General features: G+C 40.7%; 1 protein-coding gene across 1 annotated transcript; it reads right to left on the bottom strand.

Moving 5' to 3' along the window:
• Nucleotides 1-269: 269 nt before the first annotated feature.
• CLVS1 (clavesin 1) lies at nt 270-175,385 on the bottom strand. Its single transcript, XM_014860795.3, has 6 exons — nt 175,194-175,385; nt 162,677-163,303; nt 100,321-100,495; nt 30,454-30,564; nt 26,771-27,006; nt 270-409 (listed from the first exon to the last, which is right to left on the bottom strand). The coding sequence occupies exons 2-6, from the start codon at nt 163,129-163,131 to the stop codon at nt 322-324; spliced, it is 1,065 nt and encodes a 354-aa protein (XP_014716281.1). The 5' UTR covers nt 163,132-163,303; nt 175,194-175,385; the 3' UTR covers nt 270-321.
• Nucleotides 175,386-288,358: the final 112,973 nt, after the last annotated feature.

Below are 288,358 nucleotides of genomic sequence, written 5' to 3' on the forward strand. Positions count from 1 at the left end.
TCCTTGTCCTAGTGCAGTGTGTGCATCAAATTTGGTTTTTCTTTTTTCAATCCATTTAATACTGTAAATATAGGGGAAGAGGAATCATGTTTACATAACTGCCTTGCTTCATCCTCAAATCCACTCTGTGAAAACAAAACGCATCTCTCGAGTCTCTTCAACTTTGGCTGCTCATACCAATGGCTGGTGACAGTCATTACTGGGTGGCAGGAGTGGAGGGCCTTGTGTTCTTGCGTCTGTGGGGTCAGTTGCGCGTGTGCCTCCTGGGTGGCTGGTACTACTGAAGGCTGGCGATCTGCAGGAGCATGGATGACTCAGGATTCAGTCCAGAGCCAGGAGTGGCTGAGTGTTCTCATTCTCTCCCTTTTCCTCGTGTTTCAGGGTCCCTGCTTCTACCACAGACTGAGATCTAATAATGGGGGAAGGAAAAAGATAGGATTACAAACAATTCGTGGGGCAACAATTTTGGAAACTTTGATGGCGTTCAGATTTTATGTTCCCTTATTAATCAAGACACTCAAAATAACTGTATAATTTCCCCTCTTTTGTATCTGTTTTCCTTGCTTTTGTGTCTTCTACACCACATTTTTATGGGGAGAGGCATCTTGGAATCTTCTTCGCAGACATCTCTTCTATTGGTAAAGGGAACATGTGTTCTAGCCATGACTCTGCCCCAATGCCTAAACACTCTGTGGATCATGAGACGTACAACGTCAAATTGTGTTGGATTGTTAATGTTTCAAAATGCTTTTTAGAGCCTTTGTTTCTCAAGGTCATAGGAAACAATCATGCAAGATGTTAAGACCATGAGCTTTGGAATCAGATGGTAAATGTAGAGTCTACCCCTTACTGGCTGAGGAGCCTCCAGGGAGTCCTTAAAATTCTCTGGATATTTATGTTCTCACCTGTAAAATAGAACTATTACCTACCTCCCACGGTTGTTGATAAAGACAAAAACTAATAATATACGTAAAGTATTTGACATGTAATTATAGTTAAAATTTACAGAGCACTCTTTTATCACCATTATTGCAATAATATCAGTGATCTTTAGTTTCTGATGTGTCCTTTCATATTGGGGTAAAACTGACTTCTTTCCTGAGTTTATAACACGGATTGAAACATTATTTTCCAGCTTACAGAGAAGGTTATCAGAGTGATGCATGCAGTGGACATTCTATAAATGTTATTACTAAAAAAGTAAAAATCATTCAAAACACTAAGAAAATAGTTGAATTAGTTTATTCAAATAAGCAAAATTTACATATATGTGATGTAAATGGTAACTGAGGAGGCCTGAGTTATGCAAACCCTCCCCAGTCCAAAAGTTTTCCGGACTCTTCCATGACTGGCTCCTCTGTACCCCTGGGGTATCATGCCAGATAACAGTGTCTCTGTCTACCTGAGCCAAACAGTTTATGCTAACAACGTGATTTATAGTGAATGCCTCTTTTTGTATGCCTGGGCTTTGGGTCACACTGTGTCAGTTTGACCTCTTGTGGCAGGGGGAGGTGGAGGGGTGGAGCAGAAGACTGAATAGCTAAGGTCAGTCACACACACTCTGCATGCCTATGTTACTGACCCCCGTCCCTAACAAAAACCCTGGCCACCAAGGCATGGGTGAGTTTCCCTATTTGGCAACACTTGCACATTTTGTCACACAGCATTGCTGAAAGAATTAAGCTCTGTCCATGTGACTCCACTGGGAGGACAACTGGAACTTGTAACTGTCCAGTGTTCTGGACTCCCCCAGTGCACTTTTTCCTTTGCTGATTTTAATCTGTATTCTTTTGCTGCAAGAAACCATAACTGTGAGCATAACAGCTTTTCTGGGTCCAGTGACCCCTTCCAGCAAATTATCAAACCTGGGTGGTCTTGAGGATCACAAGTACCATATATAATAACACTAGTATTTGTTATGTATACACTTAGTATTGATGTAAGTTCTTTACATGTATTAACATTTCATTTTCACAACCCTAAGGAATGGTGCTATTATTGTCTCCCTTTTATAGATGGGAAAAAACTAAGGGACAAAAAAAAAAATCAAGTAGCATAGGAAAGGAACACATACAGAGACAGGTTTATTACCATCACACACTACTGCTGGGTGTACCTAAGACTGCACAGCTGTTTAGCTGAAATATTTAGTATTCCTTCCACTCACTGTAAAAATAATTTTCTGCTTAAGATTCTTATCTTCATTGAGGATATGTGTATACCATAGAAAGCATAAAATAAAGAAATCAAGAAACAAATCAGTACAATTGTCTCAAAACAATGGGTTTCTACTTTAAATATCAATCCAGTCAAAGATTGCAACTTTAGGTACCTAGCTCAACCTTCGAAAGTGAAATGCATTCATTTACTCCTGGGACAGGGCCCAGGAAGCCTCAGGTAGTAATTTAGCTCAGCTCTTTTACACATTTCCTATGCATTTCTCTCTTTGCTTTAGTTAAGGGCCTGATATGTGTGTGTGCGTGTGTGTGTGGTTAATAGATTTATGTAAGAAACAGAAAAGCTGAAAACACAGAAGGCATTAAAACAAACATGAGGAGCACAATTGCCCACCGGGGCCACCTCCCTCCAGCACCTCGGACAGCTGCCTAACTGCTTTGCTCTACAGGCCCTGGTAAAAATGGAGGATATATGATGGCCATCCCGCTGTAGAGACCTTAAACTCCATTTCTCTTCTTTTTTTCATGTGAGTTGGCAGTATTTTACAACATGGCAAGTGAATCACAGCCACAGAGTTAGAAGGGATCTTAGTAACCTATCTAGATTAACCCAATAGGAAATATTCAGTAAGGGGCCATGCAGCCTCTTCTTGAATATATCCAACTTGAGAAACCCACTGATCCATGCCTTTAGAGGGGAAACTCTGCTATAAAGTTCTTTCTTACATTGAACTAAAACCTATCTTTTTTCAACTTCTGTATACTGTGTCTACTGGAGTCACCTGAGTACCTGTAATCCAACCAGTCCACATAACAGTCCTTTAAATATTTATCTGGTGTCCTCCAGTGATCTCCCTGCCCCTCCCCCCCAAGGCTAACTAGACTCTTGTTGTGCCAAGGTTTCGAAAACTCACTACTCCACACTCTCCTGCATTTCTTCATCAACTGGTTGCCCACAGGGCGTGACTTCAAAATAGACTGAAATTATTGCTTCCTTTTTTTTTTTTTTTTTTTTGTATGCTTCTGTTGAAGCATAGAAAATGTACCTAGAATTGCATTAGCTTTTATGGCACTCACATAACACAGCCAAGGGAAAATTTAGCTATGTTAACACATGCTGGTTTTAACCATTTTTCTCCCACCTTGAAGGTGCATGGCTGAGTATTAGTTTTCATCTTTTTAAATTTGGTTCTATTTCCACACTATCTCCATCCTTTTGGATCTTGAAATTTGTTATCCATCCAAATTATTGTCTATGATTTTAATGAGTATTGGATTTGTTCTCAAACTTTTTCTGCCCCTATTTTGGTAGCCATTATGAGAAAAAAAATCAATAGATTCTCAAATATTGAATTTTCAAACAAGGATCATTTATTTAGACTCACTCATGGTAAGAAATGTTTGTGAATGTCTCCTGATATATGCCAGGGACTGTGAGCAAATGTTAGGAAACCTTCATCTTTTGTGGAAATATTGCTTCAGTTACCCAGCCACAGACCTACAAACAGATGTGGGGTTACTATGCTAGGCACCCTGAGGACAGGGTCTTCGGGGGAGGGGAGGCATTAGCCCTAGAAGGAAAGGATAGAAGGAAAAAGTTATTCACAAAGCAAAATCATTCACAGTTCTCATTCACATCAGTCTCCCCTCCACTTGAGGTCAAATTCAAATCTGCATGATTTCTTTCAATATCTGTGCTGACAGCAGGAACACAGAATGCAAGTTCTCTTAGCCAATAAACTGTATGTCTTGGGTGAATGGTGAGTAATAATTGAACAATTCTTAAGAATTGAACATGAGGAACCAAACAGAACATTTTTTTTTCTTGTCTGCATTTTCCCTGATTGAGAAGATGACCATAGCCTCTTTACTTTCAGCATAACATAATTCCATTTATCTGGTCACACAATGAACATCTGATATAAGCAACACACTATATTGTGAAGTATTTGAAATTCATTGGAAAAACAGAAAGCAAATGTTGCTTTTTAAAAAATCTAGTATAAATAAATAAAACCTAGAAAGACACCCTTCTTAAATCTTGCGTTCAGTCCATTTAGCTAAATCAAAGTACTCTCTGCAAAGACTGATCAGCTGCCCACTGATAAAAATGTCTCCACCGCTTGTAAACAGAAGGCTCAGAAATTGGGCATGTTAATGCATTAACCATGGAGGAGCCACTTGCCTTGCAACTCCGTTGTCCAGATCATTCTTGGTGGTAATCTCCCCATTCAGTAGCTTTGCCTTCTCACGAGAAGCTTAACACTTCTGCTAAAATAAATATTTCAGACTTTTCTCTTGGGTCCTCTTTCCAATACTGAAAAGCCAGCTCAACCCCAAGAACAGGCAAGGGAGTGATTTAAGCTATTTCAGCCGTCATTATCTCAGTGGTGTAGCAGACTACCCTAACAAAGATTTCATTCTAGCCTTGATAGCCACATTTTGTTTTCCTGCTATTATATTCTCTCTCTCTCTCTCTCTCCCCCTCTCTCCTATCCCTCCTCCCTCTCTCCCCCTTCCCTCCCTCTCTCTGGTTCTCTCTCACCCTCCCATTCCCTCTCTCTTTCTACCTTCCAACTTCCCCTTTTCCTCTCCAAAATTCGGAACTTTCCCCACTCGATATCAAAGATTACCCATGGTTTAATTTTTACTGACTCCAAAGGTAATTAAGTTCCAGAAAGAACAAGATGAAGATGGAAAACGTTCACCATGAGTTAGTCCATTTTCATAGACCTACAGTTGGACTGAGACTTCTGCCCTCAGTCAGAGGTTTATTTCTAAACTTTATTTAGCTACCTTATCTCAACACATTCTCCTTACTAAGGAACTGCCATTGTCTGGCCAAATAAGGGCACAGGAACTGCATCCTTCAATCTCAGGCATTCACTGAGAGTCATTGAGACCAGAGGTGTAAGGAGCTCAGAGAAGAGGCAGTCAAACTCTCATTTGACTCAGGTTCTACCCACTTGCTTTCCAGACACCAACCTCCTGACTTCTTCAGGGAATACTCCATAGTCCTGGTTTTATTTCTTAAAGTCTGTGATGGGCTTGGTTTTGTGGAATAGCACAGAAGTGTCTAATATCATAGTCTAAGAAAGACTTTTAATCAGAAAGAAAAGATATCGTTTAAAGAATTCTTCTAAGTAATTCTATTCAGCCTCTTTTTCTCTGTATAACTTAAAGTATCAAGAAAATTCCCCCAGGAGCTCCAGCCAGGGCTTGAATGATGGCTCCACCACTGGCTTTGTGATCTTGGGCAAATTCCACCGCCTCACGTGTAAAATGGAGAGATGATAGGGCCTACATCTTAGGAAGCAGGCATAATGAGGATTAGATGAACTAAGGCATGTAAAATGTTTAAACCAGTGTCAGTTTGGTATATGTGCTTGTTAATTTTTAGCTCTTATTATTTTCCCCATTTACAGATTAAAGAAAATTAAGGTCTGAGGATATTGAGTTCATTTACAAAATGAACCATGAAGCATGAATTCAACTCAAAGTTCCTGCAGTCTCATTATGGAACAAGAGAAACTTGTGTGTACTGATGCATCATGTCACCTAACACTAAATGAAAGACTAATATTTCAAGGTGGATAAAGACTAATAGTTTAAAAATTCAAAACAAGCGATGAGACTATGCTGCATGGAAGCTACCCTTATTACTCTACCTTATATCTTGTATTTTTATAAGTAATGTGGAAATTTCCATCTGATTAACATTTATGTAGCTTTCAGTGCAACATATTTCTAGTTGTTTCCACTGTGTAAAGCAGTATGGGGTTTCTTTCTATTATAATGCCTTTGAAAAGAATGGCCTTGATAAGGAGTCTTAAGGAATATTTTAAGACCTATATTCTTCTGTTCAGCTACCAAACTCTTCAGAATCAAAATCATCCTTGCAGGCAACATGATTATGGTCAGTGGGAACAATTAATGTTTACCGAACCAGATAAATCAATTTTTTAAAAAGATAAGCTTAAGTATTTCTCACATAAAGCAGCAAACCTTTTCCCTATCAAAGTGAACAAATGAAAAATAAACCTCCCTCTCCTCTGACAATACAATTTGCCACAACTTACTGAACTGGAAATAGAAAGAAACCAACCCAAGAAAGAGAAATATTCTATTTTTTTCTATTCTATTCACTTTCAAAGTGAACTATTTTTAGAGTGAGCTGAAGATTCAACTGAGTTTTGCCTGTGTATACTATAACTCAAATTTAAATGTATAATATATTTCTATTTAAATGTGATGGGCTTAGGCACTGACTATCCATCTTATAACAAGAAAGAAGAGCCAAGAGAAAACACGTGCACCTTCAGAAAGGATGGAAGCAAGTTGCTTCTGTGAAACTGGGCTCACATGTCAACAGGACCAGAGCAGCATGGCCCAATATGGAACCCTGACCACAAGTGGCTGTTGAGGACTTGAAATTGGGCCAGTCTGAATTAAGATGGGCTGTAAAGGTAATGTATACACCAGAGTTCAAAGATTTAGTATTAAAAAAAGAATGTAAAATATCTCATTAATAATTTTTTTAATTATATATTGAAATTATAATTTATATATATATTGGGTTAAATAAAACATTGTTAAAACTAATTTCATCTGTTTCTCTTTATTTTTGTAATATGGCTATGAGACAACTTAAACTTATATATGCGGCTCAAATTATATTTCTGTCAGACAGCATTGGTCTAGAATCTCATTTACTCCATCATGTTTGTGGCTGAGCCCAGAGTAACATGCTCATCCTCATTTAGAAACTCATAGTCATCTCAAATGACCTCAGCAACAACATTATTATCTTTCATTGCCAATATTCAATGTTCTAAGCTCTTTCTTCCATCTATTGGTTGTCACACTGTGGCATGCTGCATGTTGCTGTGATGCTGAAAGCTACGCTACCAATATTTCAAATACCAGCAGGGTCACTCATGGTGGATAGGTTTCAGCGGAGCTTCCAGACTAAGACAGACCAGGAAGAAGGACCTGGCCACCCACTTCTGAAAAAATTGGTAATGAAAACCTTATGAATAGCAGTGGAACATTATGTGATATAGAGCTGGAAGGTGAGAGGATGGCACAAAAAGACTGGGTGGGGTTCCACTCTGCTGTACACAGGGTCACTAGGAGTCAGAATCGACTAGACAGTACTGACAAAGCTCTTCCCATGTATTAACTCACTGAATCCTCACACTGACACACACAAAGCCCCAGGTGACATGAGAACTGTGTTCTGAGTATCACTGTTGTTGCTTGAATTGTAATTACAAAGAAACTGTATTAGCTTAGATGCCATTAATTTGTTATCATCTAGAGAAGGGTGAACATGTATCTTTAAATGTATAAATAATATAACTAGAACTTCAGGAAGAAGTTTAAACTACCTAAAGCAAAAGAAATAAATTATTTCTGCACAAATAGCAAAATTAATATTAACTTTGTGTTGTGACTATTGTTGTTTCTTGCTGTTCATTTTAAGTTCTCTCTGAGAGGCAGATGAACTGACGGAAGAGTACTAGGCTGGGCTGAAGTGCCTTTTCTCGTCACACGTGTCACTAACTTGCTGTGGGACTCTGTAGAGCACCTCACTTAGCTTCTTAGAGCTCACATTCTTCAACTATAAAATGACGATCTTGGATGAGGTGATATTTTTATCTTAGTTCAAGATTTCATGAACTCTACCAGACTGGATTACAATCATCATTTGTTCTTGAAAATAATGGGACTTCATTTTTCGAAGTTCTACAATTGAGACTTTAAGCTAATTTGCTCAAATAGTCTAAGTACCTCTCTACCTCAGAGTTTGTTCTTACCTCCTTATAGAAAAGCATAAAAATACTAAAAATGACAAAGTTTGGCCAGACATGGAAAGCCTTTTCTGAAGTTAGTATGTGCTCAGTACATTTATTTAGGTTTCCTGAGTCAAAAAGATTTACCTTTTAAAAATAACTTTCACTTCCATAAGTTTCTAAATGTTAAATTCAAAGCTGCCACATGCTACTTAATAACTATTTTCCTGTGTCGTTAAAGTGTTTTGTTTGCTTAAAGTATCTTATTGCTACAAATGATCTGTGCTCAGGTCGTAGTTTCCTGCCTCAGAGAGTAGCTCTCATCGGATCCGTCGCCACCAAGGTGTTCCAATGTGCACAAAAATTCCATCAGCATTCAGAAAATCTTGTTTGCTGCGTCTGAAATCAGTTTGAGCATGTTTTGGAAAGGAAGATTTCAACATACAGTTTATTTGGATATTTTTAGAATTATCATCTACAGGAGAGTTTCCTATCTCCATAGCTGGTTATTATAATTATTGTCATCATCATCATCATCATCATTATCATCATCATCATTAACAACAATTACAACCATTCATTGAGTCCTTACTACGTGCCAAGTTTTGCACCAAGTATTTAGCCTGAATTATTTTTAATCCGCACAATAATCTTCTTAAGTGGGTATTATAATTCCATTTTGCAGATCAGGAAACTGTGCCTCAGAGAAGTAAATTAATTTGCTCAAGATTTCATAGTTAGTTGTGGAACTAGAATCTGAACCCTAATATTACTCTTTAATCTACATTTTTAAACACTGTGCTATATGAAATATCTACAACTTGGTAAGAAACCAAAGGACATAAACATATATTTCAGGAACTGGAAATATTCAAGCTCGCAGAGAAGCGTTTCTCTTACTGTTATTGATGAATCCAAAAATTAACACAATCATCTATTATTTATAAAAACTTTATTTTAGGCTTAGTGAGTGAAATCAGAAAAGAAAATAGCAGAACTTCACTCACAAAAAATGTTCTAATGATTTAAAGGTTCTGCAATCACATCTTCATCTATAATGACCAGTAAGGTATTTAATAATACTTCAAGATCCTCTCTTAAATGTACAGCGTTCATCCACATACCTGGGAACACCTCTGCAGAACTGCAATGAGTCAACATGAAAAGTCAATTAGGGTGGAGAAAGGGAGAAGATTAGGTTTAACTGAGACCAGAACTCAGCTGCCAGACGACAAGTCAGTCCAGGAACTTGGAGATGGGGAGGAAAGAATGTGAGAAGGGGCCAAGGAAGGCCACAGTAGAAACTGGCAGCTGCTGTTGGACATTCTGCTTAATTTATTTACAAAAATGTTTGTTGCTCTTTATGACACTATGCATCCCTGTCATATTAACTAGCATCTGTAAAATGAGAGAATATTACCATCTTCTCCACAGGACTATGAGAGAGAAAAGAAAGCGCTTGGAGCTCTTTGGAAGAGAAATTATTTAAATTGGAAGAGTTTATCATTTTACTAACACTTTCCTGTGTGTGATCTTCTGAGAATGACCAACTGATGCTCTGCCTTGTCTGATAACAGAGAGAGCCCTTCTGCCCACTAAAAGAAAAACAAAGAAAAAACTGCAAACTTAGAAAATAGAAATGGAGCAGATTATTTACATTACAAAACTATTGTTAATTTTACTAAGCAATTTACCAAATAATTCCTACGGCAGAGAGGCCCCAGTGCACCTGACACATGAGAATATTCAAGGGCAAAGCTAGCGTGTGTTGTAGCCAAATTCTCTACAGGAACCCCAGGAATCAGAGTGGGGTCTATAGACATCTTAGGGCCCCATCTATATCTGACCGAGTCAACTATCCTCGCAATCATTCCGTATTCTGTGTGTGCGTGAGGTTTACAAAGTTTTGAGGAATGGAATGCGCTGCTATATGTACTTTGATGTGGATCCAAGTGTTCTGAGATGGTCAGGAGGAGCGTTAAAATCATAGATTTTTAGCACGCAGAACTTTCTGGAGAGGGTTTTTTCCTACCAATCATAACTTAAAATAGCAACACGGCGAATGGCTGCAGGGGCTTGCACCACCTGTTTTGAATGGAGTCATCTTTCATTAGGATTAGACTGGCACAAAGAGCTGCCAGTCAGTCTCCGAGCATTCCTAGTTATTCCTAATTATTCTCCTCCCTCTGAAATTGTTGGTGCACACCCTGAGTGGAGTTACTTTGGTAGAACTAGAATATGATGTTCTGAAGCAGGTAGAGAAATGCCAGAAGCTGCCAACAGCTGAGACAATGAGGATGACTCATTGCACCTGAGTTTGAAGAGGATGGCTAGTGTTCTTGATAAAAACTCCCTTTCACAGGTGTGTTTTTTTAGTGGAATGACAGTATGCTAATGATCTAAATGACAGTATATTAATGTATCTTCTTTGGTATTACTAGATTTGCCTGAATATCAATTTTCTTCCTGAGTATCTGTATCTTCTGCTCTCAGAATGGGATTTGGAACAGCACGTTGCATAGAAAGTGGGATGGAGGAAATGGCTTTTTGACTGAGTCTTGAAGACAGGGTGGAATTTGGGCAGGAATGGGAACAGACATCATCCAAGTCAGCGCAGTGGTTTGAGCAAAGGCAAATTCCCAGAAATGTGCTCCATAGACCCTTTAGAGCGAGGGAAAGGATGAACGAATGAAAAGTGGTGGGAGAGCAGATGTGATACAGGTGAAAGAGCCTTCAACTTGGAAAGAGGAGAACTGAACTTACAATATTTTGCCACCTCCTAATTGTGTGATCTGAGGTAAGGCATTTAACCTCTGTGCGCCTCAGCCACTTTATCTGTACAACAGGCCAATAATCTGTCTATTTTTATCTATTTTAAATCTATTTTTAAAAATCAACTATTTTTTAAATACCTATTTTCTTTTTTTTTAATTCTCAAGACCTGAAAGGCTCATTTTTCAAGAATTCTTAGAACAAGTCCGTGGAACATCTGTATCCAGTCTGGCCTGTGGGAAAACACTGCAGTCCGGGATCTTGCCGCTTAAAGTATGGTCCCCAGATGAGCAGCATGGGCACCACCTGGAGCTGGTTAGAAACACAGATTCTCAAGCCCACCCCAGACCTACTGAATCGGAATCTGCATTTTAACAAGATTCCGGTGCTTTGTATGCTCATTAAAATTTTCAAAGCATTGCTTTAGAGCTGACTCTGCCCCTATAAATAACTTGGACAGTTAGAAGCCCTCCTCTTCTTGGTTTGCCTCAAAGATGATCTGCTTCCAACTATCTCAAGAAGAGCCGTAAGGATTTGTCAGGTGTGGCTCATTCGGACCAAATTCCTGATTCTGTTCACTAGTTTATTCAGTATCTTAAAGAGTTACAAGAGTCCAGAATAGCTCTCAGGTTAAGAAAATCTGTCTTCACATGTGGAAAATACTTGGGAGGCCAGGAAAATATTTTAGAAATTTGAAGTTGGGAAACTGAGGCCATCCTGCTTTCCCACTTCACATATTGGTCAGTGTTCACGTCACACCATAAATTCTTTCAAAAGTTTTGAGCACATACTATATGCTAAATGGGGAAAGAAAAAAATCCCTGTCTTCAAGGTATTCACATAAAAGAGACAGAAATTAATATAAAAACACCTGTCTGTCATTTCTAGCAGCTGTTTACATTTGAGAGCGTATACCAAGACTCCGGAGTCAACAGCTCATACATAGGTAGGAAACACTCCCAGACAGTCAGAATTGTGCCTTTTCACAGCTGGGCATTAGTCTAGGGCCTGGCCTACAGGATCGAACCAATCATATAAGGCCCTGATTACAGAGCTGGTTGGGGCTGACACAGATAATGAACATGTAAGCAAATGGGAAGTTCTAGAAAGTGAGAAGTGTTGGGAATTAAATTAATCAGGGCAGTGAGACAGAAAGGGCCCAGGAAAAGGGGGTCATGTTGCTTTAGTGAGGATGCAGCTGCACCAAGAGGAGCCTTTAGCGATGTTGGGCATCTCTGGTGCGGACCAGTTATCCACCTCATTCTGTCTTCCATGTGGAGCAAGAATGCAGTGTTCTCTTCCTACAACTGAACCACAGATACCTCCTCAACTCCTCCCTTTTCAACACTGCAATTCATTATTAAACTTTGAAGATGTTTTATATCTATATATCAAGCTACATAAAGGATTACTAAGATTCAATTTGGATTATTGTTTTACTTTGGTTCAAATTTAAGGTACTGGCTGATTTTCAAAATAACACAAAAGTCAGATTTTACAACAATGCATCCAGATTTGTAGCCTGGACTATGATTTTAGTCAAACACTAAAGACTACTAGGGGTATAAACACCTAAGGTAGGTGACTTCTTATGAAAATATTTCTGTCAACATTGTCTCCTGTTCATTCATTCATTCTTCATTCAAGGCATATGTATTAGACACTTATTTTTGGCCTATTTCTGAGCTAGAGCCTGCGAAACAAAACTAAGCATAAAGCGAACATGCTACCTGCCCCATTGAGTGCCCTTTTCCAAAGCTGAGCCCCTTGCCTGTGTTCTTGTTCCTGTTCCCTCTGCCATCCTCCAAGGTACTGTTCCACCATTTATCATCTTTCTTAAGTGTCAAATGGCAGAGCCAGAGCTCAAAGTGTTGGACTCATGAGCAGTCTCCATTAGATCATTTAGTCAGTGGATGTCTTTGTCTCCTTACTCAGCCCTCATAGGTCAACACTCATGTCTCCTTATGCATGAGGCCTCTCCCAGCTTTACTTCCTTCCCTACAAGCTAAGATTACATAGTCGAGCACTTCAACCTTGGCCATACACTGAGCTCCCTAATCAAATCCAGCAAATCCCCACCCTGGATAGCCCCAGCAATGTGGTTCTTCCATGTCAGTTTGGAAGCTAATGAGAAATGCAGCTCACACTACCCAGGAATGTAGAAGTCGCTGTACACCAATTATCACCATTCCCACCAGCATTTCTAACTACCTTCCATGTTTTATGTTTCCCTCAAAGCAATTTCCAGCCCTCCCTGATTCTCCACAAATCTCAACCCACACATCTCTGTACCATCTTACTCAAACCACCTCTTGCACACCACTCTGATCTCATTCATAGGACTCGCCTGCTTCATGGGGAAAATGGAAGCCAATAGAACCATGTGAGCTCCATTAAGTTGTCTGGTTACTGTATAGAGAGCTTCCTCCTCTTGGAAAGGCAGAAACCTCCTCCATTCATGTTCTGGGTCCTAACCCATCTCATCTGCTTGGTATTACCAATTGTTCCCTCTCTTATGTCTTCAAATCTCCCTCTTTACTGGATCCCTGCTATTGGCCTTAAAATGTCCTCCCCTCCCCATTTTCAATTAAAAAAGGAAGATGAAGAGAAAAGGAAGACAATAATGAAGAAGAAAAGAAAAGAAGAACAGAACAAAAACTGTAATAAAACCATCTGGAGCCTCACATGCCTCTTCAGATACAAATATCTCCTCCACCTTCACAGCCAAACTTGACAAAATAATTGTTATACTCTCTGTCTCTGATCCTCACCTCCCATCTACTTCTGAGCTTGCTGCATTCTCACCTCCATCCATGTGACTCCACCATAGCTCTTGCTGAGGCTACCAGTGACCTTCGGTTCATTATGTCCAATGGATAACTTTCAATCTTCATCTTACTTGGCATCTCAGCTGCAGTCAACAGAGTTGAACACCCCATTCTTCCAGAAACTCTATCCCCTCGGCAGCAGAGACACCAAGTCTGGTTTACCTCCTGCTACTTTGGACTCTCACTCTGGAGTTCTTCTCCATTCCCAAGGCTTGCATTCCTTTCTTTATGACTTTGAGCCCCTAATTTATGTCCATTCAGAATTCTCTTCTGAGCTTTAGAAACTACATGCAGTCACCTACTACTCTAACTGGATGCCACATGAGCCCTCACACTAACCATGTCCTAAACCGAACTCATAGCCTTCTCCCCTATCATTACCTCCTCCAGAGCTCCCTATCCTGGGATATGGGACTGCTATTCAGCCAGTTACACACGCAAGAGACCTCCAGTCATCCCTGAACTCTCTCGTTTATTTCCCATAACCACTTGATCATCAGGTCTTGTTGATTTTACTCACTAAATATTTTTGAGTCCACCTTCTTCCCTCTACCTCCACTCTCACCACCCGAGTCCAAGCAACCATACCTCTTGCGTACACTATTGCAAGAGCACCAGATAGTCTCCCTATACTTACTCTCCCCAACTCCAGTTCACTCTTCTCACAACAGACAGAGTGAGCTTTTTAGTAAACTCAGTATATTCCTCTTACTCCCCTGCTTAAAACCTGTCTATGACTTCCCATTGCTCATGGGATGCAGCCAGTCTTATTAAGACCTTGTGGCCCTGCCCGGCAGATCCCCACATACCTCCCCAGCCCTTCTCCTCTTGCTTTCTATTCTCCAACCCCTCTGGTCTTTTTTGTTTTTGCTTTTGCTTTAATTCTGTATTTCTTTGAATCTAAGATGTCATCAATTGTAGGACACATCCTGATTTCATGAATCTTTAATGTAAAAAAATTTATCTTATAATTGGTGACACACAGTAGTTCCTGGCTCTGGCCCTGCCCCTTCCGAATGCAGGGTGCTTGCTCCCACTTCCACTCCTCCTCCTTTTTCCTGGGAAAGACCTTCTCATCCTTCAAGTCTCAGCTTATGTGTGACTTCCTCAGGGAAGACCTTCCTGACCACCACTCTCTCCAGACTAGGTTGGGACCCTCATTATGCACCCTCATGGTACACTGTAATTTTCAGAGCACTTGTCACAGTGATAATGAAACAGCTGTTTGTGTAGTAATGTGTTTGAAGTCTGTCTCCTTTAACAGACTATGGACTCGGAGAGCAGGAGCATTGTCTGTCCTGCTAACCACTCTATCCTCAGCAGCTAATACTGGCCTGCACTTCATTTAATCCTCACAGCACAGCAATATGGCAGATCTATTAACTTCCATCTTAGAGAGGGGAAAACAAGGTCACAGAGAGATAGCTACTCAGGTCACGTGGCTACTAATTTAAACTCATAGAATCTGATTTCAGATCCAGGTCCCTTAACCGCTCTCTATCCTATACTATCTCTTGGTGCTTGATAGGTACTCAATACAAATTTGTTGTATGAATAAATGAATAAAATTTTCAAGAAGATAAGTATTACAAATGTTAATTTTAATGAAATCCAGAAACTGTGAGAAATAAAAAGAACATGGAGTCAGTTATTGATAACCTTAGAGACAATTTCAAATTCTGATCAAACTGATTACAAAGACCATATTACTGTCCTATTCTATTATGGACGGTTGATGATAATTTCATATCACTCTGCAAAGCACCCTATTCCTAAGAGCATTTACTGTCATACAATTTCTTCCTTCCTTCTTTCTTTTGTGTTCTCCTTCCTTCTTTCTTTCCTATTACCTTCTCCTTTTTTCTCTCTCCCTCTCTCCTCCCTTCTTCCTTCCTTCTTGAGGAAATATGTATTGAGCACCTATTATATCCTAGGGAATATGTGAGGCACGGGATACATATTGGTGAACAAAACAACAGAATCCCTCCTGCCCTCAGAGAGTATATAATCTATAGAAGGGAGATTGAATACATAAGTAACACCAGATTTATAATCATGGGATTGTGATCCCTATGAAGAAGGAAACAGAGTTTGGTGACAGAGAGCACCAGAATGGGAAGCGAGGGCTCATCGAGATGGGGAGGGTAAAGAACTCCCTTCAGGGAAGTGAATGAAAAAAGCCAGGTCTGATGAGTGATGAGTTGTCCCCTAGTGAGGGGAAGCACATCCCAGATCAGGGGGACCTGGGAGAAGAAAAAGCCCTGCACATTGAAGGGGTGGACAGAAGTCAGTGTGGCCAGGGCCTGTGATAAGGGGAGCAGCCTTTATCTGATGCAGGAGACCAGTGGGAAGCCTCTGAAGGGCGTTAGGCAAAGGACTGGCATCACTACGATTTTTAGAGATTACTCTCAAGACTACATGGATAACAGTTTAGATTCACAGGCTGGAGAAGAAGGATCAACACCAACAAAGACCAGTAAAGACATAATGCTACCCAAGCCTAAGAGGGCAGGCTTACAGCAGAGGAGGGGGGTGCTTGGGAAATAGGGGCTCAGATGAAGACAGGCCCTTAGGGCAGACAGGGAGGAAAAGAGGTGGGGGCGGGGGAGGGTCTGTTGCTAATTCCTCTCTCTCCTTGGCTTTCCCTCTGTGCCCTGCACCCACTGTGCCTGGCCACATTCTGGGTACAGGGCTCCAAGGGTACAAAAGGCCTGAAACTGGCCCTGTGCATTAATTAAGGCAAGATAAGGGAAAGGACCAATGAAAGTCCAACTTCCAACCAGGAATTCAAAGCATCTCCCTTCAAGCCACCATGCCTCATCATTGCCTGCTTCTCTGTTAGGGGCCTGGGAATTTTCATTGTTAGTGAGAAACGGAGAGAAATCAAAACTCTAACAAAATGGAAATGCTTAGGTACAATGCTGGGGAAGAAAGAAACGTACTATGTATCGTACTGTTCTTCTATAGTGCTCTGCGGTTTACTTTCTCACCCTCTGCCAGCTGATTGACAGTAAGCCCCTGAGGTTAGTAACATCCAATTTATGGTTGAGAAAGCCGAGACTCTGCACGGTTAAATGACTTGCCCAAGGTGACACAACTAGGAAAATCAGTGGAAGGAGTGGATCAGAACCCGCGTCTAGTGTGATAAGGGGACATTGGGAAATAAAGACCAATAGAGAGGAAAAGACAGTACAACCACTGCCTGAAAGTCAAGCAGCCGGGATTAGGATGCGGGGCCACGTGCCCAGAGCCCCTGAGGCCCATCCTGCAGAGCAGCCGAGCAAAGAGATGCTAAGGCTCAGTGGGGCTGATTACCACATGAACAGGAACCCAGTTGCATCCAAGTGGGGCCATAAGGGAGTTCCCAACGAGATGCCGGAAGCTCAACAATGCCCACTTATGGCCTTGACGTCAAAACTCGGACACCAAAGTTTGGACACCGTAAGCCCAAATGACATCTACAAGGTTTGCCTAAACCTAAACAGGAACTGTAATTCCGTAAGCAAGCAGCATACTGTTTTTAAGAATGACATTCCAAGAGATTTTTATCACATATTATGTCAATATTTGTTTGCATCCATACGATCATTAAAGCTTGTAAGAGATTCATGGCTGGCTGGGTGTTGGGCACAAACAGCATCAGCTTTGTTGGAATCGGGCAAAATCTTTGCTTACCAACAGTGTTCTTTGTTTATCTTGCTTAGACTACATCTCCCTTTCCAAGTAATTGAGTCTGACCACGGTGCTCAGCAAACAGGAGTCTTTTTCAGAACACCCACTGTGAGTAATCAAACACTGCGTTGGAAACTAGATCCAGTCGGTTCACCCGCATCTGTTTATTTCCCTCTAATTCAACCCTACTGCTTTGCTCTTCCAGCAGCTTAGATCTCTTTATCTCATAATTTGCCATGTCATTCTTTAAAAAGGAAACATGCCCCTGTACACGATGCTTTATCTAACCTCATTCATTTTCTTATCGACCAAATTCATTGTGTAGATTTTCTTTCACCCTAATGTTACATGGCTTTACAGGATGTGCTTGTGAGGAGACGGCACTCTGCATTTTTGCCACAGAAAAGAAGGCTGTATAAAAACAGGATATCCACCTCAGCCAGATGTGCAAGTAGCGATGAGGCTAAGCAGCTATTTCCCTTTGTTCTTTAAGGAATGTTAACAAATTCCTGTCAGCATCCATGAAACATATCAGTATCCAATAACCTACATAAAACACTGAGCATTTATGACTTACCCAAGAGGCCTTTGCTTCTAGAAGCAATGAGATCTCAGGCATTAGCTGCCTGAGTAGGAATGACACCCCAAAACGAAGAAATGTAATTCTGTTTGAGTTGGAAACCAGTCACGAGACAACTTAGGGGGCAGCATAGACTGTGGTCATTCATTAAGAAATGATGTATTATGTAATTTTATTGAACGTAACATCCATATGGAACATCTGTTCCTGGGCCACACAGCAAAATGGACCCTTTCTGCGCTGACTGCTTAGAAGACAAGGGTCCTCCTGTTCCCACACTGCCACCCCTCATCCTTTTTGTATGGATCGTATTTCATGATGATGTATTACTTCTGCCGGAAATGAGTAGTTATCCAGCAAATGCATCCATTCACCCTATAAAAAGAGGACTACATGCTGAAAGATCACCAAGGTCATGGGCAATTCTACTTACAGCTGAGAACGGTTAAACTGACTTTTACCACCCAGGCAGGGCCCAGGAGGGAATAACGTGGTCTAAAATTTCCTTCTGGCTGAGAAATATGAGCTCAATCCAGGTGTTTCCTCCACTTTCTCCACCCTTCCCCCAAAATATCAGAGGGCTCACGATGTCTTTATGACATCTTCTCACTTCTTCCAGGTGGGATCTGGGAGGGGTATTTAGGGAAGATAAAGATGAAGGTATTTGGTCAAAAAGATCAAAAGTAGTCCTACCGCAGTACAACTGGCCAAGACCCCACAGCATTGGCCCCTTATATCGCCCACCATTTAGGGCAGACTGGGATAGGCCTGAAAGTGGAGTCACTCTTTACCGGTACAAGTGGTGGTGGAGCTCATCCTCTATAAATAATTGTCTGGGCCCCTGATAAGTGCAGAAGGTTTAATAAATAGATAACAACAGGGGCTGGCCCCATGGCTGAGTGGTTAAGTTGGCGTGCTCCGATGCAGACGGCCCAGGGTTTCATTGGTTCAAATCCTACACAAGGACATGGCGCTGCTCATCGGGCCACGCTGAGGCAGCATCCCACATACCACAACTAGAGGGACCCACAACTGAGAATATACAACTATGTGCCTGGGCGCTTTGGGGAGAAAAAGGAAAAAAATAAAATCTTAAAAAAAAAAATAGTAAATAAATAAATAATAGATAACAACAGGAGCCATTGCATACGCTCAGCTAATCTTTGTTTATGATCAGGCTACATCAAAAACTAGCCCCGACATTCCTGGAAATTACAGGAATTAACAGTTTTGACTATATGAATGGTGTTACCATATAGCTAAAAAAAAAAAAAAAGCCTGGGAACAAACATCTTTAAATGTAAATACCTACTGAAGGCAGCAGAATCATTGCTATGTCATGTCAACTTATAAAGTCAGTCGAGAATTAATAACGAAAATGTCATGTTTGGGCTCTTCCACAGGGGTGGTGCAATGCTCTCACTTTTTGCACTGAGGTGCTTTGCTGATGCTGGTCTTTTGAGTCCATGAAAGATGGAGCCTGTGATCTCAGTACAGAGGAGATGCTCACTAAATAGTTGTTGAATGGATTTGACCAGAGTGCGCACAGGGATTTCTCTCCACTTTGGATTCTGCATGTTAAAACACCTCTCCGTGTATCTTCCAAGTCACTCTGGCTCTGCTTTTCCTCAGAGCGACTCTGTTTGGCCTGGGTGGCTCTCTGGCCATGTCACAGGCTGGGTGAAGTGGTAACTCCGCTCCCCTCTTTTGCTGCACCAGGGAAGGAAAAATGTGCTTTTCTGCCCATGGTCATTTCCAGGCTTCTGAGAAGCTCCACTATCACCTGGATTGGAGTTTCTCTTTCAGTCCTGACACACGACTGTTTATTTGGAAAATTGATGAGCTAAATGACTGGAATACCAGATAGTACATTAAAAAAAAATTCCTTTTCTTGTATAGCAGGGATGCCGGCCTTTGCCAAGATCAAAATGCAGATGCTTCAGAGCACACTGGGAGGGGACTCACAGGAAACAATGATGATGGAAATTGTCAGTCAATGGTCAGACTAGTGGATTTCCATGAACTTAAATCAGTTTCCTGACTTTCCATTTCAAACGAGGGAGCAGAGTTTTCCTACTCTAGTCTCTGGGACATAAGTGTCTTGTGAGATGTTAACAGCTGTCCTACCCAGAAAGAATCCTATGACAAAATAGCTTTGGTGCTACAGCTTTTTTTTCCTGTAGGACTTCTCAGGACCTTGACTGTGACAATAAGAGGAAGAAAAATATTTTTAAAATCTTAGTACCAGTGAAAAAAGGGCACATGTGCACCATTTACTTATATTTTTTAAGCTAAAAAATATTAAATATGTGTGGAACATCTACACTGGGCAAGAAAGACACCACGTTTTTGGAAGCAGCTAGCAGCCTGGCTGTACAAAAAATCCCCAGACTCAGAGAGGAGGCTCGAACTTACGTCCCACTGATTTCACATAAGCTGGAATGGGCAAGGGGATGGGGTGGATGTTTTTACACTATTGTTATTCCATGAAACTTAATGGAAATTTACCATCTGTAAGATTAAAATGTAAATTTCACTGTTTTTATGAAGATTAAAGATCTTAAGATAATTCTATGAAAAAATACTGATTACATCATGGCAAGATGAATTTGTGATTACTTGATAAATGCAATGTCCTCAGTAGCCAACATCAGTATGTATATGTACACACACACACACACACACACATATGCACGCACTGTGTAGGGGGCAACAGAAAAGGTCTTTGGTGATGGAAAGTCTGATGACCCCTAGCTGACCTCAGAGAAACTTCTCTCGCTCTAAAATTTCCTAAGCACCTGATAATAAGGAGAATGATAAAATATATTTTTATATAAAATTTTAATATTTTATATACAATTTTTGTTGAGGGTGTACATCCTGCAAACAGAAGCGGGCTGCAGGGTCACAGCCAAGAGGAAGGCACTCAAGATCAATGACAGGATGGCCTAAAATAGATGCTTTCTCTCCCTGGCCGCACTGGCAGACACTGCCTGACCTTCTGGTATGGAGGGGACACACAGTTTTGATCTGGTCCGCAGCCCTTCCCCTTTCTGTAACAATCCTGTTTAGTCCAGGATAACATCCTGTCCTTCCACCGGGGCAACCACATGCCCCAGGCCTGGAAAATCAGGTGTACCCTCCCCGTGAATGCTAGTGGGTTCACAGATGGCACAAAGCCTGCCTTTTCAGATCCTTTCTCTAACTTGCTCAGAAATACCAGGAGAGATGTTCTTTATTTCTTTGAGATCATCAACTCCATTGTCAATAGCTCCCATCAGTGCTGACTAAGATTAGAAGAAACCAATGGAGTAATGAAATTGTGCATCTGAGACCAATTTGCAATGTCTCACAGGCTGCAGTGGGGCTGGGCATCACTTTTGCTTCTGAGTGCTGTACCAGAGCTGTGCTGTTCCCAGCAGCCCCACCTCTGCCTCACCAGTCTGCGCTCAGAGCGCTCCAGCTCCCGGGAAGGGCTCCAGTTCCTCACTTGGAATCGAGATCTTAACATAAAATTTACATGAGGTTTATTACCAGGAGTCTTTAAAAAAAATTATATGTGTATGTATAAATACATCTGTATATGGTTCAATATATGTTTATATATACAATCTATATATACATATATGCATGAGTATATATATACATGTATGCATATATAATATATACATATATATTTTTCAATATAACCTCCCCCAAAATAAATAATCATCCACTAGTAATTGTTTCAAGATAGTGTATTTTTCTCTGTGTATGTGTGTGTGTGCCTTTAAAATAATATCTATAGCCATTTTAATTGCTTTTTCAAAGATAAAGACTAGAACCAGAAAGCAATTAATAAACAATGTCTAATAATTGAAAGAGATGTCACAAAATGTACGTACTGATTTAAAAGACCAAGCATGTACTTCATGGGGCAGGAATTTCGGGCCTGCAGTCCTAGGCCTGAAGCAAGACAGTTGGTTCCCAATCCCAAGCCATTCCCTCCTCCTTCCTGGGTGGCAGCGCTCCTTTGCTTTGGGTGTCGTCCTCCCTGTGTAAACCAGGGGTGGTCTCCTGCCCCAGAAGTCTGTAATCACACTGGACACAGGGTGAAAGCCTAGGTTCTGGGTGCCAGCACTGAGTCACACGGCCACCTTATCTTGCAACTTCTCATCAGGTGGAATAAATTTTCGTTATTGTTTAAAGCAGTTCAGTTGGAGTTTTGTCTTATTTCAGACAAAATAATTATAGTGAATACAAAGCCTATTTACTGTTATTTGTTGTACGGTTTTAATAAGTTTGGGTACCTATTTTCCAAGCTAAAACACATTCCAGTAGTAAATTAGATAGAGGAAACGCGAAGCTTCAGACTTTCCTAAGAATGGAGAGTGACAGTCCATGGCCTGAGAGCAAGGAAATGGACTCTAATTGGCAAAATAAAAAATAGAAACAAGGAGTCAAAATTATAAAACATGGGGCCATTTAGTATGGAGGCAGAGCGTGCCACACACCCAAAACCTCTCAGAGGCATCATTACATTAAAGAACAGATCAATATTGAAACAATCTGTTCAGAGAAACTTCCATCTAAGCTAATAATTTTTAAAAGCTTTTCTGCTTAAGGGTTGTACCAAGTTTACCTGGGAAAAGAAAAGAGCCTGTCAGAATAACTCAATCACTGAGAATATCCTACATCTTGGATTTTACTCTACATGTGTGTCAGAACGCATTGTTCTGAGCCACTTGGAACTCAGAGGTCATTTGTGCTCAGAAGCCACATTATGAAAAGTGATTAGGTCCCAAGGACAGTCCACGAAAGCCCATTTGACTCCAAATGGACCAGAAGCCTGTCAGGAACTGTGGAAGGGGTTAGGACTATAGGCAGCGTCTACCCGCCGGAAGTTACAGCGCTGTTCTGGAGGACAGACCCAGGGCATCTGGCTCAGCATAAGGAAGTGATTCCCAAAGCCATGATTCAGGCAACACACCGCCCATAGCTGTCTGCCCATCATCTCTGGACAGTGCAAACTGAGGCTGGCCAACAGCCTGGGCCAGAGAACAGACCACCATATCAGGTGGGTAACAGAAAAGATGATCTTTAAGGTCTCCAATTCTGTTTTTAATTTTCCCATTTCTCTATGGGTTCTGAGAGGTCAAAAGATGCTAGGAATGGTGGCTGTTCTGTCCCTGTAATTTTCGCAGTCTCCATGGACCTCCATCGGTGAGGCGCCTGACAGCAGGCACGGTCCAACAGCACAGGTGGTCCCTCCTTGCTAGCGTCACTGCTGGTACCGTCTCCCCACTGCCCATCCTGCTGCTGCAAAGACTCGAGGATGCCACCACCTTGAGTAGACAGCAGGAGTGGGCAGGATACCTTGGTGGCCTTGATCAGGTAACAAGATATGTACACAATTACTAGCTTCCCCATCATAGTCTTGGATGCTGACTCTAATATCTTACCATTCTCCAAACCCAGGTCAGCTATGCCTTCCTCCATGAAGACTTTCTAAGGGTCATCCTGGTTAGAATTAGGGACTGCTTCCTCGGAACTCTGCAGCAGATTCTTACACCTCTTTTGCAGTCCCTCTCCCATTCTACACTGTACTGTAGTTATTTGTGGGCACATCTTGTCTCCCTTACTGGGTTATAAGATCGTATAAGACAGGATCCATGAAAGCCAGGGGAAATTATCTCTTTCTGTCTAGGAGTGGACAATTTGGTTGAAACAAGTGAACAAGCGCACCAACGACAGGTTTTGGAAGTAGTGGCTTTCATTCAATGTTGACATTCATATGCAGTGATCATGTATAGGGCGTCTGCTGTGTGTGTATTGCGTGTTGGACATTGAGTTGGATTCTTGGGGAGAGGGTAAGGTAAGTAAAAGTTATAGAAAGACTTTACCCTCCAGAACTCACCATTTATAATGGAAGCTGTCACCTCCTCTGATCCTCAACATCAATTCAGAGGAGGAACTTGGAGTCAGGACATGACTGGTCACCCCAAAGAGAGGTAACTTTGTAACTGATCATCTGGGAAAGAGTGGCAAATTCCTATTTTATGCTACTTGACTTTGGAAATTCAGACATATAAGGGTATGATGGCTTTATCTAAGTCTCTAGAGAGGGGTTAAGGACAGGCTACATAAGATGTCATTGTCTCTGCCCATGGCAGGATCAGGGAGAAAAGGCTCGCACTACAGCTGAGGATAACAGTATGAGGAAAAGCAGGCAGCATGTCGTATTTTATAGAGAACACGAACACAGAGTGTAGAGCCAGCCTGCCCAGGTCTGGATCTCAGCTTGTCCACTTACTAGCTGTGTGACTTGGGCAGTTGCTTCACCTCTCTGTGTCTCAGTTTCCTTATTTGTGAAATGAGAATAATGATAATACCTTTCTCATACAATTGTGGTGAGGATTTAAAGAGAGAACGCAGGTGAAGGGCTTAGAACACTATCAGTCATGTGAGCTGTTATCATTGTCATTATTGTGCTGTCAGCTGGACTGAGAGTAGGTCAAGACTAAGGCCAGACCATCTCACCCATGCTAGTAAGGTCAGTCCCTTCACTGTAGAGACACAAAGTCAACATCCCAGCCACCAGGACCAACACTCCACAGAGAATGCCCACTGCTAACCTGGGGAGTCAATGAATTTCCAGATCCTTCCACCACCAGAAGAGAGGTTTTCTGGACACTTGAGTGTGGTATTCATAACTGAGCAGGAAATGTGGGGACCCTCGTCCTGGACACTCTTTCTTGGTTCAGGATCAATATGAGCCCAGTCATCCAAAGGAGACTTTAACCTTGACGCTCCTCCTTCTCCACACTTCTCCAGAGTTCAGCCTGTCCTCCACTGCTTCAGCACTGGTGCTAGCCCTCACCTTCCCCACTGAGCCCCCATATCAGTGTTCTGTGGCTTTTAGTCTCCTTTTCCCTGCTCATTCCATGATCTTTATAAAACCCATACCTTATTATGTCATTTCTCTGCTTAACTATGTCTGATGGGTGAATACAAATGAGAGCAAAAAATAACATGGGATTGTCCCACCATCAGGATTATGATTAAAATTGAAGTCTGATGATAACAAATACTTTTCAAGGGTCTGGGCAAGGAGAGTCTCACACACTCCTGGTGGGAGCATCAATCAGTACGGTCATTTTGAAGAGCCTCTATGCAGTGTAGACTAGATCTAAAATGCACACACCCTCTGACCCAGCAACTGTAGGGCTCCAGGTCTACCCAGAGGAACTTTCCTGTGAGAACGAAGGAGGCGTAGCAAGGACATTCATTGGGCTTTGTTTGGGACAGAGAAAAAAGTCAGAAATAACCTAAATGCTCATCAATAGAGAAATGGGTAAAGAGATAAATCCATGTTCTGGAATACTACGCAGCATTAAAAACATGAGCTAGCTCTAGATTCGTTGATATAGAAAAAAGTTACATAACCATATGTTATGGGATGAATTGTTTCCCCTCCCAAATTCACGTATTGAAGTCCTAACCCCCAGTACCTCAGAATGGGACTCTATTTTGAGATAGAGTCTTCAAAGAGGTAATTAAGGAAAAATGAGGTGGGCCCTAATGCAATATGACTGGTGCCCTTATAAGAGACTGGGACACAGACACGCACAGAAGGAAGACCATGTGAAGACACACGGAGAAGATGGCCATCCGTAAACCAAGGAGACAGGCCTCAGAAGACACCAACCCTGCCAACACCTTGATCTTGGAGTGCAGCCTCCAGAACAGTGAGAAAATAGATTTCCGTTCTTTAAGATGTCTAGTTACAGCAGCCCTAGCAAACTAATACACAGCATTAGGTATTTTCTTCAGATGTGTATAGATGAGTGCAATGTATGGAAGACAGAGTGGAAGGGTCCATCCCAGTCTGATAACAGTGGTTCCCTTTGGGGAGGGATTGGGATTGAGGATAGCAGTCGAAGGGGATTTTAGCCTTAAAATTAAGGTTTTACTTCTTATAATGAGAAGGTACACATATATTATTTGTTTATCAATTTAAAAAGCCCCTCTTTCATGGCACTCCACTGAATACAGTATGCAGTGTACTACACCACCAGGATCCAACAATCTTTGGAACATTATTCCACGTCCACTCTCATCTCCTGACCCTATTTGCCACACTAGTATATCCCATACCTCTAATGCCTCTGTGCCTCTGGATGTCTCCTCTGCTTGGAATGCCTTTTCCCTTTTTTTTTTTTTTTTATTGTTGGTGAGGAAGATTGACCCTGAGCTAACATCTGTGTCAATCTTCTTCTATTTTGTATGTGGGATGCCACCACAGCATGGCTTGATGAGTGATGTGCAGGTCCATGCCTGGGATCTGAACCTGTGAATTCCGGGCCATGGAAGCAGAGTACACACACTTAACCACTACACCACCAGGCTGGCTCCAACTTTTTCCCCTTTTTTTTAAGCCTGGGCTGCTGACTTCCATCCTTCAGAGCCCAGCTCAAATATTACCTGCTTTATCAATACCTTGCTACAAGTCTTACTTGGCAGATCTTCCTGAGGCACACTTCTCATTTCTATTTGTGCTCCCAGTGCCTAATCAGTGCCTGCAGCCAAGTAAATGCCCAATAAATGGTTCCAAACGCATGGGTGATAGGAACATTTTCTAGCAGATTGCTTTTTCATCCAGCATATCTCAAAGGTCCACCATTTCATTGTTGTACATTAACAGATTCCCTAGGGCCTAGGACTGTAATCATGACATGAGCGATGTCCTAGCCTTTAACTATTTCTTTAATACAATGGGGACAACTATATTTCTGGGCAAGCCAAGCCCAATTTGCTTTCAATTCTGGTGAAATCAGCTGAGAATGTATTGCAATTCATTTTACTCAATGTGTGCCCATAAAGATCTTCAATTACTTAACCCACAATAGGCCCAAGTCAAACATGCCTGTTGACCTGTAACTGGGAGGCTCTGATACCAGGCCTTACCTCTTCATCGGCTTGGGTGAGCATTCTCTCTCCAGGTTGGAGGATGTGTGTTTCACATGCATTGCATTATAGGAAGTGTGAGTATAGTCATTTTCGTCACTGTAGTCAGGACCGAGCAACGTCCGGGCCCACGTTCCCATGTCATAAGGAGGGAGGGTTCCTCCAAATTCGGAGGGCAAAAATTCAGGGTGAATTAGCTGGTGAAGGCTGTTTAAATTGTTTCCATGGAGGAAAATCTGGAAAGAAAAAGTAATTAGCAATAAAAAATCCTGAACATATGACCAGGCATTTAATCTAATACATAATTTAGTAATGACAAATTGGATACACCGCTGGTGATCATGGTGTTTAAAGAGGCATTCAATTTTGTGTCTGTGGCTTACCCTTCATAAAATGTTAATTTACTGCTTAGAAAGGGGGCTGAATTAATAGTCCTTAAAAATGAAGTTTATAAACAAATTGGATATTATTTGGCCATGGCCCAGATTTATACATACAGTCATCTCCTAATTACCCCTGCTGGTGGAGAAAGTAGCTATGCAGACCATCCAGACCCCCAATCACGCTTCACACTCATCTCCACATTGCTCTGTGGTCCCTCTGGAGCACTCCCTGCCCTCTGTACCCCCATCAACACTCCCGTCCTTCCCGGGCCTACACCAGGGGGCAGCTTCTGCCTCAGTGTGTCCCAGTGACACTTGCCCATTCTGGTCCTCCCCACCCTCCTCCCAGTTAACTCTTTATTATGTAATGACTTCTGTTTTTTTCTGATTTGCTCATTTATGTCTTGCTTCCTCATGGGAAGAGAAGAATACTCAGGAAAACAGATGGTGTTTTCCTATTCTTGTAATACACTCCTAGCTCCCTGGGTGGTGGGGGCACAAGGTCAAAGCTCCATCAATTCTTAGTTAATGGAATTGAAAACTGTGGCCTAAGAACTTATTGTGGGATATTTTTGCCCCAATTTTCCATTTCTGTCTGAACTGAGGGCTAATACCCAAACAAATTGGCATCCTCTAAAGCACATAACGGATGGCAATGGAAATTGGTCAAGCCGGGGAGGAAACACACCCAAATTACAATTATTTTCAGATAAACACACGAAGTGAATAAATCACAAGTTGATAATTACCATTGACTGCAGTTCAGGAATTGACTCCTGAATGTTTATTTAAAGTGTATCTGTGTAATGACATTGGTTCCCACACTTCTTCATGTTGCAGGCACAATACACATAAGTCATACCCAACTATAGGACCGTCAGTTACACACACACACACACACACACACACACACACACATGCCATACTTAACCATGATGAATTGTAAATGTGATTTTTAAAATACTTAAATATAGTATAATAATACACTGTAGGGGAGAAAGACATTTCCTCTACCTTCTCTGGGTTCTTCTGGCCGGAGAACGAATTAAATTCACATGAGACAGAATAGCAGGAGAAAATTAAATAAAGCTTTATAACATGTATACATGGGAGAGGCTCAGGCAAGCTGAGCAACTCACCAAAATGGCTGAAGCCACCACCTTAAATATCATGTTCAGCTAAAGAAAAAGGAGGATGTTGGGGGTGGGGGAGTCAGTTACAGGAGGTTACCAGAAACAGGAATAAGATTATTATGCAGATTTAAGTCCTTGCATTCTGTATTGATAGGAGTTTCTAGAGATAAGGTCATCCCCCTTCTTCCTGGTACAGAGAGGGAGACAACTTTACAAATGGAGATTTCCCTTACAATTGTAAATGTTTCTTAGCAAAGGAACTCTGCTTCTCAGAGCTCCTTTCCTGTCTGCAGTTTTTATTAAAAGTAACCAGCCCCAAATAATCCTCACGCCAAAGAGACATACCTTGGGGTGGCCAATTCTAGGCCCACACAATACCATATAATATTGTATACACTACATACTAAATTATAATGTACTATATAAGTATATAATAAACACTTGCTACTTTGTTCTGTTGTGTTGATTCTAACTGATGCTGTCATGGCATCATTTCAGGATGAAGGGGACAAGAAGCTGAGTGTCAGATTCTTCAAAAGAGTAGCGTAGCACTTCGGGAAACAATGTATGTTTGCTGACGTTCAATTGGGTATGACTGAATTTTAATAAGAACTGTTTCTTTTGAAGAAATTCACGTATTCTGGGTTTTGTAAAACATCACACAGGAATTGTGTGTATCTGAATTGTAGTATCTGAAGCATGGAAAACCTGGCGCTAAATACTGGCCCTGGTGTGAAGAGCAAACATTTGTACCCACCCACCCAACACCTCCAGTTCTTAAAGAGCAGGGTGTGCTGCTGAAACTGGCCCTCTCTCCTGGGGGTCCTGTGGGATGGAGGACCTCAGCAGGTAGGAGGCTGGACCCTCCACCTGCCAGAGTCTGTTCTCTGCCCAGAGCTCCAGAAACTCCCTTCTATGGCTCAGCAACAAGTGTCGATTGCTTTGTGGGAAGAATTCCCACTGGTCAGTACAAGACAAAGCCAGTAGGAGGTCTGAAGCCACATTGGGAACAGTCTGGGACACTTTTCTGTCCTTAGCACTGTGCTGAGCCCTGGACAGATAGCAAGGCCTCAGAATGTCTCTGCCTCCTGAGGCTGGTGGGTTCCAGTTCCTAGTTTCACACTTATTTGGGGACAGGGTAACTCCCCTCCCATACCTTACTGCAATGTTTCCTAAGGACCTGGAAGCATCTGAGGTCTAGAAGTTAGGAACCCTGCAGAGCATATATGGGGGGCGGAGGGTCCCTCACATCAGCATTACCCCCTGAACACTCAGAGCTCTTCCCCAGCATGGGGGCATATGTCAGGTGCTATGAGAATGACCCTGACCAGGTTCCCTTGAGAGGTGGTGCTCCTCACCCAAGAGGCAGCTGAAATCAGAAAGTTTAAAAGAAAAGAGAGTTAAATGGTAAAAAAAAAAAAAAAAAGAGAGAGAGAGAGAAAGTCACTGAGTCTCTGAGTCTCTACTACGTGAGTGGCATTATGCTACCTGCTTTCATACACTGTCTCATTGAATTACCCCAACAACACTGTGAGTGGGGGTTAGTTTCCCCATTTTACAAAGGAGGAAACTGAGATTCAGAGTGGTTAAGGAATGTTCAGGTTCTCAGCTAATCAGAATGTCATGAAAGAGTTCAGCTCTGATGGAAGACGCTGGCTTCCCAAATGTCATCAACTGATGCAATTAAGAGCTTGAAAGCCTTCTTCCTAAGAGCATTATTATTTCTATGAAGGATGCTTTCCTAGCCTCAGAGGTGGTGGGGCTGGCAGCTCTGACTCAAGAGCCTTGGGGAAAATACAAATTATAAACATTCTTCATAGCGATAATATATTTGCAGGACAAAATGCTAGCTATTAAAATATTCCACGAACAGGAAGCTTCTTGACCCCATCTCTCCCACAAGCATTTACAGTAAAATGGGCATCTGGTATTTGCATGCCTTCAAAGTTTCCTTTGGTTTGTCACTGGCACTCTGAAAATAACCCAGTTCTACTAAATTATTGATTAAATCCAGGTCATTTGCAAACTCCAGCTGGGCCTCAAATGCTCAGGGACTGCAGAAAAGCAGAAAAATCGCAGTGAAAAATAAGGCGAGAGGGAGAGATTGAGAAGAGAGGCACCATAATTGTCCCTCCGCATCCCCCCATTGGGTGTTTGTTTTCATTACCCGTTTCCTGGTCTTGTCTTTAAGAAACGGCTTGATGAGCGTGTACAGGGCATGAATGTACCAGGGCTGGTTGACAAAATGAACTCCTCCGAAGCGGGCAGGAAAGCTGTCCTGGGGCAGAAAGAGAGAAACACACGCCAATTAGCACGTGTTCAAGGTTAGACTGGACCAGCACCCCCGAGAATAACCAATTTCTTCTCTCTGCCTGAAGCACTAGCGAATGGTGGGAGAGAAAGAAAACACACCCCTTCTAGCTGCGAAGGTTTCCTCTCTTCCCCTTGCCGCCCTCCTCCCCTTTGACGCCATAACTTGAAACTCATGGATAGGTGCCAGGCCTGTTTTTTCCGAGTCACAGGTATATGACCTCCTACAGGGCACAGAAGCATGTGCGGCCTGGGTATCGAGGGAGTTGGAATTCTTCATGGTGTTAGGTAGCCAAGGCTGCAGTTCCCACAAGTGCTAAGCACAAACTGTCTTTCCCCTCATTCTCTGCTCTCCCACTCCAGCCGTCTCCACCAGCATTATCATGACAATAGCTGAACTTTCCCGGTGAGTGAGTGCTGTGTAGGAAGGGGTGGGAGCAGGATTTCAAAGGATTTTAAGAGATGGGCCTCTCTGGGTTCCACCAACGTCTGACACTGTTTGCCAGCTACTTTTTCACAGATTCAAGAACTGACGCCTTACTTCATCCTGAGACCCACACCGTCGGTTCCAGGGAAAAGACACTCATCTATTGATGGGCTAGTTGATTCCTCTAATTTAGGGAATATGGTCCTCCTTTTCTGCAGATCAACATGTTTTGTAAATATGAAGAAATAAGAGTATTTTATAAATGGTTCCAATTTTAGAATCCAGCTCAGGGCATAAGCTTCTGTTTTATAAGCTGCTCTCGGTGCTAATTAGATGCACAGAATAAGGACCTTGACCATAAAGTCTGAGCTAGTCCCACAGCACCAGGTCCTGAGATCCTGAAGAAGGGCCTCCGCAGATTGCACTGCATTCATCTCCGTTGATGGAATTAAAAGAGAAAGAACATCTAATGCAATTTGAATTGCTGCGTGTGCTGGCAATCAATTTCATTGCCACAAACATGTTTGTAAAATGTTAGCAAGATGAGACGAAAGCAGGAACCTAGTCCTGAGCAAGCAGTTTAGGCAGCTAGCTGCTCCCTGAGGGTGCATGAAACGCCTCGCCTGAGTCTTTTTTAGTAACAAGGAAAGAGGGTTATTAACTTTTTTCAGAACCTTTTGACTCTACGGGATCCCTGGGCATCTTCCACACGGAAACCTACTTTCCAATGCGAGCATGTGGAACTGTGCTTACGGGTTGACGTTTAAAAAACTTAAAAATAATTTTTGCCTCTATCTAGACATTTTAGAGTAAAAGAAATTAAATATTTTGAAGACTACACTAGACAATTTCAGTAGAAGTCTTTGTTTTGCAGAGTAGGCATTTTTTATTTTGTTTATTTTATTTAAAAAAAAAACAATAAAACCACCCTGTAGGGGTAGAGAGTTGCTTTATACTAATTTGTACATTTGTGATAACCTCTCACTATTCCAAATCTGGTTTTAGAAATGTAAAAGTTCTTAATAAGTTTGTCTTTTCTTTTAGGTATAGTCTAGGATCTAAAACTTCTTTGGTTTCTTAAAAAAAAAAAAAAAAAGAACTTCCCAAAAGTTTTTCCTTTGCAATAAGTGCTGAGCTAAATTAGTATCGCTCTTCTTGGTTCTTTTGAGCTTCTTATTCAGAGTTAATTCATTATCCCACACACTAAACCCAGCTTCTGAGGAGCTATAGAAGAAGAATGAGAGTAACGGGTTTATTTATAAAACCGGGACTTTACTATCTTTTCTAATAAGACTGATAAGAGAGCTTTTATTTCTATTGAGAGTCTAGCTTAGTAAAGTCAAAGAAAACTGTAAATAATTCTCTAGAGGAAATAGGTACAGATCTCAAAGAAAATATTAACCTTTTAGAAATATCTAGAGACTCAGTTTTAATCTACGGAACTTCAATCATCAAAGACTTCAAAACTGTCTTCTGTTTGTGTCAAAGGAGGTTGAAAGAAAACATACAGGGCTGAGACTGCCAGTTCTCTCTCGGTTGGCCCTGGCTTCAAGTCTGCCAGCTTGAAGGCATGGGGTTTGATTATCTCATCCAGGTCAGCCAGCAGCTATGTGCAGAGAAATGCACATAATATCCTGCGCCTCAGTTCTGGGTTTGGGCCCCAGGAGAAACAGGATCACAGGATCACTTTTCTTCAGGTCCCTCCTACAAAATTCAAATGGGAGGGCCTCCTGTGTAATAAAGGCAAGGTGCAAATGTTCTGGGTATTCTCTAATGAGCCTGACCACATTGTTAATAAAGGTGTGTGTGTGTGTGTGTGTGCGCGCCCGCGCACATGTTGTGCAAAGGGAAAGGCGAGGGAGGGGGAAATTAGCCAACACAACCCTCTTCTGAGCAATACTATCTTCCTTGGTCGCAGTTATCTGGGCTCACTAGCAAACTGCAGATAAAGGGGAAGTTGTCTGTCACGCAAATGTTTCCCAGGACCCCAAGGCATCCAGCACCCCCTGAAGGTGCATTTCTTAGGGGCTGGAGCAGATCTGTCTTAGATGGTAGGCCTTGAATCAATGACAGGGCAACACTTGTGTTTCAAAGTTCTTGGCAACTAAAGAGTATGCACCAAAATGTATACCCTAGGTTCAATAAACGTATTAATTTCTGCACATTTCATGAATTTTTCAATAAAAATATGACATCATTTCAAGTTATAAACATATACAAATCATAAAATTTGTCCCCTAGTTTATTTTAAATTCATTTATTTCCTTATTACAAAAATAATATCCGTTCTAGAAAAGTGAAAAATAGATTTAAAAAATCATCTGAAAAATTAGAAAATACAAGAAGACAAGAAAGAAGAAAAATCATTTACCATTCCAATGCTAAAGACATCACTTACTATTTTCTCTCTTTTTTAGTTTTGAGGAATGTTAACCCTGAGCTAACATCTGCTGCCAATCCTTCTCTTTTTTGCTGAGGAAGATTGGCCCTGAGCTAATATCCATACCTATCTTCCTCTACTTTATATGTAGGATACCTGCCACAACGTGGCTTGACAAGTGGTGCATGGGTCCACACCCAGGATCCAAACCAAGGAACCCGGGACCACTGATGGAACGTGCAAACTTAACCACTGCACCACCAGGGCATTCAGGATACGTTACATCATGTTATAGTAACACACACTGCTGCTCTTTATTATTTAAAAGTCTCAAGAAAGGCCAGCCTGGTGGCAGCGTGGTGATTAAGTTCCTGAGCTCCACTTCAGTGGTCCAGTGTTCATGGGTTCAGATTCCACGTGCAGACATAGTACTGCTCATCAAGCCACGCTGTGACAGCATCCCACATAAAATAGAGGAAGATTGGCACAGGTGTTAGCTCAGCAACAATCTTTCTGAAGCAAAAAAGAAGAGGAAGATTGGCAACAAATGTTAGCTCAGGGCCTGTCTTCCTCACATGCAAAAAAAAGTTTAAAGATTTATTTCTCGCTCACACAAAATGCCCTTGTGGGGTTGGTAGGGAGCTGTGCTTGATTTGCTCTCAGCAAGGGATGCAGCCTCCCTGATCTGGAGCAGAGCTTCTTGCCATCGCAGAGGGAAACGACACGGGGAGTCCCATCTTAGCTCTTAAAGTTGGCCTCCAGAAAGCGACATGCTTCATCTGCCACATTTTACAGGCCAAACACCTGCCTGACCTCTCAGGGGTCAAGAGGTGGAACCTTAGCACGTGCCCAGTAGGGGAAGCACCAACAGCGTCGGGGAACAGCACCAATGATTACCCAAGCTCTCCTTTCCTTCCTCCCTGCCCTTCATTTCCTTTTTCCTTTATTCCTTCCTAAATGGGATCACGTTTTTAAAATTGGACTTAATATCCATTCATTGATGGCCTGCTTGACGCTGATGACACAGTATCACACAATGCAGATATAGAGTTACAGAGTAGTGGGGAAAACAGAAAATTGCAATTATGTAATGACAGATTTAGTGTCTTTAATTCTTTTTTTTCTGCTTTTTTATCCCAAATCCCCCCAGTACATAGTTGCATATTTTAATGGTGGATCCTTCTAGTTGTGGCATGTGGGATGCTGCCTCAGCATGGCCTGATGAGCAGTGCCACGTCCACGCCCAGGATTTGAACTGGTGAAACCCTGGGCCTCCGAAGCAGAGCAAGGGAACTTAATCACTCGGCCCCAGGGCCGGCCCAGTGTCTTTAATTCTTTACTGAACAATCAATTCATACTATGCATCTCTTCAATTCAGCACATATTTATGACTGCCCACCACACGACAAGCACTGGGTTATTCTCTAAAGTGTACTTGCAGAAACTGCCACTGACCAGGGCCCTCTGTGATTTTGACTCCTTTTCCTGCCTTCTCCACCTGGATTCTACCTACACTCTAAGCTGCTGAGTCAGGTTTGCCTTCACGGACTTGCCCTTTTTATTTCAGTCATGCCTCTCTAATGTTTTTCTTTGGAATAGTGATGACACGAAGAGGTAGCTTGGAGTGCTAACCTCTCTATAAGCAATCCCTCCTTTAAGCCCAAAGTCACACAAATACACGTTCAAACTAGACAAATTAGCAAGCACAACTTCCAAAGTGGTCCCCAAGGCATTCAAAGAGTGCTGCCTCTCCATCCCTCCTAAATAGGAGACTGACTCAATGATTGACCTGAAAATCTGAGTTCCGCTTACTCATGTCCAGGGTTCCCTCTTTGTTCTCTGCATGTTCAGAGTAAACATCTTTTCATCTGTCTGCCATATTTTCCTGTATCAGATAACTGTGAAAGCATCCGAATGTTATTAAAATAAGGGTCTGACATCAGAGAGTGTGGGAAGTAGAATAACACTGACTTAACATGAATGGAGGGGGAGCCAGTGACAAAGAGAGTGATGGAGTGATGAGGGAGAGATCTAAACACGGAGGGAAAAAATTAAAAAAGAAATTTGGCAAGACAATTGAGTGGGGTAAACTCGATTTTAGGAAAGGAAAGGAGATGAAGGAAGTTCTATTGCACATGAATCTAACAGTGGAATAATTATTGAAGATGGGCCATCATTGTGGAAAACAAGAGGGTGAACCAGAGACATACGGCATCATTGACGTGGCAGGACCGTTTCAGAGTTGTGCAAGGTGCCTGGGCAGCAGGAGCAACTTTTGAGCTCAGAACTGAGTCTGACTAAAGAATCAGGGTCAGCTCCCTAGATGTAATTCCCAGGGAGAGGATAACTGTTAATGCCCTGATTATCACTTACCAAAAGAGACATGTCCTGTCGGAAGTGCAGAGCTACCAAAACCTTCCTGAGATATCATGATACCACAGCCATTGACCAGGTGTCTACTTGTGCCAGGCATTCATATTATATTATAAACAGTATCCTGTCCCCTGTGTGTCTATAACGAGGATCCCCTCCCCTTCTCCACTTGGGAGCTGTCAGAAGAGTGGACAGTCAGGTCTTTTGACTATCACTCAGTGGTAATGAGGCCACTTCCACCATAGTGACAGTGGAGACCATGTGGGAAGCCAGAACTCCCACCCCCTGCCCAGTAGTAACGAGGAAGTCCCCTTCCTTGAGTGTCAACAGAGGCCGAGTGAGGAACCTGGACTTCTACCCCCACCAGGTAGTAATGAGGCACAGACCCCACTTTCCCTACTAGAGCGGTATCCCAAAAAGCCAACTAAAACAAGAGATTTGCATAAGGTCCAGAATTTCAGAATAATACAGAAATGTCCAAGTTAAAATTAAAAAGTCACTCTTCACACCAAGAACCAGAAAGAGATAAAATTGAATGAAAAATGACCATCAACAGGGGCCTACACCAAGTCATAAAAATGTTAGAATTACTTGACAAAGATTTCGTTAGCCATAATAAAAAATGCTTCAACAAGCAATTATGAACATGAACAAAATTGACACAAATAAAAAGAAAGAAAATCTCAGAAAAGAAATAGGAAGTCTTAACAAAGAAGTATAAAATATAAAGAAGAACCACAAGGACATTTTGAACTGGAAAATACAATAACCCCACCCCTGCCCCCCCCAAAAAGAAGCCCAGCAGATGGGCTCAGCAGCAGAATGGAAGGGACAGAGGAACAAGTCAGTGAACTGAAAGAAGAACAGAAATTGCCCAATCTGAACAACAGCAAGAAAATAGACCTTAAAACAATGAGCAGAGCCTTAAGGACCTGTGGGCCTATAACAAAAGATCTAACATTTGTAACACTGAAGTCCTGGAAAGAGAGGAGAAAGGGGCCAGGGCCAGATAAGTACTCAAGAAATAAAAGCTGAAAACTTCAAATTTTAGCAAGAGACATAAACCTACAGATTGAAGAAGCTAAGTGAACACCAAACAGTACAAACTCCAATATATTGATGCTAAGACACATTATAACTATATCTTTGAAAACCAAAGACAGAATATTGAAGGTAGCCAAAGGAAAAAATATCTTGTATACAGCAGAAAAAAATGCAATGACAGTGGATTTCTCATTACAAACCATGGAGGCACACAGACATCACACAATATTTTTCAGGTGCTGTAAGAAAAGAACTGTCAACCTAGAATTCTATACTCAACAAAAATATGCTTCCAGAATGAGGGGGAAATCAAGAAATTCTTAGGTGAAGGAAGACCAAGCAAATTTGTTGACAGCAGACCTACCCTAAAAGAATGGTTTAAAGAAGTTCTCTTAAACAGAAAGGAAATGATGAAAGGAACCTTAGGCCATCAGGAGAAAAGAAAGAACACAGTAACCAAAAACATAGGTAAATATGATAGCCTTTTCTTCTCCTCTTGAGTTTTCTAAATTGAAGCAGAAATTATGACACTCCGATGGAGTTAAAAATATATGTCGGGGAAATATTTAGGGTGACTATATCATAAATTGGGGAAAGAAAAGGGATGTAAAAGGAGATAAGGTTTCCATACTTCACTTGAACTGACAAAATGTTGACCTCAAAAGACTGTGATAAGTTGTGAATATATAATACAATTCTTAAAGCAATCACTGAAAAAGTTATACAAAGAGATATCCTCAATAACACTAAAGATAAATAAAAATAGAACACTAAAAAAAGTACAAATAACCCAGTGGAAGGTAGAAAAGAGAAAACAGAAATGCAAAACAGAGAGAACAAATAGAAAATATAAAAGAAAATTGCAGACTTAAGCCCTCATAGATCAATAATTAATTTTAATTTAAACGGCCTGAGTACAACAACTGAAAGACAGAGATTGGCAGAGTGGATTAGAAAACATGATCCACTATATTTGCTGTCTGCAGGAAACTCACTTCAAGTATAATTATTTAGGCTGCAACATATATGAAGCAGAACTGATATAACTGCATGAAGAAATAGATAAATCCACAATTATTATTGGAGAATTCAAATCCCTCTCTGAATAATTGATAGAATTTTAGACAGAAAATCAGCAAGGATATAAAAGAACTCAACAATGCCATTAATGAACAGTTTCTAAATGATATGTGTAAAACACTCCACTTAACAGCAGCAGAATATACTTCCTTTTAAGTGACCATGGAATATATACCAAGATAGACCATACCTGGCCCATAAAACAAACCCAGCAATTTTAAAAGAAGTGAAATCACACAGAGTATGTTCTCTGTCCATAATGGAATTAAACTGGAAATCAATAACAGAAAGATAACAGGAAAATTGGAAACTAAAGAACACACCTTTAAATAATTCATGGATGGATCAAAGAATTCCCAGGGGAAATTAAAAAAAAATATGGAACTGAACGGAAAGGAAAATACAATATATCAAAATTTGTGAGGGCCTGGCCCGGGTGCACAGTGGTGAAGTGCACACGTTCTGCTTTGGCAGGCTGGGGTTCACTGGTTCGGATCCTGGGTGTAGACATGGCACCACTTGGCAAGCCATGCTGTGGTAGGCATCTCACATATAAAGTGAAGGAAGATGGGCATGGACGTTAGCTCAGGGCCAGTCTTCCTCAGCAAAAAGAGGAGGATTGGCAGCAGATGTTAGCTCAGGGCTAATCTTCCTCAAAAAAAAAAAAAAATTTGTGAGACACAGCTAAAGCAGTGCTGACAGGGCAATTTATAGCACTAAACACATATAAAGGAAAAGAGGAAAAATCTTGAATCACTAATCAAATCTCCCACTTCAAGAATGTAGAAAGAGAAGAGCAACATAAAGCCAAATCAAGCAGAAGAAAGGAAATAATAAAGATAAGAGCAGAAATCAATGAAATTGAAAATGGAAAAACAGTAAAATAAATAAATAAATAAATGAAACAGAGGTAATTCTTTGGAAAAGTCAGTAATACAAATGAACTTTTAGCAAGACTGACAAAGAAACAGAGACGTCGCAAATTACCAAGATCAGGAATGAAATAGCAAATGTCACTACAGACTCTGCAGACATCAAAAGGATGGTCAGGGAATACTACAAACAACTCTACAGACATGTATTTGACAACTGAGAGGAAATGGACCAATTCCTTACAAAACACAAACTACTACAATTCACCTAATATGACTTTGGTAATTTGAGTAGCCCTGAACTATTAAGAAAACTAAACGTGTAATTTAAAAAGTTACCCAAAATAAAACTCTAGCCTCAGTTACCTTCACTGCAAGATTTTACTAAACTTTTAAAGAGGAGTTAACACCAATTCTGTACAATCTCTTCCAGAAAATAGAAGAGAAAGGAATACTTCCCAATTCATTTATGAAGCTAGTATACCAAAACAAAACAAAAACAGTAACAAACTATAAAATTACAGACTAATACCCTTCATAAATATACATGCAAAACTCCTAACAAAATATTAGCAAATGGTATTTAGCAATACACAAAAAGAATTATATACTATGATCAACTGGGGTTTATTCCAGGGATGTAAGCCTCGTTCAATATTTAAAAACTAATCAATCTAATGTATTAGCCACATTTTCTAGATTCTATATTTGATGCTTTGACATCTGGGGCCTTGTGGACCAGGCAGGGACTGCTCCTCCCAAAGTTAGGTGATTCCTGGGGACAGCAAATGACTAGTCTGGGAGCACTCCCTTCATATGCAAACTAGCCAATCCAGCACTCATCACGTCAACTGTCTCCTTTATTGGGCTCTTACACTCTGGGCTATTATTCTTTTGCCCCAATCACCCTCAGGACCAGGTACCAGCCAACTATGGACAACCCCTATACTCAGGAGGCCAATGAAATTATTCAAACTAGCCAATCCTAAACTGGCTTAGCCTCCTTTCCCTGCCTCGCCCATTCCTTCCCAGGAAAACCACAGTAAAGGCTCTTGCCCAAGTTTTCTCTTCACTCCCTCTGACTCTTGACTGACCCTGGTACTTCTGATGTGTCCCCCTGTATGGCGTACCCTGCCCTCTGTTTCTAGGAATCTGTGAATAGAACAAATTTCTTCTTTCAAGACAGTGATTTCCACATTTGTGAGTCTTACCATACCTGATTAAAATGTATCCCAGGTGGCTTTACAACAGTAATCCATCACATTAAAAGGCCAGAGAGGAAAAATCACATGTTCACATCAACTGATGCAGAAAAACCATTTGAGAAAATTTAACACCCATTCATGCCAAAAAAACTCTTGGAAAAATAGATTTTCAGATAACATGATCATCTACACAGAAGATCCCAAGGAATCTCCAAAAAAACCTCCTGTAACTAATAAGTGAGTTCATCAACACTGCAGAATACAAGATACATACAAAGAACCAATTATATTTCTATATATGAAAAATAAACGTGAAGACATCAAAATTAAAAATGCATTACCATGTATAATTGCTCAGAAAATAAATACTTAAGTATAAATCTAACAAAACATATCCAGGATTTGTATGCTGAAATCTACACAATGCTGATGAAAGAAATTAAAAAAGGGTTAAATAAATGGAAAGATATATTATGTTGTGAATTGGAAGACAACATATTAAATGTGTCAACTCCCATCAAATTGATAAATAGTTTTAATGCAGTACCTATAAAAATCCAAGCAAGATTTTGTATAGACATCAATAGGATTATTCTAAAATTTATATGGAAACACACAGACCTAGGATAATTCAAACAATTTTGAAAAGAATAAGGTGGAAGGAATCATTCTACCAAATGTCAAGGTTTATTATAAGGCTATAGTAGTCAAGCGAGTGGTGTTGGGGGAGAGAAAGATGCGTTGGTCAATGAAGCAGAATAGAGAACTTAGAAATAGATCCACACAAATATGCCCAACAAATTTTGACTAAGATGCAAAAGCAATTCAAGAGAGGAAAGAAAGTTTTGCAACAGAGTGCTGTAGGAATTGGACTTCCACAGGAAAAAAATGAACCAGATTTAATCCACACACGTCTTGAAAAATTAACTCAGAATGGATCATGAACTTATAAACAAAAAATTATAAAAATTTTAGAAAAATATAGGAGAAAGTCTTTAAGATCTCAGACTAGGCAGAATTTTAGACTTGACTATCAAAGCATGATCCATTAAATGAAAAAAATAATAAATTGGATATGGCCAAAATTAAAAAATTTTTCTCTGTGAAAGTTCATGTGAAACAGTTGAAAAGAGAAGTTACAGATTGGGAGAAAATATTTGCAAACCACATATCTAACAAAGGACTAATATCTAGAATATATAATAAGCCCCCATACTCAACACTAAAAAGGCAAAAAATCCAATTAGAACATGGGCAAAATACTTGAAGAAACATTTTATGGAAGAAAATATACAGATGTTAGATAAACAAATGAAAAGATGTTCCACATTATTAACCATTACTGAAATGCAAATTAAAACCACAATGAGACAGCACACTATGAACCTATCAGAATGACTTAAAAAAAAATGACAACACCAAATGCTGGTGAGGATGTGCAGAGACCAGATCACTCATACCATGCTGGTGGGAATGTAAAATGGTACAGACACCCTGGAAAGCAGTTTGGCAGTTTTCTTAAACACTAAACACACAACTACCGTATGACCCAGCAATTGCACTCCAGAGCACTTATCCCAGAAAAACGAACACTTATGTCCACACCAAAACTGGTACACAGATGTTCATAGCAGACTTCTTTGTAATAGCTCCGAACTGGAAATAACCTAGATATCCTTCAATGAGTGAGTGGTTAAATAAATTGGTACATTCATATCATGGTCTACTACTCAGCAATTAAAAGGAACAATTACTGATTTGCACAACAACCTGGATGAATCTCTGGAGAATTTTGCTGAGTGAAAAAAGCCAATCCCAAAGGTTCTGTATTGTACGATTCCATTTATATGACATTCTTGAAATGACGAAGTTATAGAAACAGAACAGATTAGTAGTTGCCAGGGTTAAGGAGTGGGTGGCAGTGGAGGGAAGTGGGTGAGGCTGTAACAGGGAACATGGTGATCCCTGTGGTGAGGAAAATGTTCTGTATTTTGACTGTGTCACTGTCAATACCCTCGTTGTGATATTGCTCTATAGTTTTGCAAGATGTTGCCATTGGTGGAAACTAAGCAAAGGGCATACAAGATCTCTCTGTATGATCTCTTACAAGCACATGTGAATCTACAATTACCTTGAAATTAAAAATTAAAAAAATATAATTATTGTGAATATTTCAAAACTCCCCTATATGGGAGCAGCCATATTTTTAAGTATAGTAGAAGCATTTCTAAGGATGATCTTTTCTGCCTTACATGGAATGCTAAACAAAAAATGCCAAGGTAAATTGTACGGTACAAGATACATTGCAGGACATTCTAAGGGGCTCTTATTTTCTTTGGGAGTCTTGGGCAATGTTAAGAGTTCTTGCAACCCATTAGAAATGCACTTCAGTTTTAGATGGGCACTTTGTTTGCACTTCGTTTTCACACTGGCACCATTTAAGCATCACTTAGTGCCTTCTCTCGTGTTTGATCAGGGTTTGGCAGCAACACTATAGAGGCAAAACTATTTCCTCTTTCTTTCTTTGACAATAAGATACAGATGTTCCTGGCGGCAGTTGGCCATGTTTCCTGCCGGATAATAAAGCACTTACTAGTCCTATTTTCTAAGATTCATAATGCCTGCAGGCTAACAGACCTCACAACGGGATACAAAACACATCTGACCTCAAAATCACATTGCCCTGTGCAGCCTGGGGAGCTTAGCTCACACTGGCAGTCCTCTCTCACTCTCATCCTTTCTCACCTCTTCTACTGTTCTTATGTGAAAACTAGAACAGACCACTCAAATTCACAAATATTACGAACTGCCCCCATTTATTAAGATTCCTCTGAAAACCAAATGCAAAGAAGAAAAGGAAGGGGATGAACACATGAGCTGTCTTTTAGACCTTATGCTTCCTTCCTTTTAGTAGCTCTGTCTTTCAGGCCCTTGGCAGAAGGAATCTATTCCTTCTTACAACTGCATACGTGTAGGTCTGCAGGCGGCGTAAAGACACAAGCATGAAGTTAGGCTTTTTCTATTCAGTTCATGCATGTCCTACTAATGACACCCATTTCCCACATCAAAGCAGACAGATAAAACATTTTCAGCAGCATAAATGGGCTTTACTGGTACAAGAGAGCCTGTTGAAAAGGCTATATTTCATGGTAATGGGTTTCTATTACACCACGTGGTAGTCATTAGTGGGGAAGTCACATACCCATCTACTTGCGAGGAAATGGAGAGCTCATGCAATAGCAGCTACACGCCACATGCTTTATATGTATATCAGTAGCAAGCATGAGAGAGGAAAGAATGTGCTCATTAGGAAGACTGCTGGGCAATTGTGCCAAGTGATTACAGGCTACGGATTTTCTTTGACTGTTTGCTCCTGGAAGGCATTGTTGACTTCTGAGAAGCTGTACCAACCCAGAGTTCTCTAGAGTTTAGAAAGGGCATCGGGTTTTTCTGCAGTTTCGGATTGTGGATAAAGTTTTATCTGCAGATCCCAGAAAGGTTATAATTCATTGGCAATTCTCCTAAAACTGGCCTCCTGTCAAACTGGCCCAGACTAGCAGGTCAAGCTCAGAACCTTCCCTAGCTGCAATCTAAACAATATGCCTTGAGGATCTCTTTCATATTCAATTCTATTCAACAGCTCAACAAAGAGTTACTGAGCTCCTCTTGCGAGCAAAATGCAAGGGTGCAGGAATGTAGGAGACACAGTCCTTGGCTTCAATGGGTTCATTGTCCAGTGGGAGAGAGAGGGAAATGACAATGCTTTGTGTGGGGGAAAAACATGGGATTCAGGGTTGAGGTTCTGTGTTTATGGAAGTTCTTTAGAGCAGAATTAATAAACTACTTAGATAACCAGAGGGGAAGATCAGGGAAAGGCTGGATGTCCTGCAGAAGCCAAATAAAAAATCCTTACATAAAAGAGCTAACGATGATTTGGCAATGAATAAATATGTATGGCTATGTTTCAGAGTCTTCAAGGGTTTATTTGCCACAAAGAGTCCCTAAATTTTTCTTAGCCCCACTTTTTCTAAGAATAAGCCTACAGATGATCTCTGATGTGGATTAAGGCTGCCCCAGCTAGAGAAGCCCAAGGTGACCTGGCCTACATGCCAAACTATACGACCCAGTGGACTTTTTTTATGGTATGAATTAGGACCGCCCCAGGGAGAGAAGCCCAGGGCATCCTCACCTACATGCCGATCTATATGGCCAGATTCGTATCTAAAGTTATATGACCGCACAGTAACCAGACCCCATCTGCACTGAAATCATTTAATGACTTTTTACATCATCTTTTCTTTTCTCCAGTAAAAATAAGTCACGTACCCATGCCTTATAAAATTAGCCCTAACCCTCAACTCGGGGCAGCAGCAGGAGCTCTGACCATCCGTGGGTCCTGTCCCCACGCACCAGCTCTGCCTGCCCATGGGTCCTGTCCCCATGCCAGCGGGGGCAGCAGAAGCGGCAGCAGAAGCGGCAGCAGCAGGAGCTCTGCCTGCCCATGGGTCCTGTCCCCATGCTATTCCACACTATTCTCTAAATAAAAGAGCACTACTGCCAGATCTTGAGAGTCTAAGAAATCTTTCTTTCGACTCCTCGGCTCACCGACCCCGCATCAATCTCTATTTTAAAAAAACAAAAACATAAAAGAAGGAAGGAGAGAGAGAGAGAAAGGAAGGAAGGGAAATAGATAAAAAGTCATCTCCTGGTGCGTACCTATCAAATTTTTGCCAAGACAACAGAAAATGTGACTACGAATTTAAAGAACGTCTCAACTACACTGATATCTGCCTTGAACCTGGTAGGAAAGCCTTTAGTAACAGGAAAACCAAGATAATCTCAATTACTTTTTTAACCTCCTACTTAACAGAACTCCAAATGGGAGAACTGCGTCCTTCCTTGGCTCTGGCAATCTCATTGCTGCCTGGCAAGATGACTAAGGAGGTGACTATACTCCAGGAGGTGACCGCTACTGGAAGGAGAGAAGAGGTGGCAAGCAAATCCATCCAGCCTGGTCACCATGAGTCAGCTCAAGCAACAGAAACTTAATTTGCCATAAAAATCACTTCCAGCTTCTCTAACCGCAGTGACTTTTAAAAGGGTTTATATTTGACTATTAAACAGCAAATACATTGTGGTAAGTACACAATACTTCATCTTCAGTTTTCCCTCAGGTCCCCTAAGTGGTAAATAGATGATTGCTGTTCACTATTTAAAAGCCAGTTTATGGAGAAACCAAGATTGCTTGAATCACTAATCATGGCATAGCTTATCCTCCCTTGACGAGCTTGGACACTAACAGCCAAGAGCAGGGGACATCTGGGCTGTGGAAATGACTTAGGAGTTATCAGCTTATGATATCTAAATTCATGAGCTTTGTAAGGTCACCCAGGAAGTGAGTGAAGATGGAGCAGAGATGAGCTCTCAGGACTGAGCCCTCAGGGTTGTCATGTTTAAAGGGCAGAAATATGAGTAGAGTCTGAAGGACAGATGTCTGAAGGGTGGCCAGTCAGGCAAAAAAGAGGGCAGTGTCCTGGAGGCCAAGTCAAGGGAATATTTTCAGACTATCTCAGTATTTTCACAACTGACAGCATTCAATTGTGTTGAATGCTCCTGAGAGGCTGAATAAGATGCAGGCTGAGAAATGTCTCTTGAATGTGGCAATGTGAAAGTCCCTGCCTTCAGGGAACTTAATGTACTTGGGAAGGAGAGAGAGATAAACAAAAGGAAAAAAAAAAAGAAAAAGCTAGAAGGTGCTGCCTCAGAGAATAAAGAGGGAAGACGGCGCTATGGAAGGGACTTGAATTTTTAAAAAGTTGGTTAGGGAAGGCCTCACTGAGAGAGTGACCTCTGAGTGAAGACTGCAGGCTGCCTGGGAAGCCAGCCACATGCTGCCTGGGGCTTGAATTTCAGGAGAAGGGAAGCAGTGGAAAAACCCAGTGGTGGGAGCATCCTCATCACTTCTGAAGAAATGGATCAAGTAAACTAGCATTTCCCAAAGTAAGGACTGCAGAATATTGATTCTGAAGAGTCTCCCCATATAAAAAAGATGATTCCAAATTAATCATTGCATATTTGGTCTTCTCTTGGGAAGTAAAGAAACAGGTTTGTCTAATTAAAGCCTTTGAAAAAGTCTGGTAGCAATGAAACCAACTGGATGTTATTTAAGCCATTGTTTCCCATGTGTTTTATACCATAGGACACATTTTTCAGAAGTTATCTATTAACTAAAGCTAATACTCTAGAAAATCCACAAGGAGAAATTTCGGACTTACTTGTCTCTCTGTATAAGTCAGAAAACAACGTACTTCAGGTATCAGATCTGTCAGACTCGAATTGGCAATGTGACAGTTTAAATATAGTCAGATACTATTTTAAACAAATCTATTATGAACGTCATATAGTTATAAGGAGCAAGCAAGCATGTGATCTCAAGAAGTCACTTTGTCTCTTTTTAAAGTTAGAACTGCATTTTAGTCATTTGAAAATCTTTATTATTCCTATTTCAGCCAGCTTGCCTGTGATCTTTAGAAAGAGCCCACCGAACCAGGTAAGAGCAGGGAACTGAATCTCCTCCTGAGGAATCTGTCTATTCTTTCACTCCAGTTCTTTGATCTTAGGTCTTGGGGAAGAACGGCATCAGCCGTTAGAGTTTAAATGGTACCCATGTTCATCCGAGGTTAGGAGCAAGCTTAACCTTTCCTTTAAATAGGAACACATTGACCACTGGTTAGGTGTTGTCCTGAGAGCAGGATGCTGACAGTAGCAGGGCCCATAGAGATGGCTGGCTGGTCACTGTGACCTGAGACCCTGGAGAAGAGCCGGGCTGGACCTGAAGAAAGCTCTCTTTTGAGTCCAAGACTCATTTCACACATGCAGAGAATGCTGCTTTTTATTGGCTTAATATGAGTTTGCTGCTTTGCCGGATGGAAAAAAACCATGCCTTGAACTTGGAGGGTAAATAAGTGACCTTGGGGAGAATTTCATTTCCCTTCTTTGAAAAACTTCCTCGTACACATCATCTTCTTTTTCTTTTCTTTCTCCCCAAAGCCCCACTACATAGGTGTATGTTCTAGTTGTAAGTCCTTCTAGTTCTTCTATGTGAGCCACTGCCACAACATGGCTACTGACTGATGTGTAGTATGGTTCCACGCCTGGGAACAAAACCCCAGCTGCCAAAGTGGAGCATGCCAAACTTTAACCACGAGACCATCAAGGCTGGCTCACACACACCTCTTGTTTTTGCTCATCTGTCCACCATGCTGAAGGGGGCCTAACTGTCTTGAAACTAGTTACTCCACTATTTAAAGAAAATTCCCCCTAAATCACACCACAACTATCCAAATGGTTCCATGAAATTTAACGTTTGATTTAAGCATCTGTAGAAATCTGATGCATTCATATATTTACAATTCACAAAGGCATCTGCAAAAGCTTTGTCAGGTATGTAGACTTTACAACAGTCTTTATGCACTTTTTTACATATTGCATTGGCCTGAGTGCTATTTCATGGGCACAACTTAAAAAGTACGACTGATGCCTTAATAAATGTTGAGCATTGTAAATATTTCAGCATTTTTTTTTCATGGAAAGAGCAGCTTACATTGATAGTTTTAAAAAGATGATAGAAATGATCCCAGAGAAAGTAACAGCTCATCAATATGACTTGTTAAACTTTAAATCTTACTGTTTTTGCTTTTAACTCAGCTATGAGAGTCTTTGGGAACTTACGGGCCAAGTGAGACAAGACTACTACTAATAAAATCAGGTATTTTCTATTGGAGAAAATTTACCACCACCATTATAATATACCTTGGGAAAAATGACTTTCTGTTTTTTTTAGTAACACAAGTTTTTATAAGTATTTTATACCAGCCCAAAACACTATATTTATTGAAAATCACATCACTTATGTATTCTACTTCAGATTAGAGGCTTCCAGAATTAGCTAATATCTTCAAGAAAATGCTTTTTGACATAATGATCATACACAAACACACGTGTCCACAGGATAACATCATCAGGGAGCATCTGACCCCTGCTGACCAGCGAGCATCTCAGTCAGCTCTGAGGGGAAGAATGTGTCTCTTTATATCAACACAATTCAAATCTGCTCTCCTAGCCACATGCCCTCCATGGGGTTCTTACTTAAGAAATGAGAAATGAGAGAAATGACTCTCAAAATGTATATAACATTTCCAGGGATCTTATTCAGGATGTTAGAATGTTATCTCCCTTTCTGACTTTATTTTATGCTAACATTTCATCCATCAGCTATAGTTCTGTGATTGAATATTAACTCAAGATAAAAGTGTTTTTTTGTTCTGTCTCTCCTCCTCCCTTTACACACACACACACACACACACATGTCACAGACCCCGGCCCTCAGTTGATATATGTCTGTTTTTTAGGTCTTTCTCTTTCCTGCTTATTAATGAGGATTCCCCAATTTAGGATTAAATGCATTCAAATTTACAAAAGAAAATAATTCAAAAGACAGCCTTCTCACTAGGTGAGTCAGCTGTGACCTATGGGGCATTAACTGAGGGGTGAGAGCAAATCTCCATCCCTTCTGGAATGGGCAAATCCATCATTAGAGAACCACCCCCTTGCTATAGGGCTGTATCTCCTGGTAAAATAAAGATACTGCTGTTAGCGTAGCTCCCCAATTATTTTCCTCTTTTTCTCCTGGGAGCAGTTTTGGAGCTGCTAGTGGTGCGTATTCTTTGTGTGCCTGTGTGCCAGTGGTCGGGGGAAGGTATGTGAATGGTGGTGACAGGAGGGTATTTGTAGGGCTGAGAAGGAAGCCGCATAACAGAAAGTAGAAAAGCGTGCACCGCAGGCTTTCCCCACGTCACCACTAGTTCTGTCCCTCTGATGATGTTACCAAAAGGGACATACTTGTGGACACCTTTGAGAGTGCAACATTGTGTTTCAGGTACAGTGCGGTTAACGCATACTTTGTGGTCAATGAGTTCCGGTTCTGAAGCTACATCCATGCATAGTGTGACTTTGGGCAAGTTACTTGATCTCTCTGGGCCCAGTTTGCTCCTGGTAAAACTCTGCAGCTGATGGTGAGTCTTCAGTGGATCAGTGTGTGTGATCTGCAGTGTCTGGCAATTGGAACATGCCCTGTGTGTCCCTCTTGCAAGCCTTAACTCACGATTTCCCCTTTCCATGGAAGTATAGCTGGGCATGCCCACATGACCAAGCCATTTCTGCACTGCCATGTCTGTCTTTGATCATATCTTTATTTTTTCCCAGGTTTGTCAGTGATATCTCATACAGACTGTGTGTGTGCTGTGCCTATTTACCCCAGGGTTGGCCCCTCACTAACCCTCTCCTGCTCTGGGCTATAGTACGGGAGTCTGACTGGGCCCTCAGTCGCATCTCCCAGGCTCCTTTTCAGGCAATGGGTCCTATTGGTGGAAACTCTGAAGTGGGTGGGGTGGAGGAGAAACCAGGGCACTTCCTCCATTTGGTTCTACTTTGGGTGGTCCCTTCTCTGGGTTGCCTGCTCCTCTAGACTGACCTGTGTGGGGCCTGTCCCTGGGCCCCAGTAATCTTTGTCTCTCAGCCCCAGGTAGGTCTCTGCGTCATTTTCCTGCTCTTCTCTGGCTTGCCTCATTTTGCTTCTCAGATTTTCCATCACCTGTGTGGTGTAGCCAATTCCTTATGTTAAATTATCTGTCTTAAATACTTCTTGTGGTTCCTGCTTTCCTGATTGGACCCTGATGGATACTGTGTTATTGATGTTACTGAATTTTAGCCACTGAGTTGGAAACTCATACTATGGAATTTCAAAGCAATGGGTCCTCAGATTCCTCAGGCAAATGGACTTGAACTCACACAGGCCCAAGTTAGCTTCAGGAACCTAGCGAATGTAGCTCTACACATAGACACAGAAGATATGTGTGTGGTCTGTCCAGGTAGGACCTCTGTTTGCCCTGGCCATAGATGGAGTTGAGACAGGAAACTGAAGCTCCTGCAGGAAGGACCTGTGAGAATCTGGATGACCATGAGTGCCACATCCCAGCGGACTGAGGGCAGAGACCTCTCTCCCAAGGCGTGTGATTAATCTTGTGTGTTGGTGATGGGACAGGATATCCTGTTGCGTTTAAGTTAAGTGGTCATAAACAACTTCTGGGTCTAGCTGCTATTCGTATCACACGTCTGGTGGCACGGCCCAATATGGAGAGGAAGGTTCTCTCCCAGCCCTGGTAGATTCTGTCCATTTCAAAATCTTATTGCACTTGTAACAGGGACAAAAATTACTCTTGGAGTATTCATTGTTTTTACCCATATAAATCCTCTTTACCACTCCCCCCACCCCAACCAATTCTAGAAAGGAAAGAATCTCTTGCTCGTTGGGTTGGTTCCAGGCCCTTCTCTGCAGTGCAGACTTAGGGTGATGAGTGAAAGAGAGCGAATAAAGGAAGCCAGAGAGGCTAAGAGAGTCTGCCACTGAGAGAGAGGAAAGGGGGAGATACCTAGAAAGCAGGTGCCCATCAGGTGTGGGGAGAGGTTGGGGATTGGACAGCGAGAGCCGGCAGAGGCAGAGTGGCAGCAGGTATAAGAAGAAGGGAGGACAAAGACGGGCATTTTACAAAGTGCTGCTGTTGAATGTGAGTTCCAACTCCCTTAAAGCTCTTTAAAAGATGCAAATAAAAATCTGATGTACTTTAAAATGAGTTTTAGCAATAGGATATAGTATTTTAAAAAAATGTTTTACTTAAACAAGACTAAATAGCCTGAAGTTTATCTGGTTTACACATTGTCTACTATACATAATTAGCACCTTACACGATACTATCTTGCTCTCTCGTTTCAGATGCAGAAAGCTGCTAACAACTGCCTTTTTATTTATTTATTCCCAGGACAAGCATTGATTGAGGGCCTGCTATGCACCAGGCTCTGTGGAAAACCACATTCCACCCAGAAGGAGCTCACAGCCCATGGAGGGAGACAGAAAACAAAACACCCATTACACCAGAGGGTAAAGGTAGTGAAAGAAATGAAGATACCAGGTGAGCACAGAGGAAGGTGCTGTTTTCAAACACCTAGCACAGAGCCAGACACATAGTAGTTGCTCAAACACAGGGCAAATCCGGTAATGGAGGGTGTGGGGGCTGCAGACCAAATGCAGGAACACAGCAACACCAGTTGTCAGGGGCCCAACCCGCCATCAAATACTACTACAAAATGGGAGTCGGTAGAAAAGGCGATTCAACCTACAGCTTTCTACTGACAGCTAAACCAAGTCCATCAATGTCATGTAGTCATAGCATGATGCCATACTACCAAGTAATGGGGCTGGCGTGGGACAGGGACACACTGTTCTCTATTCTCAAGGCATCCTCATTCTATTTTGAGAGATAAGACAAATACAGAATAAAATGAGCAAATAATATAAGTCCATATGCAGTGAAGCATATGATCATGAGCTAGAAGTGGCTATGTATTGAGAGAATTGTCTGTCAGAAGCCTTTCTCACACAAAGAATTCATGCAACAGCAATAAATGCCCAAAAGAATGGTTTGTGCATGCTAAGGTGACACTGTGGAGCCCCTGGTAGAAGTGGGTGTGTGTAGGAATGAGATGTGTGTAGAAATGACGGATTGGTGTTCATGGGTTATACCTTGGCTGGGTTTCCCCTGAGATAGAATAGAATAGAGGCAGAGTGTGAGACGGAAGCAAGCCAGACTACTTCACTTATACACCCCATGGACTCCTTATTGCAGCCAGGTTCTAAATCTAAATAAACTTGTAAAAATGTATCCACAGCTCTAGAGATCCAGAGATATCAAATGATGGTATTCTAGCAACTTAAAATTCTAACTTTATACAAAATGGTGTTGCATCTGCTCTTACAGCAGTCGAGTACAGAAATGAGATCTAGTCTGTGTACTCTAAACTCCTCTTAAAAATGATCACATCTAACATGCAGAATTGTCTCCTCTCTTCCATCCCTATACCCCAGACACTATTCAATAAATATTTGTAGAGCAAAGGAATAGGAGAATGTCACGGGAGCATCAACAACCACTTGAAAAAAGTCCACGGCCTATTCTAATTATAAAAACTTTACACCCAGCCTTTTAGAGATTTAGCCAATTGGAATGAAGCTACATGAGACCAGGAGGCAGGGGTACAGCGAGTGGTTGCTAATGGGTGCAGAGATGATGAAATGTTCTGAAATTAGATAGTGGTGATGGTTGCACAACTCTGTGAATATTCCACAGCCCACTGAATGGTGCACTTTAAAAGGGTGAATTTTGTGGTAAGTGAATTATATTTCAATAAAGCTGTTATTTTTTAAAAAATCACAGTTGAGATTCAGTATTGATGAGATACATACGTTATAACTCAAGAATCCAAATATGGCTCATTGTGAATAGTGTAATAAATTAGTTTTGTTCTTGAAAATAAGGAGATTTACATTATAGCCCAATGAAAATTGTGACTTTTCAATAGAGAAAAAATTATTCTGTTGAAATATGAAGCACATTAAACAGAAGACCAGCACGCAAATGACCATGGGCTCATTAACATACAGCTGAAAATATTTCATTTGTGTATCAGAGAATTGGTAGGTGAGCTATTGGTTCATTTGGTCGTTCATACAACAAACATTTATTAAGAAATCTGAATAGCAGCATTTTTCTATGATCCTGAAGAGCTGTCTCATCACAGGCTAAATCATTGAGCACTAGAAAGGTTTGAAATTCTCTAAGAACACTTGAATATACTACATACAGAGCTGTATAGATCACTCTATTACAGCCAGACTCTGGGGCTTTCTTAGATGAAAACTGGCAGAGAGAGTTACACAGCTGTGACAGAGGTGAGTTCATCTTGGCCACAAATCCTGACGCTCCTACAAACAGAACAATGGGAATTCTTTCCTGGGTAGAGTGACTTTGTCTAACATTTATGGCCCAGAGCTATCATCGGTTCTCCATCTATCTGGGTCCACGGTAAGCTTCAACAGACTGTAGCTGACAGGCAGTCAATTTCTGTAACCCTGACCTGTCCAATATAGGCGCCACTCAACACACTTGGTTATTAAACACTTGAAATGTGTTTTGTCCACATTGGGATGTGCTGTCAGTATAAAATATGCACTAAATTTTGAAGACAGTGCAAAAAATCTTAAATATCTCTTCAATATTTTGAAATCTGTATTACATGTTGAAATGACACCATTTTGGATTTATTGGATGAAATAAAATATATTACCCCCTCTTAGATGTAGTTATCTCTTCCCTGAGGATGAACATCAAAGGGACTCAGCTAAAGAGAGCTCAGCTTTGCGAAGGTGACAAAGAATGAACTCAAAAGATGTGAACAGAGAGGCATGGCAAACCTCTAATTACTGACTTTTCAAAACTGCTGTCATAACTGGGGGGAAGCTATGAGAATCAGGTTTGAGATGTTAATTTAAAAGCTAATTTAAGCCTCAGTTGTTCTGAACTTTTAACACCCTTTTTAACCAAGACTTCTTTCTGGAAGGGGAATCCCAACTGGTCATCAACAAGTTGTATAGCTGGACATCAAGAGCTAGATATCACACAGATGCTGATGTAGATGCTGCTGCTACACACAGGCACACCTGGATGTTTGGGGAGTCGAACCAGATGTATAGGGAAGATCAAAAACTGCTGGAACCCTTTGCCCAGATATAAGTAGTCATTTTCAAACTATATTCTTAATATCCATGTGGATAAAGAGCTCATAGCAAAGAGAAAGAGAGACAAGAGAATTTGCATTTGCACTGCATAAAATGTAGGGATATAATCTTCAGATACATTCTATGTGCATTTCCTTTATGTGAACAGCTCCAGTTGAAGAAACCCAGATCTCCCAGAATAACTCATATGTGCTTCAAGCTCTTTGCCATCAACTATCTACTGAGCCCACTGTGTCTGGGTGAAGGTATTAAAGATATGAAGATGAAGTGACTGGGTACCCTCCCATGAGAGGCACAGTTTGGTAGGGGAAAGGCACAAGAACACAAATAACTAAAGCAATGTTATACATGCCATAAGTGTGATATTTGATTAGTAGCACTTGCAGGAGAATGTGCACAGTTTTATAGGTAATTGAAAGCGAGTCTACGGGCTATACTTGGTTAGCACAGCTTCTACTGCTACAAGACAACAAATAGTCTACTAATTATCTCATTTATTATGGAAGTTAGTCCAAGCTACTTGGGTGTCTACATGTCTATGCTTCTTTGCTGCTGGTGATGCAGAACAAACAAATTAGGAATGAGTCTTTTGTTTTAGTACCCTCTGCCAAAAAGCAGCCATTTGTCCAGGAAAATTCTATGCTTTGCCTACGACCTAGGTACACTGAAAGCTTTGCTCTGCAGGAAGAGCAAGATCTTCGTGTAGTCCAAGTGTTCACTGAGAGGCGCTAACGATAATAATAATGCAAACAACTTGGGGAAATGAATGAATTATTACAGCTGACAACTTTTGGGGAAAAAAAGAGGAGTTAATTAATGAATTTGCTAATTAGTCCTCTCCATTGTGATAGAAAGTTCAACAGGCATATCTGTTGTGGGGGTGTGTATGTGTGTGTATGTGCAAGGGAGGAGAGATGAAGGTAGATAGAGATGGTCTGCATTCTGGAGCCTCACATAATAATCTTACAAAACTTTCATAAACTTTTCAAGTCTTTGCAGATTATTCTTGACTTGTAAATTAGACACTTTTGCCATGTACAGAAAATCACTGTTCCTATATTTGGAAGTTAACATTATAATCCTTTGGTATTGCTCAAGTTACATTTCCATCTCAGTTCAGTCCATTGTTACCTGAGAGACACTTTGGTCAAATATGGTTTGCTACTAAGTGTTGGGAAGGGAGCATTCCTTGCAGCTTTTGGAAAACGTGGTTGTATAGTCAGTAGTATTGTTTGGAATGCCTCTCCTAACTGTCAGGTAAGAATTCTACCAAGAGACAAGGGGAAAAGGGGGCACAACTGAAATCTCCATGAATGGCATTTTAAGGGAACCTAGATGTGACAAATCATTCTCAAAAGAAAAAAAGAAATTTCATTAAATTTAATTAGGCAAGGAAAATGACAGTTGCCCACTGTATTGTTAGATATTAGGTTTTGCTTGTGTGTGTGTGTTTTGGTTTATAAACAGACTTTACAGTACACTAAGAACCTGTGAAATCCATGTGGGCAGCACACACATGCCCAATTTGCGGAACTTGGAGCATAGACATGTTGTCAATTTTTCCCATACAGGTTTATAATTATACACTTATTTTTTAACATATCTTTGGTCAGATTTAGGACACATTCCCCATTACCACTCATTCCCTTATTGAAAAATGTTTTTAAGCACAATTGTATAACACCACACAGATTCCAGTTGGGAAGATACCTATAATTAGGTGAGAAAGGAAAGCAGATGTCCCTTGCAGGGAGAAATCCCTTTAGAATATTTTCTATGCTTGTCCTGCCCTAGAAAAGATGTAAAAGTCATAATGAATTTGTTTTGAGTAAGCTAATGAGCATCATTAGCTTAAACCGTTCTGTGAATTAGATAATTTTCTATATGGCTTGGCTTCAAGAACGTTTTAATTTTTAGTATTACTAAAGTTAAAGCAGTTAGACCCTTACTCATATGAGTTTCAGGATTACACGAGCTAATACCAAAATAAGCACCTGGTCCTGATGCCACAGCTTGGGAGAGGGGGGAACGGGGAAGTGGACCTGTGGGAGGTGGCCTCATCTGCAGGGCAGGGCCAGCGGGGAGGGAACTGCACGGTGCAGGGCACATTTGCTCATTCCAGCAATGCTTTGACATGCACTTTGATCCTCATCATTTCCCATTAAGAACAGTCAGTAGATACTGGAGGCCAGTAGCAGTTAGTTCATCTTCCAAGAGGGCCCACTTCTGATTACCCATACACTGCCACTTCTCCTGAGAGAGCAGTCCCAGCTGGAGGGTGGCCCACCTGTGACGGGGCTGGGAGGACAGGGTGATGGGTGGTTGTGGCTGCTTCTCCCTCTGACTTCTTTGACCTCTGCCCCCAGTAAGTAAGGTTCTTTTCCATCTTTAAATACCTCTTGTTGTTTCAATTAACTCATGAGAGTAGACTAATGGATACTGTTGGTAAGTAGATTTTCTTTGCCTTTTCTCTTTTAGATGGTCTTCCAGAGCACGCACAGTTGATTACAGCTTTGAAAGTTATGAAAGTTTTTCAGTTATGAAGATTCACTATGTGTTTGTCCCAGTGCTTTAATTTTATCCCATCCCTGTTGCCTCCACATTCTAGGGAACTCTATTCAAGTTATAGATGCTTCCTCTTGGAACTTCAGCAGTCTGAAAAGTAGGTGCTGGATATAAATTAAGCTTTAAAAAGAAAATAGTTGAAGCAATGAGCAAAAACAACTGAGACTAATAGGAGGAACACTTGGCTAAGGAGAAGTTTTTACCACACCAAATGACACTGATTTATTTTCTCTTCTTCATAGCATTGAGTATAACCTTTAATTGCATACCTCTTTGCTCTGTTTTCTTCTTCTCGGGACCCTAGTCCCCCTGACTCAGTGATCACATTTTCTTTGCACTCTGCAAATCTAGCACCCAGCTCCACGTCTGACACACTCAAGGGCTTGGTAAGTAGCTATTGAATGAATTAATTAATTTTATGTTTAGTAGAAGTGTAATCTCCAGTTTCACATATATATGTGTATTTCCATTGACACTATTTAGATTATTGAAAAATTCTTGAGGCTTTTTATTCCTTACTTCTAATTAGAAAGTTGAACATAATCCACTCTATTTCTATGGCTGACTGGAAATTCTCTTCAAAAGAAAAGAAAAAATCAAGCCAGTGAAAAGAATCACACACTCAGCACTGAGGTAGAATCATCAAGTTCACACTATTCCCCAAGCAAGAAAATCTTCTTTTATTATTTGAACACTATTTCTTGACGAAAGTTCAACATTTTCATTTGTGGGTCTGGTATTTCAATCTGTGTGTTCACAGCAGGAAGTAGCACTATGAAATCCTCACCTCAGGAAGGAGTCCACCTTAACTGGATTCTTCCATTTCGCTCTAGAATGAAGGCATCCTAGCATGACCACAGAGGAGTAAAATAACATTTGGTTGTCTCTTCACATGTAACTGCAAAAATTTACTTCTACTTTAAAGAGCCATCAATAGCACCTCCTATTGTTTTGTTTCCAGAGAAAGAAACAGAAACTGAGTGAGAGCTATGGTTGGTCCTGTAGTCGACGGAGACTCCTTTGGCAGCTTGTTCTGACAGACGCTACATCACCAGAGTTGGGCCTGCCTGCCTAGCGATTAGGAATGCTTACAGTCTGGTAGTTGGAGGTTGAGAAGGGTGAGAGCCTTTCATAGTCCTAGTGTGACATAATTAGCTTTATCCAGAAACACCCTAAATTCAGCTCAGCAGTGGTGAGAATTGCCTTCATGAGAATCAGGCAGCTATGGGCTATCCTGTGTGTGGAGGATGCCTTTATCCCTGGAAGATATACCCCAAATATTTTCTGCCAACTCTTAGAAGACCAGAGGAGACTCTCAGCTCCAGTGTAGTATTGCTTTAGCTGTGATGTCTTTATAGACGTCGGTGGAGCACTGCTTTATACCCCCTCACCATGCCTACCTTGCTGCACCACACGATCTTCATTTCCTGGATTTTAAGCAGAGAGTGATGTTTTTGGTGACATAGCTGTATATTTACAGCTCTTCAGTACGTGGCTTGAGCAGTGACATCCAGCTGGGGTCTATTGAGGAAGTAGGTCCTAGGCATCCTTCCAGCTCGTTTCAATATTTCAAAGAGTCTGTCTCAGCACAGAATTTACATCCCAACCAAAATGCCAACTACCTCAAACAAACAAGCAAAAACAACCCTACATTTGATGCTAGTTTTAGTTTCTATTCTCCTCCATTTGCACACCCAGTTGCATATGTTTTTGAGTATTAAATATAAAAGTAAATTATTTTGGGCTGGCCCAGTGGTGCAGTGGTTAAGTGAGCACGTTCCACTTTGGTGGCCTGGGGTTTGCTGATTCGGATCCCAGGTGCAGACATGGCACCACTTGGCAAGCCATGGTGTGGTGGCGTCCCACATATAAAGTAGAGGAAGATGGGCACGGATGTTAGCTCAGGGCCAGTCTTCCTCAGCAAAAAGAGGAGGATTGGCAGCAGATGTTAGCTCAGGGCTAATCTTCCTCAAAAAAAAAAAGCAAATTATTAATAAACATAATCCCTAAAATAATAATAAGGATTTTTAAAAATTTGTTTTTCAAACGTTTATTGGGTATTTTGCCATATGCCATACTTTCCCTTATGTGCTTTTATAAGTGTATCAATTAAATCTCATAACAATCCTATGAAAAGCAATATTATTAGTTCCATTTTAGGGATGAGAAAATCAAGGCCCAGAGAGGTTAATTAATTCACCCCATGACCTACAACCAATATGCTTTGGAGTCAGGATTTGAATCCAGGCAGTTTAACTCTCGAGTTCTTATACTGAATACAAACTGCATGAAATAAAAAGGAGGAAAGTTATTGGAAGATATTAGATATTGATAATCAGATTTAAAGGTTCCAGACTTGTATAAACACTGGATAGGTAACTTGCCTGTTACCTTGTTGAACCAGCCTTAATATGCTTATTTACCATGACTAATGGGTAAATAGCAAGTGTGAAGGGGTTAGGAAATAGTCTTAGAAACTCTAGAAGTGTGTTTTGGGTCCTTTGAACATTATGTCTTTAACTGGTGGTTTGCAGATATGTGGTTAAGTTCAACACACGGTCTAGAAGCATCTAGAATCAGAAAGTTATGCCAGGAAAGCCTGAGAGCCTATGGAGATGTAAGGAAAGATAAAGAGCATAACTAAGGCATCAGCTCCGTGAGTCAGCTGCTTCCAGAGGCAGAATTCCCTGAGGAAGTTCCAAAGAATGATGTTAAACTGTATTAATGTGAGAGGGGAGAAGAGAAGCTGATTTCCAATTCAGCTTTGAGTTCCCTTGGCTGGTGAAACAATTACAGGTCCCTTGCCATCAGCCTTCAGCGTGTCAGCAATTTTTTTTTTTTATTGCTTATTCAAATGCATCCGCAAATCTCTTGGAGAAAATTCCCTATTTCCTCTCATTATTTTCTTTTTTATTTTCACCATAATGCTTCTTAAAGAAACGGTTTTTATTTGTAGACTTCTTTGTACCTTCGTTTGTTTTTAAATTTACTGATCTATTCATTAATTTTTCCTATATCTCCTCATCTCATCTCACGTTTATTGCTCGGCCGCTCTGTAGTGTGCTTGCTTCTGGGGACAAATGTGGACTAGGTGGCCCTGGCGCTCCTCTTCCCCAGACCCCGGGCCCTCATGTTGCTCCCATTCAGGCACTCTCCATCGAGGCTGGGCAGACGGGCCAACCCTGCATTCCATGCCACAAAGTTACTGACTTCGTCGTGTTTAATAAACTCGCCTATTCCTTCCCTCAGCTCATCTCTTATTGATGTTAGAGAGAGGAAGCTGACTGACCTAACAAACAACATACCTGAAGCCTAAGCCTTGAAGAGCAGTGACTGCAATTTACAAAGCTCTTTCATGAGTCTCATTTCATTTGCCCCTCAAAACAATATATTGCGTGGAAAAAAACCCTCGTTACAGAATAATGTACGTATTATAAATTATTTTGGGTACAAACAAAATTCCTCTTTATTTACTTATGTTTGTATGAGCAAGGAGAAGGGGAGGGAAGGATACACACTGGGCCATGTGCATTGCCTGTATGAGGAGGGTGGGAGTGGAGGGGAAAGGAAGAAAGTCATCTTTGCCTTTATACAGCTTTGTTTTGTTAGCATCTGTTTCACTAGGTAAAATAAGCATGCTTGACTTTTGTAGTTTAAAAAGTACTAGATAAAAATCTTATACTTAAAAAACAAACAGAAAAACAATCCTCAGGTTGAGACTAGCAATTCTTCACTTTTACGGGTGAAGAAATTGAACCTGGGGGAAAGCAAGGATCTTCCTCAGGTTAGGGGGCCAGAAATAGGCCAGAAATAGAGACAGTCTCCATCCCAAATCTTCTGGTTGGCAGAACAGTGAGATTTCTGCCCACAGCAGCTGTTTCCTTTCCAAAGCACACACACATCACAACCTGTTAGGATTTGGGGCAGTGCACCAAAGCAAAATAAGGCTCTCCGGTACTGAGGGACTAGACATTTTGCCTAAAGGGACCAGCCGTAGACCAGTTGGCTCTGGGTGTGATGTCAGCACCCATTCACTACATTAAGTACATTACATTCCTCATAACTTTCTCGAATTTTCTTCTTCTGAGTCCAGAGACCCTCTAGAAGTTCCCAGATAGGATCAAAATGCTCTCAGACGGGGGTACCCAGTCTCTGACCTGAGGAAGTAGGGTGAGGATTACTCTTATTTGTAGGTATGGACAATTGTGTGAGTTAGGAGTACTTAGCTGGGAAATGCTTAGGATGTTTTTCTACCTTCTTTTCTGTTTTGAATATAGTTTTTAATATCTGATCCCAGTGAAAATTAATTTATATATGAAGGGGTCCTCACCTCCCCCGTGAAAGAGTCTTGGAAAAGAGGAGAGACATTATAGTGGTGATATCTCATGGTGATAAAAAAATTAAGTGCACCTGGAATTGAGCAAGCAGAAGAATCTGGCCCTTGAGGCAGACTTCCCAGAAAGTTCATCAGGTATGGCCAAACTTAAACCAAGCACTTTACATGGTTCAATTTTTGCCTGGCATCACATTTAATGAAACAAAAGTCAAGTGGAAAAACTATAGCCCAAATAATTCAGATATGTTGAGTGTTTCTCAGAACACACATCCTCACAGGCACACGCATAATGGATGGGTGGGGAATAGGGAGCACTTTCTTAATGCACAGCCACACTTCTTTATTTCATGTTTAGATATCACTCTTATCCTCCACCTTACTCCCTGTCCTGCAGCAACTCCCAAGCAAGGTCTCTTTCCTCCCTCCAGCCCGCAGTCTCTCACTGACACTCACCCTGCCTGGCTTTTCACTCTCCCTTCTCACTCATACTATCCTTACTCCAGCTGTGCCTCTGGATCATGTCCTCCTTCCCTGGCCTTGTGAGACCTCTCCACACAAATGACCTTTCCTGCCACACAGTGGGGAGTGGCTTCTACTTTGATTGCTATTCTCTTAACAATCAGCCTCATCCTGCCTTGGCCAAATGCCCCCTCCACCACTCCAAACCCACCGGCATTCTGGCTGATAGAACTTTCCACCTCATAAGACTGAATTTCACCTTAAAGCCCAACATATGGAACAAAAATATGGTAGACCATAGTGAATAAGCAAAGAAAGATAGAATTGCTTCAGCTGGAGACGGCATCAAGGAAGGTTCCCACGACTGCATGGGTTGCACATTTTCCATCGTTGCATTCCTAGGTAGAAGCTGTGTCCACTGATTACCAGTTTGAGGCCCACTCTTTTGATGGACGTAATGCTCAATAGGAAGAGATGAGAAACTCAACCTAGTGTTTGTCACATATATATTTCATATTTTGCTATACAGCAAAAATAGAGAAGAATCAAGTCTCTGAACACAAGTGACAGATCACCTTGGAGTGAACCAATGCAAAATGCAGTAGTTTGCCCACCTATTGTTTCCAATGTTTATTCTATGCATTGGACTCTCTCTTTCTCTTTCTCTCTCTCCATCATCATCATCATCATCATCATCTATCTATATCTTGTTCAAGTAAAGCTTCTTAAGAAGCCAGTTCTGAAATCTAGAAGGAAAAAATGGTAATAGACAAATATTGCTATTTTAAATAGATATGCAATTCTCAAATTCCACATGTGGAGGTAGCACCAGAACAATAATTCCTAGTCCCAGAAACTATGCCATTCAAGACGATTGTCATTTCTGGTTTTCTTCTGTGACAGTTTCCATGACCTTGTTATTCAAGGGCACATCTCCACGTCTTCTGGTTGCTGGGCTTGCTCTTAGCTCCAGTGCAAGTGTTGTCCGGGAAGCTCGGGCCAGCCCACATGCAGCAATAGAGCATCCCCTTCTATGTGCTTTGCATGAGCGGTGCAGGGAATTCACCAGGCTTTGCTTCGTGCTGGTCTGGGTCTAACTCAGAGGTCTCCAAACTTTTTGGTAGTACGGACTTATGTATTAACTGAATGCAGGGATGAAATCAATGAAGACAGAACATAGAAATTTTTCTTATACATCAGTGGATTATCTTGTGACCATCTGGGGACCACTAGTTTGTCCCACACTTAATTACAACGTGTGTGCTTCATCGCCTCGAGGAAGAGGATAGGTGGCCCCTCATTGGAAATACTTTGCATCCTGGAGAGCAAACAGCACGGAGCATGTTCTGGCATCCAGGAAGGCACCGTGAGAGCAGATGCTCCTGTAGGGTCCCTGGAGTTCTGAGGTTCTGCTGCCATTCCAGCAGCTCTGCCTTCCCTCCCATTCACAGCTGCACAGGCATTATTGATGAACAGGATGAGGCAATCTATTGAATGGCTGGTTATTGTGATGCCTTTGAAGAAAGTTCTACACCTTGAGATGACTTAGCCACCATCATTTGAAAGACAATTAAGAATCTCTTAGTGTCCATTTTTTTCTTAAAGACTTTACCCTTTTTTACTAGATAATGTTCCAGCAGACATTTATGACTGAACTAGATTGAGAGGCTGGTAGCAGTGCAGCTCTAAACCCTGTGAGCTTTGAAGGCTGGTGCCCCAGCTTCTGGCATCAGGCCACCCTTGGTGACCACCTGTTCTCCCACTTGGGAAGCCCCCCTTTGCTCCTGCCCTCAGGAAAGTGTTAACAGGCAAAAATGAATAATGTGAAGAGTGGGCCTGATCTGAAGTGAGAGCAGAGAAATGCAGAGAGAAGTGGTTTTGGGGGAAAAGGCCTTAGAATATAGATCAGGCAGGAGCCAGTGAGGATAATTAAGCCAAAGCCTTGGGCCTTTGCCCAGAGCAGCATTTCAATCTCCTGTTTCCTTGGAATGGGAAACTTCAGTTAACTATTTCCATTTCCCAATCCCAACATGGGCCTCACTTCTGCCTCCCTCTGTGGCTTACAGGGGAGTGTAGTGAATAAGTTAAACCTTACGAATGGATAAGATGTTAATAAATTACCTGATAAGCAGGTGCAATGTCCCCGACTGGGAGACCTAAAGCAGAGGCAGCAGCTGTGAGGGCGAGCTGCATTTGACACCCCATCCGACTAGCCTGGCGAAGCTCCCTGCCTGCGAGGGTCAAGGAGGGTTTTTTCCTGCACCGACGGGCTCATTCTAACCATGCTGACTCTCAGCACCTTAATGATGTTTCTCTTTCTCTTCCTCTGCAAGCTTCTCCTTCTCCCACCACTTTTCTCAGTAGATTACAGGCTGGTGATAGTGAAGGCCAAGGTAGCGCAGGCTCCTTATGCCAATCTGGAACCTTGGACCCCAACCACGGTCCCCGCCAAGGAGGGGACCCCTCCTCCATCTCTTGGAAAACAACTCTGAGACCCGGCAGGTCACAATAACATCTTTGTTAGAGATGTCTCATTCTGTTTCCACTTCATGTCCTAAAAATATCCCAGCCCCATATAAGCAGAGGAAATAAAACAACGGAAAGTATTAAAAAAAAAAAAAAAAACCCGTTTCTGATAAATTGCAACTGCAGCTTGAGTGTTCTTCTTGTTTTTTATAACCTCTTTATTGTTCAAAATGCCCTGCAGATCCCACTTCACTCATGGAGGCTTTCTTAGCTAATCACATAAACTCCCAAGCTATGCATTTCTTCCTCAGAGCTTCATAGCATCTTGGGCACACCTTTATTTTCATACTTCTCACTTTTCTTTGCAAGAATTAATTGATATATCTATCACTCTTACAAAGCTGTGAATCCCTTTCGGGCAAGAACTCAGATTTATTTACTTTTCTTCCCCTCTCTCACTTTTATCTTGTTTCATGTTATTATTATTTTTGGCGGCCTAGCACAGTGCTCAGAGTTTGTTGACTGACTAGGTTTCCTGAGGCTAATTTATTAGTCAGTTATTCAAAACTAGAAATGAAGTTTTCCATAAGTTCCCTGTCCAGAATGGCAGTTACATTCCTGGAATCATTAATAACTCCTTCGAAGCAAGTATTTGTGACCAAGGAGGCACCTGTATACTAGCAATGAAGAACCAAAAGCAATTCTATTGCAATATCAATGCAGTATATCCGTTGCATTTTGTGAATATCACTGTAGCATATGATTTGCAAATTTTTGTTTCATTTTAATTACTAGTTTACATATTGACATTCCCTACCAAACCATTACTTTCTTTAAGGGTAGAAACTTTGTCTTTCCCACCGTTTTTTCACTAGGACGTAGTGTGGTGTGAGCCCACAGAGAATGTTGAGTAAATATGTGCTAACAAGTGCCGTGGAATGAGTGATGCAGAATGATGGCCTTTTAGGCGGTTGAGAGCTTCCTCTGGCCAGCACTTGGCTTCAGGGGACCTACAGCTTCCTCTTCAACCACTTATTTCCTTCCGTGCCTAGCACAAGTGATATGTAAATATTGGTTGAATTGCATGAAAACATACGGATTTATTCTTCTTTGATAAAGACAGAGCACTAACATAGCTGCACATACCTGCTGTGATTAGAGTAGGCTGCTTTTAATTCCTCCCCAACAAAGGGCCCATGATTCTGAGGAAAGTGGGAAAGATTTGGAAGAGAAAGGGAGCCGAGCGTGGACCCAAGTGAGTGCGTGGGAGCATGAATGGAAAGGAGGGAGAATGAGTGACAATGAGGGAGAGTAAGTGAGAGTGAGTGAGGAGTGGGGATGTGTGAGTGTGAACCAGTGAGTGTGAGATGAGAATGTGTGAGGAGCTGCACAAGGGAGGATGACTGTCAGAGTGACAGAGTGTGAGTGTGTGAGGTGAGTAAGGGGGTGTGAGTGTGAGGAAGGGAGAGGGAGTGTGTCTAGCGAGAGAGATGGGCACAGCAGGCAGAGCTGTGGTGTTGATGAGGTGGAGTGTCCCGGGGGAGGAGGATGAAATACTGAAGAAATGAGGAACGCAGGCCCCTGTCAGGAAGGAGAGGAGGACGGGGGCCTTCGCGGGTCCTGGGCTGTGTCAGGACGGCGAGGTGACCCCCCTCACCCTCTGCGCGTGCCTCAGTGGGTCTGCCAGGCCCCCCTCCTTTGTCCTGGTTCGGAGGGCACTCGTCCGCCTCCCACTGTACAGGGTGTCGTGAGAGGGGACGACAGTGGCCTTGGGAGGCAGAGAGGAAGGGTGGAGGAGAGTGGCGGCGTGGGCGATGAATTCACCCCCTGGGCCAGGCCAGCGCAGGCGTCTGACAGCCCTGAGCTGGGGGTAGAGGGAAGGAAGGAGGAGCCCCGCCGCGGAGGGTCACCATGGAGAGGGTGTGCACGGTGTCCCCACCCTGTGACCTCTGCCCAGATGTGTGGCAGGCCCATCCCTCCTTAGAGTTCCCCACAGAGAAAATGCTGTCGGGGTCTGAGGCTCTGAAACTGACCAGCATATTACTAGTTCGGCTGCCGCCTCAGCTGAGAATTGGCGAAGTGTTCTGCCTTCCTGTTTAATCTCTCTGTCTCTGTCTCTCCCTCAGTCTCCGTCTCTGTCTCCATTGCTGGGAAAGGGGAAGAGAGGCAGAGTCGCAGAGTCTGATCCCTCGTTTCTGTCTCCAGGCTGTCAGGGCCCCCTGTCACTGCACAGCCCTGTGGGAGGCGGAGGGGTGGGGGCGGAGGACTTCAGCGCTTTGCTCTGGAGCCTGAAAAACGTCTTTTTTTCTTTTTCTATTTTCTTTTCTCTCTCTCTCTTTTTTCCCCCTCTACCCCCTTTATGTCTATTTCTCCTAAGAATATTCTTGGAAGCATACATTTCTATAGGCAAGTTGTAAAAATTTAATGATTATCTGCTCCCCAGAACACCTCTTAGGATCAGGATCTAACAGCGTGGAACGCAGATGTAAGTTCCTCCACATCTGTAAGCTTAAAAAGCACTGCATTTGGCCATCTGACAACCAGGGGAAAAGCTCAGAGGATGGAGGAGGAAACAGTTTTCAGTGACCACAAATACCAGCTTTAACTCAAAATCTGACAGGGTGGAGAGTGGGACAAAGGTGCAGAGAGTAGAGTGAGGAAGGCTGCTCTGATGGACGCCATATGACTTCTGACCCAAGAAATCGTATAATCAGCTTCGGATAGTCAGTTCTATGTCTTCTCACAACCAATGAATGTATATTGAGTAGAATTAGTCAAAGGAACTAGATCTGCCGGATACTAAAACATTTTTAAACCTCGATAGTTAAAACAGTGTGGTATCTATGTATGAAAAGACCTGAGTGTATATGGCATATATGAACATGGCAAGTACTATTAGAAGGGGTAGATAAATACTTCCATAAATTGTGTTGGAACAACCAGACAGATTCTGAGAAACAAAACAAAACCCACAGTGTACATTAAGGTAAACTGCAAATGGATAAAAATTTAAATGTAAAATAAAAAGAAACCATAAAGTCCAGAAGCCATACAAAACTGATAAATACTACAATAAAAAATACTATTATCTAGCAAAAACAAAACAAAGCAAAAAAAAATCCTGCAAGTAAAATCAAAAGATAATTGAAAGAAAGCTATGAGAAATATTTGCAATTCATATCACAAAGAATTAATCCCCCTAATATAAATCGATAAGATCAATATAATAAAGAAAGTGAGAAAAGGATACGAACAGGAAATTAACAGAAAGGAGATACAACTTCCACCTAAACATATGAAAAGATGCTCCACCTCAATCATAATTAGAGAAATACAAATTAAAATTTCACTGAGACATTTTTCATTCTATCAGGCTGTCAAAAATTCATAAGTTTGAGGACACATTCTGTTGGCAAGGCGTTGGATAATAGGGGTTCACATACATTATTGATGGATGTGGATATTATAGTGCTTCCCCCATGTAGGGATATTCCTGAATATTTATCCAAATTGCAAATGTTTAATTTTTAATTTATACAAAGATCTTACTTCTTGGAATGTATCTTGCAGATGTAGTTGTACATGTGCAAAATGACGTCTGTACAAACTTGTTAGTTGCTGCATTGGTTGCAATAGCGAAAGATTGGAATTAGACCAAATAGGCACTTATGAAGGACTGTGTTTAGCAAAATGTGGAACATGCACATAATAGAATTCTATGCACATGTGAAAGAAAATAAGGGGATGTTCTCTATGTACTGAAATGGAAAGACTTCCTCTCTATGAAATGAAATGACGAAATCCTCAAGACATATTGTTAAAATAATAATGCAAGATATATAATCCTGTATAGAGTATGGAATCTTTCTATTATAAGGGGGAAAATGAGAATATATACTTCTGTTTCTGTTACACAAAAGACAAAGACACAAGAAGTTAGTAAAAGAAATTACCCTTATGGAAATGAAGGATACGAATGAAGTAGAAAGGTTTTGCTGAATACTTCTTTATATTGTTTTGATTTATACACTAGGTGACTGGATTATCTATTCAAAACTTATATATATTATATATGTCAGTCATATTGAAATATGTCTGATTTTAATAGTATCACCAAAAAGTCCTCTTTAGGGAAACCAAAACAAAACTCAAAACTGCTTCTTACAAATTACCCTGTCTGTCTCTTTTTTTTTTTCCTGTTCCCATTAGGGCTTTTAAGCCTGACATATTTCTTCCTTTGACTTGGAGAATAAGATAAATAACTGTGCTGATGAGTGGCCTGAGGATTTGGGGTGTTCTGTCAACAATATGGAGACCACTGTTTCCCCATTAACTCTGGATATCTGTCTCCAAGACGCCAGTTTTTCTTAATGCACTGAGTGTTTTACTCTGTAAATCACTGTTCTCAATGAGGTAACAACATGCAAGTAGATCAACAGCTGTCACGTTTCAGCTCGAGAGCGGCTGAAGGTAAACTCAATGTCTCTCATTGAGATGAATGGCGCTGGGCTTCCAGATATTTGCTCTTATATACCAAAGCTTATTTTCCTCAGTTAGAAAGAGCGGTTTATATATTGTTTGATTTAATAATGCTTCCATGCAAAATAGAAGAATTCCTGAATGCAACTATGTAGATGAGATAAAATAAAGTCTGTAACTTGCTGTAGATCCATGAAAACCCATCAGTGCCATGGCCTTGTGGGTCAATTTCTAGGTCTAAAGAAGAGAGGTGGGTCAGGCTCTAACATCGAGTGGTGCAAACCTGGGGTAGGTGAGTTGGGGAGTTGGAGGAAGGAAGAAGCTTCTACTTACCTATCTTCCCAATCTGATTTTTTTAACTCTTTCTTCTAAAGGCCTTTGCACTTGCTGTTTCCTCTGCCTAGAAGTCGCTGCCATGGATCTTTAAATATCTGTCTTGTTCGTGTCATTTAGATGTAAGCTCACACTTTGCCTCTTGAGATATCTCTTCTATTTTTTATTTTTATTTATTTGATTATTTATTTTAATTTTTCTTCTTCTCCCCAAAGCCCCCAGCACATAGTTGTATGTTCTAGTTGCAGGTCCTTCTAGCTGTGGCATGTGGGATGCCGCCTCAGCATGGCCTGATGAGCAGTGCCATGTCCACACCCAGGATCCGAACTGGAGAAACCCCGGGCCACCAAAGCAGAGCGCACGAACTTAAACCAGTCGGCCATGGGACCAGCCCCATATTTTTTGGGTTTTTTTTTCCTCTTGAGATATACTTCTTCTACAGCTTCCCCATACCCGCCATTACTCTATCACATCCTCTCATTTTATCTTCTTTTTTAAAAATACTATTTATTGAGGTCATATTGGCTTATAACATTTGTGTAAATTTCAGGTGTACATTATTATATTTCAGTTTCTGTGTAGACTGTATCATGCTCACCACCAATAGTCCAGATTTTATCTGTCACCATGCGTATGTGCTCCTTTACTCCTTTCTCCCTCTTCCCACACCCTTCCTCTCTGGTAAACACTAACATATTCTCTTTATCTATGTGTTTGTTTATCTTCCACATATCAGTAAAATCATGTAAAATCATATAGTATTTGTCTTTCTCTGTCTGACTTGTTTCACTTAGCATAATACCCTCAAGGTCCATCCATGTTGTCACAAATTGCATGATTTTGTCTTTTTTATGGCTGAGTAGTATTCCATTGTATATATATCTATGTATGTAGTATTCCACTGTGGTATATATATATATATATATATATATATATATTTTTTTTTTATAAATCTCCATACTGCTTTCCACAGTGGCTGCATCAGTTGGCATTCCCACCAGCAGTGTACGAGGGTTCCCTTCTCTCCACATCCTCTCTATGTTTTTGTTGTCACAAATTATTCTTTTTCGTATTGTGCATTTGTGACCAAATTGAAGTGGTTACAGTTATTTTTGGTTCTTTCTTTGCCTTTATCCTTTATGTGATAATTAATTGTTTACTAACCTATTCTGATACAGAGCTGTTATTTTCTGATTCTGTCTGTCTACTTATATCCTTGCTCAAAGCTTTGTAAACCTTTGTCTTTTTTGTTTCAGGTAGGAGGGCTCCTTTCAACAGTTCCTGTAAGGCAGGTTTAGTGGCAATGAACTCCTTCAACTTTTGTTTGTCTGGGAAAGCTTTTATTTCTCCATCATATCTGAAGGATAATTTTTCCGGATAGAGTATTCTCAGCTGATAGTTGTCTTTCAGTGTTTTGGATATATCATTCTACTCTCTCCTAGCTTGTAAGGTTTCTGCTGAGAAATCTGCTGAAAGTCTGATGGGTGTTCTTTTGTAGTTTATTTTCTTCTGTCTTGCTGCCCTTAATATCTTTTCTTTGTCATTGGCTTTTGACAGTTTTAATATTATATGCCTTGAAAACGGTCTTTTTGCACAGAGGTAATTAGGAGTTGTATTAGCTTCATGTACTTGCATGTCCAGTTCCTTCTCCAGGTTTAGGAAGTTCTCAGCATTTATTTCTTTGAATAAGCTCTCTGTTCCTTCTCCCTCTCTTTTCCTTCTGGGATACCTATAACTCTTATGTTACTTTTCCTAATTGAGTTGAGTATTTCTCAAAGAATTTCTTCATTTAAAAAAAAATCTTAGTTCTTTCTCTTCCTCCACCTGAATCATTTATAGGTTTCTATCTTTGAGTTCACTAAATGGTCCTTACGGTCTGCTCTATTTTTAATACTTTCTACATTATTTTTCTTATTACTCATTATGATCTCATTAATTGTGTTCTTCATCTCCAGAATTTCTGTTTGTTTGGTTTTTTTTGAGTTTCAGTCTCTTTGGTGAAGTACTCCTTCTTGTCATTAATTTTGTTCCTGAGCTCATTGAACTGTCTGCATTTTCTTGTAACTCATTGAGTTTCTTTATGACAACTATTTCGAATTTTCTGTCAGTTAGATTGCAATCTTCTGTAACTTCAAGTTTAGTTTCTGGAGAGTTGTCATTTTCTTTCTGTTCTGCCGTGTTACTGTGGTTCTTCATGGTGTTTCATGAATTGATCCTCTGCCAGTGCACTTGTGTTAATAAGCACATTTCTTATTTGCATATGGCTTTGGTTACTTTGGTTCTGAGCTGCTTCGGGTTGTATTTGAAAGCCTGCACTTTTCACCCTCCACTGCCTCTGCTAGAGGCATTGTCAGTGCCCTCCTTGTGCCACTTGTGTCTCTGAGGTTGCTGGTGCCTTGCTGTTTATAATGTCACTGCAGTCTCAGGTGTCGCCACCATGGGCACCAGGCTGCCAGCCCTTCTGTTGCTTCTGGGGTCACTTGGGTCTCATGTTTCTCCAATGGCTCTCTGCAGGCTTTCCACAGGCTCTCTGTGGGATCTCTGCAGGCTTAGATGTTGATATCCTATGCACCAACTGTGCTGCTGCTCCCAGGTTTTCTGGGGGTGCTTGTTGCGCTGCTGCTATGTGTGCTGGGTTCATGGATATTGCTGTCACTATTGGGGTCCTGGAGACCCAGAGACTTATATACAGCCCCTGTATACAGCCCCTGCTTCTGGTGGAGCTGGTGTCAGGGGTGCCACCACTGGAGGCAGGGTCACTGGTTCTGCTGTGGTTCCAGAAGCCTCTGGTCACAGGTTCTATCTGCCACTGCTGGGGGTTGGGGGTTCATGGGCTAAGCATGGAGAGGTTGTTGTTGCTGCTCCTTCATGCAGCATTTAGTCTCTGGTGCTAGCCAGTGTATTTTGAAAACTCAGGTCAGAGTGCCCTGCCCCAGCCAGGAAAATCTGAGTTTTGTATACTGTCCCCACTGTTGGAAAGATCTGTTTACTGCCAGGGGATTTGGGAAGGAGTGTGCATGCTGGATCTGCTGGGAGATCGGAGGGTGGTAAGCCACACTTATTTTTTCTACACCTCAATCTCCTGCAGTCATGCGAATCATGGCATTCATTGCCTCTGCTCTGCACCCTGGATTGCTGCTGCCAGGGGAGGAGGAGAGGGCTGCTCCCCTAGTTCCCCTGCCTCCCAGGGGTCCAGTCCGCCCACCATCAGATGTATAAATACATGGATTTCTTACGCAACCTCTTCTGCTGTGTAGGGAATCCTCTGTTGGTCCATGGATGTCTGATTGGTTGTAACTTAGAGGAGACAGACAAAGGGAGCTACTCACTCTGCCATTATGCTGACCTCATGCCCCTTGTTTTATCTTCTTGATAGCACTAATCACTGTCTGAAGTGGTCTTGCTCATTCATTCATTTACTTGTTTATCATTTATTATTACTCTCTTCCTTCCCACCCAATAGACTATAGACTGTAGAAGAGCAGGGATCTGGTCTATCTTGTCCACCCCCATGGAGTCTCAGTGCCTAGAACACTGTCTGACCCATAATAAGACCTTAATGAATATTTGTTTGAATGAATAAATGGAAGATTAAAGTCCATGTTGGACTGCGTTTTGTACACAAAACCTAGCAAATAAAAAGCATTTAATAATACTCATTCAGTGAGTGAATAAATTCGAGAAAACTCTCGTTAGACATGGATATTGCCTTTTAAAACATTCAAACTGGCAAAGAGAAGACTCGGGCTTGACCCTACTGGTTCAGTGATCACTCTTTTCTATCACGCTTAGGATAATTACTGAGATCTCTGAAATTCTGAACAAAACAACAGCTTTATTTTATAATTTTAGTATTTGTTAAGAAGGTTCAATCTACATTAAAAGGATTATTTAACTTAAAAGGCTTATTTGACTATCAGAAGACTTATTCTTTATACATGTAATTTCTTCCTTAAGAATCAATGGAACTTGTAATAAACTGAATCTATTTTCCCTTCAATAACTCATTTAAAAATCAGCTGCACAAAATTCTTTGTCATCAGCAATGCAACATTTCTTCAGGTACTTTACTCTGATTTCAAATGTCATTTTTATAAGTGTGAAATAGATTTTTTAAATTGTGTAAACAACTAGAGTTTATAGATGTGTTGGTTTAGTAAATCCTGACCACAAGGCTGCTTTTACAATATTAATGATCCTATAGACATAATTAGTTACATTTAAAAATGCAAATAATGTCTGTATATTTTAATGAGGCTTAAATTTAAATCCCTTTTAGAAAGAGCATTTTCTTTCTCAAACATAAGCTCTTTCCTGATGAAGGAAATTACAGATGGTGAGCCGGGGTTTGGAAAGGGGAATGAGCATCTATTGCTTGTCTAGACGTGTTCTAGTCATGAAGCTGGGTATTCTTCATACATTGGAGACCAACCAAATGTTCTCTGGAGTTTTCTGCTAACCAGTCAGCCTTTTAGGAACAAACCTTGTGGGTTATTCTCTGTGATGTAGTCTGTGCTGTGAGGTCATCCCTTGGTTAGCTAAATCCCTTTGATCTGAGTCCAGGATAAATCTTATTTCATTAAATTTATCACTAATAATAATGAGATTCAATACACTGTAAAATCCTTCAGGGACAGAATCTTGTCTTTTGGAGAATTTTTCATTGAGATGATTTTATCTAGAAAGAATTTTATGTAACTTCTTGGAATCGTGTCAATTAATCAAGAACTATCTTAAGTTCTCTTCCATTCTTATGATTATACATTAACTGTTTTTCCCTTGGAATTTTGTTATAATGAACATATGCTTAAAAAATCATAGTTTAGATCAAAAGATCTGAAATACAACTGATTACTAGTCTTTGTGTAGTGAATTAGTCAAAAAGTCTGGAGCACAGAGATGGGAACGTAATGAGCTATCAACTACCACTAATATTTATCACTATTCCTTTCATTCTCTAAATTTGTGGATCTATTGTGGTAAATATTGTTGTGGAAGGTGGTTTAGAGTTCACATGAGCAATGTTTGGAATAGTTGAGATACCTGAGTTGGGAGAAGTAACAGAAATTGAAGAGAAATTACTCTCTCCCCTTCAGACACAACAGAGCCATAAGTTACAATTTGGACTCTTTATCTTACCTTCAAACAGGGCATAGTCAGGACTTTTAATTCTGTAGAGTGTTTGCCTGATAAAATATACTTCCACATTACAGAGGGAAGTGCAAATTATGCGCCATGTCGGAAAGTCAATTTGTTAATGCATTATCGGGCACTTTAAAATATTTATAGACTTTGACCCAAGAATTTCAAGATACATAAAAGGAGTTGTGTGTGGCATTCTTAAGTTGTGGCCTGCCATCCTTCAGGGACCCCTTTTAGGGGGACCACCAGGTCAAAGCTATTTTCATAATAAGATCATTTGCCTTTTTCATACTGTGTTGTCATTTGCGCCAATGGTGCAACATGAATTAAGACAGTGGCACCAAACTATACTAGAACTCATTGTCTTCTGCAGTGCCATGTCCCAGGAGTAAAAAACATGTCAGTTCTGTTTAAAGGTGTCCTTGATAAAGCATTAAAAAGTAATAACTTTATTAAATCTCCACCCTTGAATACTTATCTTTTGAACAATCTGTGTGAGGATGGGAAGTCACGTTAAGCACTTCTGCCATGCACTGAGGCACAACAGTTGTCTTGAGGAAATAGTCTTGCGTCATTGTTTGACTTGAGAGCTGAACTATCTTCTTTTTACTCAGAACACGACTTTTATGTGAAAAAAGGACTGAAAAGCAAACTATGGCTATGTAGACATGGGGTTTTTTGCAAATATTTTCTCCAAAATGAACCAAGTGTCCCTGCATTTTAAGAAAAGCAAGTGAGAATAGTTTTAGGTCAGACGAGTCAGGGTTAGAGGCAGGGTTAGTACAACAATTAACACAGAAATATTTTTAAGTGAATTAGTGCATATATTCTCTAACCCTGGAGAGTTCTTTGTAACACTCAAGCATACCGAGTTGGTGACTCAGGCACCAACCATTTCCCCTTAGATCGTGTTGAGCAGAGCTCCCATTTGGTTCTAGTGGCCACCCCCTATATTGGTGTAACAGGTTGGTTTAAGCCACATATGGAAGTCCATCCTACTCTTTGCCAGGGTTGGGGATTGAGCTTGACATTGAATATCCTCGCGTGTAGAGAATGGCTACCATCTCGGGAGTTTTTGTGGGCAGGCTGAGCCCAGGGCTCTGCTGACAGGTCTCTGAAGGGTAAATATCAAATGCCATAGTTCTCATTACCTAAGGCACAGTGAGCATTTTAGTTCTTTCATCCTTATATGATAAGCAACTAGCTTGGAAAAATGCCCTTATTGCAAATCCTCCAGCCTTTTCCCTCTCTTTAATTAACTCATAACTACCTGATCTATTTTCTACCTTCAAGTTTCCAAAGGTTCCTCCTCAGCAGCTTGAGGGATAATGTGCTCTCTGTGACTTGGTAGCTGCTGTTCTGAAAAATCCTGTTTTCCACAATCTTTCTACTATGTTAGCTCTTTTAAGGTAGGCTAATTGTAATTGATCTTTCACCTAGTCAATAAAGATGATGATTTTTCTCTAATTAAAAACCACCATAGACATTGAAATGAAAATATGATTGGGGGTGTGTACAGAAATATAACATTCTTTGAATAAATATTTCTTAAAATTCCATTAATGAATCATTGTGGTAGATAAAAGTCAAAATATAAGGTCTTTGCTGTCAGAGAATTACAATCTGGGGAGGCTGAGAGAAAAGTAAACATACTCGTAGAATACTCTGGGATGGTGCTGAGATGGAAGTGTGAACACTGGCTGCAGAGAGCTTGGGAGGAGCATGGAGCTGACTGGTAGGCCAGGCATAGCTTTTCTAGAGGAGGAGACCAAACTTCCAGGTCCCTAAGTCAGCGTTCCACACTCATGCCCTGGTGTTTCTAGTAAGAACTCCTCACCCCAGGCAGCGCTCTCTGCTCACTCTCACAAATTCACCATCTTGTTCTTGTTCCAAGGATCTTGCTTAGGTATTCCCTATGTCCAGAATTCTCTTACTACTTTCTCTGCCGTCAAAATTTTCCTATTCCTTAATGCCCACTTCACCTCCTGAAGCCTTCTTGATCATACCAGCCAACCGTGCTCCTTCTAGAGGCAGGATTTGTCATTTCCTCAGGAAGCCTCACATGGGTGCCTTCCTACATGTTCCCGTAGAATCCTAGGCTAACCTCTGGTTCGGTACTTATATATCTCCAACTGCTGAGGTGATGTCTCCACTTGGGAGATTTCACACTATGTACAAAACTGAAACTCCTCGACCCTATCCCCAATTGGTTACACCTGAAGTCTTTGTCCTCCTCCCCATCCTTCCCCATTCTGTAGGTAGTAGCACCCATCAAAACCCTGAATTCATCTTTGACTCTTCTCTGTTTCAAAAACCACACACCTAATTCTGGCGGCTCTGCCTTTAAATATATCCAGAATCTGGTATCCTCCTACCACCTGCACTGTTTCCACTCTCATCTCAGCCACTAGAAAAATCTCAAGCCTAAAGTATGCCAATGATCTCCTAACTGCTTTCCCTATATCTGTTCTAGGGCCTCAAGTCTATTCTTCACAAGCAGTGAGAGTAATCTGTTTAAAATGTAAATTTTATTGTATCATTCTTTTGCTTAAGCTCTGCAATCGTTCCCCATGTTACTATGACTGAAGTCCTTCCAAGGCCCACAGGGCGCTCCAACCTCCATGACCTCATCTCCTACCACTGGGCTCAGTCCCTTGACTTCAGATCTAGTGCTTTGCTATTCTGTGAATACTCTGGGTCTGCTCTCACCTCAGAGCACCGGCCTGACTGTTCCTTCTGACTGGAACATTCTTCCCTCAAAAGCTGTATGGCCAACAACCTCATCTCCTTCAAGTCTTGACTCCAATGTCACTTCCTCAATAAGGCCAATCACATTGACCCTACTTTAAATTACAGCCCATTCTCATCCATGCCCTAGTAGTCTTAATCACCCTAATCTGTTTTTTTTCATTTCCATAGTACTTATAGTTTTAAACCTACTATGTAATTTATCTATTTGTTTATTACCAGCCTCTCTCTACTAGAATATATGCTTTATCTGGGCAGAGATTTTGCTCTTTTTCGTTATATTTATTGCTGTGTCATGAACACTCGTGGGACAGTAGCTATGAGGGCTTTCAATAGGTATTTTCTGAATGAATAAATAAGTTATATGTTAACGTGCATTGCTCCCTGAGTAGACTATAAATTCCTTGAGCACACAGATTCTGAATCATTCAACATTGTATACTCACCATGTAGCCTAGTACCTGGCATATTGCTAGCATACAGTCAATAATTGTTGACTGAATGAGTCTTTCTGTCCACTCAACTGCTATTGTCTGTATTGCCCATTTTAACATTTAATTATTGGCTGCTTTTAATGTCTCACTCCATCTCGTGGGCAAGCATTGACCACTTGGGGAAACTTGGTTTCACTGTGATCACAACTCTTACTGCTTTTGTACATGAACATGGTTGATTACCTAATATATGTTCTACAATATTTTTTGAGTTAAATAGAATATATAATAACTGGTGTTGAAGATTGTGGTTGAAGGGTGGGAGAGAAGGGGGATGAGGGTCCTTAGGCAGCATTATTCATAGAACACGAATATGCATTATTTCCAGCAATTGAGACAAGTTCTGCGGAAATCCTAGCTTCTAACACCCATTTTTTTGCTTGACATTTCTTTTTATTTGCCATGCATTTTCCCCCATTTATATTTCATAGGCCCAGAACAATTCCATTTGCCTTTAGGGTCTCTTGCTTTTTATGGCTGCTAAGAACTTTAGGATTGTTTGAGTCTTTTTAATTCATTTATGTACACTCAATATAAAAAAAGGCATAAATCTCAACATCCATCCATCTATCCAACTGCCCATCAATTTACTGAGTGGGTTCCAGGCCCTGCAGATAAAAGATGCATAAGATATGGCTCCTGCTTTAAGAAATGTATCCTACTTGGAGAGGCAGAAATTTAAATCAACAACACAGAACAGTATGTTGCATTCTAGCAGAGAAATATGTGCAGTGTGTTAGAAGAATACAGAAGAAGAAGGGCACTTAAGCCAGATCTAGTTATTCGACAGCTTTTTGAAATTAGTGGTTCTTGAGTTGTGTCTTGAAGTACAATTAAGAGGTGAAGAGTATGGATAAAGCAGATAATAAAGCAGATTGACATGAGATAACGTGGAATGGTAGGAACTGCATGCAGCTTATTGTAGCTGGAGCTCAACATTTTGGAGATGAGGTTAGAAAGGATAGTGCAGAGGGAGTATTGAGAGATGAGGCAGGAAAAGTAAGCAGGGGGTGTTCCAGGAGTGTCTTCCATCCAAGGCTGTGGAGCATGAACATGATCTGATAAGAAATGGGGATCTACTGAAGGATTCTAAAAGAAGATGGTGGTGATCGACTGAACAAACTAGGAATAGAAGGGAATTTCTTTAACCTGCTATAGGGCATCTACAAAAGACCCACATATAATCTCACACCTAATGGTGAAAGACTGGATGATTTTTCCCTAAGATCAGGAGCAAGACAAGGATGTCTGTTCTTACCACTTCTAGTCAATATTGTAGTAAAGATTCTAGCTAGAGCAATCAGGCAAGGAAAAAAACAAATGAAAGGCATCCAGATTGGAAAAGAAGTAAAACCGTTTTCAGTTGACATGATCTAGTGTATATAAAATCCTAAGGAATTCAGTTTTAAAAACTATTAAAAACAAACAAGTTCAGCAAGGTTTCAGGATACAAGATTAATATCCAAAAATCAACTGTATTTCAATACACTAGCAATGAAATTAGCTTCTTAATTTCATTTAAAATATCATCAAAAGGAATAAAATATCTAGGAATAAATTTAATAAAAGAAGTGCAAGACTTGTTCAATGAAAACTATAAAATACTGTTGTAGGAAGCTAAATAAATAAATCAAAAGATGTCCCATATTCATGTATTGGAGGACTTAATTTTTTGTATTGAGATATAATTGACATACAACATTATATTAGTTTCAGGTGTACAACATAATGATTTAATATTTGTGTATATTGCAAAATGATCATCACAATAGGGTGGGTTAACATCCATCACCACAGATAGTTATGAATTTTTTCTTGTGATGAGAACTTTTAAGATCTACTCTCTTAGCAACTTTCAAATACACAATACAGTTCTGTTAACTATGATCACCATGCTATACATTAAATCCTTATGACTTATTTATTTTATAACTGGAATCTTGTACCTTTTGAGCACCTTCACCCATTTTGTCCACCCTCTATCTCCATCTCTGACAACCACCAATCTCTTCTTGGAGGACTTAATATTATTATGATGGCAGTATTCCCCAAATCGGTCAAGAGATTCAATGCAGTCCCTATCAAAATCCTAGCTCCTTTTTGTGCAAAACTTGACAAGCTGATCCTAAAATTCATATGAAAATGCAGGGGACCTAGGATGGCAAAAAGAATATTGAAAAAGATGAATTAAGTTAGATGACTTACATTTCCCAATTTAAAATTTATGACGAAGCTACAATAATCAAGAAGGTGTTGTACCAGCAAATGATAGACATGTATATCAATGGAATAAAATGGAGTGCCCAGAAATAAACTCTTACATTTATGGTCAATTGATTTTCAAAAGGGGAAACAATACCATTCAATGAGGAAAGAATAGTCTTTTCAACACATGATGCTGAAATAAATGGATATCCTCATGCAAAAGATTGAAGTTGGAATCCTACCTTTTACTTTACACAAAAATTAACTCAAAGTGGATCACAGCACTAAATGTAAAACTCTTGGGGAAAAAAACCCATAGGAGTAAATCTTCATGACATTGGGTTAGGCAATGATTTCTTGAATATGACACCAGAAGCACAGGCAACAACAACAAAAAATAGATAAATTGGACTTCATCAAAATTAAAAACCTTTGTGCTTCAAGGGGTTCTAGCAACGAAGTGAAAAGACAGTCCACAGAATGGGAGAAAACATTTGCAAATGATCTATCTGACAAGAGAATTGTATCCAAAAAATATATACATCTCTTACAACCCAATAATAAGAAGAAAAATAACGCAATTAAAAACTGGCAAAGAATTTGAAGAGACAATTTCCCAAAAGGTATACAAATGGCCAATAAGCACATGAAAAGATCCTCAATATCATCAGTCATTAGGGATATGCAAAACCACAATGATATACCTTTTCACAGCAACAAATATGGCTATAATTTAAAAAAAGAAACAGGCAATAACTAGAGTTGGCGAGGACGTGGAGAAATCGGGACCCTAATTCATTGCTGGTGGAAATATAAAATGGTGCAGCCACTTTGGAAAAAACTTGGTAGTTTCTCAAAATGTTAAATACAAAGTTACTGTATGATCCAGTAATTGCATTCTTGGATATACCCAAGAGAAATGAAAATACGTGTCCGCACAAAAATGTGTACATAAATGTTCATAGCAGGATTATTCATAACACTCAAAAGTGGAAACAACACAAATGGCCATCAACTGATAAATGAATAAGAAAATAATTGTATAGCTATGCAATGGAATATTATTCAACGGTAAAAAGGAATGAAGAATTGATAGATCCTACAAGGTGGCTAAGCCTTGAAAACGTTATGCTAAGTGAAAAAAGCCAGTCACAAAGGACCACATATTGTTTTATTCTACTAATATGAAATAGTCAGAACCTGCAAATCTGTAGAGACAGAAAGTAGATCAGTGGTTGCCTGTAGCTCTGGAAGGAATCAGGGAGCAATGAATGGGGAAAGACTGGTAATGGGAATGGGGTTTATTTCGGGGATAATGAAAATGCTATAAAACTAGATCGTGGTGATAGTTACACAACCCCATGAATATACTAAAAACCACTAACTGTATACTTTAAATAAGTGAATTATATGCCATATAGGAATTATATCACAATAAAAGTTGAAACAGAAACACACCAAAATGCGAACTGTGGTTTTCTCTTGGCTGGGGAACCATGGCTAATTTTTACTTTCTTCTTCACATTTTTGAAATTTTCCAAAATTCTCCAGTAAATTTTTATTACTTCTTATTTTTTTAAACTTACCATGAAAGATATTGATTCAAATTAAACCAAAAGGAAATAGTGTATATCATAAGATAGATTTGATTTTTAGAAAGACAATTATGGAATCTTGAGAATGGATCAAAGTGAGACAAGAACAATTAGGAAACTGATCTGTCTTCTGGGAAAGGAACAATCAGGTCACCAAACCAAAATGGTGGCTCTGGGGATGAAGAGAAGAAGATGGAAATTTGAAAAACATAAAGGAGATAAAATTATTTGGAATTGGAAATCAATTATATACATGATAAAAACAGTAGATTCATGAATCGTGTCAAGGTTTCTATTTGGAATAAGTGTGTGGATGGTGGAAACTTTCAGTATCTTTGAAATAACTGACAAGTGCAGGAAAATATATATATAACTTCAAAACAAATTTTCATCTAAGGAGACAATGGGTGCTTATACACAGCTTTAGAGTCACAAAATCTTACCTTGAAAACCTGCTCCTGAAGTTTATAATGAAATTTTTAATTGTGCCACTAACTAGTTTTGTGATATTGAGCAAATTCTTTTGATTCTTGACTTACTATCTGTGGAAGAAGGTGCCTATCAGAGTGATTCTCAAAGAGGAGTTCTTGGATCGGCAACATCAGCTTCATTTGTGAATTTGATTGTAACGCAGATTCTCAGACCCATCTTAGATCTATGAAATCAGAAATTCAGTGGATAGGCTCAGCAATCTTTCTAATTTTGAGCACTTTCCTGGGGATTCTGAAGCATTCTAAGGTTTGAGACCTACTGATCTTTACTATCCCCACGTTTTCTTTTAGAGCTAAAATTTAGCGATCTAGAAGAATTTAGGGGATGAAATGTCCACCAAATCTTAGAAAATCTGGAGAAAGTCTTCACCGAGGAGGTGAGGTTTGATCTAGTGATATGCTATCATACTCATCACAAGGGCTAGAGAGGAGTTTAAGCGGTAAAAGGTTGGAGGATTGGCACTTTACAGACTAAGGCACCAGTGGGAATGGAATGGAGAGACAGGAACTTACAATTTATCTGTGACTAGGGAGGAAATTAGGCAAGTGGTGGAGAGGGAAGTAGTGTTGGGCAGCGCTGATAAATTGACTTGGATGGGTAGAGTAGAGCAACTTAATGGTAGCTTTTAAATATTGAGTATTAGGTTTATGCTTAGAGTTTATTATTTTCTCTATTATCCTTGGAGTTAATAGAGTTGTCATGTATAGCTAACTTTCTTATGGAAGGTGCTGTAATAAGACACTCAACTTTTTGTAAATTTAAAGACGTGAGTATTATGGAGAAAAATGCAAGAACAGTCAAGAAATAGAACTTTGTACCAAAGTACTCAACAACAACACACTCGGACCTGAGAGAAGTATTTTAGAATGTTCTCAGGCTTTAGATCAATCAAGATTTCGTTTCTTTCATAGCTTCTGAGTCAGGTCCTCTCTTCCCTGGATCTCTTTCAGAACTGTGTTCCCGCTTCCAAAGTCTTAAAATCCACTTTAACATTGCCCTGTGTTCTTGTTTTTCCAAGAATATCTTAATTAAAACCTCATTCAGTTAATGAAACAAGTTATTTGTAGTTTCTTCCAAATCCTTAATGAGTCTACATATTAAGGCATTAAGGATTACTCCTCTCAATTAATGACATTCCAGTTGAGCTGGCATTAGCTTAATCTTTTCAGTTTTTCACATTGTTAATACTCTCCATTAAACATCTTTAAATTACTAAACTCTGCTCTAATACCATTGAAGCAGGAGAAATTATCCTTATGACTATATATTATAGAATTCCTTAGCAGTGGAAGTTATTTTCCAAACTCTTCAGTCCAGCTTTTGTGCCCAACAACTGCCCAGGGCCTGGCCGACTCATCTCATTTTTCCTTTTCTCCCATGTGGCCCCAAAGAAACACCAGGTTAATCTTTCTCCTATCCTGGGGCATGACCAGCTGGTCCCTCCCCCGATGTGTGCTTGGAATTCTGGCACATGGTAAGTTGAATAAATAGTTGTTGAATTGAACTGAGTGTCATATCTCCCTATCCTTTGCCAATTCACATTACTCACACATCAAAATTTGGCTCAGCTTTCTTACAGAAAGCATTCAATGAATAACTAGTTCTGTCACCGCTCTCCTTTTTTTTTTTTGTTTTTTTTAGTTTTTTTGATGAGGAAGATTGTCCTTGAGCTAACATCTATGCCAACCTTCCTCTCTTTTGTATGTGGGACACTGCCACAGCATGGCTGCATGAGTGGTGTGTAGGTCAGCGCCCAGGATCTGAACCCATGAACCCCAGGCTGCCAAAGCAGAGCCGGCAAACTTAAGTTCACCACTACACCACCAGGCTGACCCCATCACTCTCCTTCTTAATATTCCCTCAGCATTGATTTATCCACCTTCTAAAATGCATTTCAGGATGCATTACCCAATACATGGTATTAGGACTATTTGAAATACATAGAGAAAAAATTAAGTTAGATTCTTTCCTCATGTCTTTTCATGTGTAACTTCTGATAGATAGAAATGTTAAATTTAAAAAATCTAAATCAAGAAGGAAACACTAGTGAATTTTATATAACATTCAAGAAAAAGAAAAAAAGACTCTCTAAATCCTAGCAAAGACAGCTTAACAGACTTGACCATGTAAACTTTTTAAACTGATTTAAGCAAGGATAGCAAAAATAAATAGTATTCATTGTAGATGAAAATTGTGAAAAGTGTTTGTGACGTGATAAAAGGTTAATTGCCTTAAACAATAAAAATCTCTTACAAATTAGTAATAAAATGATTTCAAAACCTCAACTGAAAAATGAATGAGGTACATTAATAGGCAATACACAGAAAAGAGAATACAAATGTCTAATAAACATATAGAAAAATGTTCCAGTTCACTAGGAATCAAAGTGATCAAAACAAATTAAATCAATAAGGGGCCCTGTGGTGGAGGCATCATGGGAGTACTGTGGATTTGGGTTCAGAAGCAGACCCTCTTGTACATTTCTGGTAAATATTTAAAAACCTTTCTGTAGTGCATCTTCATGATTCATTTCACCTCTAGAAATTAATCCTAAAGAAGTAATTTACATGGCCAAAAATTTAGCTATAGGAACATGCATGTCAGCATTTTACATAATACTGAAAAATTGAGAACAATGTAAACAGTCAACAGTTGAGAATTGGTTAGTACATTACCATATAATTAAACGATGGACTACTATGCAGTCATTCTAAACGATGTTGAGGTAAAATATTTAAAGAACTACAGTACTGTTCACTGTGCACTGCAAAGTGAAAAGAGAAGATGCCCAGGTTTAACATGTTTATTTCTGAGGAGGTTTGTGTGTGATTTGCATTTTTAATTTTTTATTTATTAGTATTACCAATATCAAAAAAAAATTGTAATGAACCTGCAAGAGTGGAGTTTTGGGAATGGAAGTTGGGTTTAGAGAATCTTACAGATTTCAACAGCTTGGAGGTGCTTAGAGCATCTACTCTTTTTCCGTTTCAGGGGATCTAAAAGACAGACCTTTAGAGGGATCTGTATGGCAATGTGGGAACTATTTCACTATATAATAAAACTCTCAAATAATTAATAATTTCTGGGATTACAAAATTATAGAAATGGCTCAGGATTAGTCTCTTAAGCTGTAAAATTTTCTATGTCACATTATGACTATTTTAGATAAAAATCTCTTTAAAATTTTACACATTTCCATGGCATCTTCAATAATGCTGATTGAACATAACTGAAACTTCTCAGATGGCTCAGGATTGCAGCTGTGAACTTCGTATCTGGCTCCCTGGGACACTGATGCTCAGGATATGTTAACCTTCATGCTAAACGGCCTCAATGACAGTGTTTCTAGTTTCACCGGTAAAATTTTACGTTATTTGTGTTTCTTCCTGGCTGACAGTTGTTACTTCCTGATAGAGTCTGTATGCTAATATGAATTAGCCCCTCAACCAAATTGCTGTTAGAGACTTCTAATGTAGGGTGAGCTTGGAAACCACCTGACCGACTCAACAAGAATCATGTGTAAAATGTGAATAAATGGGCTCTAAGGGAAGTTTAAGGGATTCTCTTGGGAATAAAATATATAAATTTAATGTAGCAATTTTGTAAAACTTATTTGATGCTGCATATTCTATATTCTACGGGATACAATGGCTGTATAGTTAAATTCCAAAAGACAATGTGCTCCTGCATTTCTTAGCCTCAGTATTTTCCAAGAATAATTTTATTTACTAGATTCCAAATATAGACATTAATATTTTTAAGTCTTTGATGAAAAAAGTACAAGATAGTACATCAAGTGTTGTCATACCACAAAAGAGTGATTGACTTGGGGTCACTTGGACACAGGAGGTAAGTCATTTCTTTTTTTCTGTAAATCAAACTGTACTCTGGCAAATCAAATTTATGGTGTTGTAATTCAGGATAGTAGCTACCTTTGGGAGGCAGTTACTGGGAGGCGAAGGAGGGACCTCTGGGTAACTGCTAGTGTTCTTTTTCTTGATCTGCATTTGGTTACTTAAATGCTTTCATTTTCTGAAACTTCACTTGGCTTGCACATTTACACTTTGGGTAGTTCCCCGAATATATGTTACACATCACTAAAAAGTTGATTACACAAAAATTAGGTTCTTCTAAATACAAAAATAAGGAACTGCACTTTGAAATTTTGTCTTTGGGCTAAAAGGGAAGGGAATAATAATTTGTATTGGTTTCTTAGCAAAAATGCTTTCCTTTGGTGGAAATGGAGACAGTGCTTTATCACTTATTTATTCTCATGAAGTCCACCTTCTCTGGAGTGGGGCACAACAAAAACTCTGGAGTCTTTAGTTGGCCTCCAAGACAACTAAAGTCTTACCCAGAATTGATGCTTCATTGATTGTTCCAATCAATCTTTTTCATGTTTTTATTTTGAAGTGATGATTTTTCACCTTCCTGCTCTGCTTATTACCAAGGACTGTTGGGAGGATCAAACAAGATACCATGTGAAAGAGCTTTAAGTGCCAGACTAACAATAGGTGCCATCACCACCACCATCATCATCACCATCATCATCATGTTTGCTTATTTTTAGCCTACACTAGAAAATATGAGCTTTTCCAAGATGGTTATCCTTCTTATTTCTTGTACTGTGAACACTACACTTTCCCCTGAACAGTTTAGCTAGAATACCCAGGTCAGTGTATTTAGCAGGCTTGCCCATTTATCATCCACAATGATGGCAGACATCACAAATCAATGCCAGCCTTCTTTTCTGTCTAAGCATGGAGTTGGCCTCAGAATTCTTCATAGCACTGCATTCTAATTGGTTAGATTTGGTCTGTGAGGACAAACCTATTCCCCATCCCTGACACAGGCACTAAGGGCATTTCCAGAGAGATAAAATATACGTTTGTAGCATTATGTGATAAAAAGGGTTGAAAGAAATTATCTAGTCTGATGTCGTCAGAGTGGTCCCTGGACCAGCATATCAGGATCACCTGAGAACTTGGAAATTCTAATTCTCACTCATCCACCCCCAACATACTGAAAGAGATACTCCAAGGTTGAGACCTTCTAATCAGCGTTTTAACAAGCTTTCTGCAATTTTGATGTATGATACAGTTTCAGAACCACTGCTATAGGCCAACCCCGTTGGCCTTTGCTGATGAAGAACCTTAAGTCTAGAAGTATTGTCATTTTCCCAAGGTTACCCATGGAATTAGCTGCCAAACAGAAACAAAACTCAACTTCCTAATTCCTAGTGGCTACATTGGATAGCAAGTAGAGAATTGCAAGAAAACTTGCCTCTTATTTTCTACCTTATGTTTCTAAGTGAAAATTTTTGTCGTTTTCCTACAACTTTTTGGGGGCCACTCCTCCAATATTCTTAGTCTATGTGGTTCAGATGTAGCACCTTGGGGGGGCTCATCATCTGTTCTGTCCAGAGCACCCATCAAGCCAAGAATGCAGACACCAGAGGTCATCTGTACTTGGAATTGTCAGAGTCTCCATCATCACCCTGTCTGCAAATGAAGTTAATACAGAGAAAGTGTAACTGAGAGATGGACAGAGAAAGTAAGACTGAGATCTTAAGGCACTGTTTCAACGTCAACTCCAGATTGAGCTGAGCCTGGAAGATAGTGTAGCTCTGAACTTTTCTGTCATGTAAATGCCTCCCACCCCCATTTTTGTTTTGCTTGAGCCAGATTTGCGTTGTTTTTCTATTTCATAAAACCAAAGAGCTCTGACTGATTCTTTGGCAATGTGTATTATTTCAATACCCATGGTTTAATCACCAGAGAATGTGGATTGTGCAGGGCAAGGTGTACCACACAGGTTATTTCAACAGGGGGCCCTTTAAGAATGCTGAATACTGCTTAAATCTGTGACACCAGGTCCCCTAGGATGCTGACAGGACTAGAAACTTGTAGTAGTCCATATTTCTGTAAATATATAATATAGTCATAACTGAGTCCCTGGATAGCCATGTCACACTTCCTTTCATAATAATGAGCAGCAGAGATGTCTTCTTTGTTTCACTGAGAAATATTAACCTGGAACTAAACAATTTGCAAAAGTCAATTCTTTGTCAAGACTGAGCTTCCACAGCTGTGCAAAGGCCCTTAATATATTCCTTTGCTGAAAAAGTTGTCTGACAAAAAAGTAAGATGGAATACTTCTTCCACTACCATGTTCCTGCTCTCTCTGCTCTATCCACCCACCTGCTGTGGTCTGAGGAACATATTTCTCTTCTTTTTAAATGAGTTCATAATAGTTGGCAACATTGTGAAATTTCACTTGTACGTTATTTCTTGTCCGTCACCATATAAGTGCTCCCCTTCACTCCCTGTGCCCACCCCAATCCCCTTCCCCAGGTAACCACTGGACTGTTGTCTTTGTCTGTGTGTTTATCTTCCACATATGAGTGAAATCATATGGTGTTTGTCTTTCTCTGTGTGGCTTATTTCGCTTAACATAATACCCTCCAGCTCCATCCATGTTGTTGCGAATGGGACGATTTTGTCTTATTTTTATGGTTGAATAGTATTCCATTTTATATATAGACCACATCTTCTTTATCCAATCAGTGGTTGATGGGCACTTGGGTTACTTCCCTGTCTTGGCTGTTGTTAATTATGCTGTAATGAACATAGGGGTGCATAAGTCACTTTGAATTGTTGATTTCAAGTTCTTTTGACAGATATCCCAGTAATGGGATAGCTGGGTCATATGGTATTTCTATTTTTAGTTCTTTGAGAAATATCCATACTGTTTTCCATAGTGGCTGCATCAGTTTGCATTCCCACCAGCAGTGTATGAGGGTTCCCTTTCCTCCACGACCTCTCCAACATTTGTTATTTTTTTTGTCAATGTTTATAGCTATTTTAACAGGTATAAAGTAATATTTTAGTGTAGTTTTGATTTGCATTTCCCTGATGATTAGTGATGTTGAACATCTTTCCATGTGCCTATTGGCCATCTGTACATCTTCTTTGGAGAAATGTCTGTTCATATCCTTTGCCCATTTTTTGATCGGCTTGTTTGTTTTTGAATTGCTCAGTTGTATGAGTTCTTTGTATATCATGGAGATTAACCCCTTGTTGGATATGTGATTTGCAAATATTTTCTCCCAATTCGTGGGCTGTCTTTTTGTTTTGATCCTGGTTTCCTTTGCCTTGCAGAAGCTCTTTAGTCTGATGAAGTCCCACTTGTTTATTTTTTCTTTTGTTTCCCTTGTCCGAGAAGACATGGTATTCGAAAAGATGCTTTTAAGATAGATATCAAACAGTGTACTACATATATTTTCTTCCAGAAGTTTTGTGGTTTCAGGTCTTACCTTCAAGTCTTTGACCCATTTTGAGTTTATTTTTGTGTATGGCGTCAGATAGTGATTTACTTTCATTCTTTTGCATGTGTCTGTCCAGTTTTCCCAACACCATTTATTGAAGAGACCATCTCTTCTCCATTGTATATTCTTAGCACCTTTGTCAAAGATTAGCTGTCTATAGATGTGCAGTTTTATTTCTGGGCTTTCAATTCTGTTCCATTGATCTGTGTGTCTGTTTTTGTGCCAGTATCATGCTGTTTTGATTACTATAGCTTTGTAGTACATTTTGAAGTCAGGGATTGTAATGCCTCCAGCTTTGTTCTTTTTTCTCAGGATTGCTTTAGCTGTTCAGGGTCTTTTGTTGCCCCAGATAAATTTGAGGATTCTTTGTTCTGTTTCCATGAAGAATGTCACTGGGATTCTGATTGGGATTGCATTGAATCTGTAGATTGCTTTGGGTAGTATGGACATTTTAACTATGTTTATTCTTCCAATCCATGTGCATGGAGTATCTGCCCATTTCTTTATGTCATCATTGATTTTTTTCAATAATGTCTTATGATTTTCATTGTATAGGTCTTTCACCTCCTTGGTTAAATTCATTCCTAGATATTTTATTCTTCTTGTTGTATTGTAAATTGGATTGTATTTACAATTGTAATTGTAAATAGGATTGTATTCTTGAGTTCTCTTTCTGTTAGTTCATTATTAGAGTATAGAAATGCAACTGATTTTTGTAAGCTGATTTTGTACCCTGCAACTTTAGTGTAGTTGTTGATTATTTCTAATAGTTTTCCAGTGGATTCTTTGGGGTTTTCTATATATAAGATCATGTTGTCTGCAAACAGTGAGAGTTTCACTTCTCCATTTCCTATTTGGATTCCTTTTATTCCTTTTTCTTGCCTAATTGCTCTGACCAAAACCTCGAGTAGAATGTTGAATATGAGTGGTGAAAGTGGGCATCCTTGTCTTGTTCTTGTTCTCAGAGGGATGGCATTCAGGTTTTCCCCATTGAGTATGATGTTGGCTGTGGGTTTTTCATATGTGGCCTTCATTATGTTGAGGTAATTTCCTTCTATCCACATTTTGTTGAGGATTTTTTATCATAAATGGCTGTTGGATCTTGTCAATTGCTTTCTCTGCATCTATTTAGATGATCATGTGGTTTTTATTCCTCATTTTGTTAGTGTGGTGTATCACACTGATTGACTTGCAGATGTTGAACCATTCCTGTGTCCCTGGTATAAATCCCACTTGATCATAGTATATGATCTTTTTGAGGTATTACTGTATTCGGGTTGCCAATATTTTGTTGAGGATTTCTACATCTATGTTCATCAGCAATATTGGCCTGTAGTTTTCCTTTTTTGTGTTGTCCTTGTCAGGCTTTGGTATCAGGGTAATGTTGGCTTTGTAGAATGTGTTAGGAAGTGTTCCATCTTCTTTAATTTTTTGGAATAGTTTGAGGAGGATAGGTGTTAAATCTTCTTTGAATGTTTGGTAGAATTCACCAGGGAAGCCATCTGGTCCTGGACTTTTATTTTTTGGGGTGCATCTGATTACTGTTTCAATCTCTTTATTTGTGATTGGTCTATTCAGAGTATCTGTTTCTTCTGGATTCAGCTTTGGGTGGTTGTAAGAGTCTAAGAATTTACTCATTTCTTCTGGATTGTCCAATTTGTTGGCATATAGCTTTTCATAGTATTCTCTTATCATCATTTGTATTTCTGTGGTATCTGTGTGATTTCTCCTCTTTCATTTCTAATTTTATTTATCTAAGCTTTCTCTCCTTTTTCCTTTGTAAGTCTGGCTAAGGGTTTTTCAATTTTGTTTATCTTCTCAAAGAACCAGCTCTTTGTTTCATTGATCCTTTCTACTGTCTATTTTGTTTCAATTGCACTTAGTTCTGCTCTGATTTTTATTATTTCCCTTCTTCTGCTGACTTTGGGCTTTCTTTGTTCTTCTTTTTCTAATTCAGTTAAGTGTAGTTTGAGATTGCTTATTTGGGATTTTTCTTGTTTGTTAAGGTGAGCCTGTATTGTGATGAATTTCCCTCTTAGTACTGCTTTCGCTACATCCCATATGAGTTGGTATGGTATGTTTTCATTTTCATTTGTCTCCAGATATTTTTTGATATCTCCTTTATCCATTGGTTGTTCAGTAGCTTGTTGTTTAGTCTCCACATCTTTGTCACTTTCCCAGCTTTTTTCTTATAGTTTATTTCTAGTTTCATAGCATTATGGTTGGAACAGATGCTTGATATGATTTCAATCTTCTTAAATTTATTGAGGCTTGCCTTGTTTCCCAACATATGGTCTATCCTTGAGAATGTTCCATGTGCACATGAGATGAATGAGCATTCTGCTGTTTTTGGATGTAGTGTTCTCTATATATCTATTAAATCCATCTGGTCTAGTTTCTCATTTAATTCTGCTGTTTCTTTCCTGACTTTCTGTCTGGATGATCTATCCATTGACGTGAGTGGAGTATTGAGGTCCTATACTATTGTTGTGCTGTTGTTAATGTCTCCTAGTATGTTTGTTAATAGTTGCTTTATGTACTTTGGTGCTCCTGTGTTGGATGCATAGGTATTTATAACTGTTATGTCTTCTTGGTGGAGTGTCTGAGGGACATATTTCTTGATAGAGTTATCTCCCTTTCTCCACCTCCCTCCTCAAACCAGAGCCCTCCTGATACTTTTCCCATCACTACACTGAAATGGTTTTCTCCTGGAAGCCCCATCCCCTTAATGTCCATCAGGAGATGAGCTCCTGATTCTCTCATAGCTCCCCACCTCAACCCCCTCCTTTGTGGGCTCCTTTTCTTCTAACTTGTTCATTTACGTTGCTCTTCACTTGGATTCTTTTCTCAGTCATAGTTCCTCAGTCTGTAGTTTTTCTCTGAATGATCTTTTCCTTTCCTATGATTTCAAATACCACCTACTCTGTAGATCAAGTCTACAAGCTGAGCCTCTCCCCTCAGCTCAGACTTAATGTAAACTATTAAAATATCCCACATGCTCTTAAACTCAACATATCCAACACTTAAGTAATCTCATTATCTCCCCACACTTGCCCATTCCCATCTGCATGATCTATTGGTTGGCACCACCACCCACTCTTCACCCTAGCTCCACACCTAACTTTCATCCTTGACTCCTCCTCCACCACTTCTCACTCTCAAGTGTCCAAGCATTGCTTTATTTTACTTCTTTAGTTATCTAATCATTTCTATTACTCTAGTTTAGACTCTTATTATTTCCTACTTGGATTATTGCAGTTGCCTTCTAATTGGTTCCCCTGCCTTTAAATCTTCCCTGCTCTTACCCACCAAATTAATCCCATGTGAAATATAAATCTGTGTTGCCACCCTGATTCAATATGTTCAGTGGCCCCCAACGTCTGCAGGAAGAGATCAAACTCCTTAGCATGGCCCTTGTGCACTCCAGGAATATGAAATTAATTCTGTTTCTCTCTCTTATTAAGCTATGTCTTGCCTCTGCATCTTTGCCCATATTATCTCCTCTGCCTGAAATTTCTTCTATTCTGCCTTCATTTGGCTATTCCACATTCATCTGCTAAGAATCAGCTGAGGTGTGGCCTCACCCAGGATGCCATTCCTAACTCCCCTGCCTGGATTGGGATTTTATTAACTTGCTGCTTATCTCCCTTGCCACATGTGCTACATCATTTTCACCATTTGTTTATAGGTCTTCCTCTCTTTGAACTGTGACCTCTTGAGAGCAGAGACTGTATCTGTTTACTTTTGTGACTGATTCAAAGTAAAGGCTTAGCAATTGTTTTTTGAGTGGATGAATCAGAGCATTGGCTAGGTGTATAATGCATGAGAGTCCAGGAAAACCATTTATTAAAAATATGCCAGAGATAGACCTATTTAATTGGAACTGTTTTAAATGAGCTGTATTGTCTACCATCAAGATCACCAGAGTGTCATTAGCCCTAATTATCTTCCTGATTTTAATTGATACTTAACAAAGTAGAGCATTAAAGGAGACATTTTATCCTCTAATATTTCCATAATAACATACTGCAAATTCACAATTACAGCTTTGTGGCTGGAGAAGGTAGAAAGTAGTTTGTATAGAAAGAAAGTGCTATTCAAGGAAACCTGGAGTGTTCAGAAAGAAATGAATTAAGAATCTTCTTGGCAAGATATAAATATCCTTTTCCGTCATTCTGTTCCTATCTAATATTCTTTAATACATGAAAACTGTAAGGATCAACAAAAGACATCATAAATATTACTGCTGAAGAATCTTACAGGATGAAAGAGGTGAATTTCGACCTCATTAATCACCCAACTGCAAAGGCATTGGGAGTGAACTGTTCAGTGGTAGTTAAAAAGATCACACCACACAAATAGAAAAGGCACTTCAAGTGCCACAGCCTGAGCAAGTGACACCAATTCAGGCCCAAGTCGTTAAATAAGGTGATCAGGAATAGGGAGCTCTCTCGTTCAGGGACAGTGAACACGCTAGTGGTGTCTAATTTTCAGGGATCCAAACTTACAAAAGTGGGGCAAGAGAGAGCAATTTCATTTAATTCTGTGCATCAGAACCACAGGAGGCCACGGGTAAGGGCTGGCCTTTTCATTCTTTCAAAAACACTCCATCACTCCGTGAGCAGTGACTAGGGCCCAGGCACTTTTCATGTGCTATTTAATTTCTACCATAAACCTATGAGGTAGTACCGTTATGACACCACATATTACAGATGGCGAAACTAAACCTAGAGAAATAAATGACTTGCTTCAGGTCTTTAAGTGGCACACACAGGATTGAAGCCCAGATAATTGGGCTCTGCTCTCACCTACACAAAAGTGTGGTTGTACCAGCAGTATCAGCATCACCTTGGAATGTTTTTTAAGGGTAAACTCATGGGCTCTGCTCCAGATCTACAGAATCAGAAGCTCTGGGAGTGGGGTCTGGTGATTTGGGTTGTAACAAGCCCTCCAAGGGAGTCTGACGCATTTTAATTAAAATCAAGATCCATTGCTTTCTATTGCAATACCATGTGTAGAGCGGTGCTTCTCCAACTTTAACGTGCACGCAGATCACCCAGAGAACTCCTTGAAATGCAGATTCTAATTCAGTAGGTCTGGAGGAGGGCCTGAGAGTCTGCATTTCTAACCAGCTACTGGTAATGCTGATATTGTTGGTTGGAATACACTTTGTGTAACAAAGCCCTAGAATATGAGCTTGAGGAAGCCAGATCAGCTTTGTCCTCTGCCGTAATCCTATTTAGAAGAGTGCCTGACTCACGTTTGATGTTGAATGAATACACCATGAGGCAGTATGTCTGCATATCTGATTTATGGACTGTTGATTGGGTGTGAATCTACTACTAACTTTAAATGCATCTGCCCAACTTCCCTTTGCACATTTCTGATCACACTATCCATTCATTTACACTCGGAAACTGTCACGTGCCCACTGACTTGACAGACTTTTTACTGTTCTAATTTTTCAAGTGAATACGGCACTTTGGATTCCCCATGGGCAAGTGAATATATCTTATGTTTTGGAAAATTGGTGAAAAAGTAGAATGTAGGAAGGAGCCTAGAGAGAGGGGATGAAAGTCTGAAATGGTGTAACAAGAAGGGCTGCTCAGGAGACAGATGATGCACAGTTGGCTGAGCCTCTGACCATCACCCCAAGTCACCTTTGGGTTAAGAGTTGGAAAAGCAATCGGCCTCCTTTTCCACTAGACTGGCGCAAAGCCATTGGGAGAGTTTGAATCAAAGTTGATATAAATATATAAAGTTTATATATTTATAAATATATACAACTGCCTTTAACAACAACAATAAAGGTCATGCAGTCAACCTTGGATGAAGAGTTAATGAACTGATAAATTGTCTGATTGGCCAGACGATAATGACGTAAGCACAGAAACGAGGGGGAAAAAAAAGTGTGCTGCCTAGATCTCTTCTAGTGAGTGAAAAGTTAAGCATCTCTAAATCCTTGACAAATGTCTGGGTCCTTAAAGGAATCAAACATTTTATAAACAGCCTAGGGGACAAGGCTATAGCTCTTCCTAAGTAAAACACGTCAGCACAGTAAGCTCTTTGAGTGTCTGGGTTGGCTGAACATTGATAGATGCCGTGTGTTGATTGTAATGGCGGAGCTGCAGTGATTTATAAGAAATGATTCCAAAAATTGATTTTGGAAACAATACAAAACTCAAAAGCAGGACTTCAGCATGTTGCTCATTCTGCCAGAACTCCCTAGCAGAATTGAGAACAATGCTGTGCTGTATTAAAATGGTGGCATAAATATTACTTTAAAATTGATTAATATTCTAAATAATGACATTTCCTCAAAGCATTTCTCTAACGGGAGGAATATATAGTACATGCATTATTAGAACTTCATGATTGGCTGATGCAGGGTAACTTTTGATGTAAAAATCTGATGATCGCTTAAAGCGTAGTTTTATATATGATTTTTATTATAACTCAGTTCACCCTATGAAGTGAATAACCAAATTTCTATGCACATCACATTTTTTTGATGATTTTTGTCAGAGGCAGTATAATTGCCATTTTTTATTAAGACTTTATTTTTTTAGAGCAGTTTTAGATTCATAGCTAACTGAGAGGAAGATACAGAGATTTCCCATATATCCCCTTCTCCCACACATGTGCAGCCTCCGCCATTATCAACATTCTCCACAAGAGTGGGATATTTGTTGTAATTGATGGACCTACACTGACACATCATAAGCGCCCAAAGTCCATAGTTTACATTACTGTTCACTCTTGGTGTTGTACATTCTATGAGTTTGGACAAATGTATAATGACAAGTATCCATCATTATGGTATTGTACATCCTCTGTGCTGCACCTATTCATTCCTCCCTGCCCCTGCCTCCGACTGCTGCCAACAACTGATCATTTTACAGTCTCCCTAGCTTTGCGTTTTCCAGAATGTCATACAGTTGGAATCATACAGTATGTAGCCGATTCATATTCTCTCACTTAGTAATATGCATTTAAGTTTTTTTCATAGTTTTATAACTCATTTTTTTTTAGCACTGAATAATAATATTCCATTGTCTGGATGTACCACAGTTTATTTATTCATTCACCTACTGAAGGACTTCTTGGTTGTTTCCAAGTCTTGGTTATTCTAAATAAAGCTGCTGGAAACATTTGGGTGTGCATAAGTTTTCATCTCCTTTGGGTACATACCAAGGAGCACAGCTGCTGGATCATATGGCAAGAGTATGTTTAGCTTTGTAAGAAACCACCAAATTTGTCTTCCAAGTGGCTGGACCATTTTGCATTCTCACCAGTGATGAATGAGAGTTCCTGTTGCTCCACGTCCTTGTCGGCTTTTGGTGGTGTCAGTGTTCTGGATTTTGGCCATTCTGCTAGTTACGCAGTGGTAATTCATTGTTGTTTTAATTTACATTTTCCTGATGACATATGATGTGGAGCATCTATTCATATGCTCATTTGCCATCTGTTTATCTTCTTTGGTGAAGAGTCTGTTAAGATCTTCGGGCTATATTTTAATTGGATTGTTTGTTTACTTATTGTTGAATTTTGAGTTCCTTGTATATAGATAACAGCCCTCTATCAGATATGTTTTTTGCAAATATTTTCTCCTAGTCTGTGGCTTGTCTTCTCATTTTCTTGACATTATTTTTTGCATAGCAGAAGTTTTTAATTCTGATGATGTCCAGCTTATCAATTATTTCTTTTCTGTATTGTGCCTTTGGTGTTGTATCTAAAAAGTCATCACTTTACTCAAGGTCACATAGGTTCTCTCTACGTTATATTCTAGGAGTTTTATAGTTTTGCATCTTAAATTCAGGTTTGGAATCCATTTTGAGTTAATTTTTGTGAAGGGTGTAAGGTCTGTGTCTAGATTCACTTTTTTGCATGTGGATATCTGGTTGTTCCAGCACCATTTTTTGAAAAGACTATCTTGGCTCCTTTGTATTGCCTTTGCTCCTTTGTCAAAGATCGGTTGAATATACACAATTACCTTTTGAAGTATAGAAACACAACTGCTAGGCCCAAATAGAGGACTGTCACCAAGTTGCTAGCCCAGTGCCCATCTCTATTGCTTGGCATCACTTCCACTTTGGGATTAATTGGGAGTGTATGCAGCCAAGAAAAAAGCAGTTAAACATTCAGATTCAGAATAAAGGCAGATCCTTGACATGACATCATAGGATATTCCAAATATCTTTTGCTTATTGCAGTAGACATTCTGATATACTTCCAGGCCTCCTTCAGAACTGAGGATTTATTCCCCAGTTGCTGGCATGTGGCCAGGAGAGAGTTCTCAAATAACAGCGCCTTGGGAACCTCTAGTTGAAGAGAACCACTTTGTCAAAGCTCGCAACCACTCCCCCGGGAAGCCTGCACACAATGACTGAACAATGTGAGACTACAAAGGCCCAGCCCCATGGTCCCAATCAGGGATGACTCTGAGGATCATCTCAGCTTCAGAACACCTGAGGCTGTCACTGCAAATGACTGAATCCCAGCTTAACTTTTCCTGCTGGCAAACTTTCTTCCTTGGCTTCCCTTCTACGAGTGTTGACCCCAAGAGCACTGCCTAATAAATCTCCTGCATGTCAATCTCCGTGTGAGAATCTGCTCCCTGGAGAACTGAACCTGCAACAAGTAGTAATAGAAGTACTTGTTGAATGACTGACTGCCTTTTTGGAGAACTAATAACAGAGGTAATAGGGCTAAAACTCAGTGTTCTGGAACTAGGTTGTGATGCAAGGCATGGAACTGACCAAAAATGACCCTAAATTCTCACTGCCTGAACAGTGGGCACCCACCCCCTTCTCTCTGCGGGAGTTGTTGTATTACCTAGTGGGGGAGAAGAGCTGTCATATCCCAGGGCCCCAAATTCTCAGGAGGGTGAGCAGCAGGTAATACTAGGCAACACCTATAAGCAGCTTAAACCCCAAACCAAACAGCCTAGCACAAAAGTGGTCAGATTATTCCCCTTGACAAGGCGACTTTGTCACATCTACCCTATAAAAGGCATGAGAGGAGAGACAGCACGTTCTCTTCACTAGACAAAGAACCTCCCTCCCCTGCAATGTCTCACATGTAGGCAGACACCAGACCTCTTCAGGCCTCTCTGAGGGAGCAGAGGAGGAAGGAAGAGCAGTGGTTTCTCTTCTCTCACTGACACTGACTTTATATAGCTTTCCTTTTCTCCACTAAAGTCTATGCCTTCACCCATGCCAGTGGTATCATGAAATTTATCTTGAATCTTCATGGCTGAAAAATGAAGATCCGGATGAGACCCTCCTTGTACAACAGTGTGACCACAAAGGCATGAATTCTGCTTAGTACCAGTTATCACTATTTTAAAACATCAAAAAGGGTTAATGGCTACACTAGGGATGAAAACAATCCCTGCAATGAAGAAAGGTCACTAGGACAGCCAGTGGTGGGGTGACCATGGTATCTGAATGTCCCCAAAGCCTGAGAGAGGATAGCCTGGAGCGAGAAGTTGCCAGCAGCTGGCCAGAGCTGACTACCCACTGTGGGGCAAGAGCAGAACTGTCTGCAGTGACCTGCGGGCTTCTTCACAGTTGCCAAGACAACAAACTAAATGGTACAGGAAGTCTGTATCCTAGATGGAGGAGCTGCACCCAAGCTCAGACTCCCCTGGGATCACTGGCTTCCTTCTCCTGGTAGGAGGACTACAGCTTTCCAAGGGCTCCCAGGTCTTCAAGGCCTGGGCAGGTAGAGTTTGCAGAAAAAGCTGCATCTCAATTCAGAGAGCCTGACTCCAGCATGGCCTGATGCTTTCCCACAGTAAAGGGAGTTTATCTCGCTTTATATAGCCAGGCCATTGCTCTGTGAGATGACTGGAGGGTGTACCTTTTCTCCAGTCTGACCCTGTCCTCATGCATCTCCCCCTCTCCCAGTAGAGGCTATTCCTTAACTGGAGGGGTAGTACATTGCAAAATTCATCCTGGAGCCTCGTACGTGAAAATTGAAGGCCAAGATGTGACCTACCTTGCCCCACAAAAGGTCATGCAGTATTTCTTGTAAAAGTAGCTTACAAGAATATTTATAGCTTTACCTTTTAAAACACATTCATGTGCGTTAACTTGGTAAGACCCACACCAGCCTAGCGAAGTTGGCAAAGGACATAATGTATAATCCACAAGTTTTCAGAAAGAAAAATTGGAACACAGGGATAGATAAAGGACATTTTCCTTCCCGACTTATGAAGAAAACTTACAAATACATAAAATTTGAATTACAGTTACTTAAATATATAATGAATTATCTTTTTTAAAAAAGGTAAAATTAAATGAAGCTTGTACTACCACAGAAAATCCTGGAAATATGGTCAGCATAATTATAGGGCACGAAATAAACCTTGCAGCTTACTTTAAAACTCCCTTTGATAACAGCTTTAAGGAGAGAGAGATCAAATGTTCAGAGGCTTAGGTGAGAGGATGGTAAAGAAGTTACTGCTAAGAGAAAATGGTTGATAGTAAAGGACATATGAGTCTGTGACTGGAAGTTTTAAGTCAAGGCAGGAATGCAGATTGAAATGCGAAAGCAACTTAAAAATGTTGCTTTAAAAATGCCCCCAATACACTGCATGATGTGGCCACACAGGATAATGTGGCATTCCTGGAAAAGTGTGTATTTATTCCTCCTCTTCTGAAATGCCTGCTCTACATTTCCTCCTCTTGAAATAAGGAGCTCTTTCAATAAACTAAGATCCATCCAATAAACACATGTTTATCAGAGGCCCACTAGGTGCTAGATATTTGCTGGGGGCCAAATATGAATAAGCCACAGTTTGAGAAACAGACCCACCAGTGGCTCATCACACCAGAGTATGATGAGTGACCGAAATGCGTTTCCTCATCTTGCACTCTGAAGAGCGTTAAGTAATGGCTGCTTGATCTGAGAATTAGCAAATATTTTTCTATTTGCACAGCAGCATATAACTGCCATCTCTAGGGGCAGGGGTCACTCCATTGAGTCAATTTTCCTATAAAATTAAGAAGGGACATGAGTTTTACCTATGCTGATTCTAAATCTTTCTGAACTCTGCCTTTACTGTTGTTTTTTAATTGCAGTAACATTGATTTATAACATTATATAAATTTCAGGTGTACATCATATCTTTTGATTTCTGTGTAGATTACATCGTGTTTACCACCCAAAGACTAATTATCATCCATCACCACACACATGTGCCTAATAATCTCTTTCGCCCTCCTTCCTCCCCCACTTCCCCTCTGGTAACCACCAACCCCATCTCTGTCTCTACGTGATTGTTGTTGTTTTTATCATCTATTTATGAGTGAGATCATATGGTATTTGACTTTCTCCTGCCTTTACCTTTGTCCTATAATAATGTATTACCAGGAAGCTAAGCAGCATCAGCTCTCTGAGTTTGTTTTCACAGAATCGCTGGTCCTTAAAAGTAGAAGGGACCTCAAGAGACTGACTAACCTCCACACAGCACAAAAACCCCCTCCCAAAGTTTTGACAAGTGGCCATACAAACAGGACGCAGAGTTTCATCGCTTCCTTTGTTTACACTGAAGTGATCTGTTTTAGTACAAAGACCTGCACATTGCATTCTGGGAAATGAGGATCCGCAGGATGCATTTCTGGGAGTGCAAAGATGCTTCTAGAGACCCTGGAAAGCCCCCATCCCCCCTCTATATAGAACATGCTCATAAAGAAGATGTTTCCTAGATTTAATTTTTGCAAACTCTCAGATGGGTTGGGCTAAACATCTCCGAGCTTTATTTGTAATTGCTGCAGCAGGTAATTTGTGCCTGTGGTAACAGTAATTTAGAGTTATTAATGAAAATGAAAGCTAATTAAAAAAACAAACATCTAAACTCAGGCTGAGTAAAAATACAGAGTATTCACAGGTGAATTTTATCTAAGTTTTCTTTTTCCACTCTAAAAGACGAATATTACTTTGGTTGCAATAAGAAAAAACTACATTGTCACACAGAGTCTTGTACTGTACAATTGTTGAACATACCTGCAACCCCTCAATGGCCAGTTTGAGGATTGAAGGTGTCAGTTTGGAGGCTTGTTTGAAGGAAAAATTACTCCAATCTATAATTAAAATGAAACCATTTATCTGAAGCTCCGGATCTTCAATAAGGACTTCCAATGACAGCAGGATGGCACGGAGGATGTCTGTGAAGGAGTTCCTGCAGCCAGAGCAGAGAGGAGAGGCTGTGCATGAGTATTAGTGGGTGATGGCACTTTGTGTGTAACAGTGCTGGCCTCCTCGCTCCACTGCTCTGTGAGCCCAGCCTACAGGGTAACATCAGTGTCCTGTACCCAAAGGGATAGGACATACATTTTCTAAATTTCATAGATCAATACTTTGAGACTAATTAGATGGAAGCATCTCTTTGATCTGACTGCACCAGCACCTCAAACTTTACCAAGTGTCTCTCTTTTGTGTTCATGGGTCTCTATGCTCTGCTTCCACCACAGCACTGATTGCATTTCATTGAAATGCATCCCTTACACATCTCTCTCCCTCACAGAGCTCTAATATCTTCTAGGGCAGCGACTGGACCATAATCATAACTGAGTCCTCAGTACCCAGCTACTTAATGAAGCATTGCTGAACAAATGAGGTGAGACCTTAATCGTAGACACTTATTTTGATTAAACTTCTTATTCCTTTTGTAAGTAAGTTTAAAATCTCGCTAAAAGTGTGAAAACAATTGACTCTGCAATCGACGCTTTTTTTTAGCTTCAATTCATGGATAGAGAAGAATACAGCAAGAAGAATAGCTTATTTTCATTGAAGGTGTACAGAGTATGATTTTGGAAGGAAATTGCTTTGAGTACATCAGTAGCTATGACAACAGGCAGACCTGAATACAAACTAGAGCGACAGTTCTCCAGTGTTGTATGTGTTTCTCCAATGTCATATATTCCCATTCACCAGCTGATTTTTGTTTTAAATAATTTTCAGACATGAAAAAATGATGGCATATTCACTTTGGTAATTCTCCCAACAAATTATCTGAGTTATAAATGTAAGATCTTAAAGGATCTATAAATTACTGAATTTATTGAATTTTTCTTTTTTTTTTTTTTTTGGTAAGTAGGAAAATATAAGCTTGGATGCCAAGTTATGCCAAAACTATTACTTCCTTCAGGCTATCATTAAAATCAGAAGCCATATCCTCTTGTGAAATCAGCATAAACTGCTCAGATTCTTGACCATTTCAATCTGGCTCAAATTCTAACCAAATCTAAGGATTCCAGATTAGAATTCGGGAAATCTGTGATCGAGCAGTAAACAAGTAAGAATTTACTGAATGCCTGTTATAAGCTCAGCATTGTGTTTCATACCTGAAGTTATAAAATAGTATGTCATATTTCTACTTTCAAAGAGCCCTTAATTTAGTTGAAGTGGGGTAGGAGATTAGTAACATGATTTGAAAGAGATTAATAAAACTTTAGTAGTTATAGAAGAATTTATGAACGGATGAAGGCATGGAATGAGCCTTGAAGGATGGATAGGATTTTGATGGATAATTGGGAGAATAGGGAGCAAGACATTTCAGGAGAACAGAGTAACAAAAGTGAAAAATAAAAATATCACTTCATTCTGTTTCTGTGCAGTTATTCTTACTAAAAGTTTCTTCCTTATATCAAACTAAAACTTTGCTCCCCAAATCCACGCATTGGGTGTAGTTTTCCTACAAATAAAAAACCTCAGGTCTTCCCACACCACACACTTGCAATTATATAAACATGGAAGTCATGAAACCCTATATAATCTCTAGATTAAAAAAAATTATTAGTAACTTTAACCACTTCTCATAGGAAATGGTTTTTAATACTCTTCTTATCCTTATTTTCTTTCAGATAAATTCCTTTAATTTTTAGAGATGTCAAATTCTTGTTAATGTAGGATGAGCTCTCATTAGGGCTTTGTTTGTTTTTTTTTTTCATTCACAGCAAACATGATATAAAAACCCAAGTCGTTTTTAGAGATACAGCTTCATATTGGGAAGAAACATTGATTTATGTGGAACATGGGACCAAAGATTATGAGTTTAGGCAGTTCCAAATGGAAATATGGAAATGCTCAATGGAAGACTGGAAATGACCATAGGGAATTAGAGCATCTAATACTGGATAAGCTTTCTTAGGAAGAGCACAAACATGGAGAAAAATAAGGACTGAAAGACCAAGCCTTAGGTAAAACCTGAGGTACTGAGGTTGAAGGAAGACGAATTAAGGGAAAAAAAGGTGAGAGGATCAAAATAGTATTTTGTTTTGAAAAAACAGGTGGGAAAGGGTGTTTCAAGAAGTAAGAGTATAAGAGATTGCATTACTGATCCCAGTTCTTCACTTATCTGAGCATCCACACATCAGCTATATGTTGACCTCATTGACAATAGAATATTTCCTGCCACTTAGCCTTGTGACTTGCTTTAACTGATGGCATGTGACAAAAGTGACAACATGCTAATTGTAAGCCTAGTTCTTAAACTCTGCAGATGTTACTACTTGTTCTCTTGTCTTCTGCCATTGCCTTGCTAAAAACATGCAACAGCTAATATGCTGGACTGAAAAGAAGAATGAGAAACACACAAACCAGTGACTCCCCAGCCAACTAGCAGATCTTCATAAGAAGCAGAGCCATTCAGCTAAAACCAGTCTAGATAAACTCCAGGTGCCCCACAGATGCATGAGCAATAATAAATTATTGCTTTTTTAAGCCACTGACTTTGGGGATGGTTTGTTACACAGCAATAGCAATCCAATACCAGGGGGTAGTTAACCAAGTCAAATGCAATATAAAGAAAAGGAGAATAAGGAAGGAGAAAGGACATTGTATCTGACAACATATAAATCTTTGGAGAGTTTTGAGATAGCACTTTTAGTTGAATGATGAAGATAAAAATCACTGATTATGAAGATCTTTAGCAAATCACTTACTCACTACCTCATTTTACTCCTGCATAAATGAGAGATAGCACCTCTTCCCATCACATATCCTCTGGTATCCACTCCCAAGAAAAGATACTGAATTCTGCCTGGAAACCACTTTACATATTTTTAAGACCAGAACTTTATTATTATAGGATAAGCATTGGCAGTGAATGAAGTAATATATTCATGAGATGATTCCAGGAGAAAAGTAAAAGGATTCTGGACTTCAATATAATCTCCAATGTTCAAATGCTTCACTTTCCCAGAGGAACTGGATGGGCCCAGAAAAGTTGAATGGAATGTGTCTCAAGTGATGAGGCTTTACCCCTGTTGAGGAGTGTGACCCCACCTCACACCTTAGGATTTCCTCATCTTTCTCCTCTTTCCTATTTATGACTTCTTTGGCCCATGAAATCTTCCCAGCTTTTTCCAATTTAAAATACTACCAGATCAAATACTTTACATAATTCCTCCACCCTCAAGGAAGTGGAGCATAACCCCCGACTCGTTAAGTGTGGAATGAGCATAGTGACTTTCTTCCAAAGAGTACAATATCGAAAGGGGGGAGAAAGTAACTTTACAGTGGATACACCTGACAAACACTTCCTCAGTGAGGTGGTTAGGGTCAACATCAACAGGGATAAATCACGTTGATAGTAGTTACCCTTGATATGGTGATGAAAATGGCACTTTACCTCTGTGATCTTCCTCCAGAAAACCATAACCCCAGATTAATCAAGAGGAAAACATTAGACAAATTCCAGTTGAGGGACATTCTACAAAATACCTGACCAGTACCCCTCAAAATTGTTGAGTTCATATAAAACCAAGGAAAGTCTGAGAAACTATCACACCTAGAGGAGCCTAAGGAGACATGAAGACTACGTGTAATGTGTTGTCTTAGATGGGTTCCTGGGAAAGAAAAAGGATATGAGTTAAAAACTAAAAATATCTGAACAAAGTATAGACTTCAGTGACTAATAATGTATCAATATGGTTCATTGGTTGTAATAAATATACTATGCTAATATTAGATGTTAATAATAAGGGAAACTGGATGCAACTCTCTTTGTTATCTTCACAATAATTCTGTAAATATAAAATTGTTCTAAATAAAAAGTATATTTTTTTTAAAACAGTGCTTGCTAGAGTTTGTTATCTGCCAGGGTAAGTTTCCATAATCTCCTAACAAGATTTCTAAGCAAACCAAAATGGTCGTAAAGAACTCAGCAACTTCGTGAAAATAGTGGAAATGAGAACAGAAGAAGAAATTTCCAGAATTTCTTCATTCTACCAACTCATTTAGACTATACATTGTTTAACTCAAATAACCCAGAGGAAAAAAAATATTTTCTGTATTGTCTACAATTACAATTCTATCAGTGTAGTTTAGCACTTATATCAAAATGAACTAACAGGTGACAAATGGATATTTACATTTCTTTAACCCTTTTCTATAATTTGCGTAGCAATTATATAATCAGTTCTAGATTATATCAGTTTTAGATTGATAATTAAAAGCTCAAACATGATAATGTATGTGAAAGCACTATGTGAACTGCAAATTGCCAAGGAAATGTAAAGAATTTATTGTCAGAAAACAGAAAACTTCAACTTTTCCCAAAAAAGGATAATTTCTTATTAATTAGGACTTATTAATAGTTTATCTACAGGGGGTTCATTATTATACTATGAGCAGTTAGAGATTATGAATAGTGACTCATTCATAGGTTCTACTAATGTTTTTATGAATTGAGCACCCAACATTGTTACCGAAGGCTTTAAAATCTAAGTCAACAGCGTAATACACATGAGATACAAAATAGTGGAAAATAGTAAGTCTTTTACCAATGAGAAGATATTTAAGTTTCAAGAAGCAACTCCTTTGTGCTTTGAATTTTTAGTGGAGATTCCCAAATACAGATCCCAGGGCTAGATTCATGTAAGAAAAAAGAGGCTAAATGCAATCAGATAACCACGTAAAGATACAATGTGGTTGCCAGTGACACTGTTTCTCAGAAGGAGCAGTGGAAGCCTCTTAGTCAATTCTGAAATCACAGAGCATAATCCTATTCTAACTTTTCTGCATATAATAGTAAGAAGTCTGTTAATGTTAGTAGTCAAAGCTCTTTGGCCAGTTCTGTCTTGACTTTCAACTTCACACTCAATATCATTGTTTATAATTTTTTTTTCAGAATTTTTTAAGGTCCCTCTTAAACCACAAAGTAGTTTTGCAGATAGTGCACTACCAAATACCTATTCATACGTGCAGAAACATTGCATCTGAGCTTGCTTCTTTATCTCTTCATCCCATTTGAAGCTTCTTTCAAAGTTAATGACTAAAATACCCATGGCATGGCTTTCCCAGTTACCGAGCATACTTTGCCCCTTATCTGATAATGATGCCTGAGCCAAGATGGAGAGGAGCACATGCTCCCTCTGCAAGTTCTGCGACGCATTTTGGCCTCTGGACATAGGAAGAACCCTCTTTTGGTCAAGTGGCAAAAGATCCTGTACTCAAGGGCTTTGACATCTTGGCTCTGCCACACACCAAGCATGCAACTATGTGTGGAAGACTAAAGTTAGGCAAGGATAATTTCCTCGTCCTCCATGTAGAGGGTTGTTGCAAGAATTATGCAACATGATATGTGTGAAGGAGGTTTGTAAATTGGAAAGTAGATCCCAATAGGAGGCAGTCTTCCACTTGCACAGATTATAGGGCTACCCATCTTGGTTACACTGCTTTCATGGTGGTGATGGCAGGAGGACAATAGGAAATGTGCAAAATTCAATTGTGTTCTGTACCAGAGAACCTATTTTCTCCTCTTCCAGGGCTGAGAGTCTTTGCAAAATGGTCTGGAATGGGAATTTTGGTATTTTCTTAAAAGGGTTCTAGTAATTCCTATGTGAATCAGGTTTTAGCTGGACGGTCTCTGTGTGTCATTGTGGATCTAGGCAAATGAACTCATATTTATCAATGAGGTAATCAAGGAAAATTTAAAAAATTATTTGAGTTCTGAAAATATTAGGTGCAAGGAAGATACTAACCAAAGTGTTTAGCTTTGCTGTAAGAATTAATATTTGCAAGAGCTTCATCTTAAATTCACTACCCTGAACGTTAGCTGGAAAGTCAAATTAGACAATTACTTTTCTCAGCGGGAATGATCACCCAGAGAACAGAAGCCTGGGACTTAATCCTGCCTCACATGGTTTGATTTGGCTCATACTATCAAGAGGAGAAAGGGAAGAAGAAAGCAGGGAAGAAAGGAAGGAGGAAGAAAGAAAGAATGCAAAAGGAAAGAAAGAAAAGAAAACCTTGCAATTAATTTTTGATCTCTATTAATTTTATCCTATTCTTGTCAGTAAAGAAAACTTTTGGTCTGGTGTTAGCTGAAGAATATAATTCCTGGGGCCGGCCCAGTGGCACAGCAGTTAAGTTCGCACATTCTGCTTTAGCGGCCTGGGGTTCGCCGGTTTGGATCTCCAGTGGAGACATATGCACTGCTTGTCAAGCCATGCTGTGGAAGGCGTCTCACATACAAAGTAGAGGAAGACGGGCATGAATGTTAGCCCAGGGCCAGTATTCCTCAGCAGAAAGAGGAGGATTGGTGGCAGATGTTAGCTCAGGGCTAATCTTCCTCAAAAAAAAAAATATATATATATATATATAATATATATAATTCCTTGTAACACCAGAATAATTAGTTGCCTATTGATTTATTATTAGTTCTAATATGTGAATATCTGTCTCTCAAAGCCTCAGCATCAGAAACAATGAATAATGTATTCAATATTATTCAAACATAACGCATGAGGATCAGTTCCCATGTGTGGAGTTTTAGATAAGGGGCAAGCTAAAGTATATTGCTTTCTTTCTGAATTTTTGGCTCAGTTTGGGTCACAGACCCTCAACTAACATGGTGTATATTTTAGAAAAGTAAGCATAGTCATTTCAAATGTTTGTCTTCTCAAATATGACAACAATATATGGGAAGAGTATGGGGCGGCCATCCTCAGCCCCAACCCACCTCCAACTCAGCTATTTGCTTATTGAGGACAGAACACAGAGGGCAATGTTCCTGTCTAAGGACAGGGCCCTGATTTTGAGCTAGTAGAGAGAAAATAGCAACAAAATTGGTGAAGACAGTGTTCTCTCACTCAAGTAAAGCATGAAGGTAAGAGGCTGTGTTTCTCTAGACCAAACCTGACAGGCCCATCCATCTCTGGATAGAGACACAAGAATGCAAAGTATTCACATCAACCATTCAAAATGACAGTGAAACCAAAGCTCTCAAATTCCAATCTGCCAGGATTCTTCCTTGTTTGTGTTTCTGTGGTGAACAAGAGTATAAACCATGTGTGTGTGTATACCTACAATGATTCACCATTTAGAGTTGCCTCCATTCATTTTTTTTTTGTTTTAAATGAAAATATGATTTGAATAACTACAGCCAATATTTTATCACATTTCGTCCAAGTGCTTCTAAATTCTCCCAGGAATTGAATAGAGTAAAATTAATATCAAATGCATCTATCTGCTCACTTAAAAAGTTAATGCAACTTCTTATCATTCAATGTCTTCTTTTAAAAATTTTTAGATACCTGGAACTGAATAATGGCTCAGGAGGCTTTTATTCAAAGATTTAACAAAGTTCTACTTTGTGGAACTTCTTATATAAGATAAGAGGGTATTTTTTACTTTTCTGCTAGTAAATGGAAACTGGTAGGAGACATTAAAAAATATGTACATGGGAGGTAATGAAGTATAATTGTTAAAAGAAAAGAGTTTGGAGTTAGCAGACTCTGACAAATCTTGGCTGTTCTATGTGAGCTTAGCAAGTTACTTTATCCCTCTGTAGTTTAGTTTCCTCATCTGTAAAAGGAAGATCATAACACTTACCTCACTGGTAATGATAAAGTGAGATAATGTGCACAAAGCCATAGCAGAGCAACTGGCTCATACTAATCCACAGAAGGAGCTGATGGCCATGGTGGTTTTCATTAATATGTAAGTGAATATGATATCAGGTAGAAAGTAATAGGGATTGCAAAGTGCTTGGGAGTTATAAGGAGAGATCACTTATGGCTGGGGGGTTTCAGAACATCTTCAATTGGGCTGTGAAGAATGGGAGGGTTTGGACACTGAACATAGAAGGAAAGGGGCACATAAAAAGTAAGATCTGAGAGTGGAGACACTATTGTATCGGCAGCAATGGCAAGTTTGCCTGTGCCAGGAGACAAGCGAAAAGGAATGTAGAAATAAGGTTAGAATTGTGATCCATCTTTATTCTGCTGGCTGGGAGAACTGCTGGCTGTTTACACAGAGGAAGGAAGCAATGGCAATTATGCTTTAGGAAGATTTGGGCTGGCAACAGGACTTATACGGATTGGAGTCAGGCGACTGGAGCCACGCAATGGAATTAGGAGGAGGCGATTGCAATACACCAGATGAGAGCTGAATGGAATTGATAGAGATATGAGAAGAACTATGAGGGACAGTACCCAGCACTTAGTTACAGATTAGATGTAGATTTGAAGAGAGGAAGGACAGTAGTACTATTAAGGACAAAAGGAACTCTATTGGGTGGGAAATGAGTCAGGAGTGCTGTGGTTGAATCTAGTCCTTACAACAGTAAGAGTCAGCACCAAGGACAGCAACATACAATATTAACATTAGTATTAATGTGACTTGACATCAGAGCTGTCAAAGGGGTGCCTAGAAGTGAATGGTTGTGTGGGATCTGCATTCTTGACACTCAAGTGATGAAATAAGCAGATGCTATGTCTGCAGGAGAGAATACATCCTGTCCTATTCATAAGAAGGGTCCCCTTGCCTCTCTAGCTTAGACTATGAGCTCCATCAGAGCTGGGAGTGTGTAGAACTTGCCTCTTAATTCCTGGAAATCACCAGTACCCATACATAGTAGATGCTCAACAAATGGTTCTTAGTGAAGGAACAAAGGCAGGTATCTCAAACCAACCCATTGGAAGCTCTGAAATACTGAAAATAGACAAAACTCACTCTGGGAGCACTAGTGGGTAAATTTCTTTCCTCTTTGACGCCTCTCATACTCATTTCTATGGGCAGTGATGTCAGATGTGGGGCCTTAAGCACTTTTTCCATCATGGCTCATATTTATAGAACAATATGCTACTGAGAACCATGTATCCAAGAGTTGGAAAGGAAAACTGGGCTTTAAGATTTGATTTTGATTTAGGAGACGGCCATGTCTGCATTTACATAAGCTTAGTGTGGAGATGGGTGGAGACGGTAAGAAAATGACAATCTGTAACAGTTAATAATAAATGCTAGATAGAGGTGCACAGATAGGAAGGCTGGTATGCCACAAGATTCTTAGCCCATTGGAAAGAAACTGGCCCCCCAAACACCACATTAAGGCAGCCTGAAATGTAAGTGGAAGAGGTTTATTTCATGCAGCTCTCTGGATGTAGACTGGGCCAGGGTATATAGGGAGCAGCAAAAGAAGTATAAAAACCACCCCAAAGGAAGTGAGCTATAAGCATTCCATCCATTACTAAACGACTATGGAAAAGTAATTTCATGCTTGTCTATTCTGTTAACTCCCTTGGTTGAAGAGCTTCAGAACAGGAAAAACTAGGAAGAGTCTCAAGAATGCAAAAAAAGCACTTAATACTAAATACTAGGCACGGAGCTAGGATCGTATCACCCTAATCAGGGTCACAAACCGCAAAATCTCTCTTGAAGTGAGTGAATGAATGTTGATGGCCCCATTACTCTTGCTTCCAATGGAATTTAGTTGACTTTTATAGATATTTCATGGGGTTCATGGTAAGGTACTAGACACTGCTAAAATGGAATATCCTTTCCTGTAAGCCTATCTGGTTCTTGTAACTGTAAAATCATTTTCAGGATAAGAAATTGGACAATAAGGTGAGAAGGCATGTTAGGAGAACATCCATCCCATGGCATTACATTACTTTGAATGATTTTACCCTCCTGAGGTCCTTCTTTCTGGGTGATGTATTGCAATCACTCCTAAATCCAACAGCTTCCTTTCTGAAACCACAAACTCTGATAATAGTGTGCAAGGCAACTTGAATTAAATATTGCATTAGCAAAACAACTCTATAGATGTTGCATTTCATGGAAGACACACCTGTGACTTGAGTTGGAAGCAAACAACATCTCATAATTTTAATTAATTCATAAAATTGCCTACCTCTAATGAAAACTCCAAACCTATCTACTTAATAAAGAGATCAATATATTCTGTCAGGATAATAAGATCTTAAAACCAAGAGAAGTCCTAAGGCTCTAAAATTAGTTGCCTATAACTAGGAGTCTCAATCCTGAAGAATGTGGGTAATTCACATCAGAAGATTTAACAGAGACTGGTTGAATTTAGAGAGTCTGCAATCTGATTGAAGTTTTCAAAGTTGGTTTATCTTTCCCCTTTTAAAAATTCTAGCCTTCTTAATCATAAGCTACTGAAACAGCAGCTAGGAATCAAATTTATGAAAGATTAAAAGGAGAGAGCCACAGGAAATCATTATGTAATGGGAAGAGAAGTCTTATTTTCTTAGTAGTATATTCAGGATAGCTTTATAAGCCTCCCTGACAGAAATGCAGCTTGTTGGCTGGTTTCCAGGTAGACATTCTTCAGTCTGGCTATCACTCTTCAACTGTTTCATCTTCCTCAAAACACCTCAGGGTTATCAGATTCTTGGAGAGAGAAAGATATAAGGCTTCCATGACCTTCACAGCTACCAGGCTCAAGAAAACCCTTACCACTGTTTACGCCATTTCTGAGTTTTGGCAATAGGAAGGCAAGTCTGATGGGAAGGATTTTTGGTCTTGATGAATTCCTATAATACTTAGCAATGGTTCACAAATCACAATAATGACAAGCAGCTTGATCTTCCTTGTGAAACCAGGATAAATATATTCCATGTCCCAGAGTGGCAAAGCCTCCTGCAAATCTCACCTACACTTCTTCTAGAACTGAATATGTGCTTAACTTCAGGACAAAAAATCCCCTTTGGCAGCTTCAGGAGACAGCTAGAGCCTAGAGTGCTGTGCCTATAGTAGTTAACGGGCAGAACCAGACACGTCAGAACAGAGATGTGGGAGTTCCTAGAATTCTCCTAGAAGAGGGCCCACAAGCCCACCCACTGGGCCCCAACCCAGCCCAAATCAGGCCAGCCATGGAGACTAAGGAATGGTAACGCCCTCTGCCTACATACACTCTCTTCATAAACCAGTGGGCTGGGAGCTCCACTGGACCCACTTACTGGGCCCCAGTCAGAACCGAGACTCCTTATTTTTACCCTGTTTAATTCTAGGAATCAGAAGCAAAACAAAAGGCAACATTTAATACATTAATAAAAAAACAAGCATAGGCTCAGTATAGTTCCTTCAACAGCAGCAACAACAACAACAAAAGGATTGGTTAACTTTTCCTACCCCAGATGCAGTATGCTTGGAGGGCTAATTTTGCCTACAAGATAACTTTACCCATGGAAGCTCTGACGTCTCTCTGGGGAATTGGTTTATGGAGGTGGTTAAAGACAACACTGGTTTCTTTACTTAATTACATCACAGATGATCACTTGGCAATTCTCTAAGCAATTAGAGCCAGCGGTTATTATTTATTGCTGCCACTTAACAGTAGCTACACTGCAGGAGATTCTGTAAAACATCAACATACATTTATCTTCAGCATAGGTCCAAAATATCCTACCCTGAATAGCAGAACAGAATTTGGAAAATGCATTACATATGTATATAGATACATAATTTATATATTTTAAATACTCACACAAATAGCAAATACAAGATTTTAGGACTTGGGATTTTGCTGTAAGAGAATTTCATTGCCTATATTTATCCTAACGAAATCTCAGAGATTGTAAAAGACTACAGCAGTTTAATTTCCAAAAAGGAAAAGAGGGGAAAAAGGGCTGTGGAAAGTTCTAACTCAACTTTTGCCTCCTGCTCTAATGTTTGCGTGCTGCAAGTCGGTGGGCTATTACCTGTCCCTTTTGCTATTAACCAAGGCACAAGGAGGGTTTTCCTGGTTCTGCCTCATACAGAACATTCCCAGAGGAAAGAACTGGAACTTTCTCTCTCCTTCATCCACATTCAGGAATTGGGGATGGTCCTTACCCTCCTACATAATTCTCCTGTCCCTGAGGCAACATATAAATACCTCAACTAATTGCTGACTGCAGCAAATCAAAGTACTGGGGAAGCTTGTAGGGAGAGCAGATTAAGATGGAGGCCGGTTCTTCCAGAGTGGATTTATAATTCAAATGAGACAACTGAGAGCTAGCAGGACTCTTTGTGACTACAGGGTGATTCTCAACTGAAGGTAGAATCACTCCCTCCCTATTTGGGGGGCATCCGGTAACATGTGCATTGTCGGGGGGTGGGGTGGTCATCACTGGTTTTTACAGTGTTTGGAGGATGCTATTAGTATTTATTGGGCAGAAGTCAGTGATGCTAAATATCCTGCAACGTTCAGCACAGCCCCCAGAATAATATCCCATCTCAAATGCTAATAACTTCTTTATCTTAATGAATTTCAGATACAGGGAAACTCAATCAAACCACATGGGCAGTTAGTTGCACAGTTGTAACAAGGTTCCTGACTCCTAGGTCCAGTAAGCCTGTCACAACTCTGAGACTCGCAGAACACTCCAAAGGAAGAAATATTGACTCTAATGGGAGGCTGAGCAACATATGGAATCAAGAATATTTCTTGCTGCTTCTCTCTTGCACTTTCTTCCTCTGTGTCTAGACCATTTTCCCTTCTTTTCACCAGGCTAACCCCATTCTTTAAGTCTTGAGTCAAATGTCACTTTCTTAAGGAGGTCTTCCTACCACAGAAAGAAGCAGAGTATTGACAAGGACTCCTATGTTGACAAAACTTTAAGTCAGGCACCTCTGAGCTCTTTTTTTGACTAGCCTCATCCTTAGTCCACATCCTTGGTCTATAGAGCTCAGTTTTAGCAAAAAATCCAACTAAGCCAGTTTACTGAGAATCCCTCTACCCTTGATATCTAATCAAATTCCACTCTGCTCCCTTCCCACCCTTGACATCTAACCAAGTTCCTCTTAGTAATTTTCCATCCATTCCCTCACCCTGCCCATTGGCTTAAATCCCCACTTGTGTCTTATATTCAGAGTTGAGTTAAAACTCTCTCCCTTATGACAGTAGTCTTGATCTGACCCTGGAGAGCTCTCCCCAAGCTCCCAGGGAGTGGTCCCCGGGAAGATCTCTTCCATTCATTTGTGTTAATGAGCTTTCTCTGTAGCCAAGGTAGCCAGTTGTGTCAATCCATGGGACAGGAAAAGGTAGAACTCTGTGAGGCTTGGGGAATATCCTTTGGGGTATTCAGTTTACAAAGGAGACAATCTGGTACCTTGGGGTTGCATGGATGAAGTGAATGGCTAGGATACCAACAAGTAGGGCAGACCCTTTCAGTTATTATTCCATACTGAATGGACGCATTTATTTGTAGCAATTTATGTGTTCTTCACTGGCACATTTGCCATCATTGAAAGACAGACTAAATCCATTAGAAAAATCAACTCTAGTATTTATTGCTTAAAGCAAGAAGTCACAAAATCTTCAGGCATCAGTGAGAGCTTTTGCTTGTTATTCCACGCTAGGTACTATGAAATGACAACTCGCATATTCTTTATTTTGGCCTAATGCAAAGTTGTCAAGAAAAGAATGTTACATATATATATATATTTTTTTTTTTCCTCCAGTTTAATCTTGAAACTTAACAAAACAGAAACTTCTTCTCAATTTATATGGCTCTACTAACTAGACTAGAGCCATCTCAGAAGAGCATAGAGTTTATTGGTTTGCAGACCAAAGACCTCATTTTGGTCCAGCTGAATTTCATCTGGGTTGAGCTCTCTTAAACGACAGGAACAAAGCTGCCATTTAAGGATCACCTAACATATGCTAGGTACCATATGCCACTCGCACCATCTCATTACCCTCACAATAACCCTGTAATAGGCATTAGTGAACACAAATGTAGGAATTGTGGCTCAATAAGGTCACTGATGGAAAACCACACAGCAAAGGGATGAGCAGAGACTAGACCCAGGTGTCTAACTGCATAGTCTGCAGTCTGTTCTGAAGGAATCTTGAGCAGGGTATGTGGATCTGACTCCAGTACTCCCTACAAAAACATGTCTTGACATCCCAAAAATCTTCGTAAATCAGGTAGAGAGAAAAACCTGCTTGCAGCAGTCTATAGCTGCTCGAAGAAATGCCTGCCCTAGGAACTTCCCTTTGCCTCAAACGTCTGGAATTAAATGTGGTCCACCCAGGCCCTACTTTTGGCATCTTCCAAGTCTGTCTCCCAGCCCACATTTCTTCTTTGTTTGGTGCCCACCCCCAACACCCCTCACTTCCCCAGAGGCCCTATCCTTTCCACTCTCTGCAGTGGAAACTGGGAAGGATTAAGAACCACTCATATTCTTTGATTGGTTGACTGAGGATTCTGCTTTAAATGCATGCACACAAAATGCTTGTTCAACCAGATTTTCAAAGATTTTTATCTCTGACTGTGGGATGTTTTCTGTAGTTAAAGGATTTCTATGGTGGAAATGGAGAAAGGGGGCTTCCGGAATCACCTACACTCCAAATCAAACACTGCTTCAGCTTTATTTTTAAAGGTTATTCAAAAGCATCTATCTCCATTTACACACAGCAACTAGGAAGGCCTCTTAAAGCAGTAGGAAAGCTGCCCCTTCTAGTTGAAAATCACGATTAAGTGGTCTCTTTCTGGACTTTTCCTCCAGATCTCAATACACAGATTCCTGACCATCACTGAGCAAGTCTGCCCTTTCCTAGACTCCCCCTACACCTGCCACAATGGCTTTCCAGAACTGCAAGTTGTTCTGAGGGCTGAGATGTATGTCTTCCCAGTGTTCAGTGCAGGACAGTGCACATAGCTAGTGCTAGTCAGCTAGAAGAGCATGGGAGATTCAGATTCAGTATTAGATACAGGATACAGAGCTGACAACTCAAATGCCTATGAGGCAGGATTTGTGAACGAATGAAGCAGGTTGGGGAACATAGGCCTGTTGGAGACAATATGACTACAGGGCGAGCCACCACTAGACACAAAGAAAAGCTAGAAATTGGAATTTCTAATGTGAATCGCTCAATGTTTAAACATTGACTTACAAGTCTGCCCTGACCATTTGCGGAGCCTGGGATAGGAGTACAAATGGAGGCCCACATACCCTACATCTAAATATTTAATGGTTAGAAACCAAGCCAAAAGAATCCTAAATAAAATATGTCCTAGCTCCTACTTTGACAAATATATTTTCGTGACAACTTGGAAGGCCAGATACTAATTTAGAGTTCTTGGGATCTTTTGAATTCCATGCTCAATTGTACTACTGAGAAAGCAAAGCCCAGCACCTGAGTGCACCTTCTCCCTGCTTATTTTTATTATTATGATTTTATTTTCAAAGGTGTTCAGAGAGTTTTTTGTCTCTCTTTTTTTTATTGAGGTAACATTGGTTTATAATATTAAATAAATTTCAGGCATACAACATTTTAATTCAACTTCTGTACATGTTACATGTGCTTACTACCAAAAGTCCAGTTTCCATCCATCACCAAACAATTGACCCACTTTACCAATTTTGCCCTCCTCCCACCTTCCTTCCCCTCTGTTAACCACCAATCTGTCCTCTGTATCGATGTGTTTTTGTTTGGTTTGGTTGTTGTTGTTATTTTTTATATACTCTACATATGAGTGAGATCATAAAGTATTTATCTTTCTCTATCTGACTTATTTCACTTAGCTTAATACCCTAAAGTTCACTCACATTGTCAGAAATGGCAAGATATCATTCTTTTTTATGGCTGAGTAGTATTCCATTGTGTATATGTACCACATCTTCTTTATCCATTCATCCATTGACAGGCACTTAGGTTGTTTCCATGTCTTGGCTGTTGTAAATAATTCTGCGATGAACGTGGGGATACACATACCTTTTTGGATTAGTGTTTTCATATTCTTTGAATGCTGGATCGTATGGTGGTTCTAGTCTTAATTTTTTGAGGAATCTCCATACCATTTTCCATAGTGGCTGCACCAATTTACACTCCCACCAGCAGTGTATGAGGATTCCCTTTTCTGCACATCCTCTCCAACACTTGTTATTTTTTGTCTTTCATAACAGCTATTCTAACAGGCATGAGGTGACATTTAATTGTGGTTTTTATTTGCATTTCCCTAATAATTAGTGATGTTTAACATCTTTTCATGTACCTGTTGGCCATCTATATGTTTTCTATGGAAAAAAAAAAAGTCTATTCAAATCCTTTTCCCATTTTTTAATCAGATTGGTTTTTTTGTTGTTGAGTTGTATGAGTTCTTTATATAGTTTGGATACTAATCCCTTAACAGATGTATGATTTGCAAATATCTCATCTCATCCCCTGCTTTTTTCACCCCTGGCTTCTTCTGATGTAGGAGGGGCCTTGCATGCAAAGGGATGGACAGCCCAGTTCACACATCTAAGTTCCAACCATGTGCCCTATAGACAGTGTCCCCCTGGTTGTGTCTCAGGCCTGGAGGTGCTTATCTGTGCATGCTCGGGAAAGTCAGATCTGGGAAGAGGTCCACACAGACCTTGAGAGGGGACTTGGGACCATTTGGACAGGAAACTCCAGGGTGCAGGGTGCCAGAGCACAATCTAGGAGGGGAGAGCATGGACTTCAGATGGGCCCTTCTCCTCGGCCCTACAGAAACCTGGAAGGAGGAGCCCCTCCAGGGGAGGAGCACAGCTGTAGGAGGACCAGAGGAAGGTCCTCTGAAGTGTGAGACCTAGAACAGGGGCTCATTTTACAAAGGTCTAAGGGCAGAGTTGTTGCCAGATTATTCAAAAATGTAGAGAACACCAAGTGGAGCACACAAATGTTTGTGGACCACCAATTTGTTACAACTGGTCTAGACAAAACATTGAGTTGGAAGCAAAGAAACCAGACTTTGCCAGAGGCTAACTGCATATGCTTAAATAGATCATGGAGCTTCTTCATGACTGAAGGTGACTATTAGTAAAATGAAATGACATTTAAATTGGATCCAGAGTTCTTACATCCAAATTGATTATAGTAATCTTTCCTAGCATCATTAAACAGTGCTGTAAACCTTTATATTTATATTATAGAAATAAGCAATTTCTCCCTCTTTCAATTATTTAGCAGATGCCAACTTTACAAGATCTATAAACCTGGTCATGTCCTATAGACATAATAAAGTTTCAAGAACCTTGTATTATCTTCGTGCTAGCGAAGTGCTAGTTCGTAACTTAGTCCTCTAAATTACGAGGGCTTGATTTTAAATAATAGCTCTAATAAACCATAATCAGTGCACAAAAATGTTTCTTAAAGCCAAGTTTAAGAACCATTTTATTTGTATCAACAAGATAACTTTGGGAAACAAAAATCTGTAAAAGAGATATGCCTATAATAAAGATTATAAATAAGAACTTAAACTTTTAAATAATAACACTACAAATTCAAGTTTGCATGAAAAAATACTTAGAAAACTGAACATATTTACATGACTAAAAAAACCAGATATATTAGAATAGCCAAACCTCAGAACTGTGACAAGACAATTGGACATTATTTAGTGCTAAAAAGGGTGTGGAGCAAAAGGAACTCTTACTCATTGCTGGTTGGAATGGAAAATGGTGCAGCCACTTTGGAAGACAGTTTGGTGGTTTCTTACAAACTAAACATCCATTCCCCACCAACCCCCTCATGCACCCCAAACTTTTCTGGAAACTGCCATCAGCATACTATGTTTACCAGGTAGTCAGTACTCCATGTCCATTCAACTCCACAGCCAGATAGAGGTGAGGAAGCCTTTGCAAGAAAGGACCAGATGCCCCTTCCACTCTCTGCATCCCTACTACATGGACAACTGGGAATCACGGAGTTAACTAAAGGCTTCCACTCACCTTCATTTCTTCTACACAACATGGTAATTGCTCATTTTTGCTTTGTCTTTGACTTCAGTGCACATGAACAAAAACATAATGATATAAGGAGCGGGAGAGAACATGATTTTCTAAGCTGCCTGGAGTCTCACGATTGTTTGAGTGTGTGTGTAGATTTAACAAGATGGCAGATTACACCATTAGCTTATCTTCAGAGTAATAAAACCTACCATTCAGGAACCAAAAATCTTCTAACAGTTTCCTGAAATGGTTCCCTCTTGCAACAGATTATCACTGTGCTTTACAATAAGGAGAAAAGTATATTCCAATATAACATCAGATAATGCCAAATACAGAGACTTGCAAGAGAAATAACTCACTTGGGAAAGAGAGAGAAGTAAAGAGAATGTATTGAGTGAGAGATGCTTAACTAGACCTCTGGTAAGCGAAGTAAGCAATGATCCATATGGGACGTCTGATTCTCTTCAGTGGTCAAAAACACTCCGAAGGAGAGTGCGTAAAGAGGAGTTACAGTTTAATGTGTTTCCGTTAATTTAATACCCCACAGGCTATGCAGGAGATAAAACTAAAGCTTTCTGAAAAAATTCCTTGCATGGGAAAGACAGCACGTGCCTTAAAGATGCAGTTCAGATATTATTTGGATGGGACCTAAGAGCTATAGGCAGTGTAGGGCACACCTAGGTCATATTTGGAAAGTTCCAGAGAGTCAGGAGGTGCTTCATGAACTGCTGAGTAATCTTTCACCAACTCGCGATCCCTTCCTTGTGAAACTTTAATTTATGTAGGCTTATTCTATATTTATATTTTTTTCTTTTTGGAATTTTCACACCAGGAAATTTTGGGAGTTTGGAATCAAGTACACTAGAATTGCAAATCACTTCAAATACTTTCTTACTGATTCCAAGTGGTTAAATCAAGAGGGTCTGAGCATTCAGATGGGGGATCAAACAGAAAAAAAACCCAAAAAACATCTTGGTATGTGTTCTGAACCATCTGACAACCCGAATCTGGTTCTCCCATTTTTCCCCATCTCAGGGGATGGCACTACCCCTAAACACAGGTTCTCATGTAAAATCTGAGAGGCAACCTTGACCCCTCGCTTCCTCCCCATCTCATACCCAGTCAGTTGCCGGGCCCTGTTGATTGTCCATTATATTAACTTTTCAGTCTTTCCAGTTTACCTTATCTCCGCCATCACCTTGCTCCTCTAGTCACCCTCATCTGGGCAGGAAGCAGCCTTGGGGCTGGTCTCTGCTGTTTTCACTCTTACAGCCCTCTAATCCATTCTCAACTTGACAGGCAGAGGGAATTTCTTAAGAGACAAAGCTGATTATATTGCTCCTTTCCTTAAAACCTTCAATGTGCTCCAACTGCTCTTTCTTAGGATGACCTACCAGGCTTCGCATGGTTTTGTCTTGCCCTCCTCAACATCGTTTCATCCAACTTGGGGCTCACTCTTGGTGCTGCTGCAGCCCTCTCTTGTGATCTGTGCCCCTTGGAGTTGGTTGTACAACTCTAAGTGTGTGTACATTTAACAAGAGTGGGGGTACCACCACAGGAGTGGGGTGCCATTCTCTACCTAAACGGTAACTCTTCAGCTCCATTAGCCTTCTTAAATTTCCTGAATATACCATGACTTTCACCACCCGAAGACATTTGCACGGACTGTTCTGTTGGTCTGGGATGCTAACCCTGGCTCTCTCAGATCTCACTTTAAATGTCTGCCCCAGAGCTGATCAGGGGCCTTGGTTTTCATTCCTTAGCACCCTGTTCTCCTCTTCTGAACACTTACCATACTTCTGCTTAAAAAATTAGATGGGACACTGTTTGTGTGACGAATTGTTTCACAACTGTCTCTGCCATTAGAACAGAAGCCCCACGAGGACAGGACTGCCATCTGCCATGCTTTTGGCGCTGTGTCTTACACAGGCAAGAGCTCAAGGTTTGTCAAATGAGTAAATTATCTTGGGAAAAAAAAATTCAAAACCAGTTTATAAAGATCCTCAGGAGAGAACAATCGTGAAGCTTTTCTAGCGAGAAAGTGATGACAAATGGAAATTAATTGCATGCTGCCTTTTAACTGATTAGAGAAATGTAAAAGGTTATCATTAGTGTTTGGTAGAATTCCTTATTATATTTTAGTGAGCATAAACGTATTTACACAGGTTTTAAGGGTCTCTGAAAGACTCACATACTTGGCTTTTTTCTTTGACTATTTAGTTTCCTCATTTGTAACCTTTACTTCAGTAGGCAGAGGCTGCTTAGGCAGTGGTTTCAGCCCTGCCTTCACATCTGGGGAGTTTTTCCAAAAACTGATGGCCTTGCCCCACTCCAAGAAATTCTGATGTAACCATTTTGGGGCAGGTCCCAGGCAGCTCGGGGTAAGAAACACTGACTGAGATTCCAAACCAGGTGTGAATAACTCTTCAATGCAATGCCTTATGCAGGGAAATTGGAAGTTCTTTCATTTTAAATACATTTTCTTTAGGATTTGATGGACACAATTTTACCTTAGGCCATTGGGCCAATATGCTTCTTTACAAAGTATATCACAAGAGTTAAATGCGCTGTCTCTTCATTGTCTAAAATAACCAAGAATGGATACGGGTTTGGAGAAATGGAGTCACACTTGAGCTGATTTTGGCTGAGTTTCCTGAAATACGTGCCCTACAAGCCAAGCTGGGGGTTGTCCCCACCCTGCCCCAGGTCACCCCAGCTCACCCTGCCAGTCTCCAGATCCAATTTCTCTGACACTTGCTGCCACAATCTACAGCCCTTCCCAGCTAACAGCAGAAGCTGTTCATTCGCCTTTCCTCTTCTACAACTCCTTCAATGTGCTCCTACTGCTGTAAATCTAACGATCTTCAGAAAATCATAATGCGCAAAGGCCGATCAACCAGAAGAAAGCAATTTTATGTATTTTAAGGGACTTGTGCTGTACGGGCAATGCTAAATAAAATATACCCAAAGTTACTTTGAGGTCATATCTGTTTAATTAAATTGGGTGGAACAGCGAGGTCTCCGTCCGGCTCTAGTATACAGAACCTGAGATGTTAACACCTGAAACCACATGGGCATTTAAAAAATTCACATTTTAAAAGTATTGTGCCTATATTTCTTTCTCTACTTTTTACTCTTCTCCCAACTGTGATTTTCTTTGATCATGTTGGCACCCAACACATCTCTTCTTTTAAACATTATTCCATCTTTTCAAAGTTTCATTATAACATATTATGATTATGTGGTGTTTGAAACCTTTGCTTGGCACACACATTGATCTCCTAAGCCTCAGAAAGTCCCACCTGGGGATTTGCTGCTCTGGTATGCCAGAGTGCTTTCCTAAATGGCTCCATTCAACGTGTGGAGTGGCTTTCCTGAACCACCATGTAATTATAATTTGTTGTAATTGAACTTTGACAAGATGCTATAAATATCACTCATTTTTTCAACAAAGGTTAACTGAATTCCCTGTGCCTTGCACTGTGCCGGATTCAGGGGCAACAGAAACAAAGAAAGCACAGCTTTGGTTTTCAAGCTTAGCGTTCGAGGGAGACCAAGAAGCTAATCAAGCAGTACCTACATCTTGTGTGACACACGTAATGGTGAACAGGCAGCCCAGGCAGCTCTCCTTGGGGAGTTATGTGTACAGTGGATACAGGCAATAAATGCTCACATCACATTTGACTGGCTAAGCCAGAGAGAAGCTAAGACGTCCCCCCCTGAGCGGGAGGTAGAGTTCTCTCCCCTTCCTATCACCATCTCCTCTTAGCAAGGCTCTGCTCTGCTCTCCTCTCTTCTCTCCTCCCACTGGGCCAGTGATGAAACTAGAAGGGCCCTATGCCCCCTCTGGTTAGGGAGGAGAGTTCTTCGCCCTCTTCAAGGGGCAGAATGGAGACAGCGTGGGACCTAGGTGAGAGGATGAGGCTGCTGGTAAGGGGATCCCCAGTGGATGCTCCAAGGACAAGGGAGCAACTACGGCCCAGTTCACCACAGCTGGAGCTGACAGAGATTCAGGAAAAACTACTCGTAGCATCTTCCTTGCAAACACCCCTCAGGAATCTGGGTGTTCCAAGGGGGCCAGCTAAAGGTTGGGAATTCTATCGCTTTCCATTGGAAAACCAACTAACACATTTTGAAGACTTTTTGAATCTACCACTCTTAAGACGCTGAGCATCAAAAGCCCTCCAGGAAATGGCAGTGAGTTCAGCACCCTTTCAGAGAGAAGAAACAGCAGCTGTTTCTACTCAGGGGCATTCACACCCCAGGCTTCTCAAAACTCCCTTCAAAGTCATTAATTAGATTCTGGTGGCTCTATCTCAATCTGCTACAACAACCTCAGCTTTTGCCTCCAGCCTTAAAAGGTAGAAAGGACTGCTGGATTGTCTCCTGTGTTTACTTTTGTGTCTGAAACAAATTCTGGAGCCCAGTGAAAAGTCCACCTTAGTGACACTCGAAACAAATCCACTTGGACTGCCATTCACAGAGGCGTGCAGTGCCTGGAAGAGCTGGCCACCAGAACGATACCAGATGGTGGGTGTGGAATTGATTAGGGGTCCTCCTGATAGCTGTTGGAGGAAATGGACATGGATGTGAGTTTCCAGCCTGGGAGCCAGGCCTGCGATTTGGGGCATGCATATTCACGAATGCCCAAAGAAAAAATGGACAGCCAGCTGTGAATTCATTGTGTGTGTGGAAAATGGCCCAGGAGGACAATGAGCGTGGGGCGGTAGGCCAGAGGATCGCTACATTCATCTGTGCGTTTTAACACAGGTCTATTATCTTTAACAGCTTCGAACTTCCATCCAATTTCAGTCCCGGTGCAATTTTCAGACCCGGTTCCCTCTAAACAGAATGATGGACTTGTCAACACGTGGAATAGAATTCATTCTACTGTAGTGACTAGAAATGACAAACACTGAAACCATCAAGAAGCTGAAAAGGACATATTTTCCAGTGTTTACCTACTAGGCATAATGTATTCTTTTCAATGCATTTTAAAGGTATACACTTTTACCAACAATACTTTTAAGAGAAAGCCATTATCTTCAGTGTCTGTATCCTGCCTGTGATTTTTGCTCTGAGCTGACAGAATGGATATACTAGTTTACAAAACGAAACAAAACAAAAACCAGGAAATACAAATTGTTGTCACATTCCCCAAACTGTCAACCTGAAAATATTCTACCCTACAATTTTAAAATTATTGAACCAGTTAAAAAAAGAGAGAGATTACTCAGAAACAAAATTTCCATTTGCTTTCAACAATATGATATTGAAATTCACCCAAATTAAAAATGTACCCAACACTGCTAGAAAATTAAGAGCGGTCCTTCTTTTCTTTCTTTCTTTTTCTCTTTTTAACAGTCGATCAGCTTGCCTGAGGTTTACTCTCACGAATATTTATTTGCTGGCGAAATACAGGCCAAATATTTCAATTTGGTAAGGTAGCTCTCAATTGTGTCCGGGGCTTCTGGGCCCCTCAGTTGATGCCCTGTGAGGGACATGCGGCACAGTGACCTTCCTGGGACACAGGACACAGGACACAGGTCACAGGCCTGGTTCTGGCTGGGCCACTTCAATATCTCACCCAGGGCTGGTACCTCCCCGCAGGTGGTCAGGTGCTGTCCTGGTTCTTAATTGCTTGAATATAAAGATCTCTTGCATCCCAAGCAAAGTTCCTAGCACCTCAGAGCTGACACCTGGGCCTTCTGCCTTTCTGTTTTGTCCATTTGGCTCTGTTTACTATGCAAAGTGCTCAGATTGCTACAGGGAGAGAGGTCTGATGCGCGTTTTCCCTAGGCCACCACAGTCCCCTCTGTGGAGGATTCGGGGAGGGAAAGAGAGCCCCATGACAGCAGCTCATGCTGGCCAGACCTGATGCCACATGGGGCAGGAGGCACAGCATCCCCCACCCCACCTCTTTGAGGTCAGTCTTTGCGAGCCATGCCCAGGGAGCCGCTCTACCACTCTCCCCTCCCTTGTCTTCAAAGCATCCTCAGCCCTCTCAAGATAAACACACTTACACAAACAAAACATTTCCTTTCTTCACCAAGCCTGCTGACCTGGGGGAGCAGAAGGGCCAGCTGGCTGTAAATCAGACCTTGACTCCATCTGTGTTTTGCCACTGGGTCTGAACACACCAGCAAGCTAGGCAGGGTCTCCGCCAGGCAGGGGAAGCATGAAATCAGAGCAGAGGTCCCTCTGCAAGCTTCCCGTGGCCAGACCTCAGCTCAGGAGAACTGTGTGCAGTTCCCACACCAGGAAGGGGAGGCGCCGATTCAGCTGCTCCTTGGGAAATCTGTTGCTTACGGAGGAGCATGATTTTTGAAAGAGCAAAGACAGTTTGGGAACCAGAAAGTTCTGTACTAGGATCCTACATCCTTATTTAGCTGGGTAATCTTAGGAATTTACCTAACATTTCTGAGCCACAATTTCCTCTTCTGTAAAATGAAGAGGATATTAGCATCCTTCTGTCTTCTCGGAGAGGATTAAGGTAAATAGTCTATCCTAGGGGTCCTCAAAGAGTGGTCCCTGGACTAACAGCAGCACCTGGAAATTTATTAGAGATGCAAATTCTCAGACCCCACCCTAGGCCTACTGAGCCAGAAACCCATGGGGAGAGCCCCAGTAGCCTGTGATTTCACAAGCCTTCCGGGAGATCCTAATGTCCCCTCAAGTTTGAGAACCACTGGTCAATTTAAAGGTGCCTATTTCAGTGTCTGGAATGGCAAATGCTCAGCAAATGATTGATCTTTTTCCCCCATTTCCCCACTCAGAAATAAAGATGTACAGAGTCTTAAAAATGTGCCCTAACCCATAAGAATTCAATTCAATTGAAATATTTACAGAAATGGAGGCTCTGAACCTGGCACTGTAGGAAAACAAAGTGGACTGAGAGAAGATGCGTTGCACTGGGTTCCATGTGTCATACGAAGGGTCTGGACTTTTCCCTGAGGAGATAGAGAGACTGAAAATCATTGAAACTGCCCCATTTTACAGCGCCAAGTCTCAAGGTCTCCTGCTGCAGGTTACTTATCTGGGAATGAGATCTTTTGAAAGTCAGTTCTGCCACTAAACACTTGTATGATCTTGGACAAATCAACTTTTGCGAGCTTTGCTTTCTTTATTGCTATTTTTAAAAGGACAGCTGTAGAATAAATATTCTCTAGTTGTCTGTATGAGGTGGCAGAACAGTCAGCTCTAGATGTCCCCCAAACCAGCATCTAGATCCCAGCCCTGCCTTAGCTGTCACGGGTGAGTTATTTAATGATTCTGGTCTCTTGTTCCCTCGTCTAGAAAATAAAGACTACAACAGCCCACCTCACCATCTGTTTTGCAGATTAAATGGCTGTATGCGACGACATTTAAGCACAGCCCACATCACAGATCACGCTACCACGACGGTCAGATCAGATGGGGGCTGATCTGGAAGGCAGGACCCAGCAGTGAAATCTCTAAAACATGGCAGATGTCTTGGTTAGGTTTCTGGAACAGAAAAGAGCATGGAGCGGGCAGTTTATCTGAAGCAGATGGTGCAAGTCAGGGGGGAGGGACTGTCCAGGGCTGGGCAGCGTGAGAGCTTCAGCCGGGAACTGAGCTTCAAGTACAGCAGGCAATTGTAGGGTAAATAAGAACTGGAAGTATACAGCAAACCTGGTGGGTATGAGGGTAAAACAAGGATGTCCCAAGGGGAAATTATTCCATAACTCACCCCTTGTGGCACGAGATGCCTGAAATACCAGCAGACTTGGTTGGGATTGCCCCAGGACACAGGTAGGGACAAGCCTGCTGCTTTAAAGAGCTCACTACTTCAGGCTGGAAAAGCTCGGAGTAGACAAGGATTAAGAGCCACCAGTTCTGATTCCCTTGATCTTGCAGTCTGCATGGACATCTGGGTGGCATAGATGGTCGCCTGTGTTAGTTAGGCAAGCATCCTCCTTTGAATTACTAACTGACTCCACAGTTTGAGAAACGGAAGCTCGGGGTAATTTTTGTCCCTGGACATTGATTTACTGACAAAGGCCAATATTCTGAATTGACCACATTTCCCAATTTGCTCTTCCCACTGTACTCTATTCCCTCTGTATTTTTAGCTGCAGAAATTTTGTTTAGTTTTAACTTCTTTTTCCTTTTTATTCATTACCAGTAGATCACATTCATTTTTTACCCTTCCTTAGATGCCTGCATTTTGCACCGTCTACCTTTGTCAATCTTTATGAATCTTCATGTTCATGAGCTTTTTTATTTGCCCTCCTATCTCCCACCTTATTTTTTTTCTAGGCTGCTCTTGATTTTTAAGGCAGTTGGCTCCTTGTCTTTCCCATTTTGTTGGATTATTATTATTATTACTATTATTACTAACTTTTAACTTCCCTAAGTCTCCTCTATTTGCCTTGCTCACCTCTTCCTTTCAGACCTTTCTTTCCTCCCATGGAGACTGGTCTGACAGAGCAGTGAGAGCCACCCTCACTTCCATTGCACCCCAGTGTGCTGGGCGGATGACTCTCCTGTGGGGAAGCCCCTTCCTGCAGGAAAAGGTGTGATGCCAACTTGAAGCCAAGGGAATACTTCAAGACCGGTGTCGGCCTCTGAAGGTAGGATGTGCTGTGTTTTAATATCCTCTGTATTTGAAAAACATATTTGCTTCCCTCTTGGTACAGTACTACAGCATTTTAGAAGTTAAAATGGAAACTACAAAGATCAAATAATAACCAAACAAAATGCTATCACTCATAGAGGCAAATGTGAGTCTCAAATTGGGTTCAAGCCTGGAAATTCTCAAGGAAGGATGTGTGAAGAGAATTTACACTCTGAATGGAAGCTTGAGTCATGTCATAGCAACTGCCGGGGTGGCTCTGGATCTGGCTGCAGGTCCCTGACCCTGGTTGGCAGCTCCGAGTGAGAATGAGGGTCCGGCAGGTGTGTAGAAGCTGGGGCCCACCCTCTCATTCCCCTCACTGAATGCTACTCACAGAGCTTGTGCCTCTCCTCTCAGCGTCCGTCTGTGCCCCAACCCTGGCCTCTGACCCCCTGACCTCCTAAAAGTGTCCCTTATCTACCACACTTGGTGTGCCTGCTGCTTGAGTTCTGACACACAGGCGGCTTTCTCTTCAGGGAAAGGCAGGCCTTCCCGGGACCTCTGATATCTGATCCCCTGACCACGATGTTCGTGTTTGGAGGGCAAGAGAAGAAATTTGCTTTTGCTGACGTCTGTTTCTCAAAAGAAGTAACGTAGCAGTTGGACACCTTTTAGAATAGTGTCAGTTTGATGACAGGGAGACAACAAAAGCCTTAAATTGCAAAATAAACTGTAGATAGATTCATAGGTATTACCTTACTTTTTACTACATATTTGCAAATAGACTCCTACTCTGAAGAAAATTGGTATAACAGCCCCAAGGAGGAGAAAAATCCCTCATCATCCAAAAAAGACTATTTTTCCCTAGTGCACTTGAACATGAGCTTTGCTGCATGAAATTTACAAAGCACGCTCACCTTTATGGTGTTCGCTGATGTCTCTCCGTTCAGGACTGACACCCTGCTCTCCACCTGGATAGGTCCTGGCCATCCATTAAGACCCAGCACAGCTATCACTGCCTGCCCTCCCCCAACGTGAGGCGCCTCTTCTCTGCATTGCCATGGCAACCTGCATATTTATTTATCACTACATTTTATTCAGCTATCGCCCTCATTAGCCACTTAGTTTTTCAGGGGTAGCCATCATGTTTATTCATGTTGACAATATTGAAATTTACCCAATTTCTGTGATCCTGGAAACAACAAAGCTTAAGGAATCTCCTTATCCTTTGTGTTCCAGGAAACAAGGGCTGACTGCAAAGAAGGACCCTCCCCATATGACTTAGACAAGACTCACACAGATGCCCCCTCCCTCGTGTACCTGTGACAAGGCTAGACATGGATCCTCCAGCTTCGCATTCTTTGTCTCATAAATGATTAGCTGAACTGCTGGTCCCCACTGACCAGTTGGAGCAAAATGCTTATTAATCGAATTTGGGGAAGGTTCTCTTCTTCCCCTAGGCCCTGAGCCTTGGCACATCCTCCACGTGGTCTCAAGGCAAAACATTCTCTGATCTACTGTTGATCCTGCCACTCTTTCATCCCACTTCTCACACCCTGTCTTTTCAGCCTTGTTTACTCCTCTCTGTAAAAGAAAATTCTTTTAGCCTAATCCTTGAGACACTTGTAGATCCTGCATTCAGAGTGTTCTCCCTACTACAATGGGGAAACTCAAGGGAACTCAAGATTTCCACACCACATGTCATCTGTCAGCAAATTTATTTCTGCAGAGAACAGCTGCCCATCCCAGCTCCTCCTGCCACGGGCTCCCATGGCTTCCTGCACACTGGACAGGGCATGCAGACTGTGCAAGGTGCAGACTGTGATCCGGGGATTTTTTTTTTTGCTATGCAAATTAGTTTAAAAAAAAAGAAAAAGCAACTCATTGAATTACCTTGCAGTGGTGTGTGTTTGATTCCTTTTTAGACTGGCTTCAGCATTTGGCAATTTAAAATAAGTAACATAAGTAACTTAAATTTATATAAATCTTGAACTGTAAAAAAAAAAAATTATTTCCTCCCCTTGCAATAATCTTTTTGAACTGGGGCTGGCCTGGTGGTCCAGCAGTTAAGTGCGCACGTGCCCGGATCCCGGGTGTGGACATGGCACCGCTTGGCGCACCATGCTGTGGTAGGCGTCCCACATATAAAGTAGAGGAAGATGGGCATGGATGTTAGCTCAGGGCCAGTCTTCCTCAGCAAAAAGAGGAGGATTGGCAGTGGATGATAGCTCAGGGCTAATCTTCTTCTTCAAAAAAAAATCTTTTTGAACAAAGTCTCTCCTTACTAAATCTAGATTGGTTTTTTATTTGACAATATATTTATTCTCACCCAGTGAGGACTTGGTAAAAATTTTAAGCATTTGTTGCTTTTGTTAGTTTTAAAACTCAATGTTTCTAATTCATAACTAATCCGCAAATTTTCTTTCAGGCTCCAGTTAGTCGAGTCCTCGTAAGTCACCATCTTCCCTCATCCTTGAGGTCTTGACAGGACTCTCAAATGTCTCATGTAGATGATGGGGTTTGATTGTCAAAGGGGTTTTCTGATTATAATTTCTCCTTACTACGATGTTTACCCCTCTGTCACTTGCTATGTAGATATTTTATTAAACTTTTAAATTTTCCCGTACTTTATTCTTGCCCTAATTTAAAGGGTATTTTAAAATTTTTCTGCCTCCTAAGCAATGTAATAAAAAACACCATCAGTAAATGTGAAATCAGTAAATGCAAAATAGAAAAATAACTGGACTTAAAAACTTTAATGGCATTAAAGACAAATCATAACTATTTTAAATAATAACTCACATTATTAATAATAGGCTTGTAGGAAAGTATAAGAAAATATATGAAGAAAACTAAATGTGTTGTTAGAGCTTCCAGTTAAACATGACTGATTGCGCATATGAGTTTATTTCTTCTCCATTTAAAACCCGATTTACATAAGAGTAAAAGAATTTTTTTAAATGCATAAACCTAGGGAACAAAGAGAACATATGAAGAGATGAGAGCAGATGAGAGAGAGTGACAAATTTTAGAGGTTGGCAAGCAGATGGACAAGTGGCTGCTGACCTAACAGACCAGAGGAAGGAAGCCAGCAAGAAGCAAGTCAGTTTGCACCACAAACTCTTGGAAATGCTCACGAGATAAAGTCTCCTTTGAAGGCAGGGACAGATGGCTAAAAACTGGGTAGTCCACGGAACAAATTTAAAGGAGCAGTTAGATACCCTGATGCCCGCTCAGCAGAAGGTGGACAGTTTACTCTCTGGGGGGGTTGGAACAGAGAGAAGCTTCAGGACACCAAGCCCAGCTGAGGCCAGGGCCCCGGGGTTAATTGAAAGACTATTTCTGAAACTGCAAAGCCGCCAGCTCTCCTTGCCTGCCCAGCTCCCAGAAAGCTGGAAGCCACCCTCGTCCCCGGTCAGGAGGTTGGGAGGACTGCTTTCTGGGGATGCTGATCTGCTCAGGAAAAAAGACCTACAGATACATTTGGGAGTCCTCCAAGGAAAAAGACAGCCTGCCACCCCGTCATGCCACCATGGAGCTCATCGAGTTGACAGGCCCCTCCCACGCACACAGAACTTACAAATAGGGTTTTGTGCTCCCATTTTTAATGATGATTTGGCCAAGGATCAGCAACAAATGAGAAAACCAACTAACTTGGAGAAAATGAAAGAAGGAGAATTATAATTCATATCCTCAGAGAGATAAGAAAAATATTGCATCTATGCGGGCAAAGAGTAAGATGTTACTAACAACACAACCAAGAGTACTCTTAGAAAGGAAAAGTATGATATTATACGTGAAAAACGCTGATAAAGATAGATGATCACATCAAGGAAATCTCAAAAACAAAATATAGAACAAAAGGATAAACAAATTTTGAAAGTAGAAGAAAGAGTAAAACATTTAAAAGTTAACTCCTGTAAATCAAATATTTGAATAACAAGAATTATAAAAATAAAAAACAGAGCAGGGGCCAGCCCGGTGGTGCAGCGGTTAAGTGCATACATTCCGCTTCAGCGGCCTGGGGTTCCCCAGTTCAGGTCCCGGGTGCAGACATGGCACCGCTTGGCATGCCATGCTATGGAAGGCGTCCCACATATAAAGTAGAGGAAGATTGGCATGGATGTTAGCTTAGGGTCAGTCTTCCTCAGCAAAAAGAGGAGGATTGGCAGATGTTAGCTCAGGGCTAGTCTTCCTCAAAAAAAACAAACAAAAAAAAAACAACAAAAAAACAAAACAAGAAAACCAGAGCAAATGGAGGGGGAGATTGAATAACAACAAAAAAAAATAATGCAGTTTTCCCTGGAATTTAGGCCCCATGAATTTTCAGACTGAATGGGCTCATAGAGTGTCAAACTGAATAAATGAAAAAGATCCAGACCAAACACATCAATATGAAGTTACAGAACACCAAGAAATGTCTCCTGAGAGAGTCTCCAGGAGAGAAGAAATGGATTCCATGTGAAAGTCCAAGGATTAAAATATCATTGGATTTAGTGGCAATATTGGAAGCTTGAAAACAATAAAGCAATGCCTTCAAAATTCTGAAGGAAAACAATTTTCAGCCTACAAATTTGATACCAAGCTTAGAGTGAAGATAAAATAAAATATTTTTCAGCCTACAATGTATCGTCCATGTACCCTCTCAACAAAATAATGAAATAAACCAAGAAAGAAGACCTAGGATCCAGAAAATAGCAGAGACAATGCAAAGGAGAAGCAAAAGAGATTCCAAGAAGGATGGAGAAGAGAGGTGATGGATTACAGCTATACAGCAGGACTAGTGGGTTTGCACAAGTGGGAAAGGAGGGACTTCTCTAACAAAACAAAACAAAGGTATCAGTGCATGTGTTTGAAGGAAATGAGAGGAGATTTCGTCGGGTCATCTGATGGAGATGAATTACTGATAGGCGCACACACACTGGTCCCTAACATTTGCAGGCCAGGCCAAAAGCAGGATGGAGGCCTCCAGTCTGCAGCCCACCCAGCCTTTTCCAACCCCCAGCTCCTTCCTCTGTCTTGCACAAGCCTGTGGACATCACTACAACACCCACTCCCTGGTTGGTCCTTGGCTTTGGGGTGTGCACACAGCAGCACCAGCTGCCTTTGTGAGGAGGTACCTGAAATGGGACTTGCAACCATCTTGGCAGGGAATTCTGTAGTCCAGGGTTTCAGAAGCAAGTCTAAGAGGGAAGAGTGGAACAGGTTCTAGGTGGGCATGTCCCCATCTTCTCAGCTCCCGTGGATCTTTTGCCATGAAGGGTGAGAATGGGGGAAAGTCAGAGGTCAAAGCTCATGGCCAAGAGCAAAGGGCCCTTGTCACCTGGTTTTAAGGGCAACACTGGATGCAGAGAACCTCAAGTAAACTCTTCTAAAAACAATTACTAACTTAAAGAAGAGCAAAATGTTGTGTAAGGAAGGAAATATCATCCTCGTTTTTTACTTTTAAAAAGCATTTAAAATATAATCAGCTTTTTTATGTGGCTTAGCTATGAATATGTTTACATAATTATACTAATACAAACACAAAATATGATGTAGCCCCAAACTGTGTTTTAACTATTTTGAGAAGTTGGGAAGAAGAAAAATTCATGTGTGGGGTGGGGGTGGGGTTAACTTTCTAGTAGGATCACCAAATGGTAACTAAAACTAAAATAATCTACAAATAGCAGTATATGCATGTTAAAATAGGCAAGTAAATACCAGAAGATACAGTTAAAATGGTTGAAATTGTTGGCCTCTGAACAAGGGAATTAGAGGTAAACGTAGGGAGAGGTAGGAAGATGCTGCCGACTGTTCAAGGCTGTTATTATTATTTGCCCTTTAAGCTATTTACACTATTACCTGGATAAAATGAAAATCAAATAAAAAGAAAGAAGATCATTGAAGGGAAATACTGAGAAAAAATGAATGAGAAAACAACAGAGACAATATAGAAACATCAAAAGGAAAGGACAAGATATTTTTAAAATAAAAATAAAGACAAACGAAAAGAATGCACAGGTCCAACATGCAGACATAATAGTAAAAATTCTATTTTAGACACAGTGCACCATTCTGCAAAACTTTTTTGGATTGCATTCATTAATTTTGTTGCTTTAATTCATTCCTCATAACACGCCTCTGAGTTAGTCTGTCGGTAACATTTGCCAAATGTCCAGTGTAAACAGAGTGGAGAGTGAGGATGGAAGGGAATTAATAAGGAAAGAAAATTCTTTGTTTCTGGGAGACTTACCTCCTGCTGAAAGACAACCAACATAAGTGGTAAAACATGCAAACACAAAAGAGAGACATAGAAACCCATCTAAGAAGTCCCTACTTTGCAGGCTGAAAGAAGCTTTCTGGCAGTAATGAATTTGTACGATGCCTTGAAGAAAGGACAGTTCTTGAATGGAGATAAGCGAGGAGATAAAGAAGAGTGAGACTGGCCAGGTCGACGGGGATAGCAGGCAAGCCTGTGGAAGGGACAGGACAACCCGCCCACCTTGACCAGCTCTAACTTGCCCATTTTAATCCTGTCCATCCCATCTGTCCAAGTCGACGCTCACCTTCCAATTTAAGCTCAATCTCCTCCTACGCCACAAAACGGGCACCATTAGGAAAGACAACAGTAATGGCTCTTCCCTCTTCACCCTTAGCTGGGGTCCTGCACCCTCATTTGGGGTGGTTTGGGGATTCTCTGACACGTGTCCCTGTCCAGTATTCTCTGGATTGGAAGGCAGCCCACGAAGAGGGTGGCCTTTGACAGTGAAATTGAGTTAGAATCTCTGCTTCCCGCACTTACTACAGCTATGGCATCAGGCAACTTCACAAAACTCCCTGCAAATTGGGCAAAATAACTGTCTAACTTGAAAGGTTCCTGGAAGAACAGGGGTAATGTAAAGCGCTTCTCAAAGAGTAGGTGTGCAAGACACGGTAGCTGCTATGATCATGACCACGATTATTATTATTTAAGTCAGTGCTCTTTTCTCAATTAACCTAAACATATCTTGAGAGCAGGGGTTTTGCCTTTTCCCCTCTCCTGGCTCACAGTGGCAGGCACATGATGGATACAACTGAATCCGTGTAGATGGATCAGGACTGCAATGGCTACTATACATTGTAATGCTTAAGAGAAGGAGAATCCCACGCAGCTACTTGAAGTGGTTCTAATTCTGATGGGTGGGGAGAAGCCACAGAATCTAATCCTGACACAGGAGCAATGACACTTAGGCACAGGTTCACTGGTCCCACTATGTTGTGACATCCCTTTAAATGAAGAACAGAAAAACGCCTTCAAAAGTATCTGAAAAATTTTCACTTCCAATGTGCACATCGGTATAAAATCATACGGAAAGGTTGAAACTTTTAAGTCATAATTGGAATTGGAATTAGAATCTTAACTTGATTTAATTCAGCAAATATTGAGGGCTGAGTAAATGCAATGCTCTGAGCAAGACAAGAGAAAGTGGATAATATATAGTCTTTGACTTTAAAGAGCTTATTTAGGAAAGAAAACATTTACATACAAATACTAGCACTAAAAGTGATTGGGAACTATCTGTTCATTGTTCTATTCGTTCCTAAGAAGACATGGAAAATGAGGTTATGGATTTTAAACAGTAGAACATGATCATGACAACAAAAACACCAATTGTGACATTATCTACACGGGCTTACACTGAACACTGACCATATTTTAAATTGCTAGAATTTAAAGTCACTTGGATTATTTCCAGACAAAATTTATGACAATATATAGAAACAATGCTTCTCTCTCTCCCTCCCTCTCTTTTTTTTAACTAAAGAGAAAAAAAGAATGGCTCCATTCCTTAAAAGGCTCTCTTTGAATTCTTTCAAGCTCTCTACATTTCCCAATAGTTTCATTTACATGGACATATATGCAGAGATATATTTATGTGTGTGAATTTTTGTTGCCTCCAGTATAAAGAGATCGACTTGAGCTTGCTTTTGACGATAGCCTGAATATTGCACTCATGAGAGTTGTCAAGTCAAAAATCCTTTAACTGAACTGAACCATGTTTTTAGAGTTTTCAAGTATTAAAAGATAAAAATCAGCATTCTTCTGGACACACTTATTACGTGGAATGAAATCCTCCTAAATCATCAGAATAAAATGCCTTTGAAAGTATCTGAGTGCCAAGTCTATTTTAAACAGAATCAGCTTTGGAATTACTGACCTCAATTCTTCTTTCCCCTTCACTTCAACAAATACTTATTATAGCGCTTATTTATATTAGATGATCTCCTTGGTGCTGTAAGCAATAGTAAAATTAACAGGACTTGGCATCTGTGGTGCATTGTTTAATGGTCACAAATTCCTCCCGTCTCAGGACACACCTCTCTTTGTAATGTGAGTATGCTGCACTCCTCATTCAGAGATGGAGCTGTTTTCTGCAGCTCTTCCCACCAGTCTGGTCATGTGACTGACTGAGAAATAGAATGTGGAGAAGCAACATGTAAGTTCCGGTATCTAGGCCTCCAGAGACCTTGCAGCTTTTGCCCTTTTTCTCTTGGAACTCTGTGACCGCCATACTGTAGAGAAGCCCAAGATTAAAGACTACTTGGAGACAGAGGCCCAGCTCTCTCTCTGTTGCAGCTGAGCCCAATTCACAGCTGACCCTACAGCTGAATGCAGCCACATCAGTGAACCCAGGCAAAACCAGCAAGAAACCACCTACTCAAGCCACAGAATCTGGAGAAATAATAAATTACTGTTGTTTTAATCCACTAAATTTTGGTATGGCTTGCTACGCAATAATAGATAACAGACTATTATACCTGAAAGTAGAGTTCTGCTGTAACGAAAATTTCAAACGTGTGAGGCTCTGTACCCAATTCCAGTGGGTATTGGGGTTGTGGGGCGGAGGGGCTTCCCACCACCACCAAATTCTCCAACACCAGCTGGGTGTCCTACAATTCAACTCAATTCTGACACTATCTGGAGATAGCATCAGATCCCATGGGTTAAGGGCTCAGTCCCCCACGACTGCCCTCGACGCACACACCAGACACCAGTCAAAAGCTCAGATTATCGCCTGCGCTTCTGATCAACGAGCTATAGCTCAGAGGTGCCAACAACCCCTCCTGGGGGTTCATAAAATTTGCACAGTGGCTGGCAGAACTCAGAGAAACATTTTACTTACTAGATTGCCAGGTTATTATAAATGGATATAACTTAGGAACAGCTAGATGAAAGAGATATACAGAGCAATGCATGGAGAAAGAGAGCAGAGCTTCTATGCTCTCTTGGAGAGTGAGCTTCTTTCTCCAAATCTCCATGTATTGACCAAACTGGAAGCTCTCTGAACCCCATCCTTTGGGTTTTTACGGAGGTTTCATTACATACACGTCATTAAATCATTGGCCATTGGTGATTGATTCAACCTCTAGCCTCTCTCCCCTCCCAGGAGGTTAGGGGGTTGGACTAAAAGCTCCAACCCTCTAATCACATGATCGGTTCTCCAGGCAACCAGCCCCCATCCTTAAGTTACCTAGGGGCTTTCCAAAATTTGCCTCATTAACATAAAAATAGACTCCTTTATTCTCTCCTCACTTAGGAAATTCCAACAGTTTAGGAGCTCTGTGCCAGAAATGGAGAAGACCAAATATACATTTCTTATTATAAATCACAGTGTCACAATGAGGCACTGGTTTTAGTTCTGGGTTGTGGGTGCAGGCTGAAAGGCAGTGAAAAGGCTGTTAGTGAAGGCTGGAGGAGTAGTAAGGAAATTGCTACTAAAGGCTGGAGAAAGGCAATCTGTGTTATGGAGTGACAGAATATTCACAAGACTATTTTCTGAGGTAACGCAGAGCACAGAAAATGTACCTAAGGAGCTTGTGGATATGGCAGAAAGTTGAGAGTGCTCTCCGGCACTCTTTGGCTATGTATGATAAATTACGTCAAGGGAGAGATGAACTAAATAAGGAACACGTTAGTTTGTGAGCATAACTTAGAGGAGTCGTAAAAGGTCCAGAATTTGTTGAGTTGGAAAATAAAGCTGTTTCATATGCTTAATCTCTTTCACTAGCAAACACTTCTCAGTGTAAGAAATGGCCTCAATTGCCCCCACGGCCGAGTGGTTAAGATTGTGTTCTTCACTTCGGTGGCCCAGGGTTTTGCTGGTTTGGATCCTGGGTGCAGACATGGCACCACTCATCAGGCCATGCTGAGGCGGCATCCCAAATGGCACAATCAGAAGGGCCTACAACTAGAATATACAACTATGTACTGGGGGGGTCTTGGGGGAGAAGAAGAAAAAGAAAAAAAATAAGATTGGGAAAAGATGTTAGCTCAGGTGCCAATCTTTAAAAAAACAAAAAAAAGTAAGAAATGGCCTCAAAATAAAGGTCAAATCAAAGCTGTGGCTGTTAGATCTTTGTCAAAACTCAGAAAGATTTAAGATGGTGTCTAATAAACACTTTCAGCTGGACAAAAGAGCATCTAAGAAACTCAAGATGTTGTCACAGCATCTACCAACCCAAAGTGCAGAGTGGTCTGTCTCAAAAAAAGAACAGATGCAGTTTATAGAGTATGGCATAAACACTGATGAGATTTGCAGGAAACTCACAACATTTTAAAGAAAGTTATCTTATAAAAACACTGACAGCTTGGACTAAATCAGGCTGAGACAGTTCAAAATAAGAGAAGACTCTAGGCCCCTGGTGTTCTATAGGCAAGAAAGAGGCTGAGAAAGCTACTCAGCTGTAAACACAGGTCATTTAGTAAGAAAAGGGAAAAAGGTTTCAGAGGGCAGAGCCAACAGCCCAGAGGGCAGAGCTAAGAGTCAAGGAGAACAAAAAACCTGGAAATCACTTCAAAGGAGCAGAAGCAGGCTATAACTAAAGAACATTCTCAGTCCCTAAATTAGGGGGAACTGGCAATATGACCCAGCAGGATTTCAAAACTGCTGTGGACTAGTGACTGCTATGTGCTTCCTGTTCTTCTCTGTTTTGAACAGGAGTGCTTATAGCAGTTATCCACACTGTGCTATGTTGAGTGCATATGGACAGATAACTTGACATTATAATTCACAGATCTCTAGATCAAGAGTTGCTGCTCCCAAGGTACTGTACCAGAGGAGCTTTGTACACACCTGGATCTGACGGAACCCACAGGATCATGGCCTTGGAGTCTGATGCTACAAATTGAGGTGGGACTTTTGGGAGAGTGTATAAGTACATGTTGCATTTGGGAAGAATGTGAATTATTTTGGTCAAATGATGGATCTCTGCAAGCAATCAAAATCTCAATAATTCCTTCCAACCTGCATATCTCTGTACAATGTCATCTTACCATTTCTTTCATAAAGAGGTAGAGTTGACTTCCTCACCTCTTGGATCTGGACAGGGCTTATGACTTTCTTTGATAGGATTTGTTATAAGTGACATTGTGGAAGCCTAGGCCTCAATAGGCATTGTAGCTTCTGCCTCTGCCCTCTTAGAGAACTGCCCTGAGAACACCACACCCTGAAGATATCTGGGATGGAAGAGAAACCCAGCTACCCAATCCCAGTGCCCAAATGACACCATCCTCCCTCAGTTAAATGCTGCCATATGTGTGGGCCCAGACAAAACCAGAAAGAACCACCCCATTAACTCACAAATTGTAAGAAATAATAAATTGTTTTTTAAGCCACTAAGTTTTATGCAGCAATAGACAGCTCAGACAATTCCTATTCTTCAGGTGCTTTAAAGTATTAGGAAAGAAAATATGCACACTTACTTAAGGGAGCATTAAAGAAGGGTTACGCTAAGTAAGAGATAACAATGCTAAAATTTGGGGAATTCAAAGTAAGGGAGGCAATTTTATTTGGAAAGATTGGTAAATATCTACAGTGAGACAATTTTTAAACTGAATCTTGAAGAGTGTTTTAGTTAGAGAGAAGCATAAACCGAAATCTTGGGTTTTCTTGGAGAAGAGGCTCATTAATTTCCCTTATTGATTAAGTGTGGTGAGAGGACTAGTGCTTCCAACAGGAGCGCGAGTGAGCCCAGGAAGATGGGAAGACTCATTCTGACTTATCAACAGTCCATTCCTCTGTTTCTAGAAGAAAATAACAGCTACTCTACCCTTGTATTTCAGTTAATAACTAGCTTACTTTATTTTCATTATTTGATAAGACAAGTAGGTAAAACCCTTTTTGACAGGACTGGTAGACTTTGACACCACCAGTGGCACTGGGAGCCCCTAAGGCTTATTCCCTAAGCAAACTTGCTCCTAGGCACCCACATCAAACACTCAGAGGAAGTTCTGAAGTAGAAATATGTCACTCAATGTTACTTATTCCATCTCTCATCCCTCACCCGAGGCTGAGAATCCTTGGAAAGATGATTCCAATTTACAGTAAGTGTGCATTTTCCTATCTTATTTCTATCAAGAATTGAAAGAGCTTGCCAAGGACCCACATCAGTCCTCAAAGAGATCCACAGTATTCCAATTCTACATACCTTTAAACGGATATTAGAGAACATATCTGCTTCTGTAAATATAAGGAAACAGAAAATAAATCACCAGATGTTTAGGCAAATTAAAGAATTTAATCCTTCACCCAATATGTGTTTAATGAGCACCTAGTATGTGTCAGGGGCTGCTTTAGGTACTTGGAATACATCAGAAAATAAAACACAAATATCCCTATTGTCATTCTAGGAGTTTATGTTCTAGCGAAGTTGGAGTAGTGGTGAAAGAGGGACAACCATAAAAAATAAACTAAACAAATAAATAATCTAGATGATATTTTAAAGTGATGAGTGTACAAAGAAAGGAAAAATAGAACAGAAACAGGGGAATCTGGAGCACAAGGTCAGGATGAGATGCAGTGCTGAACTGCATGGTCAGGGCAGACTTCATGGAGAATGACATTTGAGCAAAGATCTGAAGGACAGAAAGTGTTAGAGATATCTATGCCTCTAAAGTAGAGTTTTTGCAAGAAACAAGAGAAAACATTTAAAAATTTATCATTTTTTAAATTAATTAGTTTATTTATTTATTTTGAGGAAGATTAGCCCTGAGCTAACTGCCAGTCCTCTTCTATTTTTTGCTGAGGAAGCCTGGCCCTGAGCTAACATTTGTGCCCATCTTCCTCCACTTTATATGTGGGACGCCTACCACACAGCATGGCATGCCAAGCGGTGCCGTGTCCGCACCAGGGATCTGAACGGGCGAACCCCGGGCCGCCAAGAAGCAGAACGTATGAACTTAATGGCTGCGCCACCGGGCTGGCCCCCATTTATCATTTTTTTTAAAAAAGCCCAGAGAATATTCCATGTATGAAACTTGAAGAAGCTGATGTGAAGAGGAGTCACTCTGGTAGGAGAATTGCGTGGACTTGCACAGCCCCCTTGCTAAATAAGAAACAAGAGAGTAATCACCTGTAGCAATGTATGAAATGCTCCCTAACACAAAGAGATACTTTAGTTAGACAATTTAGTGCACATTATTTTCCAAGAAAACAAAGTGTCAGGATCACAACTGCTCCTAAGCATACCAAGGGGGAACTTTCATGGTCTGAAAGGAGGAGGAAGAGGGAGAACAGGAGGGAATCTTATAGGCCTCCAGATGAACCCCAGCAAAAAAATCCACCATAAAATCAGGTTGTTCTCAGACTACTCAGCAAGTTAAACTGCTAGAAGGCAAGTTAGCAAACCACAGAACTCTGGAGAATAAAGCCTCTGAGCCTATACTCACTCAAGCCATTCTTCACATGTGAAAACAACAAAAGCCTGTCCTCAGCTACTCAAGCACACAGATTTCTACTCCCAAGGCAGTCCTTTTGAGTCAGCCATTGGAAAATCTATGCTAGGACAATGAAGCACACATGAAAACAAGTCTAGAATGAAGAAATCTTGGTAGAAGGACAAGTGTTGAGCAGAAAAATGAGGAAGATGCAGAGACGAATTTAAATTTTTGTTTTAAATGGTCATAAAATTGCTTAGTGAAAGGTATTTTTTATTTATTCACTTATTTTTTGCTGAGGAAGATTGTTGCTGAGCTAACATCTGTGCCAATCTTCCTCTATTTTGTATGTGGGATTCAGTCACAGCGTGGCTTGATAAGCAGTGTGTAGGTCTGCTCCTGGGATCCGAACCTGCTAACCCCAGGCCACCAAAGTGGAGCACATGAATTTAACTACCATGCCACCAGGCTGGCCCCAAAAGGTATTTTTTAAGTGAATTAAATAATCACTTTTATTTCTAAGATAAAAGAAAGCAAAAGCAAATAAAAATAAATGTTTACAGCAAAAATAAACAAGCCAAAAAACACATAAATAGCAAAAATAAAAAGCATTAAATAATAACACCATCTATAACAATCGCAACATAAGAAAAACATCTAACACAAAATAACATCGAAAAGCTTAAAAAACGGAGATGACCAAAAGCAGAGTAGGAAACTCCAAAGGAAGAGGTATAAAGGCCGCATCTTAATATCTGATCAGACAAAATAATTACAAAGGAAAAAGAGTATTATTTTATACAGATAAAAGCTATAATCAATGCTGAAGAGACAATGAATAATATAGCACTTATGGGAAGCAAACCCATTGAAAGACTGATAAAAAATTATATTGGAAGACTATGACACACTGCTATCAATCTCTGACAGAACACATAGGCAAAAATAAAGATAAAAGTTGATAAAAACAGAACAAATTTATCAATATTTTTAGAATATGTGACATTATGCTTGAGACACAAGAAAATTAAAAAATTAAATAAAGTGGATAGATGTAAGGTAAACATACAGATATTTACATAAAGAAATTCTGCTTAAGATGGTAGAATAGGCTAGTGCCAGAAAGCAGAAACCTCCCTCCAACCAAACAGAAATGTGGGACAAATATAATTTTAAAATGTTAATTTAAGCTGAAATCAAAATTAAGAAAAGGAAATCTCCAGGGGTCACAGATGAGGTAGAAATCATTAGCGGGATGAGGGATTGGAAGCCTGTGGAGCACTGAACCAGACCTACCCCTTAAGGGCTAGAGTTGTTGTTCTAATGCTTTTTGGTGAGGAAGATTGGCCCTGAGCTAACATCTATTGCCAATCTTCCTTTCTTTTTCCTCCCCAAAGCCCCATCACATAGTTGTATACCCTAGTTGTAGGTCATTCTAGTACTTCTATGTGGGACACCACCTCAGCATGGCTTGACGAGCGGTGTGTAGGTCTGCACCCAAGATCCGAATCCACGAACACTGGGCCTCTGAAGCTGAGGGCATGAACTTAATCACTCAGCTCTTGGGCTAGCCCTGGGCTACAGTTTTAATCCTTTCTTGGTGACGAGATGGAAGGCAGGGCCTTACGACCAAAATTAGAACTATCTCCCCACATAAAATGAGGATGTAGAAAATGGGAGATCCTAGTTGTGACAGTAACAAAGAAAACTCTGCCTGCCCATCTTTGGGAATGACATAGAATGAGGCTTTCTTCTCAGCCCATGAGGGGAGCAGGGGAGGACAGAGTCTCCGTCTGCAGATGACATGATATGACATATACTAAAGACCATAGAAAGATTTTAAAAATGTTGGAACTAATAAATGAATTCAGTAAATTTGCAGGATTCAAAATCCATGTACAAAAATCTGTTGCATTTCTATACACTAACAATGAACTATCAGAAAGAGAAATTAAGAAAACAATCCCATTTACAATAGCATCAAAAAGAATAAAATACTTAGGAATAAATTAACTAGGGAGGTGAAATATTTGTTCACTGAAAACTATAAAACATTGATGAAAGAAATTGAAGAAGACATAAATAAATGGAAAGATATTCTGTGTTCATGGTTTAGAGTAACTAACATTATTAAAATGTCCATGCTAACCAAAGCAATATACAGATTCAATGCAATCCCTGCCAAAACCCTCATGTCATTTTTCACAGAAATAGAAAAAACAATCCTAAAATTTGTAAGGAACCATGAAAGACCCTGAATAGCCAAAGCAATCTTGAGAAAAAATAACCAAGGCATCACACTGCCTGATTTTGAACTATATAACAAAGCTATAGTAATCAAAACAGTATGGTATTGGCATAAAAACAGACACATACATCAATGGAACAGAATAGAGAGCTTAGAAATAAACCCATCTTTATATGATCAATTAATTGATGACAAGGCACCAAAAAAATACGATAGGAAAAGAACAGTCTCTTCAATAAATGTTACTGGGAAAACTGGGCATCCACATGCAAAAGAATGAAACTGGACCCTTATCTTATACCATACACAAAAATCATCTCAGATGGATTAAAGACTTGAACATGAGAATTGAAACCCTAAAACTCTAGAAGAAAACATACAGCATAAGTTCCTTGACATTGCTCTTGGCAATATATACATATTTTTTATTTGACACCAAAGCAAAGCTAAAAAAAGAAAAATAACCAAGTGGGACTACATGAAACTAAAAAACTTCTTCACAACAATGGAAACCATCAACAAAATGAAAAGGTAACCTACAGAATGGGAGAAAATATTTGCAAACCACATATCCAACAAGGAGTTAACATCTAAAATAAACAAGAAACTGATACAATTCAATAGAAAAAAGCCCAAATAATCCAAATAAAAATGAGCAAAGGATCTGAATAGATATTTCTCCCAAAAAGATATACAAATAACCAACAGGTACATAAAAAGATGCTCAACATCACTAATCAACAGGGAAATGCAAATTAAAACCACAATGAGCTATTGCATCACACCTGTTAGGATGTCTATCATCAAAAAGATAAGAGATAGTAAATGCTGGTAAGGATATGGAGAAAAGGAAACGCTTGTGCACTGTTAGTGGGAATGTAAATTGGTGCAACTACTATGGAAAACAGTACAGAGTTTCCCCAAGAAATTAAAAATATAATTACCATACGTTCCCGCAATCCCACTTCTAGGTATACATCCAAAGGGATGAAATCATTATCTCAAAGAGATATGTTCCCTCCCACGTTCATTGCAGTATTATTCACAACAGCCGAAGTATGAAAACAACCTAAGTGTCCAAGGATGGATGAATAGATAAAGAAGATGTGGTACATACATACGCTAGAATATTATTTGGCCTTAAAAAAGGGGGAAATCCTGACATTTGTGACAACATGGATGAACCTAGAGAGCATTATGCTAAGTGAAATAAACCAGTCAGAGAAAGACAAATACCACATGGTATCACATGCATGTGGAAACTAACTAACTAAATAAATAAATCAAGTCAAACTCATAGAAACAGAGAGTAGAATGGTGGTTGCCAGGAACTGGGGGTGGGGGAAATGGGGAGAGGTCAGTAAAGGGTACGAACTTCCAGTTATAAGATGAATAAAGTCTGAGCATCTACTATCCAACATGGTGACTAGAGCTGATAATACCGTATTGTATAAATGAAATTTGATAAGAGAGTAGAATTTAAGTGTTTTCACCAAAAACAAGGGAAAATATGCGAAATGATGAATCTGTTAACTTGATTGTGAGAATCCTTTCAGAATGTATACATATAGCAAATCAAAGAAGAAGCAAAAAACAAATTCATGAGTCCTAAGACTGAAAATCTGAGCGTAAGACTATAAACTCCTCCACTAGTACTCAAGTGCCTTGAAAACAGGGACTCCTTTTTGTTCAACTCTGTGAGCCTGGCATCTAGAAAACATCTGGCATGTAGTAGGTGCTTAATTAATATTCATTGAAAGAATGAATAAAATTAATGAGACAGAAAGCGTATGAAGTCCCAGGCAGGATTAAAAAATATAGAAATTAAAAACACCTAGACACAACTGTAGAACACCACAGACCAAGAGAAACTTTAAAGCCACCAGAAAGAAAAACAAGATTACCTATGAAGGATCCTTGTCAATGAAACTAAGAACACACTTTATTAGAGTAACCAGAATGCGATTAACTAATATCTTCAAAGTGTTGAGGGAAAATAATTTTTAATCTAAAGCTATGTATCCAGCTAAATTATTATTTAAGAGTAAAGAAAAAAATAGGATTTTCAAAGATACAAAGGTTGTTAAGAGAGTTTACTAGGCACAGCCCCTCATTTCAGCAAGAAAAAATGAATTCACAGAGAGGAGTCAGGTGCAAGATTCAACAGTGAGCAAGGAAATGGGTAAAACACCTCGGTAAATTTCAACAGGCATTAGTTGTAAGTAATAACAACAACACTAACAGTAACTGTGGGGTTGAATATGTGGTAGGACTGAACAATGGACAGCAGTGATTTTAAAGATGGGGAAGTTTGAGAGAAGGTGAAACATTCCTTCTTTCCTTATTCTGGACGAGACTAGAGAGACTGACTAACTTTGGACCGTGTAGCAAAATCTGCTGACAGAGCATTTATATTAAAATTGGGAGAATAACATGTAAAATAATAGAAATAGATAACTTCCAAACCTGAAGGGCGGAAGTGGGGAAAAGCAGGAAAAAATAAAACTTGATCAGAACAACAGAAAGGAGTGCTCAATGAAGAGTATGCATAACAATGCTCATAGACCATTGATGGGAACAGAGACTAGAACAACATTTCTGGAAAGCAATTTAACTATACACACCAAGAGCCCATAAAAGTTCTCATTGCTCGTTAGTTTGACTACTTGGAATTTATCCTAAGAGGGAAAAACCAAAGATGAAAATAGCCTAATGTTCAGTGTTATTTGTTTTTAAACTATAGAGTTATAATTTTGTGCTCAGTGTATATGTAGTAAATTAATAAAGTAACTACAACATAATTTTAAGTAAAAAAAGCAGAATAGTAAAAATAGTTGATATTTATTGGATGCTAACTATGGGTGCATCATTTTTCTGAGGCTTTACTCCTATTAATTTCTTTAATTCTCATTACACTCCTCTGAGGTTGATACTATTGTGTTCTTCGTTTTATAGGGGAGGAAATTGAGGCACAGACTGTTTAAGCAGCATGCCCAGCTCAGGCAGTAGTCAGCCGTGGAGCTCTGAGTCACCCCAGGCAATATGGGCACAGCACTTGAGCTCTGTACCCCTGTGCCATGCTCTCTAGGCTCATAAAGTGGTAGGCAGGATAAGCCACTTGTGTGTGTGTGTGTGTGTGTGAGCAAAATATACTCCAACTCTCAATGTAATAGTGGGTATAGCTAAATGATGAGATTATGGATGATTTCTAATGTCCTAACACTTTCTCTATTTTCATGACTTTCTTCAATGAGAATGGTTACTCATAATCACATGACACTTCCTGTTTAGGATAGAACAATCAATCCATTTGACAGCCCTTCTATACTATTCCAATAGGATGCTTGCCTCCGCAGTACACCACAGAATTGTACTCATGGGTAAGCCAGTAGAAGGACAATCTAATGTAGTGTGCCTTAAACTTCTGTGGGTTGTGAAGATCTTGAGAATCTAGTGGAAGCTGGGTACCTTCTTCACCGAATGCACAGGTGTCTACAACTTCAGGAGATTCACATATCCCCATTAGCCAACTGTAAACCAGAAGTCTCTGCCCTCAGGTTAAGAATGAACCGGGTTAAGGTGCCTCACTTATCCAGCAGCTTCAATGACCTAGACCACTGTGGAGAACAAAGAAGAAAGCATCGCCCATGTTTCCATGTGTCTCTCCCCAACTAAGTTGTCTTTGTGTTGTTGACACCACTGCCCCCGTCCCTACCACTGAGGGTCTGGGTGCTGGAGGGACCAAAGCAGTAGAAATTTAAATCTATAAATACAAAATCTGTGGCCCTGGTGGTGGGGCCAAGGTCATATGACATGTGAGAAGAGGGTGGTAGCTCAGATGAGGGGACCAAAGAGAATGGGCCCAGTGACAACAATATTTGGATATATATAGGTAGAAAAGTCTAAACATGAAAATACAAAGAATAGTCACCATTTTGTAGGAATAGATTTTAGTCCCAAATGTAAATGAGGGTATAGGTCCTTTTCTGCTAGGCTGGGGGAAATATTGTAAGCAGAAAGAGACGTAAGTCAGAGGGGTAGTATATGAATTCCAGGTTGGAGAAACCTTGGGAGAAAAACTGCCCAGGTTTTCAATTTTGCACAGTTCCAAATAGTCGCTGAATGGAAGGTGCTTCAGGCCCTGTCTGCTGGTGCATGAGGTAGAACTATATTTCTGAGCACACAGACGAGTTGTTATGAAATTCATGCACTGCTACAGCTCATTTACTCTTTTTCTTGGGACTCCCCATAGGTCCTCACCCAAAGCATATAATTCGACAAACTCAACAAGCTTTTCTGGCTTCCTAATCCACAGAAAATTAGAAGGAGAGAGGGTTTTGAACCAGGCCCGCTAACAGTAACGAATTAACAGCTAAGAGAATAAAGAAGTACTAAAAAAAAAAAATTGTAGAAAACACATATAGCATAGCAGTATGGGCCATGTAGTAATGGGACAAAGGTCACAAGCCCCAAGAAACCTTGTCATACTAGTTATTTCACAGCCCAGGATACAGTAATTTATATTCATCATAGTCACCATTTGTCATATAGAATGTATTAAATTATATTTAACAAGGATAGGCAGTACATAATGCCTTCTAAGCTGTATTTTTTAAAACCTGAACTAAATAAAATAAAATTTAAAAATTACCCCTTAAAGGGCAGCCCTCGACTATTTGAAGATTCAACTTCTCTGAGATATCCTCTTCCCTTACAAAGACAGAAAGTAAACGAGGCATTGCAGGGTTATTCTGGGAGATTTCACAGATCAAATATCAAACTGAAACACTCTACCTGTGGTGATGTGATATACCAATCAATACGCATCCATAAAATTATATGATGGATTAACTCATCAGAAACTCATGAGGAAACGTGCGATCCACTAAATCCACACACACCTGTCGGAGTGAGGAGGGCACTGAGTAGAAATAAGAAGCCATTCACAAAGAACTAGGCAGGGAGTCAGGCTTCCGCTCCCTGAGCTCTGCACGGAAGATAGCACCCGGAATGACAGAGATTTCTATGATGTGAAACCTTTCGTTAACTCGGTCTTACGCAGAATGAAACACATAGAATATAGAATTTAAGAATTTAGAGAAAATGATGGGGGTCATCTACTTCCACATCATTATTAGATGAAGAAATAGCATCCAAGCTCAAGTCGCACAGCGGATGGAGCCGCTACAGAACCCACGGTGTTGACTCCCATTCGGTGTCCTGCTTGCTCCGCCTCCTCTACCACATTCTCTGCCTCCGTTACGTCGTGCTGAGAATCACTGGGCAATGGGGAGACAGAGTACCCTAGTCTCTTCCTCCCTCCTTCTCAAGTTCAATTGCACACAACTCTAGTGGCCTTAACAAGGGTATTGTCATTGGGAAGAGTTTAGAAAGGGCCTCTCTCGTCTGGGTTTTCCCAACCTAAACTTGTCCCCACAAGTCAGTCGGTCAATAGAACACCGCTGATGCCCACTCTGTACACAAGATCACCAAGGAGAAAAAGACGCTGCATCCTGCCTCCGCGAGACCCCCCCTGGAGCGTGAAAAAGTGTGCAGTGAAGATTATTGTGACAGGCATTTAGAGAAGAACACAGGAGAGATCAGTGTTGCCCCAGCCACGGGCAAAGCTTCTTGGTGTGGATATGAGCTTTGAAAGATGAGTAGGACTTAATTTGTCCTCAAGTACAAAGCCCAAATTCCTTATGACAAGCAAGGCCTTTCATTCCTGGCCTCTGTGTATCTCCTCAGCCTCATCTCTCCGTGTGAGCCCTTATATTCTGCGCTCAATGGAACCAACGGAGACTCTCCCAACGGGGCAAGCTCTTTCTCTCCCTGGATCACTGCATAGCCTGCTCTTTTTGTCCCAAACAGCCTCCCTTCTCTTTCCCTCCACCTGCTCAATCTTACTTCTCCTTCAAGTCAAACAATGCCTCCAGCAAAATTTCTTCCAGGCTCCAGCTTCCCAGCTGCATTAAATGCCTGTTCTCTGTGCTCCTGAGGGGCTCATGCAAAACCTTGTTATAGGAATGAAGACTGAGAAGGAGGAACGACATAAACAAAGGTGGGAAGAGCTGGGATGAAGGGATGGGGAGACGAGGGGGCGGAGGGAGACTGGTTTGACTCAAGTGGAAGATGTCCTTTGGAGAAGGAATGTAATGCTAAATTTTTAAGGTTTTATATGGCAAAATGTATGGCAAAGAGACTAAACCAACATAGTTAGCCAGCCATAGGGAGCAAGGATTTTGCAACAAATTGTGAGCAATCAGAAATTAGGTGGCACAATCCCCAAGAGCAGACTGGCAAACAGAATGAGGTATCATGAAGAAGGAAAAAGAGAAATACTCAGGATCAAACCACCAACCAGCCTTGTGAATCTGTACAATTAAATACCCTCTATTTAAAATAAGGATAATGTCTCCTTCATAATTGTTGTGAGGATAAAATTAGACAATGTGGCACAAGAAAATGCTCAATACCTGGGAGCATTCCCAATATTAACATTCTCTAATCCGGAAAGACCCTGGGTGTTATTTGTGGGAGTGCCACATTCAAAATTAGATCCAGAAACACTCAGCGGGGAGTGTTGGAGATGGGGAAGAAATAGAGGCCAAGGGAAGAGAAAAATGATGAGAAACAGAAAGAAAATTGCAACGAAAAAACAACACATCACTTGAAAACCTTCACAACAAAATTTACCCTCTCTTTATTTTCCTGTCTGGTGTTACATTTTGCCGTATAGTAGCAATAACTTCTACTGCTTTACAGTACACTCACAATAAATGGCTTCTGAGCTTGATTTATGACCTGAGCGAAGTGTAGGCATTTAATCATTCCCAGCAGCTATTTACGGTTCCGTATATCACCGTTCAGGAGCGATTATCTAGGAACCTTATTTAAAGGGCAGGTTAGAGAGCTGAGACTTGGGGCTCAGAGGGGTTTCCTTCTCAGCTCTACAGTATCCTCCTTTGAAAGATGCTTCCTGGCTTATTGAGAACTGGGGAAAGCAGTCAATAGCCCAGAAGAGCTTTAAATTGTACATGAAGCGGTCCCGTAGCTTTCAATTCACTCATTCAGGAAGTCAGCTACGCTCATAAGAAAATCTAACAGGGAATGCAACATACAGGCAGCACTGCAATTAAAAGTTGCCCTTCCTCTGTGCCCTCTTTCACGGACTTCCGCCTTTTTAAAGAGCAGACACAGGTCACACCCCCACTACAGCATGATTTCAAGTCCAGTAACTGAGAGAAAACTCAGTGTTGGCTGCTTTATCCAGGCCACGCTCTGAGCAGAGGTAAGATCTTCTTAGACTCTGGAATTTCTAGCCACCGAAGGAGACTTTTTTATCTACAAGGTCATAAGTGTCATGTCTTTTAAACTCCTGGGTTTATAAGTGAGAATTTGGGAGGAGCAGCTGGCCTGGAAAGATATGCTGTTGATAAAAATTTGTGCTCCGGTCCTTATGGCCCCTTCCCGCCGCTTCCCCGCCCTGCTTTCTCACACTGTTGCAGGAGCCACGTGACATCTGGCATCTTCCTGCAGGGCAGCCACCCAGTTAGGCAGGGACGTACATGGCTGTGTTATCTCAGAGCGGAAGCCCACTGTTCTTCCATTCAATCCGTATGGGAGACAGCTTCTAACAGGTGAGCTTTAAGGGCCTGAGCTCCATCGAAAAGCGATGTTAACAGTGGCCAGAAAGCAGTTGAGCCCTGGACTAAGTGGAATTCAAGTGTGAGTGCTGAAGAATGTCTGATAAGGAGTTTTTGCAAACGAAGAAGGGGATTTAAAAGAAATCTTCAAACTGTTTGGCTGACCCACTGATAAGCCATATACTCATCCAGGGGGTTGAGGAAGTGACATAAACTCTTCTAACTTCATTCCCTCACTCATCAACAGCTTTTTAGGGGCACATAATAGAGATACATTCTATTTTATAGGTTGTTCTAACTGAATAAGAAATCATATCTGGGGCATTTTAGACTCTGGATTAGGTAGCAGTGGGAAAACCACCTGAATTACGGAAGAAAGAAAATGGTTGTCTCTGTGTCAAACCCCGTCCTGATCTGGTACCTTATTTATCCTCACAGTTCTGCCAAGCACCTGTTGCTATTAGCGAACCATGAGGAAACTGAGGGTTAGAGAAGTCACAGGTCTTGCCAAGGTCACAGAGCTAGGAAGCTGCAGGGCCCAGGTTCTCTTTGCTGAACGACAATCTGCATGAGAAAACTGAGTTGAATTTAAGAAACGGGCAGGCAAAGATGCCGTCCATCACTAGCTCAAACCAGGTTCCTATGAGGACCACTTTTTGTAACACAGGCCAAGCAATATCCAGATTCCTTTGTTGGGCTGGCATTTTTAAAAATCAAAGTTGCTGTTGTCACCACTATTATTGTCAAATACTTAGGGCAGAGATCGGGTAGGATTTTCAACATTTGATTTGCCAGGTTTCTGTGAGATTGCAGTACGTGGCAACAGGATTTGCCTGTAGAGCTATGAGGTCCTTTTCAAATCTTTTGAGACCTTGAGTGACTGGTGGAGGCTGGCGTACCAATACCTGTCTCAGAGCCCTCCTCAATGTCTGATTTAGTGGCCCCCAAATTGGGTAAATGAGTTCTAGTGGTGAGCTGTGCAGCATGGTATTCAAATTGTGGAATTAGGTCTGAGATCCAGCCCGTTTTAGCCACTTATCAACTGTGTGACCTTGGATAGATTACCTAACCTCTCTGAGCCTCAATTTCATCATCTGCAAAATATGGATATTAACAGTACCTAAAAGCATGACTGCCTGCCACATGGTGAGCACTTGGTAAACACTCAACATTATTTGTCTTTGTGGTTGTAATAATTCTCCTTCTCTTCAGTTCATTTTTGCTCATTTACAAGCTCATAACAATTAGAAAACTGATTTCCACCAGAGCAATTCTAGGAACGTATTTGTAGGACGGACATTTTCCCAATCATTTTCTTGAACCTTTCTCAATAGGCCTTGGGATTTGGGGAGGAAGGTTGCCTCCTGGTGCTGGTGAGAAGCATAAAATTCACCTGGCTTGCCTTGTCTCTTCTCGCCTCCCCAGTATTTGGCATTGCTACATTGCAAATCTGTCGCCTTTAGTGCCACAAGTTCTTACACTAGGGCAGTCACACTTAATAAGACACAGACCCGCTGACACAAAAATCTCTCTTATGCTCCTGCAAAAGCTAAAGATGAGCTTCAATCAGTGGCTTATTTATAGTCTGAGGAATTATATCCCACCTCTGTCTCGGGATTTTCACCAGAAGACAGAACCTACTTACAGCTCCTCTCCCACTGCCAAATCACCCTACCGAGCTGTGGGGCCACTTGCCACATCAACCCTTTGGAGGTTGCCACAGGTCAGCAATCACTGGTGACGTTTGAAGGAGCTGCTATGTCCAGCACGTCCATCAAATAAATTACTGCGCGGCGTGAGGGGACGAGGAGCAGCTGAACGCCTTCTCAGAAAAGAACAGTGAGTGGAAAAGCACCTGCTCCCAAGAACAGACAGCTTCCAGGTTGTTTTCGTCATTATAAAGTAAATACGACAGTGGCCTTGCTTTCAGAATTGTGAAGACAAGAAGGTCAAGTACCATAGTGACATTCATCCTCCCATCATTTAGTGCCTGGAGGGACTCTGGGGCTGGTGTGAGGTGCCCTTCTGGGATGTGAGCTCAGAACAGGAGCGCTGCCTTCAGACCTTCAGAAACTCACACAGAGCTGGGCAGCCATTCAGTATGTTTACCGAGTGTGTTTAGGATGAACGAGGCTTGGATCCATCCCAGTGAAGAATAACCAGTCTTTTCTAGTGCTCAGCACCCCAGCCACTTATTTGCTCAAAGTGAAGTGAGGAGTCCGTCTCCACTTTCTTTCTTCCTACCCCTATCAGGGACCAGAATGGCCCTTGACATTGAGCCTCCAGAATCATCTCAACTTCTGGTGCACTCAGCTTCTAACGCACATTCCTCCTTATCTGAGCCCCATTAGAATGCACAAGCAATGGCTTTATTATTTACCCTGAGCCTCCCTGTGTCTCTTGGCTGGAAGAGGAAGCTGATGGGAGGGTGTGAAAACTTTAAATTTGGGCCCTGGAGCCACTTTACCACTGAGCAACGGTGATTGAGATTTTGTTTGTAAGAGTCTTTGGAAACTCTGAGTTCAGTGTAGGAACGAGACCATAGCTGGGCCTTAGTGGAAATTCATAGTCTTTACATCAGACAGCTTAGGGAAGATCCTCCTTTCTGTTATATATTACCTAGACACATAACATAGATCCTTGCGGACTATGGTAGCGATTAGAAATTATATGTATAAAATACTTAGCACAAAGGAGCTTAACAAAGGGTAGTTATTGACATTGGTGTTAGGACATTTCTAGACACCCTCCATCATGAGTTCTCAAAGTAGGTTCCAGCTCCAGTTCCATATTTCCATGGAAATATGAAGGTCATCTTTTTGGTTGTCACAATGCCTAGGAGAGGGGATGCCCAACATTCCGCAATGCTCAACACAATCCTACACATTAATAAGCTAGCAGCTCCAAATGCCAATTGTGCTCCTTTTGAGAATCACCGGTCCTACACCTCAGATCTTCTCCACTGTGACTCATTGCACTCATCACACACTCGTCCACCACCAAGAAATCCACTTACAGCCTTTCGGTAACTCCATGGATATGCTGAGCTAGCTAATCGCTCAGAGGCTGAGCAATTGGCTCCAGATGTCTTTGGAATGAGCTTGGAATTGGAAGCCCTGAGTTGGAGTCTGTTTTTCCACTGATGAGTCATATGGTTCCCTGATTAGAAAATGTCTTCTCCTCTTTGAACCTCTTCTTTGTCATCTGTCACTTAGTGATACTGAAACTCCCCAAATGTTACGAGCATTAAATCAGAAAATGTACATGGAAATGCATCAGAACCATAAGGTCCTATGCAGCTGTATAGGATGTGGATGTACAGTATTATGTGCTATATGATTGACTAGGAGCCAACCTAAGGCTCTTCCTTTGAAAAATCTGATTGGCCTGAGCAGTACTGTGCTGAGCCATATTGGAGATTTTGGCACAAGGAAAGATCAATAATTCTTATCCTGCCTTCTTTAAAACTTTGATATTTTGTTCATCAATATTTTTTTTGCATTAATTTTGATTTTAAATATCTTATGACAATATTATTTACTTTGATTACTGGCTGTTTGGGTGCCCCCTCAAATTTTGTACCCCAGGCAAATGCCCCACTGCCTCACGCTTGTCCTGGCCGTGGGTCTGATGCTTTGGCAAAGGCTCCCTAATCTTCAATCCAGTTGGTTGTGCTTCAATCCAAACCTTTTATCCCTTGTTCTGTATGGTAGAGAGAAAGAGCCTACTGGATTCATTGCTTTCTCATAATAACTCTCTATACTTGATGGTAGTAATCAAATTGTTCATCAGCCCCCTTTTCTCTCTGCTAAATTACCCTAACTTACCTCTTCCTTAGAGTGCCTCGGGTTCTTTAAAGAACCAACTTTTTGCCTACCTCAACAAACAAGAAAAATCTCAAATAAACAATCCAACAGTGCACCTAAAGGAAATGGAAAAAGAAGAACAAAGCACAAAATCAATAGAAGATAGGAAATAATAAATGAGAGCAGAAATTAATGAAATAGAGACTAAAAAAATAATAAGCGGGGCTGGCCCCATGGCTGAATGGTTAAGTTCGCATGCTCCACTTCAGCGGCCCAGGGTTTCACTGGTTCAGATCCTGGGCGAGGACATGGCACCGCTCATCAAGCCATGCTGAGGCGCCATCCCACATGCCACAACCAGAGGGACTCACAACTAGAATATACAACTATGTACTTTGGGGAGAAGAAGAAGAAGAGGAGGAGGAGGAGGAGGAGGAGGGGGAAGAGGAAGAGGAGGAGGAGGAAGAAGAAGGAGAAAAAGATTGGCAACAGACGTTAGCTCAGGTGTCAGTCTTTAAAAAAAAAAAAAAGAAAAGAAAAAAATCAATGAAACCAAGAGCTGGTTCTTTGAAAAAATAAACAAAATTGATAAACCTTTAGCTAGACTCACCAAGAAAAAAAGAGAGAAGCCTCAAATAAAATCAGAAATGAAAGAGAAGAAATTACAATGGACACCTCAGAAATACAAAAGATTATAAGAGAATAGTATGAAAAGCTATATGCCAACAAATTGGATAATCTGGAAGAAATGGATAAATTTTTAGAACCATACACCAATTCAAAACTGAATCAAGAAGAAATAGAGAATTTGAATAGACCAATCACCAGTAAGGAGATTGAAACAGTAATCAAAAACCTCCTTAAAAATAAAAGTGCAGGAGCAGATGGCTTCCCTGGTGAATTCTACCAAACATTCAAAGGAAACTTTATACCTGTCCTTCTCAAACTCTTCCAAAAAGTTGAAGAGGAGGGGAGGCTTCCTAACTCATTCTATGAAGCCAACATTATCCTGATACCAAAACCAGACAAGGACAACACAAAAAAAGAAAATTATAGGCCAATATCCCTAATGAACATCGATGCAAAAATCCTCAGTGAAATACTAGGTAATCGAATACAGCAAATCAAACACATTACAAAGATCAGACACCACGATCGAGTGGGATTTATTCCAAGGATGCAGGGATGACTCAACATCCACAAATCAATCAATGTGATACACCACTTTAACAAGAAGAATAAAAATCACATGATCATCTCAATAGATGCAGAGAAAGCATTTGACAAGATGCAGCATCCATTTATGATAAAAACTCTGAATAAAATTGGTGTAGAAGGAAAGTACCTCAACATAATAAAGGCCATATGTAACAAACCCACAGCTAATATCATTCTCAATGGAGAAAAACTGAAAGCTGTCCCTTCAAGAACAGGAATCAGACAAGGATGCCCACTTTCACCACTCTTATTTAACATAGTATTGAAAATCCCAGCAAGAGGAATCAGGCAAGAAAAAGAAATAAAAGGGATCCAAATTGGAAAGGAAGAAGTGAAACTGTCACTATTTGCAGATGTCATGATTTTATGTAGAGAAAACCTCAAAGAATCCACCAAAAAACTTTTAGAAATAATAAATGAATACAGTAAAGTTGTAGGATACAAAATCAACATCAAAAATCAGTTGTGTTTCTATCACTAATGATGAAGTAGCAGAAAGAGAAATTAAGAATGCAATCCCATTTATACTCACAACAAAAAGAATGAAATACCTAGAAATAAACTTAACCAAAGAGGTGAAAGATCTGTACACTGAAAACTATAAAACATTGTTGAAAGAAATTGAAGAAGATACAAAGAAATGGAAGGATATTCCATGCTCTTGGATTGGAAGAATTAACATCGTTAAAATGTCCATACTTCCTAAAGCAATCTACAGATTCAGGGCAACCCCTATCAAAGTTTCAACAACATTTTTTGTTGTTGAACAAATAGAACAAAGGATCCTAAAATTTATATAGAACAACAAAAGACCCCAAATAGCCAAAGGAATCCTGAGCAAAAAGGACAAAGCCGGAGGTATCACACTCCCTGATTTCAAAATATACTACAAAGTTATAGTAACCAAAACAGCATGGTACTGGCAACAAAAACAGATGCACAGATCAATGGAATAGAAATGACAGCCCAGAAATAAACCCACACATATACGGACAGCTAATTTTGGACAAACGAGCCAAGAGCATTCAACGGAGAAAGGAGAATCTCTTCAATAAATGGTGTTGGGAAAACTGGACAGCCACATGCAAAAGAATGAAAGTAGACCATTATCTTACACCATACACAAAAATTAACTCAAAATGGATTAAAGACTTGAATGTAAGACCTGAAACCATGAAACTTCTAGAAAAAAACATAGGCAGTATGGTCTTTGACATCCATCTTAGCAGCATAGTTTCAAGTATCACGTCTGATTGGGCAAGGGAAACAATAGAAAAAATAAACAAATGGGACTACGTCAAACTAAAAATCTTCTGCACAGCAAAGGAAACCATCCCCAGAACAAAAAGACAACCTAACAATTGGGAGAAGCTATTTGCAAACCATATATCTGATAAGGAGTTAATATCTAAAATATATAAAGAACTCATACATCTCAACAAAAAAACTAACAACCCAATTAAAAAATGGGCAAAAGATCTGAATAGACATTTCTCCAAAGAAGATATATGGATGGCCAACAGGCACATGAAAAGATGCTCAACATCATTAACTATCAGGGAAAACTACAATGAGCTATCACCTCACTCCCATCAGAATGGCTACAATCAACAAGACAGGAAACAACAAGTGTTGGAGAGGCTGTGGAGAGAAGGGAACGCTTGTTCACTGCTGGTGTGAGTGCAAGCTGGTGTAGCCATTATGGAAAACAGTATGGAGATTCCTCAGAAAATTAAGAATAGATCTACCATATGATCCAGCTATTCCACTGCTGGGTATTTATCCAAAGAACTTGAAAACACAGATGCATAAAGATACACAAACCCCCTGTGTTCATCGCAGCATAATTCACAATAGCCAAGACTTGGAAGCAACCTAGATGCCCATCAAGGGATGAATGGATAAAGAAGATGTGGTATATATACACAATGGAATACCACTCAGCCATAAGAATCTATGAAATCTAGCCATTCGTGACAACATGTATGGCCCTTGAGGGTATTATGCTAAGGAGAATAAGTCAGAGGGAGAAAGTCAAATACCATGTGATCTCACTCATAAGCAGAAGATAAAAACAACAAACAATCACATAGAGACAGAGATTGGATTGGTGGTTACCAGAGGGGAAGGGGGACAGGGAGGAGGATGAAAGGGGTGATTAGGCACATGTCTGTGGCGATGGATGGTAATTAATCTTTGCATGGTGAACATGATGTAATCTGCACAGGAATCAAAATATAATGATGTACACCAGAAATTTATATAATGTTATAAACCAGTGTTATCCCAATAAAAAATTTAAAAACCAACTTTTGAACTAATTTTCAACCTGGCTGCTGATTTCTGAGCTTTTAATTGTGAGAAGCCAACAATACACTGACAAAAGAATGTCCAGTGTAATTTTATATATTATGATTTGCAGCACATTTCCAATTTTTTTCCCCCATTAAAGTACTTGGGACCAGCTGATCTACACGTGGTAGTAATGGATACTACTGTAGTCTACTGTGGGACTTTTATTACCTGGACCCCCCAGATGCTTTTCTTATATCCTGACAATATAATAAACACAATAGGTAGGGACAATAAGACCAGGTGATTTCTCAGAGCCTCTCAGTCACACCGGAGCTACCACAGAGGACTCTGGAGCATGGTGACTTGGGGCCTCAGTTGCATTTTTTATACTTTTCCAGGCGGAGGAAAGTTAGTAATGACATCAAATCCTGCTATTCGTAGAAAGTACATCTCATGATCCAGTAGCCTCGATATTTGCCCGATTTGAGTTATTTTCTTAAGAAACAACTTCCATTTATTGAACACCAACTAGTGCTAACCTATGATCATCGTCACTCCCATTTTACAGGTGAGAAACTGAGGGTAATACGATTTAAGCACCTTGTTCAGAAGCACATGGCTGGTTAGGAGGCGGCTGGGATTTGAAGGCTGTCATCTGGCTTCAGAGTTCGTGCATTTAATCACTATTCTATTCTGCTTCTTGGATACCATCAAGTAGGGCATGTGGGGTTGATCCTTGCAACAGCTCCACGTGCCAAATAATATACCCATTTCCTCCTGAGGAAATGGAGACTTCAGAAAGTAAAATCACTTGATCAGGTTTAACTCTTTTTTTAACTGAGTGAAATCTAGAAAAAATAGACCTGCTCCTCCATGCTTACATTTCCCTCTCCACGGGAAGGGCATTCATGAGCAAATCAGGCTGTGTGACCAGGGGAGAGTATGTAGCTCAGAATGAAAAAAGATATAGCTTGCTTTCTTATCAGATCTTCAGGGGCAAATTGTGAATTCTTGCCAATGTCAATTTGAGCGTAGGTGAGAAAGAGCAAAAGGCTCATCGAGCAATAGTGTCCCCTCAGGTCTCCATTACATAGCAAGGTGGTGGGTGAGCTGAAATGTAAACTCTGCTCACCCTGAAAGGGCCGGCTGCGTTTTATGAATGAATATGTGGGTGCTGATTTACTCTAACTCATTTCAGTTGAGCCTGGCAGGCTGAGAAAACACAGAAGTAGAGGTCTGCTGAGGCCCCATCTCTGGAGAAGGCTGGTTTCTGCTCCCATAGCCCTGTGCACTCCTGTGCCTCACTTGGCACACCTAACTCGAGCAGACAGAGCCCTTCCTGTGCCTCAGGAGGGTAGTACTTCCCATCGCTCGCAGTTCTGCACTTTCGTTCACGGTGTCTGGGTCTAGATGAATGAGATTTACATAGTTTTAATAAATATTAATAACCATTTTAATCTCAGTAAACCTTTCATATGAGACATTCAAATCACTTCCCAGTCATCTTAGGCTCCCAACAAGAGGGAAGTAATCACTTTGTGAAGCTGTGCCAACTCTTCCAGGCCTTTCGGGCCCCGTTCAGGCTGGGTCTGTGTGACAGGGAACATGTTTGGGGAGAAAATAAACAAGTGCCATGGATGGGCATGTGGGCAGATGGCACCCATAAGCCCACCCCCATTTTCAAAAGTTGTACTCCTGTCTCTCCTTTTAATTTATTTACCACCTGTGCTCTATTATTTTTGTAGTGGGATGTTTTATAATATTAATACTAGAAGCTAATATTTATTGAGTGCTTGCCATGTGCCAAACCATGAGCTGTGTACCTTAAATGCATTATTTTATTCAACTATGTCATTAGATAGAAATCATTATCATCCCCACCTTACAGATGAGAAAACCAAGTCTCAGAGAGGTTGCTTGTCCCAGGTCACATAACCAGTAAATCACATGACAGCATGCAGGTTCAAACTGAGGTTTGTTAGCTTCTAGTGATCTTTGGCTGTCAATAGGATAGCCTTATCATTCCCCTTCTTGTTGAAAGCAAAATATTTTTAGCAAATAGTACAGTACAGTTTGAAAAGAATTGCTTCAAGTAGACCCAGCCTTTGGTGAGGGGGAGAGATTACTTCAAACAGCCTAGTGAATTAGGAGCCTATAGAGTGAATTTTAAAATCCCTTGCCATCCATAGGATCAGGCCAAATGAGCTTCACGTTCATGAGCCGTTAGAGCTGGAAGATATCTCAGGGATTACCTGGTTCAAGCTTCTTATTTCACACATGAAGAGACTGAGGAACTGAGAAGTGAAGGAACTCGTTCAAGGTTATCATAATCACAAACATTCGGATTATTCCCTCGGAGATTTGTTTCTTCTTACTATTATTATTTGCTGTTAGTTCTTAATGCATTTTGAGATATGTGCATACCAAATGATAATAAAAAATAAGACATTTTGCTATAATGTATTTCTTTGTGTGTAAATCACTACTTGCTGGCGTTCTATGAATCAGTCTTAGCAGACGGGAGTTCTAGAACACTTACAACAACTCAGCACGAATGAAGTCAGCATATTCTCCGTGCTCATCAAAATTTTCCTGTTCTCAAATCCAAAGTGTTAATGTACCATTCTCAAAAGGACAGCTGTTCCCTCTAGTTTAAGACTGATGCCTTGTCTTGATGGTTTATGTGTCTCAGAAAGAATTCTCTCACAGTAGCTGTTAGCTACTGTAAACAGCTGTTAGCTGTTTATGTGTTTGCACCATTGCTGGACCATGGGTTGCACAATGGGTGCTTTGCTGGCAGAGACCTTGTGTTTTCATCATTGTCCTCAGTCCCTTAGTACCAGCCCTGGCACAAAATCTATACTCATCAAATGTTTCTTGCGTGAATGATGGATGGGTGATTGTAAAGACCTGGAAATCTTTCTCATCAATATAGCATTGTAATGTGAAGCTCATCATTAATGCTTATGGAATAACAGAGCAGAAATACAGAAAGGCAGCCCAGGCTCAGGCGCAGACTTGACCAAACTCTAGACTGATAGTGTTCAAACATTCACATACCTTTTCAGGGTTAGATTGCCCTATCTCAATTTATTAGCCGGAGGATAGCCAGTGGTCACTAAGATGTCCTACGCCATCATCATTTTAAGAGGAGGAGTAACGATATGAGGTAGTGAAGGGGCACTCTAGAAATTCCTTTTAATTATACTGGGGAGGTTCTTTATCACACTTTTTAAGTTAAGCCTATATCTCCCCAAGTAACAGAAAACTTTCAATGATGATCCCTCTGTGAAAGCTCAAGCCACAGGTGAAATTTCGGAGACTGATTCATGCATTCTTTCTCACTCAACATTTATTGGATATTGTGTCATGCACCAAAAAGACAAATACGAAAAAGACAATCTCCTGCCCTCAAGGAACTTGCAGTCTTGGGAAGAGGGGTAAGAAAGAGCACACAGTAAACACATAGTTACAGTAAAGCTGGGTCAAGGCAACTCACTCTGAAGTCAGACTACGAGGGCTCAACACCCACTCCATATTTCACTAGTTGTGTGACACTGAGTGAACTACTTAACTTTCCAAAGCCTCGTGTCATAAAATATAAAATAGGGACATTAATACCTGTTATGCAAAGTTCTTGGTGTGTTAAATGAGATGATATATATAAATGCTTAACAGAGTATGTGGTAGTATTCAAAAATATTAGCTATGATAACAGTGGTTCTTACACTCCTATTATAAATGCTTTCATGGAAATATGGACAGAAGAAGGGCACCTAACTAACAAGGGTTGGGATGGAGAGGTAAAAGAAGACTAACTTTTTAAAGAACAATAAAGATTGGTATGAATTGGTAGGCAGATTGTGTCCAGGGTGGTTGAAATTGGGATAAGAAGTGGTTGGTCTCTCTTTTAGGTGTCTGATGGAATAAGCCGGAAGGCTAGGAGGCATGTAAAAATCTCAGCTATTTAAGGCAAGTCTTGTGCTTCCAACCAGTTGGACCAGAGAACAAGAATGGCAGAGGGAAAAGCACAGATGCAGGAATTGGATCATCAAGGGCCTTTACTTTGAAGGCCTTGCAGGTCATTGAAGAATTTTAAATAGGGGAGTGACATAACAGAATTTTGGAAGGATCACTCTGGCTATGGTGTAGACTAGAGTGGCTCAGAAGAGACTAGACCATATGCAGAATGTGAGTTGGGAGGCTGTTTGCAGTAATGTGGGTGAGAAATGATGAGAACCTAAACTAAGGCACTCACAATGGGAGCAAAAGGAAGTGAAGGAGATTTGAGAAATTTTCAAGAAGAAAGGGGTAGGACTTGGCAATTAATTTGATGTGAGGAGCAAAGGCAAGCAGCAGCCTTGGATGACACCCAGATTTCTGGTTCTTGAGATGGGATGGATGGAAGAGCAGGTGAGGCAGGAAGATGATGCATTCAGTTTGGGATATGTTGAGTTTGTGGTTCTTTATAGGACTTTCAGGGAGAAATGTCTAGCAGGCATTTGGATAGAAAGGTCTGGCACTCAGAAGAAATACAGGATTTTACAGTCATGGAGAGGATCCAAGAAATTATTTCATGTGTTGAAAACAGTTGATTTAAAGCCATCTACTGAATCCATTTTTGTTGTTGTTAAAGATGAGAACACTAAAGACAGAATATATGGTTCTTCTAGAAGACCAGTTTTCAATTTTCTTAAAATAAACAACTCACTTTGATGAACAGAATAAAGTTTCTCGCAATTCTAACACTTTGATTTTATTGTTCCAAAACACTGCTGTGAATCTGGAATTGCCTTTTGACGACAGTAAACCTGTGGCCTTAAAACTTCCTTTGTGGTTGTGTGGAATATGTTTTTTTAAATGAAAGCCCACTATTATAAAGCCATATGGCCCCAAACATGCAGTGACTATGCTCATGAGAAAGAAAAACCAAGTAAAGATACTATCTACATTTACCTACTCTGATCCCAATTGGCCGCAAACAGCAGAAGGATCTTCCTGCCATAGTGGTCGCGGTTTTCCAGCACTCCAGGGAACCCATCGATGAGAGCCCTCTTAATGCCGGGATCATCGGCCTTGAAGTTTTTGAACATGTCCAGGTTTAGCTGGCGGTACTGGAAGTACTGGGCCAGGAGTCTAAAGGCATCTGCTTGGTGAAACTTCCTGGCTCGGAGAAATCTCAGGATGAAGGCATCATCTGTACGTAAAAATCCAATGTCAGGCCTGGTGATGATCATGTCCCTGACTTGCTGAATATCCTGATGTAAAACATCTGGGTTTTCATTCAGTTCCAGGCGAGCTTTCTCTATAGTCTCTGGACTGAGTCCAGCCTGTAAATGGGTCATCTTGGCCAAATCTCCCTTCCAAGTGCTTAATTTTTCGTATTTGGAAAGAAGAGGAACTGGTCCCATTCACGTGATGGTCTGCTGAAATCGGGGCCCATTCAACAGATTTTTGCTACCAAACAGCCACTGAAACAGACAAACAGAGGGTCTTCTTTCTGGTCCTGGGAAGCAGTAGGACATTCAGGTCCTATGTGGTGGTAGCCATCCAAAAGAGAAGCAAAGTCAAGGCCATTGCCCACTGCAAAACAAATGCGCACAAGAGAAACAAAACAGAGATGATACAAGAAAGTCTGGGCAAGTTAACTGGAACTTAGATAGAAAAGTCGTATATTATGCTGTGGGTGTGATTAGATTAGGTATCCAAAAAACAAAGGGTAAATTATTCTTAAAATGAGATATTTAGCATAATTTTATTACTGACAACTTGAATGGATAATATGCAAGTATTTGAAACATGTTTGGAAACATTTTAGTTACACTGACTAGTTAACATAATAGTATATGGTCAGATTAGTAATAGATGGCTCTTTTATTAGTTACCCTAAGTAACAGTAAGAAGAGAGAAAGATCCTTCTGTTACAGCGTGCTTTATGGGGCTATTCATAAGACTAGATGTGGCAGAGAAATTACGGCTGCTGTACAATTTATTGCTTCCCATTAGCCCCTCTTCTCAAGTAGAAGTACCTTTCATAGAAATACTCCCTCCCCCACCTTTTTTTAAGGCAGCCATTTGAATCTTAACAATAAAAAGGGTCTGTTAAAGGTCACCCCATCATAACCTCACAGGTACCTCATTACTCATAATTGAACAAACAACAGTGGGGGTTGGGAGGGCACGGGCTCATGGCTGGAAACTTGACCTTTAATAATCAAACTGAACAGCAATCAGAAAGGATGCTCATGTGTGGACATTTACAAGCAGTTTTATTATTTGCCTTTGTCATCTTTCTGCAGAAAAAGCAAAGGGACTTGAAACTCTTGGTCGCCTTCCTACCTAACCCAACATCCATACAGACTTAAGAATCATTCCATTTTATGTAACTTTTCTGTTGTCCTGAGATATTATTTTACTAGTGATAATGATCGAATGTTTTAATTCCCTCAGATACCTCCCTTAAGATTTCTCTACCTAAGCGGTAGACAGAGAAACACCCATGTCATTTGCATCTTTCTCATCTTAAATACAAACGTCTAAGCTCTCTCAGACATTGGATTGGTCTAACCTGGAAGTTCCAAATATCAGAAGACATACATGTTGTAAATAAACGTAGAGGCATATATTTTTTCCCTAGCTTTCTTAGGTCAACAGTATCTGCAATAAGAGAGAAAACATTTACTCCCAAGCTAATTACTATTGGTAATGCTTTATCATACAAAATAATTTAAAATGTCTCTTCTACTTAGTTTAGGACTAGCAGTAATTTCTTAAGGGAGACAATCAGCTCACACATTTCTGCTTTATATTGACTTTGTAAAATGGGAGAGATGAAGGACAGTTTCAGTAACGGGTATTCATTTTCAGGACAATAGAATAATAAAAATTTTATTTACAAAATGTTGGCTTTGTAAAATAATTTGTAAGAAAATAGCATTTAGCTCTGTGATGTGGGAAAACAAGAAACAGAGCAGAGTCTTGATTCTCACTGATTTATAAGGACTTAGAATAGTAAAGGAAAATAGTACTATGAACTATTCCTAGGATTGGAAGAAATTTCAAAATCCATCTAGGTCCATGCCTATCTGATGTTAAAATTCCCTCTCTAATAGCCTCACCACACTCCTTCAAAAAATTGCCTCGTTTAGTGTCTTCCTCTTTGAATTCATCCCTACACCCACTACAATCTATCTTTGCTCTCACCAAGCAATGACCAGGATGACCGTATAATTTATTATCCAAATTTAGACACTAGGAGGCGCTAATAAGAATAATGCTGGAACAACAAGCACAGACCGGAACAGTTCCAAACAAACCCAGACAGATAATCACCCTACTAGTGAATGACCTTTCTGTTGCTACACCCAATGGACAAATTTTCAGTACCTATACGGATGACCTCTATCAGTATTTGATACTGATGGCTTTATCCTTCTTAAAACTCTCTCTCCTATTCTCCAACTCTCTTTTCTGTGACTCCAGACACACTATTTTTCTCCTAGCCTTCTATCTATTCCTGCTCAATCTTCTCTTCCTGTGGTCACTGCTTTACTGTGGTGTTTTCAGGATCCTGCTCCATGATTTGATCACCTACATTTGGACAACTTCAGTCCATTTCTCTCTCCTGATCTGATCTTCAGACCACATATCCAACTGCCTACTGAACACCTCCACTTAGATGTCCCATAGACACCACACTCTCAATATATTCAAAACTGATCTAACCACAGTCCCTTGTCCTGAATTTGCTTCTCCAACTCCATCTCTTAGTGACTGACACCATCTTCTGTGCAGTTTCGCACGCTAGAAACTGAGAGTCAACTATTATTCCACCCTCTCCCTTACCATAATATTTCTGAAAATCTGTCCAATTTTTTTCCATCCATTTTCACTGTCTTTGTTTAGGCCACATCATCCCACATCTGTTTAGTCCTGCAACATTCTCCTTGCTGCGAACCTTGTCTTTTCCTAGTCTATTCTCAGTATTACAATTGAAATCTTCTCATGTCACTCCTTGATTGGCACTGATCAGTAGCTACCAATTGCCCTAGGATAAACTACAAAACTACATAACATGGTCTCCAAGACGCTTCATCATTTGGTCCCTATCTGTCTTTCCAGATTCACCCTCCGGCCATGCAGCCACACTGAGCCACTTGCAGTTTCTCCTCACTTCTGTGGGCCCTGGCAAAAGATTCTCTCTCTGCCTACAATGACCACTGATTAACTCCTTTTTGTCCTTCAGGAGTCATCTTGGAGATTATTTTCTCTAGAAAACCCTGCCTGACCTTCAGAGGTCATGGGTAGCTCCACAGCCCCAGCCACACCACATTTTATTGTCATTTTCCTCTCTCCCTCTCTACTCCAAACCCCTTGCAGACAAGAGCTGGATCTCATTCGTCTGTGTGTCCCCAACATAGTGCCTGACACAAAGAGAATCAGCTCCATGAGCAGAGTGACTTTGTTGTTTTCATCATCTATCCTCAGTGCCTAGGACAGTGCCTGCCATGGATTAAGCGCTCAATAAATAATATAGAATAAATGAATAAAGAAAGTAGTTGAAATGTTTCAGTGAGTAAGTGGTTTCTCCTACTATTTGGGTACCTCTAGAACAGTGTTCTTTAAATGAGGGCATGCAGCTGACTTTTAATTTCCTCTCTCATCTACCAAGCATTTTTTTTCCTAGGAGAACTTAGCCTAGGTGCATTGTACTTCAGATCATGGACTCCTTTGAGCACGCTGGGCAATGTTCACAGTTCCACACCACGCACAGGATGCTTAGAGCACAAGGCATAGCAAGGGCTTGTCCTCTATAGAAGATTTAAAGCAGCTGGGAGTGAGTTACTTACCTTATATTTCAGGAAACTCAACGATGTTTCCTAGATAAATTACTACAGGTTCAAGGGGAGAGTCGTGGGTTGCATTTTTCATGGCCCACTTCCACACATAGCTATGTCTCCAATCTATAATATCTGAAATAAATTTGCTTCAATCTCTATCTTTATTTTGTGCTCAGCATACAGCGGAAGGTTCTGGGGAGAATACCCAAGCCAGGGTCACTGGGTTTCATACTTAAGATGAAATAGATATTTTCCATTAAAGGCAAATCCTTCATTTCAGATGTCTGAATACACTGCTACTTAAATAACAACTTAAACTCATAATATTTAAGGCACTAAAATGCTATGCTATTCAAGAACATTCTCCAGGATGTAGCATTGTCAATTGACTATAATCTTTTGTCCACATGAAGGATTTGGTTCTCGTTCAACTTTTCTGAATTGGTCAAACAAATATAAAAGGATACATCGGACTTGATATCACATGAAGAAGTAGGAGTAGTTTTGTATCCTGGTGGTATTCATAATAATAATAGCTTTAATTTAATTTAATTTAATTTGTTATTTATTATAACTGTGTTTATTACATCCCAGGCACTTACATATTCTCTTTTTATATATTATATTGTTTAATCCATAGAACAACTGTATGAAATAAGTCTATTATTGTCTCCATTTTTCAGATGAGGAAACTGAGGCATAGAGAGGTTAAATGACTTTCCCAAGGTTACACAGCTACTAAGAAGCAGAAACTGAATTCAAGCCGGAGTAATCTTTTTCCAGTCCCACACTCTTTACTACTATGCTGTTCTGCCCCTTCTGTGTAGCAGAGAGGTTCTACTACTACTTAAGACCTATCTGACCTCCAGCAAGTCACCTTTCGTCTCAGAACCTCACTTTTTTCCCTCTCAAATCCCTTCCAGATTTACCATTCTACAAACCCAAGTATGCCTAAAGGGATTGACAGATATTCTCAGGTAGCCTAAAACCACCCCTTACAGATGTCCAGTTACCGTGTTGTCCTCATTTAGTCCTTAGAAGATGACTGAAGCTTCTTAAAATCTAGTTGTCTGTGCCTTTTCCAGCTATCACAATTTTTTGCTCTTCCTTTATGTATTTTCCTTTGGCCAAAAAACCCGATCAAAGACCCTGCCATTCTGTTTGAAGGATTGATACTTCTCCATGCTTAGTGAGTGCCAAGGATGACCTGGGCATTGAGATGTCTTAATAACCCAAAAGGGTGTTTTAGGCAGGTTCATGTGAGCCTCAGAAACCATCTTTTCCATTGCTGGTTGAGTCCCCAATGATTTTTTTTTTTTCCTAAATATTGGCAACTGAGCTAACAATTGTTGCCAATCTTATTTTTCTTTCTTTCTTTTTTCTGCTTTTGATCCCCAAATCCCCCCAGTCCATAGTTGTATACTTTAGTTGTGGGTCCTTCTAGTTGTGGCATGTGGGACGCTGCCTCAATGTGGCCTGATGAGTGGTGCCATGTCCGCGCCCAGGATCTGAACTGGAGAAACCCTGGGCCCCCAAAGTGGAGTGCACGAACTTAACCACTCGGCCACAGGGCCGGCCCCCACCCAATGATTCTTTATTCAGAGATTGTTCCAAATACGTGGAGAGTAACTAACCACACTCTCTGGTGAGGCCAATGTAGGAACTAACTTCCAGTTCTAATCCATGCTTTTCCTAATGAACTAGAAATTTTGGTAGTGGTATTTTTGTATGAGAGAGAGGAAAGAAGAGTGTCCATATCATGATATTTGAAATCACAGCATCAATAGATTCCGGATTCATACTCCATGTCAAGTTTCCATTAAAAAAAATCTATTTGTATACTTCTTCATACAGAATTCAGTCTTAAGAAAGTATATTTGCACACACCCTAGTATTTATGAATCAAGGAGTCTAGGTGGAAAAATCATTTCATAAAGTATTTATAATTCAAATGAAATCTATTTTGGTTATTTTATAATCTATTATTGTCATTTACTTCATTATCTTCAGAAACACATTAAATATAGTGGGAAACAGAATAATAATAGCAATGTCTTGTCTACAAATATGTACATGTGTATGTATTATTTCAAAGCATTTTACATTGATTATCTTTTATTCATTGTTAACAATGGTCCTGCAATAGGTAGAGGAAAGATAATTCCCTGGAGATGCTGAGGATCATGTGAAATAATGTAGGTAATAATGCTTGGGAAATGAAAACCTCCATTTTACATTTACTATAATATTTTTGTTGATATCATAATTTTGTTGTCTCCAGGTAAATAAAAGAATATTGAGGACTAGAATAGCTAAGAACTTGGCTTACAGTCAGATAATGAGCTAGTATTGAAGTCGAAGGAAAAAACAAGCAAATATGCGTTAACTACTTACTATATGCCTACGGCTTTGATGTTCTATGATCTAATCTCCACACCAACAGTTAAAGCTAGGTTATTACTTGTTGGATGAAAGGAGAAATCTGAGATTTAGATAGACTAAGTATAGCTGGGAGAACAAAGATCTGCACCCAAGCCTACCTTACCCAAAGCCCGTGTTCTGTCCATGACCCTGCCCTGCCTCTCAGAGTAGGTGCTTTCCATATTCCACCCTGGGTACCACTGCCCTCTCACTCACTCACTCACACAGCAGGCACACACCAACAGCCCACCGGTCCTAGGGAAGATCATTTAAGGGATGCTGTAAAATTGGCCAAATTGGGGGAGAAAAGAGTATATTATTGTCATGACCAGAAAGACAAAATCTATAAAGCCTAAATGAGATATAAAGAACATCAATAATTAATTAATAATACCTCAAATATTTATTGTTTCTGAGTGTTCTTGGTAATACAAAGAACAATTTTAAGTACACACAAATTTAAATTAACCCAAATACATAACGAGAAACTATGCCCATATTTGTTTTGTGGGCTTCTTTTATGAGAAAAGATGAAAAATGAATCTCAGTGATAAAACTTTCCACATGAAAGTCTAATCAACCATCTCAGCCATCAGTAGGTGTGAAAGTTATGTTTCCAGATTTTAAATCCTTATTCAGTAAGGTTAACCCTTATCGCTCTTCACCTTTCTAAAATCTCACTTCAAATTTTTTAACTGAATATGTGATTTCCCCTAGAAATGCCGAAAGGAATTTTTATACTGAATGAAATAAAAATAGATGCTGCTGATACATCTAGACCAAAATTAAAAGTCACAGTGAGCAAAAATCTTTTTTTTTTTTTTGAGTACGACTCTATTTGGAATCTTTCCTGAAAGACGATATGCTCCCTTACTGCCAGTGGAGCCTACACTGAAATCTCAGAGGTTGGTTGATTACAACATTCTTTGGTGCTGACCAGAAAGGAGTCTTCTCTCTAAACGATGCATTTGAGAGTGAGCATTAGGGCTGACAAAGGTACACAAGCCCCGAGAGTAACAAAGTGGCCCCCAACACATCAACTTACTATCCAATGTTAGCCAACTTGCAGATATGAACTATGCATACCAGGGGCAGGGATTATAGTCTGGAAAGATAAAAGGCAGTCAAAGAAGACCTTTAATCATCTGAAAGTGTAGCATGACCAGAATTTAGCCCCTGGCACATAGTCAACTTTCTATCACCTTTGGCTCAGTCCTCACCCAGGGCTTACCCTTGCCACATAAATTTTCACCATGTGTACTCCCTTGGCTCCCTCTAAAATAGCAACCAAGCACACAGTCAGCTGCTCCCATTTGCTCTTGTTCTTAAGAAGGATTAAAAGTAAATTGGAATGAGTTCCGTCAGAGTAGAGACACTGAGAACTTCGACCCACAGTAGATGCCAGACCAGAATTAGAATAGGCTGGGACTCATGAAGTGGACCTACTTGACAGAAGATTGTGTCCTGAGTTCTAGAACAATCTATAAAGCTTTTCTTCTTCTAGTTTGCTTTGGGGCAAATAATGCAAGTTGAAGGGAAAGACAACTTGTAAGGAAGGCCTGGGATTTTTCTGCCCCCTCATTGTGTTAGGTAGAAATGTTTTTGATTGAAGTAGTATTTAGCTTACATCTCTCTGTGTTCTAAATAAAGACAATGTCTAGGGGAAAAAATTTATTGAGGCAAAGCAAATTAGACTGGAATGTTTTTCTATGCCATTAAACTATCTCCGTAAGAATTCACTGGCAGTCAATGCCCCAATTTAAAAGACAGATTAGTTGTGCTTCTTAGAAGTATCAATGGGAGGAGAAGGAAAAAAACACTTGGAAGAGGATATTTCTCTAAGAATATACTCTTTTTGAGGAAGAGGATCCTGAGGAATGTCAGAAAGGCAGAGCTCACCCCAAAGATGGCCATTAAATCCATTCGCCCCCTTTTCCATCACTGTTTTTCCCAGCATGTCTCTGTGACTGGGACCTTTCTGCTGGATGTGATCGGGCAGATGACGGCAGCGACAGTAATCAGAGTTAAGAGGACTGCCTGATGAAAGTGAAATGCAGCAGGGTGAGTATGGGTGAGTTTGGAGGAAGGGGCTACTTGTCTAATTTTCTCCTCAGCTAGAGCTATGACTTCTGAGCTCTTATTGCCTTAGAACTTGGAGTGGTTTTGAGTTTTTTTTTTCAGTATGAGTGCCATTATTTAAGAATCGGATGTAAAGGTGGGAATGTTAAAAAAGAAGAAAACTCTTTGTCTTTGCTTCTCGAAGTGTGGCCCATGGATCAACAGGATCAGCAGTACCTAGCAGCTTGTTAGGAATACAGAATGTCAGGGCTCACCCAGACCTGCTGAACGAATGGCAGAATCCCCAGGCACTTTGTCTGCACATTAATGTGTAAGAAGCAGTAGTGCAGAGGATTTGTAGTGAATCAGAGATTGAGAAGTTAGGTTAATTGCCCCTGAAATCAAAGCTCACACTCTCTGTGGACAATAGTGCTACAATGTCCAAGAGGAGCATAAAAGCACCCCCAATGTGTTCGTTCCTTTTGGAGCACCAACACTCAAAATAGCTTATCAGAACGCCTGATTAATTGTTCTCACGCATTCTTGCATGCTCTATATATCAGACAAAAACAATGAAGAAAGGAAAGAGGGAGAAAGCAAGAGAAGGTGAGAGACAGGGAAGGAGAAAGAGAAAAAGGAAATAGAAAAATCTCACACGTTTTGTTTGTTTTTTTTTACCACATGTTGGACTTTGAGCCCCCAATTGCCTGTCATTTGAGCCCTCAACTGCCATTCCCAGGCCCACAGATTCCCTCCTACTTCCTACAAAATGAAGAACACTGAATACACTATGTACTTGACACACATAAAGGTCTGGAACTTCACGCAAGACATTTGAGCAATAATAGAAGCTGAATTGATGTGGTGTTATTTTAAGGACAAGAGATGGAGAAATAGGTCTGCACAATACCTACAAATGGGAAATATGGCTTTCTAAAAGGATCCAGGAGACAAGAGTGGATCATCTCAAACACATAAGGGGAAATTCCTGCTGGTTCAGAAGTAAGGAAGAAGAAAAGCTCGTAGAAAATTAGACTTCCACACAGAAAACTTTCTCTAATACCCGCTATTGCCTAATAACAGGTCTGTAAATACGGAGAACACAGGGTTACCAGACCAGAGAAGACATGATAAAGGATATGGGAGGCAGCAGGGTTAGTGAAGAAGAATGAACTTATTTACTGAATAAGTGAAAGGCTTTTTGGGGGAGGGGATTGACCAGTTGATTTCTACATCCATGAAGAATCAAAGCAAAGAACCAAACCAACTTCGCTTAAGCTAAGAAAAACTTAGATTGGAAATTAAACTCAGTTTTCTTTAGAAAGATATAACACTTGGGGCTGACATGAGGGGTTGCAGTAATTTACACTGTGGATCTCCTCTTGAAACAACTTTATTCCAGTGAAATCTGGAGAAAATGAACAATAACCAAAACAATCAAAATTTGGGAGAAGGATGTAATGGGGGAAAAGATTTCTCTTGACAATGTTGAGGGGTATTTGGGGGCTAATTGCATGTGGCCAAACTTCATATTTTGTATACCCATTCTACTGTGCTACCTTCTCTGAGTCACCATGTAACGGGACAGCAAAGAAGATCCAAGTTAGCCTGGATCCGTTTACTAAGGATGGCTCTGCTCTGAGGGGGTGTGTAAAGTTGTGAATAGACTTCTCAGAGTTAATAAGGTGCCCCTTTGTAAAGCCTACAGAAGTAAGCAAACACCACCAGTTCTGAAGAGTTCTAGATTCCCCCTTTTGGCAAATGAAGGACCTTCCAGCTTTGTACTTCCATGATTCTAAAAGGATGTGCCCCTCTGTGAGCATGTCTACACAAATGTATCATGTGACTCTGCTGGAAATACATTTTCTGCTCACTTTTAAATCCCTTATAAAAATGAGAGAACTCCATTCCTGAAAATATGAAAAAAGTAAAATAGCCCTTAATAGAAAAATAAATAAATAAAAGAGGAAGCCAGGATAGCCACAGGCTATAAAAATTCATAAGCTCAGCATATTTCAGTCAGAGAAAGGCATCACTTCTGAGACAGATGCTTGTAAATCTCACCGAAGCAGCATTGTTTTGAAATTTCCCCAGCCTCAGGAAATTGTATTAAGCACAGGAAGACAGCGGCATTAGAGGCACTGAATTCCTGGCCTGAGTTTCTGGTTTGAAGCAGCTAGAATTGGCGATATGTACACTTTTAAAGATTGTCTGGGCTGAACCATTCTTTGCAGACAGATAAGGGAGTTTTAAGAATCTTGTTGCTTGAGGACTTGAGAGGTCTTGTTTACTATGGATATTACCAATCTAAAGACAGTATATGGATGACCAAATTTTCTTCTTCTCTAAAATCCATCTCATCAAATATTTTCACTAGTTTTCTTGGTTTGAATTCAAAAGTGAGTGAATTGTAGAGGCAGATAGAATTATGCCAATGTTTATGTAATTAGTAGCGATAAGTAACTTTTGTCACAATACTACTATTCCTCATTCAAAAGGAGTATTGGTTGCTGATTCTTCCTCAAGCCTTCTTCCCGAAGATGCTTGTTTGTGACCATTCTTTATTTTTGATCATGCTCTAATGATGAACAAGCTGGTTTTGATGAAACTTGCTTCATTGCCTCTTTTCCTTTTTAAAGAGGCAGAATAATGTACTAGGGTGATTTTTAAATGAACATTTTTGTGCTCTGGTTTAAATTTGGTTGTTACATGTGACCTGACATTATTCCCATATGAAAACATGATCCATCTCATTTTTAATTAAGATGTTAATTTTATGAAAAACAATTTGTGGAGAAAACCCCAATACTTTGCTGTTCAGTAATAATTGATTAAATGGATACCCACCAAAAGATTTTTATTTATGATAGGCTCAGGGACTTATTTTCTCATATTTGTTAGCTCTTGTAAAACAGATGATCCTGGCTAAATTAAAGAGGTGCTATGACTTGGGTTTGGATCTTCAAGCTATTGGAAAGACGTTCAACTTCCCTTCAGCTAAGATAGAAAATGATAGCACTCTAAAAGCAGAGCCTGGTAGAAGACAGTTACATAAAATGCCTTTTCAATTTTTGCACTCTATTACCCTTTACTATTACAGGAAAATGGTATTATCGCCTGATTACTGAGAAAGCACACAAAAATCTCGCCTTCCGAATCCGAGTCAGTCCTTGACTAGGGATGAACAAAGCCAGGCCATCTGTTCTGAAAATCATTACTACTTTGGCCATTTGGGCAAGGGATATATCTTGCTTGCTTCAAAGAGAGGTTTAAGATTGGAAAATTGAAATGAAATAAGTAGACAGGAAGAGACATTTGAACAAATAGCACTTTCCAATGAGAGCCACATTTGTTAGGTTATTATCATCATCACTTTAATTTCCACTCTGGTCACAGAGTTAACCTTTGGGGTCTCCATTTGACAAAACATTTCAGTAAAAAACTTAATTCCAGAGTTTCTGCAAGAAATGCTTAGGAAGGAAAACGGGCGTGTGGGTGAAAATGAGTCATCAGTCACCGCCACCCTGCTTCCTGGTGATTCTCCACTGGAAAACCAGAAACACGGGTTGAGCTTACATGTCTATTTTACCGGAATAACACTATACCCCAGGCCGTGCTAATTTCCTCAACTAAACAGTCCCTAATCTGCTGAAAGGCAGCTGGCTAACTGCTGGTGTCTGGCAAGTGTCCCATCTGTCCCCCTGCCGGGGGTCTCTTTCTCCTCTTCACTTTCCCTTTCTCTCAAGCAGTCTCTCTTTGTTTTCAGGGGTGTCGTCCACCTGAACTTTCTTTCCTATGCCTGAAAACTTGGGCTCTTTTCCTCTACCCTGCAGACCTCGGGCTTTGTTTAAGTGACAAGACACAGTTGTGTTGACTATAGTTACGGCGCTGGTGATGGTGGAGATCATGACGGTGATGGTGGAGATGGGGGTGCTGATGGTGTAAGGGAGCGCAGGCTGAGCGGGCGCCGGGAGGAGAATGGACCACGGAGGCGGTGGAGAGCAGGGTGCGGGAGGCATGGAGCGCGGAGGGATTGCAGATGGGAGCTGTCCACGCACCGAAGTGCTGAAACGCCGCAGCCATGGCATCGCAAGAGCGGGGGAAAGGCAGGGAGGCGCTGCAAATACAGAAGGGAGAAAAAAGGCAACAAATACCTTCACACCGCCGCCCAGCCTTGCTTTGGGAATGTGTTTCTGCAGGTGTCCTCGCTGGTGAGCTGAGTGGGTGAGATCTCCTATTCTGGCAGGTTCGGGCTCAGATTTCTCTAGAAAGCTGTGAATGAGAGCCCCGGCTCCACTGGGCTGTGATTTTGGTAGGAGGCGTGTGCGCCCGAGACTCTGTCCTTCTATACCGAGCCTAGCTTTCCCCTGGGTCCTAAATGCCTCCGCACCTCTGCTCTCCCCCGTTCCATCAAGACACTACCAAGAATTATTGTAATTTTGTAACACCTGGGACAAAAGTACCGGCACTATCACCGCCTCCCCCCCCCCAACGTTAAAAGCAGAATCTTTCTAACAGATTAATGCAACCTCTGAAACAAGAGTGAGTGTGTGTGTGTGCGTGTGTGTGTAAATTTAACAGATGAGAAAGTATCACAGACCTATGGGGAAAAGGCTGCATTATTTTATTAACAAATGGAGGTAAGAAAATGAACGATTTGTAAAAGGCTTAAATTAAAGCCCCATCGCACCAAAATTAATTCCACATAGCTTAAAGAGCTAAATTCAAAAAGTAAAATTAAAAAAGAATTAAAGGACCCTAAGAAATATTTTACTGATCTCAGGATAGGGACTGTTTTTTAAGCGCAAGAAGAATCGCAAAGAAAAAATATCAATGTTTGAGTGCATAAAAATACTTTTGTATGCAAAAATGTCATAAAAGCATAAATATAAACAACCACTTGGAAAAAACTGCAACAAATATATGTTTCATACATAAAATATCTCATATATCAAAAGAAAAACACTAATGTCTTAAGAGAAAAAAGGAGGAAGAGCAAATGACAAAGAATTCACTAAAGAAGAGTGATGCATAATAAACATATTTTTAAAAATCAACTTCACCAGTAAACAGAGATATGCAATTTAAAATAGCACTAAGATGTAGTTTTGGCTGCCATTTAAAATCTTCTTAATATCTCATGTTGTTGAGATAATAGCAAAAAAGTGTAATCTTTCTATAAATCTTTTTCACAACATACATCGTGTCATAAAATATACGTGCGTTTAGACCCAATAATTCCACTTTATGTACCTTATGACGAACATATAATCAGATATGCAGATAAAGATTTATGTACATAAATTTAATTTATGATCACAGAAATTATTTTAAAATAATGAAAGCATTAAAATTGTATATATATAGCCTGTAATAATTGCAGCTACTAAAAACATATTTTTAAGACTATTAAAGAAAAATGCTTCACAAAATGGTAAGTAAAGAAAAGCAAGATAACAAATACAGTACTCCCCCTAGTTATCAAGTTGGTAGGATTATAGGATAGAATGATGAGATTATAGGTAAATTTTCCTTTGCTTTTTATCAAGTTGGACAAGTTGATTTTCTTTCTTGTATTTATCTCAAGTTTCCATATTTACTAAAAGAAGAAAATTTATGAAATATTTTAAAACAATCTTTTTATCATATATTTCACAGAGACTTTAAAGTTGTCAGAATTCTTTCAGCTCTGATGTAGCATCATATATATATATATGTTTGATATATACACATTTGTTTGTTTATTGTCTCTCTCACCAATAGAATGTAAGCACCATGTGGTAGAAAATTTTCTGTTTTTTTCATTGTTTCTACCCAAGCACCTAAAAGTGTGCCTGGAACATCATAGGAGTTCAATAAATATCTGTTGAATAGAAGAATGAATGAATGATTAATCCCCCCCCACATACAGACATATTTAAAAATATCTTATAAAGTTATGAACTTCATATATAGAAAGTTATCCAAAAAGGCATAACACACCAAAATGATCTGAGGTTGCTGCTGAGTTTTGATCACATATAAGCTCAATTAAAGGGGCATCTTCAAAGGTATAGCTAATCATAGACATGACTTGCAAAGTGGCACTGAATGTGAATTTTTTAAAGAAAAAGGTTTTCTCCAATTAATTTCCGCTCAAATACTCTTCATTTCATCTTGATCCTGATCCCTTTAAATCTTTGTAGACTTTCCTTTCTTCTGAGATGTTAATGTTAATTATTCTGTTTCTCTTCCTTTTTTTCTCCATTCTATAACCAGTAGCGGAAATATAAACCAAGACTGAGACCTAAGTGCTTCATGATTTAAAAATCCTTTTTTAAAGTTTAAAATGAATTTGGATACGTTTGCTCAGCTGGTGTTCCTTTTTAGTTTTTCTTCACTAACAATTTTGAATTTGAATGACATTGGTGATAACCTAGCCAAGTTTTATTTGTATTTTCTAAGCTGTGAGGTGAAAAAAAATCATATATATATATATATATATATATATATACACACAGACACATATGTATATATGCGTGAGTATATATGTGTGTGTGCATATATATATATATATATATATATATACGCACACACTCCTTCCTGAGAAATCTTTATAGAGGAAAACTATCTCCATTTATATGTGACTGAGTCATAAACCCAGAGTGCTCCTGCCTGATCATGTGATAGGACCCACCGAGATAGATAGGCAGGGTAACTACAAAAGCTCCTGGCTGTCAGAAAAGTCTTATATTCTGAAAGTTTTAAAAACAGTTTTAAATTTTACTTGCACTGATCAGAGTGAAAAAATTAGTGTGTTTAAAATAAGTCACTTTTACTCATGACTAGAACAGATATGCTCAATATATTAAAAGATTTACTTCTTCCCAAAGCGCCAGTGGAGGTGTACCATTTCCCTTTACATTCATGAGTACTGTGTTGTTTATGATAATACTTACCTTTCTATATGGTTTAAAATTCCTATGTAAGAACTGCCCTTTACTGAATACATGTGTCTTCACTGTCTTTTTGTTTCCTGGGACCCAGATTGTCTTTGCTCTAATCTTTTCCCTGAAAACTGCAAACCAGAGGCTTCCGTGATGGATTTCTTTTCTTTACTCCTTCTGATTCACATTGTGCTGATATTTTGCACACTCTACTCAAACTCTATTTAAGCTCCCTACACTACAGCTGCCTACATATTTGTTTGCAGGATTCCTCCATGTACCCCTTTGTGTATAAGCAGCCAATGCCAACAGTGAAATTGTGGCCAGCTCACAAGGATCTCCCATGCTGCCTAACCTGGAGCCAGACATTCCTAAGTCAGTTACTCATTTTTGTACTGTCTTAGTAGACCATGTTAATGTGGGCTCACTGTGGTCTATGTTTGGATGAGGGAGGTACAGTCCCTTCTGTGGGTTGGCTAGTGACAAATGAAGGCTCTATCCATGTGGAGATGCACTGAAGTCTGAGAGTCCAGGTAGAATGAGATAATACCCAGAGAAATCTTGATATTTAGGAGAAAGATGCTAGGATGATATCATAATGGCAAAAACATCCTGTTTCTAGACAACTGCCTGGCTTTGATGTTTAAGGACTGGGAAATATATGAGGAATAAGGTCAAATTGCAAAAGTAAGAACATTTTAATTAGGCGTAATGATATTTTGTTCTCACATTTTGTGAGGTACATCTCAACATATTATCGTAATGAATTGTAACTGATATTTCTAATATCTAATGGGCAGGGCAATTTTGAAGTTTTAGAGTTTTTGTATTAGGATAATCTAGGTAATGTTGAAAAATAAAATTAATTCTGCAGTCCCAGGGGCTTCCCACAACAATGGTCTCTTTCTCGTTTACACTAGTTTTGGGATTGAGGGAAAGATGGGGCTCTGTTCCACCTAGTAATGCAGGGGCCAGGTGAGGAGGTGCCACAGCAGGGAAGAATAACGCATGGAGAACTTGGGCCTGCTTTTATGCTTCAGCCTGGAAGTAACACACATCATTTCTGCTCACAGCTCATTGGCCAGAATAAGTCACACGGCCCTGCCTATATGCGAGGGGGCTGGGAAATACAGGCAAGCACAGGGATATTTCGTGAGCAGCCAATGTTTCTGCAAAAGTCTACCCTTGTGGTTACTAAAGATATCTTCACTCCCTCCTTAACACACACAGAACACACTTAACCCATCTCCAAAGATTCCGTCAGTCACTACATCCAGTGCCAGGTTCTGGATCTCTAAGTTTTATGCAGTTGTCTTATCTCTACTACATATCCAGATGTGATCCTCTTGTTCTGGAGATATATAAGCAAAAATACAAATTATTTGCAGCCCCTTCCCCCAAAACATCCAATATACAATAGTAGAAGACGGACAGGGTAATGGCAATAAACTCTCCCATTCAGAAACGAAAGGATGGGAAAATACCTAGCAGTCATTGAGCCCAGGAATTCTGAAATCACCCTGAACAGTTGCGGCAAGACCTCCTACATTGGGAGTAAGAGGCTGTTTTTGATGAGGGCCTTACCCTGGTCTCTGGGGAAAACTTTCTATTCCTTTGTTCTCCGTAACCCCTGGCACCACAGTCTGAAAAGTTCTTATTTTTTCCATCATACTCCTTGGCCACATCCAAAATGGGCATTATAGGATATGCCCTCCATTGAAATTGAGTTTCCAATGTTAGTCTCAATTTCTGTTTTACTAGAATCACAGCAAACATCCAGTTCTTTGAGTAGCAGCATGCAGTCAAGAAACCACACAACCACGTAGTTAAACATTTATGAATTCCAGCATTTATTTCCTCAAAAAGCTAAATGGGTAAGCAAGCGAAAAAAGTGGATAGTTGTGTATAAACTGAATCTCTAAATTGGTCAATGTTTCTCTGTCTTAACTACTACCAGATGTCTTCTGCTTGTTGTCATTTCAAGGTTTCTTGGAGAGATTCAAGGAATCAAAGTCACTGGTTGCTCCATTACTGCTGTGGCGGGTTGGGTGTTTCTTCTAGGTGGGAGCTGGATGGTATCGATATACCTCACATTCTATCCGTTCAGAGTCGCATCGTTAAGCTGGAATGTTCCTCGATTGCCATATTCTAATCTGTCCTGGGCAAGGTGGCTATAAGCTTATTGAAGTAACCCATTTCCTTTGGAGCAACACAAGAAAGTTCAGGATGAGGCATCCTTTACAATATTTTGAAACATACCTCAGCCTCCTTAGGGGATGCACAGTTTTTCAGCTCACTCTCTTCCCAAAGGAGATTGGGGACCCACTGGGTTATTTTACTTCTCTAAGCCTCTCAGGCTTTTTTACTCCAAGTTCATAGTTTCCTTGGAAATGTAATTCTCTGAAGACTTTAGAGGTGCATTTTGTGTCTGATTTAGTCAGTTCCATGTTACAGTATATAAGACATGATCCTTTGGAGACACAGATCTCAGATTTGCTCTATTTGTTTGCTTCTTCTTTTTATCTCCAAACCTCTCTCAACATATTTGAGCCCCTCTAACATAGTAAATGATAAAGCCAGGTCCTTTATCTGACCTTTCCCTTGAGAAATTCTAAACCATTGAGAATTTTAAGTCAGCATGAAGGTCACACCCTTAATCTGATTCTTGCCCAAAATATTTTGTTTTAATGGACTTTTCCTCAAATGATTTTTAATTGTATCTCTTTTGGGGGAGGAAAAATTAATTGGCTTTTGCATCATAGCAAGGTCTTGAATTTCTGAAAGTCTCCATTTCCTTTTATTTCCTCTTCGAAAATCAGCAGTCTTTCTCTTTCTTTCTTTCTTTCTTTCTTTCTTTCTTTCTTTCTTTCTTTCACTACCCTGCAAAGTGCAAAAAATAACAACCAAGACATCCTACTAACACTTTGTTTTTCATCCATTTTCCCTTAGAAATGTGAATTCTTTAAGTATTCAATCTTACTCCTAAGTTATTGCAGGTGACAGTATTACCAAATGCTTTACCACTGCATAATATGGATTGCTGTTTTCTACCTTCGATATTGGCTTCCTAACCATGTGTTGCCAACCATTAAGTCAACACTACACAATTTATTTATTTATTGCTGAGGAACATTCGCTCTGAGCTAACATCTTTGCCAGTCTTCCTCTATTTTGCATGTGGGTCGCCACCACAGCATAGCCACAAGTCACTGGTGTAGGTCTGTGCCTGGGAGCTGATCCTGGGCTGTCAAAGTGGAACACACTGAACTTAATCACTAGGTCACGGGACTGGCCCCCACTCAATTTATTTTTTAATACAGCACTTCACTTCCAGGAGATGATAGGTTATGCTTCAATAATACATAAACCCAAAGATCTTAGAGGCTTAATAGAACAAAGCTTTGTTTCTCATGCTGGAGGTTGAACGCTGGCTGGCAGGAAGATGAGGTGAAGGGCTATGCTCCTCAAAGTCACATACATGCCTGAATTATTTGGACGGCCAGAAGCATAACCCATGTCTGTTCCCAAGGCCAATGCTCTTAACCACTATTTTACTATACTATATGAATCCCAGAAGATTTGGGCAATTGGGCCTCATGGAGAGCTAAACTTTTAGTTTGGTAAATTGGATTTGGCAGAAATTAGACATCATTTTGAATTCCAAAAGAAAAATTCTGTCTAATACAAAGGACAAACTTCAGCAAGTGTGTATTTAGTTAGGTTCATTATTTATTTAACATATTTAAACTATCCGTTTAATTTAAAAACTAATCCTTTTGCCCCTATGCTTTGAATAATATGATTAATAATGTGTACAGAAAATTTTAAGTATGCTGTTTTTATCCTATTTAAAATAAGACATTTAAAATTCACACTTGCTTTCTATTCAAGTAATTTTGTGCCTCTGTAATAAATATTATCATGCTAGATGAGACTTCATTTCTTTTAATAAAAATTAATCAATTTCAAAGTTAGTAGTATTATTTCTGAAAGTCACATTAATCCTACCAAAAATTTTATTGACACTCTGAAATCAGGTAAAATTTCTAGTAGATTTTGTACTCAGTATGTTTAACATGTATATTATATACATATATTTTGTAAATAAATAACCAGCCAATTGAACATCCAACTTGCATGTATATCTTATTGGATTGATAATTCAAATTTATATTCTTGTGATGGAGTTAAAGTTCACATCCTTCCAGTCCCCTAAAGCTTTCAGTAACTGTTGTAACAGGAGATCACAGGAGAATTATGGTTAGGGAAATAAGTGCTACAGATAGGTTCTAAATGGATTCTGGCCACTGTGAGTTCCTCTTTCTGCAAAATTAGGATACAGGTGGAATTATTTTTACAGATCTTTTTAGCAACTACATGAATTCAGTTTCTGAATCTGCAACTTGCAAGTCATTCCTCTGGGAGGCCATTGGGGGGGGAAAAAAAGCTGGTTCTTGGGAATAGGAGGGAGGTAAAGTGAAAAGTAGAGAGGAACAGAGTTTCTGCTTGAAAACTTGGGAGAGATGAGGAAACTAAGGCACATCTGGGCCAAGAGTTGTCCCTGCCCAATGAAAGCTGAAGTTGGGATGCAAAAGAGGAGCTGGCTCTGAGTAGCAAGTACCTTGGCATGAAGCCATTGCAGGCAGAGCTATGTTAGGAGGTGAGAGACTGGGGTTAGGAAATATAATTCAGGTTTAGTTAAGCCTCAAGTTTTTTTCCATCCCAAATGTGACCTTTATGACCTGCATCACAAATTCTAAATGCAATAGGGTCACCAGTCTCCTATGTTGCAAAACAATTACTTAAATATCCCCCAAAAACTTTGTCAGCAGGAGGTCCCCCTTTCCCCTGCATTGTCCAAAAACCTGAGGGAGGCTAACTCAGCCCAAAGGGGAGGTGCTGCCCCCACACTCAAGAAAGCTGGAGTGCCGTTTGGTTGGTCCACTCCAGCCAATATTTCTCACAGCCATATTCTGTCTCTGGGAGCCTGGTCCTACACAGGTGGTGCCAGTCCTGTCAGTGAGGATGCCTGACCCCTTACTGCAGCCTCTGTCCCAAGCGTGGTCTATCAATGCTCTAGTGCTCAGCACCAGCCTGGCCCAGGGGCCCTAGGAGCATGGGATTAGGAAGGCAGCAACTATCCTTGGGGTCCAAGGAAAAGCCACCCTTAGGGATTCCGAGAGGATTTCCTCTTCTGAGGGAAACCCACTAAGTCATTGCAAAGGGCCCAGTCCTAGACACGGGGGGTTGGAGGAAGCTGCCTTCAGTGATATAAGACTCTTGTTTCAAATGAAAAAGGGAAAAATATATAGATTAATTTAATCTCTGATGACATCCAGCAACAAATATAACCAAATTAGTTTGTGTTACTAACACTACCAGAGAACTTGGGAAGTCGTGTCCAACACCTCCAAGTTATAAAATCAGGGAAATTTTGAACATCTGCTTTGAAGACAGGACATAGGGAAAACACTCACAGAAAGGAAAAAGAGTTACAAAGATGGTTTTGAAATGGTGGAGGAGGTTGAACCTAAACATTTCCTAGCCATCCAAGACTGGTAAATAGGAATTAGTGTTACAGTACACGTGATTGCTATTGAAAGCAGTATACAATGACAGACTTTCCTTTGCTTGCTGTGTTGTCTTTATTGCTTTGTGTGGTGGGTGTAAAAAGTTTCATGAGACAAGAGGCCATCTGTTTTGACTCACCACTATGTCTATTAAGAAATATTTGTTGAATGAATGAGTTTACTTGAGACCTGAGTAATTCCTCTAATTTTGTTTTGCCCATAAGACCTTGATTTCCCCCACATGGCATTGTTGTGAAAAACAAATGTGGCAATATATATAAAGCACTTAGCAGGCTTTTGTGAGAGCTGAAAGTAGTAATCAAGTAAAAGGAGAGGCCTCCCCACTCCCACCCATAGACCACCCCCTTCTACATTCACCCTTAGCTTTGTCCTGTACCGTGAGGGGCTTCCTGGACATGTATGCAGACATCTCACGCAGCAAAGCTCATCCCACCTCATTCCCAACCAAGAGCACAGGCATGCTCAGGAAGAAGGACCTTTGGAAGAGGACCACACAAGCCCCAGACACAGGTTTGGGAGCCATTTGGGCGAGGGATTCTTGCATCCTGGGTATGTGGAAAATGAGAGGGTGGTGCTGACTCTGGATGGACATGTTCTTGAGCACCATGAACTCCTCATCGCACAGGGACTGTATGTACATGGCCAAGGCTAAAGCTCCCGTTACCCAGCCCTAAGGGAAGTACTGGTGTTTAGACCATGCCTGGTACCTAGTAAGCACTGTATCGGTGGTGAGAGAGGGAGAGAGTGAAAGAGAAAGAGACAGAGAGAGAGACTCCTGAGCCAGGAGGACCTGACTTCAATCAGATGGACTAGATCAACAGATATAAAGTAAAAAATATGGACAAAGAGGAGTTTAGTCTGTTTCGGTGGGATAGGAAAAGGAGAATCTGAACAAATCAATACTGCCACAGCTCACTCAAGCATCAGTGGGGTTGCAAAGGGTAAGGAACAAGTCACGGGAGGAAGGAGACAACTTGACATGCAACAGAGAGAACCTTAGGGGTCAATGGTAGCCACTGTGCCCTCTGCGTTCCTTGGGACATTGGACTGAAACCAGCTTCCCTTCCCTCGATGGCACCACCCCCTGTATAAATTGTCCTCTCTGATTCTTCCAACTCAATCATGGTGTCTTTTTTTCTGTTTTTATATATTAACTAAAACTTAAATTTGTTTAAAAAGTAGGACCCTTCACAGGCACCTATTATCTTGTGTGGTCTTATTCATTCATTTTTTTTTTCTTTGAATAAAATCACACACATTATGTCAGGTGCCAGGAATACAAAACTGATTAAGACCTAATGCTTTGTCCTTGAGATGCATAGTGTCAAATAACGGAGCTGAACATATGAGCAAATAATTATAGTGCAATCTGATAAGTGCTGATATAGGTATGAAAAAATGCTGTGGAGCACAGAGGAGGTTGAAAGCCTAAGAGTCTTGTTTAATTAGGATCTAAAAACAAACAAGGGAATTGTGCTGTCAGAAATACAACTTTACTGGTGCATAAATGCAAGGGTTTCTGGAGCAATCTTTCTAACTCATATAGCGCTCCTGCTGAGAGTGTTTGGGATCCCCCTGTAGAAGATAAAAAAGAAGTAAACAAACAGAAGAGAAAGGTATTCCAAATCCATTGACCACATGGTGACTAAGAAGTAGGAAAGGAAGAAACTGAAAATACAGTGTAAACAAATGTGAGCACACCTTGATGGCGCCATGTGGACCAATAATGATGGGAGAGTGTATTTTTAATTACAAGTATGGACTTTGTTCTCCATTCTGTGGGCACCTTCCCTGATTGTTGATGACTTATTCTAAATACCATAGAAAACCACAAGAATTACTGTTCTCTTAATAAATGTTTAGTTGTGAGTCAGAAAGTGTAGGGAATCCAGAATTCCCCAAACTAAACCTTTCTTTGTTGACTTTTATGCTTCTGTGATGCAGTTGTGGCTCTTAATTACCACATTAATGGCAACTTAAATTAAGAAATCCTACTGTCGCTTAAGCCAACTCAAATGATCTTTTCAAAATGAAGTCAGATTGACAAAGAAATCTCGCGTGAGTAACATGATGGCTAAGAGAAAATAATTTCTGAGCATGCCATAGGTTTTTACTTATTTATTTATTCAGTGGTTTGCTGTTTTGAGGAATCAATGGCATTTTAAAGGCAAGCAAGTTCTAGAGGTATATTTGGAAACTGTGACTTTAAATTTATAGAAAAAATGCCATAATTTAATCACTTTTTATGGGTTGCTGCCTTCGTTGTGCAAAATAAGCAATAAACTCGACTTGTGGCCTGGGGCGGGGTGGTGGGGGGGCAAAGGAGGGTGTGTGTTGAACACAAGACTCAAAACCCAGCTTTCTCCCTCAGCTTAGTCAAATTACTCAACCTCTTGAACTTCCTTTTATAAATCCTAAAATACTTTTCTTATTTCATAAAAGCTTGAAATGTTATATTAATGAACTAGATTTTGAGTTGGTTCTGACTTTAATCTCTCAGACAAATATAACTACACTTGGAATGGAAATGACTTTAGATGAGGAATCTGGATATTTGTGAGGTAAACTGCACATGAAACACGTTGCTCATCAGTTGCCTTGAATAAATCACTTACCTCTCAGTTTTCTCATTTCCTTATCTGTAAAAACTGGGTCACAAATTGAAATGCATTGAGGTGCCAGGCAGGTAATATAAATGTGTGAATGGGCTCAGGGGTCAGGTGGTCATAATAGAGGGCAGCGTGGTAGATGGAAGATCAGTTTGCGTTTCCTAAAGGCATTCAGAACCAAAGTTGAAGAAACAAAACAATCTGGAGGCCAGCTTGAGTCTGGAGCTCTTCTGTTTGCAATCTCTGGGTTAAGTAATATTTCTCTCCCTCTCCAGGTCTCATAATTCTGTAGTCTTTGTTCTTTGGCTTGAAGTCAAATCTCTCAGCATCTGAGCAATCCCTTGACTGCAAATTGAGCACCTTTGAAAACTTCATTAATTCTTTGCACCTCCAGAGAGCCCAACCATAAATTACTTATTCAGTTGCACTCTGTATGTATTACTCAATGATTGCAGTCTTTAAAGCTGCCTGACAACCTTATTTGTACTTGGAGAAATGAACAGAGTCTGTAGTATGAATTATGAAGATATGAGAGACTAAGGTGTTAATCAATTTAAGAAGTAGCACCAAATTTTAAGCAACTTCATCTGAAGAGAAAGGGTGTGTTTTAAGTCCGTTTTAAGCCATCCAAGCTTAAAAATAACTAGTGATTGTATCCTCCTTTGCCATGATGTATCTTTGAAATGGAGATAAATTCTTGGGACCTGAAAATCCATAGCAGTGTGATGAGAGAGGGAAGTAGCAATTTCTCTGCTTCAATGAAAACTTCTCAAAATCCCCACATGTTAAAAGATACCCAGGGACAAATATTAATGAGCTCACTAATCAGAATTTGGTTAAGAGAGAGGAGGACAAGAAAGCAAAAAGGGAAGAAGAAAGAGAAAAGTTTAAAGGAATCAAGTATGTCCTTGGTTAAGTGATTCATCGGAGTAGAGAAATGGCATCATCAATAGCTGTCAAGAAGATTTAAACTCAAGAAAATAGAGCTAATTTCATCTGGAATAAGTAAATACATCTAGCAGCAATGCAGGGAAAATAAAGTCAAAGAAGGTTTAATCTGATCTAGGCAAATGGCAACAAAATTGATTCCCTGAAACAGCATTGAAAGAATGGACCTTATACCATTTTTTAATCACCCATCAGCTCTTAGCACAATACGGGGTGCAGTGAAAGGACTCAGTAAATTACTGTAGATTGTCTGACATCATGTGAAACATTTAAAATAGCCTAAATGTTGTTTATAAGAATTTTTATCCAGAATAATTAGCCGTTTCTAATTCTTCAAGTTCAAAATGACTCGTATCACCAAACAGCTGGCATCAGGACTTTAACATTGTCTAAGTAACCACCAGGGCTGGGAAAGGCAGTCTCCCTCCCTGATCAATCCATTAATAAAGAGTTAATTAATGGCCTTTTCCATGCCCAGCCCTGAGATAGATTCCTTAATAGCTATGAGTAGAATTTTCACAAATAAATTAACCCAAAATGACAATATAGTTACAATAAAATGAAGCATATTTTATGAATCTTGAAACATAATTATACTAACTTGGAAGGCTCATATTTGTTATACATATAAAAAGGCAATAAACTCAAATTAGCTTTGTACCTCCATCATGATTACCATTTAATACATTTGCAATTGAGAAGGATGCTTAGATTAGTCACGAGAAGAGGGAAAACTAAGCTGGTATGGAAAGTTGTTTGTTTTTTTAATCACAGCTGTTTAAGCAGTAATGGAAAATATAGGAGTTGCTCTCTCTCTCTCAAGGCTGAAGATAATTTTTGCTATAAAATTATAGTCAGCTATATACTCCATGCTAAAAGATGAGAGACTAAGCATAGGTAATCTAAAACAAAGAAAACTTTTAAAATAGTAGAAGGTTGTGTGTATATGTGTGTTGGTGGGGAGTATTTATGGCTTATTTTATTTTATTCCGTTTTGTTTCTGTTGGTTTTAATTTTTAAATACAGTCAGGAAGATAACACAAATTTAGGTTCAAGGCATATAAGATGCTAAATATCTTCTTGAAGAATGGGAGATTCTATTTTTAATAATACCCTTTGATTACGTGGGTATTTAGCCTCCTGCAGATACAGAGACACACCCCCTTAGTACCCTCATCTTTGTTAAGCATACCACCCAGATGCTACAGAGTGAAGGACTGGATGGAGAACAAGGGGACTAAAATCTGGAGAAGACCAGAGAATGCGTTTTTTCTGCAAGTGAATAAGAATGAAATCAGTTGATGAGTGAAGGGGAATTCTATCCACAGCATCAGCCACCCACTCTCGACCTGAATGCCTTGTCTTTCCTAAGGTTCTATCTCTGTGCCCAGAAGTCAGCGCAGAGTGAAACCGCCTCTGTGTGCTCCACAGTGTACATTTTCAGCAATGAGCATTGGGATCACCAGGCCTGGAGTTGCCATACCTAAGCTACAATATTTTGACTAGAATCCCAAATAGCAATCTATTTTTATTCCATGATGAATATCCCTTAGGCACTTATGTGCCGGGCACCTTTTAAACACTGGGGAATGTGAAATAAAAAAAAATCTGGATTTACTAAAGAGGGACTCTGTTCAAAAAGATTATTGCAAGGGGGAAAGGACTTATTGCAATAAGGTGAGGAAGAACATTGCAATAGGAAGAATGCTGTGATCATAAGGTCTGTAAGCACCTCAACAGTTAGGAAAAAGGGGTTTTCTTTTATAGGAAGGAGTAAAAAGACTGGAAAGGATCAATGTGAGAGAGTGGGATGAAGGAGTGGCCTGATCAGATAGTAGACTAGAGAGGATTCTACCCTGTGGCCAACTTCTTCTTACCTGTCTGCTGGTTCAGGCTGAGGGTGAGCCAAAGGTCAGTGGCCTGGGGAAAGGAGAGAATATTAACCAAAGTCTGATTAACAAATATTTTGTTCCAGTTGATCAGTGGACACAAGCACTTTAGCTAATCACTTATGAGGCAAAGAATAGAAATTTAGAGGGTCTGTATCTGACCTCATTATAGGTAAACAAGGGGGCATCCATAAGTCTTACCTAAGTCAATGGAGGAAGGATGGTTCTTTGCAAGGTAAGCCGTTTCTCAGAATACAAAGGATGGGGGCATTTCCGACTCTTCACTGTTTTCCAGAATCACAGCAATCAGGTAAAGTTCAATATTGTCAGGACATAGCAACAAAATAGACAAGAGGGTCCCCACACTTAAGGACTTGACATTCCATGGGAAGAGATGAACAGGAACCTTTAGACTTGTCCGTTAATATAGTCATTTCAGATCCTGTTAATAAAAGAGGAGGATACGACAATGGTGGGTGATGACTGATAGAGAAGGCTTCTTCCTGACTGTGGAGATGAGAGAAGGTCTCTTGGAGAAGGTACCAACTGAGTTAAGAAAGAAGTGATGCAAAAGAGCAATCACAGCAGGCTAGAGCATCCTGAGTGAGGTAGAGAACAGCAATGAGATTGGAAAGGAAAGCAGGACCAGAGCGGGTGGGACTTTGCGGGTAAGAATCCTGGATTCTGACTGCTCTGCAGAGGATGGACAGTAGCAGAGGAAAGCGAAGACAGGGGCCAAGTTAGGAAGGGCCAAGGAATTCAGCGGAGATAGAATGATGGTCTGGACTGGGGGTATGGTACTGAGATGGTGAAAAGATCAAATTCAGGGTATGCTTTGGAAGTAGAGCTGACAATACTTGCTAATGAAATTTAGATGAGGCACGAGGGAATAAAAATAACAATACAAACCCTTACATAGCACCTACAGGGTGCTAGACACAGTTCTGAGTCCTTAACATATGCTAACACATTTAACCTTCACAAAAAATGTGAAAAGATAGGTACTATATTGTCCCCATTTTGGAAATAAGGAAACTGAAGCACAGAAAGGTTAGGTAACTTATCCAAAGTCACAGAACCAATAAGCAGCAGAGCTGGGATTTCACCCTGATGGGCTCCAATGCAGAGTCCAGCATGCACGGGTCCTATCATTTTGGCCTGAGCCACTGGTTGAGATAAATAAGATTTGGTGGGAAGTGGATTTGAGGGGAGATTAATGGCTCAGTATAGGCCATGTTAACTTTCTAATGCCTATTAGACAACCAAGTGACGGCATTGAAAATTTAATTGGATATATGTTTGGAGCTCAGAGAAAAATCCCAGTTTGAAGCTGTGACTTTCAGCATCTTCAGCGTATAAATGACATTTAATGTCACAGGACTGAATGAGATCACCCAAGAGATAGAAATTAAAAAGACAAGCTCTGCACCCTGGGCATGTCAGTGGTTTAGCGGCGACACTGCTGGCCTTGAACCTCTCCTCCAAGGTTTCCTGGATTTCGGAGTGAGAGTGTCTGTTCTGATATCTCCTTTTCATTTCATACTGTAACAGCTTGAAAAGAAAACTTAAAGGATGCTAAAGTTAATGTGTAATTATTTGGGGCGGACTATCTCTTTGTATATGGAAAATCTCACACCCAATCTCTACGAGAACTGCTGCCTTCTCAGCCTAAGACAGCACTTTGTGACCGTGTAGGATGCCTACTAGTATTGGAGCCCTAGACTGCGTGAAATACAAAAGAGCACACTGCAATTTACTAAATGCCTTCATCTCATTTGACCTCCATACCTACCCACCGAGGTAAGCAGGGTACTGATGATGATAACCCTTTACTGATGAGGGTCTAATGATTAGAGACTAAATGACTTGCCTGAGGCTACTGTTAAGCGGCAGAGCTGGGACTCAAACCCACATCTTGTGCTACCAAATCCTACGCCCTTTCTGCAACACCATGCCCTCTCCACACCCAGTGTGCTTCATTGTGGCATTTGTAACTTCCATTCATTTTGTCAAAAGAAAAAGGTAGAAATGCAAACACTTAGCTTTATCTCTCCTACTAGCCAAAATGTCTAAGGGTTGATAATGTTGAATCCCACGACATCAGAGATTATAGATAAGAGCCCATAGAAGGAGTCAGGCAGGAACTGGGCCGACTTCCAACACTTACAGAGGGAGATCTGCCCAGTGGGCCTTCATTACTTTGTGAAACAGGAATTCTCAAAGCACGAAACACATCCGTTTTCATATGTAAACACAAAACTACATTGAAAATTCAACCAAAAATAATCTATGGACTTTTTTTTTTTTTACCACAATTGTACATTTGCAGTATTACAAATAATTGAGAACTGATATTCAAAGCAAAGCATGTGAGTAAAAGAAAGCAATATGTAAAACACAAACCCTGTCTTCTGCGTGCTAGTGAAATGGGCAGGGAGTTTTAGCAGAATCTTAAGCAAACTATGGCAAATATGAGTTGGCCTTCAGCATCTTGTGCCAGCCAAGCCAATTATTTAATGAGGGACTTTTCTGGGTCATTTTTCACCTGTCAAGTGTCCCATGGAGATGTCTCTCTCTCGATCCTCCTCTCTCCAATGCTAGCTGATTCATCACTGAAATGTGCATTCATCTTCCTGCCTTGAGACAGTGCTGCACAGCAGGTTTGACTAAACTGCCAAGGAGACCATCTTAGATCACTGGCCCCCTGCCTCCACACCCCCCCAGCACCTTCAACAGAAGCAGGTGTGTGACAGGCTCTCAGAGCAACAAGTGCTCTTTGCTCCTGTTGCTCCCGACCTTCTGACAGACAACAATCAGTTCTGGCAGATGGCAGTCAGGAAAGGGCAAGTCAACCGCAAGGAACCAGAACGGGAGAGCATCCCCAATGCCTGCCACCCTCTCGCCAGCACTGTCTGCAGCCTGGGAGGTGGGAATTTGTGTCAAGGGAAAACTTGTCCTAACACAGGACGGGCTTTGGTCAGTAGGGGAAGGGTGCCTCATCTTTGTCTTTCCACGTGCTGATGTCAAAGACAAGCTCAGCGGATGCGCTTTCATTGAAGGGGTGTCATTCTCCAATCTCAGAATGGGAACAAAAACCTCTGAATTCTCACCAGATATGCCCAGAGGGCATTTGATGGGTGGATACTGTTCTCCTGGACAGTCAAGCAGCATCCCACAACATGCTTTAAAAACACGAGGCAGTGAGAACTGCTGCCAAAGGTGGAAGAAAGAAAAAAAGTAGTGATTCAACACAAAGGCAGAGCGTCCCTCGCTTGAAGAATGTGAACTGTGGAGTCCGCAAGTGCTCTGGGGCTTTTTCTCTCCGGAGCTGTAAAGTGGACGAGGATGTTGTACAGAGGCCTCTCCTGCACTCCAACCTGACCCCTAACTATATCCTTTCTTCTCTCCTCTTTAAGTTCTAAAATTAACTGTATTATTCAAGGGTGTTTAATCTGTGTGGGATTCTAAAATAGTGTTGCTTAACCAATGCTTCACACCTTCTCTCACATCAGCACACTCAGGACAAACCTTAGTATTTGCAAGGCACGGTAAGCTAAGTGGACGAGGCTGAGAAGGGTCATCCCTCTGGATGGGGTTGCGGGTCCACCTCTGGGAAGCAGGATCCGAGTATCCATCAATTGGAAGTGGTGACTTAGATCAGGGAGCTCAAGTCACAGGTGCTTGATTCTTTTAAGATAGGCGAAGGTATAAGACTCACTTTTACAATATTATCAGTGTGCCTCTTTAAAATGTAGATTCTGGAATCCAACACTTCCACCCCATATCTACTGAATCCAAATTTCAAGGAGTTAGGAAAATCTAGGAATTTGAATTTAAATAAGCTCCTCCTACCATCATCATGCACATTCAGCTCGCAAACCTCTGTGTTTTGGTGTCTCGATTCTCATCACCCTTACTGTTTCCTTCAGCATTATCCACTTCCCAGATAGCAGCGATTCCTCTGGCGAGCCGGCACTTATAAGTTAGGATAGTAGAAAACGGAAGAAAGAAAGACTCAGCCTAACAAAACAAAGGACTTGGGCCCTAAGAGGCTGTCAGCCTGCTTGGGCTGGACCAGGAAGGAACACTCTTCTTCATCTCCTGCTTTTATACCCAAGACCTGAGGGCCCTGAAGATCTGAAGTCCCTTCGCAGCCCCGCCACCAGCCCCTTCCATTAACCAACACCTTCACCAGAGGGTTAGAGAAAGAAATGAGGGAACCCTGGCATGCGGAGGTGGGGAGGAGAGAGAGGTGTAAAAGTCCTTCTTCCCATTCAGCTGCTGTATGTGAAGAATAGGCAGGGAAAACAGATGTCTGCTGGCAATCTAAAGAAAAAAGCGAAAAAAAGGTTTTGTTCCTTCTTTTAGACTGCTTGTTTGCTCTGTCATCTAATAGTTGGATTTCTTGAGAGACAAATGAACTTTCAGATGTCCCTGCCCTTTCGAACGTTATAGACTCAGCTAAGGGTGCCACAGTCGATTTAGGTGACCAACCTCAGGCACTTCCTAACTCCCTAGCCATTAATATTCTTGTCTATAAAAGGAAGAGATTGGACTGAATGATATCCAAATAAGTAAAATGTAGCACATAACTGCTAGGAAGGCAAGCAAGAAAGGACTGAAATGGAGAATAATAAAGACAGCTAACTGCCTCCCTGCTTCAGATGGTGACGGGGCAGGGAAGAGGTGACGTGTAAACTGAGAGCAGAAGAGGGGGAGAAATCAGAAATGGAGGATCACGTCCTGTAGGCAGAGGCAACGTTTGTGTGGAAAGAGGGATCCGGCAGGCCCTAGAGTTACCGCAGCAACTGTGCCACAGGCCCGGGTAAAGGAGGAAACAAAGACGGTGCTGCAGCTGGGACAGCTGGGCCCAGAGGACCCTGCATGCTGTGCTATGCCCACAGCTGCACCCCAGGCTGCCTGTCACACAGGCACCATCCTGCTCAGTATCTGCTATTAACCATCAATTGCTGTGGAGCTGCGGTGGTGCTGAGTGCCCTAGGAAGCCCTGTGAGTATCCATTCCCAAAGTCTAAGCTGGGAGGGGACTTTGAATGAGTCTCTGATGCCTCCTGAGCCATGCTATTGAAGTCTCTGTCTTCACGATGGATATGAGCAACATGCTTCCTGCAGCATCTCGGTCTTCTGTTACCATATCTTTGGTTTTCTCCTAAAAACCTTGTTCCCTAAAACCCTTGACTGCAGTTACTGTCATGTTTAACCAAACTCCACCCAGAACCACATATGATAACTGCCTTGTAACAATTTTCCCAACGAGGAAGATATCATAAGAGTGATTCCTACCCCTGTAGCATTAGCTTGGTATTTAAGTGTCACCTGACCTGCTGTGTTTTGGGAACTTCTACTGCTAAGCCAAGATCAGGAACTCCTCTGAGTTGTGACTTACACACAGCAAATGTACCTTGGTGCTATTGTTGACGTAAAACATCTCCCTGTGAGTGGTGCCACCTCTCATGTCAGCCCTCACTCAAGTGGAAAGCCCTCCTAGGAAAGAGAGCTTGACTTTCCAGGTATCTAAGCAATAGTTCTTCTATTTCATTTTTTAAATGTGTACTCTGAAGTTATTTGCTAATGATATGCTGCAGTTTTTTAAACAGAGATGACATATAAAATCACTTTGTGAGCGAGTTTTTTAACATATGCTTTGGCTGGAACACTGTAATCATTTGTCTGTAAAATTCTTGCCTAAGTCTGGCTTTGGAATCTTTAATATGCAACTTTTTAGAGATTGGGACTTTTTAAATATTTTGTACCTACTGGGTCCCAGAGTTAAGGAATAGGCACCACCTTCACCCTCTGGATTTTCTCTGTACCTTTGGAATGTGTAAAATTAAATCAAAGTCAGGTAATGCTTTTCTTCAAAGCCTTCTGCTATGCAGAATAAGCTCTTATGGGAACAAGAATGTTAATTATGTAATAATTTCACTAGACAAGTAAATAGAAGTTCTAATCTAAGTAATGCTGGAATCCACTTACACCTCCATTTGATGACATAAACTCAGCGGCAATTTTGAATTCACTTAGCAAGGATTTTCTCTGTGGTTTAGGTAAGAGCCATCCAGTGGCCCTGGGCAAGGAGAACAATAAATAACAGTTATGTCTGTGCTGGTGTCGGGATCTGAAGCCTGGGTCACAGGGGTGAGAGTTGATTCTGCTGGCTTGGGCTTTCTGGGATGCTTCTGTCTCCTGGTCCCTACCTCTCCCCTGGGCCATCTTTATTAAGTATTTGATCCAAACCTGATTCAAAGAGATCCCACTAATAAGTATTTGTTCAATAAGATGAAACATTTTCTTCTCCTCTCCTTGCAAGATACATGGCATTGCTTTGCACTTTCTAGGATATAGGAGAAAAAGTAAACTTTCACGATATAAAACCATCAATTCTTTGGACAACTGAGTTGGGCTTTCTTGTTGGATGCTAATATCTTGACTAATTGAATACCAAGGATGTTTTTTGCATTAAAAAATCTGAAAATCTACTTCTCTGTTTTAGCTTTATTGAGGTATAATTGACAAAATTGTAAATGTATACATATGTGTGTATACGTACATAAACATTGTGAAAAGATTCCCCCCATTGAGTTAATTAACACAACCATCACCTCACATATTTACCCTTTACCCTTTCTTTCTTTTTTTTTTTTAAAGATTTTATTTTTTCATTTTTCTCCCCAAAGCCCCTCCGGTACATAGTTGTACATTCTTCGCTGTGGGTCCCTCGTAGCTGTGGCATGTGGGACGCCACCTCAGCGTGACTCAACGAGCAGCGCCATGTCTACGCCCAGGATTCGAACCAACGAAACACTGGGCCGCCTGCAGCAGAGTGCGCGAACTTAACTACTCGGCCACGGGGCCAGCCCCTCTTGTTTTTTTGCTGAGAACATTAAAGTTCTACTCTTTTCGCAAATGTCAATCATAAAATACAGTGTTCTCCACCGTCATCACCATGTTCTACATTAGAGCTTCAGACTTTATTCATTCTATAACTGAAAGTTGTGCCCCCTCACCAATCTCTTCCTATTTCCCCCACCCTCCAGCCCCTGGCAACCCCTTTTCTACTCTGTTTCTCTAAGTTGGACTTTTTTTTTTTAGATTTCACGTATAAGTGATACCATGCAGTATTTGTCTTTCTCTCTCTGGTTTATTTCACTTAGCATAATGCCCTCCAGTTTCATCCATGTTGTCACAAATGACAGGATTTCCTCTCCTTTCAGGGCTGAATAATATTCCATCATGGATATGTATATATATATATATATATATATATATATATATATATACCACATATTCTGATCCACTCATCTGTTGATAGACACTTAGGTTGTTTCCATGTTTCCAAACCTTGGCTATTGTGACTAATACTGCAATCAACATGGCAGTACAGTCATGTGCTGCATAATGATGATTCACTGTATATCGTACAGCATATATGACAGTGGTCCCATAAGATTAGTACCATATAGACGAGGTGTGTAGTAGGCTATACCATCTAGGTTTGTGTAAGTACACCATATGATGTTTGTACAACAATGAAATTGCCTAACAACACATTTCTCAGAACATTGTCCCCACATTGTCATTAAGCACCACATGACTGTACAGATATCTCTTTGAGATAATGGTTTTATTTCTTTTGGATATATACCCAGAAGTGTGATGCCTCAATCATATGGTAGTTCTGTTTTTAATTTCTAGAACACCCTCCATACTGTTTTCCACAGTGGCTGCACCAATTTACATTCCCATCAACAGCGCACAAGTGTTCCCTTTCTCCACATCCTCACTGGCAAATCTACTTCCTGTTCTTTAATAAATTAAGTGTAAATGAAGGCTTTTAAAATTAAAATGAGATTTTCCCCCATCTAAAGAAAAAAGGCAAGAGTGCTTGCTAAACTGAACTGTGGGCAGTGGGAGCAGAGCGGCAGGATTGACTGGATCTGCCATCAGTAGATTCTGCCCCTTGCCTTTCTTCACGCCCTTATTTCTCATCTCCTCTCCTGTCCCTGGCTTTCTCAGTAAAATTCATCATCATCACCATTATCACTCTCACCATTAACAACCGTAAATATATATTTAATAAAATAGCAATGCATAACAAGTCTCCTCTGGTAGAGAAACAGGACACATGAATAAAATATACACCATAATTCAGGGTAGCATGAGCCAATGAGTGGCAATAGGCTTACTTATCTTCTAGACTCCAGATTTAGGTTAATATATTCACTTATAAGCATAACATGGAAGCCTAACCTATCTATTTTTTCACGAAGTTCTGCTTTCTTATTTTCACATTTTCCTTCTCTTCCTTGCTCACCTTTCTCTAAGTCTCCCAGCCCTCATCCCTTTAACTTGCTGAAAAATACTCAGTAAACACTCCAGGAAAACGAGTACACATCTTACTGGTTTTGCAGGCTGTGGCCTGCACTGTGCACACAAAATCCGCTCTCTTCAACTTTGTGAGGAGATGAGAGCATTTCCAAAGTTAATTTAATCAGAGGACAGAGAATTGAAAGCATCCAAAATGATTTACTCAGCCTCTTCAAGGGTGCTTGAGTCATATATAATTTAAGTGTTTTTGGTCTGGAGTTAAAACATATTTAAGACTTATGAAATTTTAAAAGTCAAGATTTTAAATGTGTGGCTTTGCTGAACATAGATAAAATTTATAGACACTGAAGGCCTGCCTGCCATCAACTTAATGGGTGACAGAACAGCTAAAGATGTTTTATCAATATCTGTTTGCTGCAAAGGAAAAAAGCTGTCTACTAAATTAGCACAGAAACAGAAAATGAAAGTGATGCTGCTAATGCATTTGTTGGAGTTATCCCCACAATCTGGGTTTTGTTTAAATCAAATGGTGCAGCTGTAATCGATTTTAGCCCATTTTAAAATGCATATGCTATGATCAATCAAAACCATTGTTTAGTGTTATTTCAAGGAAGAAAACAATTTTGAACCTCAGAGAAATTTTTTTATTTGCACCAGAAACACCGCCTCAAAGCCATACAATGTGATGCCTAAAGCACTTATAAACTTGTATTTCCAATTAGGAAATAAATAACAATAACACAACAGTAGTTAAGTAGCTCTTGCTGCTGAAACTTGCCTTCTTTAATTCACCTAAATTCCCTGGAATATGTGAGAAGGCTCAAGGGATTTATTTTGTCAAAATGTTCTGAAATCACCTCCTTCACTAAAACCATCTCACACATTTAATAAGCAAAATGCATGAAAACCACAATCAATAACAATGGTCAAAATAAAGTTACTAGTGGTAGTAATTTACTATTCAATTCCTATGTAAAATAGGTTAGTTTTCAAAATGATATTTTAAAATATCGTGATTCTACTTACATGAAGTACCTAGAGTAGTCAAGTTCATAAAGACAGAAGGCAGAATGGTGTTTCCCAGTGGCTGGGTGCAGGGGTGAATGGGGAGGTGTTGTTTAATGGGTACAGAGCTTCAGTTTGGGGTGATGAGAAAGTTCTGGAGTGGACAGTGGTGATGGTTGCACAAAAATGTGAATGTGCTTAATGCCATAGACTGTACACTTAAAAATGGTGGAAATGGTAAATTTTATGTTATGCATTTTTCACCACAATGAAAAATAAAACTAAATATTTTATCTACCTTGTTCTCAAAGAAGTAATAAGTTATTCATGTGAAAGGAAGTTGAGTCATGTTCCTTAAGCCAAAGAGGATACTCAGATTTTAAAAGTATACATCTTCAGAGTGATGTCAGCAACATGGCGGAGTGAGATGTTTTCTTTGTCTCTCCCCCTTCAAACTACAACTAAATTGACATTCATTGATCAATGGAGGATACTCACACAGCACTACAGGACGCTTGAGAGAACTGCGCTGCTATTATATCAGAAGGTGAATGGACTACCCCCACGGATGAGGTGGAGATAGGTGAGAACTCTCTGGCCCCCAGACAGCTCAGTACCCGCAAGTGACTCTCTCCCAGCTGAAGTACTCATAGCACTGCTGCAGCCCTGAGGGTAGGCACGCAAATAGGTGCCTCTGAGGAAACAGGTGACTACAGCCCTAAGCCCCCTGTGATTGTTCTTTGAAACAGTGGGAAAACCCACAGTCCCATTGTGGCCCTAGGGAATGACTCAGGCTCAGACTCAGCAGGGAGGCCCTGCCCACCAAGCACAAAGCCTAGGCCACCTGCGAGCAGACGCAGGACAGCAGGGTGACCTACCTGCCACTGCAATAAAAGCACATAGCTCTGCTTCAGCCTTGAGGGGACAAGTGAGATACAGTGGGACCAGATGGCAGCTGAGCTGTGAGTCTGGGTGAACAAGATCCCAGCTAGCTAAAAAGCCCATAACACTGCTGCAGCCCCTAAGGAGGGGGCATGTCTAGGCAAGTCTGTGGGAGCAGGTAGCAGTGACTTGAAGCCCCCATGTAATTGTTCCCACAGTTGATGGGTGACCCCACAGGGCCACTGCGATCCCAAGGAGTGGCCCAGGCTCGGTCAGGAACAGCTGACAGGGATCAAGTTGGCCACAGATTACACAGCTCCAGCCCCCTCCCCCCAGTGGCAGTAAATGGAAGCAGTAACCAAACTCTCTCTTTATGTGGAGGCACAAATCCACACCATCCAGTAGTATGAAAAAATATATTAAATCTCCAGAACAGAAGGAAAATGACAAGTACCCAGGAAACAATCCTGAAGACACAGAAATCTATAACCTAAATGACAAAGAATTCAAAATTGTTATCATTAAAAAACTCAATGAGTTAAAAGAGGATACAGATAGACAACTCAACAAGTTCAGGAACTACATTACAAAAAAGCTTGATACTAGAAAGAAGAACCAATCAGAAATGTTAGAGATGAAAAATACAACGGATGAGATTAAGAAAAATCTGGACTTCCTGAACAGTAGGCCTGATAATATGGAGGACAGAATTAGCAGTTTCAAGGATAGGAATATAGAAACACTTCCGATAGAAGAGGAGAGAGAGCTAAGACTAAAAAGAAATGAAGAAACTCTCTGAGAAATAGCTGACTCAAATAGGAAATGCAACGTAAGGATTATAGGTATCCTAAACTGAGAAGAGAGGGAGAATGGAGCAGAAAGCTTGTTCAAAGAAATAGTAGCTGAGAACTTCCCATATCTCATCAGGAAGCTGGAAATCCATGTGACAGAAGCCAACAGATCTCCAAACGTTATCAGTGTAAAAAGACCAATTCCAATGCATATAGTAGTAAAGATGGCAAAACTCAATGACAAAGAAAAATATTAAGAGCAGCAAGGCAGAAGAAAATAACCTACAAAGGAACCTCTATCAGGCTATCAGCAGATTTCTCAGCAGAAACCTTACAGGCTAGGAGAGAGTGGAGTGATGTATTCAAAATTCTGAAGAACAACAACTTTCATCCAAGAATACTCTATCCAGTGAAAATATCCTTCAAATATGATGAAAAAATAAAAACTTCCCCAGACAAACAAAATTTAAAGGAGTTAATTGCCACAAGACCCACCTTACAAGAAATCCTCAGGAAGGTCCTCATACCTGAAAAAAAAAAAGGAAAGGGGTTACAAAACCCTAAGCAGGGAGATAAGTACAAAGACAAAATCAGAAAGCTGCAGCTCTCCATCAGAACAGGTCAGCAAATGCTTAAGTATAACATTAAAGATAAAGGGAAAGGAAATACCAAGAATAAATATAATCTTGCCATTTTAACCACAAACTCACAACACAAGAAGAAAAAACTATGTGACAATAACAACCTAGAAGGGAAGAGGAAATGGATGGAACTGGCTTAGTCTAAGGAAATAAGAGGTTATTAGAAAATGGACTATCTCATCTATGAGATGTTTTACACAAACCACATTATAACCACTAAACAAATAATTAGAGCATAGACACAAGTTACAAATAAGGAGAAAACTAAGAAAACCATCATAGAAAACTACCTAACTGGATTGGTAGTCAGAAATACATGGGACTAGAAACAAAGGAAATGCAGGAGAACTGGAAAATGAGTGATACAATGGCAGCACTAGGCCCCCACATTTCAATAATCACTCTAAATTTAAATTAGTTGAATTCTCCAATCAAAAGACACAGAGTGGCAGGATGGATTAAAAAACAAGACCCAACAATATGTTGCCTCCAGGAAGCACACTTCAGACCCAAAGACAAACACAGACTCAGAGTGAAGGGATGGAAGACGATACTCCAAGCTAATAGTGAACAAAAGAAAGCAGGTGTCACCATACTTATATCAGACAAAGTAGTCTTCAAGACAAAGCAGGTAAAGAGAGACAAAGAGGGACAGTATATAATGGCAAACGGGACTCTCCACAGAGAAGACATAACACTTATAAATATATATGCATCCAACACAGGAGCACCAAAGTACATAAAGCAACTATTAACAAAACTAAAAGGAGATATCAACAATAATACAATAATAGTAGGGGACCTCAACACCCCACTAACACCAATGGATAGATTGTTCAGTCAAAAAGGGAATTGTAGAATTAAATAAAACACTAGGCCAGATGGACTTAATAGATATATATAGAACACTCTATCCAAAAACAGCAAATTACACATTCTTCTCAAGTGTGCATGCAACATTCTCAAGGATAGACCGTATATTGGGAAACAAAGCAAGCCTCAGTAAATGTACGAGCATTGAAATAATATCAAGCATCTTTTCTGACCATAATGCTATGAAACTAGAAGTCAGTTACAAGAGAAAGGGGCAAAGGCTTGGAGATTAAACACCATGCTAATGAACAACCAATGAATCACTGCACAAATCAAATATTATCTGGAGACAAATGAAAATGAAAACACACCATACCAACTCATTTGGAATGCAGCAAAAGCAGCCCTAATAGGGAAACTCATCATAATACAGGCTTATCTCAACAAACAAGAAAAATCTTAAATAAGCAATCTCAAACTGCACCCAACAGAACTAGAAAAAGAAGAACAAACAAAGCCCAAAGTCAGTAGAAGGGGGGAAATTATAAAAATTAGAGCAGAAATAAATGGAATTGAAACAAAAAAGACAGTAGAAAGGATCGATGAAACAAAGAGCTGGTTCTTTGAGAAAATAAACGAAATTGGCAAACCCTTAGCCAGGCTCACTAAGCAAAAAAGAGAGAAGACTCAAATAAATAAAATCACAATGAAAGAGGAAAAATTACAATGGATACCACAGAAATACAAAATATTATAAGAGAATACTATGAAAAACTATATGTCAATAAATTGGACAACCTAGAAGAAATGGATAAATTCTTAGACTCTTACAATCTCTCAAAACTAAATCAAGAAGAAATAGAGAATCTGAATAGTCCAATCACAAGTAAAGAGATTGAAACAGCAATCAAAAACCTCCCTAAAAATAAAAGTCCAGGACCAGACACTTTCTCTGGAGAATTCTACCAAACATTCCAAGAAGATTTAATACCTATCCTTCTCAAACTATTCCAGAAAATTGAAGAAGATAGAGCACTTCCTAACACATTCTACAAGGCCAACACCACCCTGATCCCAAAACCAGGCAAGGAAAACACAAAGAAGGAAAATTACAGGCCAACACCACTGAAGAACATAGATGCAAAAATCCTCAACAAAATATTGGCAAACCAAATACAGCAATACATTAAAAGATCATAAAACCACAATCAAGTGGGATTTGTACTGGGGACAAAGGGATGCTTCAATATCCACAAGTCAATCAATGTGATACACCACATTAACAAAATGAGGAACAAAAACCACATGATCATCTCAATAGAAGCAGAGAAAGCATTCAACAAGATCCAATATGAGTTTGTGATGAAAACTCTCAATAAGATGGGTATAGAAGGAAAGTACCTCAACATTATAAAGGCCATATATGACAAACCCAGAGTCAACATCATACTTAATGGGGAAAAACTGAAAGCCATCCCTCTGAGAACAGGAACCAGACAAGGGTGCCCACTCTCACCACTGCTATTCAACATAGTGCTGGAGGTTTTGGCCAGAGCAAATAGGAAAGAATAAGAAATAAAAGGAATCCAAATAGGCAATGAAGAAGGGAAACTCTTGCTGTTTGCAGACAACATAATCTTATATATAAAAAACCCTAAAAAATCCATTGGAAAGCTACTAGAAGTAATCAACAATTACAGCAAAGTTGCAGGGTCCAAAATCAACTTACGTGAATCAGTTACATTTCTATACTCTAATAACAAACTAACAGAAAGAGCACTCAAGAACACAATCCCATCCACAACCGCAACAAAAAGAATAAAATATCTTGGAATAAATTTAACCAAAGAAGTGAAAGACTTATACAATGAAAACTACAAGACTTCCCTGAAAGAAATTGATGATGACGTAAAGAGATGGAAAGACATTCCATGCACAAGGATTGGAAGAATAAACATAGTTAAAATGTCCATACTACCTAAAGCAATCTACAGATTCGATGCAATCCCAATCAGGATCCCAATGACATTCTTCAAAGAAACAGAACAAAGTATCCTAAAACTCATATGAGGCAACAAAAGACCCCACATTGCTAAAGCAATCCTGAGAAAAAAGAACAAAGCCTGAGGCATCACAATCCCTGACTTCAAAATATACTACAAAGCTATTGTAATCAAAATAGCATGGTGCTGATACAAAAACAGGCACACAGATCAATGGAACAGAATTGAAAGCCCAGAAATAAAACCACACATCTACAGACAGCTAATCTTTGACAAAGGAGCTGAGAACATACAACGGGGAAAGAAAAGTTTCTTCAACAAATGGTGCTGGGAAAACTGGACAGCCACATGTAAAAGAATGAAAATGGACCATTCTCTTAAGCCATTCACAAAAATAAATTCAAAATGGATCAAAGACTTAAAGGTAAGACCTGAAACCATAAGACTTCTAGAAGAAAATATGGGCAGTACACTCTTTGACATCAGCCTTAAAAGGTTCTTCTCAGATAACATGTCTCCTCGGACAAGGGAAATAATAGAAAGAATAAAGAAGTGGGATTTCATCAGAAGAAGGAGCTTCTACAAGGCACAGGAAAACAGATTTGAAATTAAAAGACAACCCACCAATTGGCAAAAAATATTTGCAAATCATATATCCGACAAAGTGTTAATCTCCGTAATTTACAAAGAACTCACACAACTCAATAACAAAAAATCAAACAACCCGATCAAAAAATGGGCAGAGGATATGAACAGACATTTCTCCAAATAAGATATATGGATGGCCAATAGGCACCTGAAAAGATGCTCATCGTCACTGATCATCAGGGAAATGCAAATCAAAACTACACTAAGATACCACCTTACACCCATTAGAATGGCTATAATCACCAAGACAAAAAATAACAAATGTTGGAGAGGTTGTGGAGAAAAAGGAACCCTTGTACACTGCTGGTGGGAATGCAAACTTGTGCAGCCACTATGGAAAACAGTATGGAGATTTCTCAAAAACCTAAAAATATAAATACCATATGACCCAGCCATCCCACTACTGGGTATCTATCCAAAGAACTTGAAATCAGCAGTTCAAAGTGACTCATATACCCCTATGTTCATTGAGCATTACACACAATAGCCAAGAAGTGGAAGCAACCTAAGGGCCCATTGACTGATGACTGGATAAAGAAGGTATGGTGTATATATGTACAATGGAATACTACTCAGCCATAAAAAATGATAAAATTATTTCATTCACAACAATATGGATGGATCTTGAGGGTATTATGTTAAGTGAAATAAGCCAGATAGAGAGAGACAAACTCTGTATGATTCCACTCATGTGAAAGATAAATGAACACATGGACAAAGAGAAAATATTAGTGGTTACCAGGGGGAAGGGGGCTGGGGGTGGGCACAAAAGGTGAAGGGGCACACCTATAAGATGACTGACAAATAATAAAGTACAATTGTAATTTCACAATGTCATAAACTATCACAACCTCAATAAAACTTTTTCTTTTAAGTATATATGTTCCCTTTGTTCAGTAGGGTCTACTTTTTATAGTAAGATCAACTTTCAGGGTTTTTTAAACAAAATTATGAACACTTCAGTGGCAAATCTTTCAGTTATTTTTAACAGCTAGTACAAAATGTGCATTCTTAGAAATTTATTCAACCTTTCCTCCTACTCTATTGTCTTATGTGAAAAGATGCACCACGAAACCAAATGCCAGACCGTTCTATGCCCAAGAGAAGAAAGGTAGAGATCTACTTGCAGAATAAAAATAATTGTAAGGATAAGCTCATAAAGGAGATAGAATAGGACTTATCAATACCTGAAATTACATTGTACTTTTGTTTACCTATTTATTTTCTCTCTCCTTCACTCCTCCACATGCACAAACAAGAATTTGACTTCTGTGAGTACTTAGGTTTTGTCTTAGTACTCCCTACTATATCCTCAGCACCTTGGATGGTTCCTGGCACATATCAGCTGGTTAATAAATGTTTACTGAATGAATGAATAAATGAAGAAACTTGGTGATAAAGTCTGGTAATATGGAGGTACCAGAATTTTGTCGAAAGATCAGATTTCTAGTATTTGCTTTGGCACCGCTGTGAAATTAGGTGAGCAACCTCAAGCACTTCCTCCAACTCTCTGGCAATCAATATCCTTGTTTATAAAAGGAAATCCAAGTTTCTTCCAGCTGAAATATTCTATGATCTCATCCTGTCTTCCCTAAGGCCCTAGAAAGGGCAGCATCATATCATTGAAGTGAATTCCCAGAATGTTCAACCCCTCCCTAAAAAAAAAACCACAAGAAAACAGGAAAACTTTGTAGAAAATAGTTATTAGATAAAGTAAGTTTCAATACAAAAGTATTAAAAATAGTAAATGGTCATTTTATATTGATAAAAAGTAAAATACAATAATGATGACTTTACAGCAATGATAAAATTATGTGTTGAATATTATACTTTAGAACAACACAAAGCAAAAAGTGTTCCAAACTCAAAGAAAAATAAACAGACACAGTTGGATGGGAGACCACAATGAAGCATTAACAGTTTATAACTGATCAAGTGGTCAAAATAAATAAGGACAAAGATAATTTTAAAATCAATAATAAATATAAATTCTCTCTCCTCTCTCCCTCACCCCCCTTCTCACTTCCTAGCTTTATAGGATTATAAAAGAAAATCATAAAGGAGAGAGAATAACACATATCAATATTTGGAGTTGTATTATATACTTGTTTATTTGTTACTACATGTTACCCTTAAAACACACACAAGAATTTAAACTCCATGGTGCTGAGTCTTTGTCTACACTGGTATATTCTGGAATCTAGTACTCATAATATTTATATATTTATATATATATATATATAATATTTATAATATAATATAATATATATGTGTCATATACATATGCATATGTATTATATCTATATATAATGCTCCTTATTATTCCTTGTTATTTTTCCTTATTATTCCTTATTATTGTTTATTCCTTCCTTATTATTGTTTATTATTCTGATTTATTATGTACTCCTCCTCCACTAGAATATAAATTCATGAAGGCAGGAACCTGGTCATGATTTAGTGTATTGTAGCCCCATAGCCTGTAAAAGTGGCTTACTTACATACAGTAGAAATCCAAAATAATATTAGCAAATTATACTCTACAGTATATTAAACAGTGAATCACTAGGACTTCAGCTCCAGTAATAGCAGACTATATAATTTAGACAAGTTCTCCCAAGAACAAATTAAAATGCTGGTCAATTTTTTTTAATTGACTTGAAGGCAATAGGGAATTATGGAGCCAAACCCAGAAGAGAAGAAACCCAGAGAGTCTGGAGGGGATGGGTAAGAGACTGAAAAGCTAGGCAGAGCTTGCGATGGTGATTATTAAGCAGGCGATTAATCAGGATAGTAATTATTTAGTTTAGGTCTGTCAAGGGGTTGACCTGGTCAGCATCAAGCTTTAGTTTGGGATCCAATTGGGTCAAAGCCTAGGAATATGAGTGAACCAGAAGTTAGAATGGCCCTCTCAGTGACTAAATCCATCTTCAAAGCATCTCAGTCTCTGAAATTGGATTAAGTTGAACCAGGATTGCTGGTGCTTACATGTCTACCAGAACCAAACACAAATCTGCTCAAAACAAGAGAAAATCAACCTGGTCCTCAATTATTTCTACAATATTTCATATTTAACATATGGCACTCAGTGAAGCTTATGAGGAGACAAGAAATACCACTAAAAAACAAAATAAACAACAGAAAAGAGAAAAATACAGGGCCTATATCATGAAAATTTTAGACAACCACTTTTACACGACTAGGCTTAATATGTGGATATAAATAAATACTGCAAATTTTGATAGAGAAATGGAAACAAAATTTAAAAACAACGAATAAAAAATGTAAGCTGAAGTATACCACATCAAGATCTCAGTGGAAGGGTTAGCAGCAGATTAAACACACCTGAAGAGAGAATTAGTGAATGGGAATAAGGGCAGAAGAAAACATGGAAAGACAAAAGAACATAAAATACAGAAGAGAAGGAAGGAAACATAGGAGATACACTAAAAAGGTCTAACATAATTGTATTCCCAGAAGGAAAAGAATAAGAAAGAGCCAGAACTGATGTTTGAAGCTAATACTTTTCCAAAACCAATCAATAAAAATAAAACAACACCAAGTCACAGATGAAAAAAACCAAAAGCTTATTTATCTAAAGCAGATAATTACAAAGAAAACCACCCTTTGGCTCATCATAGAAAAACTAATTGACACCAAAGACCCAGAGAAAGTCTTAAAAAGCAACCTGAGAGGATAGGAGAGACGTATTTTACTTTCAAATGAGCAAAGCTGACAGCTGACTTTTCAACAAAAACAACGTAAGACAGAAGATAATGAAATAACATTTTCTTATATTTCCTATAGGAGTTCCATGCTTGATGTGGATAAGTAAACTCCTAGAAATTGTCCTTCCTCAGATAACAACTATAAACTCTGGGTAAATATACAATAACAACCACTCAAAGCCTCTGGAGAGTAAATGAAAGCTGGCAGATTTGGGAGGGGAATGGAAACTTGGAAGAAACCGTCAGTATGGGGCAAGTTTCACATTTTTCTGGCTTTATAACGGAAAAAATGGTGACAGCGACAGACAACTCAGTAGAAAACTCTGCATCTTTTGGGCTGACAAAACCAGATTTGAAGGAGCTTGGGACACTAGAGAGAGAGGAGGGACCCCTGGGAAGGAGAAATCTTGAGAAGTGAAAGCCAGTCTGTGTATAACTCCACCCAAATCTCTGGCTGGCCCTTGAGTTAGGCATGCCTATGCAAGTCAGCTTAAAAGGAATCTAAACTTCGATCTGAACCACTTACTGTTGGCATGAGAGAATCTGCCATTTGAGCCTAACCAAATTAATTTCTTTATTAAAATAAAATCAATACTCTTCTGAGCAATACAACAGAACCCAATATAACATTCACAAGGTCAAATACAATTCAAAATTTCTCCTCATAAGAAGAGCAAGGAGAATGTGGCCCATTGTCGAAGAAAAGAAAGACAACAGTTGCCAACTCTGGGATAAAACAGACTGGAATTCTCAATCTGAGGACTTTAAAGAAGCCCTTGTAAGTATGCTTAATGAGGTCAAGTTTAATATGCTCACAATGAAAGACCAGAAATGTCAACAGAGAAAGAGAAAATACATTTTAAAAAAATGAAATTCTAGAGGTGAAAAATAGAATATCTGAAATAAAAAATTCATAAGATAGTCAGAATGGCATATAAGAGATGAAAGAAGAAAAAAATCAGAAAATTTGAAGGTAGATGAATAGAAATTATCCAATCCGAAAAAGAAAGAAAGAAAAGGCTTGGAAAAATGCACAGAGACTAAGGAAAAAGCAGGGTTATTGTTTTACGTCTAATATATCAATAATTGAAGTCTCAAAATGAGAAGAGAGAATGAATGGAGCACAAAAAATATTTGAAGAAATAACCAAACTGAAAATTTCTCAAATTTAGTGAAAGACATAAATTTACAGATTCAAGAAACTCAGTAAACCCTGAACAGGATATATTTGAAAAAAATACATGCCTAGGTGCATCATAGTTAAACTGCTGAAAAAACATAATAAGGAGAAAATCTTGAAAGAAGCCTGAGCAAAACAACTCATTACATACAGGAAAACAATGATTCAAATGACTGCAAATTTCTTGTTAGAAAAAATGGAGACCACAGGCAGTGTAACAATATGTTTAAAGTGCTCAAAAAAAATAACTGCAAAACCAGAAATCTATGTCTAGTGAAAATATTTTTCAGGAACGAAGGCAAAACAAAGACATGTGCAGATAAAGGAGGAGGAACAGGAGTAATCACCAGCAGACCTGCACTGCAGGACAGATCGAAAAAACCTCTTCCTTAGAAAAAACAGAAATGGTTACAGAGGAAATCAGATCTTGGAAATGAAAAGCATCAGAAATTATAAATGCATAATTCTAAAAATGATTTTTCCTCTTGATTTCTTTGAAATATATGCCTATTTAAAGTAAAAAATATAACACTCTCACAGAGTTTATAACATATGTAGAGGCAATTCACATAAAAATTATAAGGAATCATGAGAGGAGGGTAAGTAGATCTTTATGGTTGCAATATTTTTACTTTTTTTGGTTTTTAAATTTTTTGAATGAAGTGGTACAATATTAACCCCAAGTCAACTAAGACAAGTTAAGAATATTTATTGAAATACATATATTTTCCCAAAGCAACCACTAAAAAATATTAGCAAACTGAATTCAAGAACAAATAACAAAAGTAATGTACCATGACCAATGTGAGTTTATTTTAGAAATGCGAGTGGTTTAACATTTGAAATCCATCATTGTAATTTACCTTATGAATAGAAAAATGCCAAATAATCATCTTAATACTTGCAGAAGAAGGATTTGTTATAATTCAAATTCATTTCTAATAACAACTCATAATAAACTATGACTAGAAGGGACTTCCTTAATCTGATAACGGTTATATACAAAAAACCTACAGCAAACATCATCATTAATATTGAAATTCTGAGAATTTTACCCTGAGATCAAGACCAAAGCAAGAAAGCCCACTATCACCACTTCTATTCAACATTGCACTGTAGATTTTAGCCAGTGTAATAAGGTAGGAAAAAGCATGCAGTTAAAAAGAAATAAATAAAAGTGTTAGTATTTGCAGATAACATAATGTATTTGGGTGCATAAAAAATCCAAAAGAAATCTATACATTAGCTATTAGAATTAATATGTGAATTTAGCAAGGTTGCTGAATACAAGATAAACGCTAAGAATTGAGATTCACTGTTGTGAATAAAATAGTCGAGTCCTGCCTGCACCGCAGCATAAATTTTTGTGTGGGAAACAAATACATACGTATATAGATAAATATATGTGTGTTTTGAACAGAAATAGTACTATAAAACTTATGCAGAATGATGTAATAGAGGATGACGTATTGGTGGAGAGGAGGCTGCTTTAGAATGACAAGAAGCAGGGACCATGGGAAGTTCTGCATAAAGGGCAGTCCAGGCAGAGGGAATGGCCAGTGCCAAGGCCCTAAATCAGAAATGAACTCAGCCTGTGAAAGAAAATCAGGAAACAGAACACAGGAAAAAGGTTGATATGAGTTGAGCATAGTGAGCACAGGGGAGAATGGCAGTCAGAGGGGAGGAAAGCAGGGGTCTGATCGTGCGTATCAAGGAGTTTGATTTTATTCTAGTGGTGCTGTGAAGTCGTTGGAGGGTTTAAGCAGGTAAGATCAGGTGAGACCCTCTCCATATTTGTCTCATCTCTACTTGTCATTGTTTGTTGATCTCATTTTTTCCTGCTAAAGATAGGTTTTTCTCTCCGTGGTGAAGGGATGTGGCTACATAGAAAAAAAATCCCAATGTATAAAAAGCATCGCGACCACACAGCTTACTAGGGAAAAGCCCTGTCGTGGGTCAGAAGGGAATGCCCCAGGTCCCGGCTCTGCAACCTGATGGGCTTGTGACCTGGGCCCGTCTCCTAACCTCTCTAAGGTTCGGTACCTTCCTTTTCTAAACAAAAAGATAATCAGGGTATCTGTTTTGCAGGCTTCCTGTGAATGTTAAACGAAATCTTGCATGAAAGCCTAGCGTAAGGCGTGGCACAGAGGAAGCACTTTCAAAAATTAGCTTTAGTATCATATAAACAATATCTTGGAAGACTGAAAAATACATATATTAGGTTTTAATTGATCTCTGGATAAGTCACGGCTTTCTAAGCACAATAACAGTAAGAGAAATCACAAAGGAAATATGCACGAATTCCACATGTGATTCTAACAAAATTTACAAATATCTCTGCAGGGCTGACATACCCAGCTGTGTCAGTTGAATGCTATACAATCCCAGGAAGCAAGGGTACATTTTTATAAAATGATCGCAAATTAAATTAGAGACGGGGTTTAAATTAGAAACTGGGTTTAAAAATGAAACAAATATGGCAGTTGATGCCATACTATTTAAAGAGTTCTTAAAATAAAAAGGACGAATTGAAACAAACGTTAGACACCATTTTCCACTGCTAAAATGGCAAAGGTAAGAACGGCTGAAGAAGTTGCCGTGAGACGGCGACTCATATTCCGCTGGCAGTGTGGGAGTGCCCACTGGTTTGCTCGTTCCAGAAAGAAATTTGGCAGAATGTATCAAGACCACTAAAATATGAGAATCTTTAAACATGAGAATTTTCCTTGTAAGAATGTAGGAAATTATCTTACAGAAAGAGTCATAGTTATGGACCAAGATTGCCATATAAGGATATACATCAGGGTGAATAATTAGAAATTACCTGAATGGCCACAATACTAGACTGATTAATTAAATCATGTTATCTTCATTCAGAAGAATACTCTTTAAAAAATATCTAATAGCATGAGAATTGCACACAGTATAATATTAAGTAAAACAAAGGCTTTTCTAAAAACTATGTGAAATGTGATTCCAGTTGAGAGACTGAATGGCTGGAAGCACGATGCAGGAGCTTGTGATTTCGGGTGGGCCACAGCTGCATTGAGAAGGAAAGAAAACCCATCCATCCAGAGAACTGAATGAAGTACATTTGCAGGGAGAAACATCCTGGGTTACCTCTGGTTTGAATCTGTTCCCGAGGCCCAGCAACAGACACATGTTCCCTCTGCTCCAGGAGCCTAGCTGTACCCTTCTAACATGGTATGTCTTTGTGGGGGAAAAAGAGAAGGAAGGAAGGAAAGAAGAAAGGAGATAGAGGAGGGAAGGAGGGATGGAGGGAGGGAAGAAAGGAAAGGAGGAAGGAAGGAATGAGGGGAGGAAGGAAGGAAGGAACGAAGAGAGGAGGGAGGGAGGAAGAAAGGAAAGAAAGAAGGGAAGGAAGGAAAATGTTAGCAGTGGGTCCTTTCTGAGTGTTAGAATTATAGGTAGTTTTTGTTGCTCTTTTTTTATATTCATGGCACAGTCTCAAATGATCTCATGGCTTCATTTCTTTATACGTGCTCAGATCTTCTATAGGACCCCCTGCCCTGTCAGAAGAAGTGTGGGACCAGATAGGTGGAACCCTACAAATTAGGCTCTCTGAGGCCAAACCAGTAATTAAACTACCTATTTAGCTAACGCAGTCTCTACTTGGATGACTCAGGTAAGTACTCAGCATTTCAGAGTTCCGGCCTCTTCCAGGCTCCTCCTCATGGGAGCATTGGGATGGAGAGAGAATTGTGGTTTCTGTGACCTGATGGCGACAAAAAGTCTGCTGCATGTCGTCTGGGCCTCACTTGTCTTTGAGCCCATCTGACTCTGGAGAGGGCAATGACAGAGTTCTGTCATTTGTCTCACATCTGGATGTCTCTGAATGTTGCAACTTCTTAGGGGTGGCCACAGGCCTTACTCAACCATGCGCCCTCCTGTACCTCTCAGTTTTCTGCAGGATCCTGTCAAACCACCACGCAGTGGAGTGGCTGCTTCACCATGGTCTGTCCAAAGGTCCTAGAGTTTGATCAAAGCTGGAGAGAGAATTCACTTTACCTCCCTAGACCTCAATATCCTCAGTTCTTAAACTGCTAATTGAAGACATGTGAAGAAATGGTCCCTGAGTCCATTTCAGTGTCCCGCTCAGTGACTTCAAGATTCTCAGAGTAGAGAACTCCTTTTCTCCAAGGACCTCCTCCCTCTCTTCCATTTCCTCCCTTGCAGGCATTTCCAATAACCTCCTTAAAACGGACTATCACTCTGACCAGGGCCTTGTTGCCTAAGCCAGCTCTGCCCAAAATTGGCATCATCTTGTGATTTGACTTGAATTCATTAGAATTCTCTTAGGTTTGGGAACAAAGCCCGAGCTAATTAAAAAATATTCTCTTTTGCCTCACTGATCATTGTCCCATGGATACAATTCTCTTAGGGACTTCATATGAAGAATTGATTCATTGAAGGCAGGATTTAAGTGTTTCAGGGCCCACTGGACAGATTGCTCACGATACCATATTAATAACATTTACTTAGACCTTGTTCATTAATCAATTGCACTCCATCCCTTAATTGCCCTCCGTTCCATCATCCACCAGCGTTGGAGATAACAGGCTGGTGAGGGTGCAGCTGTTGATTCCACTGACCTCTCACATTCTAAGTGAGGGCTCCTCCATTAGAGTTAATTCCCCTGCACTAGCTGTGTGACCTTGAGGAAGTAACTTAGCCTCTCTTGGCCCATTTCCTCATTTGTAAAATGAGGTCAGTGAACTAGATGATCTCTACAGTCATTTCTATTTGGAATCCTGTAATCCTTCTTGTTTTTGGAAATGAAGCCCAGCTGGATGCAGGCCCCAGGGAGCTATTAAAGAACAGAGCAGGTGTTGAGCCCCGGGAGGAGAGATGGATTTCACACGCAAGAAAGGCTGTCCACCAAGGAACGGCGCCACCACTACGTTTGTAAAAATTTGACTCTCAACGTCAGAGCTCTGTTTTCCGTCAGGTTTCTGGTCCTGGGGGCATGTCTGAGCAAGTGGCAGACTGCAGGAGGGATGTCAGCAGGCCCTGCTGCAGGCCGCATCGTGGACAGAGGCTTTCTCGGGGCCTGCTGCCACCGGAAACAAACCTACCTGTGCTCATGCTGGACCCCTGGTGCACAAGCTGGACACATTCATCTCCAGTTACCTGCTGTCACTGCATCTCTTGGCTTTCTGAGCCACTGTGTAAACACCGTCACATAGCCTTTACGGCTCTCATTCACCTTCCCTCCGGCTTGAGAAGCATCCTGCCCATCTCTCATGCCCTTGGCCAGTGTCCTGTTCTCTTTCTACCCTTGGCCCTGGCAGCACATTGCTTCATCTCGACATCAGGTCAGCACAGCCAAGATGAACAGAGGGAAGCTTGGCGCAGGTGCCTGGGGATTTATGGCACAGCCAACTCATTACCGACAGATTTTGCTTCCTCACCAACCATGGAAAGCATTCCAGGAGCCTCACAAAGGATCCCGACATCGATAGCAAGTCTCGACAGATTGGACCACAGCCTCTGATTTCATTGGTCTGAAACCCGACTGCTTGGGGGTGCCAGACCCATCTGACCACGTGCCAGATGACACATCGCTTTTGTTGACAGGGTTTCTGGCTTGGAGACGGGAACTATTAACAAAGAAGGAAAGTCTCAAAAAATCTTGGCCCCAGTGATCTCTATCCTCAGCGACAGAAGGGGCTTGTACATTCTGTTTTAACTTCGGGTCTCCAGGAATGCCAGGGAACAAGGCATTCATACATTAACCTTCAGTTCAATATTTGTGGGTCCTGACATCCTTGCAAATAAAGTTTCCCTTTCTTAATACCTCTGCTGAATACCAGCCCGGGAAGAGGAATTGTGCACAGACAAAGGGAAAACTATCCTTTCCTCTCTACTCTCTCCTTTTTGGAAAATCTTACTCTCAAAATTTATAATTGCTTTTTTTCATTGAAAGACATGTTCAGAAGCTTTAAGAAAATAAAGTGGTGAGTTGGGCTGAATTCAAATAAAATAAAACAAAAACTACTTTACAAAACGTGTCCACTCAAGTTCCATCCTCTTGAGCTTTAATGGTAGTTCTTGATAATAGCACAGAACTAGGTGAATACATCTGTGATTTGGAATTCTTGCCTCCTGAGACCATTTGAAAAAACATAGGGGCCATTTCAGTGCAGCTCAGATGGGCTTCTGTCAGAATCCCCCGTCCGTTTGCAGGCTGTGGGCAGTTTCTCTGTTCACCTTCGGGGCAGCCACAGATCCCCAGGCAACTGGAACATCTTTGTGTTCTGCTCACATGCTTGAGTTTTGACGTTTGAAACCTTTACTCCACAATCTAAACAATAATTGCTTGTAGGACAGCCGAGTCACTGAGATGCTCTTTCCACAAGTCCTTTAGTGCTTCCCTAGCCCCCGGTTCCCCAGACTTTCTATTTAAGTGCTACCAGATTCACCTATGAGCTGCAAATAGCTTGGTCATGTTAAAAGCAATACTCATCTCACTCTGCTTAAGACAACATGATCATTCTGAGGTGGCCTACAATTGGATGTCCTGTGCACAGAAGACAGCCTGCTCCTTAGAGATCTAGGGTGGGAGATAGCCACAGGAGCCTTTCTGTCAGCTCTGATGTTTTTTTAAAGACATAACTATGAAAACTAGCTAAACTGTACCATTTATGCTGAGGTCTGAGAGCTCCAAGCATCTCCATTTTCCTGCTGAGACCCATGTCTGCTAAGCTGGTAAAGACTTGATTGGTATCACATAAAAATCAATGGTTAATGTCAAAAGCAGAGACCAGGGACTGAACCCTGGCCTGTCCTTGTTTACTTGTATGATTTGGGGAAAGATATGAATATTGTTTTTCTTTTCTTTTCTTTTTTGCTGAGGAAGATTAGCCCTGAGCTAACATCTTTGCCAATCTTCTTCCACTTTATATGTGGGTCACCACCACAGCATGACTGATGAGTGGTGTCGGTCTGTGCCTGGGATCCAAACCCACAAACCTGGACCCCAAAGCATAACATGCAAACTTAAGCACCATGCCATGGGGCTGGCCCAAGTTATGTATACTCTTAAACTTCAGCTTTCTCATCTGAAACACCGAGGATAATCAAATTATCCAATCTCATAGGGTGGTTGTGAGGATTAAATGAGATGGTACATATAAAGTCACACTATATGCCCCATCTTGACTGGGTCTCCCTGGCCTATGGTGACTGGATAGACTTCTAGTTGTCCTCAGCAGAACAGGGACATGTGTCTCCATGCTGTATACCCTGAACTCCTAGCACCAAATCTGGCATGTAAAAAGCACCCACAAATGTAAATAATTCTTATTCAAAAGAAATGTATTGATGCTACCCTTCCGCATGTGATTTTTATTGATTTCCATTTGTGAAGGTTATGCCCATGACACTGAGGATTTCAGACACTGACACACTATTCTGGGGAAGAGTGAGTGACTGTCCTCTCCCCTGCAGGAGTGGCAGCCAACAGTTAGCAGTTAGCACGACTTGTCATTGACGCTAAAGATTTCTTCCTATAATGCCAGGAAGCCCCTTTCAATCAAGTGTGGCGCTGCTGGGGAAGTGTACTTTCCCTCCCCACCAAGCAGCTGAATGAGAGCAAAGTTCAAATGTGCTTTGGGCCCTTGCCCATCTGGACTCAGATAAAAGGCGCATACGAGCTCTATCGATACAGATGGGCCCAGCAGGGCTAATTCACTTCTTCCTTTGGAGTAATTATCTGCAGTTATTTATGCACAGACACAGGGATCCTGTGCCAAGCTGACACTTCAACAGGAAGAGCAGGACAAGGGATGACAAACACTAGTCAAACCCAACTCTGTGCCTCAGGCCAGGATGCCCACACTGTCCAGCCACCCCAGAGACAGGACCCAGCCACCCTCATTCTCTACCTGCTGGTCTGATGAGACTTTTGCACTGGGACAGTATGCCCTGATGCCAGTGGTGAGATCCTGGACCGAGGCCACTCTAGGGGAGCTGGTACAGGTAACGGGATACTGAGTGGCACCTTTGCTGTTGCCTCAGATGGGTGACTGGGACACAAAACTATAGCAAAGGGGTGTCACCTGCCCCCTATTCTCGAGGAAGTTATACATAACTGGAGGCTAAACACCCTCTCCGTGGCTCACGAAGAAGAAACCCACGAACTCTGCTATCCATCCAACTGCCACCCCTGCCCCTCTCCTCACCCATTCCCAAGGAGAGTATGGAGAGAAGGAAAGAATATCACTTACTCCCAGGGCAAGTCTCCAACTCCCATCATTTCCTCTCTCTGTTTGGAGGGACTCCCCTCAAAAATAAAGGGAGGGAAGGTCTCCAAGAAAACCAAACCAAAAACCAGGTGTTCAAAGAGAAGGGGCTAGCATCTCATTCCGTGGGTAGATGTCAGCCATGTATAGATCTGGGCAGCAGACCACTCCACTCACCAGGCAAAGAATGGAATAAGGGGCAGCCCCTGTGGATAGCAAGGATGGGCACATTTCCTCCAGAGAGAATGGACAGTGTAGATACAGCAGGCCATTTCCCCAGCCAAAAGGACAGGCTGTCAGGAGAGGAGACAATGAGGAGGCAACAGGAGGCTGAGGGTACCCAGCTGGGAGAAGTGGCGTGGGGTGGTAGGAGCAGGCTTGGAAAATGTCTGGTTCTGGGAGAAGGGAAAGAGATAAAAACTAAGCCAGAAATGAGTTTGAAGTTTTAAACCCAACTAGACCAACCTGGATTTTTAAATAACTGGAAGTTATAAAAAGCTATGGGTTCTTCCTGAGACTTCATTAATGAATGAGTGATAGAGAGTTAATGGAGAATGGCTGACAGCAATGATGGGGAGGAAAATAAGTCCATTCCATGTATGTACCCTCCCAAATCTCATACATATAAATTATAAATACCTAGCAATCCTGAGTACTTCATAAGTGGATTCAGAAGATACCGCCTCTCTGTAAATTCTCATTTGGCCTATTGAAATATAAAATGACAAACCCTTGCTTAACTTGTCCGGTAGATAAACTGATATCTTCTATTTCCTAATTTTTTTGACTTATTAGAGAGCAAGAAGAATGTGCACAATTCCCTCTTAAGTGATTTCCTTATAGAAGTTCAAACCTTCAGATGTTCACATGCCTATTATTGAGTTTGTCATTTGACTAATAAGTAACGGTTTTTGGAAAATAGTGGAACAGTTACTATCTTCTTCACACATGCTAGAAAATAACCATATTATTTTATCCTCTGCAAAATCTATATATAGTTATATAGTTTTTATATATTGTTTTACTTTCCAAAGATTCTAGGAAACCAAGAGTAAAAATGAAGAAAATCCCAAACATTAAGTGAAGAGTTAAAGAGATGATCAAATGTGGTTTATTTTAATGCAAACTATCAGTATGAAATGTAATTAACACGGTAACCCTTTGCTCATGAGGCCCTGCTTATCCTAGGTGGAGATATAATGACATTGCCAGATAGTTGCCATGGTAACTGCTGTGTTTTTGATGTTGGGTCAAAAAGTCCAGAGCAAAGGATATCCAAAGATTGACATTGGGATGGTGGGGAGGCTCACACTAAGGAAGTTTCTAGATTCATGAATATTCACATATTAAAGATAGTATGGATTATATCATGGTGACCTCCAAAAACCCACTTCTTGCAGATCTGACCAGCTTCCATTTAGTAGAATTTTTATGGGGATAAATATTTCCAATGAAGGAAACTAGTCTGGAAAAATGTGGGGGTTAAATAAGACCTCCTTTTGACCTAGCTTCTTATTCTAGAAGGTCTATAAACTTTCCGCATCCACAGAAGTCCCAAATGTGGCTCACCCAAATAATAACCAGACCTCTTTCATATAGTTAACTGGAGGTTTCCAATGCAAACTGTACTTCAAAATTATCCTAAAACTTTTTTCAGAGCTCCATCTTTGGCTGTTCCTTTGAGCACAAGGATCTGGAAGCATTCAATGTTACTGCAGCAAAATATATGCGTAGAGGTCATTGTGACCCCCTCCTCACATCCCCCCCTGCACACCCACTCCTGCATCATGCAGCTCTCCTGAGGTTTGAAGGAAGCGATCCTGCCCTCTTTTCAAGGAATGGGTCCCTACTGATCTAACCACTGTTCTCAAACTTTAGGGTGCACAGCATCACCCGGAGAACTTGTTCGAACAGTTTCCTTCCCAGCTTCTGATTCAGTTGTCTGGAGTGGGGCCTGAGAATTTGCATTTCCAACAAGTCTCCAGATGATCTTGATGCTACCAGGTTTTCTGTTATGCCGCCCACAGCACCTTAAATGACGCAGCAGGTGAATTCCAGAAGCATTCTGTTACACTCAGGACTCGGGGGATGAAAATTCTCTGTGTGCCAGGGGCTAGGGGGTGGGGGTACAGGGGGGTGGATCTGCTTTAGAGCACTGGGTCTCAATCTTGACAACACATCAGAATCACCTGGGGATCTTTAAAAACATACTGAGACCTAACCCGTACTCTCAACTGATTCTAATTTTATTGTTCTGGGGGAGGCCTGGGCATCAGTATTTTTTAAACTCCCCAAGTGATTCTAATGTGCAACCAGTGATGAAAACAAGAGATGTTTCCCAACATGGGGGCTCTGTGTGTGCACATGCAGGCATGTGTGTTGGGGGAAGACGCTGAGGGCAGTAGTTGACCTGAAGTTTTTGTCCTTTGTAGTGGAAGCAAGGCTCCCAGTGCACTCTGTCATGGGAACCGGCCCAGCTGGCCCCATGGATCCAAACAGCTTTTAGGGAAGGTAGCTTTTCTGGGTTCTAGATCTCCAAGGAAACAGCATTGTCCAGTCTTGCACACTAAGCCAAGCGGCTAATCGTGCTCAACTCAAGCAGAAAGCCTGAGTAGATGAACAGGCAAAAGGGAAGGTAAACAAAAACAGCAAATTATAAAGCACACAGTGAGGATTAATTTAAATAGTGGAGATAATTTTGCCTTACTAATACACTTTGGGCTTGAATAATTATAGCTAATACTCATACAGTACTTACTGTGTTCCCAAGACTATCCTCAGCACTTTTATCTATTACCTAATGAATTCCTCTTAATGACTTCTAAGGAAGATGCTATCTTTATCATTATCGCTTTATAGCTGAGATTATTGAAGCTCAGAGAGGTTAGTCAAAGGCCCAAGGCCACACAGCCAGAGAGTGGGAAAGCTGGGATCTAGAGCTGGACAGTCTGGATCTAGAGTCTGTGTGATCAACCAATGCGCTAAATGCTGACCCTCTGTTACTATTAATATTTGAAATGTCTAACTTACTTAACAAAGAAAAGCAGAAACAGTGTATGTAGTAATCTCTGTCTGGGATTAGCAAACAGTCTATAAAGAACCTCATCTGGGGCCAGCCCCAGTGGCCTAGTGGTTAAGTTCAGCACACTCCACTTCAGTGGCCTGGGATCAGTTCCCAGGCATTGAGCTGCACTACTCATCTGTCAGTGGCCATGCTGTGGCAGGGGCTCACATACAAAAAGAGGAAGATCGGGAACAGATGTTAGCTCAGGGTGAACCTTCCTCAGCAAAAAAAAAAAAGAACCTCATCTGTCACTGCCCCCACCTGTTGGTTTTTCCTGCTTCTGGCTTATCTTCCCTTTTATCCTAACTCTCCTTTCTCCAATCCTGAGGCCTCTTACCACAGTGTAGGATTCTTGTCAAGAGAGAGCTTCTCGGATCTTAGAGAGGAACATCCTTTTTATATGGCTCAGCATTTTCCTCCTAGCAGATGTAAACATCAGGTAAGAGGGCCCATGCCTGGCACAATGCAAATGTTCCATAACTCAGCAGTTCACTGAATCCAGGGCTTTGCTTCAGGGATCAGAACTTTGCCACCTGCTGCTGTGGCATGGCATCACGGGGGCTTTTGTTTCAGACTCATGGTGACTTAAGTCTCACCATTTTGCCTTAGGCAGGCTATCTTGTCTCTGAGCCTCCATTTCCCTACCTAGAAAGTAGGCTACCAGTGGGATTTAATAATTAGAGTTGTTATGGGGACTAAATAAGAACACATGTGGCATGCTCTGTGTGCTGAGTGCTCAATGAGGGTCAGCCTGGCCATTTTGAACATGAGTCTCACCAGAGGAGGAAAGCTGTTTTATTCCCTAGCATACGTATTTCTATTGACAGTGCTTGGCATGGAAAAAATCCTCAATAAACATTTTTGAGTGAGTGGATGAGACAAACCACTTAGCTCTTAGCTTTAACTCACTCACTGAAATTCAGGGGACCTGGAAACAGATGTTTCTCAGAAAAGTCACTTCCCTTTGGAACTCAACACAGAATCCCACAGACCTTGATTTCTAAGGGTACCAGTTTTTGATCTTCACACTGCTTCTAGAATTATACTTCTGTGTATTTTCTTTCCAAACAGGAAACACCTCCTCTTCCCACAGGGCTTCTCTGTCTCGATCCCTACTACTCCGTTATTCTACCTACCCTCTGAGGACCAGGTTGGCCAACAGTCTTGTTTCCCAGGATTTCATAGTCTGGGTACTGAAAGTCCTGTGCCCAGGAAAATCCCTCACATCACCCTACTTGGCACCCAGACATCTTTGAACTGTAAAAACTTAACATATGGGTACCAGTCATTACAACATAAAATGTTTCAAAACAACTCACTCCTTTGTAACTGACCTTTGTCATAGAACAAGATAAGCCTTCCATCTCAGTGTCTCTTTTTGGATATAATCACAATGGCAAAAAGGTAGGTTTGAAAATGAATGTGTCACATTTATGGAAAATAAATACTCAATTTTTGGCAGGAGCCAAAACAGGAATTAATTCAAAAAGAATGACTCATGTCCCTTCAAGATATTTCTCTTTAGGTTGGATTATTAAACAAAAGTAAATGTGACAAAATACTTATAATGAAGCAAATAGCAGTGAGTTCTCATAAAAATGTAATGGTGTAGTTTCAGCTCAGGGTACATCAAATGTTGTTGGAAATATGATTACATAGTTTCCCAGAATCAGATTTTACAGCCATGTGCCTAATCAGAAAGATTGTAAAATCTCTCACAGAAGAAAGGAATAGCATTTCTCACCCAATTCTCGAAGGGCTAGTTCCTCCCATCCAAGTAGACTTTCATCCTTACTGAGAATTCAGTCAGTACAGAACTGCTTATGTATGATAGGATCTTGCTTTATAAGACAATCTGCCTCAGTGTTCGTTTATTAGGACATGTCTATCCAGCTAAGGACATACATAGGCATTGTGGGACTATTGATGACACTTTCTTTTGTAGCGCGCCTTTCAACTGTTAACAGATCTTACCTATTAGAACCAGTCATTGATATAATATTGAACTGGTTTCGAAAAGCTAAATTTAACACTGAAACTGAGCGAGGATAAACCTATGTTTTCATAATATGGCAGGTTTTCTTCATGTAATTCTAAAACCCCAGATCATCAGAAAGGAATTCTCATTCATACTAATTACTTTCCAAAGGGAAACTCTCGTTACCTCAGCTGTGCCATCTTTAGACCCCAGTGCCTTCTGATGTGCTTTCTGGACGGACATGAATCATCATTTGCTGACGCCACACCAATGATCGCAGATAAGAACCAGTTGTCTTTCCCCCCATGTCCACCCTCAGTGTGAGTCTCCTTCCTCCCTGGTCCCAGGGTCAAAATGAAAGGTTAACATTACGAGATGGCTTGCATGATTACCAGTGACGAGAAGCTGGTTTTGATCTAAAAAGTCAACATGAAAGAGGCTCCAAGACTCTTCTTCACTCTAAGTTTTATTGAATTTAAAAGTAAACCGAGTTCTGTCACAAATTCTGTTACAAGAAGACATGAAGATGCAAAAGTGGAGAATTTGATATTTCTTCACCCACTCATTCTGATGAGGTTAAAACAGTCAGCTATGTGCAAAAATGGAGTGCTGCATGTGCAAAACATCTTCTAGTTTTAAAAGCCAAGGCTCAAGCTGAAAAACTTCATGGGTCTTAAAACTCGGAAAAATTGCGGGGCCAGCCCAGTGGTATAGCGGTTAAGTTAGCGTGTCCTACTTTGGCGGCCCGAGATTCACAGGTTCAGATGCTGAACATGGACCTACACACTGCTCATCAAGCCATGCTGTGGTGGCATCCGAAACACAAAGTAGAGGAAGACTGGCAGGGATGTTAGCTCAGGGACAATCTTCCCCAAGCAAAAAGAGGAAGATTGGCATCAGTTAGCTCGGGGCCAGTCTTCCTCACAAAAAAAAGTCTGAAAATTTTGTCTTCATTAAAAAAAACATTTTGAATGTCTTTTATGTTCCAAGCTAAGAGTACAGTAACCCTTCAAAAACACAACTTCTAATAATACCTTTGAACAATAAGTTGTGGGCTAATTTTTCTTTTAAAAATAACATTTATTAGTTGCTAATTGATTTAGCTATCTCAAAAGAGTAAGTAGGTTTTAAAAAATTATTATTTGACCATCTTCTGCTTTTTCACTTCTGGAAAACATTAATTTATTTCAGTAAGTGTCTCTGCTCCATTGGCAAGACTTCTAAAGCCAAAACAAACCTGGTGACTACATTCACTGTAGTCAAAGTTAGTTGCTATCACCCATGTATCTCAAATTGGAAATTCAGAGTTTTTTCCTCCTTCTTAAAAAGCTTACATGAAATGTCTTGAGAAATAAGCAAAGATGACTTTTAAGGATAACATTAAAAACCCAATGGTTACACCATCTTTCGTGACCTAATTGGAAATAGCAGACATGACTTTTTCCCGTGCACTACATTTAGCAATTGCTACCCAGGAGGAAGCACTGTCAGGAGAGGCGCATGCATCCTGGGGATTAATGACAGCCCAGGGCTTGCCAGTAGACTGAATTGACACCAAAATTCCATTAATTCCAACTAATCATTTTGCCCTAGGATGCGATGTCCAGCTAAGTAGCTGAGACTATTGTAGCTTGTACGAATAGCCTGAAATACACACGCTGACTTACAGAATGCATTCCTCTCCTGCTATTTGAATTCTGCATTCTGCAAAAAAAAGTAGGATTTTTTATTTTTTTGCTTCTGGTTCAAGCATCACACTAGTGCTTCATTCCCTGTAAAACTGGTAAAGGAAACTGTGACACGAATTTAGAAAAATCCTTCAGAGTTGAAACTGCCTTACCAGGATTTGAGAATCCAGTGGAAAATCTCACTTTCAAATCCCAGCATGTTCAGAGCATTGGAACAAGACTGCAAAAGATTTCACTTAGCAATAACAATGCATAATTTTTTTAAACCCATTTCCCAGGATTTGATAAGTATAAATAATAGTTAATTGTAGTTAACAACCACTAGGCATAAAGAAGCTTTTAGTTCATTTTTTGAAATCTCTGTTTTCAAAACTGTAAAATTGCTTTGGTAAAACACAAAGATGTCGTGCATTTCTATTTGTCCCAAAGCTATAGATGAGAATTTATGGTGCATGAAAGAAAATGTCCTGTAGTCATAAGCTAGGGAGCCCCCCTCCCGTCTCCAGTGACCCCCGAGATCCTATGAATACCTCTGTCTGAACATTAACCACATCCTAGTGAGGTATTCTGTTTACTTGTTCGACTCTCCCACCCCCAAAGACTGTGAGCTCCTGAGCTCAGCCACTGTCTCTGGTTTGTTTTGATATCATCTAGTGCTGAGCCCATGGCCTGGCACATAATAAGTGCTTAATTAAAGTGTGTTGAACTGAGGTTCAACATAACATGAGTTTAATATAGTGTTTAACAGTGTTCTAAAAGAGGAGCTGAATGGTGACTTGAGACATACCTTTGGTCCAAAATGTGGTATTCACAGCATTTACATTTAGAAGAGGAGAAAGTATTTGAGTGTTTCTTGCAGGCTCCTTCCCTCCCCTATTTGTAGTCACTCTTCTCCCCTCAGTGTCAACTAGTCTGTAAGGAAATATAAAGCAGGGCAACCAGCATTGTAGCCCCTTCATCTGGCCCCTCCCATGCCCTTCTTGTGCTTCATGGGGCACACGGATTAGGAATAGCTGAAACCCTAGCTCTCATCTGTAAACAGGGGGGACCTCTGCAAATCAAAATCAAACTCACCTACAGTTATGAGATGCTGTTTATCACAACACTTGGAAAAGGACAGGAAAATAGTGGAAAAGGCTCTCAAAAGATAATGAAAAATTTTTGAGATTTCAAGAAATGTAAATTCATTAGGATAGTATTTTAGAAAAGAGAAGGTGGAAAAAAGCTAGATCTAGACAAGTGATGAACAGATGTTTTTGCATAATGGATATTAAGAAAGGTTAAAAATGCTTCAATCCGTGCTTTTGTTTTGAATGAAAATATATTTAGAATAGCTCAGAGGTGGAATGTATATTTTTTAAAAGATTATGCACTGACGTAAGAAAGAATGAAGTGAGAAGCTTGCCCAAATATCACAGTCAGTAACTGTCCACACTAGGTTGCCAGGATCCAAACCAGCACCTGTCTCAGGGGCAGAAGCTGAGCTCTGCTAAACTGCCTCTTTGTGCAAGAGACCAGGTCTCAGTGGAGACAGAAAACTGTGGGTTCAAATCCCTATTTAGTCTACAACATTTCTCAAACTTCCTTGAGTAAAATATCACTTCTAAACTACCATCTTACACTCAATCTGTTTTCTCCATCTTCAACCTCACAAATCGGCTTCTTTTCTCTATTTAAATGCATTCACGTTAGGGTCCTTGTGATCAAGAACCCAGCCTCCTAAAGCAGCATCTTGGTCTTTGTGGGGAAGCTGCAAGATGGATGCTAGCAAGATCTGATAAACTCTTCCCTTCAGGCAGAGTAGTGGGTGGAGGGGCCAAGCAGATATGTTTAGAGAGCAGATCGTGGGTTCCAGAGCATGGTTTTCGCCAGCAAAGTGAAGGTTCTCTGAGGATCTTCCACCCTACTCTTAAGGATTCTAGCCTCTCAATCATATCCCCTTGGCACCCAGTTTTTTGTCATCTGACAATGAATTTCTAATGGATTTAGGGAGTAAAGAGGCTGTGCTAACATTTAATCTATTACCCTGCAAGAAAAGCCAGTATACAATCCAGTTAGAGACACTCTTCATTAACAGAATTCCAAATTCAGAATGACAGTAAAGGAATTTCAAGCCTCAGGGCAGGCCTGGAGAGGAGAAAGTAAAGGCCAAGAGGATATTTTCTCTGTCCCTCACATTCTGCTGCGTTGGTCTGATCTACTCTTTATAAGTTAATTGACTCACAGACTAGGATTTCTGCCCAGTCACTGTGTTCACACACCTGGGAAGAACCCAAGAATTGAAGTGGACAAAGAGTGCAGAGATTCAAAGGCAGTAAGAGACTGAGATCTGTTGACTCAAGGTCACCTTCCTGGGAAGAAACAAAACACATTCCTCTACCCAGTGGCACAACCATAGGATCCAGCTCCTTTCCGAGGTCAGCCTCCCTTTGCCTTGACAAAGTCATAACTATCATTCTAAAGGCAGGCAAAAATTTTAAAAGTTGGAGGACAACGTAGCTCTTCTATTGTCAATTGAATTCCATCTCTCTTGGCAGTGACTTGGAAACCTTTAAGTATATGAGTAGAATGGCACTGAGAACACACACACACACACACACTTTCAGTTTCAGTGCTGTAATTATGAGTTCAATGTCATTCACCATAAGGGGGAGAATATGATGTTTCGAAACTTCTAGCTAGTAGAATCCTGTTTGTAGATAAATAAAAATTCCAATGAAGACTATTGATTATTCTCCATAATCACAGTTTAAAAAGTAAAAGACCTTGACTAAACTTTTAAACTTTGCCTCAGTCATTGGAAAAGAAGCTATCTCAGGAGGCTGGCCCAATATAACAGGAGATTTAATTCATAGGCTGTCAAGTTCAGGTACACAGTGTGACTTTGATACAATTACTCACCTCTTCGGCTGTTTTTGTGTCCGTTCTCACTGATCTGTGTGCCACATAGCCTTGCCAAAGCAGAAGTTTTGATGCTGCTATTTTTATATAGCCCATTTAAAGTGACTGCTAGGATATTTAATGCAGCCTAAAAACAAACTACGAGACTTTAAGGGTTTTTTTAACTAAGTTCCTTGAATACCTGACACCTTCACCCCGTACCAAAACCTTATCCTATTTCTCCATCCCGTCTTTGACCACAGAGCGCCTGGAGGTGAGGGGTTGAGCATGGGATGGGGCCGGCTATCTGTTGTGCATGTTTCTTAGAGAAAAACACTTGTAAAAGCTGAATAGTTATTTATGTCACACAATAGGGGGCATGTTCAAAAACATCTCCAGTGTGAAACGGCTCTGCAGACCCAGAAACTCAGTTTTACAGCACTCACAGGTAAGAGAGGGATTCAATAATAAACATGCTCATAAGACTGATGCATTCACCAGAATGCCAATTGACTAATTCACAATAGAAAGAGAGCTGACAAGTGGGCCAGGATTCTCATGACGTCTGGTTAGCACCTTCTTTCCTCTTAACAATAGCTGCATGCAAATTATAACCAGAAAGTTACCCCAGGACCCTGAAATCAAGGTGCAAAGAGTTGGATGGGTATATTAGTCTTCGAGCACTGCCATCACAAAATACCACAGGCTGGGTGGCTGAAACAACAGACATATTTTTTCTCACCATGCTGGACGTTGGGAAGTCCAGGATTAAAATGTCAGCAGGGTTGGTTTCTTCCGAGGCCTCTCTCCTTTCTCCTTGGCTTATAGATGGCCATGTTCTCCCTGGGTCCTCACATAATCTTCCCTCTGTGTGTGTGAGTCCAGATCTCCTTTTCTTATAAGAACACCAATGAGATTGGATGAGGGCCCTCCCTAATGACCTTATTTTACCTTAACTACCTCTTTAAAGGTCCTATCTCCAAATACAGTCACATCTGAGGTTCTGAGGGTTAGGACTTCAACAATGAATTTTGGAGGGACACAATTCAGCCCATAACAATGGATGACTTTCACAGCTAGTTCACCAACATTTTCATAGCTCCATGCGCCCATCCCCATCGCAAGGTGAGCCTGCCAGGCAGATGTGCTGTGTGTGGTCTCTTCAGGGCAACACTGGTTAAAGAGGTAATTAAGGGGAAATGAGGTCCTGTGGGTGGGCCCTAATCCAAGCTGACTGGTGTCCTTATAAGAAGATTACTTTTGGATGCACAAAGAGACACCAGGGATATACATGCACAGAGGGAGGACCATGCGATGACACCTGGAGAAGACAGCCATGTACAAGCTTGGAGAGAGGCCTTAGAAGAAACCAAACCTGTTGACACCTTGGTCTTGGACTTCCAGCCCCCAGAACTGTGAGAAATAAATTCCTATTGTTAGTACTGTCCAATCTGTAGTACTTTGTTCTGGCAGCCCTAGCAGAGTAGTATAGGAAGTCACTTGCCCAATGTCACACACCATCAGTAAATTTGTCACCAAGAGCAGTACCCATATACAAATTATTTATACCATTAAAATTAGCTCCTACCTCACTACTGGGAGGGGAAATTGTGTCATTGCACCCCCCCGCTTCCTGCCACATACACACACTGGTAGGTTATCCTGGAGAAAGAACCCCTCCTAACCCCTAATAACAGTTTACACTATCAGCGTGAAGGGCCCTGTGTGGCTGTAATCTCTTTTCTTACCACAAAGAGGAAGCTAGGTGCAGGGGGTTATACAGCTCTGCATGCTGCCAGGAGTGCTGGAAAGGCAAACCAATCTTCTCCAGGGATTAGTGGCAAAGATTAGATTCTCCCTAAAAGAAACACTTAGAAAATGATAGCAGAGCTGACGGCTGGGAGCCAAGCAAGTGTACAACTTTTACGGACAAGGGAAACCTAAACAGCCCTGGTTATCCCCAGGGTGTTAACAGTAAACAAAAGCTTAGAGCAGCGAAGCCAGCAGCAAGGGAAGCGCTTCCATCTCATTGGTCCAGAGGCACCTGGGATGGAGGAAGGGGCAGCCAACTCAAATATTAACACCTTCTGGGAAGTGGGAGGGAGTGGTGAGACCAAACTATAGGTTTAGGATGAGCTGGAAGAAGCCAATCACCCAGTTCTTGGTCTTGGTCAGATCAGTAATTCGCCTAAGCGGATGTTTCAAAGCTTTACCTCCCCCAATCCTGGCCCCCTGTATGGTCAGAGTATGGCTTAGGTCACCCAGAAACTGGGGGAACCAGTCGCAAGCCATACCTCTGCTCCCTCGCAATTTTCCCTCTCCTCCTGTCCGACTTTGCCCCATGACCTAGACTCTCTCCGGCTGCCCGTCAACTTGTCTCTCCATCTTCTACCTTCCCCCCGTCTTTGGTTTACTCCTCATTCCCATCTGCCACCTTAGTCATGTTTAGCTCTGTACTTCCCTCATTTCCATAACCAAGCCTCTGCTAACGGCCACCACTGCCTCAAGCTCTTACTACTACAATCCCCACGCTTCCTGCTTTCAGCCTTCTAATACGTTCTCACACTTTATCCAGAAATATTTTCCTCAAACACATATATTGTCATGTTCACTCCCCTACTTCAGATTCTTCAGTGATTCTTCCTTGTCCTCAGGGTATAATCCAAACAAGTTAGCCTGGTGCACGTGGCAGGAACCTGCTCAGCCCTCAGCCTCATCAACCTCCGTTCCTCAATTGGTAGTCTGGGGTCCAGCCTTGTTTCTCTTCCTGAAGTTTCCAAAGCTTGTCATGCTATCTCTTGACCCTGGGGTTTTTCCCTGCTGCTCCATCTCTTTGAGATGTTCTCCCCACCTCACTGCCTACCTCCTTGCACATGATTCCTACTCTTCCTTCCCAACATTGTTTACACGTTACCTCCTCTGTAAGCTTCCCTTCCTCCCTCTCTAGACTCTGCAGCCCTTGATTCTGGTCAGGGCCTGTTGACGAACTCTCCCCTGTGCACACCCTGCACACACCCAGTGGGAGCATCATAAATGGAGGGTCTGTGAGGCTGTGTCTGCCATTACCTTCTGTATTACTTTCCTATTGCTGTTGTAACAAATAACCACACATTTAATGGCTTAAAACAACACGGATTTATTAGCCTGGAGTTCTGGAGGTCAAAAGTCTGAAATAGGTTTCATTGTGCCAAAATCGAGGTATCAGCAGACCCATACTCCCTGCAGAGGCTCTAGGGGAGCGTCTGTTTCCTTGCTTTTCTAGCTTCTAGAGGCTACCTGCATTCCCTAGCCTGCAGCTCCTTCCTCCCTCAAAACCAGCAGCACAGCATCTCTCTGACTCTGATTCATTTCTTCTTTCTCTGACTCTGACCCTCCTGACTCCCTCTTACAATGACCTTTGTGAGTCCATTGGGCCCACCCTTATAATCCAGAAAAATCTCCTGATGGCAAGATCTTCGACTTAATCACATCTGCACAGTCCCTTTGCCCTGTAAAAGGAAACATATTCACAGATGCAAGGCTTAGGATGTGGATATCTTTGAGGGACCATTATTCTGCCTACTGTAGCCCCCTCAAAGTAAGATCTTATTTGTAATTGTAGCCCAGTACAACAGTAAGCTGCAAATATTAAATGAATTAATGAAAGAAAATGCTCAAATACTCAGTCCCTCGTGGATCTTTTCACTCAGCCCACAAATGTGTTCAAATCTATTTCACTCTGAAGAAGGAAAAAGACAAAAGAGAGGAAGAGGGGAAGGGAAGGGGAAGGAGAGGGAGGAGGAAAAAGAAAAAGAAGATTTTTTAGTTGATTCTCTCTAAAGACAGCCTGTCCTTTCCACTGAATCTTGAAAAGTCATCCCACCTTCATCCCTTAGCCCACTGAAGCTGACCCCCCATATTTTCACCAACACGCCTGACTGAAATAGCTCAGCAGGTCCCCTGTGATCTCCCCTTTGGCCATGTTTTGGTCTCCACCCTCCTGGATCTCTCTGCTGCGTTTAATATGGTTGACCACTCGGTGTTTCTCCAAGCCCTCTATCCTCCAGGCTTTCCTGACTTGACTTCCTCCTTATTCTCCTCATTCCTTGCCAATGGCATCTTCTAGATTTCTTTTTGGTAGCAAATCCTCTTCTCCTTCCTAAAATGCAGGTGTTCTCCAGGCTCTCTCCTTGGCCCATTGGTTCTTTCACACTGAGCCTTTCCCTGGTTGATGGCATCCATCTCTGTGGTACGGACTCCCCGGTCTATACATCCAGTCCCAAAGCTAACTACAGTGGTTTTCTATTGCTGTGAACAGATTAGTACAACCTTAGCAGCATACATTTACTATCTCACAGTGTCCACGGCTCTGCAATCCAGTCAGGGCTTAGCTTTGCTCAGAGTCTCACAAAGCTGCAGTCTAGGTGTTGGCCGTGCTATATTCCTTTCTGGAATTCAGCATCCCCTTCCATACTCATGTGATTGTTGGCAGGATTTAGCTCCTTGCAGTTGTAGTACTAAAGTCCCTGATTTCTTGCTAACTGTCAACTATAGGTCACTTTCCTAGAAGCATTCACAATTCCCTGCCATGCAGCCCTCTCACAGGCCCTCAAATGAAAAGACAGCTCACTTCTTCACTGCCAGCAGGCAAATATCTCACTTTGAGTCTCTTCTATCAAGGAAGACAGAACCCTCTTTAAAGAGCTCACACATTTAGGTCAGGCCCACTCAAGATAATCTCCCTTTGGATAAACTCAAAGTCAACTGACTAGAAACTTTAATCACATCTATAAAATCCCTTCACCTTTGATGTAACCTTATCGTGGAAGTGATATCCCATCACCTTTGCCATATTCTATTGGTTAGAAGCAAGTTACAGGTCACCCCATACACACACACTCAAAAGAAGAGGGCTATGCATGGGCACAAGTCATTGGGAGTCCTCTTAGAATTCTGCATACCATACTGACCTTCAAATTTATCCATCCATTTGTCTCCTAGATATCTACATCTGAAACATTACAGGTATCAACAAACAAATTATGTCCAAAAGTAAATCAATGGTCTTTTCCTCAAAACCTGCTCTTCCTTTTCATTTCTAAAACTCAGGTAACATTAACCCAATCATTTAAGTCAAAAAACGTGGTCATCATCTTTGACTCCTCATTCCTTCTCACCACACACATTCAGGCAGCACAAAGTGGAATTGATCCCCTTCTTCCACCTCTACTGCTTCTGACTTAATCGGACCATGGTCTTCCTTCACTTGGACAACTGCAGAAGTGTTTAAGTCTTTAAGCAGGTCCCGTGTTTATAGTCTTGCCCACTCAAATCAACACGACAGTCAGTGCTCTATCAAAGTTGAATTTATGTTCTTTTGCAGCTTTTTTGAAACACTATAGAAATGTGACAATGAGGAGGGGATAAAATTTTCCAAGCTTGATGCAGCCAGACTCGACAGTCAAGGCAGCAACTTCAAACTAAAAGAACAAGCTGAGTGCTTGACTCCAAGGCCAGCCCTGTATACTGGCTGGCCCCACAAGTCTGGCCTACATATCCGACATTCTTTCTATTCTTTGTGCATCTCCCTTAGAGTCACCAGGTTGAAAATATGGTCAGTGCCCATAGAGCATGGATGTTGTTGTTTTGCAATGGAGAAGTTTGTTAAAATAACCCCCAAATTTAGGAGAATTGCACTGCCCTACCAGCGGGATAATCTTTCAGGAATCACTCAACCTCTTCCACGCTATTTTTAATGGGACCATACATCTTCCAGTAGCCATCTCTTAGAAATCTAAGCTTCATGAGTAAATTTCTCCAATCCTATTAGAAAAATAGTGTGCAGTCAATTAACTAAATTATTTTTTGTGTCTGGTAGATATGTTCTGATAGCTTTTACATTTTATTAATTTTCATGTTCAAACACTACAAAATACCTTAGTAACTAAAATGCAAAATTCACCTCAGCTTTGCAATTTCGTTAGGCTAATTTCTTAAACTACTGTAGCTCGTGTGAAGAAAGAGTAAGAATGTAACATTGTTCTGATTTATCTCATATTTTGTCAGAACCATTGCTTCAGAATTAATGAACTTGATACCTTTCTCCAAAGTATATGAAAGACAGGGTCTTTAAGGAATTCTGCTGTACAGTTGAAACTAAATCAACATGTGTGTCTGGAAAAAATCTATCATTTTGTGAAGCCAATAAATTTCCCCTCTTAGCAAATGTACTGGTGATGGATTGAAGAGAAAAATTACTTGATCTATCTGTGTGCAATGAAGTATTTGAATGCATTTCTACTCTCTGACTTCTCATTTTCATTTCTGTTGAAAGATCAAGATCCATAGATGAAGGGTTATGGGGATGGGTCTGGGGTTCCTGAAGAGATAGGGGCTCTGGTAGCTGAGCCCGCTGCTCTCCTCTGTCTTTCCTCTACCTGCAATACCCAAGGTTTGTCTGCTCCCACTGCTAGCAGGTGCTAGCATAGCTCCCTGAGCAATCGGTAGGAAATCTTTCCAAGGACCTCCAGTGGCAGAAAGTTGGTACTTCAAGACCAAGTTGACAGGCTGCCAGGGATGCCATGAGGCTGAACAATTTCTCCATCTCCACCTGCCCTCCCTGTGAATAAATTGAGTTAGAGCTGACTCTGATTGAGAAACACATAACAATCTTTTACCTCAGATGTTCTGTGTCGATGAAAATGGTGTTAAATTATGAGCCAAGTACTTCACAGTCACTTCCTCCTCATCAAAACCAAAGGTACAGTTGGAAAACTGAGGCTAAGAGTCAATAGGTGGTGAATTACCTGAGGTCACACATCTGGCCAGTGACAGGGCCAGGCTTTGAGCCCAGCTCTCTCCATCCTTGTCACTGAGTGTACCTCAGAATCACTGAGGGGCTTTTAAAAACATAAACGCTTGGCCTGGACTCAGAGCCCTTGGAACCCTGCCATCTGTGTTTCAATGACCTCTCCTGGCGATTGTGATGTGCAAGCCAGGTCGGCTTTACACCACCTCCCTATAGTTCTTCAGGAGAGCAAGGCTGCTCTCCTCCACCTGAGGTGTCAGCTGCTCTTGGTGTGGAGCCTGAGACAGAGTGGGTCTTAGAACTCCTAAAAGTTGCTCAACAAATAATACATGAGGGATGAACAAGCAAACGAGCTCCTCACGTGCAGTAGTCCTCATCCCTGTCTCCCCGTCGCTTGGACTGCGGCTTTCATGGCCACCCAGGGAAGGGGCAGAGCCCACCTCCTCCAGCTAATGTGCTGTCAACAAAGGCATCCAATGGCCAAGTGGATGATGGTAGATCAATTCAATGGAATATTTTTCGTTTTCAGAAAATGATAAGACTTTTCTATAAAGTTTTGATACAATGTTGAGTTCTATCTCCAGACTATGAAAGTTTGTACACATTGATTACAAAAATGTAAAAACCATGCCTGTGCATGGCAGAGACTAAAGGGTCGAAAGATGAAGAGTCCATGAATTAGGACTCTTGAGTCATGGATGAATCCATCACCCTTTCTCTTTCTAAATTTTCTTTTCAGTAAAATTTAATTTTTTTAATTAAATTAGAAAACTACCCTGTTCTCGTTGATGGCTGTGCTGCTCTGCTTGGTTCCTGGGTCTGTGGCAGATGCTGGGCTGAGATGAATCCACGCTTGTTTAGAAGCTTAGAGCTCCACTACTGTAGGTTCCAGTTCAGGGAAGTCAAGGTTGATTGATTTCAGAAAAAATACTGATTTTTATCCCAACTAAAAATTTTATTACCAACACTGGCAGAAGCCATGGCATCAAAGGTTCCCTGGTACAAGGTAGGCACTTGATAAATATCTGCCCAGTGAAGGAGTCCCTGCCAGAGTTTCCTAGATCTACCCAGCACTGTACTGCGACCAGAGATTGGTCTATTTGAGAGTCCCTGAACATGCTATCGGGCACCTCACTGTTCTTTCAAGATCTTCCTCTTCCCCACCCAGCACACATCTGCACCTCACTTTAGCTCAAGTATGGCACATCTCAGAAATAACTTTTTCTGTGAAGCCTTCAAATTCCTTCCTTCTGCAGGTACAATTACTTTTTCCTTCTCTTTGCTTCCACAGCAATTTGTTTATACTAATATTTACAATGCTAAATCATCTTGTAATCTCCCCTGGTAGGCTGCAGGCTCACTCACAACAATGATGCTACGTGCACTCTTTCGTTCATTCATCAGATGTCTCCTGTCTGACAGATAGGAGCCAGCCATTGCACCAGGACTATGGAAACACATGAACAAAGCACATACAGAGAGCCGTGCCCTCATCAACCTGAGAAGCTGGTAGGAAGAAAATCACTCAATAACTAACGAAAATTAGGAAAAGTGCTATAAAACAGTTCAGGGTATTGACAAAGAATATGAGGAGGAAGCCTAATCTAGCTTGGGAAATTAGGGAAGGCTTCCCTGTGGAAGTGACATTTAAGTCCTGAATGCTGAGTAAAATATTAATTAGTGGGAAATAGAGATTTCTGAGCACTCTGGGAAGAAAGAACTGACAGCCCTATGTTTTCAACCGTTCTATCTATTACCGTACACACCACCTCCTGCTCAAAACCTACTGCAGATTTCTTTGCACATGTTCAGTCCTCAATAAAATTCATTAGATCAATGACTTTGGTGGGAATATTACTCTCCCAAACTGTCCTAACTTCTGATGGCACAAGTCGGGGCTTAAATAAAGACAGTTAGTCTGAGAATGACAACCTGTGGGCAAGGATACTTAACAGTATCCTCAAGACACTGTTAAATCTAGGATCTAGCACATGGTAGATATTCAATAAGGTTTGCTGAGCGCGATGGAAATGAGTTAGAAAAATGCTGGCCTGGGAATTTACTAATTAATTCAACTACTTACTTGTTAATTATTCAACAGATACTTACTTTATTGAGTATTTATTATGTGCTTGAAAATTTTGTTAGACACCATCCATAACTTTTTGAGCGTACAGGAAGATGGAAAGACAGAATAAGTTAAATAATGACACCAAAAAAGAAATGAAATTATACCTTAAAAAAACAATTAAGATAAGTAGAGAACAATGAGTTTAAAGAACTTTAGCAAATAAAAAAAGTAAAATAAATGTTTAGTATTAAAAACATTCTCCCCCAGTGAATATAGACAACAATATTGTACGATAATCATCAAACTTGATGAGACTAGAACTTAATTGTGCCAGCTACTAAAAAAAAAGGATAATTGTGTAACATAATAGTGCTAATTATCGATACAATGGCAATCATATTACAATATATAAATATATCAAATTAACAAGTTGTATGCCTTAAATTTACACAGTATGTCAAATATATTTCAATAAAAAACAAAAGCAAAAGGACAGTAAAAAAAATAAATACAGAAATTAACAAGTGTTAGCAAGGATGTGGAGAAATTGTAACGCTTGTGCCCTGCTAATTCGCATGTAAAATGGGGCAGCCGCTGTGAAGAACAGTGTATGGTGGTTCCTCAAAAACTTAAACATAGAATGACCATGTGATCCAGGATTCCACTCTGGTTATATGTCCCAAAGAAGTGAACGCAGGAATTTGAACAGATATTTGTACACCTGTGCACATAGCAACACAATTCACAGTAGCCAAAAGGTAGAAGCAATCCAAATGTCCATTGATGTATGAATGGATAAACCAAATGTAGTAGATACATACAATGGAATATTATTCACCCTTAAAAAGGAAGAAAATTCTGACACATGATACAAAGTGGATGAAACTTGAAGACATTATTCTAGGTGAAATAAGCCAGTCGCAAAAGAACAAATATTGCATGATTCCACTTATGTAAGGTACCTAGTGTAATCAAATTCATAGATAGAAAACAGAATAGAGGTTACCAGTTACTAGAGGCTGGTGGGGGTGGGGGGCATGATGAAAAAGTTGTGAATTTAGATGATGATGACAGTTTCACAACAATGTGAATGTACAAAACTTTATACTTAAAAAGAGTTAAAATGGTAAATTTTACATTATGTATATTTAATCACAATTTTGAAATTCAAACAAAATTTTTTTGGTGAGGAAGATTGTCCCTGAGCTAACATCTGTACCAATCTTCCTCTATTTTGTATGTGGGATGCTGTCACAGAGTGGCTTTATCTGCACCCAGGATTCGAACTGGTGAACCCTGGGACACCAAAGCAGAGTGCATGAACCTAACCATCACGCCACCATGCAGCCACTGAAATTTAAAAAAAATTTATAATTTTTTAGAAAATATTCTTCTCATTACACTTAAATAATTCACTTGTGATGTATGAATCACCGAAACTTGACAGTTTCCTGTTCTTTCAACCAACTGAACAATTCTATCCGCCTCCAAAATTTATTTTGTAAGTAGTTATTAAATAGCTTTCAACTATTTCCTCTAGCTTAAACAACAGATTCTGCAACAGATACATCCTCAAATTGTGGTTCACAAATTTGACTTCCATAAACTACTCCCATTTTGCTTTGATTCGGTTTGGTTTTGCATTTTTTAGTGGCAGAGAGCTCTTAAAGAAAGCAAAGGAAACAACGCTAAGTACTGTTGGGGATCTATTAGTGAGGTAACTTGCCCTTCTGAAACCTTGGTGAAGCTGGGTTCCCACCTACAATGCAAGTTGCTTTAATGGAAAAGTAGCTATACAAAGCGATATGTGGCACTTCACATTTGTTTTGCTATATGACATTGATTCTTTTCTTTTTAATAAAGCAATAATGTACTTAATGTCATTTGCAGAATGTTTAGGAAGCCTTGTTATATTCTTCCCACATTTAACATTTTCCTGCAAAAACAGTCAAGTTCTGTAGACATGCTAGAAAGCCCTCAGTGCATTAAGTGCTACATTTTTTAATAGTGTAGACAATTTGCACTTATAGCCACTGAAAGTTCTACTTGGATGTTTTGACAGCAGAAGATAATCACAAGTCCATTAGTTTTCCTCCTGAAAATCAATTCTGACTTTAACAAAAAGGCAACCTCACTATACTTGTTTAGTTTATTTTTTAAAATCAGTCCTTGCCCAAGAACATAGGCCCCATGGGTTTTGGTTAGCAAGAAGTGCCAAAATAATCGTGTTTGTCTTTTCTTGGTGTCCCTCAACAAGCTTGCCAGCAATGATCGGTCTCCTCTGTGCAGAGCTCTTCCACCCATGATCATGCTGTGTTGAACAAACCCAGAAGGAGTGTGGCACTGTGAAAATAGCGCTAGCTTTGAAGCTGGGAAACCGGAATCCAAATCCCAACCCAACCAGCAGTGGAACCTTGAGAAATTGCTTAACTCTTCTTGGCCTCAGTTTTCTCACCTGAAAATGGGCCAATATCTCCTACCTGGCAGGATAATTGCAGTGACTAAATAAGATACCTTATGTGGAAGCACCTAGCACATAGCAACTGCTCAATAAATATTAGTTGAATCTTTCTGTAGAGCTGTTTTAAGCAACCATTAGATCAATCAATTTGCATTTACAATAAGCTCTACTGTGTGCCTCGCTTTGTACTGGGGGTTAAACTTCTTATCTGGGGAAGCTAACAGTCTATTATAAAAGGTAAGTAAGAATAATATCCAAAGATGTTAAGAGAGCAAGAGATGTAAGATAATCAGTGCTAAGTTGGGTGGGCCAGGCTCTGATGCTGAAGCAGTTCCCTATGAGCGGGACCTGCCTGCGAGGTTTCTTGGAGGAAGAGGGGACTCAGGCAGCACCAGCCTCCGAGGACAGCTGAGGTTTGGGTTGTCAGAGAAAAGAATATCAGGTACTAAATGTAGTAACTAAAACACAAAACACTTAAAAACATGATCTTTTGGGCCCCTCACAGCATTGGCCATAAACATAACTTTTCTCATTATGACCAAATCATTCTTTTATTTGTGCTAGAAAGATTTGAGCGTGTCCTGCCACCTACATCAACCAATAGCCATCCTACAGAATACAGTCACTCCTGCAGTCTCCTCTTCACTTTTTAGATTTTCTTTTGTTCTTTTGTTTGTTTTTTTGTTTTTATGAAGAGGACACTAGATTTGTAGTCAGGTTTGGCTTTGAGTCTTGATATTGCCCTTCCTCTGGGGCTCTGGGAATGTGTTTACCATTCCTCACACTAAATTTCCTTAGCTGTCATTGCACAGGACCTGGCTGTGTACTGGGCTGCTATGACTAATTTGGCTGGGGCTCCCAAGCATCCCATCTTTCAAGTTAGCTAACCCATCATAATTACCTCGTTCATTAATGACAATAGGTCCCTGACCTTCAGCTGATCGGAGAAATATGGTCCTTTTACAAACCCTAAGGAGAAAGTTTGACTTATCAAAATTATGGGAGGGCCAGTCCTGGTGGCCTAGTGGTTAAGTTAGGCATGCTACGCTTTGGTGGCCGGGGTTCAGTTTCCAGGCACAGACTTACACCACTCATCTCTCAGTGGCCATGCCGTGGTGGAGGCTCACATACAAAAAGAAGAAGATTGGCAGTGGATGTTAGCTCAGCATGAATGTTCCACAGGAAAAAAAAATTGTTAGATTTGTTTCATTTTGCTGCAGGTTTTTTTCCTTGTGAGGCACACAGGCAAATAACTGACAAAGGAGGACAGGGAAAACCGCAATTTAGTAAATTTCACCATGGTTCTCTGGGGCTAATAATATCACAAAAACATTTTCCAACTCCAAAACCTTATTGTATGTCACCAAATGTTAAACTACATTTCAGCCCCAATACGAAAAATTAATACATAATTCCAAACATCAGACCTACAGTGGTCAATAATGATAAAAATCAAAAAATTTCAAATTCATTAGTGATTAAATAAATGAAATAATGACAAGATACTATTTTTGCGTATTGAATTGATGAAGCTTCGAGAGAATGATAATAAGTAGTGATGGCATAATTGTGGAGTAACTAATATCTCATCCATCATTAACGAAAAACAAATCAGTAAAGCCTCCTGAGAGCAATAAGGCAAAATTTTCATTAAGGTGCACGCCTTTGGACTCAGCAATCCCATTTCATGAAACTTGTTCTAAGTAAATAATTTGAAAAATCCTCAAAGACGTACATACAGGATGTTCATAACAGAGTTTTTACGTTAATGAAAAAATTTTGAAACAAATTAAATATTCAAAATAGAAAATAGAATATATAGATAACAACTAGAATGGTGCACCGTCTAGTCATTAAAAATGACAAGACAGGTAGGTGTGCATTTATTTTTTGTCATGGGAAACTTTCACATTATATTCATGTTGCAGTGGTAACTTTAGAAACCCCTAACTGTTTATATTTGTTCTCATTTACTACACATCCTCACTTCCTAAAGAGAAGGTTGTCCTTCCTGCTCAGTTCCTCCCTCCTTCAGTCCTCAGCAGAGCACTCTAGACTTTCCCAGCAAGGTCCCTTATCTTTGCCAATGCAGACTCTCAGGAATGGTAAATTAGTAAGGGGACCAGACTGCAGAGGCAGAATATGAAATGGAGTACTTATCCGAGAAAACAAGTTGCTCTACATAAAAAGGTGGAAAGGGGGATGAGGAAAAGCAACTCTGGGGATGACGGAGACATTGGGCATTTGGCATGGACCGTGTCTTCAGTACCTCTGAGTGCAAAAAAAATAACTGAGGAAAAGAGGAAGAGACTTTCAAGAGTACAACTGTGGGTTGTGTATTTTATTGTTAGTGCGGTAGAGTTCACCCCAACTCCTATTGACCTTTTGTACAGCAGAGCCGAATCCTGCCCGGTCTTTTTGTGCCGTCCTCTCACCTTCTGGAGCTCTATCAGACGTTGCTCTGCAGCCATTCATAGGGTTTTCATGGCCTACATTTTTGGAAGTGGGCGTCCAGGTCCTTCTTCCTGATCTGTCTTGGCCTGGAAGCTCTGCTGAACCCTGTCCACCATGGGTGACCCTCTGGTATTTGAAATCCCAGTGACGTAGCTTTCAGCATCACAGCAATAAGCAACCACCACAGTATGATGACTGACAGCCAGGTAGTGTGGTTCCCTGACCGGGAGCAGTGAGAGCACAAAATCTTAAGCACTAGACCACCGGGCTGTGTATCAGATTTCTCCTTAATATCCATCAAGAAATGCAAGGACAAAATGAAACTGTACTTTGGGTTCTTTAAGGCAAATCTAAAAAAACAATATGGGCCTCTTGGATTTATTAGAATATATTATGATTACATTATTTGAGAGGAGCCTAGAAAGAAGCATACAAGACAGTACACCATTTTTGTATATTCATATGTGTGTATTTGCATAAGCAAAATTCTAAATGGACAGAACACCAAAATCTTACACAGTGGTAATCTCTGGGTAGTAGAATTTTTCAATGATTTTGTTTATCTGAATTTTCTAATTTTTCTACAATGAGCACATTATTTATGCAACACAAAGGTGGAGGAAAATAAAATGCAATTGAGCCTAGAAGATTGGGCACAAATGTTCAGTGCTGTATTGTGTTCAGGATTATATTCTAGTCTTCCTCTCAAAATAGCTGCTTAAAGAAAAATTCTTGCTGTCCCTTTCCCACATGTGTGGCCCAGGCCGTGTTTGCTTCCCACGTGTGAGGCCGCCACACTTGCCCATACACCTGGAATTAAAGGCAGCTCCATCTCTGGTAGTCCCTGGGCAGTCACTTTTACGCGTTAGTTTTACATAAAAACTAGCTTGAGGTACAGGCTAACCTCTGCACCAGGTGCCGGAGCCACCAGTGTGAGTCTCCAGGGGAGAGCGAAATTCGAGCATGAGATAAATGAAGCTTAGCTAGGAGACTGCTGAACCAAACATTCTCTTCACCATGAGAAGAGCTATTCAAGACACAGCGGTTGACAGCGGTGTTAGGGAAGAGGAAACTGTAAGACACTAGAAATCCACGCTGGAATCTTTAACTCAAATGATAGAAAATGGAATTTGAAAAATTGTAATATGTTAGGTATGTAATTCATCTATATATAATTTCATGTTGATACATGCACATTGTCAACTAAGGGGAAATAAAATGTAAGTGAGTTAATATCTTTGCATGAGTTAATCTGAGACACGTACACAATCATATTATCATCTTCATTGACTTTATATTTAAAGAAACGTTTATATTTAAATAAAATGTTTATATTTAAAGAAAAATTCATAATTGAGTAAAAGAAGAATCTAGTGTGCTTTATGACTACTGACCTGAAAAGGTAATGCTCAAGGGAAAAAACAATGACTGTTATTCCAGCTACAAAATTTCAAATGGCAAAACTAGCTTTTTTCAGCCCTACTGCTAGTGAAGTATTATTTCACCTGCCAAGCATACGACTCCAATTTCATCTGTGAGCTCCTTTCCCCACTGCCAGTCAATGTTGCTCATCACGAGATCACCTCAGCCCTTAGTTACAGAGTTGAACGTTTATTATCTAAGCCACTGTAACAACAAAGCCCAAGTATGCAGTAACTAGGTGACAAAGGCCAGAGGTGGCAGGAGATCCCAGACAGGCAGGCCCTCTGCTCCACAAAGTGATCCAGGGCCAGGTTGTTTTCACCTTGCTCTATCCTTGCAGCCTTTCTCAAGCCTCCCAAGCATGATGTACAACTAGTACCATTCTAGATGCATAGGAGAGAATTTAATGGATTATATACAATGGATGCCTGAGGGTGTTAGGGCTTAACTCTTTCCTGGAACTCCTAGTTGAGAAAGGCTGCTTGAATACTGTCTGCATGGATGAAGCAGGCATAACCAGCACTGTGTCTGCACTTCAGCGTGTGGAAAAGGGACAGAGCAAGCAGAGGGCATGCAATTGTTTAAAGCGATGCAGAAGTTGTACGTATCACTTCCACTCACATTGCATTGTTGAAGAACTGATCACACTTAGCTTCAAAGGAGGATGAGAAACATTCTCTAACAAGGTGGCCATGTGCCCAGGTAATAAACATCTCTTTTATTCTTTTTGTGTGTGTGTGTGAGGAAGATTGGCCCTGAGCTAACTTCTGTTGCCAATCTTCCTCTTTTTGCTTGAGGAAGACTATCCCTGAGCTAACACCTCTGTCAATCTTCCCCCCTTTTTTTTTTTTATGTGTGGGACGCTGCCACAGCATGGCATGATGAGCGGTGTGTAGGTCTGAGCCGGGGATCCAAACCTGCAGGTCCCAGGCCACCAAAGCAGAATGTGCAAACTCAACCACTATGCCACCGAGCCATCCCCTAAACATCTCTTTTAATCTGTGTCACAATACTCTAGTACCCACATATGATGTATCACAATCCCCACTTCTTTATATGATTTGTTACCTGTCTGGTGGCTGTCCCTTAAATAAAAGATAAATTCTATGATGACAGAGACCTTGTCCATATCTCTAAGGTCTAACACAGTGTTGGCACATAGTTATTGTTCAATAAATATTTGCTGAATGAGTGAATGAATTCGTGACTCTAAAGTCTGTGCTTTTAATTATTGTGGAATATTCTCTTTCTAAAACAGTAAAATCATCTTATTCTGAAGATTTGGAATTATCTTGTCCAGCCTGCTCATCTGGTGGAAAAAGAAACTTGAAATCCAAAGCAGTTATGTAATTTTTCCAAGGTCACAAAACAATCACATTAGGCGATCTCTGTAGAAATGATTGTACATAAATGTTTTAATCACTTGTAGTAAATAAAGTGATTTGCCTGAAACTATTGATTTTATACTTTTTCCCTTTATTACTATGGTTGTTCAAGTTTACAAGTCTCACCACTTCTTAATCATTTCTACTGCACAACTTTCCAATCATTAACTCATTCACATTCACCATCTTCACTTTTTTTTTCACTTTTTAAAATTCAAGTAGCATTCAGTTCTATCAATAAGTTTTGAACTAAAGAATTTCTTATACCTTTTTGTCTAACACTTCTAAACTTTCAGGAACTCATATTGCATAAATCTAATGATAAATAATTATTCTTTCATTACATGGTAGTCATCTATAACTTAAGATAATCCTTAATTTTAAGTAAATATAACAGAGGAAAAAAATACCATCTTCTCTTTAAGTAAGCACATTATAGTAAAACAAACCAGGACTACAAACTAAGTAAGCTCCAGCTGTGTGCTCTGCATTATAAGCACTCACTATGATATACTAAGTGAGAAACTATATGTGAAAATACTTCATTAATTAAAATAACTTGTAAAAGTGATGATAGATGCAATTTCTGCCAAATCTGCAGTGATGTCACCTTTTTAATTCCTGATATTTATAATTTCTCTTTCCTGATTTCACCAGAGGTTTGTCAATGTTTTTAGTCTTAAAAAACCTTTTGACTTTGTTGATTCTCCCTGTTTATATTTGATTAGCATTTGCTCTTATTATTATTATTCCTTCTACTTACTTTAAGTTTATTTTACTCTTCTTTTCCTAATACCGCAATAAAATTTCAACCTTCCTTCTTTTCTAATGCAGCCATTTTAAAGCTATGCATTTGCATCTAAGTTCTTCTTTAGCTGCATCCCATGCATTTTGGAATGTAATATTTTCATTATCATTCAGTTCAAAATACTTCTTGATTCTCATTATGATTTATCCTTTGACCTATGGATTAATTGAGATGTATTTTGAAATTTCAAAACATGGGAATTTTATAGTTTTCATTTTGTTATTGATTTCTAGCTTAATAGTGTTGTGGTCAAAGAACATACTCAATGTGATTTCAGTACTCAAAATTTGCTATTGTTTGCTTTATACCACAATATTTGGGGTTTTTTTAATGTTTCATATGAGCTTCAAAAGAATATGAATTGATACATATAAATTGTTGTGTTGTTTAATTCATCAATAACTGTACTAATTTTTTCAGGTTTTTCTATAAATTTTTGAGAGATGTGTGTTAAAATCTCCCATTATGGTGTTTATTCACCTATTTCCTTTTGGGGAGGGGGAGGAGTCATCTGAGTAGGTGCATACAAAATTTAAAACTGCTAAATTTTCAAATTGATTAAGCCTTTTATCATTATGAAACACCCCACGTGTCTCTATCGATGCTCTTTGCCTTAATTTACTGTCTTTCATCAGTTGTGAGTGGGTTCATGGGGGTTTTTTTGGTGAGGAAAATTGTACCTGAGCTAACATCTGTTGCCAATCTTCCTTTTTCTTGAGGAAGATTGTCCCTGTTAGCCTGGTGGCATAGTAATTAAGTTCATGCACTCTGCTTTGGTGGCCCAGGGTTCACAGGTTGGATCCCAGGCACAGACCTAGCACTACTCGTCAAGCCACACTATGGTGACATCCCACATAAAATGGAGGAAGATGGGCACAGATGTTAGCTCAGAGCTAATATTCTTCAAAAAAAAAAGAAGATTGTCCCTGAGTTAACATCTGTGCCCATCTTCCTCTATTTTGTATGTGGGATTCTGCCACAGCATGGTTTGACAAGTGTGTGTAAGTCTGCGCCTGGGATCTGAACCCATGAACCTTGGGCCACTGGAGCGGAGCGTGAGGACTTAACCACTATGTCACTGGATTGGCCTCAGGGTTTTACATTTTTAAAAGTCCAGCCACTAGAATCTCAAACTTCTTTTAAGCCATCTGTTGTAACTACCTTCAATTATAGTCTTTCCTTCCTTCCTTCGTTCCTTCCTTCCTCCCTTCCTTCCTTCCCTCCTTCCTTCTTCCCTCTCTCCTCTCTTTCTCTCTCTCTTTCCTCAGATAGTTATAGTTCCTAGTCTCCAGTGTTGTGGTGTGTACTTCCCACCTAGCAAAGCTCCAAGGGTGATGCATGTGAGGAAAGCTAGCATGACTGACTGTGATTTTAAGAAGGCAATTTGTCTGCAATTTTCTCCCCTTTCTCATCCCTTCAACTTTGCATGTCCCACCAATGCATCTTCAGATGTGTGTCCTCACTTGTCTTTCTTCCTCCATGTTTATAGCCCTTCAAATATGCAGAGAAGGAACAAAAATTGCACCTTCTCTTGAGGGGGAGTTTGCATTTGCATTACATTTTCATTTGATTGTGTGTCTGGACAGATCTACAGAGATACGACATCAATTCATCCAGCTGAACGTTTTAATCTCACGGAAGGTAAATGCCAGGCGCAGACAATGCCTTTATCCCATTTGCCCTTACTTGATTCCTTCTCAATTCCAAGCACATTTATGGTAATGAGTTAGCCTGATTGTCACTTCTCTGTGACCCTTTTCCCCACAGGCCATGCAGTGTTGGTGTGAGACGTCAGAGAGACATAAATTTCCGTTACAAGGATTTCTCATGAAAGGCATGGACGCCTCCTTGCCCCTTTATTAGCCCTGCAGAATAGCCTCACTTACACTGTCTATCTCCATGGCCACTCGCTCGCAGGACCAGGTTATGGCGGTCATATTTCACATGGCAACCAGGAAGGAAACAAGGTTTGGAATCACGGCAGTAATACTGACAACTAACATTCATATTGCCCTTAAACCTTTCAAAGGGCATTCGTATTAGCCTACTAAGCGGTCTTAGTCATTCTAGAAGCTAGGTGTTTGTATTATTATTTCCATTTTACAAATAAAGAAATTGAGCCCTGGAAAGATACTATAAATTGTCTAAGATTACACTGCCAGTAAATAACAGCCTGGTAGCCAAATCCAGGACTTCAGACTCCAGAACCCACATTCTTAGTGTTTCCCTAAAATGGTCTTCAATACAACCTACATGGAAAGCAATTGGACAGTAAGTCTAAAAAGCCTAAAATATGTGTATATGCTTTGCTGTAATATGTAGAACTTCTAACAATTTACTGCAAGAAAATAATCAGAAATATACATAAAATGTATTTATAGGAATTTCAGTATAATGTGGAAATGTCATGAAATTACAAGCTAAGAAATATTTAAAACATAGGTGATAATGTAAAAATATTCATTCATTCATAAGATGTGATACCATTTTGCCATTTAGACTATGTTCTCAAATGACCTTTAAACATAATTGTTGTATAACATTAAATAAAAATTAAAACGGGTTAGAAACCTATACAGAATATGATTCCAATTTTATTTGGAAAACACATATCTAGAAAAAAGACAAAATATTATAAATATGTGTAGAGAGAGAGATACATACACATATGTATGTATATGTACACACACATTCATGAAAATATAGATAAGATTTATTCTCTGAAAAACTCTTTGAATTTTTCAAATATATGTACTGAATGTGTATTAATTTTAATCATCAGGGAAAAAACAATAAAATGATTTTTCAGACGATAGTCCAGTATCCTCATTCTTCTTCAGATCTCTTTACTCCTCTCAGGATTTATTTATTCAGATGGTCCATTATCACTAGCGTTTGTGGCTGTTCAGTGCAACCTGGCTGTGCAAAGCCCCTCCTTTCTCTCCCCTCCCCTCAGGCAGACATGCTCCTTGTCATCTTTTGTGTGGCAGTGGGGAGGCAAGAGAGTAAGCAATGAGGGAATTTGGTTTCCATCTCACGGGCTCTCCGGCTTGCAGAGTTATCTCTCCTGGCAGCTGGTCCCCAGTGGAGATACTGCCCAGTGACCCATAGGATCGACTGAGGCTCCTGCGACTGCTTCTCTGCTAGAAACTTCTCCCGACCCCATTGCACCCCACACAACTGAATGTCAGTTGCTTAGTGCCTTTTTGGAGTATCTGCTGTGTCTTCAATGCCTGAACCAAGCAGTGCTGTCTGTGAGGCCCAGAGACTGAGTCTTTATCTCACACACCTATGCCTCAGCCTCACCACAGAGGCAGGAAGCCCTCAGAATGCAGCCATTGAACAGAGAACGCCCACACGAATGCTCGCTCTCTCCTCTCCTCCACCTCCATCCCTCTGTCCTCCCCACTCGTCCCCCACTTCCGGCACTCCTGCCCGTCAGTGGGCTGACTCTCCCTCTCCATTTGAGAAAGAGATTCCCCTCCCTGATCTTTCTTGTATCTTACAAACTCCAATTCCTCAAGTTTAGGCTGGGAGTTAATGCAATATTTTCTTTGTTGAGTCCAAAAGGCATAAGGTGGGCTCTGGCATTATTGAGGAGAGGACGTAGTCAGTGCTCTCCATCCAGTTCAGTCTCCCCACTTAGAAGATGTGGCCGATTTCCTCAGAAGTTTCCTATGAAGCTAGAACACGTCCCTAAAGCAACCGTTACTTTTTCTGAAGCAACACATTGTAGTCTCATTATTCTCATATGAGAAAAGCACAGTCTACCATCAGCATGTCTTTTATTATACCCTGGTGTTTGTGCACTAAGGGTCATCTGATATATATTATCAGAGACAGACATATTATCAGAAACAGAGACAGAGAGAGAGTCTGTGTGCGTGTGCATGTGTGTATATGGCATGTTTCATATATATAACCAGAACTATTATAGCAGTGAATGACTCCTACTTAGCCATGGTAGTCAAGGGTGGGGGTAGTATTAGACCCAGTTAGCTTCTCTCTGATAGTCAAATCTCATCCCTAAGAGAGTGGGGAGTAGGAAACGTAAATGCCAAGAGGAGAGAAACATGCACTAATCTACCCTCCTTCTGGAGGCCTAATTCTTCCCTTAGGGCTGTAACTGTAGCATCTCTGTGAAATCTGCCAACTTTTCTGTATCAGTTAGCATTGGCTACGTAACAAACCACCCCAAAAGTTAGCTGCTTATAACAACAACCATGTATTTAGCTCATCTCATAGGAAGTAAGAGAGTCACTAAAGAAAATTATTCTGGGCACAATTCAGACAAGCAAAGAACTGGTTGAGGCAAAAATGTGATAGGAAACTCAGAACAAATTAATCACATCATCTAACAGTTACTAAGAGCCAATGACAAAAATTCAAAGAATAGATAGACAGAGGATCTTTTTTAATATAAGGATTCTCTTTTAAATTAAAAAATTCACAATCTCACTTGGTAGTAGCTATACTTTCAATATCTACTTATTAATAAAATTCACAGTGGTAGCTCTGGGCTGGCCTCAGTTAGGCAGCACTTTTGGTCTCTGCTGGGCTCATCTCTGAGTCTGGGGTTAGCTGGTGGGCCATCCGGAGCTGACTGGATTGTGCTAGCCTCAGCTGGAATGATGGGACGGCTGGGCCGTCTCCACGCCCTCTCATTCCCCAGCAGCCCTCCCAGGTAGGTCACATGGCAATAAGGTCCAAGAACAATAAGGGGGCAAATCCAAATGTTCAAGCACGTCTCAAATCTCTGCTTGTGTCACGTTTTCTATCCCACTGGAAAAAAGAAATCCCCTGTCCAAACCCAGGATGAGAGGACACTTTCAAAGGGGACAGATATAGGAGACATTAAAAATTAGCGCTATTGCTGCAATCATCTGTAACTTCACTGAAGGAACTACAGCTGTCTCGAGAGTGTGTTTGGTCTGGAGAAAGTTGGTAAGTCAGGAAATACTGTGGAAAGGGAAAGTAAGCACTTTCTGCCCTCTTACAGATTTGGGGATGGATATTGATTAGGCAGACATGGGGCTGAATGTTCCTTGCTGTATTAGTGTCCCAAGGTTGCCATATTCTAGTACCATAAACTGAGTGCCACAAACCAACAGAAATATATTCTGTCACAGGTCTAGAGGCAAGAAGTCAAAATCTGGGTGTCAGTAGGACCATGTCCCTCCAAAGTCTCTAGGGAAGAATCCTGTCTTGAATCTTCTAGCTTCTGGTGGTTGCTGGCAACCCATGGTGTACCTTGGCTTGCGGCAACATAACTCCATTTTCTGTCTCTATCTTCATATGGCCTTCTTCCCTCTGTGTCTCCAAATACTTTTCTCCTTATAAAGACCTCAGTCATTAGATTTAGGGCCCATCCTAATCCAGTGAGACCTCACCTTAATTTGATTACTTCTGCAAAGACCCTATTTCCAAATAAGGTCACATTCACAGGTACCGTGGGTGGGGGAGGTAAGACTTCAACATATCTTTTTAAATGGACATAACTCAACCCACAGCAACTACCATAGGCTTACTAGGCAGTCACCACTGGGCATCAACAGCCCAGAAATATTTACCAGCTAGTAGTAACTTAGAACATTCTTCAGGCATAAGATAGTACGACTGAATTCCCTGATTCCTACTGCTCCACCCTTAGGTTAAGAAGAAACACCTCTTGTAGACAGAAAAGGGACGATCTTTTGATTCTCAAATGATGAGGGAAACTTATGGGGAGGTGAGAAATGAAAATATCCATTCATCTCACCACACTGTTTTGCAATTATTCTCTTCCTGCCTTTATGAGTGTTCAGTCTTCCCAATTAAATTGTAGGTTTTGAGACCAGGTACAATTTTACATTTGTAAGTTAAATGAATGCTTAAACATTGAGGAACTAATATTAATGGTTTCAACCATTCTCAAGCAGCCCCTAAAATTCATGATGCACAGTAACTCATAATAGTCAGGAGATCATTTTGAATCCTAAGGAAGATTGGTTGTGGAATAAGTCACTTAGCTAGAGTCCTTCTAGCTGATGACAGTGTCTTTTTCACTTCACACATTATAGTCTTATTTTTGGAAGTTGAATTTGGATCTTTTTGTGTTTTTCATGTCTTCCTATTTAACTTTTTTTTTTTTTTGAGGAAGATTATCCCTGAGCTAACATCTGCTGCCAATCCTCCTCTTTTTGCTGAGGAAGACTGGCTCTGAGCTAACATCCATGCCCATCTTCCTCTACTTTATATGTGGGATGCCTACCACAGCATGGCTTGCCAAGTGGTGCCATGTCCGCACCTGGGATCCAAACCAGTGAACCCCAGGCTGCCGAAGTGGAACGTGTGCACTTAATGCCTGCGCCATGGGGCTGGCTCCTATTTAACTTTTTTAATGTATGAAATACAATTATAATTGTTTTTAATGGCTTTTTATGCTAATTCTAACATTTGTGGTCCTTTGGGTCAGTTTCAATCCACCTAACCTCATTACAGATTGTATTTTCCTGTTTCTGTGTATGTCTGGGAATGTTTTTATTGGATGCTAGACATTGTGAATTTTATCATGTTGAGTGCTAGATATTTTTGTTTTCTTCTAAATACGCTTGAGTTTTATTCTTGGATGAAATTAAGTTGCTTGAAAACCATTTGATTATTTTGGATCTTGTTTTTAATGTTTGTCAGACAAGACTTGTGCAGTGTTCATTCTCAAGCTAATTATTCCCACTACAGAGGCAAGAACTTGCTATGTACTCTACCCAGTGCCCCGTGAATCTTGAGGTTTCTGGTCTGGCTGGCAGGAATAGGCACTATTTTGGATCATATGTACGTGTCAGACACTATTACCTTTAATCCTTTCAGGTGGCTCTTTCCCAGGCTCAGGCGGCTTCCTCATCTGCATGTGCTGTTCAGTCCTCAGCTGAATACTTGAGGGGATGCTCTGCACACATCCGCATTTCCCTCTCTGTGTGACTCCCTCCTTAAGTACTCCGACCTGCGAACTTGAACCACCTTAGCTGCCCTTGGCTCAGCCTGGGCTCCCCGCCCCGCCTTGCCTGGAATCTCTCTAAGCAGTAAGCTGGGACAATTATAGGGCTCACCTTGTTGTTTCCCATTTCCCAGGGATCATTGTCCTTTGTGTCTGATGTCGTGTCTTAGTCAGCTTGAGCTGCCATAACAAAATACCATAGACTGGGTGGCTTAAACAACAGAAATTTATTCTCTCACAGTTCTGGAGACTGGAAATCTGAGATCACAGTGCCAGCATGGTCAGATTCTAGTGCGAGCCCTCTTCCTGTCTTGCAGGTGGCAACCTTCTCTTCTCACCACGTCTCTATGTGGGCTTTCCTCAGTGCCTGTGTGTGGAAAGAGTTCTCCTCCTCTTCCTCTTATATAAGGCCACCAATTCTATTGGATTAGCACCCTATCCTCATGATCTCATTTAGCCTTAATTGTCTCCTAAAAGCCTTAACTCCAAATACAGTCACATTGGGAATTAGGGCTTCAGCATACGAATTTGGTGGGAACACAATTCAGTCATAGCATCCAGGACCTTGAAAACCATTATTTCATGCATTTTGCCAGTTTCTGGCTGTTTCTGGTGGGAGTGTAAATCCCGTTTCTGTTACTCCATCTCTTCTGGAAATGGAAGTCATGATCTCTTTTTAAAATTGAAAATTTCATAACCTCACTTGACAGTAGCTGTACCTCTAGTATCAAATTATTAACCAAACAAACAATGGCAAAAGGCTACTGTAAATTCAGCAGTTCTTTTAAATAAATATGTATTTTATTTATCCTAACAGTATCTACATATATTTGAAAAACAATGGCACCTGTATTAATGAGTCATATTATTCATCTTGTCTATGGACAAAATTTAGTGTGTATTACTGGTTTTAAAAACTGTGGTAAATATGATTCTAACATTCAAATTATAGATTCTAGGAAAGAAGCCCAAAAAGAATTCCACATTGATCTCCATGAATTTCTAAAATAAAATTTTAATGTCGTTACTGGTATTCACTAAAAAAGAAAAGAGTGATTGGTTCAGTTAGAACAAATCATTTCAATCTAACCTCATTTTCTTTAGTCCAGGGTTACTAGATTGACATTCCAGGGGAATGATTAGATTTACCTCTGGATTTCAAGGTCGCTGGTACTCTACTTTATCTACTTGTGCGTATGTGGATACAGAAGTGTTAGCGAGATAATAACCAAAGAACAAACTGGAAAGATCCCAATCAGATGACATTCTAGAGGGAAAACAGGAGATGCACACACTCGGCAGCTGAGGCAGAATTTTCCCAGCTGGTCACATAAGCTGTTTCTTCCTCCTCCTACAGGACACACACCTAGAATCTATTTCCCAGCCCACATTGCAGTTCCAGCCTGTGGAATGTGAACAAAAGTAACTCATGCCACTCTCAGGCCTGGTGCAAATAAATGTCACATGGAAAATCCTTCATGCTCTTTATTAATCCATCAGTGGATGCAGACAAGGATGGGCACCTTAGAAGACACACACTAATGATGGTGGGGACACAAGATGGAAGGTTCCGGGGTCTTGAATCGCCCTTGGAGAAGACTGCTCACTAATTAGGAGTACTATTTTGGGCTTTATTTGAGCAAGGAATAAATTTTTATTGTGTTTGAGCCATTATACGTTTTCCAGATTTTTGTCACAGGAGTTGGAGATACCCTCTGTAATGGAGCCTCACAATGTGGCGCTTTGCCATTTTCATATTTATAAACTAATTGGATCGACATAAAATAAAATCTCACAATGAGTATTATTAATTTTTAAAACTCTTTAATTTTTCATATTTTTAATATTATTTTATGACTTTTTCTACATTTAAAGTAGTACACGCTCATTATGTATTTCGCAAAATTTGCTGCTCTGTGCAAATAGAAAATTGAAAAGGAGATAACACTCAGAGATAGTTACAGTTAATTCCACCAATTGTCTCCAAGTCACTTTGAACTCAATTTGTTCAACACAGAAATCAGGATCTTTCCCCCAAATAAGGTCTTCTTCCAATGTTTCCCATTTCACTGAATAACAACGCCATCCCTCAATTGCATGAGCCAAAAATCTGAGAGTCATTCTTAGCACTAACCTCTTCATAAGCCCTTTCTCTAACCTGCAAGATATAGCTAATATAGACAAAAGACACAGTGACTGATGAAATCTGACAATAGATTGATATGTTAGAGTGAAGGATGAAATCTAATAATCCTATTCCAAGACAGTTGTGGATTTGGAGGAGTTGTGGCGCAGGTGGACTGGGAGAGGTAAACATGATCGGCAAGACTTTTAATGTGAAGTGGGCTTTCCATTCTCTGAATATTTGCTTTTGCCGTTCTCCCAGTCTTCCTAGGGCAATCCAACCCTAGCACCAGCTCAGAATCTACCTCTTGCATACAGCTTTGCTTGACGTCCTCCCCATAGCAAACGAGCTCTTGTTCAAAATAATTTCTCCCTTACGAAAGGAATTGTATCTATACCATTCATGTGGTACTCACTTTTAACCGTGCTCTATTATATATATATTTAGGATTATATATTTAAGATAAATATATATATTTAAGATTGATAGACCTAGTTCTTGTAGCTAGAATCAAAGTTACAGCTCTTGAGAGAGAAGGACTGTGGCTTTATTCCTTTGTGCATCCAGAGTCTAGTACAGTGCCTGCTCCCTTAGCATGCTTATTTTAAAAGGAAGAAAAGACAAATGCTTGCTGACTTATTTCAGTCTCACGTTGCCCTGTGCTGGAGTTTCAGTGAAGCCAGCTGAGGAGCTGGGGTAAGCCAAGAGTAGCTTTAAGATCCATCCTACCGCCTTATTGAACAGAAGACAAATGACCAGGTTTCCGAAGTAGGCTATTTACATTCTGGTCACTGCCTGGAGCACGTCTAGAAGACCATGATTTCCAAGATGAGATTTCAGTTAAGTCAAAAAACAGATGAATAACCTTGGCTGTGATTGTTTCTCATTCACTAATAAAAAAAAATCCATTTAAATTGGCCCTCTTCCACTGCACTTTTTGTACTGATTAATTTCTCTTCAGTCTTGACCTACTGATCTCTTCAACATTCAAATTCACTATTTATTTCAATAATAATTCATTAACTTGATTTTACTATTGACCACAAGACCTGGAAAATGTTTTTCAAATTTCTTGCTGATCTGCTCAATAATGATTGTGCTTATATGCTGAAATAGAGTCATGGCATTTAAAACCAATGAAATGGGGCTAATAGGAGGCTGTGAAACTCACCCTTGGCCTGTCATCTGGGTGTTTGGATGGGGACTTCTTTTCCCTATTTTTAAACTACTAATGTCTAAAAGAGTCATATTTTTTGCTCAAGAGTTTTTCACTAAAAATAAATTATAAAGAGAGAAATTAAGCAAGAGGTTGACCGTTTCCAATTTTCTCTACCTCTTTTCAACAATATTGTATTTCTGGTGTTCCACAAAGTGTTTGCTCAATGGTAAATTGAGATGTGCCCTTGTATGTATATTTATTTACCTGTATGGAAACAACTGTACTCTTGAAAGAGAAAAATTTTGCTTAACATTTTTGGAGATGTACTATTTTACAAAATTGCTATGATGCTTTTAAGAATCACAGTCACTTTTGGAGTACTTGGCTGTTATCAAGTATTATGCTATGTAATTCTGCCATGTGTTTCCCACACCAGTTCTGAGATGGGCATTATTACTATCCTTTTGCCAATGAGGATGCCAAGGCTCAGCAAGGTTGCTAAGATCATCCACAGTTGCCCAGTAAATGTGAAGGCTGAGGTTCAAAGCTGGGTCAGCCTGGTTGTGAAGCCGAACTCTTAAGGGCCACATTGCTTTAAATATGGCATCATATTTAAAGCTCTTGTTAGAGTGACTTGTCAAACATGTTAGTTGTAATTGTCATTACCACTTATCATTGTTGTTGGTTTAGGATGACAGTGTTGTGTATCTAAATAGAGAGCCATTAACACACAGCAGATGATTGTAATATCAGAGAGAGAGAGACAGCAAGACCAAGGAGGCTAGGGAGAGGGGGAGAGAGAGAGACACGTGCTGATGTTGTGGGAGAGACATGGTTCTGAAATTTTGCAGGCTTGGCTTTCAAGTCCTGGCTCCCCACACAGCAGCTGGGTAACATCATACAAATGAAATCAACTGTCTTATCTGTAAAATGGTGTGAATAATAATAGCTCCTTCTGGGGGGTAATGATATGTTCATTGTCTTGATTTCGAGGATGATTTCACAGGTGTATACACATGTCAAAATTTACAAGCTGTATACTTAGATGTGTGCAGTTTATTGCATGTTAAATTATACCTTAATAAAGCTATTAAAATAATAATAATAACCATAGCTCCTGTGTCATTAGGTTGCTGTGTAAAAGTAATATACACTTAGAGGTCTTCATGTAGCAAACTCTCAATAAACTTAGGTCTTCCTGTTGTCTGAAGATGTATGTATTGTTTACCTCTATTGAAGCTATTTCTTAATCTTTATAGTGGAAGATATTTACAACACAGGACAGAGCAAAGAACAGCCCCTCCATGGCATGTTTCTTACTAGCTGGTAGACAAGGAATAAATCTCGTAACCCATGTAAACCTCATTTTCTTCTATAAAATGGAGAGAAGAATTTACCTCAGTGTTGATGAGAGGAGCAAATGAGATTATTCGTGTCAGTATCTGTTTATCAACAAGTCTTCACTCAGAGAAGTCTGGGTTCCTGACATTCCAGTGCTGGGCATCCATTAGCAGACCAGAAAAACAATGTTCTTACCCTCATGGAGCTCTCATTCTGTTAAATAAAAATTATTCTGAAACTTGTTAAAACAATAGGGAAGACTTGATTCGAGGCTATTGCAATGGATGTCAAGACTATCTCAGCAGAGGAAAGAGATCAGACTCAACTCCAAACACCACAAGGACAAGCAGAGTTCTATATAACGCAGAGGCGATGGATGAAAAATTACTAAGAGGAAAAATCAAGGGTAGAAGGAATCTTGCTAAACCGACTTAGGATTCTTGCTGAAGGCAGGTCAGGAGGATCAGATATGAAGGGTGGCAAATGAGACATTTGATCAGCTATCAAAGGAGATCAGATATCAAGACTGGGGAGATTCTCTCTAAACTGACTTAGCCGGATTCTTACTAAGACTGAGCTATGCCAGCCCAGCAAGGACTAGGCCAAGGGCTCAGAGGAGCCTGACTAAAGTTTGGTCAAGGAGAGCGTCTTTGTCAATTTCATTCTTTGAATACATAACTGGGTTCAACAAACCCTTTTGAAAAGCAAATGCCTATTCAAGAAGTTATTTATTTTTGTCATTTATGCGTGGTTATTAATTCGTCTGAGGGAAAAGGAAGCTGGTGGGAGAGGTTAGGAGATAACTTAGAAGCACAATCTGTGGGACGGGTGGGTGGGATAGCGTGAGGCCCTGAGGGTAGAGACACAAGCAAATCTTCCTCCCCTTTCCCTTTTGCTTAGGCTACTGGAAGCATGAGGGCAGCCTCCAGGGCTGCCTGGGTTGGCTGGCACTAGGAAGGGCCTGGTAGAATTATTTTTGTTTTGGGAGGTAGTTGTTTTGTTTATTAAATATAGATTCTTTTTCATAATAAGAAATCATTATGGGTAAAACAAAGACTAAAAAAGCAAACATTCCTCACAATGGCAGCAGATACTGATTTTAGCCTTTTTTGTAGTGGCTTATTGACTTAATATTGATACTGATTTTAGAGACACTGCAATTAATTTCTGTAATCAATATGCATTTTTTAAAATTCAAGGTTAAAATCCAGCGGAATCCAAGAAGTCATTCACACAGGGCCCTCCCAGCCTCATCTGAAGGCCCAATCTGTGCTCTGTTTCTCCTTGAGACTGTCAGTTCCTTCCACTGAGCAGCTCAGGCCAGAGAAGAAACGGAAACACGTGGGCCTCGACTCCATTTACAATGAGCAGCGAGATAAAAAGTTCAGCCTGGGGAAGTGTCAATCACTTACAGTGTCAGCAAGAAACTTACGTCTAGGTGGAAAGGAGCTATAAATAATTCTGAGACCTCCCACCAATTGTTGGAGAATGTTCAGGAAAATCAGCCTTGTCCTAACCACTCTGAATTCCTTTCCTGGATATGGACAATGGTTTGATGTCTCCTTCCTCCTGATCCTCTGGGCTTTGTTCAGGACACAGCTCACTTTTCTTTCTGTTACACATGTGACAAAGCCCCAGAGGGATGTCACACCAGGCATTCTTTCTCTTTTTGGCATTCAATTAAAAGCAGGAAGGCTTGACTTTCTCTAATTGGCTCAGGCCCATGCCTTGACTCACAGCACTCCGAATTCTCAGCGAGCTATTTAAACGATTTGGGTGCCTGGAAAGGAGTTGTGCCAGTAGGAAGTCTAGATAGCTGAAGAGGCTGAGGAAATAGTGCTTTTCTCTGGTGCAGATGTGATTTGGTTAATAGAGACAAGAGGCTATTGTCTAAAGCCACTCACTAGCACAGAAAGAGTAAATCTCCCCCATACCTACCCAGGAGTTTTTGCAAAGGTCATTCCTCTGGCTGAATATGTGTGTCTTCTCAAAATTCATATTTTGACACCCTAACCCCCCACTGTGGCTGTACTTGGAGATAGGTCCTTTGACAATAATTAAGGTTAATTGAGTTCATAAGGGTAGAGGTCTGATCTGATGGGATTCGTGGCCTTATAAGAAGAGGAAGAGATATCAGATATCTCTCTCTCTGTTCACACACAGAAGAAAGCCCATGTGAGGACCCAGCAAGAAGGTGGTGGTCTACAAGCCGGAAACAGAGGCCTCACCAGAAACCAAATCAGCCTGTACCTTGATCTTGGACTTCTAGCCTCCAGAACTCTGAGAAATAAAAATTTAAGCTGCCAGCTACAGTATTTTGTTCTGGCAGCTCAAGCTGACTGAGACACCCATAATCCACTTCAGCACCCTCTTCCAGCATTATCTCCCTAGGCACGCCTTTGCAGATTGGCCTTTGTCATGCCTGCCCCATGACTCACTGGTTAAGGCAGGAAGAAGAGTTTAAGGTATGTAAGATAGATTAAGGTAGGGAAGAAGGCCCCTCCAGAAGAACACAAATTTGTAAGCATTCACTGAGCATCTCAAAACTGTGGCCCTACCCAACTTGTAAGCACAACCTGAGAGCACAGAGAAAGCAATTTTACCAGCAGCCAATCATGCCCAGATGCTGCTGCAACATATTCCTTTATGATTCCCACCATCATTTTTCAGTCTTTCAGAATCCATTTCTGATGGCAAATAAGGTCTTTCTCTTGATCACGTTTCTTCCTACCCTCGCCCACCCTGCGTCCCAGTCTCATTTTTCTGCTGCCCCTTTAGTTTACACCTGTGAGAGGTGCCCTGTCCTGGTAGCCCAGACCATCTAGCCCCCATTATGCACGGCTCTATCTTCTGCAGGGAGCATTTGAAAGACAAGCAGAGCTCTCTTTTGCTACCAATGATCAACAGGGCACTATTTTGGCTGTGCCTTTTATTTTAACTTTCTCTTTTTTCTCCAGTTTTATTGAAACGTAATTGACACACAACACTGTATAGTGTAAGGTGTACAGCATAATGGTTTGACTTACATATATTGTGAAATGATTACCACGATAAGTTAGTTACCGTCCATCATCTTATATGGATGCAATAAACAGGAAAAGCAAAAAGAAGAAAAAATCATTGTTTTCCCTTGTGATAAGAACTCTTAGGATCTACTCTTTTAACAACTTTCCTATATATCAGATAGCAGGGTTAACTCTAGTCATCATGCTGTACGTTACATCCCTAGTACTTACTTATCTTACAACTAGAAGTTTGTACTTTTTGACTACCTTCCTCTAACAACTTTCTTTTTTTAATTGAGCTTTAATTTACACACAACGAAATGCCCAGATTTTAAGTGGCTGTCCACTTAGTCTTAACAAATGTGCATCAAAGCACAGAGCATTCCAAAAGAAAGTTGCCCAGCAAGTCTCTCTGCCGCTTCCCTCTCAATTCCCACTCCCCAGAAGTAACCACTGATTTGATTTCCATCACTATAGCACAGTTTGCTTCACTTAGAATTTTATATCAGCAGAATCACACATGTAAGTTTTGGGGAGTGGGGAGGTCTGGCTTCTTTCATTCAGCGTGATTTTTTTTAATGTCTCTATATGTTTTTGCGTATATTGATAGTTTGTTCCTTTTTATTGCTAAGTAATATTTCACTAGATAGATGTACCTCACTTTGCTTACCTATACCATGGATGGGCATGCAGGATGTTTCCAGGTCAGAGTTGTAGGGGAGGAAGACATTTCCTCTACCTGCTCTGGGTCCTTCTGGCTGGAGAATGAATTAAATTCACATGAGACAGAATAACAGGAGAAAATTAAACAAAGCTTTATAACATGTATACATCGGAGAGGCTCAGGCAAACTGAGCAACTCGCCAAAACAGTGGAAGTTCCCATGTTAAATACCACCCTCAGCTAAAGACAAAGGATGATGTTGGGAGTCGGGGGAGTCAGTTATGAGAGATTACTAGATAAGTACAATAAACAAGAGTCAGGTTATTATGCAGACTTGAGTCCTTGCCTTCCACACTGATGAGAGTTTCTAGAGATAAGGTCATCCCTACTTCTTCCTGGTACAGAGAGGGAGACACCTTTACAGATGGAGATTTCCTTTACAAATGTAAATGTCTCTTAACAAAGGGTGAGTAAATTCTACTTTTCAGAGTTTCTTTCCTGTCTGCAGTTTTCAAAAGTAACCAGCCCAAAATAATCCTCATGCCAAAGAGACATATCTTGGGGTAGCCAATTCCAGTCCCCCACAGAGTTATTATATATAAAGTTGCTATAAACATTCTTGTACATCTTGCTTTCATTTCTCTTGGATAAACACTTAGGACATAAGGTAGATGCACGTTTAACTTTTAAGACACTGCCAAACACGATGTACCATTGTATGCTCCCACTAGCAATGTATGAGAGTTCCAACTGCCCCACATTACCACTCATTTTAGCCATCCCTGTGGGTGTGCAGCAGTATCTCATGTGATTTTAATTTGCATTTCCTGAAAGATGTTGTGTGCTTTTTCACGTGCTTACTGCCATATCATTACCAACTTTTGTGATGTGTTTAAGTCCTTTGTCCATTTTTTATTTGGTTGTCTTTTTTTTATTGAGTTGCAGGGGTTCTTTATATACTAGATGCAAGTCATTTGTTATATACAAATGTTGTGAATTATTTTTCCCAGTCTGTGAATTGCTTATCAATTTTCTTGATGGTGTTTTTTAATGCACAGGAGTTTTTAATTTTGATAGCCTACTTTATTAAGGTTTATTCTTTTATGGTTTGTGGTTTTTATGTCCTCTCTAGGAAATATGTACCACCTCAAGGTTGTGAAGATGTCTCTATGTTTTATTCTAACGGCCTTATCATTTTAGCTTTTGGAGTTAGGTCTGTGATCCATCTTCAGTTGATTTTCTTGTATGGTGTGAGATAAGTCAAGATTCTTTATTTTTCTATGTGGATAGCAAGCTGTCCCAGCACAATTAGTTGAATAGATTTTCCTTTCTCCATTAAATCACTTTGGTGCCCTCATTAAAAGTTATTTGAATGCATATGTGTGGACTTAGCATTACTTTGAGTGTTTACACAAAAAAAAGATCCCCTCCCTACCAGGGGCTCAGGGTGGGGAGGTACGAAGGGCGCAAAGGACACAGAGAAAACCATTCTACCACATATGAATGGACTATTCCAGGTCTGCTAGGAGCCCAGAGGAGCAAGAACGACCCTGACCTCAAATAGAAGACAGCAGCAGTGAAAGAATCCCAGGAGTGTTCCACCTGGGGACGGGGTTGGAAAACCAGAGAGTGTTTCTACCTGAGGCCTGAGTCTCATGCCAGTTTTTCAAGCTCCCTGATGATAAAGGAAGGAGGAAACCTAAGGGAAAGTAAGTCAAAAGAGCTGTTGGCATTTGTGAAGTATGGGTTCCTCCTTCACTGTTTTCCTCCCTGACTCAAAGAAGAATTGTCCTAGGTGCTTCACGGAGCTCTGCCTTGTGGGGCCTCTTGATCCAAAACATGGTCATTTACTCCCATTTCTAGAACATTGCTTGGAAACCTCATCAGCACTAGGGCACTGAGTAGATATATTTAGAGTTTTATTGCTGCCCTAAATCAGAATTAAGGAGTAAGTAGCCTGACCAATTTTCACTTTCCTGTTTCCCCTTCATAAATTCTAACGTGATTTTTATCATAGGGAAGCTGACATTTTAAGAATAGTATTTTTAAAACTCCATGGCAGTTATGTTTCTGAAGTTTTGTTAGAAAGTTTTTCTTCCTATTATCATTGTCAAAGTCAAAGGGAAGGGGCTTTGTCAGAAATGAACTCAAAAACAAACAAAACACACAGACAGACATGCTCTTTAAGTTGTATTGACTTTTAAGAACTTTGCTGAAAGTCTTATTCTAAAATAAGTAGAACGCTCTTAATGGTATAAAGTAAGTTAATGTCTACAGAACAGTTGGATAATCACCATTAGATGGCCAAACACAACTTCATCCCAAAGCATGAGAGGATTTCAGCAAGGGAAGCATGGATTCCTGGTGTTACTTTTGACAAAGATTCTCTCCTTCACCCAACACTAGTCAAGCTCCTCTGAGTTCTTTTTCAACTAGGCTCCAACCTTGAGCATATCCTCAAGAGCTCAGTTTTAGCCAGAATTCGGTCAAGTCATTTTAGCCAAAATCCCCCTTTACCCATAATGTTTCCTCTTAGTAATTTCCCATCCACTGACACACTCTGCTCTTTGACTACAAATTCCCACTTTCCCTTGCTGTAGTCAGAGTTGAGCCTGATCTTTCTCCCCTTTTGCAAAACCCCATTGCAGTAGTCCCTAAACCTATCAGAGTGGTCCTGAATAAAGCCTGCCTTACAGGTTTCACAAGTGTCATGAATTCTTTCACAAGTGTCATAATTTTTCTCTTCAAAAGCTTTCCAAGAAGATATTGTATACTAAGTGGTAGTGGCCATGTCTTTGCTGGTTCAGCAGAGAGGAAACTTCTGCAGGTAAGTAAAATTATCTTCACTTGTGTGTGTGTTTTGTTTAGTTTTGTCAAGAGTGAAAAAAACACTACAGTGGAAAAACAGTCCTTATAGATACTTATAAATGACCAACACAATGTCTCAGCTCTACGTGAGTCTTCTAGGAGAGAGGCTCTGGTGACCTTTCTGAATATACATCTCCCAACACACAGTAGACATCTAGCCCTCACATACATAATGTGGTGTTTGTTCAAAAATCTTTATTTCCTGTTTCTGACAACATCTGTGTGGTCCTGCTCAGCCCAAAGCTCCGGAAACCAGCGACTCTCCTTTACCTTCTAGGCACCCGTGCAATGCCACATTTGTGCTACTCAGCACTTAAAACATGTCCATTTACCTCCATCATCCTACCAAGTACCTTTCATGGATGTGAGCATAATTGGCATCACCAGGACTGGACAGCACACACTTTCTCTGTTTTTCACATTCTTTCTCCTTCCTCCGTAACTGAATTTCCAAGGAAATGACCAACAGCAACAGCCAAAATTTGCTGAGCATTCTACTCTGTGCCATGAACTGTGCTGAGAACTTCACAGGCAGTGTCTCCTTGAATTACCACAACCACCATATGGGAGAGGTTTTATTATTATCATCTTCTAGATAAAGAAACAGAGGCTCAGGGAGATTCAATCACTTGCTTATGGCCACAGGGCTAATTAATTAGTCCTGAATTTGAGCAAAGGGCTGTCAACTTTCAACGTCTGTTCTTAACCATGACTCACTCTGGAATCCAAGGCAAGCTCCTCGATGTAACTTCGGATTTATTTTTTTCATTTTGTTTTCTCCCAGATCAAATTATGTGTTAAAAACAAAACGACACCCCACCTCCCAAGAAACTATATAGTGCCCTCATAAGCTTCCGCAGCTACAATTTTTAAGGCCAGAATGACGACATGGCTGTTTCTGACTTTTGAATGGGAATGTTTGGCAGAGAAAAGATATTACCTTCATTGAATTTGACGGTGTTGTTGAATAGAGCCACTTTCATTTTACTTCATTCAGAACAGACAAAAATCAATTTCTGCCCACGTAAAAAATAAAATGACATGCTCTACCAGGAAAAAAAAGAAAAAACTCAGATTTCAAGTTAATATCATGAATAGTAGAGAATGCTAAAGGGGAAGAAAGACTAGACTACAGAAAAGAGGTGACAAAAGCAGGGACACTGTTGAGTCAGTGGTAATTGCTGCTTTGGGTTTCTTTTTTTGCTTTCTTTTCTTTGTGGAGAAGAAATGAATTCATGTCTGATTTATAGATTGTTTTTCCCCAGCGTCCTTGATATTCACTCTTAAAAACCTAGGGATCAAGCTAAAAATGACTCTTGAAAGCACTATTTTTCCACATCTAAACTCCATCTAACCATATTGGTGCAGTTTTTATGAAAATGCCCCCAGAACACCAGTTTCAGGACCTTGCCAGGTGGCCAAAGTTCACCCCTTCCTTCAGTATCCCTGAGACAACCTGAAACCCAGGACAAGCATGGACCCATCATGTTGCAGGGACAGACACGTAACAAACACGAGGTAGGGGTCCAGCACACAGCCCCAGTTTCCTTCACCAACCCCAAGACTACGGGGCACCTTCCCCAGGGTGGACCCTGGGCATGGGACGTCTCTTGGTCCCAGTCTCGTGGCTCCCCGATTACGGCGCAAAGAGGCTCTCCAGTTTGCTTTTAGTCTTATTGTTAGAGGATTTTATTTTGGTGTCTTCCTTGCCAGCCACGGAAAACAACACAACAGCACTCGGATTCCCTCCACACCTTCTGACCCTGGAGGAATCTCTCGCATGCAGCCGCCATCTGGGAGAGCCATTTCTTTCATCTATCTTGTAAACATTTTCAAAAACCTCGGAAGGCAGCCTTTTGGCACAGCATCGCTGCTGCTTTCCCGAAAACATTGAGATTTCCAATTTTAATTGCAGCTTCTTGATTAGGCATCAAAAGTCCAGATTTGAGCATTTGAAATGGCATTTCTAAAATGCAAATCTGTCCATTTCAAGTGCTTATTTGGGGTGGTTCGAGGACTGAATTTGTTGCTGCCCATTTTGAAAATTCACTTGCACTATGCATAGACAAGATACTTTGGTGGTTAGTACTAATCATTCTTAATTTTAATGTTTATCATTTTCAGATATCTAGAGATAATCTTAGCCCCACACCAGCTGATAGAAGAAGAAACAGGAAAGGAAAGACAGTGGGGGAACTGGGGGAACTACCCTCTTCCCCAGGCCCCCCAACAGGCAGAGGGGGAGCAGAGTTTGGGATGGTCATCTCATGACCCACGTCTGAAAGTTCTTGAACTCATTCCTTCAACTTTAATACACTAGACGCTAAAGACCTCAGATCTGAAAATCAGCAAGGAATGGGCCTTACATTCAAGTGGATCACTCTTTGTGAGGGAAAAACACAAGAATGAGAAGCTACTCCTTTCAGGAAATACTTGTGAACCAGTTGTTATATGCCAGGACCTGCGAGAGGCCCTGAGATCAGAGTGGGGCACCATCAAAGGGCACCTCAAACTCTAGTATCCATCACTGGGCACATCACCTTTCGCCTGCTCCTACGAAAGTCTGCTCCTGGGGCCCTGGCGCTCCCCACCCCAGCACATGTCCCATCCTTTCACAGGAACCCCCCGCCCTCATTAAGACTCTAATATCTCACCTAAAGAAGCCTGCGAGGTACCGGAAAGAGCAGCAACTTCAAAAGAAGGCTGATTTCAACTCCAATAAAGGCTCTGTCTCTTTCTAGCTGTGGGTTCTTGAAAAAGTAACTCAACCCCTCTAAGCCTGTTTTCTCATCAGTAAAATGGGGAGAATATCTACTTCACAGGATTATTGAGGATTAACAAGATAATGGAGTAAAGAATGTAGCCCAGGGTCCAGAGCTAGTAAAAGTTTAATAAATATTAGTGTCATCATTCTGTCTCCTTTCCGTTTTCTAGTTTGTTACTACATCCTCTGAACAGCCCCTGATTTGGGGTCTTTCTAACTCACTCAAGCCATGACACTAACGTTACAGAAGCCCAGTTCTTATTTCTCTCCACCTCTGCGTTGACGCCCTGTTACCCACATCTACGTTCCAGGGTTTGTGTTGCTCTAACCAACGGGAACCAGTGCAGTAGTCAGGATATTTTTCCACTGCAGGGAACAGACATCTAATTAGCTCAAACACAGTCTGGAAATGTATTGGCTCTCACCGCTGAGAAGTTGCATCCTTGCTTATCCAGGGCTCCCATAATGTCACCCGGCTTTCTCTGGCTCCCTTTCTTGGTTCTACTTTCCTTCATGGGTTTGCCTCCTTCTCTCCTGCTACAGATGGCTTTCCACTCATGGCCAGGAAAGATGGCCTTCAGCAGCCCCAGATTTTCTTCCTCCCAGCTTATTGACCTCCATAAAAAAAAAAAAAGAGACTCATCATCCTCAACGTCTACATATCGACTCCAGGGACCAGCCCCAGCTGGAGTCACATCTTTGTAGGTCTGAGGAGTGAGGGAGCAAGGCAGAGTACTGTGGCTGGGACTTCTGGTGGAACCACAGGGAAAGAAAGGGCAATCATGATATTCCAAAGGGTAGATGCCACCTAGACAAGCACAGCACATGCCCACTCCAGCCAGGGACCCCTGGGGCACAGCAACCCACAGCCTCACTGCTAAAGCATTGAGAAAGCCTTGCTGGACAGGAGGTCTGCAGTGGGAGACAGGGAATAGATTCCCAGTGCTGACCATTCCCGGGAAGGATGTGTTGCAACGGAAGGGAGGGGTAGAAAAAACCAGGCTTCCCACATCACATACCCCATAGAAACTATGGGGCACAGAGTGCAAAAAAGTCAGGCTTCCCCTAGCATGTGGCCTGAGGAGACCAAGCTTAGGGAAATGTGGGAGGGAACAGCAAAGCCACCAAGGGCCGCTCGAACGCCTGGTCACCCGCGTGAAGTACTAACATCACGATCCTGACTCTCTGTGCCGCTTTCCGTCGGCAAGCTCAGAGCTTTGTCTTGCTGGACCAGAAATTAAGCACTCTTGGGTCTCAAGAAGAGTGAAACTGTATGCAGAAAGGTAAGCCATATCTTTCAAGGGCTCCATCTCACTGACAGAGTACTTCCGGCCTTGATTGAGTCCATCCGCTCACAGGAGAGTCACACGCACATGCCTGTGCGCAGTCAGGTGCTGTGGTGGGGACATTTACCAGGGACATGTCTTTAGAGAGAACAAGAGGGTGGCCTTTAGGAGGTGCGTTTTATCTAAAGATCACAGGAATGCTTTTGAAATATTTGATTAGGCCTCACAACATGTTAATAAGAAAGGTATTCTTATTATTCATCTTCCTCAAATGACAAGACTGAAACCAAAAGTCAAAAGTGACTTTCCCAAGGCTCCTCAGAAGTGGGATTTTTCGAAGCGTGACAGTCACAGATTCTGAACACGGTCACGTTCTCACCCCTTCACGCTGCTTCCTTAATAGTCAGAGGCCGAAAGCCATATGGTTTAAGCTGATAAGGTTGGGTCAGTGTCACAGAACGCTGAATTCCTAAAGAGGAGGAGAAGTTTTAAATATAAAATATATTTTTAGCTTAATCTCAAGGTCAGAATAAATTGTAGAGGTCATTTAATCCATTTTTCATTCTAGTCCTGGGCTACAATATGCTCTTTGAATATATCAAGTCACAGGGAGCCATCTCCAGAAAGAACTGGTTCCAACACCAGACAACTGCAATTGTTGGAACCCTCCGCTTCCCATTAAATTAAAGTTAGTCTCCTCATAACTCTATTCGCTACTTCTACTTTTGCCCATTGGAATCCATTCACATTTCCTTCCTTCCTTTCTTCCTTCTAGCTATTGTTTATTAAGTACCTACCCTGTGCTATATATTGGCTTGGGCGCCTGGGATACAGCGCTGGACAAGAAAGAAAGGCCCTTGCCTAATGGGGATTATATTTTAGTGGATAAAGAGAGAAAAAAATAAGAAAAGAAGTGAACAAAAATTTGAACTAATGTGAAGGGTTATAGAGGAAATTAAACAGGATAATGAGATAGTGGGTTCCTGGGAAGAGGGCTGCTTTCCATAAGAGGTTGTAAAAGGCTCCTCTGAGCATCCGAGAAGGTGTCATTTGGGCTGAATGTTCCTGGAATCACACAGCATGTTTCCCGTGCTCTTTCCACAGCCTCTTCTCTCCTTTGAAAGTACATGTCAGGGGCCGGCCCCATGGCCGAGTTGTTAAGTTCGAGCGGTCTGCTGCGATGACCCAGGGTTTCACCGGTTCAGATCCTGGGCGCTGACATGGCACCGCTCATCAGTCCACATTGAGGCGGCGTCCCACATGCCACAACTAGAAGGACCCACAGCTAAAATTTACAACTATACACTGGGGGGATTTGGGGAGATAAAAAAAAAGAAGAAGATGGCAACAGTTGTTAGCTCAGGTGCCAATCTTTAGGAAAAAAAAAAAGAAACTACACGTCACGACACAAAAGCACACATGCACAGGGGCACATACACAAATTTCCTCCTTCTTTTTGGTTAAACATCTATATTCCTCAGTCAGTTCAAACATATACACTTGTTTATCAGTGTTGCTCTTAAAATATAGTGTTCAAAACTGGATAGAGCACTCTAAAATCGGCCTGATCAAGGAAAGTTGGGTCCACGAGCTAGCTCCCTTGTTCTGGACACCACACTGCTATTAACTGAACTTCTGTGCTTCTAGATATTGGGGTGCCAAAGTTGCAATAGCCTCTTAAAATCTGTATCTCATTAGTCCTCCCACTATTAAGCTCTCAGCCAACTGAAAATAGTAAGTCTATCACACGTGCTATTGTAAACTTTATCGCTAATATCCCATAATTTTGTAATTGTAGGTTGGGTGGGATAGGCCAGAGCAGAACCTGAGTCTCACTTTTTTTCTATCGAAGCTATCTTGCCACTGCCTAATATTCCCTTTTCTTTTTCTTTAACTGCAGATACTGTCATTTAAGAATTTAACTCTCCTTTCACATGTCGCTCACAGATTTGATAAGCATACCACTAAAGTCCAAATCCAAGTCATGATGAAACATCTCCAAGGCTGGGACAGAGAAGGAGTATGGGCATGAGGCAATTATCAGTCCATCTAACAATATTACCAGCCCGTCCACTCAAAAGAGAAAGATGCAAAACACTTGCTGAAATCCAAATATACTGCAAACATTCATTCATAACCCAAAGAGCAAAGAGAGGAGGTTAGTGTAACATGACGTTCTTAATAAACCAGCAATGAATCCCAGCAATCCTTGCTCCTGGCTTTGAGCACTCAAAGACTCCCCTTTTGAAACTATGATCTAAATATGTGTTCTAAATCTTGCCCCATCTACATATGGGATCAACAGTTTAGGGAACATAGTTCTGATTCCTCTTTTTTGAAACTTTCAACTTTACTACTTAGCCCCTGGGTCACGCTCCAGGATCCCCCATATGCTTCTGGCGGTGCTGCTGCAGTTGAACATTTTATATATATACGTTTCTCCTAAGATACAATCCATTTGGGCCAAAGACTTAAAACTCATAAGCCACAACAGGCTCACTTTTATAATCATTGACCTAATTTTGGGTCCCTTTTACGATGGTCAATTCTACCATTTCCAAAAAGATTCTCATCCCTGAAAAAAAACTTAAGTAGAAAACTGGAATTGAGCGTTTCTCCATTTTTTGCTTTTCATATTTGTTGTTGTTGCTGTTCATCCCTTTTTTGAAGGATATAGAGAAGTTTCCAAAAGGTAACATAGAAAGTGATAGAAAGGAAGCCCAAATAAGAAATAAATGAGATTTTACATCTATCTTCGGATATTTTGAAAGTTGAATTTCTAAATTCACATGTGCCTAATCTAACTACTATGCTCAGAAATTTCTTTACTGCTCAGATGACATTCTCTTTCACACCCAAGGTTTTTATAATTACTAAGCATTCCGTTTGTTGATCTGAACTAGTTCCATAGTAGCGATACGAATTGTTGCTTCTTCTAAATTCCTAGAAATAGAACAGTCACCAAAAGAAGTTAAAAATCTATCAGTTGCTTGGTTTTTGCTGAATGAGGCTGGATATTTCAAGCCGTCACTCACGATTAGACCTCTCTCCTGAGCCAGCTTTGAGGTGTGCATTGGGAACACATGACTCACCTCCTCTTTCAGGCCAGGAGATCCAACATGGACACACAAGTTCCCTTCTGTACCTCTCTTTCAGTCTTCTCCAAGAAGCTCTCCTCTCATAAAGGGGACATTCTCAAAAGAAGGAGGTCCTATTTGTCACCCTTTTTCAAGGGTTTTTTTCAGACCTGATGATCAATCGAGTCACCAGCAGAGTAACTTCAGATGTGGCTTGAGCCCATCCAACCAGAATGTCCCCCAAAATACACAAAGGGTGCTTTTCACTCAGGACTTTATAAAGACTCCACTGTCATGTTGATGATAAAAATTAAGCTCAAACAGTACCATTGAGTAATACAGTATACAATTCACAATGCAAACATTTATTTACCTGTGTATTTATGCAGACAGACAGAGCAAACTACAAACAAAGTCATATGAAATTGCTGGTGGAGCTCAGCCAGCAGTGGTCCTGAGAGCACCTGGGATTCAGTGATGCTCCTCCTCAGCTGTCCTGCTTCCTCCTCAGCTGTCCTGCTTCCTCCTCATTCGATTCGCACCAGGACTGATATTTCATCTGCTGAAGTTGTGATCCCTTAAGAATAGTCTTTCTGACTTGAATACCCTCATTTAATCCACTGTGCCATGTGGTTTCCTCAACCCCGTTCACCAATCCACAGCCCTATCAGGATTGCGCTTCTCCTCCAACGAGGAGAATGTCTTCCACGGGAGGTGGACGGAGCGCAGGGAATCTCGCGCATTCCCAGGGAGATTCTCTCTCATTCTTCAGAGTCCTTTCTCGGAGGCTGTTTCCTGCCTCCCACTAACAATCAGGTCCCTCTTCCCCTTCTTCTACAGCAACTGGTGCTTAATTTAATTCTCACTAAATGGGGTTAAACTTGGAACCTCAGGTTCATAGCTTTCTGCACGGGTATTTATTTTCTTAACTGAGTGATACCATTCTCTCTTTCTAAAAAAATGTATTTCACATACAAAATTTAGCTAATAAAAATCTGAAGTATCATGCTAAGTTTTTTCAATATACCGACATGATGGACGAAAACTAAGATTTTAGAACCGATGTAGATGGTGATGGTGGGCTTCACACATCAATAACCAAGCAGAGCCTTCCTGAAACTCAGCATGAAAAGCAAAGGAAGTAAGCATTTTTGAACTGCACAGTAATGGCAATGGGTCTGAGAAAACGTGTTTAGGTAGAAGCAACCTCGACTTAATCAGGAGCCCTTCCACTAAGCCAGCGCAGGAATTTAAACTGCTTATTGAAACTTTCTGTGCCTTGGTTTCCTCACCTGTAAGAAGGAGTTTATCATACCTACTTGACAAGGTTATTGTGAAGAAGAGGCATTCTAGCCAGCTATATTAAATACTGTGAAGTGTCACATAAGGTAACATAACCTGCCAGTATCCACTGACCACAGTTATTTCCAGCAGTCGTGGGCACCGTGTGCCTTGCCAGAGGGGACAGCGTCGGTAACTGAGAAGCCTGGAGGATGGAAGGACAGGGAGAACACAGCCTGGGCCCCCAAGGACTGGCCTGGCCCCCACTCACGTGGTCCAAGCACGCTCACTCGCTCGAAGTGACAAGTTTCAACCTAGTTTTGAGATGTAAGTGAGAAAGTAGGTCTTTGTGTACTTACAAGATGTCAACAGCCACATTTCATTATTTCAGAAAACCAGCACATGCCAACCCCAACATTTTTACTCCAATGGATCAATTTTTTCTATCATCTTTTACTCAAAATTGAGATTATGCCTTTTGATTTGTCCTAGTGAGTGTGGTGGGTTTTTTCCTTGTTTCTTTCTATTGGAAGATTTCAAACTAATTCAAATCTAAAGATCATGATCACACACAAAGTGAAGTTGAGAACTGATATTATCTGAATAGCTGAAGAGAAAAAAAATTCAACTCTTCCAGTTCGGGTAATTCAAACAAAGAATGCTATTAATCTGGGTCCTTCAGCAAAACATTTCAGCTCTCCACCTTAATTTATTTCCTCAATTTAATAAAAAGTGCATCCATTCAAACTGTCTAGGAGACGTGGAAGATGGACTCACATGTTCTATGAAAATATTGCTAGATCAGAACAATCAGAAAGGAGCAATCCCTCTCAGCATAATAGAAGGTGAGTGTCTGTTTCCCCTTTTCCTCCTCTAACCACAGTTTTATTCTCCAAAGTTAAAGTTGACAAGACACATGTAAGAGGCCTGCTCCCCTCAGCTTCCACAGCTCCGCTAAAGGCCAGGACCCAACACACAGGACAGGCCAGAAAAAGGAAAGGGAACATATTTCTGAGCAGTGTGGGCAATCTCACTTTGCTATACTTTATGTGTGATGGTAAGAGACAGGCATGATCTACTCTCCCCTGACTCCCTGGGGAGGAGTCTTAAGCAGCCCGTGAGACTCAAGTGAGGCCCACGATTGTGAGAATTACAGAGGGTCACGCAAGGGTTTCGAATCCAGAGGTGAGACCGTACATGTGAGAAACCATGCCATACAAGACAGTCTTGAGGAAAATAGCAAGACCTAACCAGGTGACCAGACTTAAAGAAAGATGGCCCCTGCAATCTGGAGTATTCCAGAATGCAGGATCACGGCCAATAGGAACTCAGCTCAGAGTAAAGACAGACTTTCTAAATCCATCATACGATGGACCGGGCTCACTCTGGGCTTAGCAGACACTGGGCAACCACCCTTCCTGTACCGCAGAGGGAGGCAAGTACCAGATGTATCGAGTGTATCCAAAATGATCACAGGAGTATAGAAGGAGATGAGCAAAGCCTCATCTAATCCCAGCGTTCTGGACAAAGGTAACTAAGCGAAATAAATGAGTGAGTGACGTTGTCTTTGTGACTTGGGCCTCACAAAAGAGCTCTGTGAGGGTATGTGGTACTCAGCTCAGATAATATATATATATATGTTCTCCTCAGGAGAGAGACAAGGAGATTGACAGAGAGGGAAAAAGGGAGGAAGGGAGGATATAAGCTGCTGGCTGATAGATAGATATGCGAATCATAATACATATATATCAAAATACTGGATAATTGGCCAGTACTCAATATACAGATAAATATAGAAATAAAATATAGAAAATACAAATATATATTTATGCCATTTTTCCAAAGACTGCGATTTTTCTTATGTGAAGTTATATACAATTGAGCTTATAAGGTAAGTCTCCACTTGTCTCAATGTTTATGCTCTTCAGACGAGGTTATTTGACCTAAGGAAAGAAGGAGGAGGAGGAGGAAAAAGAGGAAGAGGAGGCGGAAGGGAGTCTGACATTATGGAGGCCCTACTGTGTTGTAGGTATTTTATATACATTGTTTTACTTTGCATACATTTGTAAACACGAGGAGACAACCATTATTATTACTCCCATTTTACAATTGAGAAAATGGGAGCTCAGATGAGGTGAGATAAGTGAAATAATAAGATTAGTAAACGCAGAGCTGGGTGCCCAGCTCGGTTTTGTCCAATCACAGATGCCTGCTCTGTCCAGCACCCCCTTTTCTCTCAGTGACGAGGAGAGAGGGGCCTGACTCAGCGGACACCCCACTACTCTCGTGACTCCCTTCTAACACATCTTCAAACAACAGGAATGTTTTTCAAGCTATTTTAATTCAATGAAAAAAATTAAAATACATATTCCTAAATATGCTTTGGGTTCTTAAGCTAGCTATAAACATTTCCTTTGCCTTTATCAGGTAGGAATTTGATTCAACCAGCCAAATATATCACTTCTAAAGGGACAGAAGAAATACTTCGCTTCAAATCCACGTCACTTAGCAAGTGGGTTTTTTATGGTTCTCACGGTTACGGAGCAAGAGGACTTTCATTTATGCCAAGACCATGAGTGTGGGTAAAATTGAGGATTTGAAGGTACTCATGCAGAGGAAACAATCTACACTATCTGTAAAGAAATAAAGCACACTGGGGAACAGAAGAGAGTCCAAGTTTTTGTAGCAGCGAGGAGCCTTTACCCAAGGATCTAATTTTTACTTAATGGGGCTGAAGGAAGAGGACCACTCAGGGTTTTACCAGTTTGTCCAACCGGGCTTAGTCTTCTCTTCGTGGCCTCTATAAACGGACCCTTTCAAATTGTAGACCACAGTGGAAGCACATCTCAGCATGTTTCCTGCTGAGGGCCGGCTCAGATTCTGGAACATTGACTCAGCACCCACAGCGTGGAAACACAGAAAATGGAGACAGAAAGAGTCCCATCTTTCTGGCCAAATAGGAAAGGATTCAGGGCCACTTTCAGCCTCGAGGGTACGCCCGGGAATCTGCAGCGCTACCACAACGGAAAGCAGGGAAGGGGAAGGGCAGGTCAACGGAGATGACAAAGGACAAAGAGAAGGCGAAACATTTCTCCTTGTTCATCCACAGAATCACTATGGAAGGAGCCGCCGGCCGCCAATGAGAAGAGCAGCCCTGCCTGCCTCCCCTGGCTTTCTGCCTTCTCAGCTTCCTTCATAAAGCTGTGATGCTATGCCGCCTTCTATTTGATCACAGCCTCGCTCGAAAGGTGCCTGCATCCTCAGCATCCTCAATCAATGCAGCTGCAGCCCTTCCCTCCTGCAGATGCCGGGTTCTCAGCCCCTCGTCCCTGCTGGCTTCAGCCTTCATCCCTCGGGTGCCCCCTCCCGCTGCTGGCGGCGCCCCCACATGCGGTGCTCGGTACTCAGGCGATGCAGCGGCAAACACGTTCACCCGGCTCCTGCACTTAAATGAAGTCACCTTTAAGCTGGAAGGATGTGTCATCAACTGATAAAATGCTAAATGACAACTTATTTTCATTCTGCGGAAAAGAATTATTTAATATTTCATTCTTATCACCTGCTCACTTTCAGGCAGCCCACATAAGGCCTGAAGGGCTCCCCGGGGAATTGCTTAAAAGGTTAGCGCCTGCAACAACCGTGGATCCTGCTGCTCGGCTTCCCGGCGCGGGCGCCCGGGCGCTCCCTTCTTTAGTGTCTCAATGCTGCCCCCTGCTGGACGACAGCGCCACCGGCAACGCCTAGGAAATGTGACTCGCACTTCGACCGTGCTGGTTAAATGCAGAGGACGCCTAGATGGGAGAGCAGACAGCTAGGAAATGTTTCGTTGTATAAAAGGGGGCACGACAGAAATTCACCGCCTTTGAGGGCATCCAGTCCTCACTGGATGGATGCCCAGCTGCTCCTTCCGCAGCGCGGCCGCTTCTATCAGTTCTCAAGCTGTCACTGCCCAGAATAAGGAGAACCCATTGTCGTTAGGTCTTTCCTTCCTCAAAGAGACCAAGGTGTGGAAAGAAGATATGTATGAGGGGGGCGATTTTCCCTGCGAGGAAAGGTCAACAACACCTGGTAGAAGAGAGACCAAACGTGGGGCCGGCATATACAGGATTTCCAGATTGGGGTCCAGTGATAAATACACGTTCACCCCCAGTTAGGACGCCCAGCTCTGGGGAGCACTCCCACACAGGACCCAGCCCCTCCCTCCCAGCCTGGCTGCTCTCCTGCCTTCTCCTGCCCCTTTCCAGATGCCATTCTCCACGCCATCACCCCAGCTTGACTCCCCTCCCGGCCCCTCCACATCCTGTCCTCCTGCTTCCGACTGGCCTCCACGCCGCCAGCCTTCCCCTTTCCAAGTCGGTCCTCCACCGAAGGCCAAAGGGATCTACATTAAACGACTCAACATAAAGTTCTTAACACAGTGCCTGGCATGAGGTAAACACTCAAGAAATTTTAGCTTGAAATTCAGTTAAATCTGATCATCCACTCCCTGCCTAGTGAACACTTTTAGGGGCTCCCTTCCCTTGGGTGAAATTAGCCGGCCTCTGCCTAACTCTCAGCTTTGTCTTCATTTTTTCAGGCTTTAAAAACCAGCAGTGTGACTTCCTGGAGTTCTCCGGTGCCTCATGTCTGTCGGTGATAAAGCCAGTCCCTTTACCTACCAAACCCTCTCCTGGCCTCTTCGCCTATTTACTTAGCTGTTAAGATTCAAGCCTTCCTGATGAAGACACCGTCTCCTTTAGGAGGTTGTTCCCGACTGGCACCCTCAACCCATCTTGTTGACTTTGGCCTCCTCTTCTGCCTTCTCCCCAATGCTCTATAGTGTATTATAACTTTCTCAGAGTTTCGTAATTGTCTGCTTATGTGTCTATCTGCTCTCCCCGTCTGAGCTTCTTGAATCCCAGGACTGATGCCTCCTTCTATGCCTTATAACTAGCACAGGAGCTGGAACTCACCGCATGTCCGTTGCATGAGCAAATGAGTGAAGGTAGGAACGAGTGCACAAAGGAAAGGAGGTCCCAGAAGTACCTACCCACCCAAGCTTCCTCTTGTACCTGCCCTCTGGAGAGTCTTGTGACTTAATCTGCTCCTGTGGCGGCTGAGAAGGGCAAAGCATTACCACCTGGGAGGCGTTGGCCAGTCAAGTTCTGCTGGAGCATCAAATTCTTTAATTAGATGATGATGGCAACATCAAGCCAGGCTACCTTTGACAAGAGACATTATTTCTGGAGGAAGAGAGGAAGGAGTAATTCTGGAGACGTGGGGACTTGGCAGAGGTTGGGTCTAGCCGAAGTAAAGACTTGAGACCCAGGAGAGAGATATTAAGACACTGGGCTCATGGGGAAAGAAGAGACTGTGTGGGAGCTTAACAGAGAGGGATAGAGGAGAGAAAAATCGAGTGAGTACAGTGTATGTGCCAAGTACTTATGTCCCTTCTAAACCTCATGACAACCATAGATGATAAGTATTATTATCCCCATTTTCTAAATGAGATATTGAGGCTCAGGTGGATTCAGTTGCACAGCTGAGGTCACACAGCAGCTAATGATAGCCCCAAGATTCAAACTCAGGCTCTGTGACTTCCGAGACCATATTTTCTCATTACATTAACATTTGCTCTGCTTTGAGAAGCAAGGCAAAAGCACCCAGAACAGGCAGGTACTAACCTCCCACCTCTGAGTGCAGTCATCTGGACCTCCTCAAAGGTCATCCTCCTCTCCATCTTGAGAGTACTAGTGGGTTTCTCCATCAGATATTAGGGGTCTCCTATAATTCAGACTCCCTTCATAGCTCCCAGCCTGGACAAGCCCTAGAGAGAATGGGGATCAATAATTGAAGAGTTTCATTTCCCATCTTATATAGAAGACATCCACTTTCATATACTCCGTTTGACTTGGAGATGTGGGATGTGGCCTCATTTATCAAACTCTGTCCCAGTGTCACACTTCATTAGACTCAGTAGGATTAAATAGGAGTGACTAAGAAGATCTAATCGACTACTACAATCTCCAGAAAAGAAATCTGAACTTGCAAATCACTGCACTTTAGTGGTTCCGGAAAACCCAGATCTGTGCCTCAACTTGTTTCACAGGACCGTGGTGCTGTAGTAAGACTGAACCAAGCGCAGAGCTAAGAGTTAGCATGCTGCCATTTCAGCAAGGAAGTCAAATCTCAAGTCTCGCTTGACATCAAGACCCACGGAATTCCACACGCAGCCCACATGACCTTCCAGCGACACTATACTCAGCCATAGTAGGAAACTGCAGCTGTAGGAGCCTTGGTCCTCGACCTTTAGTGTACATCACACTCAGTTGGAGGGTATTAAAATGCAGGCTGCTGGGCCCCGCCATCCCCAGGGTTTCTGATTCAGTAGGCCTGGAGAAATCCAAGAATTTTGCTTTCTAACCAGCTCCCAAGTGAGACTGATGTTGTTGTTCCGGGGTTCATACTTGGAGAACCGCTGCCCAGAACAGTCATAGCCCAAGAGACTCAGCAGGAAGCACTCAGTGGGGTAAGGTCCCCCTCGGCGCTCTCTGAGTGTCTCGAGGGGCTTCATCTTCTAACTCACGGTGGTCACCAGCGCATGCACACTTTTGCTAGAGTTACTTGTCTTTCGTGAGATACATTTTTGGCACACTGTCCTTATGTTTCTGCTCATGATTCTGCACTTGCAAAAGACACCAAGAGGTCTTGAGATGGGTTAGAACTCATTTGGTTCAGGTGACAGAAAGCCTGGCTCCAACTGACTTAAGCAAAATAAAAACAAATTTATTGGTTCCAAAAGTGGGAAGTCCAGATCCAGCTTGATTAGGGCTCAAATGAGGTCACCACAACCAGCTTTTCTTTCTTAATCTCTCCTTTCTCTTCCTTCCTCTCTCTCTCCTCTCTCCCTGGCTCCTTCATATAGTCCCCATTATCAAAATCCTATTCATTTGGATCTAAAGGTGGCTGTTGAAGCTACAGGCCTGGCAAATTCTTACATGACAATCTTTCCCAGGATTCCTACCACAAACTTCATTGCTTCTCATTGACACAAACTGAATCAAGTGCTAAGCCCTGAACCAATTACTATGTGTGGACAGGAAAAAGCAATTCACATTAGGCTTCAATCGCGTGTTCCACTTTTGATCCCCAGACACATGACAGAGGTTGGGGAAGGGAACAGGAGCATGGACACTGGGCCTCCCCAAGCCATCAGGCATCCACTGATTGCCACATCTAATAGGCACCTTTGCATCTGCATCTCTCCATCTTCACTGTAGTATTTGCCTCCCTTCTTGGAACTCTCTTCACCTTTTGGCTTTCTTCATTACTTACTTTCTTGTCCTCTTCTTATTTCAGTCTCTTTTTCAGGATCTTTTTTTCTTATCACTTAGATATCCAGGTGCACATCATGGATTTTCCTTAGGCTTCTTCTCACTTCATGCCTCTTCCATGAGGGACGCCATCCGTTCTTTTGCTTTTAAATGCTCTCCTAAGTCAATTGATTTCCAAATATATACAGTCATGTGTCACTTAATGACAGGGATACGTTCTGAGACATGCTTTGTCAGGCAATTTTGTTGTTGTGCAAACATCACAAGTGTACTTCCACAAACCTAGATAGTATGGCCTGCTACACACCTAGACTATATGGTACTAATCTTATGGGACCACCATTGTATATGTGGCCCGATGTTGACTGAAACATCACTATGTAGTACATTACTGTATCTCCATCTGTGATAGGCAGAATAATGCCCCCCACAAAGATGTCTATGTTCTAATTTCCAACATTTATGACTATGTTGTGTGTCACATGATCAGAGGGAATTAAAGTTGTAAATAGAATTAAGGTCACTAATCAGCTGACCTTGAAATGAGGAGATTATCCTGGATTATGGGCCCACGTCCTTATAAGTCAAACTGGGAAGCAGAAGAGTCACTGAGTCAATGTCAGAGTGATGTGATGTGACAAAGACTCGACCGTGCTTGCTGGCTTTGAAGATGGAGAAGGAGCCATGAACCAAGGAACTGGGGCAGCTGCTAGAAGTGGGAAGAGGCAAAAACATGGAGTTTCCCCTAGAGCCTCCAGAGAGGCCCTGATGACATGTTGAGTTCAGCCTCACGAGACCCGTTTTGGAATTCTGGCCCCCCAAACTGTAAGCCTGTAAATTTGTATCATTTTAAGCTGCTAAATTAGTGGCAATTTGTTACAGGAGCAATAGGAAACTAATTCTGGTTTCATTTTATTGATTCCCAAACATATGTCTCCACCCAGGAGAGTTTGCGGCGGGGATGTTTTGAAGCTAGCATAGGTGGAAAAATTGCATCCAACTAAAAATGTCCTTAGAAACCCCTTACATCATTCATAAGATATACAAGGATTTTTCTATACAAGCATGTACAATAATACGCATGCGCAAAGGTGTACTGAGTTGGTTTGTGCTTTGTGGTATGTTGCTAAAACAGTACATGTTTAAGCCCTAGAGCAGGGGTCAGCGGACTTTATCTATAAAGGCAAGAGAGTAAATATTTTAGCCTTTGGGAGACAAACAATCTCTTTCTTAATTCTATCATGATATCACCAAAGCAGCCATAAATGGCTCACAAAGAAACAATTGTTGCTATGTTCTCATAAAACTTTCTTTATAAACACTGAAATCTGAATTTTGGATAATTTTCATGTCAGGAAATAATTCTTCTTTTTATTTTTAACCATCTAAAAATTTTTAAAAACCACGTGTGGCCCAATCTGGCCCTCAGACCATGGCTTGCCAACCCCTGCTCTAGCGTCACAGTCAGAAAGGCCAAATGCTCAAACTTGGAGAGGCACCTGGCACTTGGGCTCCAGTGAGAAAATAGAAGGTTGAGGTCTCCCATCTCATGCTCTCTACTGGGCATATGATTCCCGAGCAGAACTGCATGAACAATGCTTTTTAAACTAGTCTTTCCTATCTCTGTACCTCTATATCTCTGTATCATTTGCTGACTGTGGGTAGTTGGATTTGCATACATTAAATATGCTAATGACATGTGGTCATTAGCAGTGCTGGGCATCTCCACCTGAACACCTCATAAACGCCTCAAATGCACTGTGTCTAAAACTAAGCTCAATTGGACTCTACCTTTCTTTCTCCCTACCTCCCATACCCAACCACCTCAACCCCAAACGAAAACCTTCTTTACACTTTACCCTTCTTGTTAGCACCACGATGCACCTGGTTGCCCAATTTAGATCTCAGAGCCATCATTTTCTCCTTCTCTCCCTCATATTCCACAGCCAACCAAGAGATCCTCTCACATCCACCTCTTGAATGTATCATAGACGTACCCTGAACTCCACCCACAGCCAGCACCTTCATGCCGGCCTCCATCGCTAGGACCCTCCATTGCAACAGCCTCCTAAAACTGACCTTGCAAATGCCGATCTTGCCCCTTCCCAATTCTTTCAGCATATTTTGCCAGAGTAACCTCCTCTGGCAGACAGAAACAGCAATCACTATGTTACTCCTCCATCTAAAGCCCTTCAGGGTGTCATTTCATTCACAGGATGACATCCAGGCTCCTCAACGTAGCGTGACGATCCCTCGTGACCTGGCCCCTGCCTGACTGCCCAGGTCCTGCTGCTCCCTCCTCCCCTCTATAACCAGTCATAAGGAACCACTTGCAACATCAGGGAGCTGACATTATCCTGGACTGGCACACCATTGTGTATGCCGTGTCTTCTTCCTGGACTACAATGTCCTTTGTTCACTTGGCTGCCTTATACTCATTCTTCCAAGCCCTACTCGGCACTCATGTCTTCTGGGGAGATTTCCCTGGTCCTGCCTCCTGTGCCCTCCTGTGCAGAATTGATGATTCCCTCTGTGCCGCCTCTCCATCTTTGTACTCGGTCTCTTATCACATGTCTTTAACTCCATTGGAATCGTTTGCTTTCCTGTCTGCCTTCCCCACAGGCTAAGAGCTCCTTGAGGGCAATTTCTCTCAGAGTGCTCTGGTCCTTGGTCGATGCTTCGCAGACATTTATAAATGCTCTAACCTCTGGGTTGACACAACTCCCCCACGGTGCAACAGAAGTGCGCTCGCTCTTGCAGGACTCAGATGGTGGCAGTTACCATTCCTCCAATTCAGAATCTCATTGCTTTTCATGCAAAGACTGAGGCCACTCAGGCCTTTATGGAAGGGGACGCCTGTCCTGTGTGGGGCCCACCCCACAAAAGCTTCATTCACGCCTGGCTGAGCAACAGCAGCAGGATCCTGCCTCACCCCTGTTTGGTGAAACCAGACGCCCTCATCACCTTCCACTAATGACATGCTGCCTGCACTCTAAGCCACCCCCTGGGGTATCGTTTTACCTATGGGAGTCTGCATCGAGTCCCAGCAGGGACACTGGAGCCCCCGTCACTCAGCCACCGCTAACCCAGCCCCACAAGGCATTCTCAGGGCATCTGAGGCTTCCTGCTGGCTGAGCAGCCTCTAGCCCCAGGACAGCCCTGAATCCGTCATGGAAGTCACATTACTAAGTAATCCCAGGGGCAAGTTGTCCTCTGATTAAAACTGACAAATAGGCCTGAGTTCTGCAGCACAGAAGGGCAAGTGCAGCAAGATGCTGATGTCTCTGATGCAAGGATGGGCACAGACAAGGGTTCTCTCTTCTCTTCTGTGAAAATTAGGGCAACTGCTTCTTAGGGGCAGGTGTCTGCCAGCACCAAAAGCCCACCCTGTCCAGCCTGCCTCAGCTACCCTCACGTGCCTGAGTTGTCCCAGGACTGTGCTTCTCCAGCTTCTGGAGCTTTCTGGAAATGCCTTTTCAGGTCAGGCCTGAGAAAAGCATCTGAGTCTCTCAGGTTCCAGACTCCCTCTCCCTGACCTGCCCCCAACCCCAGTCCCTTTGCATCGCCACCAGCAGCTCCTCCTGGCTGAGCTCCTTGTCTCCCTCGCAATGGGATCCCAGGCAACAAGACTGGGCTGGTTTAGGGCTGGTTTCTCATGTCTTGGTTTCACCTCCTGCCAAGAAGGACACATTAATTCTCCTCATTAGTGAAAGTCAAAGAATGACAAGGTCACAAGGACGGACATGTTTCAGCAGCACTAGCCTCATCGTTTCTCAATGCAGGTGCTGTAGGCATTCTGTGGGCAGCACAATTCTTTCTTGTATGAGTGTCCAGATACAACAGACCACATGGCATCCACGACCTCCACCGGTGAAATGCCAGAGGCACCCCCCGCCGGTCATTGTGGCATCAGATTACCTTCACATACCAAATGCCCCCGGGGTCTTAGGGGAAGACCCCCTGGTTAAGAGGCACCTTCAGGAAATCCCCCAGTGGTGAAGTCCAGGCCGTTTTCGGAAACACCACGTCACGTTCGCTCACAATTTGCCAGGCTGAGAACAAGTCCGGTCCAGCCTGAGAAATCAATTCCTAGAGCTCCTGCTCTCACCCTGGTTCTCTTCCCCTTCATTCCCTTGATTTGGATCTTTATTTAAAAAGAAAAAGAGTCTGGATTTTAAAAAGCAGCCTTCACTTAAATCTTGCTCTGTGAGTACTAATGCTTAAAGAAACAATCTGTGCAGGCCCACAGATAAGGAAGCTCTTTGCATTAAGTGAATGGCGTTTGCTAATCCGTATTTCTTCTCTGCCAGTAACAAAGGCTCTGTGCTCAGGTTTCCCACCTCAGAACCAAGAGCAACTGTCCTCGTTCCCTTATTTTCCCCACCTCCCAGCCAATGCCCCTTTCTTCCTATTCCTTTCCGTAGTCACATTGTCACCTACCTGGTCAGAAAAGCTCAGACACTGTGTATTCCCACTCAGTGTTGCCCCTCAACCCCAAACAACTTGCACAATTTACACATTGCTTCTGCAAACTTCTCACGTATGTTCGCTAATTTTCACCTGCACAAACACTGCCCTACTCCAGGCCCACAGCACCTGACACCTGGACCACTGTAGCTGCCCTGGCTGGTGTCACTATCAGTCATCTCTTCCTTGTCTTGAATCATTCTCCCTACTGCTACCAGAGGGAACTTCCTAAAATGCAAACGTTGCTCAGGTCAAAAACCTCGTGTTAAATCATGGTTGTGATAATACCCCAGCCCCAGGCCACAGGTAGGAACAGCCTCCCTAGGGAACCTTGGGGGAACCTTGGGGGAACCAGAGGGGGGACATAGGGTGGTGAGGAGTCATTATGGGGGCCCCTGGCCCAGGGCTCAGACATGACCCTTGCATGGAACTATCCCTGGGTGTGCGGGTGGGCATACCCAGGTCTTCCTGGAAGTAGAAAAAGGCCCAGGACATTCGTGCCTAAAATGGGGCCTGAACCAAAACTCCTTTAACCTTATGAATAATGAAACTATTATGACTTGATGCATCTGGGATCTTAGAAATATCTTAGGCCTCTGCCCTGACACTGATTTTGCAGAAAAGGAAGAGGCCTAGGGCAGACTCTGAGGATCCCCTGGCAACTACCTTCCAGCCTTCTGAGAGAATTCCAATGTCCCTTCCCTCAGCAGTGGAGGGGCCTGGGGGACCCTGCAGCCTGGACATTTCAAACACTTGATGTGGAGCCTCCAAATGCTATTCAGAAAACGTCCCCTCTCCCTGAGGCCGGCCTAGTGGCGCAGTGGTTAAGTGCACATGTTCCGCTTCGGCCGCCTGGGGTTCGCCAGTTTGGATCCTGGGTGCGGACATGGCACCCCTTTGCAAGCCATGTGTCCCACATATGAAATGGAGGAAGATGGGCACAGATGTTGGCTCAGGGCCAGTCTTCCTGACCACAAAGAGGAGCATTGGCAGCAGGTGTTAGCTCAGAGCTAACCTTCCCCCGCAAAAAATAAAATAAAAAACATCAAAAGAAAATGTCCTCTCCCTCTGCCTTCCCTCACCCAATCAGGCAGCTATTTGAATACATATAACTGCCTTTTAACTAAATTATATGTACAAATAAAACAAAACAAATGCTATACTAACTATATTTTAGAAACATATTTCCTCATCCAAGATGCCAAGTTATAATTCATTCTCTTGGCTTCTGATCTATTTGGTTTAAGAGCTATTTCGATTGATGACAGACCTGTGAACTAATTCATTATATATTCATTCATTCATTCTGTTACTCTTTATTAACTGTCCATAGAATGCTTGGCATGAATTGGGCCAATTTGAGATGTGCAAAGACCCCATATAGTTTGTTCATGATATGTCACTGAATACACTGACTTGCAGTAGAATTTTGCAATGTCTATGTGCTCTTTAACTCTTCAGATCAATTGACCAGTCAGGATTACTTAAAAAAAAGAAAAAGCGTGTGTTTAGATTCAAATCTGAACAATATATTAACACTGTCTTAGAACGATGTGGTGCTTTTATGTCTGAAAATTGTTTGACACTTCTGTCAGTGAGATATGGCGGTCTGTTTTCCCAGCCCTTGAACCTGGCCCAACCTAGTGACTGGCTGGTCAAGAGAATTTGGCTGAAATGGTGCTATGGGACTTCTGAGGCTGTGTCATAAAAGCAGCGTGGTTGGTTTCTACCTGGTTCTCTCGAACATTCACACTGAAGCCGTAAGTGTCCATGTGGTTAGTTCTACCACTCAGAGGCCTCCATTCTGCAGGAAGCTCAAGGTAGCCCATGTGAAAAGACCACACGAGAGGCCCTGAGACTACATGAAGAGAGAGAGACGCATACAACCTCCAGCTTTCCACTGTTCCCCTCCAGCTACTGTCTGATGGCAACCATTCTGTAGACCCTAAGGCAGGTCCACCTAGCTGAGCCTTCCTGAATCCCTGACCCTCAGAACCAGGGACTGATTATAAAGTGATTAATATTGTTAGACACCATTAAGTTTGGGAATGGCCTGTTACACAGAAATAGATAACTGATACAAGCGAAAATGGAAGGTTTTCAATATGAATCTCTACTGCTGTCGTGAGAAATGATCCAGAAAGCATTTTCTATTAGCTACAACAAAACAAACCACCTTCCTCTTCTTATATTTGGCCAGTTTTTTTTAATTTTATTGTTTGGCAGTGAATGTTTTATGTGCCCTTAAATAATATTGGGCCTCTCTATTCACGCTTAACTCTAAGAAGATTTTTCATACATAGTTAGAGACTCCAACTTGCTTACATTTTAAGAACAGACAGAGTTAAAGGAAGAAGCAGGAATTGTAGTTTCAGCCAGTGTGCAAACGTCAGAATCCCTGCAATGGCAGGTCACAGAGAACCAGAGCATTTTTTCCTCCACTTAGTAGCTGTGTAGCAGCTGCCTAAATTGATGTTCTCTATCACTACCCAACTTAAATGGCCAAACTTCATTCACCCACAGGGAAAGCTTCCACTGTGCCTCTTCTTTTCCAGGACAGACAATGTGATAAAAAGCTGCTAAATTGTCTGGTCAACAGTGACCATGAGTAATTATCTATATACTGGAGTTCCAGGTAGGTACGAGCAATTCCATCTCTCTGTGGCTTGCCTGTGGCCTACCTTGCAACAAAGGAATCAGCAGAGGATTAGCATTCTAGCAAAACCTGATGGGCTTCAGAAATGGGATCTTCTTGGTGTAGAAATAGGAGTGGCTGAACGTTATCCTGGAAAAGCTGGGCAGTATCTAAGGCAATAAAAAAGAAATTAGTCACTCAAGCATCAAGAATCCCAATAACAACATAGAAGAATTACGGGGCGGGCGGAAAGCAGTGGAATTATTCTGTCTAAAGAACAAGGAAAGAAACTACAGGACGGTGAGCTTATCGTCTGTTTCTACAACATACTGGGACTGGGTCAATCCTTGTGACGGTAAGAAAATGGGTCACCTAAGTAGCTTGATGGAAGAGGCATCAATTTAGCATGTGATTTTCAGGGGCTTGGGCTGGAAAGTGAAAGGAGGGTACGTACTACAAAAAAAGCAAAAGCACATTCATGTATCAGTGAGGCTTTGGAAAGTCAAGGGTGACCAAAGCACTATAACACATTGAGAAGCACCAGGGCAGAGATGAAAGAGCACAGGCGGAGGCCGTACTTGGTGGCTGCCCTGGCGCTAACCCTGAGCTGTTTCTCCTCTGGATCCTGGATTTCAGACCATGTTAACATCACTTATCAAGTCAGGGTTTCTCATTGCAGGAGCCTGTGACAATTAAGAAGATAGAACAATTGTTAGAGAAAAAGAATATGGAGGAAGGAACCCTACACATGAGGAAAAGATTTCAGAAAAGGCATGGATGATAAAGATACCCCAAACAAAGCCAACTCTGTGGCCAGTTCTGGCTGTAAAAGCTTCAGAAGTAACTTATTTGAAAACATCTAAAAGATCATAAAGAGTAAAACCTAACCCGCGTTCCTTACCCCTCAGCGCCCACGTGACTTCCTAGAACAAGTCAGATCACGATAATTCTTTCAGACCCGGACGTATCTGTGCATCAATCTCGTATCACTACTGGGAACCAGCTTTAGGTCTAGGTGATCATATACAGTAAGAACTCAAAAAGTCAGCTATTTGGTTATTCTGATGCAAAAACCTTGTCGGAAAATATATTAATAAAATCAATCAACTGAAAACTCCATGGCAGGTGGTTAACGTTTTCAAAATAACTTTCTTTCACTATTGTTGCTTTTTAGGTCTTCTGTGTGTTTTTAAAACTCATCCAATAAGCATTGTTTTTAGTCCTGCTGGGAAGTCGCCTAAAGAACGGATATCTCCCATCTTGTCACCTGACTAGAATGGTCCTCTAATAGTAACAGTGGATTTTTGTTACAAAGAATGCTAACAGTACTCATTTTATGTGGTTTATGAAATAGACTGTCTATCTTGAAGAAGGACGAGAGAAGGGGATACAAGTTTGGACTTTGCAAAGACGCTATTTAATAATGAATAACCAATTGGAATGTATGATGAAATAAAAATATGTAAATCCTAAAGGGGAATACACCCTAATGATTAACCAATTCAGCTCAAAATACTCAGTGTGCTGTCAAATATACGTACAATATTCCATAAGAGATCATCAGGCACGCCAGTTAAAAATCAATTAAAAATATAAACATCATTTTATGTTGTCTCTACTTTATAGATACCTTTTTATCCTAAAACTTATAAATCTGAAGCTTAATTCCAAGATGAATCAATATTTTTTTTTAATTGAGAGAGGCAACTCTGCTGAAGTTTTCATTTGCCCAGTGTAAGTAGCAACCCTCCCTTTTGTGGTTCTTTTGGGAAGCTCCTTGCCTTACTCCTGTGGTCCTGTGAGACAGTGAAATCACCATGCTCATGTCAAGCCCACCAGCAGCCCCACTCCTGCAGGCAGGGAAAAGAGCCAAGACCATTGTGGAACCACGCCCCTGGGACCCAGTGATTGGCTCAGGATGGACATGTGACCTAAGCTGAGCCAATTAGAGTCCTCTGTGCTACCTGTTGGACTCAGAAGGAAAGACTGTTTTTTCCTTTTTTGGATCATGAATGGTATCCAATGTCAACCCAAGACTTTTCAGCAATTTAGAGAAATATTGTGTGAAACGGGAAGAGAATAAATCCAATATGCAAACAAAAGACATAGACATAAGCTGAGCTGAATAATGAGAGGAAGAGAGAGAAAAAGTGATGACAGTATTGTTTGAACCTCTGAATTTGGCCATGCAAAAAAGTGAACGCTTCCCTAGACTTTAAATTCAATGAATCAGGGTTTCTGGCTCATGCAATGCAAAAAACCGTGACTAATACAAGATATATGATTATTTTAATATTTCTTTAATGCTGTAAGTTCTACTGTATACGAAACTGACATACTTTGTGATTCTAATTTTGTAAAACAATAATGTGTATAATAATTCTAGTTACAACAATAGCAAACATATTCACTGCTCATTATGTGCCAGGCAACATATTTTTGTATGTACGAAGAGAAAAAGACAAGAGAGATGTCCATACCACCAGCAAGCCAGGTGTGCCACCCCTCGACAAAGTTCACAGCGGGTCTCCAAGGAGAGCTCCGAGATAGAGAGGGGCTTTCCATTTCTTTGTGTACTCATCATGCATTCCCAAATCTTCCACAATAAACTATGCTACATTTGGAATCGGAAAGAAAAAAATGTCCTTGAAAAAGATTCTGCTCCATTTATCAAACCAACAAGGCTATTTCTCATTAATTGTTGTTTTAATATTAATTAAGAACATTTATGTAATGTTGTTGAAAAAGTCAAACTAAAATATATTATCTGTCATAGTATTTCATTTGGTGTGTCTCATGGCTGTGTCTTCCTATTAATCTCCCCAGTATATTTGCATATCTCTTTTTTAAATTCCCTCACAGAAAACCTTCCTGTGTACTAAGTAGGAAATTGTCCTGACCCTGAACTAAAACAATGGCGTTCTTTAGATTAGAAAATCCCTGTAGACGAAATTTAAACAATAGCTGAAAGTTGGTTGCTCTCTGTTTATTTTAACTCTCCCAAGAATGAGAGTCCATTTGCCTCTATTTTATGACCCACTGTGCTTTTTATCTTGGGTTTTAAAGGGGGAAAAAAATCACCCATGTCTTTTTCAGTCAGT

Source organism: Equus asinus, chromosome 12 (genome assembly GCF_041296235.1).
Source record: "Equus asinus isolate D_3611 breed Donkey chromosome 12, EquAss-T2T_v2, whole genome shotgun sequence".
Classification (NCBI taxonomy): Eukaryota; Metazoa; Chordata; class Mammalia; order Perissodactyla; family Equidae; genus Equus; species Equus asinus.

Excerpts from the sequence above, each read along its gene's own strand:
- CLVS1 (XM_014860795.3), bottom strand. The coding sequence starts at position 163,131 with ATGGGACCAGTTCCTCTTCTTTCCAAATACGAAAAATTAAGCACTTGG. Across the intron at positions 27,007-30,453 it reads AAGACAAGACCAGGAAACGG|ATTTTCCTCCATGGAAACAA; the intron begins GTAATGAAAACA and ends TTTTCTTTCCAG. Across the intron at positions 410-26,770 it reads TCACCCAAGCCGATGAAGAG|ATCTCAGTCTGTGGTAGAAG; the intron begins GTAAGGCCTGGT and ends CCCCATTATTAG.